The sequence below is a fragment of the Amblyomma americanum genome, chromosome 4 (genome assembly GCF_052857255.1).
Source record: "Amblyomma americanum isolate KBUSLIRL-KWMA chromosome 4, ASM5285725v1, whole genome shotgun sequence".
Lineage (NCBI taxonomy): Eukaryota > Metazoa > Arthropoda > Arachnida > Ixodida > Ixodidae > Amblyomma > Amblyomma americanum.
The window spans coordinates 176,344,045-176,584,757 of NC_135500.1; the positions used below are offsets into that span (position 1 = coordinate 176,344,045).

Genomic DNA, 240,713 nt, shown 5'->3' on the forward strand with positions numbered 1-240,713 from the left:
GGTTCCTGCGACTACGATGACATTTGCAGCGTTAAGGACTGCCCGCTGTTTTATGAGTTCCTTGGGTTGCCATGCGGTTGTCCAATCAAGGAGGTAAGGAAGGCAATCCTTGCCCTTACTGCTTGTCTATGTGAAGCCGTTTTCTCGCTTTTTTTCGTTTGCATCCTAATTTCGGAGGCGTCACCTTTTTCTGTAAAGCGTCGCTGAAAACCTCTAAACAACGACCAGTGGTGCAATATTCATCTTCTTCCATGCTGGGACATTATTTCTGTATTTTTTATGTACAATAATTCCGTGTTATTTCTATCTGAATGTTATCTTTTTTGTAACCACCTTCACGCGTTGGTATTTGCGTACTTTTTCTTCCCCCCCCCCCCCCCCCCCATTGTATTGCCAGACAATGGCATTGTGGGTATGATGATAAACAAATAAATAAATAAGTAAATAAATAAATAAATATGTAACAACCCATAAAGGTACAGTTTTCAAGACGAACTTCCGTTTCCGTGGTTTTAACTTGCCATCCGACATCTTCATTCATATCTCGCCTCTACCGTTCCTTCACATGTCCTGCGCTAAAACTCTCCTTCGGCAACAAGTGAAGCACGAGGCTGGAAAGATAGTGATCTCTTTCTTTTATCTCTGCCTCGTAATCAGGGCTTTTTCTTGCCTCAAAGACAAACGCGAATAATGTCTTTGAAACAGTTACCGAGAGGATGATCGACACCTTCATTTTTGCCACCTCTACTGATGTGCCGGAGGCGCTCTGATGCGGCAGCTCCACCAACCACAATTGTTAATGCAGCTCCGAGAGACAATTCGCACCTCTAGCAAGCACCCCATTTTTTTAGGGGGGGGGGGGGGGGCTCATTGCGACAATTTGGGGGAATATGGAAAGCCTGACTCATCATTCTAGTCGAGTTAATTTAGTTAATCTTGTTATGATCAGATGCAATTATAGCAGAATTTTCAAGGGGATATTTTGTTCTTCATTTGGAGAACGTGCAAATCAAGCCAGTAGATTACTTATTGATTCCAGCGATGCACTGGGATATGTATGTCGCCTAAAGCTGCGTTCTTTGCTGAGAGGGATAGTCATTAATGTCCCCTGCTCAAATTACCATTCCCTCGCTCTCTCTAAACGCGCACAGCTTTGAAATATGTATTGAGAATGCACACATAAAGTCAGTCGCTATCCCTGTTTCCACCGATGTACAGGCAAAGTTATGTTGACTTAAGCTGCGTCCGTTGCTGAGAGGGATAATCATCAATGTCCACTGCTCAAATTACCATTCCCTGGCTCTCTGTATACGCTCACAGCTTTGAAATATATATTGAGAATGCACGCATAAAGCCAGTCGCTATACCTGTTTCCACCGATGTACAGGCAAAGTTATGTTGACTTAAACTGCGTCCTGTGCTGAGAGGGATAATCATCAATGTCCACTGCTCAAATTACCATTCCCTGGCTCTCTGTATACGCTCACAGCTTTGAAATATATATTGAGAATGCACGCATAAAGCCAGTCGCTATACCTGTTTCCACCGATGTACAGGCAAAGTTATGTTGACTTAAACTGCGTCCTGTGCTGAGAGGGATAATCATCAATGTCCACTGCTCAAATTACCATTCCCTGGCTCTCTGTATACGCTCACAGCTTTGAAATATGTATTGAGAATGCACGCATAAAGCCAGTCGCTATACCTGTTTCCACCGATGTACAGGCAAAGTTATGTTGACTTAAGCTGCGTCCGTTGCTGAGAGGGATAATCATCAATGTCCACTGCTCAAATTACCATTCCCTGGCTCTCTGTATACGCTCACAGCTTTGAAATATGTATTGAGAATGCACGCATAAAGCCAGTCGCTATACCTGTTTCCACCGATGTACAGGCAAAGTTATGTTGACTTAAACTGCGTCCTGTGCTGAGAGGGATAATCATCAATGTCCACTGCTCAAATTACCATTCCCTGGCTCTCTGTATACGCTCACAGCTTTGAAATATATATTGAGAATGCACGCATAAAGCCAGTCGCTATACCTGTTTCCACCGATGTACAGGCAAAGTTATGTTGACTTAAACTGCGTCCTGTGCTGAGAGGGATAATCATCAATGTCCACTGCTCAAATTACCATTCCCTGGCTCTCTGTATACGCTCACAGCTTTGAAATATGTATTGAGAATGCACGCATAAAGCCAGTCGCTATACCTGTTTCCACCGATGTACAGGCAAAGTTATGTTGACTTAAGCTGCGTCCGTTGCTGAGAGGGATAATCATCAATGTCCACTGCTCAAATTACCATTCCCTGGCTCTCTGTATACGCTCACAGCTTTGAAATATATATTGAGAATGTACGCATAAAGCCAGTCGCTATACCTGTTTCCACCGATGTACAGGCAAAGTTATGTTGACTTAAACTGCGTCCTGTGCTGAGAGGGATAATCATCAATGTCCACTGCTCAAATTACCATTCCCTGGCTCTCTGTATACGCTCACAGCTTTGAAATATATATTGAGAATGCACGCATAAAGCCAGTCGCTATACCTGTTTCCACCGATGTACAGGCAAAGTTATGTTGACTTAAACTGCGTCCTGTGCTGAGAGGGATAATCATCAATGTCCACTGCTCAAATTACCATTCCCTGGCTCTCTGTATACGCTCACAGCTTTGAAATATATATTGAGAATGCACGCATAAAGCCAGTCGCTATACCTGTTTCCACCGATGTACAGGCAAAGTTATGTTGACTTAAACTGCGTCCTGTGCTGAGAGGGATAATCATCAATGTCCCCTGCTCAAATTACCATTCCCTGGCTCTCTGTATACGCTCACAGCTTTGAAATATATATTGAGAATGCACGCATAAAGCCAGTCGCTATGCCTGTTTCCACCGATGTACAAGCAAAGTTATGTTGACTTAAACTGCGTCCTATGCTGAGAGGGATAATCATCAATGTCCCCTGCTGAAATTACCATTCCCTGGCTTTCTCTAAAGGCACACAGCTTAGGAATATATGTTGATAATGCACATATAAAGCCAGTCGCCATCCCTGTTTCCACCGATGTAAAAGGAAAGTTATGTAGACTTAAACTGCGTTCTGTGCTGAGAGGGATAATCACCAGTGCCATCTGTATGAAGTACCATTCTCTAGCTCTTTCCAATCGTGCACAGCTTTAGTATACATATTGCGCAATCGTCAAGAAACTTCTGAAAGGATTTCCTGCATCCCCGTGTTTCTTGTATTTCTTTCCTGCAGGCTCTGATACATTAATTAGTTTTTGAATACAGAACAGCTCCCCGCGACCAAATAAATGCAGCTTCGGGTAGCTTTTAGGCGTCAAAGCATCGCACACAACAGCAAAACAAGTATCCACAAGCAACTTGACAAGCTAGAATTTTTTTTATTCGTGAAGCTATTTACTGGTACAGCATATTAATCACTTGAAGCACTTCTGTTTGTGGTATATTTTGAGATCTAGTGACCGCCTTGCTTGGCATGTTTCTTGAGTTACCAGAATGTATATCTTAAGTGCCAAATGTTTTGCGCTTTATTTCGCACGCAAATATTATTCGTGTTTTTTTTGTCTTGTTTTGTACACGTATCCCCCTCGCTGCAAGCCATGTATACGGGGGGTTCAGGCTGTTTCAAGTGGAAGTTGATTCCACTTTTTGCCTGAACCAACCTTTATTATTTTGTGATGAAAATAAAACAATCGATTGATTGATTGATTGATTGATTGATTGATTGATTGATTGATTGATTGATTGATTGATTGATTACTTCTATAAAGTAAACATGAAAGTTTCTTGGGCCCCAGTACAATGTTCGACTCCTTTCACGTCGGCTATGTTTGTTCCTTTATTTTTTCAGGGCGAGTATTCTGTGCAGAACAAAGAGTTCGAGGTTCCGGCCCTTATGCTTCCTGACTGGATCACGTCCGGGGACTACCAGGTCATTGTGAAAGCCAGAAGTCGGGGAGACCAGCTCTTTTGCGTTCACTTCACGTTGTCTTTGAAGTGATTCCGATCTCAAAACTTTCTTTTTTGGCTTAAGTAGCCGTTTTCAATAGACAAGGAGTGAAAGAAGCAACGACAGGAACATAGAACACCATGTACATATCTTTTTTTTTTATTATTCGAAAAGAAGGACAAATAAAATGCCTGAGAAAGAACGACTTACCGCCTCCGTTTATTTAAGACAGTAGACTGTGGCGTATTCCCGGCTTCACAATAACTTCATGGAAAAAGTACAAAGATCGTATCTCGGCCTGCAGTATGAAGAAATGTTGCCGAGGCTAGTGTACTGGATATCTTTGTGTGATTTCTTTCATCTTTTTTTAGTAACCTTGTTATGTTTCACATTATGAGCGGGATTAATCACCAGTTCCCAGTGTTTCGTTCTGACTGTGATCGCAGCAGGAGTTTCAGACGCGGATGTCGCATCCAGTTGGAATTCACTGCCTCCTATTGACTAAAACATCTGTGCACGTCACCCGATATCAATTTTGTGATGCCCGAAGAGATAGCGGGGCTAAAACCCACGAAAGAGCCCGAACAGTCCTATTGACAGTAAATGCATCTCTCTCGCTGCTGATAATCTGTAACCGGCGCTTATGTTACAGTTATGTCCCCATTAATGCACACGGAAGCCGGACCGGATCCTTAAACAGAGTTTTCCGGTTTCTAACTTGGCGAGCATACAAGAAAAGAAACATCTCCAGCTCAGCACTGCTTCTACGCAGGCGATTCCTACACGTGTGGTCCCCTTGATTTGAATTCATTCCGCGACGTCGCCCCGATGTGCACAGCTCGTGGCTTCAGGGGAAAAAAAAAGAATTAAGTTCTGTCTCCAATAGACTCGTCAGAGCCCCTTCGATGTCCGTCCCGATAATACCTGGCGAACTTTGGCGACAGGGGGGAACGTCCTCTAGTGTGGCTGTGGGCCAGCCGGCTCTCAGACGACTGACTAAACAAGGGGATTTCCGTTCCGGGAACTCCGTAAAAAGCTCCTTTGCCAACCGCAATCATCCGGCTACGTGTCGCGCCCATACGTGACCTGGCTTCGCTTGTGCTTCGACAATTGCGTCCGCGTAGGGGGGGGGGGGGGGGGGGGGGGGGGAGGGGGGGGGGTGCAGGTGTAGGAATGAGTTAATGAACGGCCCAGTCGAGAGGCGGTCTCATCATCAGCCAATTGCAGTGCGCTTTACGTTGCCAGCGCATTAGAGCTCTCGCGTGCGCGGTTAGGGAAGGCAGGAAATGTAGTACCGCTGACAAATGTGCGACGACTGCTTGCGTTTTATTTTTATTTTTTTTTCGGCCTCATGAAAACCGCTGCCGCGATAATTTCTCGTAGCACGTGCGCGTTCACTGGCGGCCTTCGGGGATGCTCGCGTGGCGTCTCTCCGTCCCCCTCGCTTTTCTGCACGCCAGATTCAGTCAAGCCTCAGCGTGCGTGCTCAACAAAGCCTCAAGAAAGGACATGTGGTAATGGTCAGCTTGCTTCCACTGCTCAGCAGGTGGCGAACCTCGTTGATGTTTACAAACACAGAGCTAACTCAATATGTATTTAGTCGTCTGGCGCTCACGAAACTCTAGGTGTGACTGATAATGGCGAGAAAAAAAACAATATCTGTGAATGTCGATAATGCCCTTATTCGGAGAGCATCCAGATGCGGCTACCCGAGAAATTTACCTTTAAATGAACACAAACGAAAAAAAGAAGTCCAGGGCAGAATGAAGTTACAAAGACAAGTTTCGTCCGATTCCCTCTCTGCCCGTCTCTTCATTGCGCCCACTGGTAACACAAAATCGAGTAACCAATTAGGCCAACTGTCAGTTCTTGACAGACGCATAAGCCACGAGGTTACGCTTTTGTCTTTCAAAGAAATATTGATCCTCCTTGTATAATTGACAACTTTCCATTGCAAGCCTCACCAAAGATAATTCTCTTTTGTGAGTGGCAGCCCGAAGGAGGCCACGTGCAGCTAAATGTCGTGACGGATTCGCATGGTTGATCTCATATGTAGGCTACGCGTAATGTGTGCAAAACAACTGAATGCCTCGTTATAAGCCTCCGCGCGTCATACGTGCCTGGACCCACTGAATAAAATTTTTGACTGGATGACTGCTCGTTGCAAATTATTTGCTTTGCCTACTGGAGATGGCATGACATATTGGGAGTCTCCGCTAATGAAAGGACGATAGACGCCTGATTCTAGATGCATTTTTTTTCTTTGAAATGATGAGTTGGACATTAGAATACATGGTTCAGCATGCGGTATTAGCCTACGACCGCTAAATAATTGATAATTTCATCTCTTCTCTCATGGTGTTTCCTTTTCGGCTTCATAACCAACGATGGCTGTGACACGTTGTGAGTGATAGGTCACGTGATGCGCGGAAAAATTGCAATATAATCGCTGATGCATAATTTTAATTCATTACAGCGCTAATGCCAGTCTGCTTCAAGAGCTGAAATGACAACAAATGACATAACTGCGGGTTTTCTTCTATCTTACGTCACATAAACACTATCAATGCGCAACAGCCATTGTTCGGTTGATGAAATCGAAACTTAAGCCGAAATGCCATGAGAGGACAAATTCAATAATAAATTGTTTAGCAATTGTACTGGAATGTCGTGTGGTGAACCATTATTGTAGTGTCTAACGCATCTCGACTAAGTCATCTCGACTAACATATCTCGACTAAATCTGACATCAATAAATTTAAAGACCCAATGCGCGTGTCGAACAACGTGTTCATAGATTTCAGTCATTTTCTGTTTTCCTGGTAAAGTCTTCTCGTTTGACAAGCGAAATTGAAGATGTATCTCTTTTGGTACCTGATTTCACAGTACTTGACGTTGATTATCCCGGGATTAAATTACAGTTCGCGTTCGACCACTTGATTTCTATTGCACGTGTGCAGTACCTGATTGTGTTAACAGGAAAGAAGCCAACAGCCACCAGAACCTGAGAAAACATAGGTGAAGACCTTTTTGTACTGTTGATTAGAGTGCCAGTTTAGATGTTCAGTCAATCTACACAGAAGATAACTACAGAGCAAGCAGAAGAATCGGAAGCCAAATGCCGCCGATAGGATCCGAACCCACCACCTCGGCATGTCGCGTGCGCTGCTCTACTAACTGAGCTACGATGACGGCTGTCTCGCCTATCTGTAGCACGGGCACGTTTTTCTTTCTATATTTTCTGCAAAATTTTCCGCTATCTACAATGACTGCAAACCTAATTTCTCAGTATAATGTGAACACCAAGAAACAGAAAGTAACATACTGCAAACCTTGCGAAGGTATTGATTACTTCCGACTTCTTCCATGTAGATAACCTAAGGAGCTCTTCATCTCTTCACACTGTCTGTTCAATGGTCTAAGGAGGGTGCCGGTTCTGGTATTCTCGATTCGGTAGGTAACAACAGTGGGATCTCGAGAACCTGCTGCCATCCCCGCTTAACCAGGTTCTTGGCACCTACGGCGTAACAGGACGTTCCACATCCGCCGCCATAGTTAGCGGTGGCGCTGGAGAAGGCTCTAAGTGTTAGGCTGCACCTTATCAAGTTCACTCGAAAGTAGAAAGGGAGATATCCACTGCCGTAGCTCAGATAGTAGAGCACTGCTCCTGACACAGAGATATCGTGTGTACGTATCACACCAGCGGCGTGGTGGTAGTTTCTTTATACGTTCTGTGAAATTATCTTCCATCTCAGCCAGGACGCAACAAATTTCTCACCGAAATAAACACGACAGTTAAAGCCCCTCATCTCGTTGTCCTTGTTCCTTCTACAGCTGTTAAGTCGTTTGTTCTTTTATGATTGTTAACTTCCCCTGCTTCCCCACTTCCCGTGCAGCTCCCTCGTCATACGGTCTATGAGAGTGAAACAATACATCAGTCATTCAAACAACCAGTCGAACAAAGAAAGAGACACTCAGACAAACAATAAAACAAACGATTAATGAGTCCTTCAAATAATAATACAGAGAAAAAATCAGCCAAACAATCAAACTAACAAACACAAACAAAAAACAAACAAGCAAATCAGAGATTGGATACATCTTTGCTAAAATTTAGATTTGCGTTCTCTTTCTCCCCCTCTCCCCTAAAGTTCTCGTTTCTCCGTCTAGGGGGGGGGGGGGGGACAAAATTTTAATCCCGGTAACCTGCCTGCCTTCCTAACCTTTTATTCCCCCTCTCTACCAACCACCTGCTACCTCTAAGACAAAGTCTTCGTTGTAAAATAAATGTTGAAGAAACAATGTGTATGCGCAGGGCCCGTCTGAGGCGAGCGTGTTCCTCACGGTGATCATATCTTTTGGGATCTAATTATTACAGAGGTTCGGAAGCAACTTCTCACTTGAACATTTGACTTCTACCTCTGTATGTTGTGGACTGCAGCAACAACGTTCTGATGACATTAAGTTCTACAGGTGAGTGTGGGACGACAGGGAACTGTCGGCTGAAGGTTTGTTTCGGTTTCACAGATTGTGGCTCCTCCTAGACAGCTAATGGCATCTAGCCAGACATGGATAGGCGCATTTTTTTCTGAGGCATACTATCGGATTATTTCCTTAGCTCCGTTTAGTAACGCCTTGGAAGGAAACGTCGTGGTTTTAAAAACTTTTTTGCACAGGAAGGAAATGAAACTTCCATCATGACCTCTAAATTCATGAGTACAATGTAGGCCTGGACGAAAATGTACCACGTTTTCGCGACTGAATGTGGCGTTCGCCGGAAACAAAGCACGAACATATCCGAGAAAAAGAGCGATGTCATTTCTAGTCAAACCGCCATACACGGAATAATAATAATAATAATTGGTTTTTTGGTGGAAAGGAAATGGCGCAGTATCTGTCTCATATATCGTTGGACACCTGAACCGCGCCGTAAGGGAAGGGATAAAGGAAGGAGTGAAAGAAGAGAGGAACAAATAGGTCCGTAGTGGAGGGCTCCGGAATAATTTCGACCACCTGGGGATCTTTAACGTGCACTGACATCGCACAGCACACGGGCGCCTTAGCGTTTTTCCTCCATAAAAACGCAGCCGCCGCGGTCGGGTTCGAACCCGGGAACTCCGGATCAGTGCACGGAAACGCGAAATTGATTTTCGGGAAGCGGCGAAGTCTGACAATGAGGCGCTATTGCCACGTGCCGTGCAAGCGACAAGGTACGCGAGGAGAGAAAAAGCAAACAAGTGAATCCTTCCGCGCAGCTCGCCCGTCGGCTGCCAGCTCCTTCCGCGCTCCGTTGCACATGCGCGTACTACGGGACATTTTCTTTTCAAGGTCGACGGCTACACGCGGATTCAAGGATCCCGCGTTGCTGTTACATCATCTATGCTTGACATGCCGCCCCGTCCCCTGGCGAGGAACGCGCGCGATCAACATCTGCTTCGTTCCTACTAATGTCCCTGGGTGGCGCGAGAGAAGCGTCACATATAGACGCGCCGTTTTCAAATGACAGAAAAGTGGACACTGGCGAGGCAACGAGACATCGCTAGTCGCTACAACTCTGACTCGTTATTAAGCACGAAATGCTTTTCGCTGCCATTATTGGCAGTCGCAACCGAAAATTGTCCCAAAATCTAAATCACGAATGGCAGCTGCACTTGCTGTTGGGCTTGTTGGCCTTCCATGATGTTTGATGAACCAGCGCTTCTGCTGTCCGTTGTCCTTTTGCGCTGGTTCATCGAAGATCACGAATAGGCGCGAAGCTGACGCATTAACTGATGCAGACGCGGCCGTTACTGAATGGAATCGCATTCGTTTATTACTTTTCTCCGGTAATTTGTGCTCTAAAGAGTTCCCTCTGTGATGAAGTAATCGATAATCTTACGAAATACTTTGGTGCAGTAAATCAGTAAAATTATTAATTTACGTTGGTGCCATTAATCAACATTAAAAGTAATTGATTCCTTCTGCATTGCTGCTATCCAAATGTACTCCTGATCTTTATGTTTGCTAAGCTTTAATCTTTCGTTTTGCCGTATCAGGCGCCTCGAAAGTAGGGCCAACGTGCGGCAAGCCTGGAGCAGCAAGCCGGCGAAGTTGCGCCGGCGGTCGAGCGGCGATGTGCATGGTCACCTACCTTGGCGCTGATTACAATGAAGGAGAATCTACATAGCTTCTGACATTGCACACTCATGCACACATATCCGGACGCTACAGCCACAACCGCATGGTGCGCTCGGTGCCAGTGGCATGTAGTATTGCACAGACGCACTATGAGCGCGTTAGCGAATTGTTCCCCCTCTAATTCTTCATTTTGCACTTCTCGCCGCACTTGCATGAAGTTTCGTATGAAAGTGGGCGCCATGGCTATTAGTCTTCGGGAAACCCGCCGAGGTGGCTCATTCTCTTCGGCGCTCGGCCATTGAACACAAAGTCGCGGGGTCGAATCGCGACTTCGGTGGCTACATTGCACGGAGGCCCAATGAAAAACGTCTATTTGCTCTGTGATCTCAGTGCATGTTAAAGAACCTCAGGTTGTCGAAATTATCCGGAGCCCTCCACTACAGCGTGCGTTGGAGTAGCTTTGGGACGTTAAACCCCATAAAAGCAAACCAAATTTCATCACGCATTGATCCCCTTCACAAGGTAGGACTTTCATCATGTCGTACTAATAGTTATGATTCCTTCACTTCCAGCACTTCTAGCAGTTGCAATCACCTTCCTCCTCATTGATGAAATTGTGTATCTCATTGCTTTTCGCGCAGCTATCACTAAGCTTTCTGTTCTGATCTTCAACAATATATTATTTCTCTCGTCTTTCGCTTTTTTCTATTTTTTTGACCCATTTACTGTTTGTTGTCTTGCTGCTGATTTCGTACTTTGACATCTTGTTGCGCACTCGTGAGTACTTACTGTTTAATGACCATATAGTTGTGTGTTAACTTCTTGCTGTTTTGTGCTTTATATTGTTCTGATCCACCCGATTCCGTCTTTAATGCCCTAGGGCACTAAGGGTAAATAAATAACGAAGTACTACATAGCTGTTTAGGGAAAACTAGCTTTCAAAATAAGTCGAACTCAAAGGCCGAAATAGGCGTCAATGTCACACCATGGCACGCAAGTCGTGCTCTCGGGCGCGTATTTCGGATGATGAGTGTGAACAAAAAATAGCTGCAGCATGCACGATTAACTGACGCTAACGATGGAGTCATCAGAATCAAAAGGCTCGGACTACATCACTCACCCAACGAGGAGCTTCACCGCTGAGTTAAGAGCGAAGTCAGAGATTTTACTATTTTAGAGTAGTGCTCGTAGCTCTAAACCCTTTTTTATCGATGACCCACCTGCTTCATCAAAGCGGCCATTTGCAAGCGAACTCAATTTCAGGGGAACTTCAGTCTAGCTACATTGGTCAAGATGGCGTGATTATGGAAGGTTTGCAATGCTCGTCGCTTGGGAATTTATTGTTCAATGTTGCTTGTGGCAGTGTTTTGCAGCGTGATCCCGTTTTGACAGTAAACACTTCATTCTAACGTGTCCTAGAACAAACACAGGCAAACACAACGAAGTTGTGGTATTTTTGGTGTGACAGATCCGGACGAGGTTGCCGTCTGACTTAGGTACGTTTTTACGGCGTCCACAGGTAACGACATCGTCGACTTTGCCGTCAGCGTGACAGCAAAAGCACCGCGCTCGCCGATCGTTATTTCAGTAGTCGTGCAGCACTGCCGCCTTTTTTGGCGCTAACTTCTTGGCAGTAAACAGCAGTAGAACAGATTTTCTATTAGACGGTTTGCTATGTTCACAAAGTGAATATGAAGGTAACTTTGGCGCGAAGCGACAGCATAATAAGGATAGAAATTTGTGCATTGCGCTCGCACACAAATGAATATATATTTTCAAGGAGATTCGGCCTGGGCCGTGAATAGTGCGTTTTAATCACAAGTCATTTTCGCTGAAGTACTTATACAATTTTTTTTGTGTGTGTGATCGATCATGCCGCTTGCCTCTCTCGGCGTCAATTTCAGCACGCACGTGCGCTGAGCTTGCGCGTGCGAACGTTAACTCCGATAGGCCAACCCTTCAGAGAGCAGGTATAAAAAAAGGGGGAACCAAACAGTCCGTATCGCGTGTACGTGTGCGCGTACCTCGAGAACACGAACGCGATATATACGATCCTCACCAAAAGCATGTGTTCTGCGTAGCCTCTTTTGTGTGCATGTGCTTTAAGGCTATTGGACACCATACACACTCGTTTCCGAGCTAAACCCTAAGGTAGTCTCGCTACCGCAGGCAGTCTGCAAGAAGACGGCCAATATAGGCGAAGTGTTCACAGCTGACTCGTCCCCATCTGACCTGTCATTACTTTCGACAGCATACGGTTCAGCCAGCAGATATGAGACGGAACAAACCCATAGAAGCAGAAGCCTGTAGTCTTCATCGTGAGCCTGAATGGTTGTAGGCTGGCAGGGGGAGATCCGTCAGCATTTTGCATTAAATTTCTTGTGCCCCATAATGAAGGACCTACCTAGCGAATTTCTCCCTGTATGCTTAAATTTTAGCATTTTGTTCCTTAGGCCACTGAGATCTAAATTATTAACGGACATGAGATCGTAAGCTAACCGAGGCTGTACTTTATCTGACGAATCATCGACCACATACGTGCCTCAGTTACGTCGTGACTGCATACCTTTCATGAAACAACGAATCATGTTAGGTGTCTTTATCATTTGTGATTTGTGCTTTATGAAATACAGCTTCTGTGTTCGTATCAGGGTTGGAATATTTACCTAACTCGTATAAATGGAGTGGGTCTCTGTCATGGCATGATGTAACAGCATTTGTTAAATAACATTCCGTTACTTCTAAGTCGAGACTTAGCACTGTGGAAGCCAGCAATGCGCGAATATTGTGTGTGCATAAGTAAGAAAGGAGGGGCATTTGAAGAAGACGTACGCGCCTGAGCTACGTGGAACATTTTGCCACGTGCAGCTCCCTGTTCCTGCTTCGTACATTCCCGAGGATGACACTGCAAGCGTTGACCAGCCGCTGCACAACACTGCACCAAGTAACGCTGTGGTTGCAGACAGGTAGGCCATTGCTGCACACATATTCATGATCCCTTACGGCGTTTTGCTGGAAGTCGCATGAAGCAGTAGCAGAAACCATCATATTTCGTTTGAATTGCAAGACTTTCTATCACTAAAGCGTGCAAACAGGTTCGCTGACTTGAAACTGGGATAGTCTCAAGCAGTTTTTTGTTACCATTTTACAAGTTTTTGCAAAACTGCATTAATTTGGTCAAAATTTTAAAGATAGCCATGAGCCAAAGGAGGAAAGTGGAATTATATTTCAACCACTTCATAAGGGTTGATTGAAAAAAAAAGATGACAAATGGGCTGGATTTTTTTATCATACCCCTATCCCAGCTTCTTTAATATAGTCTTTTATCCACTGGAGCTGCAATTATCTTGTACACATCCATGCGCCTAAGTGTCGTACAGGCGGTGTCTGCATGATACACTTACCATTGCCCTGATATCAAGCCAAGGAAACATGCAGCAATGGTATAGGAGAACTGGCGAGGGAATTACTTATATATAAACATGTTTCTTTTTTAGAAACCAAAAAGTTCCGCTGGGAAGATATTTCAGGACAAAAGAACTGGATATTTCAGAAAATGAATGGTTGTACTGTCTGGGCTAATAACTCAAGCAGGGTAGAATTTTTTAACCGAAATTCACAACTGAGATTTATCCATATTCCTTACTCAAATCGTGAGAAGCAAAGCCCTCTGCACCCTAGCCATGGTTGCTTGTAGCAAAAGTGAAAATGATGCATCGCATAAAAAAAAACAAATCGCAGGGTTTCAACATAGTTAAACCGAGTGGACGTGCAAAGAATGTGTTCCGCCTAATTGGCTCATGGTTTTGCTTTGCTGGGTCGTCGGCAAGTCTCGCGAAGATATGAGACTGAGGTCAAGCTCTTACTGATGTTAAATAAATTGATCTGATCTGGTCGCGCCGCACATGGAAGTTGACGAAGATGACGATGTGCAATGCACTGCGCAACAGTGGTTGAGCTGTGATAGAGATTAATATGATCTGATGTGTTTGCGTCGCACATGGAAGTTGACGAAGACGACGATGTGCAAAGCACTGCGCAACAGTGGTTGAGCTGTGATCGAAATTAATATGATCTGATCTGTTTGCGTCGCACATGGAAGTTGACGAAGACGACGATGTGCAATGCACAGCGCAACAGTGGTTGAGCTGTGATAGAGATTAATATGATCTGATCTGTTTGCGTCGCACATGGAAGTTGACGAAGACGACGATGTGCAATGCACTGCGCAACAGTGGTTGAGCTGTGATCGAAATTAATATGATCTGATCTGTTTTCGTCGCACATGGAAGTTGACGAAGACGACGATGTGCAATGCACTGCGCAACAGTGGTTGAGCTGTGATCGAAATTAATATGATCTAATCTGTTTTCGTCGCACATGGAAGTTGACGAATACGACGATGTGCAATGCACTGCGCAAGAGTGGTTGAGCTGTGATCGAAATTAATATGATCTGATGTATTTTCGTCGCACATGAAAGTTGACGAAGACGACAATGTGCAATGCACTGCGCAACAGTGGTTGAGCTGTGATCGAAATTAATATGATCTGGTCTGTTTTCGTCGCACATGGAAGTTGACGAAGACGATGATGTGCAATGCACTGCGCAAGAGTGGTTGAGCTGTGATCGAGATTAATATGATCTGATCTGTTTGCGTCGCACATGGAAGTTGACGAAGACGACGATGTGCAATGCACTGCGCAAGAGTGGTTGAGCTGTAATCGAAATTAATATGATCTGATCTGTTTTGGTCGCACATGGAAGTTGACGAAGACGAAGATGTGCAATGCACTGCGCAACAGTGGTTGAGCTGTGATCGAAATAATATGATCTGATCTGTTTTCGTCGCACATGGAAGTTGACGAAGACGACGATGTGCAATGCACTGCGCAAGAGTGGCTGAGCTGTGATCGAGATTAATGTGATTTGATCTGTTTGCGTCGCACATGGAAGTTGACGAAGACGACGATGTGCAATGCACTGCGCAAGAGTGGTTGAGCTGTGATCGAAATTAATATGACCTAATCTGTTTTCGTCGCACATGGAAGTTGACAAAGACGACGATGTGCAATGCACTGCGCAACAGTGGTTGAGCTGTGATCGAAATTAATATGATCTGATCTGTTTTCGTCGCACATGGAAGTTGACGAAGACGACGATGTGCAATGCACTGCGCAACAGTGGTTTAACTGTGATAGAGATTAATATGATCTGATGTTTTTGCGTCGCACATGGAAGTTGACGAAGACGACGATGTGCAATGCACTGCGCAACAGTGGTTGAGCTGTGATAGAGATTAATATGATCTGATGTGTTTGCGTCGCACATGGAAGTTGACGAAGACGACGATGTGCAATGCACTGCGCAACAGTGGTTGAGCTGTGATCGAAATTAATATGATCTGATCTGTTTTCGTCGCACATGGAAGTTGACGAAGACGACGATGTGCAATGCACTGCGCAAGAGTGGTTGAGCTGTGATCGAGATTAATATGATCTGATCTGTTTGCGTCGCACATGGAAGTTGACGAAGACGACGATGTGCAATGCACTGCGCAAGAGTCGTTGAGCTGTGATCGAAATTAATATGATCTGATCTGTTTGCGTCGCACATGGAAGTTGACGAAGATGACGATGTGCAATGCACTGCGCAAGAGTGGTTGAGCTGTGATCGAAATTAATATGATCTGATCTGTTTTCGTCGCACATGGAAGTTGACGAAGACGACGATGTGCAATGCACTACGCAAGAGTGGTTGAGCTGTGATCGAGATTAATATGATCTGATCTGTTTGCGTCGCACATGGAAGTTGACGAAGACGACGATGTGCAATGCACTGCGCAAGAGTGGTTGAGCTGTGATCGAGATTAATATGATCTATCCTGTTTGAGTCGCACATGGAAGTTGACGAAGACAACGATGTGCAATGCACTGCGCAAGAGTGGTTGAGCTGTGATCGAGATTAATATGATCTGATCTGTTTGCGTCGCACATGGAAGTTGACGAAAACGACGATGTGCAATGCACTGCGCAAGAGTGGTTGAGCTGTGATCGAGATTAATATGATCTGATGTGTTTGCGTCGCACATGGAAGTTGACGAAGACGACGATGTGCAATGCACTGCGCAACAGTGGTTGAGCTGTGATCGAGATTAATATGATCTGATCTGTTTGTGTCGCACATGGAAGTTGACGAAGACGACGATGTGCAATGCACTGCGCAACAGTGGTTGAGCTGTGATCGAAATTAATATGATCTGATCTGTTTTCGTCGCACATGGAAGTAGATGAAGACGACGATGTGCAAGCGTGTCGCAGTTTAACACGAGGCGTGATCGGCTGCTGCGATAACATATTGCCCTCGTGCAGTAGCCAGCGAAGCTGATCTGTTCGCGCCACCGCGGGTTCTAATGCCAGTTGCGGCAATAGTTATTTATTTATTCAAAATTAAGGTCAAGGCTTCAGCAATGTCCCGGTTTTCACAGCTTTTGTCATGAAGTAGAGCTTTCACTCTAAAATGGTGAGGGATTGAGGCAAGAATTTGATACGCGCCAAAGAGGTTGTCATTTTGCACGAGTTCCATATTATGGGCTACAATGACGCTGCGTTCAAAGCATTCAAAGTCTTGATTGTAGATTTGTTGAAGGCACAAGTCATGTCAGAGTTCCTCCAGAAAAAAAGTGTTGAGCACTCCTAATTGACACTGGCTGGTCACATAGGTAGTTCACAAACTAACAATGAAACTCTTAAATGTTAAAGTACAGTCTGCATACATATGAGTAAGTACTGCATAAATTGTTGACTGGAGCCAGAATCCAAGTAAAAGTTAAATCTGAAAACATACAATGAAATGCTACCAGAACAAATGCCAATTTTTTAAGTTCAACCTTTTGCTAGAACCTCATACCTACATTATATCTCGTGGACTAAAGTTCGCATCACCTATTATTCCTGGGCTACGTACTGTAGAGGCACTGTTGCTACTTTGGAGTGCGACCGTCGAAGCGGCGAGAACGGTCGGCTTCGCACGGCGCAGAGACCGCCATGATGGTTGTCCATCAGTTATTTATTTTCATGAAAGTGCGTTGAAGGAAGCCTGCTCAATGTAGCCTTAATGGCCGAATAATGGCGAACCGTGTGTAAGTCCTGAAGATAAAATTGGCAATAACTGACAGCTGTGCTGTTGGGCAACAAATTGTGTTCACGGTGCAACGAATAGCACGGAAAAGACACGGACAAGAAAAATACTGGACAGCATACGGGCCCAAAGCCGCCGTAATTGTAACATTGTGGGCCGCCCCGTACTTCTTCTGTCAACGTTACATTAATATCTTGCCAAGCTCCCACTAACGGGGCAACTTACGCTCCTTTTTGACCGCTCACGATCTTAACACAATATTAGGAATACAATGTTACTAGGTCTTCAACTCGGAACGATGTCGGTACTAACAATTTATTTCCACTGCAACAAAAGCAATCCTTTCCACACCAAGGATCCACTGTGACTCCTAATGAGACTTGCAGCAACGTGCCTAGTTTTTACTTACGCCTTAAGTGAGCGAATTTCAAAGTTGCGCGTTTATAAACGGTCTTGCAGGTATTAAGTGAAAAAAAAAAAGTGAAGATAGAGAAAGCAACCTTCCTTACAGTGTTATGTTCCGAGAGTTCTCAATACTTTCTCTCTTCCTGTGTACAGCAGTCGTAAACTCTTTCGAGGTAGAGTAGCACGCGTACTCAATCCAGTTTCCCTATTGGGAAAATTGCATAGTGTCAGCGTCAAAAAAAAAGTGCGGCCAGCTGAAATGACTATACCTGCCTGCATTTCTTCCGAGGTCAGTTTTTCTAAGCTTGTACGAGACGAAAATTTGGAAAAGATGCCACTTCGCGCCCTGTTCACGCCCGGAACCTGAAAGGCTCTGACTGGGGCAGAGAACGCACTTGGAATACCGAAGAATTTTCCAAATCTTTCGGGCGCGATTTTTCTGCCGACAGAAGCTTTTGGGTGCGGCCTCGATTCTCTGGTGGATACGCGGATGCCGTGCGCTCTGCATACAGATGCGTCCTCGTTCGAGAAAAAGGCATCACTTGATGTTTCCGTCAGTTCGTCAGTAGCGGAGCGCGACGTTATGCGCATCGCCCGACGGAGTAGAGGTGACATTCAACGTTCATAGAACCGCGGTGCCGTCTGACCATTCGATTTGTCTCTGTTCAGGACGTTCGCACAAAACTTGACTGAAAGTTTTTAGCCAGTGTAAAACATGCACATCTGCTTTACATCTCAATCTGGTAGTATATAGCATCACATTATAGTATCACTTGTATAAAACTTGTACTTACTGTTGCAGACTAGATTAAGATTATGGGGGATTTAACGTCCCAAAGCGACTCAGGCTATGAGGGACGCCGTAGTGAAGGGCTCCAGAAATTTCGACCAGCTGGGGTTCTTTTACGTGCACTGACATCGCACAGCACACGGGCCTCCAGAATTTCGCCCCCATCGAAATTCGATCGCCGCGGCCGGGATCGAACCCGCGTCTTTCAGGCCGGCAGCTGAGCGCCACAACCACTCAGCCACCGCGGCGGCTGTGTTGCAGACTAGAGGTAACAAGTCTGCTTTAAGTATATTATGATGTTACTGATACTGCTATGTAACGGTCTTCTTGGCCTTAGTCAAGCTGCATGAGCAGCTTTTAGCGAAAGAGGCCTTCCAGGCACTTTCTGGAAAATAAACATTGAAATTGAAAATTTAAAACATGGTTTCTATTCCCAAGCTTCGCTTTATTATTTCAATTCCTGTCTTCATCGCGAGCTCATACCATCAGGTGACCTGCTCTTTTATCGTATTAAGTTTCTGCGAAGCCATTTGTCGTTTATCCTTAGACGCTCTACATATAAACTGCCATCACTTACCTGTATGCCAATATTGCGCCTCCCGAGAAAGAATGTGCATAAAAAACGCGTCGCATTTTTTTTTCATGGCATTTCAGGAAATTATAAACTGCCCTCAATTCTCCAAGCTTATGCATCAGCAATTTCAAAGCCAACCCCCCCATGCCGCATTGTTGTTGACAGCGCTTAAACACACGGACAGAAGACAGAAACATGAAAGACGACGTCCCAGCGCCTGTGACCTCGTATTTCATGTTTCTGTCTTCTGTTCGTGTGTTTAAGCGCTGTCAACAACAATGGATCAGCACTAACAAGCCCGACAACTTGTCCCCCCTTTGATGGTCACGCTGACAAGCCTTTGTCTCGTAATCACCATTAATGGGAAGGAGAGAGGAGGAAGAAGAAGGGAAACAACAAACTCAAAGGTCTGACGTAAGGTCAGCGGCTAGTCTTTGAGGTCGACTACTTTTATTTTCTAAATTCTGAACTGAGCACAGCCATGTCATACTCTCGCTCACGCTTTTCGTCATGCTCCTCTGGCTTTAAAATGACGGAGATGTCGTCTCCCATGGAGAAAAGCACACGCTCTACCATGTACTTGCGACGCATTTACACGAGCGTACTTCGATTCGATAGTCCACCGGGGTGACAAAACATTGGTTCACGATTAACTCCCTGAATTCTGTATCGTTCAAGGGCATAGTGTCAAACGCAAGGTAGTACACTATCAACCGCTTCTCTTCCGCCATTTGTTGCCTGTCTCATTTCCTGCAGTTGGTGCGTCAGTGAACAGAAAACTGTAGAAGACGGATATCAAGCAAATTTGCAGATTAGTAGCGAGGGAACTGCCTGTGCGGCACACTCATCATAACCGCTTCAAATCTTCCACCTCAGACGCAGCAGATGCCATATGGCCACTTCCTGCCTGCAATAGTGCAAAGATAAGAGATGGCTACGCCTCGGATCCCACACAAAGTACACTAACTTGCAAGTAAGGTGCGGTACCGTTGTCCAGCGGTGAACAACGATAAGAAAAAGCAAACCGGACACAAGTTTGGCGTTACACTGGACACGAGCTGGCACACCAGCTTGCCCGCGGCACACGTTGCCGGGTACCAGCTTTCGCTGTAAAAGAAGCACGCTACCCAAGACTTTTCTTTTGTTGTTTCAATGGCTGTTGGCTTCTTTCATGTGCACATCGTAATAAGCCGTCGTGCTCTTGTCCTTGTCTGTTGCTTATCCTTTTCAGTGGTATTGTGGCTGCTATCGCTTGAGGACGATCTTTCGGCTAAATATTTCAAATTGCGCCTAGAGGTCTTCTTACTGTAACGATTTCCAGTATGGGGCACTTGTGTAAACAGGCAAACAACTTTTCAGACCTAACAACAACCTCTACACCTCACCAGAAACTTTCATGCTGGGCTTTAAAACGAAGCTCTTGTGACATAACGCATGATAATGTGCTCATGTATTGACAAAAATTTTGCCTCCGCTTTTAAAGTGCCTCGACTCTTATGATTAACAAAGCTGCATCTAAGCACAGACGCCTGCCTTGTCCGTTCCGTGCTTCTTCACTTTCCCCTCAATGCAGGCACGTAGCCAAGAATTTTTTTCGGGAGGGGCCAAAGGTAATTTTCGAGCTGGCGATGGGGGGGGGGGGGGGGGGGGAGGGGGGGGGAGCGCTGGCAGATGCTTGAGCACTGCAGAGAGAACGGGGAGGGGGAGGGGGCGCTCAGCCCCCCTTGGATACATTCCTACCTCCATGGATACCTATGTTCATGGGCGTACTTAATAAGTCCGCCCTTTTCCTGGATGCCTAAGTTGATGGGCGTATTTAATACGAGCCCGTAACCCTAACAAATCGATAAATTTCCAATTGCAAACCAAAAATATCCCTATTATTTTACGAGAAAAACATTTAAAGGAACGTTTTCTGCGTATAGGACTCCCTCCTCTAAGAGTTGCCCATAATGCGCCCTGTTGAAGGAGCTGGCGTGACCACCATTCGAATCATCTGTCATCGCTTTTCATTAGAGTTCACAAAGCAGCGTCTAATTATGATTCTAACGAAAGTGGATGAGGTGCCACAATTGAGGAAATGTTTTTTGGAGCAAATAGCGAGGTATATTAACATGTATATGCGCACGCATACTTGTCTGGCATCAATCCCCAGATTTAGTGTTGTTGAGAATCATGTTTCACAGAATGTAATTACCTCAACTAATGCCAAAGACCCAACAAACAATTGATCACCTAACACAGCAAAATTAAATGAGTCGCTCACGCAGTACATGTCACACACAGTTTATTACACACTCCTTGTACAATACGGAAGAAAATGAAAGTACAATACAGATGTCGAAGATGTATACACATACACAACCGAAAGACTTCGTAACGCTTTTTCAACTAGGCCTTCTCATCTCTACAAGTACTCAATAAATCTCCCCCTTATATTCATTGTAGCAAGTAAAGGCGTTTCTGTCTCTAATATGCTATTTTTATTTGTGGCACCGTGTACTGTCGGCGACAAAAGCCTCCGTGACGTGTTTCTGGTGACCTTAGCCCACAGGTGCAATGAGCACTAACGATCGTATGGCTTCATTTGCACAAATCGGAAAACTCATGTCCACCTTTTAACACCAAAAGTAGAGTCTAGACCATCGACCGACCACGAACAATGCACTTTGGTTCCCAATCGCGCATCCTGGGGACTTTTGTTCCCAATAGTACGTGTCACACGATATGGCATGTTAGTTTAGTGATTACGGTCCATGATGGTAAATGCACCTACACCACCTGGGGTATTATGGCAGGCTAAGCTTTGTATAAACCTTTTATAGTCTTTGATAATGTCAGCTCTAATTTTATGTCGGCAGTTCTGTAGCGTAATAAGGACTCTATAAACTTTCTACAACGGCATCCCCTACAAGCCTGAGGTCGCAGGTTGGCTCTTAAGATGGGCCTCTCGGAGGCTGCGCAATATGAGCAGATTGGCACGCGTTTAACGAGCTTCCAGTACTAACATAGGCTTCGCGTATACCTGAGCGAGATTCTTGATTCTTTTATGTATGCTTCAGCTACAGAAAGACGGAAGGTAGCTGTCAAGAAGAAAATATTACAGTTATAAGGAAGCCATAGTGTAATCCCGCTTTGTCCTGACAAAAGCCACTATATAGTAGCACTTTCGGTTTAAATTATGTGGCGTTTTATGATGTCACATTCCATGAATCTGTCTTCTCTCTGTAGAAACGTGGCCAGCGCTGTTCAGCAAGCCAGCAGTACCTGCAGCTCAGGTTGAGTTTGAACACCAGAGTTATGTTTTCTATACATCTGGAAAAGATATAGCCTGAAGGACACTAAATCTCCATTTCACGCACTCAATATCTATTTACCTTGACTCTCGCACGAAAAGAAGAGAATTGCCAAAAATGACAGTATCCACACTACCACCTTGTTTTGGCTTGGACCCATCAACACACTCATAAGTAGCTGTCGTAAAGAGCGTCACTGCATAACATCACCACAGGGGGCCATCTTTATATGCATATAGCAGACACTGAAGGAACAACACAGCGGCACATCCACAGAGCACATACTGTCAGCGTTGGTTCGAGTTAACTGAAGTTAAACGGATGAGAATGAAAAAAATATCAACACCTGCTTTGCCACAACCTCGACATCGCCCGTGTATATCGAGCACGTTATCTCCGGCACTACATTTTCGTGCTTATTTCTTTCCAGTTTTTCGGTTTATGTTTCAGCACCAAAATTTTCCAGACAGCACGGTTAGTCTTTGCAGAGTTTATTGCAAAGAAAGTCAAACTTTGTGTACCTACAATTTCTTCGAAATATTGTGGTTCGCTGAAAACGTTAGCCTGAAATTTAATTTCATAAGCAGTCCGGTAAATTTTAGCGAGGACATTTGTATCCTCTTTGGGGACGTAGAGCGAGTAACTCTAGAATCTGTGAGTCCACAAGTACAACCACGGTAAGAAACACCCTCTTTAGCAGAAGTACTTGCCAATATGGAACGATGTTCGTAGCTCCATTAACAACGGCTGGAACCGATGAATAGGAACCAATGTTAATGAATTTGCCCCCGATAGGTGGAGCTACCGGACAATGTACCATGTAAGAAAAGCTGTCATCACGCTGTTAGCGCAACACACGGATCGTTTGTTCCGTTCAAGGAATCTGAGGCTTTCTTTGATTTCCTTCACGGGTTCTCCAGTCTTTAGAGCCCCCTCGATGGTTGGTGCAGTTCAGGGCAGAGAATGGGGTGTTCTCGTGACACAAAAAATGGCGAACTGTGAAATAGTCACAGTCTTGGTTGTTGGCTAATTTAGGCGAGACTTCCAAGCATGACAGTAATAGGAAAAATATAAAGATGTGCACCTGGTAGGCGCGTAAGGACCTCTCGGTGGTTTGATCTTCGCCTTAATTTGCGCAGTTACGGCGGTGGTACTGAAATGAATGACCACAAAAAAGTGCAAGAAACGCAGTGTCTACGACACTAGCCATTGCATTAATGCAGGCCATTAAACCAGTAAACTCAACGAATAAAACCTAACTGAAGTGGAGGTGAAAAAATCTCATTGCCAGTAAAACGAAACTAAAAGAGTTTTCAATCATACTAAGTGGTTTTTTCACGACATAGCACTGACGATAGACGAGGTGTTCTTACAATGTACATGTGCACTTGAAAAATCCGAAGGTTGGACGTGCGGAGGCAATACCCTGTCAAGAATAGTGAACTTGGCTGTATATAGTTATGCACAGGTATGAATATGGATGAGAACACTGTACATGCCTCAACGGGAAGGCATGAGTTAGTCTGAAAACAAAATATGAGGCGCTTCGTTTTCAAGCATGGACAATGCTTATATGCCAGTCAGGTTGCTTGCTTGGCAGTGCAGTGCCTGAGAGAGGTTTAGATGTCACTGTACCATGGTATTCATGAGGCGAAGGTGGCGCCGGATAAGAATATGTTTATAGTTAAGCAGTTACTCTCACTTCAGATAGTAGATAACGGATGCTTAAAGATATTGCAGACCCCACATTTTGGTTCCTTGTTATCCTCTTATGGATAGTGCCAATGACAGCAGCATGTACAGATCACCACGTGCCATTCTCCTGCGCCAGGTTGAATGACTTTAAATAAAATTTCTTCTCTTATGCTGTTTTGGTCTCGGTTTCAACAACCGCATGGTGGCAATGACGCACTTGAGATTACGTGAGGAAAAAAAAAAACTGCGACGCTATAGATCTTTGTTCATTTGTTGACATTTCGGCTTTTGCAAGAGGCTGAAGACAGAGCCGGAGTGAATTGCAACAGTCAAACAGCGACAATATGGCAGTTTTTTTCTGCCTCACATGACCTGAAGTCTACTTTAACGTCATAGCCACCTTCAGGCTCTTGAAATCGAAATGGAAGCGACATTGAAAGCGAAACGGAAGTGCACGTTTGTTCAACTTGGTGACTTACGTTTTTAATGACTTGCGCATCATTGCAAGCAATAACAAAATTTTGGTGTCTGTGCCTCTTAAGAAAAGTTAGATGCTAATTATTTCAGCGTTTAAGACAACTCGCGAGAAACAATAAAAAAAACATTTTTAAAGGCGCTTTGCTTGCCTTTGAGCTACTACTGCTATTCTTGTGCTGATTATAAGTACAACGCCAAACCGTCATTAGCGCACATAAATTTACTTAGTCGTAACCTGCTGTACAGATGAGAGCAGCGCTGGAAAGCAGCTTAAAACCTATTAGACTGCAGTTTCTCTTCTACTTGATTTCTGTTATCTAAAACAAGAATCGTGACTCATGAGACTTTGAAATGATTTTATGAGAACATATTTTTCATGTCAGGTTGCACAGATTACCTACACTGAGATCAAATTGCCCCAGTATCTGTGAGTCAAAAGGGCAGTATCGACACACGTGAGATCTCACAAAAGTTCACTGAATCATTTGATGTGGGCGAAGTAGAACCATGTACATATTTTCGCAATGATCAGTTGCATTCGTTTTCGTTATCTTATTTTTTTCTCTCTCTTTTTTGTCTGACACCATTGGCACCGGATCAAGCTGGACAGCCAAGCAGTATGCGTTTAATAGTGGCGCCTCCTCGTATGCTACGTTGTTCGCGTTACGCAGTGAAAAGTGTGAGAATGAGGTTCTACTGCACTCATATCCTTTCACAACGAGCAAACACGTAACAGACAATCAAGCTATATACAAGCACCCGACAGAGCTCCCCATATAAATACCTTCGCGACCTGTTCGTTGCCGCGCACTTACACAAAACGATGCATGGGCAGCGGAAAAGCGCAGCTGAAGAACTGCATGATTCGGTGGCTAGTTAGAATAGGGCATGTGTCCTGCTGAAACAGCAGCAGAAAGCTAATTTTAGATAAGCTTTCTACATACAACGACACATCGCATGCAGCCCCTATGAATAGGCGGCTAGCAGCGCTTAGCCGCCTGAGTGCCGTGCTTCGCTTTCCACAGCAACTTACTAAAGCGCCCTCATCAACGCTTTGGCTGCCGCTGTGGAACATAGACACAAGCTGAACGAGTCTTCTTACGTCCTTTCACAACTCGCAACAAACCGTTTCTTCTAACAGCAGTTGTGCAGAACAAAACGCTGAGACAATGCGTTCACTTCAGGAACACCGACGAAACAACATGACAAGTCAAAGGTGAACAGCGACGACAGCATCCACGGTGATCTGTACTCGTGCCGGGAAGATTATCGCACTCAGCGTCGCTCACGTAAGCCCTATTCTCGTTGTGCCAGCTCATTGGCAACCAGCGCCATCTCCGAAACATCTTGCAGCCGATCGTGTCAGGGCGCAAGTTCCGGTCTGATCAACGGCTCGCACCAAGCGGCGCAGTATGCCTTGGCTGGCCCCCTCCCAGCCCTGGGGTATAGCCGGAGATAAGCACTGCGCAAAGTAAGCAACAGCGTCTCAACTAAAGCGCCAGCTACGGAGGCATCTCCGCTTATGTGCCTTCTTAACTTCACTTGTACAACCGGCAATGGCGCACTCGACCCTCTCACGGAGGCTTCGGTGTCCTACACGTGAAAAGGCTTCCACGCTCCGAGTGCGGGCCGCTGCCATCACTAGCACCGCCTGGTTTTCCACTGCCCTTTCGTGGCCTCGCTAAGAGTAGCTGGAGGGAATCGTCACAACAGCAGTTCAGAGCTATGCTCCTTCGAGCATGCCGTCAAGTCCTTCAGAGAACAGTGTCATCTGCTTCGGAAGATTCTGAAAGCTCGTGGATGGCGGCGATGGACTGGCGGGCCATCGGATGGTACGTGCCGCCCGCTGATGTGCAGTCCGTCGAAGCGGACGCAATGTCTGTTCCGGTCAAGCTCTGCGTGGCCACTGAAGACCGCGGAGTCCTGCTACCTGTGAAAGGCAGACATACATAGCGATCAGAGTGCATTACAGAGCTGATCGGCACTAGTGAAGCCAGAAGCTAACAGAACGCAGGGTTGAAATCTTGCTCCACTGATGTGCGACCTGGTTGAAACAACGCGGCATCTAATTTCAGCGGTGCCCCATGTTCATGCAGAAACAAACTAGCTCAAAGTTCTGACTACCTTTGGTTCTACTTAAGAAGAAATGTCAAGCGCTGCTCAATTCTAAAGTGCTTAAAGCGGTCCCTCACATGGCAGTGTGACTCCTGATACAATGTTCTGTGTTAAAAAAGCATAGATAGCAGACAGAAATTAAAACAATGCATTTTATCTTAAGCATACGCCGCCATGTCATGCAAGGGTAAAAGATTCGGCCGCTATTCGTCAAGGTGATATTTCGTTAAGCTATTACTTAGCAATACTTATTGAGGAAAGCGTGGTGGAGCATATGAACACGGGAAAGAAGGGAGCACTTCTGTCATATTTCCGTGGTGCTTTATCCTCGAATGTTTTTCTGTTATGCTCGGAAAAAAAATGCTACATCCTGAGGTCGAGTAATCGAGCGTTAGCCGTTACCTCACCTATGTTTATGCGTTTGGGTTTTGTCTCAACTTAATTGTGCTTAGTGTTGAGGGCGTGACGAAAACGAATTATCACCAGTGCTACTAAATAATTGCTGCCTTGCAACTCCGGATAATTATGAACAGAAGATAATGCGACGCACATGCCTCTAGTCAACGACGCCCGATTAAGGTAAGGAGAGAATAAAAAAAATATATGCTGCAGGAAAATGTTGCCAATCGTCACCAATCATTAGTACGCATCAGGATGTCCCGCGCTGATGCGTAAAATGAAACAAAGCATTACGAATGAGTGTAAGTCTCAAACTGCTTTAGGTAGTTGAGGATAGCACGCTAAGGCTAACAGACACTTTCTTTCGCATTCCAGGTTCTATTTATACCTATTCGCTGGCAAATTCGAATTCGAGACCAGCGTTGAACAATATGACGCATGTTCCATTTATGGCACATGCTTTCTTGCAAATCCATCTTTTGGTCGTTCTTTCCTGGCGAGGGTCAGCCTGCTATGTCATGTTTTTGCTCTCAGCATGGTTTTATGGTTGTTGAAAATTGAGTGAGGGGCTATTTCCTCTTCCTTTTAGGAGTGGAGGCAACAAAATTTTTAGCCTATTTTTGCTTTCGAATGATGAGCAAGATATTAGTAAACGTGAATAACCACATGAAATTCATCTACGCTCAGTAACTAAGGTAAAAAGAAATTTATTCTTCAATGCAGTGTCTGTTTCGGTTTGGGCAGTCGAAAAATGGTTCCAACGTCATTACTTATCCAGAAATCATGTGAGGCATACAAAAACCGCAATACCTCTTTGTTCACTTGCTGCCTTCCGGTTTCTGGAGCAGTTTAGCGTAACAGTTTGGGCAAATTAAAACGGCACAGCAACGGTTATTTTCCAGTTTTTGTATGCCTAACGTGATCTCATATTCATTTCCGACGTCGCAACCATCGTCTGGCCACAGAAACGGAAACTGAAAGTACGGCGCAAAACAAAATTGTTATAAATTATTCATCGCGCATTAGCAAATTCTACGTGGTGATATATGTTTACTTATCTCGTACGGATCATTCCAGTGCAAAAACGCACTGAGAAAACTTTGGTGTCTCTACTCCTCTAAAGGAACCGAATACCGACCAAAACGTGCCATAATATTATGGGGGAAATGAAAATATCATGCCTCAAACTGTAAGAATTGAGCACTGCAATATCAAGGAAACAAGGATTTATAATTTTAATTTAGCCATTGACAATCGCATAAAAGGCGAGTTTGCGGAGAAACCCGGCATGATCAAAATATTCCGCCACGTAACCACATCTCGGTAAAATATCGCTTATTTTTACTAAGCGCACAGCGCTTTTTTTTTTCTTTCAGGAGTGCTCGTCGTGTTTTATTTAGTCTACATAGTAATTTGAACCTTTGCTCCAGTGACTCTATAGTTATCACTCTCTTCAGTGCGCCATTCGGTGAAAAGCAACGCTCCCGTTGCATCGTCGACCATGCGATTTTAGTTTTTGCGACTAGAAGGCGCCACAGTGTTTTCAATTTCTTTGATGGAGCGGCACTCGCGGGCTTCTAACACTTTCATCGATGAGGCGTAAATTCCTGTGCCATAACAGCTTTGAGTATGGAAACTGAAATGGACGCTACTCCATATACTAAATATATCTTATTACTGTCTGATGTGTGAGATTTATATTAGATATTGTTACAGTGCTTTTTGTTACCGCGCTCGCTGATCATTGTTTCCAGCATCGGGATACATCAAAACGGACGCATGCACTGATTTAAAAATTCTCGGTGAAAATTTCTTACAGAGTTTACAATAAAAACATAGCGGAATACAGCACCTTAGAGAGCAAGATTTCCGTTGGGCGGAAAATGATTGGGTACAGACAAGGAGTCCAGTTTTCTAGGCCCACTATAAACACGTCTTTTTTATTCACGTCTGCTTTTAATTCTTGTTCTAGAGAACTTTCAACTTTTTTGACTCAGTTTGACTGTGAACGGTTGACTCAGCTTTTGCGTTGCGTTTTGTATTGTTTTGTTATGCGTTTGGCCCCGACCCTGCTTTTGGCTTCGACTTTTACTTAGTGTTCGGTGACTATTTTGTTATTTTCGTCCTCGTTTTGCCTCGTGCTGCATTGGCGGCAAAGGTCGCTGACTGATCATTTTCCATGCGTGCACCTTACGGTTCGTCGTGGTCCTCTCGGTTTTATCGGTTCTTGGCTGACTTTGCGTTACCCAGATATGTATCACTTTGATATTGTGTACTTCGTTTTGTTTTTTTGTATTAGATAGTTGAACGCGTTTGCTATTTTCTTGGTCACGTGGGTGTTGGACTGCGTTGTATAAGCTGCTCATCTTTCTGAATAAATGTGTTGGTAGTCTGCGCCCTGTCCTGTCCACTTCTGTTCGTCCTTGTGTTTTTTTCGCGCTGCTTTCTTTTACCATGTTCACTGACCAACAATCCCAAACAGCCGCTTTAGTCCTTAATATTGAGTGTTCTGTCCCCTTAAAAACTGACCATGGCAACGATTGTTACTTTTGGTTTATCCATCAGTGGAAACAAACGAGTGTAGCAGCGGGTAATATTAGGCGAACAGGTCTTTATTTACTGTTGGACTGTTTTTGGTGCAACGTCGGCCAACGAGGCCGAAAGAGACAAAGAATAAATGTACCTACTGGTCAGCATGCACTCGATTCGCTTGTGACACTTGAGGATACGCTGGGAGAACTTCTCAATACGGCGGCGCAGCTCGGTTGGCGCGGCCAACGTGTAGATGACCGGGTTGAGAGCGCTGTTGATTGGCAGGATGAAGACCACGACCCAGGCGTAGACGTCCTCTGCAATGAAAGCAATCCCCTCGTTCCACTAATTCAACCATGCGAAGGCAAGACCTTCCCCCCTACCCTTAAAGCAGGTTTCAAGATGTTTGGTTGCGAAAATAGGCATGATTAAATGGTTATCAGGCGGGTTCATAGGCAATTCATGTTGTGAATGTTGAGAACACTGCTAATGCCTGAGATCGTACTTTGGGTAGCTCGCATATGAACGCCGATAAAAACGGAGAGTGGAGACATGAGCTCATTAGAGCTGAGAATTTGTACCAACGATGTCGAACTGGAACCCTTGACTTCTTTGAATCCCTTGGTTTTACCACGCTGTACAAAGCAAGTACAATACTGCACCGCTCATTCAACTTGTGCAGCTGCGGAGCCCACAACAACCGTGCTGAGTATGATACTTGTTGTCCCGGCAAAAACGATTTGCCTTGTCAAAACATCGCTGTCAAAATAATGGTAATCTGGCTCATGTTTATTTATTATTGGCTGACGTTGCTCTCCTTTCTTCCCCAGTGTTCCCTAGATCCCTTGTGGGGCACTCATTCAGCCTCGATTTTGCACACTTTAACCTGAATTGAGATTGATTTTGTTTCTAGTGCGGGGCTGTAAATCGATGTACAATTCACTTATCATTATTCGTCACTTACGGCTATCTGAACGAATCTTTCGGAAATACTTGTCGAATCGTAAGGAAAACAAAAAACACGGTAGAGGTTAGAAATGCAAAAAAAAATGGGAACAAATTATGAATGCTGTCTGAGCTGAAAGCGCGAGATTGACAGCAAGTGGTCATCACCTACAGTAAAGCTGCAGTGTCTGCATTACAGCGTCAGTATAGTTGGCACATCATCGTTAGTGCTGATACACGCAGCGCTACGTTGTCGGCGGTGCACATACCTGAGATGCGTACTTCGCAAAGCGCCAGTATCTTTATGATGACGATGGGTATCCAGCAGAGGCAGTCTGTGAGCACAATAAAGAAAAATCGCAGTGCCAGCACGACATCCTCCTGTTTTTTCATAGTGACTGGACGCGCCCGTTGCCTGTCTGCTTTGATGATGGCGAACATCGACAGGTATAGGCCCATGGTTAGCACCATCTGCGCACAGAAAAGAGGACAAAAATGAGAAAAACAGAATGAGTGCAGATCGCACTGCAGGTGCTCATTCGTCGAAGGTACAAAAAGCAGCAAGAGTGAATGCAGTGGGTGAAAACATACCCAGCAATTCTGGACAAAACCATTTTTGAGCGGGAAACCGCTTACGAACTCAATTCTTTTTTTAAATATTATCAGATTTCACTATAGCAGTCAATATATCTGCAGATCAACCGACGGCAGCCTTGTATTTTTTCTATTTACGTTTTCGTAATCATCAAAACCGTTCGCCTTTGGTTTTCTATGCCAGTCTTACCTGTTCGATGCAACCGCTGGATGCACTTTAAAAGAAATATTTTGCAATATATCTGAAAAATTGACCATTACATTCAGTATTTCTTACAATCTTGCGATTCCCAAATTTTTTGCATGAGAAAGCTGCACCTGATTAGCCCAAACATCAGTGTCATGCGTGCTTTATGTGCGCCCATTTTCTTCGAGCTTTTTAGCCAAAACTAAAATCTGTTTCAGAGTAATATAGTCGATTACGTCCTGGGATGCCACTGGCCTCTTTTACTGTTATTGTACGCATTTAACTTTCTTCATTACTCAACATGCGGGCCATGAACCCCGTTGTGCATCAATTTGATTCTTAAGCACCAGGCCGTAGTACCCAAGACTAACTTGTTTTCTTCTCTGCACTACTCTTATCCTTCACAACTCGAAAACTGGTCGTTGTAAAGGCGAACGAAAAGAAAACTTGCTGTGTGTTGACAACCTCGCTGCGAAAATGTAAAATAGGCGCTGAGCTCATTCTTCTAATGAAGCACCCTCGTCTATCTTTGTAATGGATGGAAGAGAAAGTTGAATCTCTCGGTATCAAAAAGCCGTTTGCCTCACTTAGGGTCAGAATTTGCATGCAGAACGCAGAAGAAACAAACATCAAAGTCCAACACGCCGACTCTTTTCGCAAGCACCAATGCGTGTCACGCATCCGCCGGCGACATCAGACAGAAACCGTAAAGAAAAATGTCATTTCCTGCACGATCTCTCCAACAAGGACTATGAGTAATTTACTCAGAGTTGAAGGGACAAGAAGTTTCGAACAGCGTTACTTTATCAAAACGACCAAACGAGAATATTTACATTAGAGCAAAACGCGTCAGTGGGACGTTGACGATGACCCGAAGTGCCTAAACCCAACAAAACTCTGGCCACAGTAATAGCGCTGGAGGCGCATCTTGGCAGCTATTGGTCCTTCTGCGGTAATGCGCCCAGCCACCAGTACAACTGGCGACACTGCCGACACTTCTTCCCACATTCGTTGCCAACACAGGGTGTCCTGCTATGAGCGTAACTGCAGCTTTTCTGCCCGAGTAGCCTTCGCTACTTTATTGTTCTGTTTTTTTCTCCGTGTGTTTATAAAGCAAATGCTCTCTTTGCTTTAGTTCATTTTATGCGAACGTTAAACATTCCACGCTTGCAACGCCTTTAAGCGTGCTTCTCTTAGAAAACTGCGCAAGGGATCTGGAAGACGACCAACGGCACGGGGCAAGCTCAAGACGGCTTCATTACTTCAGCTCACATTTTCCGCAGAAATGAATTGTGGCTCCTTCTTCTAAACAAGCAGAGCTGCATGTTAGGCTCCTGCCAGGACATCGCATAGAGCCAAGATCAATGACAGATATTTTTTTTTTTTGTTCAGAGCGTTTAAGGTGCACATGTATTGAAAAGCTTTGCTGTCTTTAACACCATCCAGTATCAATAGATAAGTGTTTGCAAAATGAGTTTATGTCACTTGTCCGCAAGAAGCAAAACAAAGATAACCTTGCGTCACTCGTCGAGTGGCAATTACATATTCTTCTAATCGATTGCAGATGTGCTGAGCAATCAACTTATCGTCGACCGAGAGCTGTCGTTCTGCTGGTGCTGTGAGCTCTGAATTTCTGAAAGCGAAGGAAATACCCGCTCTTCAAAAGAAGAGAAATAATTATTACAATGATGATAAGAGGACTGTGCACGAGCACCACGAATATCGATGAATGCTCTGATCTTAAGCTATTATTTATGTTTACTTGCCTCTCTGTGGGCTTTAACTCTTTACCGAAGGGAAGTTGGTGAGTTCTGGTAAATACGGCCAATAAATGCTTATCCTTTCACCTGCTGGTAAAATGTAGTGCGGTGGGAGTGCCGTCATCCATATGTGAACAGAACATTCGCAGTGACAGGGGTGTAAGCATTCAGCCATGAAACCAAGCAATGATGCACAGAGATCGCATTATTATCGCCATTTCCCATCTTGCTGCAACTTTCTAATCGCCCGCATTTTCTTTCATCGCGATTTCATACCATGGAATTTTTTTTTCCGGCCGTTGGAAGCGTAAAAGATGTTCCGCTTGCTGGTGCTCCTCTATCCCCTTCTCAGGAGTATACTATACACCGCTTTTTTTTTATCTCGGTCTGCTCAGGGCTGAAAGCAGCCACTTTTCGTACTCGCTCTTGTTCTGTGCCGAGCGGTTTGAGCAGGGCCATGATGTGGCATAAAACTGTAGTTCGCAGAAAGTGATAAATATTGTTGTTCTTGCGTACAACACGTAAGCTGATTCTTTTTCAAAATTTCCTCATTTGCCATTGGTAAGGGCAGAAGAAAAACACATCTCATCGATTACCGTTAAGTACATAGGAGAGATGTTAATCGGCGGAGACAACCATGGCCACCTGATTGCTGAACAAAGATATCTCTTTTTTGTACCTCCTCCTGCACTATAGCCGCCGTAACAGTTTGCTTCTAACGACATTTACTCGTACGTAGCGCGGTCAGTACGTCTGCGGCTTCACTACGCTTGTCTGAACACCGTCACTGTTTGTGCCTTACATAGACCGCGGTCCATCTTCTTATCCACTAGTCTAGCCTTCGTCAGTTTTCTGCTTGAAACTGGGACGCCCAGGTTGGACACGGGCTTCGAAAGAAGCCCGGGAGGGTTGAGAGAGCTACGTTTCCGGTCGAACAATTGTCGACGGACCACTGCAAGGCAAATCTCGCACCGCTCTCAGCAGCTATGGGTCAGTCATGAGTAGATGTCTCCTGTATCCCCAGACGCTGGCTACGTTGCCGGTTGCCGGCACGAGGAGTAATATGCGAGCGACCGTTAGCGTGCTGGAATGGCGAATATCGGCAACACTACTCTGCGCACATCGTGGACACTGCTCCACGCTGTCATCAAGCAATTGTAGCACCAAAACCCTCTATCTAAAGCCAAGCTGCGCGCTTCGAGGCACGGTTGCAGACGTCCAGAGTGTATATATACTCACGGCGAAAAAGTTTACGCCGAGGAAGACAAATGCGGAGTACTCCCATCCGAGCATGAAGGGGTCGTCAATGTGCAGGGGAAAGCAGAGGCCGTTGCTGGAGTAGAAGGCGCGCTCCTGCGGCCACTTGAACACGGGGAAGGCGGCCAGCAGTAGGCCCGCCAGCCACACGGCCGCCAGGCAGCAGCGCGCCGCCGTCACAGTCACGGCGCGCACGTTCGTCTGCGCCGTTAGGGACGTCGGAACGAAAGAATTTGTGACCACTCATTGCGCAGGCAGCCTAGAACATTAATGCAGTCAGGTTCACCTCATCCAACATGTCCTCACTCATTGGCTATTTTTATTCAGTTTCTTCAGGGTCGTATTCTGTGACAATATATTTTTTTATATTCAGTCTTTTGCCGCTTTTACAGTCGGAAAGCCGCGCATGTCAATCCAGAGCCAACCACAGAAACTGCCCGCTGCATGCCAGCTCCGACATGTCGGCCATTAGCTACCGAGGTTTGGGAAGCGAAAAGAAAACGGACAGGGCCGAGGACTGTTATACGCTTGACGAAGGGAACCGTCGGGAAGGCGTAATGTTCGTGCTAAGCCTTATTGATAGAGCGCGCTGTTATGTTCATCCTGGATGGCGAAAACGACAGCAATATACCTTGATGCACCGGTAGCGCTCGACCGTGATGAGGGAGAGGATGAGCACGGAAACCTCGCAGGAGACCATGGCCAGCAGGCCGCACAGGGTGCAGTGCCAGGAGGACATCCACTGGTGGGCGTGCTTGTTGTACTCGTCGCGGAACGCTACGTCCAGGGAGCCCACGGTCACCAGGTAGACGCCCATCAGGAAGTCGGCCACCGACAGGTTGCGGATGAAGAGCGAGAGGACGCGGTCCTCCTTCTTGGACAGCATGCGCCAGGCAAGCACCACGCTGTTGCCGGCGCACGTGGTGAGCGCCACCACCCAGACGGACAGCCGAAGCACGGGCCACACCAGCAGGTGCTCCGTGGACGAGAGGCCGTCCGTCTTGGGCGCGCAGATGCGCACGTACGGCGCGTAGCTGCAGTACTGGAACTTCTTGAAGTAGCTGCGTCACACACACGACGACTGTCACACTCAGCAGATTGCGTTAGAGCAGCAGCGCAGTTATGAGACGATGCATATGGATGTGAAGGGCAGCGCAGCGACAATGCAGACACGGCAATAGACGCCCACGCACTAAGCACACTCGCTTAGATTTCTGCTGATGTCTGTGTAAAGTGCTCACAGGAAGATCCAGTGACCATGTGGGAACCTGCCCTGCAGCCCCCTGTGTTTGCTTTCCCGCGAGTCACCGTGCAGCACCAGCCGCACCTCGAGGAGGAACGCATTCCCCTGTCAGTTACATTAACTGGCAAGAGAGGGCGCCAGCATCGCTGCGCGAGAGACTGCTTAAAGACCGCGCGCGGGAGAGGGCATGAGGCTCTTGGGCGGGGATCGTCGGCGCGATGATACTGCTTTCTTTGTCTGAAAGTTGACTGAAGTGAACGCGGAAAAAACTGGCGTGAACACGTTCAACTAGAGTATTTACGCGGCAAGCGTTGTCGCGTGAGGACACAGGATGCTCCGTTCTGCGGTTTGAAGGTGTAAACCTCGAAAAGCCGTTATTGCGGCAAGAGGAGCATTAAGGACTCTCTACTCACATGAACTCCAGCTTTGGCAAGTGGCGGAAATGTCGGATATCGATGTTGTTTATCTCGACGCCGGATAGATTCCTGAAAAAAAAAAGAAAACATGGGAAGTTAAACACGCTGTCTGAAACCAGCCACCGTTTCATGCCATACTCACAGTGAGTTGAGGCTTCGAAGATTGTGAAACAATGTGACTGGCAGAGACTTGATCGAGTTGGCAGACAGGTCTCTAGAAGCAAGATTCAGGAACTTTCGTTACAACGACACATCAAAGAACTCCGATAAGGGCTGCCATAGTTGCAACATGACTTACATCTTCCTAAGGTTGCGGAGGCCACTGAACAAGCGTGGGCGCACGAACGTCAAGAAATTCACTGCCAGGTCTCTATTTCGGCAGAAAATTACAAAGTCTCTTTCAACACTGTATTCCTTACTTATCTTCGTGGTGCATGCGGCTGCTTCACTACTGCTTATTGACTTTTCTGTAGGAAACGCAAAACCATGACTTTCAGCTTCTCATGTTCCTTGTAGAGCTATGGCATGAAGACAACTCTGAATTTCAATAATAAACTAAACCTAACCTTGCATTTCCATAGGAATGATTCATTTCTGTTTGAGATGTGGTCTTTCGAGGTCTGGTCAAAAGAAGCTTAGGTAAGCATAACTCTCCGCTGATCACTGATTCTTTACGAATTGCCTCCCTTTATCGATTTCGTACACAAGCTTAAAAGTAAATTCTGTCTTCTTTCACTTAACTTTGCAGAGAATGAGTGTACCCGAGTATTGTATTGTAAACTTTTTCTGCCACTTCCCCTACACCACAGACATCCATGCAGAGTTGTGAAGGAACCGAAATCGGGACGCTTAAGTACATGTTACAAGTGAAGATGCTGTACTATCTCAAGCAAGCAACATAAAAGGCAGGGCCGCGTTTAATTTTCTGCGTCTGTGAGTGCACGTGACAAAGGCAACCACACGTTCTACACAAAATTCAATGCCATCGCCATTCCAAAAATATTTTCAGAGAGTGAAAACAAGATACTCACATTTCCGCCATCTTCGTATTAAGCCTGAACGCTTCTTCATGCACGTCAATCAAGTGATTTTCACGTAGAATGCTGAAATTAAAGTGAAATTTGCTTAAGCTGCAATGTTTACAACGCTTGCTTGCACCAGAAATATTTACTAAAAGCTTAAAAAACCGTATATAAAAAGCTCTTACCTGACATTTATAAATGTTTTAACGCACATATTTTGGACTACCACTCGGCTATGTGCAACGGCACAAAAATTATGCCATAAGGCAATATTTATTTTCATCTCATGAGAACAAAGCTTGACCTCGTCATTTGAACATGACACGCGGCCAAAAATAAATGGTTGCAGTGTCTGACAATTTTTCCGCATCGCAATCGGCAGAGATTTTCGGTACGCTCGTAACTAGTTAACGGTGCGGACACGCGCAGTCTAATCGCTTATCTGCATGCGATGCTTTTATAATGATTTGAAGGTTACTTCTCCTGTCAAAATCCGTCATGCTCAAAGGCTGTGCTAAAAGCGAGTTAACAAACCACACATTTTCAACACCGGCACATGACGATGATAAGCTCCTTTTCGCAAAAATTGAGCTGGATTAAGCACAGCTGCTAAGCGTGTTTTTAAGCCATGAAAACAAGAGTATGCAGCTCGGCTAAAATGTTAAACAATTCACTTTTTGTTCAGGGATTAACGGCTTGCGCTGAACTTCCTATTTGCCGCAGAAAGGTGACGTCAAAAAATGGGTCATCCTATCTTTGTTATCTTCGCAAGGGGGCCTCAGTGAAATATTATAAAGAAAAGATTAAACAAAAACTGACCTTATTTGACACATATGAAAAACCAAATTCATATTTTCAGCCATTGTCAATTTTCTTAGCGTGCAACGCGAGGGTGTTGCTTACAATAGGCAGACAGAAAAGTAACAGTGGTGAGGATAACAAAAAAAAAAAAGGCGTGAGGTGAAGTGGGAGAGGATCCACAGCTCACTGTCTGAAAGGTTCAACCAGCGAGCGCGCGCTTTATTCCCGGAAGTATTGACAGTCACCTGCCGCGCAGCCACCGACGGAAATGAGAAAGGAAAAAAAAAATAAAGGCGCGAACGAGATCTTTTCTTTCTAGGCCGCTATTCCTGCGCTTGAGGCTGAAACCGCGTGGCGTGTTCTCTAAAAGTGCATTGACCTCGCTGGTCTCGAGGTGGGCTTTATCTGCAGAAGAGGTTAGCACCTTGCTTCTCAGAAGCAGCAGCAGCATCGCACGAATGAAAATTTGGTTCCAAGTTACCAAACGAATTCCCTCGCTCGCAGCACATTGAGAGATTAGCTGTCCTTTGAATTCCCGTTACCGTTACGCGCGGCTTAAGCTGACGCAAACTGTACAAAAGGCTTTTACACGAGATGAAATTTCAATCGTTCCAGAGCTAACTTCCGCAAAGGTTGTAGCAAGAAAACTAATTTTGTAAAAGGAGAAATATAGCAGCGTTTTCTTATCGTGCTCATTCTATGTTTTGACGAGCCCACTGTTTTGAGTGTGCGCATTCTTCAAAGCACAGGTCGGCCCTTCATGTCATCAGCCGAGAGCTATGGGTTGTCCCGGATTGGCTCGCGTCTAAGATACCGTTGCCTTTATAAGGCAAGGACATTCAATAGGGACTTTCAGCTCTATCATGAAAAAATAGTGTGCGCACGTTTAGTTTACTCTATTTCCTAGCGTGATATATACACTTTCTTTTGCACTAATAACGCAAAGAAGTCCGAAACATTGAGGTTATGCCTGTCGTTTCAACAACATCAATGCGAAAGCACTCTGCACTGTGCAGAGTGCGCTGCGCTCTGTGATACTCACAGAGCTTCGAGGTTTCGAAGATTTTCAAACGTGTCGGCGTGTATTACTTCAATGTGGTTCTTCTTCAGGTCCCTGAAAGAAAGAGTGAGAGGCAGAACAGCCGACGATGATGGCAGTTGGATGACCATGTTGGTATTGAAGGGTTAAGAAGTACAGGCACTCGGTATGATCATTTATGTTTACGTACAGCCACGTAAGGTACGTCAGCTCTGGAAACGGCTTGGCTATACTCTTAAGTCCATTTCCTTCCAAGTTCCTAAAGGTAAAAGGGAGATGCGCATATAAACGCCAGGCCAGAAATGATAAACTAAGTTACACCTGAAACAAAAAAGTCAGAATAGAACCATAACTTACAGTATCTCCAGCAATCGTGTGTCTTGAAGCACGCAAAAATCAAATACCCTCAAGTGGTTGTACTTGAGCGTCCTAAGTTGCGTGTTTGAGAACAAAAGGCAAAGGAAATCATCATTTATCAACGCATATTGGCGTTGCGAATCATTCTTTCCACTTACAGCCAGCGCAGGTTGAAGAGACCGCTGAACGAATTAGCTTCAATGTGCAATATGTTGTTGTTTTCAATTGTCCTAAAAGGAAAGGGGAAAAACACGTTAAAAGTTCAAATAAAAATAAGCTTAGGGTGGATTTCACACATCTACGTTCGAAGTCAATGTGAGAAAGCGCGAATTTAAAGTCGAAATAAAAGTAAAAGGCTTTGTCTGCATCGCGGTAAGCGCCTCTTTCAGGGATAAAGTTTCAGTCAAAAGTTTCTTAGACAGCAGCTTCACGCTTCCACAGTTCAAGCTTAAGCTAGTTCTCCTGAGTGTAACAAGAAACTCCAGCGACGTAGGCAGAACAATAAATAACATAAATGTGTAGTGTTTCACCTTAATATCAGGTGCTTGAATAGGAATGCATCCGAAGATCGCAGCCGTCACAATCGTGCGAAGCCCATTCAGAGCCAAAACTATTTACGAGGCTATTTACATTATCATTATTATGCCATGGTTGTTCGGCTTAATCGTGATGAGCTGAGAGAATGAACACCAGAAAAACCTTTCGATAATAATGCAACAAGCTTCACTTGGTCCTGACCTTCATTAATGATCATTAATCCATTTGTATTATTCCGTATTTTACCTTATGCAAATTAAAATCTTCAGCGCCGAATCTCTAAAGAATATGAAAAAAAATGAAACAGTACATTACATGATTCGTAGCATATCAAGGCCTCGAAAAGCTCCAGGCTTAACACCGGTGATAGAGTTCACGATCATCCTGCAGAAAAATACGCATATCGGTATCATTCCTATACATGTCTTGAGTCAGCACATCCAATTTTTCGTCTTCCATAGTAGAACCAGTAGTACTCACAGGCTTGTTAAATTTGTGTAGCCATAAAAAGCTCCCGCAGGCAGAATTCCCATAGTGTTGTTAGTAAATGTTCTGGAAATGACAGAAACCATCGTATGTTACAATTATTTTTCTGTTATTTTTCACGATGTTGCGATAAAAATTCAAGCGGGACTTTTTAGGCAGAAAGGTTTCTGTGAATGGAGTGAAGAAATTTTAATATACTCCATCGCATGACGTATCGAAATGCGCTGTCGCATTGGTGGTAAAGCAGAGCGTATGGATTTTTATGGCACGTGATACAGCCTAGTCTATCTCATGTCTTGTTCTCTTCCTAAGGTTTCCATATTTCCCAAGTTTTTGTTAATAACTATAAGTACACTAAGCTTTCCAACCCGGGCTCTATACTACACCCATCGCTCGTGATCTGCTCGCTCAGGTGTTACAGCGCCTTTCAAAATGTTATGCATCTCGTCCCAGGTTTTCTTTTTTCCGGGAACACTGGCCTCTGCTGCGGCACGGTGGGGCGACCTCGGCAATTTGCCGCGCATCGACGCGCTCAAGTGGAACAAATGGCACAGATTCTTCCAAGGCCAGGCCGAACACATTCACGACACAAACCATCCGCATGCTACACAAGACCATTCAACCCACCTGCTCGAGTGCTTCGAGAAATGCTCGCCACTGGCAACTTCTAATGTTGCTGCCTTTCTTTATGCGTTCGCCAAAATAAAAAGTGCAGAAACAATCTATGGGCAGCAAAACTGCATTCTGCAACTAGCAACTGTAACTGCAACTAGCGCAAATTATCTCAACTTTATTTCCCACCTTACTCTGGTCATAAGACAGAGCACGAAAATGTATGTAGTACACCTTAACTAGTGCCCGTCATAATATTTCTGAAGCTACAAAAGTTCATTACCTGTTTCCATACCAAGTTAGTCCTAAAAGCAGTAACACTGTAGTGCCCACAAACGTCACCGCTTATCTTACAGACAGGAACGGGATAGAAACAAACGTTTTATATTCGAGAAACATAAAGTTGAGGCACCTCGTAGATAAACTAATCTCGGCATGAATGAACTGTGATCTATTTCTGCACTCTTCCACTGCGCACGATTTATTCGATCGGCAATCATCGGTGAGCAAAGCTCTAACGTGTATAAGAAGCATAACCGCCATATCTACCGAAGTCATGCCACAGGTGGTTTAATGCACTTTGCATAAGCAAAGTTTCGTAGTATCAGTTAGGGCATTTGTGCTAGCGCTGCGGCGGCAAATTAATAATCTGAAAAGGTTCATCGTGAATCAGAGCACCTTTGTTGGTGCACTAATGCATAGCTTGCGAATAATGAAGCAAGGAATAAGCATGCAATTTTTCTTACAGGCGCGTCACATCAGGTATCGCCTTCGGGACTTGGGTGAGGTTCGAATTTTGGCAGAATACTCTGCTCTTTGAGTGAAGATCACAATAACAAGCCTTTGGGACGTCCGTGCGATCTGCAGAGAAGTCAGTCAATCTCTCAATACGCCCACCCATTTAAATAGATTGAACAGGCAAGAACGAAGCTCGCACCAAGAGGCTATGCAAGAAATTCAACACTTTTTGGTTTGCCTGTTCAGATGTTCTGCAGGCTGCAAATTCCCCTGGCCAACGTGAAAGCAATTTAACAGTTAACGTCGAAGTTTTTCAAGGTTTGATGGCCAAAAAAGGAATTACCATTACTGGTTTTGTAACATTGTGTTGTAAATCACTCGAATTCTGATTATACCAGGTGTCCCAGCTAAATGTAACCAAGCTTTTAAAAAAGACGAAGTGTCCTAGCCCCAGCGAAACCAACTGAGGGTTGCTCAGAGTCGCGTTGCCTAGTCTGCAGTGTTTTTTCGTTACTCAAAGTTAATTAATTAGTTAGGCATCATTAGCTAACTTTTTAATTTTTGACTTTAGGAACAAAGTGTCAATGGAAACGTTGCAGATCGTCTCGAAAAACTCTAGCCCCAATGTGCACGCAAAAGCTCATCGGGGAGAGCACTTCGGTATAGATTTTGTTCTCTAAGACGCGTCTTGGGACGTTTAAATGGCACCATTGTCACGTTGACGCTTTTTTTTTTATTGTGCGAGTTAGGGTTTAAGGCCGGCCCAAAAACTACTTTACGCTAACGATATCCCGGTGCAAACGTTCCAGTCAACTGTTTTTCAGTGATCTCCAATTTTTGTATTCACACTTTGTTTCTCAGATAATTAAAAAGTTAGCTAATTATCCATAACTAATCAGTTAACGTTGAAGAACGAAGAAAGTACTGCAGACTAGGTCACGCGACTCTAAACAACCCTCAGTTGATTTCACGTGGCTAGGACATTCCGTGTTTTTTAAAAGCTTGGTTACATTTAGCTGGGACACGTGGTATAAAGTCAGCCATTACGGAAATAGAATGCTCGCCTGCATTACACATGCCACCTCATCAAAAGAAGAAAATCTATTGAAGAAACCAAGGATTCTCAAAATAAAACAAACACAGCGTTAGGCTGTCAAGTGCGAGTGAGAGCGTTAGCTCTTCTTAAATGCCCAGATGCGCTTGGGGAAGTTTTGAGTGCAGAAGATGAGGAAGACTCTTCATGCTGCGCAAAATGGAGTTGAGATACGGATACTGTGGTCTTCAGCATTCATATTTTGCGCACAAAAACTTTTTAATTAAAAACGTGCGTGTACTTGTGTCGTGTGCTTAATGAATAAATAGCAAATAATTGCAGAGCATTGCACAAAATAAAAAATGTTCCTATCTAGAAAAATGACCTCATAAAACTGCCTTAAAACGATGCGGCCGTATGAGTCGGTCCACGTTCTCTACGCTTTATGCGCACCAAGTTTTTAAAGCAATTTCAATTGCTTCGTGCGTTGTTAATTACTGTTCTTAAATATAACAAAACCCAAAGTTTGACAGTTCATTTGACTAGCGCAGTAAAAATTTCGGACGCGACTTGAGCCCAGCTGCAGTTTTGTGCTCTTGAGCTTTTTCTGCCTTCCCTTTCGAGCGCCGATCAAAAGTAAGCAAATTATAAATACGGAAGAATGTGGCCAGTCTTACTGCAGGAGAAGCGAGGAGAGGAATCCTGTGATCTGCTGATGTTGTGTACACTCCAGCTGAAGAAGACGCCCAGCACCGCTGAGAGGCCTCCGTGCAAGTCAGCTGCAACCAAGCGCAGAAATGAGGCACGATCGCACATGACAGATTTATAAGAAGTGCCACTCAGCGTACACAAAACGAACACGGCTATGTACGGTTATTTTGCGACCGCTGGCACATCATGCGAAGGAAATCTCGAACAGTCCACGACAGGAAATCCAGCGATTCACGCATGATATGCACTGGCAACAAACGAATGTTTCGGTACTTGTCCGCATCACGTATATGGACAATACCATCCTCAAACACCACAGTAAAATAAAACAAGTCCATGAGCGCGACTTGCTCAGATGAATTCCACTACGCTGCGACCGTGAGTTTTCTTTTCCATAGCGCGCAGATGGCGTCCAAGCATCACACCTTTTCTAAATCTTTTGCGTTTCATAGACTTGGAGATTCCGTTAGCACGAAGTGTGCCTTCAAGTTTGTTTGCGGGTTGGTGCATCATGTCTTCAGTGCACAACACTGTCAGGCCGATGAAAAAATGGGACGCTGGGGAAAACTCCATGATTTTTTTTGTTTTTCGATTTTGAGGCTGCGTTAACATTCCTTCGGCAACCAAACACATAAAGATTGTTGATAAATTTTCGGTTGAAATGAGATATTTTGAAACAAGATTAGCCGCGTTGTCGATGAATTGAGAGCATTAGGGACTCCGTGATTGGTGCAGGGCAGTGGATGGCTGTGTGGTGAAGCCTTATAGATTCGCAAACGAGCACATGCCGTCAACACAGTGTTCTTATGAAAACGGCCTAAGGCGCCAATACCTGTATTTCGCTTTCCTAGCCTTCAAACTCTCCGTTTTCAATTTAAGTAGCATGTTTTTCATTGCGGAGAGAGGTTGGTCAAAGGGTTCTTGATAATCTCAAAGTGAACAAGGGAGGGGAAAGCCTCAGGGTGCTTGCCGACGTTTCGACCAGAGGACTTGTCTTCGCCTGGGCAGAACGTTCATCATTGCTAGGGTTTAAATAGCGTTTTCACTCCGAAATAGAACGCCCGGTGAGGAGGAAGGTGTTAGGACCCTCCCCATTCTAACACCATTCCCACTTCGCAGCCTCCTCCTGCTCACCGGTCCTTCCTGCTCGGAGTGAAGACCCTATTAAACTCCGCCAGTGATGAATGCTCTGCCAAAACGAAGACGACTCCTCCTGCCGAAACGTCGGGAACCACCCTGAGGCTTTCCCCTCCCTTGTTCACTTGAAGATTATGATTTTAATTATAATTCCATAATTAATCTGTACAGACCTACTTGAATGACTCCTCAGAGCCGCTTCAACTCCAGGCAAGAGGGAAAACATGCAGCAGAATAATTGCATCAGTTCAGTGACCAACTTGCGCACGTGCTTCCTCCAGCTTGAGTGTTCATACCTCGTCCCTTGACTGACCACCTTGCACAGACTTCCTATTTTGTTTGCCTTGGTAAAAACAACCTTGTTTTCTCATTTCTCGCGATCTTCCTGATACTACTTGATACTCTGTGCACACGAGGGAAAAGTGCAATGATTAAATATCTCTATTAAAAGGCTCATGTGTTCGCCCTGTTCTTTTTATGCCTGCACAGATCTAAATGCGGTCGACAAAATGTTTAGTAGAAAGCCAGCGTTGTTGACATGTTATTGAGAACTTAAACTGCAAACGTTGCATCCACAGCACTCTAAAATCTGTGAACCATACACTGCAGAAACGGGTAATGATGTGTGACTAAAGCCTGCGCGCTCACGTTTTATTTCCTCTAAACACAGAAACAAAGCGCCAAAAGCTAAGCGTTAAGGCCACTTTAAATCTTGAGTCAATTTCATAAAACGTGTAACTGCGCATGAAAGGTATCGTGATCACAATCTTTGTAGGATCCCTGGATTACTGTTATAGAGTGTTGGCATAACGTTACCGCCAGCTGCCAAGTGCGCAGATGGCCCCTGCAGGGTGGCCATCGGGGCCATCTGCGCATGCGCTATAGGTAGCTGGCGGTGGCCGTACATGGTTGCGTTGTATTGTAGCGATAGGCTAAACCTCTCCATCAGTCTATGGTGCCTTGTGCTTTTCTCCAATAATTTCCCCTTTCTTTGGGCACTTCCGGCGTGAAAGCAGCTGCAAAGGCAGGCTCGGCGCAACGCGGGTAACCTTCGCAATCTTCGGCCAGGCGCGCGGCCATGTACTCTGTTGCTGCTTGGTTCCGTCCTTTAGTTTGTGTAGGATAGTTTCTTGAGCATGCTTCTATCTCCCCTGCTTAAGAAAGGCCAGCCAATGACGACAATTTATTCTTCGTTATGAAACATACACCCCCTTCTCTCTTGATGTAACGTAAGATACAAATAATGGTGGCAGTATATGAAAATAAATGTACAGGGGAAAAAAGATGAGCGCGCAGTTTTTTCGGCGACTTCTTAAAAGACGGGAAAGTGATTCGCGCGGTGATCACGACCGCCTCTGTGTAAGCGACAGCAATGGAAGGATCGAAGCGCAACACCCTTTCGTGTTGAAACTTTAAACCCTTTCTCGGCCCGGGAGTCGGCACCATTCGTGCGATGAGCATCCCGGAAAGTTGGTCGCAAGGGGCCTTAAAAGGGGGGAACGCCGGCGGAGATGTCCATGATATACGACTGGGGCAGCCCTCGGCAGACCACAATGGGCCGCCGGCAGTAGCTGGACCCTTACCAGACTCCGGTTAAGTGTGGCGAGGGCGAAGGAACGAAGTCGCTCGCCAGTCCGCGAATGGACTGGCGCCGATCCATCTTTAGCCTCTGCCAGAGCGCTGCAATCGCGGCGCCGTAATACGCAGCCGCAGAGAAGCCGTGATGAATCGCCCTCGGCCCATATGTCCACGGCGCGCGCTCCGCATCTCGCGCGCTCATCGCGTGCCATACAACCGCGAGCTCGCTCACTCGTGTCGATGCAGAGCTGACCGCTCGGCGCCCCCACAAACGTGGCTCCGAGCAGTCGCTTCTTCTCGTTCTCCGGGCAGCTCATCAATCTCTGCCTTCGATTCCGGCGTCTGTTTGCGCTACCACGGAGACCGGCACGAGCAGGGATGGCGCTGCAGTCGTTACGCCGGCAACAGCGCTGCTCACGTGCTGCCGTCGAGTAATAGAAAGCGCCGCTGGTTGGGCGACCTCCCCCGGCGAAAGGTGAAAGGCAGAGTGCGTCGTGGTGCGCGCTGGGCCGCACACAGGTGCGATCGGTAAGCGTGTAGGAATGGGAAAGGAAACGAACCCTCGGCCTTTATTTCTCTCTCCCTTATTTTGCCGGTTCTTGCCGCACGAAATTCCTGACGCTAACGTGTACGTGCTCCTTCTATGACAGAAAGGTGTAAGTGGCTGAGGTCATCGACATCGCATTGGCATGCCCGATGAAAATGCTGTGAAATAAACGAAGTGCCCTAGAAGTGTGCTAAAGGCAGAAAGTATTACATGCGTCAAAAACTGAAAAGAAAATGCTTAATGATTGGGATGGCCGACAGCCCTTTTGTGACCGAAAGACATACGCTGTGTTCGGTTCTGGACCGCCTCGGTCCTTGTCCTTTAACAAGAGCATAAGATCCTCGGACCGTGGCCACAGCAGCCGAGTGCCATCAAGGCCTACAAGGCTACTCCTGAGAGCCACTGACTTGGGTGACAAACTGCGATTGTGCCCCTCGTCCCTTCTCTTTTACCCCTTTTCAATCCCCTCATCCCTCCTCCCCAGTGCAGGGTAGCCAACCGGGACACACTTCTGGTTAACATCCCTGCCTTCCCTCTTCCTTCTTATCTCTCTCTCTCTCTCTCTTTGAGGCTGTGGAATGAATAACAACTCTTGTGATTCTCTGCATAAATCTCCATAGTGGTGTTTGGCTGGCACTTCCATGTATGCGGACTGCTCGAATATGCCTACCACTTTTTCAGAAATGGCAGATTTCTGAACCGTGCCTTTGCCCCCGTGCCAATGTGTGCTTTCTAATCGCTTATAGCCACCAAAGATCAACAACCAACCATTTGTATCGCAAGAGTGGTTTCAATATGATGAACACGGTATACTCTACAAGTAGATTTAGTACTACTCGGCTTCACCTCTTGCAAGGTAAAAAACAATAGCCAAGGCTCGAGAGTTATTTGTAAAACATAATTCATGCTTTTGGCGAGTGGACTCGGGTTTACGATTTTACCTCTGTTCAATGACTGCGTTACTACGTTAAACTAATCGTCAAAGCGCCCTTCAAGCCGTCCGTGAGGAACGCCTTCAGTACACAATGACGATTGTTCCTACTGGTCAGTCACTGCGCACGGTAAGGGCGCATATTATCAGCAAAAAAGAAAGGAGCCCATCGTGCTGTACCCTATTTACTCGCATTAAAAACGCAACTTTTGCCCCAAAACACCAGTAAATGGGGGGGGGGGGGGGGGGCGTTAATGGAGTAGAATATTCAGAAAAAAAAATTCAAGCGGCAAAAATAGGAGGGAAAATAGGCTGCTTCATCCTGTACGACTCACCTTCAAAGTAAAACAAAACACACTCTCCGGAAAGGTTTTCGTGATAGAGAACGCAGTCAACAACTTTTGTCTTAAACCAGCCTGTATAACTCGCGTAACAGTCCATGGTGTTTCGTAAAGAGAGCGCAACTAGAGGCCACTCTAGTTAAACCACAACATTCAGCGCGAAGACCGACGGTAACAAGTTGTTACAAGCGAGCCCGGATATATGGAACTCGAAAGGCATCACGAAATGGTTAGATAAGTTTATGATTCGGCATATAAAAAACGGCAATAGATAAGCTTACTTGTAACCTAGAATAAAAATACACAGAACCCACGCTAGTGACGCGCTCAGTGCAGCGACTTGCCGCCCTCCGGCGCCCTTGCAGAGAACCGTTAGTTGGACATTGCTGGGCCCAACCCGCTTGGCATAGACGCCGCAGAGGATGGTGCTTTAGAACTAGTCACTGCCTGTCTGATTGTTGTACCAAACAAAAGCTCTTAATTGATGTGATTCCTGCTTTCAGTACGCTATAAATAAAACAGCCACTCATTAAAATTAAACTACAAATGGGTTCCGCAGCGCCTCTGGCAGTGAAACAAGCGAAACACGCCACGCGAGGGCCGCTGCTATTCTTTGTTAATTAGATTAGCTTTACTTTTCTACATCCTTGTGGCATGGAAAATGAATACAAAAAACCGAAAGCACTATTGCACTCATTTGCAGTTGCAATAAATTACCTATGACATCCACCATTATTTGAACGTCAACTTCATATATGTAATTTTTTTCCTAGTATGCCATGTTTTCAGCTTTGTTCCTTCTTTGTTGCGTTGTTTTTCATGCGTCATTTGTATCCCTTTTTTCAATATGTGCTTTTGACGAGATAAGTTGTGACACTTGACTTATATGTTTAAATTCAGTGCTGTCACGGCAGCTGTTGCAAACAACAGTCATGACTTTATTCAATTCATTACAGATTTACCATAACAGTATTGTACTGTGTGACCGCTTTCTGCGTGAAAACCAGGGTACACATGTATGTTTCATGTAGCTAAATGAAATCAATTTTAAAGGAAGAAAATTACGCGAAAGCGTTCAAGCGAATAGCGCTCTAAACCGTTGTTTTCCTCCCGTGAGTCACCAACAGTATTTTTTTTTTGCTTTTTCTACTGCCGTGAGTTCTTTTCTTTTCCCTCCCGTTCTCTCTGTTTTTGCCTGAGCGTCCCGAAATGGAGTCTATAAAAGGCTCAATAAATCCAAAAAATTCAAGCGCTAGCCGGCGAACAGATTAGTCTGGGCCCCTATGTTTTGTCTGCCTCCACTATCCAAACAGATATCCCTCGTCAACAGCCAATTAAATCCTTGGTGGTCGGAGAAGCCAACTAAATGGTCTCGCCGCCGCAATGCTTTCGGAGATCCTGTTTTTTGAAAGTGAGAGTTTCCCCTTGTGCGGCTTCAGGGGGCTGTCCTTGCATCCCTCCTGCCTGTTCAACAATGAAAAAAGATCATTTGTGTCTATAATCTAGCCAGCCTTCTGCTTTATTGGCTATTTATAACGGCCTGACTAAGCCATACAGGAGCATGCTTTAGGCTGTCAACAATTGCTTCGGTTTAACGCGTTGTTCGAGAATCTCTACTTCAGCACTGAGTATTGTGACAGCTCTCCGCCTATTAACGGGTTCACTAAATTCTGCCTGTCTTACCAGCCAATAAAAAATAAACAGGTGGCTTTTCAGCTTCTCAACCTGCGAAAATAGTTGCCACGAACCTGGAGGGAACTTTGCGTTGGAGTGCTGCTTCCAGAAAAAACTGCACTGCCCCGGGTGTACTTGTAGCCGTAGAGAGCTCACATGTTCTTTTTTAACATTTATGGCCACTTACCTCATGGAATGTATTGTGTTTTTAATGAATAAAGGTCTATTTTTCGTCAAGTGTCGGAACGCGAGCACTCTCGGGGGACGCATGTACGCCAATTCAACGTGTAGGCACGAAGCCACCGGCAGCTCAAATTTTATTAGATTAGATCACTGATTAGATCAAAAGAAGCTATTTGCACTCTAATCTAAACAAGGTGAGCAACAGACGGCGTGAGCTATGGCCCGCTGTGATACTTGATGCCATGGCATGTGGCAATTAATGTATCGCCCCGGAGCTGCGCGTGGGCTGTGAGAGACGCCGTAGCCAAGAGTTCCGGAAGCGGATTGCACTGTGAATGGTGCCCTCAGTGTGCAGGTCTACTGGAGACTAAGAGTGAGGAAGTTACTGCGTCTTTCCTTTCCTCATAAGCAATTTTCATCTTTTATAACTATTTTTCCCCGACTCCCCGATATCATGACCCCGAGGAACCAACATTGAATCTTGAAAACTTCGCGGACAGCAGTGAATATTTCACGTGAAACTTCGTACTTGTGAACAAAGTTCCCTAGTGTTTACGCCACCAGCAATAAGTGGAAACGACTCTTCTTTCTCCTCATTGTTTCCACGGAGGGGTGGGAGGCAGGGGGGGGGGGGGGGGGTAAAGAAGGCACAACGAAACGTGTTGTCTAAGTCCACTCGTCTAGGGAACAAGGCAGAAACGTGGTACAGTAACTAGCACCGAACACTGTTACCCTGCTTGCTGTCGTACTGATGAATGCGCCAGAAAAAAAAAAACTGCCGACTACTGCGCTCCGGCTGTCGGACGGCGTTTAATCAGACAGCCTCGCATTCTCCGGCCTCGAGGGACAATGGTTCAGTGCGTCGAGACATGAACGGGACAAGGCCGTTTACCTTGCCGACGAAGAAGCAGCAACAGACGCGTCGGGTTGTTGTTCTCCGTGGCAAGAGCAACACACCGTGCTCGTCTGCAGGTCAGAAGGCGCCGCCATCGAGCCCCACGCGCCCAGCAGTGTTGCGTCGCGCCCTCTGCCGTTTCTCGCCTCCGAACGATGCACGAGGAGGGCACAGCCACTCCTTTAAGCGCAGTGTACGTTCGAGAGAGTTATCTGCGCCGATACGGCGGTGACTCCAGTTACGGGTCTGCCGCTTTCCGTGAGCCGCTTTGGGGCCGGCGTGCTTAAAGATTGATGGCGCATTCGAAGGACAGCGGAGATCGCTTTAGATGCGTCTTGTCTCTTGTCTATCTTCATCGCGTCCTTCGTTTTGCACGACGTTCTTAGATTTTTGCTTGAAATGGACCCTGTCGAGCTTTATAGAGTAGTGTTAGGTTAGACTTCGTAGTCTGCTCTCTGCAATGCTTCCTGTCAGGGTTAGTCTCAGTACAGGAGAGAGCAGCCAAGTTTGATGTGAGCACTGTTTTGTACGCAGACGCCCATCTATATTTTCAAATAGCTATGCTTCTCATGCTTGGAGGTATTTATTTATTTAGTATTCATTTATTGGAGTTACCCTGCTCCCTACGTCTCATAAATGAGTTTTTTGTGCGTTTTCTTTTCATATTTTCTTGTGTTCTCCGTGAGAAGGCGTTGTGCCTTGTTACGTTATCCACACAAAACAAAAAAAAACTTATTGTGCCGTATGGTCGTAGTTTCTTTATTCAGACTCCAGAGGGACAACGCCAAAGATCCTAATTCACGCCGATAGTGTTAGGAGTGTATTTCGTTCTTATTGTGCTGAGCGCGACAAACAGGTAATCATTTACGTCCTTCGTCTTATAACTTGACATCAGGCATCTGATTTCAAGTGGCACTTGTCAGAATTCCAAAAGCGTTCTGAGAAAAAAAAAAGATACTGCGGTGCCGTTACGCCACAGAAGATACCGGCAGCCGCATAAAGAAAAAATCATAGAGCATAAATCCGATTTATTCTGCAGAGTATGTTTTAGCATTATTGTTCCCCATGGAAGGGGTAGCACTGCCGCTGACAAGTTCAGACCGTGTGAGCGGGCGGAGTGATATAGACCGTCGGTCACCATATGACACGCCGCCAACCCACTTCACTATTCAGGTGCAATCCAGCAATCACAGTGTAACCCACTATAACCCCACCCTCTTTTCGTCTTCCGTCTCCCTCTGTTACCCTGAAATCGGAGAGGGAATTTTAATTCCCTATCTCCACTTTTCCGCCCTCCAACCGAGGCCTCAGTCGGACGGACGGACGTAAGGATTTTTCTGGCATGAGGATTCTAACGGTTACTCATTGAAAAGATAATAACAAAGCGCGTTAAGCTACGTTACGGCATGGAGACATTTGGACCCGCCACTGGGGATCAGCGGTTTTGGTGTTCAGCTGCTGATCCTAAGATCGAGGGTTATTCGATTCCGGCGGCGGTGGCCGTACTTCTATGCAGGCGGAATACAAGAACGCCCGTGTGCTGTGCGACCTCAGCGCACGTTAAAGAACACCAGGGCATCTAAAGTATTACGGACCCCTCCACCACGGCGTTCCTCATAGCCCTTGTGACGCTTCGTTACTTTAGATCTCACAATTGCAATTTTCTTTGAGTTTGAAGGAAAAAAATGTTCGAGTTTATTTATTTATTTTACTTATTTATTTGAAAATACTGCCGCCCCATTCTAGGGGCTATAGCAGGAGTGGTCACATAAGATGTGGTAAAATTCCACACATAAAAGGGTACATATCAAGAATTACAAATATAAACGCTGCACACAACACCATACAATGCTACGACTCAATGTCCGACGCAAATCAGAAGTTGATAATGCACGAATATTGCGATGTAAAGAGTTCCAGCTCTCCACGGTATGCGGAAAAAAGCTGCATTTGAAAATGTTAGTAAGGGAACAAAAAAAAAGTATGCCCTGGGTGTGGCCTTTTAAAACCATTTTACAAGCATACCCAACGTCTAGACCAAAGCATTTTAGAACGGTAAAGAGTTTATTAACGCTGTTTTTTTCATATATTGCAAGAACTCACTAGAACAATCAATACATCCGCAGATCTCCCGTCGGCAGGTTTGGATTTTTTTTTTCTATTAGCGTTTTACTGCCGTAAAATGCGTGCCCTGTTGCTTTTTAATGGAGTCTTAACTGCTCTATGCGAGCAAAGGAAAGAATTTCAAAGATTTTGCTTCACATCGAATGGACAGTTACCTTCAATATTTCTATAAAAGTACGTCACAATTTGCCAATATTCGCAATTTTTGACCAAGAATGCAGCACGTAAAAATAGCGCGGGAAGAAGAGAAGGGCAAAGGAGGACGTGGGAAAAATGAAAAACCAGGAAAAGGCGGCACATTTAGTCATGCGGGTGAGCGGAGAGTGGCGTAAGATGGCAGCAGGCACTTCTAAAAGGCAAAAAGATACTAATACATTAATAAACAGAAAAGAAAAACAAGAACTTGTCTTAACACGTTCAATACTATTCCGCGGAAATGCGTCCGAAGCAGTGATATTGCAGTCGCAGCGTACGTGTCATGAACGAAAATGAAGTCAAGGACAGACCGTCTTATGAGCCCGTCGAGTAAGCCATCCGCCGCGCAGACGAAGGCTAATATGGCAAGTCTGGTTCCCCTACTAGGCGATGGCATTGTTTCATAACCCTGTCCTTGGAAAAAGGGCAGCGGTCACGGCCCTAAGCATTGCTCGCTGATTTCGTAGGCAGACTTCATGAAGAATTTCTCGTTTCGCTATGGAACACTGACTAAAATTCGCTCACTATCTTTCATCGTTTTTCTTGCTATGGCAGCGGTTCTATTGATCTGAACGCTCTAAGAGCTGTTTGATGGTAACAGCTGGCAGTAAGAAATGCGAATCACTCCTCTGCGCCGTATAATCTCAAGGTCCCTCGCACAATAAAGGAAGGAACTCGAAGTTAGCTGCCGTTTCTAGGCAGGAAATCTGTGCTAGTGGACAGCTCTTTTTGTTGCTGCATGTTGGTGTCGGAAATACGCGTGATTTAATGGCAACCCAGAACAGTAATATTATTTGTTTTTTTTCAAAGCAAAGATATTTTGCCTTCATAAAAAAAATCTTATAAAATCATTGGAAGCAACAAAGCAGTCGAAGGCGCACGAAAGCGACAGCAGTCTCCTATAATACCAGCCTTGCCCCGTACTGACTCTAATGACTCTTTTCCTAATTATTGATGTAGGTTTTCCATATTATATTACTGCCCAGTTGTGATAACCTAAATAATTGTGGTTCAAGCGTCGATCATGTGCTGCACAATGCAGCCGTGGTTTGAAAGGGGCATGTAAAGACGCACCGTTCATATTGTTCAGGTTCTCCATATTCCAAACCACATTCACCTTGTGCGTGAAGATTCGCTTTGCGGCCAATATCTAGAAAAATAGTTGTAGTTCTTGAATGTTTATCTGCGTTTAGGTTAAGTGAAAATAACTTTATTAGTATGTGTTTAAATAACACTGCGCATCAAACGATTCAGACGAGCAAAAAAGGAGGGGGCGTAAGTACAAAAACAGCAAAGAAAGACGTAAAAAAAATAGCACAGCTTGTAGCAGAGTCACTGAGACACATCGCTACAGTAACAGAAAGCGTCTCCATTCCGCTTTCGTCAGCCCAGAAAATTAACATTTGAATGTATCTGTTCATTGCATGAGTAAGGAGGGTGGTGCCAGGTGTCCCGTGGTACAGAAGATAATAGATATGCTCCAAGATGAGTCCGTACTTGATGTTCACGAAGCGACGTAAGAAATTCAAGGCGGTGACTCCTTCGAATTTTCAGCGGTTGAATTCTAATATTTTTCATCAGGTCAGTTGGAGAATCGGGCGATGTTGGTTTAAAATATAAACCTTACTGTTCTCCTCTGAATTCGTTCAGGATGGTTGGTATTAAGAAGTATTAATTTTAGAATACAGCTCCCATGCAACACACGCATACTCCCGATTCGCCCCGATTAGAGATAGGTAAGCTAGTAGTCGAACGTTCGTCGGTATTTTTTTACTGTATGCCTGAGGAAAAAAGCATAAGCAAGACGAAATAATACATCTTTTCGCTAAGAATGTTAGAAGATAAATCTTTACGGAATTTCACGCCCAAATATTTACAGTTAGCGTCTTTCTTCAAATGCATTGGTCTTAACTGGTACCTGTGATGAACTGGAATCATTTTGCACGTTAATGCGAAGGAAGTTAGATGTAATATGAAGTGGGTTTTGGCTATAGTTTGCAATCTATTGTTAAAATAAAGTGCATAAAAAATGGCAAGTACAAAGGCGAGAAAAGACACAAACAAGCGCTAACTTCCAACTGAATTTTATCCGAAAGGCTGTCGTGACTATGCGTGACTTCGAGGGCGGTGGCCACTGTGCTCCTGATTTCGAGAGATGTATAGTACTGAAGGCCACTGTAAGCACATTACACGAGAGACATTAGACGCGCTGAAGATAGGACGGACAGTGAGCATTTAAGCGCGCATTCAGTCGCGCTTTCGCGAGTAGAGATTCGCTATCTGTGCCTCAGCCCCATGACAACTTTACTTTGGTTTTGTGTTGTAAGCCATTTTTTCTTCTGTTTTCTTTTCTACTTTCCTCCTCACTCGAATGTTCCTACAAAATTTCCAGCAATATTTCGGATAAAATTCTGTTGTAAGTTAGCGCTTGTTTGTGTCGTTTGTTTTCTTCGTTCTAGTCGTTTTCTGCGCGCGTCGTGTCAAGAAGTAAGATTTGACAAGGTTAGCAGCCACCCCTCATTTAATGGCACCATCACAGTATGTTATTCAATAATATTTCAAGGTGAGCTTGATCGCTGGTAGCAGTAATCTGTCGGTACAGAACACACTCATCAGGAAATAGCCGCATTTTCACACCATTGCGGACCGTGTTAACAATATTGTTCGTATAAAAAAGTAACGGAGCCAGGAGACTGCCCAACGGTGCGTCGGAAGTGGCAGGAACACAGTCCGAGTTGTGATTACTCAGAACAACAAACTGCATTGACTTAAAACTTTTCCACCCACGAAGTTAACAGGAAGGTTGATCAAACTTTCGAAAACGTTTATCAGATAGACTTTATCGCAGGCTTTATTGCAATTGAAAAAGAATAAATTAATATGGCTATTTTTATCAAGGCAGGATGTGAGTGAAGGAATTATTGTACCTAACTGCGCAACTTGCGAGCACCCTTTCTGAATATATGCTGAAAACAAGGTAATATAGAATGCTCTTCTAAAAATTCATTAAATCGAGTGGCAACACTATGTTCCATTAGTTTGCTGCAAGAGGGCGTTAGAGAAATGGGGCGATAGTTTTGTAATAAGGAGCAACCACCTTTTTTGAAGAGGGATGCAACTCTACCTGGCCTCCAGCCAACTGGAAGTTGTCCAGTCAACAAACAAGCACGAAAAATGCCAAGAAACAAAGCGAGTACCACACCATAACAACGAAGACTGTCGGGTAACCTGAAATTTTAGTTTTGAGGATTTATAAAATAGGCAAAACGCCAGAATAAATAACGAAATTAGCTTGTAATAAGCGATAATATGTCACATTAGTCTCCATCGCTAGAAATGCATAAGTAAATATTAACCAAGAAAATCAAAAGTGCTCGAATACCAAATTAGAAAGCGGTTATTAAGCAGAGCTGTCATACCAACGAGAGCTACACGCCCCTTCATCGGCAGGCGCAGAAACATATCAGTGAAACTTCGCGTATCTCTCTGGAAAACACATTCCAAAGTAAAGTACATCCAGCATGACGAGAGCAGTGCTCACCGCAGTCCTTCTCGTCCTCGCCTTCTCTGCAGTCCGGGTAACCATCGCAGTGAAGCCTCCTCGGCAGGCACGCGGAAGAGCTGCTGTTGCTGCAGGGCACGTGGCCCGGCGGACAGCTCGACCCAGCCTCAAGCTCCTCGGTTCCAGAGTCAGCCGCTGCAGAATGACGTCAGAGGCACTGCTCAACACGAGTATGAAAACTTCGAGGTACGGCTGGCCGCTAAAAGCGCTCTTGAGATTAGAAATGCATGTTTTACAGGGCTATGTATGTTTTTTATGCCAGTTATATATATTTTTTTGAAGTTCATACTTATCATACACCCAACTGATACAAAATTCAAGGAAAAACGACTTTTTCAATGAATACACAAAGCGGCAGCCGAGATCATAGGGGTCCAAATATGAAGATTAAGATACAGCAAAGAACACAGATTCCCCAATATAAAGAAGAAAGAACTGCGGACTGAGATAAACCCCGTCATGCAAAATTCTTCCGCGCAACTGTTGCGACATTTTGCACCTTTCCTGGGTGGTACGTGTGTCAAACGATCAACTAAGCTGTATGGTTGCGCAGACGTTGAATCCGCTTGTAAAAACGGTGAATTAGGTCTATAACACTAAATGGAAGTTTATGAACTCTGTGTCTTTGGGAGTAAAAATGAAAACACAAGAGTATTGATTTACTGCAATTATAACAAGAATTGATTTATTAATATTGCTATTGTCGTTACTGATGGAGACATAACAAGCGGAATAAATGACATTTAGGTGCCCCCAGGCGTGACTTGCGCTTCTTGCGTGCTCCTCAAAACACATGATTATTCCCCACGAAGTATAAACCACACGTTTAGTAAAAAAAGAGAGCGTAGCCGGTGCTTGTAAAAAAAAAATTACCCAGGAATCGCGCACTGAGAAAATTTTCATTATTGTGTCTGGTTTAGACGCTTTTAAACTTGATTGTTTATCTTATTCAGTCAGCGCAAAAAAAAAAAAAAATGTGCGCACCTCGGCTAGCTGGCAGTGCGTGTGACGCTAAACCCAGCGGCAAAGGTCTCCCTCACCGTTTCTGCCGTGATTCTCGGCGTTGTGACCTTTGCGAGTTAAATCCTGATTTGGCCTAGTTGCGAAAGTGCGATTTTCCCGAGCTTTTACTAGAAATAATATTCCCTGTTACCCTCCACTTTTCGCTGGCATTCAAGAAGCACGCCTAGGACAAACAAGATGGCATGAACCTGCCTATTGGATTGAAAAACATTGTTCGGGCCAAGCAGGTATTCTGGAAAGTCCAATCTTGTTTGCATTGAAACCTTTTTGAGGACAGACGCCTCTTATTCTCTTTCATTTCATACAGACATTTCTATTTTAGTCGTCAGCTTCCCGTTATTGTAAGCCGTTAGTGGCGGTGCTTTTATTGTTATTACCACTTTCGCACCTTAACTAATCGAGTGATAGAGAGAATAAAAAAAAGGTAGGGAGGTTAACCAGCCGCAATGGCTGTTTTGTTACTCGGCACATGACAAGGGCACGAAGGGAGTGAAAGATTAAAGAGAGAGAGAGAGAAAAAAAAGGGCGTTCCCCTGTGATACTTATTCGGTATATCCTATTGCCCTTTGCTCAGTTCTTAGATGCTTCTGATTTGAACGAGAATATCCTCCATGGATGTCCGCCTGGTCGAGTTTTGAAAAAGGGACCGAGTTGGTCGCGAAACGGTAGAAAAAAAATTAGTGGTTTATGTCAGTATTTCTCAACTCGACTTTTCTCTGACAACACGAAAACTCCGACAGTTTCTCCCTAAACCAGCGAGGACAGAAATCCGCGTTCGCGGACGGCACAAACACTTGCAGGAGTCCGCGTCGCTATTCTCACTAGAAGTGATCTTCAGTTCTGTCTCAACCGCGTGTTTTCTGATGTTGCGGAGGATGTGTCCTACCGACGTCAACACATCTTCTTTCCGTCATCCTGTGTGATCTGACGTACTACCTACTCATGTTGGCAAAGAACAAATATTGCTTAGAACCATTTCTTTTTTATTAAGATGCATTCTTATCCTTGCGAGAGAACGGTGCCCACCGTGACATGCACGACTTCTTACGAGCACTAACTTTCACACGACCCTACCGTTATATACAGGGTGTGTAACCTAGGACTGTCAGGAATTTTTAAAAATAGCTTTTTTAGTTATATTACTTTTTCGGCATAGCATTGTCAGCCGTGCAGGGCATCAGAATACAGCTTACAAGTGCTAACTGTAAGGCTGGTTAACTAATATTGAATAGTTAACGTTCTAACTACTAGTTTCAGGTTTCTTAATCATTGAGAGGAGCGTAGCCCACCGTAAGTAATAACGATACCAGTTTTTGAAATTTTGGATCCTCGCAATAACAAGAGCAACCGGCATACCAAAGTAGCCGTTACATTGCTTGCGGACGGGATGTTCGCTGTTTTTATCACTTTATTCCTATTTTGATTCTCGTTTTATGTTTTTTTACAGTATGAACAGTTGTTTACAATTGAAATAATAGCAATTCAGTGCTGAGCACAGTACATTATCGCGTCAAGGTAAATGCGATAACCAGCGCTCCATTCATGACGACGGTAATAATGATCTCGAAAAACATTTAACAGGTAAAAAAAAAGTCCCTCGTTACCAAAGCAAAGTTTAAGGCAGGTCTATTGTCGCGTCCAGCCGGTACAGCAGGTTTTCCAACGGTGTTTGGTAGCGCATCACACACATTAACTAAACGACTCGGTTACAGGCAAGAAGAAACACTTTTCCCATCCGGCACTCAGCCTATCTTGCTACTGTGACGCGAGCTGACAAATGCTCTGCGACGCCGTTCTTTCATCCCGGACCTGCTCGCGCTTGTTCACTCTTTCCGAGATCTGGCACCGAGCTCCGAGTTCGAGCGTGTAAGCGTGTGTGCGCGTTCTTCTCGATGGCGGCGCCGCTGCCAATCTTGGCAGCGTCGTCCGGCTGAGAGCTGTTGCGAAGCCTGCACTGTTCCTATATACTCTCCCTGCGGTCCAGAAGCGAAGAGACAAGCTCACGCCGACCGACAAAGAAATGCGGGCTCGCGAAAAAGCAAGCCAGCTACCGGCTAAACAGCGTGGCACGGCCACTTTCCGCGAGTTGGCACAGCGGCCACGGCAGACACGAGCGTGTACAACCGGGCAGGAAAATCTCTCCTTTCGCTCCGTCTAGAACGGCTGGCTCCGCTCCCCCAGGAGAGAAGGAAGACTCACTTCGCAGTGTTCTCAATGAAACCACCGGTTATTACTACCAAATGGTGTTAGTATTAGACACCTTAGTTAGTATGATGTAATTATTTGTTTTAGCTGCTGTTCTGATAGTTCGCTTAAGTAAATACCTAGTCCTATAGGTAGATGGGACTTGGCTGCGCCCAACCCTTACAAAAATTTATTTAGACAATCTATAGACTTCTGTCTATAAAGACTACAGACTATCTACAGACAAACCCTACAGAACAGTCTATAGGCAACAGAAATGTTATAGGCAGTCTATAGACAATCTATAGATTTATGGCCATACAATTTTAGTAGACTTTTGCCCATAGATAGTCTATAGACTAAGAATAGCCAAGAATAAATATCTATATGAAGGCAATAGAATCTATAAGAAGTCTATAGACTGTCTATAGACCATTTTTGTAAGAGAAGCTTATCGTGATTGCGAAAAGAGTCTAAAATGCATAGAATTTCAGTGGATTTGATACATTGTCCCAGCTTTAGAGCGGGTTAGTGGAACAACACTTTTCATGTTCGACTCTCGCGCCCATTACATTACACCAATATAACGCGTTCTATTTGAGGCCTGAGAAGTAGAAAGTGATCCGTGCCTCCAGTGTGGCATTGCAAGCTTGCCGTCATGTTTCCTGAATTATCTCGCGCTAATGAAAAAATAATTTTTCGGGCGAGTGTCGTGTACAAAATGTCTTCAAACGAAAAAATCTCACAACAGGATAAAGCTGTGTTCAGAATTTTAGGTGTTCTTGCAATCAACTTTAATAAACAAGGTCTGGCAGCTCCGCGACACGGCTGCGCTTAGTTCTTCATGTTCTGGGCTTTCCCGTACAGCAGGTAAGCGATTGGACGCACCGATGGAACCAGCAGACTTATGACACTCTTATCGAGATCAGGCTAGATTAGATAAGACCAGGCTAGATTAAAAGCATACGTGGGCCAAGGTTGGAGTGACAGGCATCTCAGCTTCTCCTATCGTGTCTCACAAGGAGAGTTCAGTGTGTTCTCGAAATCAGGTTAGATTAGATAAGACCAGGCTAGATTAAAAGCGTACGTGTGCCAAGGTTGGAGTGACAGGCATCTCAGCTTCTCCTATCGTGTCTCACAAGAAGAGTTCAGTGTGTTCTCTTTCGTCTCCAGCTCGGTGAAATGAATTTTCACAAGGACCACTTATTCACAGAAATCTGGAACAACCTGATGCCAAAACGACATATGCAGGTACATCGCTTACTTCCTGACGTTGTTTACATTGTTCTGTCATTTTCTGGAACATTTCATTCCGCACCGTAGGCAGTTAATTTCCCCTTAATTTTTCCGGGGATTTTCTTTTCATTCTTTATTTATTTCTTACTTCCTTTCTTCATTCCGCCTTTGTTCCCGCTACTCATTCTTTCCCCTTTTCCCCATTATTCTCCCCTTCCTTTCTTTCTGCTTTTCTTTGCATTTTGTTTTATTCACTCTTTCTCTCGTAGCATCGAGGATCATGCCTATGTTTCCTTCTGCTTGAAAGTAAGTAGGCGCTTGCCCGCAGTGGCCAGTTATAACGCGAGGTCGTGTCAAGGGCGTCTGCCGTAGTGGGTTTCGCCTCCCGTGGCCCCCGTCAGCGCAACGACGGCAGTGAAAGATTTCTTCATCAGACGCCGCGCCGTCCCGTGGCTCAAGGAGCCCGGCCGGACGTGATGGGCCTGTGGCCGTGCCTCGCGCCTTTGTTAATCTCACTTAGCGCGTCACGGCCGATCCATACTCTCTCTCCGCCATACACTAATTCCCGGCGGCACGCTTACTCTGCCTAAGCGAACGCAAAGGCGCCGCTGATTGCTCCGCGAGATGAAATAGTTCACCGCCCGAGAGCGTCTTGTTCGTCTCCGGGCAAGTCATAGAGAGAGTCCAGACCACTGTGCCCTGCGCAGTACGTGCGCCAAAGAACTACTGGACTCTCTAGACATGCGCAGATAGCGGAGTCCTGTAGAGTCGCGTGCGCAAAATTTAGCGAGCTTCTTGCCCGTGCTTCTGACCACCCGTCTGTCTGCTACGAACTATCAACATCGTCTGCTATGTTGTTCGTGCAGCTGTATTTACTTCGGCTGTGTCTGCTCTCTGAAAATCATTAGCGAAAACAGCCATAATGACGTCTTTTGTGTTCTACTTTGGCACAGAAGAAAAAAACGTATATGCATAGATGGGCAAAGATAAATCAAATTAGATGGATAAATGATAAAAACGTCCTGCTTGACATTAATTAATAGAGAAAGCCACTTGTTTTAAAAGGCATATATTGGCTCCACAACGACTCAGTGTTTCCACCCTAGCGGCTAAGAGGATGAACTAGGACAAGCAAGCTGAAGCAGTACCATTTCTGCAGGTCTTGAGAGGGATGCGTCTTGCCTGCGCCTAATGGTAGAATTGGTGCATTACTTAGTTAATTCAACGCGGTAATCCCCCAAGGATGAGTAGATTTGATACGATGGTTTAATTATTAATTAGATGGTGCTAATGAGTAATTATTCCTATATTTCCCTACTTACGTAAACGCCGCACTGTAGTCAAACACGGCTGGACAGATAATATAACGCACATTTCGTTTGTCCGCAAAGAACATTTGCTCTCTGCGCTAGCGGTGAGATAACAAGCAAATACTTTACTAGAATAAGATACTAATATTTCGCAGCAGCGATGAGATATATAGTGTGTGTCGTTTGTTAGAGGAATACCCGTCTGCCACTGTCTCTTCCCCGAGCCGTGGTGCAGTACGTGCCGTGGTGTATATGCTTTAATTGCGTAGGGCAGCGTGCTGGCTACTTGCTAAATCAGGCACATATGGCACGTGCCGAGCAGTTACCCTCTCCGCAGACCAGCACAGAAAGGACTGATCAGAGGAGGAGCGATACTTCACAATGCACCCACTCTTTCGGAAGGGTGATTTCGGATGAAGAACTCTGTCGCACTCTACGCAACTGCCGAGATGAAGCCTCGTTTCTCCGTTTCTTTTTCTCAATCCTCGTCACTGCGTTGCGACACACCTCGTGGGCCACTCGCGCAAGTGTCACACAGCCAAACCTCGAGTGGGCGTCCTGCTCGCTGAATCAGGGGTTGCGAGTTAGGGAGATCGGCTTTGCCTTTTCTTCGTCCATTCTCGCCAGGGCAGTGTGTATCTGCAGCTCGGCCAGCTGCCGCCAGCGGGCAGCAGCAGCTCTAAGTGGACGTGACGATGCGCAGACGAGTGCTCGGACCAAGGCGCGAAGACGAGGGGAAGGAAAGACTGCTTCTTTACGGCTTCGCGCGCGTCTCGAAGCGGCCGCTCAGCCGAGCGAGACGCCGCCGCATGTCTGCTTCGAAAATCTCCCGAAGAAGCGACGGAGGAAGACGGCGGAGAGAACGACGGAGTAAGCGGGGGGAAAAAGAAAGAAAAGTGCTAAGCTTCGTTGCTTGACCCGGCGATGGTCGCCCGCCTTGCTTACCGAGGCGTGGAGAAAGGAAGGAAGTGCGAGGAAAAATTATGCACACTAGCCTGGAAATAATTAAGATCAGCCGGGGAATGTGAAGCTGTTTCGCGAACGTTTTGTTGAGCGCTTGGGTGGAAAAATATGGTTCAATATACTCGAGGGACGGAGGCGTGTCTTGTGTTCGTTGCAGTACGGAGGACCCCAAGGGCCGAGTTTAAATCGGTGTTAAGGAAAAAAAAAAAGCGCGCTTGAGGGAAAAATTAGGCACCCGCCATTGGAGAGCCGACGCTAATCTTCAAGTATTGTCGGCTGGGGAAGCATAATATTAAGACCGCTTGTTGTTAAGAATACCGTTATAAAAACTTTGAAATAGAAGCTTTGTCTTTGAACGACTAACTTAAGAATCCGAAAGTTTAATATTTGGCGGAGCTTATTATCCCGGGGTCGTCTGAACAGAGGATAAAACTCGGTACTTACTTTCTTCCTCGTCTGAAAGGGGGCTTGAAAATTGGTATCAGTGCTCGCAGCCAGTGGAGTCAATGAGCTGTCCCCTCCTGTCATACGAATCCGAAGAGCGAGCCTATGCATAAACACTGAGCCCTCGAAACGAGATTGTATATATATATATATATATATATATATATATATATATATATATATATATATATATATATATATATATATATATATATATATATATATATATATATATATATATATATATATATATATCATCCCCGTTTTGGTTTTGTAACCTGATATTTTTCTTCTAAACTAACCTCACAGCAAATAGCACAAAAACGTCCTTGAGCGCTTTTGCTTGCTGCGTTTTTTAACATATTCGTTCCAATGTCGGTCATTTTTTTTTCTGCCACACTCTTTCCGCAGGCAAGACGGTTTTTTCGAAGCGCAGATTTGAATAGGTTTGATCCAAAAAGCTCGCGCAAATGGTTGGAGATAAGTCAGGTGCAATTGATTCATCACAGGCAAATCATGCCACTCCACTAGTTTCTCGACAGTCTAGCAAGGCTCGGAACCTTGCAAATGACCCACCACGGCTGATGGGAATCCTAACTGCGCACCTGTGCAGCCGAATGCTCTTGAATGTATGAACTAAGAGCACGGTATCTGTGCGCGCACTCTATAACGATGAACTGCTTTTGCTGCGTTTGGTTCCCGTGTGTGTATGGGTACCGAAATCAAGGTGCGGCCATGGGTCGGTTCTCATATGTGTATCATTCTTGAAACCATAAACTATAAGTATAACCTGTGGACATTTATGTCATGAACTTATGCGTCTTTAGCTTGCCACGCATAATACGTATAGTCGGCATAAAGATTTTACAAGATGTGACTTGCCGCAAAAAAAAAAGAAAATATATTTCGGCGGCGTCAGGGAAACAAACGCCTGAAAGGCCGGCATGTACGAGAGCACGCGCAAGCTGCTTCGGCTGGTATAAAAACCAAGCAACAGGGCCGCGAGGGAGCGCTGCAGGATATATTTTCTGAAGCACACGCGTCCCGTAAACTTTTGCTATCGACTGCACATTGCGCGCTCAAGCATGATTTCTACGGAGGTATTGAATAGGGCCCGCTTTATTGTTTCGCGAGTTTCTATGGCATTTTCTTTTATTTATTTGTATTTTTCCTCAATTGATTAGAGGACGGATGAAGACTTGAGCCGGAAGAAGTCCATCGAAGCCAAGAGACTATAGAGATAACTGGTGAATGTATATATATGGCAGAAGAACCTATCAGTGCAGAAAGCCGAGGACAGGAAGATGCGGAAGAGGCCCATTGCACCGCAGCGGTGGCCTAGTCGTTTGATTATCCGCCTGGCATGCGGGAGGTGCGGGGTTCGATCCTCAGTGCCGCCGGGAATCCACCGGTGATACAATGGGTACAAGTCTTCCCCTGTCTGGTGCTCGGCTTCTTTAGGGTGAAATTCTGGAGAAATGGGTCTTTAACCCCACCTTGAGTAGAACAAACAACCTTGTGCCATGGTGCTCTTTGGCCATAGATGCCCTTGCGCCATAAAAATTCATTATCATCATCAAGAGGCTCGTTGCAAACAGTCACCCCACAATTCGTTGGATAAGCTGAATGAAGAAGAAGAGGGTCCATTGTGTTCCGACGGTGAACACCATGTTTACTGAACTAAAGAAGAAAAAGAAGTGTTCCCAGAGGCGTAGCCGGCTTCTACTCTTAATGCCCACAAATCCTGATATCACATGCAAATGAAAGAAAAAGACGGCACGGGCAGAACGCGCGGCATGCCGGCTGTAGGCGTGTAAACGCGGCACCCCCCGCGCGACCGGCGCTTTCTGGCAGAGACAAAAGGAAAGGCCTTGTCGTCTTGGGCGTGCCGCGGCGTCACAGAGTGGCTCCCCTGCGGCGACCCTGGTGCGCCGGAGAGAACGCAGGCCCGGGGCTTGCAGCGACGGGAAGCCAAGCCAGCTCGAGGTCGTGCACCCCTGAGCTTGACCAGCACCGCCGGATCACATCGCGGCAGAGGTTAACGAACGAGGCGTTGGCGAACCGATCGGAGGGGGCACTGTTTCTGGCCTCCACCGCGGCCCTTGAAGAAGCCTTGCGGGGACAGTTGCGGGCAATAGACCCTATACGAATTCGTTAATAATCCGGCGACACTAGAAGTCATGCACCCGCTGAAAGCGTGTGCTTTAGAGAGGCAGGGCCGGATTTATGGGCTACTGTTGGAGGAGGCTGTCCTATTTGCAGAATTCGTTCCTCAAATTTCTTAGCGAAAAATGGGAACAAGTAAGATTTTTTGTAGAAGACGTCTCGCTTTCCTCGTACTACCTTTCTTTCTGCCTACTCTCCTGCCTTATTCTCTATTCCCACGGCGAAGCTATTTGAGACAGAAATGTGTAAAGGCAGATTCAAACGAGCAAAGCGATTTACTTATCCATGTCTTACCTTTCAATCAATCATTTACCTTACGATGCTACACAGTCGAAACACTCGGGTAAATTTATGCCGTGGACAAACTGCCTTAGCCTGCTTTTATACTTAAAGGGACACAGAAAAGAACTCCATTTTCGTTCTCAGTAAAAAAAAAAAAAAATTCCCGCCACTAGACTCAAACTCGTGACGTCTACACCGAAAATGATGCCTGTGATCACCGTTTTGAAGTAAATACCGGCGCGAGCTGCCCTCTAGGATCCGACACCTGAAAACACTTTGTCGACGCACTGCAGTTTACTTACAAAGTCAGTCGGTGATGACGGCAGGTGTACTTCGTTTCTCGAACTTTTCCAGCGTATAAAATATCTGCTTTCGAAGAAAGTAACACGTTTTTCATCAGTACACGGTAATCGGTCGAAACAGGCCAACCTTCATTTCTTCTCAGGCTTCCACTAGAAGGTACTGGTCTCCGATAACTCACAGCAATTGTTCTTTCGCATTCTTCTCGCTATTCCACATTTCGTGGAATTGCGTGAGAGCACCATCACACCTTAGAACATCACAGACATTTTGCGAGCAGTGGAAGGCAGCCCTGACCAGCAATGGTCTGGGGGACAAACGTCAGACCATCCGACGGGGACAGATATCAGAGCAAACCACCCGAGTCCTGAACTTAGGAGTCCGCCCACCTGACTCGTCCAACATTTTGAACACGAGTAAAGTTCATCCCCCTTCTCTCCCCCTCTCTCTCTCTCAAGCACAATGTTCGGTTTCGCGATTAAGGGGAGACACATCACCCTGCCCTCCCAAAAACGCACTGTTCGGAATCAATTAGCAGCCGCATTCGCTGTTCGTGGCGATGTCTGATTGCACCCAGCTCTCAACATAACACTGAACAAAGAGGAGAGTGTAGCTTCACAGCCCTGCTTCTTTGCTCGCTCGCAAATGCGCCTGCTAACACGTACTCGGTAATTGCATTACGAACGGGCTACGATGGATCGGATGTTGTATTTTAGTTCAACACGATGCCCTGTATGACAATAAATGTAAACCAGGATGTCTTTTGCGCAACATTTGATTTCATTCGCGTTCCATTGTTCGTGTGGTAGACTCGAAAAATATCCAACATAGCACCGCACTAAACTCCGCAGAACGGGATGCGCAACGTTTGGTGCAAAAAGGCGCCACTTACCAGAGATTTCTATAAAGTGTTCAAAAGGAGGCTAGTGCAGTGAGCGTACAATGCAAAGAGAATGAGAAAAATGACATAGAGCGTGAATATGTTGCAACTTAATTATCTCCCACTTACAGCTAAATAGATGGTGGGCCGTGAAAGCGATTAAGGTGAATTAACCTTAAGCTAAAAAGACAGAACTCGCAACAACAAAAAAAGTCTTTGCATGGTATTATAAGATGACGACGGCAGAATACGGCAAAATTTGCTCAGAACTACAGACGCGACACTGTAGACCGGTTAGCGCGTTTCCAACCCTCGTTAGCGGGTCTCAATACACGCAAGCAATTGTTCTATCCACGTTGCATACGTTTAATGATGGGATGGAAAAGTAAAATAAAGTACTGCGAGACATGTCAACTCGTGTAGGAAAAGATCATGACCGAGCGAAGGAGGAGTAAAACAAATCAGTATCAAAGAAAGCGTCTGTTAAAGCAACGTCGACCAGGAAAATGTGAACAAAAGAGTAATTGTTTACAGTTTCCAGCTGAAGTCGTCAAGGCAATTTAGCTTCTGCTGATGGCCTTGTTTAAACTTAATAAGTTGTAATAAGATTTTTCGGGCTAATTGGTTCATACTGAATGAAAAAGGTAAACTGCGCGAAAAGGTTCAGTGTCGTGTGTGTTCCTTTCTCGTTATCTTAACCCTTTCGCGCAGTTTACCGTTTTCATTAAACTTAATCCCTCGCTCTTCTCTTCTAGAGGTTTCTGCAATGCTTAAAGAAATGACATCGTTAAGATAGCTGTAGCCGGTCCAGTGTTTCTACGTTTGTTAATAATAATAATTGCTTTTTGGGAAAAGGAAATGGCGCAGTATCTGTCTCATATATCGTTGGACACCTGAACCGCGCCGTAAAGGAAGGGATAAAGGAGGGAGTGAAAGAAGAAAGGAAGAAAGAGGTGCCGTAGCGGTGGGCTCCGGAATAATTTCGACTACCTGGGGATCTTTAACGTGCACTGCCATCGCACAGCACACAGGCGCCTTAGCGTTTTGCCTCCATAAAAACGCAGCCGCCGCGGTCGGGTTCGAACCCGGGAACTCCGGATCAGTAGTCGAGCGCCCTAACCACTGAGCCACCGCGGCGGGTTCTACGTTTGTTTGTTTTTTGGCCTAATCAGAGAGGGGGGGGGGTGATTTAGAGGAAAGGAGGAGAGGTCGGCCGGTGGTAACATGACCCTGACCTGTTACTCCGCACTGGGGAAAGGAGAAGGGGAGAAAAGGGAAATAGCGAATGAAGGTTCATGATGGCATAATACAATGAGTTTCATGGGCCGACGTCCACACACACACACTGGCTGGCACTCGCATCGCGGTGATCATATGCACGTAACATTCATGTCTTGAACACGCACAGACGCATGTCATTAACACATACTGGAGTAACGGCCCCATGAGAACACAAATGTGCATGATGTCACACATGATGTCAGAGCTGTCACTGTGTACGCACTAACACGTTGCGCTGTGTAAAGCCGTGTAGGCAGTGCACAGGCGGTCACAGACGGGTATCCAGACCTGTTTCACATAAAAACCTGAGCACGGTCTTCGTCACACACCGCCCGTCAGCACGTTTCGCGCTGGCGCCTATAAGGGTTTCTTCAGAGAGAGGACGAGAGTGGCCTAATCAGAGCGGTCAGCTAGGTTTCCGTGGTGGATCATAAGGATGTGTTTATGTTTCTGAACAATCATTAGAGGCTAATTTAGGATTAAAATACAAAATTTCTTTTCTGCGCCTCATGAGTGCGCAACCCAAGAGTTGGCTACAAAAAGATTGTTGTCCTTCGGCTTCAGTGGCCATATATGTTGTGGTAGGCTTGCAAAGAATAGCGTCGCCAAGGTAACATAGATTGGGCATCGAAAAGCTCATTGAACTGTTGACACAGCAGCCAAGTACCCCTGTTCGCCATCGAAAGTGCCTCACAGCTCTGCCGCTAAGCGAAGCTCGCAGACCACGCTGCCCACTCGGCTAACACTGCGCTCAGTTCACCGGAGCGCAACCGCTGCGGCCGCGCGATACAAGGAAGCGCGCGTCTGAGGACCACAATCGGCGGCCGACCACGGGGCGCGTTCCCAGGCCTGCCCTTCAGCCGCGAGGCTTGATCCTCGCTGAACCGTGACTGCGCGGCCACGATACAGATCAGGCGAGCTCGCCGGGAGAGGCACGCCACCACCGCGGCATTCTGGCAGCAGCGATAGGAATGGCTTCCCCGCAATGGCCGTACGTTGACAAATTGCCATGCGATGCTGAATTCACGAGTCGCTTCACACTCCCTCCTTACCCCCCCCCCCCCTTTTTTTTTCTTCCCCTTTCTCTGCCAGATAATAGGCACTCAGTCGTCGCATTCACAGTGCTTTCGGAGGAAACTCCTTGGGCGCTTTCAGCCGACCCTACCCGAGTGTTTGACCCAGAGAGAAATGAACTGAAGAGCAAAAATAATTGTGAGGAAAGCCTGCACCTGAACAGAGCCATGGCAGGCTCAAGCCTATTTAAGAAAAACTAATAGGAGTTTTAATACAGTTTAAAGTAGTAGACGTTGGGAAAAATCTAAATAGAACAAAAAAATGGCGCGGTAACGCAGGTTGATCGTTTTCTGGTTCCTTCAGCAATAGAAGAACGGCTTCGCAGAGGAAGTTTTTTCTAAAGAAGAGAGTACAGGTTGTGGAGTTCGGGTGCCGATAAAACTGATGACGCCACTGGGAGATCGGAGGAAAAAGCGAATAAAAAAATAAAGTCCCGCTACCAAAGTCAAGACGTTCAAATACCTCAATATCTTACGTAGGGTGTAGACTATAACACGACACTCCAAGCAGTCACTGCTTTTACATTTCATCAGTAGTACCAAGTCAATTCAATCTAGCCAATGCGTCTGGGACGAATGCATATGGTACTTCGGTACCGACGGATGTACTGAGAGCACAGTTTTGGATTGATTGATTGATTGATTGATTGATTGATTGATTGATTGATTGATTGATTGATTGATTGATTGATTGATTGATTGATTGATTGATTGATTGATTGATTGATTGATTGATTGATTGATTGATTGGTCGGTCGGTCGGTCGGTCGGTCGGTCGCTTTGTCCCCGCAGCGGGATGTTCACACAAGAACCTGTGATTCTTCCTGCAGGCATTTGGTCATATAGCTGTATAAGCTACAGAGAACAAGACAGACAAACGAGGTGAAGGTCTGTGTTTCAAGCCACAAATGGCGCTGCGGTTGCGATAGCCAGAGAAGACTGATTTTTCCCTCCAGTTCAATCTCATTCATAGAACCCCTGCCGCTGGGTGTCTCGTGCGTGGAGTACGTTTAATCGGTTAAATGGACCGGTCGAAACCTCTCCCCTTTTCGCTTTTCGTCTTAACAATGATAGTGTCTTTGACTAAGATAGTGTCTTTGACAGCAATGGCTCCCGTAATCGTACGCCAACATCCGCACAAGACGCTGCAACTATGGAGCAATACGCTACCGGCGTTAGCCTGTAGGGGAAAGTATTGGTGTAATGCTGGTTGCTTCTGATTTAACGCCCAACTTAGCTGCGCATATACGAGAGACGGCGTTGTAAAGAACTCCGGATTGATTTCATCCACCTGTAGTTTTGACAACGCACTTTACACGGCATTTTTTTACATTTCATACTGTTTGTGTGCGTCCTGTGTTCTCACGGAGTAATGGCTCCTGCGGACACATACCCTACTGTGATCTGAAATTTTCATTCCTCTTACTCCTCCCTTTCGGACCCCTCATCTCCTTCTCCACGTTTAGGGTAGCAAACCGGGCACTTCCTCTAACATCCCTGCCTTTCCATTATTCTCTCTTTTTCTCTTTGCATTTCGTCCCCATCGAAATTCGACCGTTGCAGCCGATTCGATCTCGCAATGTCATGATAGATGGAAATAATGTATTAGTCACAGTGCCACTACGGCGGGTAACGGCTTATTGCAGAGTCCTGTACACATTGAAGGAAACAAGTAACCTAGTACAATTGCAGTCGCTTCTTCTGCAGTGTGTAATTGATTTTAGCGGACAATTAACTAAAGTCCAAGCAAAATAACTGAACAATTACAGAGTCGCGATCGATTATTATTCGCTATTTTTCAGCCATCTTTTATTAGCACATCACAAACATACACGGACGACAATAATCTGGTCTGGCTTCCTTGAGCTATATATACTCTGTTGTAGTACTTACGTTGGTAATTTCATCTGCAGTTGTTTACAACGTCACAACAGTTGGTTACATCAGTAGAAACACTAAACAGTATTACTGCCGCCGCGGTGGCTGAGTGGTTATGGTGCTCGGCTGCTGGCCCGAAAGACGCGGGTTCGATCCCGGCCGCGGCGGTCGAATTTCGATGGAGGCGAAATTCTAGAGGCTCGTGTGCTGTGCGATGTCAGTGCACGTTAAAGAACCCCAGGTGGTCGAAATTTCCGGAGCCCTTCACTACGGCGTCTCTCATAGCCTAAGTCACTTTGGGACGTTAAACCCACATAAACCAAACCAAACTAAACAGTATTACGATGTACGCGCCGTAGGTAAATGCGTTACTTAAACACGATGACCTTGCCCACCACCTCGGAGTTGAGCAAGGCGCCGTGCTTCACTGTTGTTCGCGCTCCGAGCGGACGAACCAAAATTCACTTTTTCACTTTTTTTTTACCCTCACGCAGTGCTGCTTTATCTGATAACAACCGAGCAAAGCCCTTCAACTTGCCAATGCAAGGAGCCTTTTTTCCACCAAAACACGAATGAGACAGCGCAAGCCATATTGTAGCGTGGCTTTTGTAAGAAAAGTAAAACTTCCATTGAGCCGCTACAGTCTTAGGTCAGTGAGCATCACTAGTGTAAAAGCACAAGAATGAGGCGTCATCTAAAATCAGTTAAGCGCATTGCTTCAAATTGGTGATTGGAAGGCGTCTTTTTTTTTTTCGCAACGAAGGTTGCATTAGAGGACGCGTAAACAGCTGTTAAATATGACAAACCACTTTTAAATGAAATTTGCAACACCCACTGAACCACAAATGGCTTAGCACGCCGAAACATAAATATAAACATCGCGGGCAGCTTACTGCACTAAACACATGTGTAAGAAGAAAAAAATGTGGTGACAGCCGCATGATTAGAGGCACCGACTGGCACCTTTAGGAGGCCTGTGTTCGTATCACACGCAAGCCTATACCTTTACGCGTGCGCTTTATTTCCTAGAGTATTCTTGTGAGTACGGTCGAAAAAAAATTGAATACAAATTGAGGTTAGCCATTAAAAGCATTCTCACATTAAAAGTGAATTTAATAGGAAACGAGAAGCGGCAGTAAAAGCCGCTCACGTCTTACGCACTAAGCACGTCGCTCCATAAACAGCTGAGACGTGTAACTCTCATTCCATCTTGGCAAAACATGCAAAAATCGATAACTTTCATCCTTCTTCCTCTGTTCCAAATTTTGATCCCCACCAAGGCCATGCCCATCATAAAGCCCATTCGCGCTCCACAAATACCGTGTCTTCGATAACCAGAAGTGTCAGTCTAGAAACCGCAACTAGTTGCTCCGGTTCCACATGCCGCAAGAGTACTCGGTGCAACCATTAGTGCCCGCCTCGTCTTGTGTCATCACCACTTCGTTGTAGTCGGTGGTGCGTGACCCATCGAAACAAGACGTGCGCAAAAATTGAAGGCAAACACCATCGACAGAAATCCGCCCCCTCCAACTCCACGTCAGGCAGCTGCAAGAAGAAGGGGGGAAAAAAGACGAAAGGAGCAACAGTAGAAAGGAAACCAGAGGAGAAAAAAGAAAAAGAAGTGCCAGAAACGACGCTGGCGCTCCTCAAACAGAGCCGAGCTCGACGAAAGTGGACGACGCCACGACGACAGCGACAAACCGCCGGTCTCTCACGGGGTATCGATTTCCGCACCCAGAGTGCGAACGTTCCGGGTGGCCCGTGGCAGTTGACGTAGCGACGCGTTCCTATAGCAGCAGCGAAGCCCAGCAGTGTATGCGAGAAAGAGAAGAACTACCGAAAGAAAGAAATAAACTTTGGAATAGAAAAATGCAAAGTGCTAAGGAATAAAGAGACATCGGGGAGAAAAGGACGGGTCAGAATAGACTGGAACAGAGTGGTAGATTCAGGAGTGATAGGAAAAAAGCGGTCAGCTTGCATCTTGGCACTCTCATCTTTCTCTCAGAAAAAAAAAAAAAGCTATGCATGACAGGACGGAAGTTCCTAGGAAGCACACAATAAACATAAAAAAAAGTAAGACCCTTTCGCTGCCCCAGTCGAGCTTCGTAAGGTCCTCTACCAGCAGCGAAATAGAGAGGTTCTTGGGAAGCGCAGTTCATCGAACGAACGGCAGGCGTGAATGCAGTATTCCAGGAGAAATAAGCCAGCATAAGAAAGACGAAATAAAGCACTGAAATGGTTCCGAAAGTAACGGGCAACTTAATATGAATAACGACAGTAGCTGCGAGGACAAAGGCTAAAAGGCTGAAGAATAAAATACAAATTTCCAAATGTGAGTGCGTGATCTTAATAGAAACGAGCGTGGAATAACACAAGCAGTTTAATTCACAAAAGCTCGCGGCTCTGCGGCGCCGCGATAAGCTCAGCTCTGCAAACCTATTTTTCTCTGTCCCGTCTTAATGAGGAGGGGCGTTCTGCTCTCAGCTTACTGTTTTAATCTTACTGGGCGTGTGGGACTGTGCATAAAGGACACGTCCTCCAAACCAACTTGTGTTTTTCTGTATGGTATACGTGCCTTAGCAGTGAAATGCAGACCGGGTCCACTTCTTCAGTGCTGACTAAGTTCGCGCGTATCCACAAAGTTCAATGACGTCTCGACGCACTGCCCTCTCACATACTTAGCTCAGAGTTACCTGGGACAACAGGCGGCGGGATAGGTGGTTCACGCTTATGGTTCGGAAAACGGAAAGCGGACTGGCAACACAAACGACGAGACGGAAGATAGAACGAGGGCTAAGCGCTAGATGAAAATTAGCACTTGTCCCTTGTCCATTTTTCTCCTTTGTGGTTGTGTTGGTAGTGTGCTTTTTTCACTTTCTCAATTATAATGCTGAAACAAATAGCTCAGAATGAAATTGATAAACTAGCTGCTAGCTCCGTAATTGCGCATCAGCGTAGAGTTTGTAACGTAAACTAACAATAATGCTTCTGTGTTCACTCATATGCAAATAAAGGTATCTGAGTGAGTCAGTTGATCCAGCGAGCAAATTGGAAGCACTTTAGAATGTTGTAGAGTGACATTGAAAAGGGCAGCAGGCGGTTAGCTTCCTTATACCCAATATCCCCACAATTAAACCTAGGAAGTGATGCTGACTGCAGTCAGATGAATTGATTGATACTTCCTGCCCTCACTCGCCACCCTGTATTAAATTTGTGCGAAAAATTTGTCCGTTTCTAATTTCTTCCCTTGCACTTGAATCCTCATCTAAATGACCCTTCGTCCTATCTCTAGCCTTTGCCTTAAAGTCATGCCCACAACCATCAATCTAGTTCACTAACGCCGCATTTTGCACTTAGAGATTTATTCAAGTTTCAGGTTTTCCCCACACAGTAACAGGTTAGAGCAATTCAGTTCATTTATTACCGCCTGTCACACAAAAAAAAAATTACCATTACTTTGTTTATTTGTGTTTGTTAGCTTTTTCGCCACATGACTAGCGCTCACATAAGGGTGGGAATATTGAATAAGAAGTGCATGATACCAACGTCTGCACGGCGCATTTAATCTTCTAGGCTCCCAAAGAAGACGTTTTCCTTGATCGCCTCGATTTAGGACACTCCATCCGTCAATTTTACTAAAGCGTAAGGCATAGCCGAAAATGATAACATTTCCACTTTATCTAAAACTCGGGGTCACTGAACCCTCACGGTTAGTCTATCATATTCACATTACTGTAGAACAGGATGCAAATCGGAAAGGTAAAACGTCCACCAGCGTCCTTCAGATAATGCAGGAAAACCTGCTTATTCCGATCCGAAGAAACCAGTCGGAGAATTCCGACAGTTCCCCGCCAGACAGGCGGACAAACTGGCGTTTTGAGCGGTCGTTAACTCAGCCGAGGGTGATTAGGCCGTCAAAATATATATAAAGACGATAGCTCGCTATAGAGCACACGCACCCCCTGGCGCGCTCCAATGCATTTACATGCCCCGCGCACTCTCGAAGCGTGCTCCCGGCGATCGTTTACTCAGATCGCGCGATAGCGACCGGCGTTACGCGACTATTTCCACCTTTTCTTTCTCCGCTGTGTTTTCTTCTCTTTTTGATTTACGGCCCCACGGAGCGCGCGACAGTCGTGTGTAGGACGAGCACTGCGACGCCACGGGCCTGGCTTGTGCGCGCGCGGGCAGGGCACGAACGCGGTGCGTCGTTCTTGAAACGCGCCAGGACTAAATTGGCAGCAGCCCAGATATGTCCCTTTGTTGCCCCGTACCAATTACGGCGACACACGAAGAGAAATGCGCCGGTGGCGCTCGCGCCTGCGCGAGCTTTACTCTCGGGGATAGGGGGGACCTCTCTGGCGAAAATGTGGAGCGGATCGCTAACGGCTGTTTTTCGAGCGCACTGCGGCTCGCACGCGAGGTGGCTGCGCGGCCGTTACTTCGGAGCCGTAAATGGCGATCGTCCGTTCCATCGCCTGTCGCAAGAGAATTTTGTTTTGTCCTACGCACGATGCTTAATTGTTTGTATACAATGTATACGCGAGAAGATGGGCGGCTGGATAATCACTTCCAAGCAGTGTTGCACGTTGCTCGGCGGTCGCGTATGGAGCGGAGGCATCGAAGCGGGACATGCTTTTGCTTCTCATCGGCAGGTTTTCCTTGGGAACCGAAGCGGTGATGCGAGTTTAAAAGAGGTGACGAGGAGAGGCTGCGACGCATTGTCTGGTGGGAACCGCCACACCTACAGGCCAGCTGACTCAATAACTTAAAGGTAAAATGTAGATTTCACGCCAAGAACCTGTTCTTAACTGTCGTATCACACCTGAGAAGTAAAGGGAGTGTCTTTTACTGAACAGCTGCCCAATTGGTATTGTGAATAAGTATCCAGTTAGTTATTCAAAATGAAACAAAATGAATGGGCAGGAATAGTGTATGTAGAAAAAAAATTGCGACGGCTGTGATGAACATAACGCAACTTGTGTGCGCGAAGGCTGATGGTTTGCCTTACAATCCTAACCAAGAGTTTTTCCAAGGGGCCTTATATTGGAACCTCCCCCTTCAAAAAAAAAAAAAAAGTGAGTCCGCCAGAGAGACTGCATTTTGCTCTTCTGTTTCGTAGGGATGCCAAATTAACACCACGTGACAGCTAGTCACAGGCAGATTGCTTTTATCGAAGTCAAGAATGTCTACAACGGCAGCGTAGGAATCGTACATCCATTCAACATGAAGTCAGACACTGTAGGAAAATAACACGACAAAACACTTTCATTTTCATCTGCGCTAAAAAGACAGAATGAGCTAGCTTTTCGAGTTGCTCCATGTATATGGTGGAACCTTGGTATTCGACGTGTTTCAAGGCGTCCGAGTTAACTTTGTTTTACATAAAGCAAAGCCGATTCCCATTCTCACGCACGAAAAAGAAATTAGAAGAGCAAAACATTCCAGCTATGCCGCTACCTGTAATAAACGCTCCTCTCGAGTAGAAGGGCAGCGGTTGCAGAACTTGCAGTTCCGTGCCTCACCGCCAGCCCGCGGGTGCGATTCCGGACGGGTCCAGTTAAAGCATTTCGACGAAAATAAAAAAAGAAACATTGGTCGAGCCGTACTAGAAATTTTCCGAGCGCTTCCTTCAGACCCTGACGAGAAGGACGTTACAGGAAAGCACACCTTTATAAGCTCCCGGCCCTGATAAGCGAATATGCGAAGTCCTGGTTGCTGAGTTAATTTCCGTTCATTCATTTTCTCTTTATGAAGAACGGTGTCATAGAGGCATCCTGGCTACTGAAAACTTAACTCCTCCCCTCTTACTGCCCCCACCCCTCCACCCTTAATTTTTCTGCGCCAACCCACTACGACTGTCCTGACGCCGTCTCTTCATATGAAGCTTGTGGAATAAGGTCTTGGTGCACAGTGCATGTGACATTTTCCGTGCTCTTGCAAGTCCATCTTTGCCAAAAGTAACCAAAGATTGTTCTCTTCTCAGCCCTTTAGTGAAACCCTAACTGGACCCCTAAATACCAAGAAGTCTTGAAAGGTGTAGACCACGGTTCTCCTAAGAAGCAAACGTTGCCCATCGCTCGATTACTTTTAACAAAGAAAGTACATAATGTCCCGCCAATCCAAAGTTAGCCTCTCCACCTGTTCGTTGCGAATCGTCGTCTTCGTCCTCCTCCGTTCTCCGCTCCTAAATACTCGTTTCCAGGCTACCCCCGTCCGACAATTATGAACAAAAGTTTTTTTTAATATTGGAAAATTGTAAGATACTGTTATGGAAATATTGAAGGTAATGGTCTATCCTTTCGATGTGTCGCAGAATTTTTCTTTTAAATATTTTCCATCACCCGCATGGCAGAAGGGGTCGCCCACGCCGCCAATGGCGACACTATGTAGGCGCAGACGAATGTGAGAAGGCGGTCGAGGAAGAGCGGGCGAGTGATCTGGCGCGTCAAACAGCCGAAGCAGCGAGAGACGCTGAGTACCTTGCTCAGCACGAAAGACAAAAGCGGCTGAACGCGCTGGCACGTAAAGCACCGAAAGCGGCAAAGGAACGCACGCCAGCTGTCCAGCTAAGATCAGCTGCTGATCTCGGAGGTTCCTAAGGAGCAGCCAAAGAACCGCGAAAGCAGCCAGGCATGCGGACCATGCGCGTTGCCCATCTCGAAGAACGCAAGCGGGGGGAAATAGGGCATGTTCAGGAGCCCATTAACCTGGCCCCGTGCATCTATCACCCTCCGTCCAAATGAGCCGTCGTTGAATGCGCTACGCCTTCCAAACCATGCTTTTCAATACTGCACTTACTCATGACGTCGGGGTAGACCACGAATTCTTCAGTCTGTGACGTCAGGTTTCATAGCCGGCAAGCAATGCTTTTTCGCCTGATGTAGTATCAAATTATGGGCTGGCCAATGGCAAATGGGGTCCTCGTTGTATCTATAGCAAGTTACGTAACTATAGCAAGTTACAAGTTACGCCGGCTCTCTACACCGAGGGCGCCTGTAAGCGACGACGTTACACTCACTTCGGCCTTCTGTGGCGGCTGACCGCGCGTACAGGCACGTGGGCATACATGTCTCGGCTTCTGCGGCCGCAGACCAGCCCGCCCGCTCAGACGCACAAATCAACGGCGGCGGTCGCGCTCTCTGGGGCCCTGATGCAGGGCCACGTAATCGCAATCGCTCGCTTTTAATTTGACGCGAAAGTAGGCCGGCGATTTCCGAAGAGAGCAGCCGACGTGCCGCACCGCCCGCGTGAGGGGCGAACGTGCCGCACCGAGGGCACGGCGGCCAATTTCTCGCCGCTTCGGCGGAGGCCGTGATTTATTTCGTCCCGTTCGACGACGCCCGGACTCGAGCCTCCCGCGACCGCGCGTTCCCTGCCTCGCGCCGTACCGCTTAAAAGCGTGCAGTGTTATAGGAGCTGCGGAGGCCGTCGGAACCTCTCAATTGTGAAAGTTATTCGTTTACGCTCGTGGAACAGCGAGCGAAGCGTTGGTCAAGGTGGAAGCCAATCATGAACCCCCCCCCCCCCCCCCACGCACACACACATACACACACTTTTTTTTTTAACGCGATAGCGTTAAAGACCCCGTTACCCAGAAAATCCGGCGTCGGCGGCATTGTGAGCGAAAAATCACGAGCATATGACTGGCAGGTGGCGGCCAGAGAGAGAGAGAGAGCAACCCAGGAGGCAGGTGGGCCACCTAGGTCACATGACCTTGCGGCGTCTTCACAGCCTGCCCACCGGATAGTGAGAAAACTGCCCACCGTGGCAGGTGGCAGTTCAATTGATGACTAGTCGCTCAGAAAGAGCAACTTGGGTTGTACAAGGCCCACCGCTGGGAGCACTTGCCATCGTAGGGCTGTGGCGCATCGCTTGAGCGCTGCACCACTGCACCAGGGGGGCTATGAGGACTCCCGGGCATCTATGAATGTAAAGTAGAGAAAGGCCTTCTGCATATATGGCAATTAACCCATTACGCTATTGCGTCATACCCTTAAGGCGGAGCTTAGATGTCTCCTCCAATTTTTATGTACTAGCGCCTTTTACAATTTTACTTTTATTTAGCTGACGCCCAGCTGCTGTGACTTCCAGAGCACTGCACGGTTTTTCGGACATAGTGTATAGCTGTTCGCGCCACCCGTTCGGGGGGCGTCGCGAGTCCAGCCGCTCTGCGCGACGCCTCCCACTTCGCCGCTCAGTAGGCGAGTCTCCACCAGATGTTACCCCAAACAGAAGCAGAGTTGCGCCGTTTCTTTTTGCGATGATCTTTTTACTGCTATGCCGGCCGGAAGCGGCTCCGCATGGTCCCAGTGCGGCGGATGCTGCAATGCGAACACTTCCGGTTCCGCTTTTGCCCTCTGATTGCGTTTACTCCTAGTCTGTCTCTCAATTTGCAGGCACTGAAGCGGAAGCTACGGCCCTCGGCTGCTAATCATGGCCAGAACTGTCAGAGCTGTTCAAGCGTTGGGGCACTGCGTGATTGGAAGGCATTTTTGCTGTCAGCCGCCGGCGCAGTCACGGTTGCCGGAGCCACGAACGCGAACCAAAGACGCTCCGTTTTTGTGTTGAAAAAATTACAAGAGCAAGGAGTAAGTTGTCTCGCTGATCCCAGAGGCCTTTTTCTATTGGAATGTACAGCATTGTCAGTTCTCGCGCATTCGCGCCATACTAAGGCCGCTTATTGTGGAATACGCCCAGTGCTTGTAAACAACGATACAGAAGGGGACAGTGCGCTCACTCCCAACGGAAGATTTCGCGTTCAAAGGCAATAAAAAGACGCTTAATTACCTCCACTCGACATGTATCAGCTAATACCGATCTATATAATGATGTTCACAGCGTTTTTCATGGCCCTCGACTCCGACAGTCAGAGCCTGAGAAGCAAGCAAGATGACTCCTCAGTACAAGACCCTCGTTGTGTTTTCGGCTCCCGTCGTTCACAGCAAGCGCAGCTCATTTATATTTCTCTCACGAGAATCTCGTCTGTATCAACAAGAAGCGCACTTGAAAACTAGAAAGTTGTTGCATATTTTTTGAGCTACGGATTAAAAATAGATGTATTTGCAGCGTCGAGAGCTGTATGCTTACATTTCAATGCGTATACGGTAGTCAAGGCAGACTGATGTATTGCGCATTTCCTGTGTGTAAGTGCCTATATGCAATGAGAGTATCTCTCAGCCTGAAGTGAGGGAAAAAGAAAGAAATAAAAGTATTGTAACCATACTGGCCAAGGCGGCACTTTGAGCTGTGTGACAAGCGGCATAAAGTCTCCAGGTGGATTCCCACTACCTGGTCTAGTCTAACATGCCTGTAAATGACAATAAAGGGGAGTGTCTGCATTCCACCGCCGTCTAAAAACTAGCTGCCGCGATTACTTCGTGTTTGCGACGGACACGAAGCGCGCTGAGTGATTTTTCTTTTTTTTTCTTCAGTCTTGGCAACAACAAAATACTGTGGCCGTGATACGGCTTTCCTGGAAGAAAATGCATAAATGAACGAAAGCAAAAGAAGGACACGACAAGAAAGAAAGTAATCCCCCGATATCATTCCCGTATAACGACTCGGTGCTAGCAACTTTTCGGACCGGATCCCCGAGCCACAACGGCGCCCTGTTCAGCGCGTAAATGATGTGATGCGAGTTTGATCACTTCTCCGTCCGCGCGGTGTAATCGTAATAAAGGCTCCCTCTCCGGGCCCGAGATCGCGTGGCGTTACTCTCCCATTACCTGGGAAATCTTTTCCCGTGCTGACATTTCCGCGCCGCCGCGCGTTATTCCGGGCGCCTTTGCATCTTATGGCTATCACGATGCGTGTCGTTTGAGGCAAGGATGACGCCTTCCGACACGCTGTTCGCTGTAAGTGCGCTGAATTTACTTTTAGTATCGCCTCCTTGCGTCGTTTCCCCTTTTATTGATTACAGTTTAGCTCTTGTATGAGCTCGAACAGTTCAGTTATGTTGGCCTTTCTGGTGGGCTAGTATTTTTAGTTTCTATTTTATCATCATCACATCCATAGTTTATTAGCCTTTCTAGGCCCGTACGCTGTAAACACGAATACGCCCTAATGGGAGTAAAGAAGGAGTAACCTGTCCTCTAGCGCACCCCGTTTTTATGAAAGGATATGCTGCGCTAAAGGACAGCTGCCTCCTTTGCACTCCTTTCTGTTCAGAGTACAGGTTGTGTATACCATAAGAAGGAAACAGAAAACGTCGAGTACAAAGTCGTTGTTTTGCACTAAAACAATCAATAAATAATGGCGTAAAAGTTTAGATGAGGGAACAAAGTGGGAAATGGTATAAAAAATACAAATTAGGCGGAAACTTTTCCTTCTCATTTTCATCGATGTTTTTTAGAAACGTGAATATTTTAGATTTGGTCACTTCTCATTCCGCGCAGCATCATCCATCGTTGGGTTCATTCTGCTCTTCCGCTTGCTCCGGTTTTGATACCACCTCTTACGCGCTACTGGAAATAAAGCGTCTGCCGATAATCACTGCTGCGTTTTTTTTTTTTACTTGATGCTTGATCCTTCACGCTGTTCCAAAATGAACTAGGTATTTCTTAAGAGACGTTTTTCCTATAACCTTGGACTATATTTATCTCCATCCTCGTACTTCCTCGTGAGAAAGGGCGTCGGTGAAGTGTCTCTCTCTCTCGCACTCGCAATCAACCCTCTCTGTGGAGACAGGGGAATGTCCGGCTGAGAAACTACATTCACTTATAAATTTCCTCAACCGAGTTTGAGCGTCTCTTCCTGCGAGGTAGGTTTTACCGTGCAGTTTCGAAGCAACTATTCCCTAGATATCTCTGCACTCTCTTCGCACTTTGTCTCTCTTTTCTTTTTTCTCTCTCCCAAAGATCCGGTTGTGGTCATCAGTACAATCGGCGTCGAAATTGTGCACAGTGCTCCAGCAGTGCGCAGGAGTCAGTAGAAGATTAAATTAGCAGCTGATCATTTCCAGATCACGTGTCCGGGGCCGTGCGGCATGGGGTCTACGTGGACCAATGCTTGCAAACGATTGCTGCGCCTCTTGCAACCCAACAGCCGCGGCAAGGTGTCCTTTCGCTTCGAGCGTTCTAGACAAGTTTCACGCCTACTGCACGTCCGACTCTCCCTGTCAAATGAATGCTCTCTTTTTCCGACTTCCCAGAACAACAGGGTTTGGTGAGGGTACCGACCCTCGCAAACTAAAGCCTCGGCAGCGTCGTTAACGACGGGTTACCGCCAGCGAGCAGCCACGCCCGCCATACGGACTCCCGGAGTGCTCCCCGATGCAATTAGGGGTCAACCACGAGTTGAGGGCCTCCGAAGTGCAGATAACGACTCCGGGGGAGGAGCGGAGAGCGCTCGCCGCTCTCGGCGGCAAACCAGATCGAACCGACGCGCTGTGCACACACACACACATCACCCGGCAGCCATGCAGGAAAGCCCAGCCGAATCGATGACGGAAACAGAGCGAAACGAATGTAACCAGTCACCCTATCTCACTTGCAACGCAGTGCCAGCGAGAGCCGAGTACGATAAAGGGGCGAGGGGGTTGAGGGAGGGGAGCTTGTAAGCATCGTGGGGCGTCGATTAAAGTGTTGGCGGCCAACCGCGCGCAGTTAGCGCAGTTAACCTCGTTGGTAGTGAGCGGTCGCCTCGGCACTCCGCCCCGCTAATTACGGGCAGCGCAGCGCGCGCTGAGGCCGTGAAGAGGCGCCCGTGGCTTCTGCACGTATAAGCGTGGTCTCGCGTTTTGCAGCAGCATATAGCTGAGATCGTGGTTTGCAAAGCTGGCGTGAGGCACAGGCATTGTTTTGTGTAATTAGAAACTCTTGATTGAAATGCCTCTGTGACGTAAAGCAGAGTTTGCAATAAAATGTTGTAACCTGATCATTCACGAAGATGCGTATTGATACTTTGGTACTAGTATGGACTTGAGTAAATTGTGCAAAGCGAGATAGAGAGAGGAGTTTATGATTATGATGATGATGATGGCTGTAGTGGTGTTGGATATCTTACTGCACTGAATTTCTAACACTAACGTAATTCGCCCTAAACTGCGCTATATCGCAAGCGTCTGCAATTGTGCATACTTCCCTTATAAATGAACATTTTTTCCGTGAAATGAGTAAGTTCTCAACACTGAGCCTTCTGAAGTTTCCTATACTCTCTATCGTGTGCGGTACCATGAAGAAAGTGTGGTTGGCGTTCTCTCCAATACTACGAAACTACCGTGGCGAACTGAAGGCTCCCGTTCATGCTGCCGTTAAAGACTGTGCGCGCTGGTCACTGTTCCGGCGATCCTTTTATATTTTAAGTAGAGGTGGTGTGTAGAGGCGGACTGATACGATGATCGAAGGTGCCCGAATCCTGCACGGTACAGCTCTCAATATTTTTAATAATATCTCAGGAGAGTGGACAACACGTTCGTTCAGCCAATTGGTTCAGCTTCGCAAGCAGGAGCGCATTTGACAAACAGAGGAAAGTTCGCGCATGCGCACACAGCGTCGCGACCAGACGACCAGCGGGGGTTCTGTCAGGTCAGCAGAACAGCCAAGCAGACGACGCGGCAACTGAGAAGGGCTCTGTGCGCATGCGCGTTATTTCGTCCGTTTCTCCACTTCGGTCCTGCATGGGATGATGAACGACCGCCTGTTTGACGCTGCCGTGATATTACTGAAAAGCTGGATAGCTGTACGCGCCGTTAAAGTTTCGCCTCCCACAGCACTGCACGGAATTAGCGGGGTGGTGGAGTTTAGTGCATTTGGTTGCTGTCCTCGCCGCAAGCGTCCAGCAGACGTGACGCCGTCACGAACGAGGCTGCAGCGAAATCTCGTGCGCAGCGGCCCGTTATTACACGCACAAGCCGCGGAGGGATCCCGCGGGGAAGCTTGGCGCGTGGTGCTAACAGATTGTCTCTGGCCGTGTTATCCGTGTTGCACCCGCGGCGCGGTAAACCATATAGTTAGATTTGTTAGCGCTCCCCGGGGAAAGCGAAGCGCCCGGGACGCCAGGAAGCAGAAGAAAGTGGCGCTGTGCGCACATCGGGCTAATGGCCTCGCTGACGAGTAAACTAGCTTTAGATAATGTGCTGCCCTGCTTGGCTGCCGCAAGATGTGCAGCGTAGCTTCCGCCTTATGCGGAAACTGTGCAGTGCTAGCAAGAGGAGCACTTCCGCCAGTTGTACACAGTTTCGGGGCGCGTAAATTGTTTTTTCTCTTATACTCTCTGTTTATTGTTTTCTGCTTCCTAAGCGTAAATGGTGCTTGTTTCTGCAGAATGAGTTGCGAGGCTAGCTAGTTTATATTTACTAGGATTAGTAAAACAGCGCGAAACAAAGGCAGTCACGGGGACAGTATGACGAGCAGCGCCCGTCACTTTTTTCTGCTCTGAGTAGTGTTGCCCTTCCCTCGTTCAAATTCGCACGTCCTAACAGGTGCTTGTCTCTTTATTTTCTTTTTCGTCGAGAAGGTTTACGCGTTAACGACGCCCGGTGGTAGTTCAACTGGCCGCGAAACGTCGCTGTTGAACTGAGCGAAATACCGCTATTGAACTGAACAAAACACACCGAAATATTTCCTCTCTGCCTTTCGCGTACCGGGCACTTCCTCGTGCTTTATAACGAGTTAATATCCAAAGGGCAATTCCAGGCACTTTCCGGATGTAGGTCAAACATGAAGCCTACACGATAACCTTGTTTTTATGTCGACTTCCTGGCTTTTAACATGTGAATTGTGTACGTGCTTGTGGGCTATAAGCGGGGCGCGACGATGTTGGAACAGTCGAAAGTTCTATCTGCCGTAAGGCGCAGTTCTTCTTTGAGGAACAACCGTGTAGCTTGGCTTGGACGGTAGTTCCTAATTTCATCTGCACTTGCATGCTTTGCTTCTTTCCTCGAGCGCGAGAGGTCGTATTTTATTCATAAAGCTACAAGGTTTTGCGAAGGCCGCCGCCGGAAGCCTGCAATGCTTGTACTAACTTCGGCTCCTCCGCCATGAACTAGCTTCGTTTCTATGCAAGTATTTGTTTTCTGTAGTGAGCAAGTCGCGGTATATTGTCTGAGGCTATTAAACGAGGCAGTTTATTACACCGTTTTTTTAATACTCACGAGTTATTCGCTGTGGTGAGATAGTTTAACGGTCTTACACAACAGATTTATTTCTGCCAGAATTTGATCAGGCCGTAGTAGCAGCAGACACCAGCAGGTGGCCGAATAGCAAACGCAGTAAAATCATAGACGTCAAGCCTGCGGCAAGTTTCACATCACGCATCTCTTTATCCGTGGTCGTAACTGTGATGTTTATCTAATTAAGAATTTCTGTTAACAAAATTGTATGGGGATTTCATTCGTCCTTTTTATTTTCCGGTAGCGAAGGGTGAGAAGTAAGACTTGTTACGATTATGTTCTTCAGTCTGATTTCAGAAATGATCACGTTGTCTGCGCGTTTTAGTACACACTGTGTCTTGCACTCCACGCGTGTCGACAGTGTCCCAAGCGAAAGCACAACCAGTAGGTTGCCCAGGATAGAAAGATGCGTCTGCGTCTGTTATCTCGCAACCTTTGAGCTTTGTTCTCCCGAATATGAGCACAAAGTTTCTTCTGCAACTGTCACAGGCACATTATACGAAGGAGATGTTCTCCCTTCCTCGCATTACGTGGATGGTCGATGTAGGAGAAGAGGACGAGGCTCCAGATAAACTCAGAGACGTACTTGGCCACCTGGAACTTCGATATGTTCCTCCTTGCGCCGACCTTCGGCAGATAAGGCAATCCAAGACGTTTTTCATAAGTTTTGTTTCATTTAAAAGCAACTTCTTTACATTCAAAAGTACAGCCTTTGCAGTTACCAGCAGCTTGATAATTTCCGACATCCTTATTTTATCAAATTCCAACTCGCTCTCTAAACCTCAAATAATATAACAAACTTCAAACTTCTACCTGCAGCTGTAGACTTTAAGCCAGAATGCACTAAACAGGCTAATACAGGGATTAGTCATTTGAGGACTAACTGCTCTGCCACAACAGTTAGTCCCTCAAGGTTAAACCGTTACTCCATGAGAGGGTAACTGCAAAAGGAGATCAGCCGTAGTTAGCGCCTATGCTAACACTTAGCCTCGCGAGGTCTCAGTAGTGTAATTAGTCTCACTTCACTCATTTTTGAAAACGATTGTACGAAATCAGGCGATCATCGGTCTTCCACGGCCGATACGCAGGACTAGCAGTAACAAAGCACCCACCAGCACACTTCCCTCCATTCTTCATATTCATCCTGACCTCAGCCAATCATCGCTCTCCATACGTTTCCCATAGCTCGTTTCATTACATTACCAAGGCAAAAATAAAATAACAACAACCCGCAAAAGCACCACTTCCTCTGTTCCGGGCTGCATCCAGAAGAAAACAGTGTCAGTTCAATGAACCCACACACATATTTCGTTTTTTTTTTAATGTATTTACATTCCGACCATCCCAAGCAAGCTGTTAACAGAGTCGTCATAAATGCGAAGCCAACCGAACATCCCACCGTCTCTTTACAAGAGAAAAACAAAAAGAAAACACGTATTTCCCTCCCAAGGTTTAACAAAAGCCCCCGCATCCCGCGAGCCAGCCCCAACTGCTGTCAACGCCGCATTTCTCAGTAATCGAGTAGTCATAAAACCTGCTTCGGCCATCATATCCGTAGTGACTCCTCCTAAATGCTCCGCTTGTCCACTTCTCCCGACCAATTTGCAAAGTTTTTCCCCGTTTTTTTTCTGCTTTATATTTGCCTTTTGTCTTCTTTATGACGTTGTTTATCAGGAGCGTTGTTTTTGCCGCGTGAATACAGTGCGTAACACATCAATCCTCGAGAAAGCTTTTTGCCTGTCTGTCTCATCGTTACACTTGCATTTTGTGATGCTGGAGTGAATGTTTAAATTTCAATGCGATTTGAATGCGCCACGCCCCTTTGTTTGCCACGCAAGTGAAACATATCGAGCTAATATCTACCTCTCATGACTCGACTGCGTCATGACAGTCGGTCATTCCACGCCGCCTCAGCGGAGCTTCTAGTTCGGCACAAAAGTCTCGATGTGAACTCGAAGCAAAGTCCGCGCGAAACATTGTCCGAACACATTAACGGTCAGCGGAGGCAACAACGCGCGAACGTCTCTCCAAAGAGATGGGTCGACTAAAGTGCGGCGGGGAAGTCGTTTATCATCTGCTCGGCCCGAAGCGGCGCAGTTCGGCATTTTCCGATGCCATCAGGCAACCCGGCCGCCCCTCGTCACTAACCCTGGAGCCGGTGGTGACATTCTTGGGTAAATGCTAGGGGGGGAGGCGCCACTGCTACTCCTTCCTGACAAATGGCGGCCGGTCCGCGGAAATGTCCCACGCTCCTCCTCTCCACCCTTGGCCAAATTCCAGCAACGGCATCTGCATCGTCACCCCCTCTTCTGCCCTTTCTTTCTTTCTTTCTTTCTTTCTTTCTTTCTTTCTTTCTTTCTTTCTTTCTTTCTTTCTTTCTTTCTTTCTTTCTTTCTTTCTTTCTTTCGGTGTCTTTCTCTCGTTCTTCCGTTGTTGCTTTAAACGCGCCGGTCTGCTTTCGAAGGCTGCGCGCGAGCTTGTCTGGAACGCAGAAGAGAAGCGAGAAAAATAGAATTGAAGACAGGTCGCGTTAAACGGGCAATAAATCAAGAGACGAATTCTTCCCTCCGAACATTTAATGTCGGGTCATTAATGGCGGAACTCACAGCGCTTGCTCGGGTATAAATTTCTTCACACAGTGCTACACGGGAGACGGGAGGAAGGAGTTCTAATACGATGTGGATGATGAAGATAAATGCGAGACCGGGATGCTTGGCCAGTGCTTTCTCATGACACACGCGCCGAACTTCTTTCTGCGTGGAGAGGCTAAGGGGGCGGTCCCGCTTACGAGCGGCTTCGTAGGGAGCCGAGCGGGCTTTGAATAACTGAAAGTGCCTAATGCCTCTTGTGAGATACGTTTGCAGTAAGCAGGAGAATACGTAACTACATCTTTCTTCGAAAGCCGGCCATGAGGGGTCATGGCCCGGTAACATGAATGCGCCACCACAACCAGCACGTATGCGTCTCACTTCGGGCGCAAGCACTGAAAACCAGCTCTATCTTCTCTTGGCGAAGCACAATCATTGTCACTACAGAAATCTCGACTGAATTTCTCGGTCTCAAGCACGCGAAAAACGAATTCCCAGCGTTCTATCATACCATAAACGGCTTCTTACACATGAGACGAGAGAGAGAGAATGGGGGAAAAATTATGGAACGCCCGATGAGAAGTTCCGAGTCTCCAAATGGACGGAGTAAAGCTCGTGGTAATGAGCGAAGATGGGAATAGAAAGAACCGGTGTGCTGGAAATCCCCGTTGCTTGGTGGTTTTCGTTCATAACCGTATTAAAACGGTGCAGCACTGCCGCAGCAGAAGCTACTGTAAGCACAACAGGAGTCGGATTCGCAACTCCGGGCTCACATGCAAACGCCTCGTGATAAGGAGGCGCACGGGAATAGCCGCCATTTGTGACAGTAACCGACTGAATTGCCCCAAGGAGCTTTGAGAAGCGGGTTTCGGACTATAAGCGACGTTGCGAAGGCTTTACCTCCTCCAACGCTGCACGCTTCTCCGCTGAGAGATAGCGAGTAGCTTTAACGGCAACAGCGGGAAAAGGGAACGCATGGGGGCCGTCCCGAGCGCTTTCTGGAGCATAAAAACTGTTACGTCGCGTGTTTCGCAACAATCTCTCGCAACGGGAAAGGTGAAATCATCAAGGGCAGGGCCGGCCGGCGGGTGGGCGAGAAAGCCATTAGGCGCCGAAAGCGGTGACGAGGAGCCATTGTCCAGGAAAAACGCAGTCCCCGTGACACATCGGGTTTCGCCGGCGGAGATGTTACGCGCGGAGAGAGCGCCGACGCCTTTCAGGCGGCCGCGCGGAATCCGGGAGCCCGAAAAGCGTGCGCCTCTTTGACGGCGCGGAATCATGCAGTTGGCCTGCGCAGAGCACCTGATGTGAAAAGAGCCCCGGCGACCGAGTTGTGAATTGAGTTCCACCTCGTTAAATGACTCGCGCACCTAACTAAAGAAAGCCATGTTGCGCTGACTTTTCTCTACCCGTTGTCATGCTGTTATTTAAGTCGCTGGAATTCAGCAAGAAATTCTATAGCTAATTTCTTGCTTATAAAATCTTCTCCTCAAGCCACTACACTTCCCTGGGTCACCGTTGTCAATGCGCAGAAATGTATCTCGGGATTTTACTAAGTTTTTTTTATATTGAAAGTTTGCGCGCCTCTGTTAGGTTAGGCAAGAGCGAAACGCAATGACAGCCAGAGGCCGTTAAAAATTCGATATTTCGCTCGCATTGCGCAAAGAGATCTACCTGGCTCTGAAAGTAGGCTGGATTGTTTGGTACTTGCCCGGGTAGGCGGATAACATTTCCAACATTTACCGTTGGAGTTGTAACATACTCTCTGGTTTCGCCGCCTTACTGTTGTATTGTATTGTTGATTGTATTGATTTGTTGTATTGTTTCTGTTTCACAAAAAGACCCCCCCCCCCTTTCTGTTCCTAAACAAAACGTAGCCATCTTTAATCATTCAAATAATTTGGTATACTAGCGAAGTCATTTCCTTTTGAAGCTGCGTAAACTGCCCGTTGTGGTCGCTTATTCTTAAACAACAATATTTGGGCACAAATATCCTTTAACACAAATATGACCTTTGACTACTTTCTCATGTAAAGTGCGGTTGTTTCGCCCCTGAAGCGAATGAGAAAGGGCGGTTTGTTTTCTTGTAATCGCAGCTCATTCGTCAAGACGAGCCTTGTCGAGTCGAATCCGTCTTCGGTAGCGCGTGCATAAGAACAGGGCTTGATGAAGCGACGTAATACGACGTGTCCCTATATACCGGGCCAACGATACTCCGCAATCACTGCCAGACCACTTCCGTTCTTGTCATACATTACTCTATGTTGTGCCAGAACCTCAGATTCAACACCCCGCCATTGGTCGAACGCCCTGCATCATTCGAAGGGTACGCAGAACTTGCTGCAGGAGCTTTCGAAGGAGAAAGCATCGGTTAACCGTGGCAGAAGAAATAATCGTAACCTCTGGTGCTTATGCGATGAGCGTCACCTCGGAGTCGTCGCTCCCAGATGCCTCAGTTTGAGATCGCAGACGGGGTGCGGGTTATTCGCCACATTCTTTTTTTTCTTTCTTTTAGCTGTGGTTACAGCTAAAGCATGCGGAAGAAAAAAAGTAAAAATATCCTTTTGGTCGCGGGCGTGTTAATACCGTGAAACTTCCGGCTTACCCATCCGCATTGAGAATGCCGCCAGCCCGCTCCACACTGGTTTTTTTAATCTTCTATCGGCCACGTGTCGTCCGCGCTGTGTTTGGTGTTCACACTATGTAAGACACTATTTCCTGCAGAGCTGGTCTGGAATCGTTAAATAAAACATAACTCCGCGTTTAGGCCGTTGCATCGCTGGCCAGTCAATGAACCACCAGACTGCGACATGGAGGCGGTCTGTACAAAATGGAAAAAAAAGCAAAAACATTGCACCCCCGCATTGCCTATGCACACACACGCCCACGTTGCTTATCGCATGCTCCTATTCCTCGCACGTTAGCGCTGTAAATCCAAAGGCAGACAAGCAGGCGCTGCGTTTCTCTCTCTTCCTCTCTCTCTCTCTCTCTCTCTCTCGGCTCTTTCTCAATCTGCCCTAACGCCTGAAACGTTGGCTCGAAAAGAACGCTCAACTCTGCTACGCACTTTTTGAACTGCGTCCAGAGGCCACAGAGGAATGTAAATGTTGACGGCCAGTTTAGAAAACAGGAACGTCGTATACATTATGGTGACCTCAGTGCCCGCGGAGGTGGAAAAGAAGAAAGAAAGAGGCAATAAAGGACAAAAAGCGAACGGTAAAAGAAATAGGAGAAGTGGAGCTAATATCGGCAACAGTGCGTAATTCGAGCGTCCACACGTGACACAGCGACGAACGGGCAGCCAGCAGAGGCGCCGAAGTAACTGCCAACGGAGCGTGCGTGTGTGTGCTTATGAACTCGTAAAGATGAGCATTGCGGCAAGTCGGGGCCGTCGTAAACGGACGAATGAGTTCGCGCGCCAGCCTCTTCCTCGTCTTCCTCCTCCTCCTCCTCCTCAGAAGCAGCCCCTAAGGAAGGCCGGGAAGGTCGTCGGGACGCGGTTGACGACTGCTGCCCGGTATCGGCCGCGCTGAGAACGCCGCGTGGTGGACGTCTAGTCAGCGTCTAGACCACGCTTCAAGAGCTGTCAGTTGGACAGTACGTGCGCCTACACTCGTCCCTACTTGGAATTCCTGCGCGATCAAATGCGAGTGAAATTCCGGGAGAAGGGAATGCGAATAATAAACTGATACGTCGTTCCTAGGTGCACCGATTGCAAGTGAAAGACAGGAGTTGGAGCGAACTATCTGACAGTAGGTGTTGTGGCGAAATCTAGATTCTCGGTAAGGGGTGGGCAGCGTTCCAGAAACCTCGAGGTGAAGTGTCTTGTGGTTGATTTGGATGCGTGGTAGGAAGTTGGCGAGGCGTCAGGAAAGCCAACCATACCGTTATAGCTGTCGAAGGGGGAGCTAGCTTTGAAAAGAAAGAATTCTAAGAACGATTGCGATTCTTCCTAACACGAAATTTGAGCGCAGCTCAGACGGTCTCTCAGGATATATAGGAGCATTGTTTTCTTTGCTGAGTCATCGGCACAACTGGCGACGACATTAGTTCGATAGTAGCATCGGCTGCGGCGGTAGCCTAGCGCTCTAGTGCAGCGGCCAGCGAAGATCATCTGTTCGCGACGCCACAGCTTCGAATCCCAGTCGCTGCAATGCTTATTTTTATTTATGCATGGTTGGCTAGGTTACACCGACGGTCACACTCCAGAAGGGCTCTTAGGATCTGCGCTCTAAAAAGAGATGCAACATTCCTACACTCCTCGTCTTGTCCCGGGGTGAGGCGACAGCGTCAGCTTGACGATACCCGGACGTTATTCATGAATAACTGCGGACATGTCGCCTGTCCTAGAACGTTGTATGTCCGATTATGAAAGCGCCTACACCACGGCATTACGTCGGGCCAATCCTACCCCGATTAAATGATCACGCAGGACATTCGACACCCACAAAGCAAACTTTGCGGCCTGACATGTGGCTCACCCCACGACCACAACTGTAGAGCTGCACAGGACATGAGCATCCTATCCAGGTCGTTCGAGCTTATGGGATGACAGAATAGTTCGGTAACCTGAAACGTACTCCTGATCTCCTCTTTTCTCTGCGGAGATCTCTGTACGTAGTGAGGAGCATAATAAATGTCACCCCCGGATAATCGAAAGTGAACTGCGATTTGAGAGAGATCAAAACGGCCGCATTCGATTTCTGTACCTAATATTCCCGTGCGCACTTTATGCGCGAAAACTAATTATTTTGGTCATTCCGATCAGAAGCTAAACAAGTAGATTAATTAGAAGAGGCGTTCTGTGGCGTTCGTTGTGCCCTGACAGTCAACCTGGAGTGCAAATTGCCTATTTCTTTCTCGCACCTCAAGGCAAAGTTTCACGGCATTTCATTGTCAATTCTCAGCGTAACTCGCAAGTCTCGCGTTACGCGTACCCCAGATGGCATATAAAGAAAATTCATACATTCTAGCGGCAACCCAGACGTCCACGTGCTGCGTGCGGAGACATCGATTCAAACCTGTGTGTGTGTGTGTGTGTGGGGGGGGGGTGGGGGGGGGGGAGTTATGACTTGAAAAGCGTGACTCCCGGCAGAGGAATGTCGTATCATCACGCGAGCGGCGCATGCGTATAATGGAGGCGTGCACCATACACCGCCTACCACCTCTCTTTTCTCTTATTCTCTGCAAGAAGCTACATATATTCAGCGTGCTGCGAAAAGTTCGCGAAGTCCTTACTGAGGAGGATGACTGGAACGGGGGGGGGGGGGGGGGGGACCATGCGGCACCGCTCTTTACACGAGAAGAGAGAGAAGGAGCTCGCGCTGGGCAGCGTGTCGGCGGCGGCATTAACCCAGATTCGACGACAACGACGACGACTTCGTGCAGATTCGGCCCCTTCCAAGTTGCCTCGGGTGCTCAACACTCACGCAACACGGCGCAGCAACAGCAGCCACAGAGGCAGCGGGGGACGCGAGCGGCACCATTAGGAACCGCTCATGAGCCGCTGCTAAGGCGCTGATCTCTCTCTCTCTCTCTCTCTCTCTCTCTCGGGGAGAGTCGAGGAGACAAGCCCGTTCCTTCTCGTCCAACCGAGTTCGTGTCTCTCCCAACGCTGTACTTCTTCCCCTCACTGTCGGGGTGTCCGTCTCATCTTGCTCTCGTTTCGCTGCTTCCGACCGAGCGCGGCCGTAAGAGATCACTGCTCCGCAGCTTACGTGTGTGCATGTGTGTGTTTGTGTGCGCCCCTCTGGGTAGGTGTCTGCCGTCCTTGGCACGGCAGAACATGGGACATTGTCGCAGCGGCATTTATCTCGCCGGACCTGCGCTGTGTGTGCGTGTTGGCGTCCGGTTCTGCTCATTCGGCCGTTTCGGCCCATTACTTTGGCGCGGTCGTTTCGGAATCCGCGCTCTTAGGAGAAGCTCAGCGTCGTGCGAAAAGTGCATGCTTCGCTGCGAATGAAAACATAGCTCGACGCGAAAGTTCGCGCAGTAAATAAACGACTGCAGTCGCGAGTAGTGCTTGCAGTGTCTGCACTCACGTTCCTGCATGTGTGTGTGTGTGTGTGTGTGTGTGTGTGTGTGTGTGTGTGTGTGTGTGTGTGTGTGTGTGTGTGTGTGTGTGTGTGTGTGTGTGTGTGTGTGTGTGTGTGTGTGTGTGTGTGTGTGTGTGTGTGTGTGTGTGTGTGTGTGTGTGTGTGTGTGTGTGTGTGTGTGTGTGTGTGTGTGTGTGTGTGTGTGTGTGTGTGTGTGTGTGTGTGTGTGTGTGTGTGTGTGTGTGTGTGTGTGTGTGTGTGTGTGTGTGTGTGTGTGTGTGTGTGTGTGTGTGTGTGTGTGTGTGTGTGTGTGTGTGTGTGTGTGTGTGTGTGTGTGTGTGTGTGTGTGTGTGTGTGTGTGTGTGTGTGTGTGCGCGCGCGCGCGCGACAAGTTGCGCCCTCTATCCTTAACTCTTCTACTTCTTTCTCAGTCCTTGATCTTTCGGGCTAATTTCCCCCTCGTTCCCTGTTATCTTTAGCTTTTGCTTAAGCTGTTCATACCTATGAGTGTGAGAAGTTCACAATAGGACACGAAATAGGCATTCGAACAAACATCACTCCCAATGCGTCACAGAATAAATAATTATTTCTGTATTTGTAAGCAGTCTTTTTCGGCCTTAAGATACCCGTTTTTCTTTCTCCCGGCCCCGGCGGTCCAATTTCAATGGAGGCGAAATTCTAGAGACCCGTGTGCTGTGCGATGTCAGTGCACGTTAAAGAACCCCAGGTGGTCGAAATTTCCGAAGCCCTCATAGCCTGAGTCGCTTTAGGACGTTAAATCCTCATAAACCAAACGATCAATTTCGATACAGAGCTTACAATGCAATTACCACTTGAGCGCCCTTTAAATGTTTCCTTTCACAGTGCTTCCACATGCACTTGAGATGACTGTTTATCGCGTAGCCAGTGGACATTTGCTCTCTGAGAATTTGTCGGTACTGAAGGGGACGATAGAGCGATCGCTAACAAACCAGGGGACTAAATATCAGAGTATCTTGCCCATAAGATGCAAAGAACTCCCGCAGCATGCCCCCTCCCCCATAACAACGATAATTGTGATAGCCCTGCCTACAGCGGCAAGCGTACCGACCGACGAAGAACGAACCCCCCTGTTTCTCTGGCGTTGAGTGTAACTTTGCTCTTTAGGGCCAAGAAATTATAAAGCAAAGTAGAGCAAACTTTTCTGCCGGTCCTCGATTGTTATTTCCTTTCTGAGACAGCTATGACTTTACTGTGACTTTACTTCCGGCGTGGTGACGTCACTACCCTCCACCCAATGGGCGAATTTTATGACCGACGAAAATCCAGCGTCGGCGTTGTCGGCGTTGTGAGCGAAAAATCACGAGCATGACTCTGGCAGGTGGCGCCCAGTGCCCAGAGAGCAACCTAGAAGACAAGTGGGCCACCTAGGTCACGTGACCTTGCGGCGTCATCACAACCTGCCCACGAGATAGTGAGCAAACTGTCCACCGTAGCAAGTGGCAGTTAATTTAAATTGGTCGCTCGGGAAGACCAACCTGGGCCGCACAGAGCCAAACGCTGGGAGCACCTGCCACCGCAGGGCAGTGGCGCATCGCTTAACCGCTGCACCACGGCGCCAAGAGTGGTGTGAGGACTCGCCGCGATCTATGAATTTAAAGCAGAGAATGGCTTTCTGCATATATGGCAATTAAACCATTGCGCTATCACGTCATACCCTTAAGGCGGTGCTTAAGTGTCTCCTCCAATTTTTTTCATGCTCACAGTTCGAAGGAACAAGTACATGCACTACCTGCAGTGCGACCTAGTGAAGTAGCCAGCGCCGCGGCCGAGTGACCGAGGAATTCCGCTCGGTTCTGGTGAGGCGGTGGGTGCGGATCCTTGAGGGAGTTTTCGGTACCTTGGGGGTCGCTTGTGGGAGCATCCTCAGGGTTCCCGCCAGGACCACATCCACTAGCCTGTGTGATGACGGCATGCCATCTTCACCTGTTCACCGCTTAAGCGTGTCGTCCTTGGCTCTACATTGTATCCCCGGAAGGGGACACAAGTAAGGCGCAGTCCCGTCAAGCTGACGGACCGGCATCTGTGTTCCCGTGGTTGCACTAGGCTGACGCCCCACTGCTTTTTAACGCGACAGCGTCAAAGCTCCCATCGTGTACAAAATCCGGCGTCGTCGGCGTTGTAAGCGAAAAATCCCCGTTGAAGCAATCGGATGGGCCACCAAGGTCACGTGACATTGCGGCGGCGTCATCACAACCTGCCCACCAAATAGTGAGCAAACTGCCCACAGTGGCAGGTGGTAGCTAAAGTAACGATTGGTCCCCCGGGAAGCACAACTTGGATGGCTAAGCGCCACCGGTGGCAGCACCTGCCGTCGCAGGGCAGTGGCGCATCGCTTACCTGCTGCACCACTGCGCCAGGAGTGGTACCATGATTCCCAGCGATTTATGAATCTAATGTAGAGAATGGCCAATTCCGCATGTATGGGCATTAATTAACTCATTAAACCTATCGCGTCATACCCTTAATTCGGAGCTTAAGTGGCTCCTCCAATCTGTTTTTCCCCCGATGAGACTTGTAATGCTCCCGCCATAAAAACTGGCTAACTTTCACAGACGTCTTTACAGCCACCAGAGTACAGCAGAAGAGTTTGTAAGAGGGAATACGGGCGTAAGTAATAAAAATTAGTCTTAAGAGGCAGCGTGCTGATAGCTTCCTGTTGCTTAAACGGTTTCGACATCAGCACTTCAGTTCACTCCTGGCGTAAAGCAAATTATAGGAATCACAGCTGTGGGATTGGTACGAGCTACCCTAGCTGCACTAACAAGGCTGGAAGTGACAGTCGCCATGAAGTCGAAATTCATCCACACACATACACACGTAGTACTCGCTCCATATTCATTGCATTTAAAGCAACGGACCGAAAGCAGAAAGAATACGAACACGGGTGATTAGGATTTCAGACTATCAACTAGCCCGACAGTTCAATGTTTTGACAAATGCTCACCCGAGTTTTCTTCGGCCCCTAAGTTTGCCTCCTCCGTGCCTCCTCATCTTCTGCATCCGGTTCTCACAAAAATTTCTTTAGACAGCCCATATACTTTATAGACAGGCGTCTATGGACAGCCTATAGACTGTCCGTAGACGTCTGTTTAGAAAGGATATGAGCCCTTCATAGCAAAACCCTAGAGAACAGTCTATAGGCAATACAAATCCTATACACAGTCTATAGACAATTTATAGATTTATGGTCATATACTTTTCTTAGGCTTTTGTCTATAGACAGTCTAAAGACTATGAACAGACAAAAAGAAATATCTATAAGAAGGCAATCTATAAGAAGTCTATAGACTGTCTATAGACTATAAACAGACAAAAAGAAATATTTAAAAGAAGGCAATCATAAGAAGTCTATAGACTGTCTATAGACAATTTTTGTAAGGAGCGGATTTCCGAGCACCTTCCCCCTCCCGTTCCTGAATTTCCGCCTTTTTTTTCTCACTCACTCTCTCTCTCCCTCTGTCTCTCCTTGAAAACAAATTCGCGCCGTGACCTAAACCTGAGAAACGTCCGAGGTCAACGCTCGCGATCTATTTTCAGACAGCATGCATCTTTTCGTGCCCATCTGTCGGGACTCCTGGAGGAGAGAAATAGCCGGGCAAGGACAGCCCCGGACAGGAACTACGCACAAGCAACAGGCGGAGCGACAAACAGTAAACACCGAGAGAGACAGGGAGAAAAGCCGAGAAAGAGAGGAGGAAGAAGGAAGAAGCGGCGGACGCGAACAGGACTAGCTGCTGCTACTGCTGTATCCGCCGCGGAACGCAGCCGTGACAAGGACGCGGCGACGGAGCAAGCAATCGATCCCGGGGTCCAGCACTGCTACTGCTGCTGCGGCGGCGTCCAATATCAACCGGGGCGTCGCGTTTTATGAGCTCGTAAAGCGAGTAAAACGGATGCCGGTCGCCATTTGCATTGGCACGCGCTGCACGACGCCGCGTGCACGCACTGGGCACCGCGCGGCCAGCGTTGCCGCCTCTTAACTTACACCGGGCCAAAGCTAGCGCTCTATTTCGTCATTCGATTCCGGTTAACTTTGTTCCTGAGCTCACGTCTCCACTCTCTTTTGTTTTGTTTATTTCTTTTCTTGACTGTCGTGATATCGGCCGAGCTCCCTCAAGTGACGTCCTCTTTTGAACTACCGTACGTCCCTGTGGGAACGAAGTAGGAACAGAGCGAACGCAGGCTGGAAAGCGTCTTACATGACAGCGCGGTAAATAGAATAAGCTAGACTTTACAAGGCGGACGTAAACGTCAGTACGACACTATCTTCTTCCGCGTGAAGTGTATCAGTGGTTCACGTAAAAGTAGCCCTGCTTTGTGTGGTGTCCGTCATGACTCCTTGGTGAGCCAATGCGCATTGCGACTGTTTGCTTGTTTGTTTGTTTGTTTATGGGGATTTAAGGTCCCAAAGCGACTCAGGCTATGAGGGACGCCGTAGTGAAGGGCTCCGGAAATTTCGACCCTGTGTGGTTCTTTAACGTGCACTGACATCGCATATACACGGGCCTCTAGAATTTCGCCTCTATCGAAACTCTACCGCCGCGGCCGGGATCGAACCCACGTCTTTAGGGCCAGCAGCCGAGCGCCATAAGCACTCAGCCACCGCGGCGACTTCGCATTGCGATCGACAAGAATGCTGGCTCGGTAGTATTTCCACCAATAGAAGGATTCTACGAAGCCTTTCGCACTTATACGACGCCTAAATTTGAAAAAAAATGTTCAGTCAGGCGCTTTGCGGCGTGTGTTATCTCGCTGTTCGGGCTTTCATTTCTGTGACTATTTTTCGCCAACACGCAACGTCATCATTATAAGACCAAATACATGACACTTCTTTAAGCATTTCTTTATCAGGAATAAAAATAAACTCTGAGGGAAGAGTTTACTGGGGCTTGTACCGCAGCGGTGGCCTAGTCGTTTGAGCATCGGCCTCGCATGCGGGAGGTACGGGGTTCGACCCTCAGTTCCGCCGGGTGCCCACCGGTGATACAATGGGTACAAGCTTTCCCCTGCCTCACGCTCGGTTTCTTTAGGGTGAATTGCTTGGTCAATGGGTATTTCACCCCACCTTGAACAAAGGAAAAACCTTGTGCCATGGCGCTCTTTGGCCACAGATGCCCTTGCGCCATAAAAATTCATCATGATCATCATTTGCATGATCATCTTGCAATGTAAAGTAGAGAACGAGCAATACCGCATATATGAGCATTAATCAATTAAAGCTATCGCGTGATACTCTTAAATCGGTGCTGAAGAGTACCAAGTTAAACTAAGCACGACAGCTAGCGCCAGCGCACTTGTGTCGCATTTCGCTTAAGCAAGGTTAATTGCCTGTCTTTTTTAAATAAATTTCTCTAGGTCACCTCCCGTGGTAGCATGTGGCGCGTTTGAAGCCACAGTAACAACAAACAACAATAAATCATTCATTTTATGCAACATGCGAAATATGCTTCGTTAATCTTCGAAACGTATTATTACAATTGTTGTTCCTCGCTCCAAAAGGTGCGCGTAATTATTATCAAATTGAGGCTCAGTAAAAACTAAACAAAAAAAAACAGAGCTCGTGTCTCGTGCTAGTTTAGCACCGGTTGCAAACCTACATACAGCGCGAAAAGTCAACTGCAGTAGAGAGTTTATTTATGAGCGGAACCGCTGCCGGAGACGCAATTTATGGCGCCTAACGCGCATAACGCCGAATCAGTCAGCTCGCTGTACAACCGGCAAACAAAAATTTCGCAATCCTAAAAATGTTAACCAGTTGTAAAGGAACCATATGATTTTCATGTACCAGGTTTACGACATCGATTTTTTTTTTCGATCGTGCACGTCTGCTACTCCGTCTGGCCTGTTTTTTGGGTCAAATAGGGGCTTTTATTTGTTATCATTATTTTTCGCGCTCAAACGGGACAGCGTCAAACAGCCCGTGAAGCACGTGACTTGCTCCATAACTTATCGGGCCAGCAGAGGAAGGCAGGGAATTTAAGTCGTCAAACTGCTCCAACCTACATATCTGCAAAGTTACAAAAACGTCTCACTCAGATCACGGCAGACTTCAATTTCTTCCCCTCTTTCTTATCGGCTATTGTGTGTACAGTTATCTCTTCAGTCGCTCCACACCAGTGCGGCGACCGCGAAGCTTACGACCCGGAACGGACATTGGCCGTTTCGCGGCGATCCAGGTGACAACGGCCGACGCAGCAGCGGGAGCAGGTGAGGTCCCCTTTTACGCGATCGTCCTCGCGGTGACATGCGTTCGAGGAAGCGGAGGGGAGAGCCAAATCAATTTTACGGATCGTGCGTCGCTGCTTCGGGCGACGGCGGTCCCGCTGCTGCTGTTCCTGCTGCTCTATAGGCACGCGAGGAAGAAGAGCGGCAGCCCCGTTCGTTCGCCTGTGGTGCGCGCGCGGGGGTGCGAGAGACATTGGTGGCGTGGAAGCTGTTCTCGCTGCAACGAGTCGTCTCGTAAATCTGGCAACGAACGGTTGCGGCGACCTGGTCCCCCCCCATGTCACAGCTGCTTTTTTCGGCATGCCAACGACAAGCCGTCTCTTGTGCGCTGGCAGGGCCCCCATTGCGCCTTCAGCAGCGCGAGAAAGAAAGAAGGAAATAAAGAAGGAAAGAAAGAAAGAGAGAAAGAAAGGAAGAAGGAAAGAAAGAAAGAGAGAAAGGAAAAGGAAAGGAAAAAGAAAGGAAGAAGGAAAGAAAGACGGAAAGAAAGAAGGAAAGAAAGAAGGAAAGAAAGAAAAAGAAAGAAAGGTAGAAAGAAGGAAAGAAAAAGAAAGAAAGAAAGAAAGAGAGAGAGAGAGAGAAAGGAAGGAAGAAGGAAATGAAGACGGAAAGAAAGAAGGAAAGAAAGGAAGAAAGAAAGAGAGAGAGAAAGGAAGGAAGAAGGAAAGGAAGAAGGAAATGAAGACGGAAAGAAAGAAGGAAAGAAAGAAGGAAAGGAAGACAGAGGAAGAAAGGAAGGAAGAAAGAAAGGAAGAAAGAAAGAGAGAGAGAAAGGAAGGAAGAAGGAAAGGAAGAAGGAAATGAAGACAGAAAGAAAGAAGAAAAGAAAGAAGGAAAGGAAGACAGAGAAAGAAAGGAAGGAAGAAAGAAAGAAAGAAGGAAAGAAAGGAAGAAAGAAAGAGAGAGAGAAAGGAAGGAAGAAGGAAAGGAAGAAGGAAATGAAGACGGAAAGAAAGAAGGAAAGAAAGAAGGATAGGAAGACAGAGAAAGAAAAGAAGGAAGAAAGAAAGAAAGAAGGAAAGAAAGAAGGAAAGAAAGAAAGAAAGAGAGAAAGAAAAAGAAGGAAAGAAAGAAAGCCAGCCGCCGGAGCAAAGTTGACTCTAAATACATCGCGCTAATTGAGCGCTACCAAGGCTGTACATGCACGAGAACATGTTCACGGCTTTGCGCGATTCCTTTGAACCCAGTAATGCCCTGCATATCGCGCACCATAAACAGCCTACTTATGTCGAGAGCTCTAGTTCTCGCTCGCGAAATGTCAGATCCGCACACTATCGGCATTTACGAGCGTGTTTCTCAAAGCAAACTCTGAAATGCCAGCTAAAATTTCAATGAAGAAGTACCTGTGTGAGCTATAGGTGGAACTGACTTTAAATCGGCGGTCAATTCACTAATGTGCCGGGCGTCTGTGTACAGCTTCATGAGAAAAAAAAAAGGGGGGGGGGGGGAGGGAGGGTTCTTTCACGCTCAGAAATTATTTTAATTTGTTCTATTTAATCATACAGCGATAATATCTTTATAGGTAAATCATCACTTTTTCACATCTCTGCAAGAAAGTCAGAACTTTCATCCAAAATTTTACTAGCGAAGCCGTTAGTTAACTTCATTATGAGCCATCGTTTGCAAACATTTCCACGAATCATGTGGAGACTGCCTGTGCTCTGTTTAAAGATCGCACAAAAAAAATGTTGTCGTCCGAATGATTGCAGCATTGTGACAAAAATTAACAAAATTAGTATAATTTCTGACATGTTGCTTAGCAGAAACTTGGTATTTGCTCTTCTGTTTGTCTCTTCGGAAGGCGAAATTCGGTGCATGTAATTAATACTTGACTCTTAGAATCTGTGAGAGGCGGGTCACTGAGCAAAAAAGCCTGTGGAAGTGGAAATCCGCACATTCTCGCATTCAGGCTTGCGTCTACAAAGTTTATTTGAGTAGGTTGGCTCAGAAATGATGCACGCGTTGGTGAGAAGGGCAGGGCGCTGGAAACGGAAATAGTAATCTTGTTTTTGTTTGCAGCGATGTTTCTTACGAATGAGGAATAGGCACTTCAGCACCAGAAACACAAAAGGAAAGAAAACCCGCGCGTACAAATACGAAGATACGGAGGCCTCTTGTTTTCACCCTCCATCGCGAAACATCGCGCCCGCGTCAACGCGGTTAGGGCAGAGGAGGCCGGCGTGCCCCCTGGCGACCGCGCTTTTATGAGGGACGCGCGTCTCGCTATTGCCGACCGCCGTGGTGCCGCCGCTGAGGGCGCCACTGATGGCAGATATTGCCTGCGGAGATTATCGCCGGGGGGGCACGGCTATAGGAAGAGAAAGGTGACGAGTACAAAGCGGTGTTTGCTAACGACGTAAAGCCTCCCGAGGAAATTGCTGGAGAACCGACAAAGTAGTCGCCGGCTGAGTGATTGCAGCCTGCGCGGATCTCTTTACCATTGCAAGCACGGTTGAAAAGAAAGTGATTGCGACGGAATTGGTCAAAAGGTGCAGATGTCGTACTATTGCTGATTGCTACGATGAAAAACTTCTTGGAGTCTCAATAAAAGCACTTGTGTCGAGGCAACCTGTTGTGTCCCCTGTGCTGTGTCCCCTTCTTTCATTCTGTTCTGTGTCACCAGTGTTCCATTCTAACGGCCACTTGCCCCTCCTCGCGCGCCGTCGCAAGATGCCCCCCACCCCCGCGCCCTTTTGTTCTGGGAAGCCACTCCCTCGTGTGGACGCCGCGCCATCCCCTCTGTCCTTCGGCAGTTCGGCTTCCGCCTCGGTCGACGCTGGTCGCACCCTCTTTAGTAGTAAATAAACAGTGTGAAATTACCGCGTGTCTTTTGCTGCCTTGACAACTTCCGGACACGACACAACCTGAGACTGCTGCAACTAAAATGGTGGGTTACAGGGGTTTTTATAGTTAAGATAGATGTCTGTACGTCGGTACTGCATGAATTTTTGCTTGTTCCTGAAAAAGAATACGAAACTTTGTCGCCTTTTTTCAACCCAGAGTAGCCGTAATTTAGTTGAGAGACAGCACACCCATTGGTGTGTCAATTCGAGAGACGGTAATCTGAAAGCAGAGCTGTGATGTCAGAGCTGACGAAAATTGAGAGGATTCGGCCACTAGCATTTGTGGAAGTCATTTGTGGAAGTCATTCGTGGAAGTGCTTTCTTTGTTAGGGCATTCCCTTATTTCGTATTATTAAACCGCGGCCCTATTTCGTCAACCTCCTTACGTCGCCGGTTACAAACGCAGGTGCTGCAGGTATGCACTGCCTGGTCGCGGCGGCAGGTCGGCAGCGAGACGTGTGACGTCACGCTCTTCCTTCGCGCTCGCGCGGACGGGGCTGGCGCGCGCCCTCGGAAACTTAAAAATAAGCCCATACGTGACAACATATGCGAAATGAAGACTGAAACTTGGAATAATCGAACCTTCTTAGCTCAAATTCAGCGATTTCTCGGACCACCCCGATTTCGATGCAGTATCCCTTTGAACTAACAAGCTGCGTATTGGAGCTGCACGTGTTCATAATGGCAATGGAATCATTACTTGGCTCTTAAGCGTTTCAGGGGCTGATGACATTCGAAGTGAATATCCTTCGATGCCTGCAGTTTTGTATCTTTAAAAAAAATCGTTTTCTTGCATGCACACATTTTTTGATTAATATTATGTAGATTTCAAAAGCCAAATAGTCATCTCTCATGGAATATTATTACATTCTCGTACGCCTTCTTATACGCCTAGTCTCAAGCGTGAGGAGTGTGAGACATGGCAGGTTTTCGAAAGAAAAGTACAAAGGGTGTCTTTTTAAATTACTTAAGCACCTGATGAAGTTTGTTACCTACATTGCCAACTTGCATATATATGTCCTGTCATGTCTCATCAGCTGCAGCTGCCGCGTTCATAGCAGATTATTACTGTATTGTGTCGAGTCCAGCTTCAGCTCAGGCTTACTTTCCATATCCATATCTTTGCTGTACTATATAGCAATGTACTGTGCAAGAACCACTATCTGGGTCAGTAGATATGAATTCATTTGATCAGAAACCAGCGCATAAAGAAGGAAAACAAAAATCTATGTTGCGCGCCTCATCTTGTGTTCCGTCCGTGCGTGGTGGTTTCCCCTGAAATAGATATCAGTACACTGTTGCACAGAAGCCGCCAAGCAATATTTCAATCAATCACTCGGCCGATACACTTCAGCGCAATGCGCCCAAAACAATGCCTACTGAGGGAAAACAACGCTTAAGCAACATGAGAGCCCTGTTCGTGTACAAACGTGCGCTGTAGTATTTTCGTGTTGCAGTGCTCCCGCAGAACTCCATCACGTCAACGGAGGGCGCCCGAATAAGAAAGAAACAGTCTTAGCGTGGTAGCCAGACGGGCCTGCCCTGTCAGCGGCGTACTCGAGTGCCGATATATCCTAACCAGGCGTCTTTCATTTCGGCTTCCCTGCTGGCATTCGCACTTTGATTGATTATCCTGCGCCCATCGTGCCGTCGTTATCGGTTGTACCTTGTGCAAGTGACGGTGATGGTGGACTAATGGTTATGATATACTACGCCCCTAAGCGCTGCTAAGCCGTCTGCTATAGGCAGGAAAGGATTGGCTCAAGTTAAAAGAAACTTTATGTGGGCGCACTGAGGCCCTGGTCTCGCTACAAAGACCAGGAAGTGATCGGCTCAAATCAACAGACAAAAGACGTGATCAGTCATCTTACTTACTTTATAGGGCGTATTCTTTTAGATTGGCTTCTACTCTTCGAGAAGTGTATTAAGGCAAGTCGTTTTTTTTTCTCCCCCAGTGTAATGGAACTTGGCTATGGAGAACTGAATCCAAATGACCCTTATTTTACTTTTGAGTCGTCAGAACGCGCTTGCGTAACATGCGTTCACAGAAAACTAAGGCTGTGGTACGGCGGACTGGTTAAAATCAGATGAAACAGAGCTGTCATTACGTCTCAAAACGATTACCGGCGCTCTCTGTCATTGCATATTATCAGGTATACGAAAGGTATTCTTGCTTTATTAAATTCTGGTCCAGTATGAAGTTGGAGATCAAATACTTTCGATATTGTTTATGTTGAAACAACGGCCACGGACTTCTTCGCTGAATTTCAGGGCTGCAGCCGAATTTCATTTTTTTTTTCATCTCCCACTTCTTCAATACAATCCTGTGTTAATAAAAGTTCGCAGAGTCGTAAATAACAAAACACACCGATACGATGTCCAAAATGATCGAGGCGCCGTCTTTCCGCCAGTTTAGTAAGTACGGCTGTTTTTTCAGGGTACAGAAAAAATCTGAGTTGCTGGCTGGCCTGTGTGATGAATATAGGGACTATATCAAAGGAACGTTTGCCGAACCTTTAAATTTTTTTTCTTGATTTCTGAGGAGATAACATCGCAGCGACAACTTCCGGATTTATATATATTTCTAAACTCCGAAACGACATCTCACACAGGGGGTTTAGCTAAGCTGTATCGAAATACCGCTCACCCACCTTTAACTTAAACGTTAAATACTGCTGGCGAGAAATACTTGCACCTCTACACGAATGAAGCACGTGGCTAACCTAATTTGCGCGTTTATCTCCTGCGGGAGCAAAAGGATGGACGGGATTGGGGAACGGTAAACGCAGGCTAAATTGAAATCGCTTTCATGGCGCTTGAAAGCCGGTCGCCAATGCAAGCCCGGACAATGCATCGAAGCGTCAGACAAAAATGAAACGCGAAGCCGAGATTTATGGCCACAATCAGAAGGAGGGGGGGGGGGGGGGGCAGTGATGGCTTACGAGGGGAGCTCAGCCCGGACCCACAGCTCTCATCATTTTCATCTCTGGCTCTGTTTTCATCTTCTCGTAGCCAAGTGGGTTTGCAGAAGCAAGAAACAAGTAACGGAGAAAGCCACGCAGAAGGAAGGCAGCCAGAAAAATTTATAACTCACGGGAAACTATAATGGAGCAGAGCGCGAGAAGCGTTCCCCGGGCGCTCATTTCGGCCGGCGCGAGGATATATATGTAAAGTTGTCTCGGGAACACTGTCATACTCTGCTTACTTATTCAGCCGGCCCTCGTTTGTTAACAGAAAAGGAGCATTAAGCTGAAGAGGGAGTTCAGCCCCTATTGTGCCGACGCCAGCGAACGCCGGAAGCGACAAAGGGAAGCGCCGGTTTTTATTACTTTCTATATACAGGCGCCCACCGTTTCAAGTTTTGCCTTCGCATTTCCATTAGAGCTCCCTTTCGCGCGGAGCTGACCGGCTGGTATTCAATCGCCACTTCTGTTGGGCTGAACGCCCCTGCTTTTCATTGGAAACATTGTTTCTCTCAAGAACCAGAACAAAGAGTCACGGTTGTGCCAAGGTTGTTTTAAATAGGAACGCCACGCATTGAAGCGACTTCGGCATTTGTAAAAGCTTAAAAAAAGTGATGGACTGGATTCCAAGAGAAGGCGAGCGTAGCAGGGGGCGGCAGAAGGTTAGTTGGGAGGATGAGATTAAGAAGTTTGCAGGCGTATGGTGGGCGCAGCTGGCAAGTGATAGGGTTAATTGGAGAGACATGGGAGAGGCCTTTGCCCTGCGGTGGGCGTAGTCAGGCTGATGACTATGATGATGATGATGACGACGGCGATGATGAAAAAAAGTGACACCAATGTAAGGCGAATCGGATACAACTGCAACTGTCAAGTTCTTCGCGCTTGTTTTGGTTGAAGATCTACGCCGTATACTGTAGCCCACGACTGGAGCAAGCAGGATACACTGGCTGCATCGCCATCCAAAAGCATGCACGCGCTTTTGCAAGAGCAAAGAATAACACAAAAACAGACACAAAAATTAGGGAAAAAACGATCAGTGCGTTAGAAGACACCGTGAATGTCCAAGCTGTACAGTGCCCATGGCAGCAAGATTCAGTAGATACAAAAATATCTATTGAAGGCACCCTTCAGTATTCTCTATCTAAAGGAAGGGCATTTGGAAGTGTGCATTGAGGGAGTGTCATTGTCATTTCGCGTCGCTCCGGCCAAGGTCGTCGCGCCTGCCCTATACTGTAACATCACTCTTCACTCTCCCGGAAGGAACGACTGCACGATGATCAACTGGGAGGACCTGACGGCCTCTTGGTGTACGAAACAAAACTGGGGCGAACGCATCAACTCAGTGAACTATGTGCTAAGCGCCGGCCTTGTAGGCTGTGGGAGCAGGGGAAGTATAGAACAAGAGAGGGGTAAACTAAAATTCAACGCACAGTATAAAACAAAAATCCGCACTGGTTTAAATGGTGGGGCCACCCGACGCCCACCGGAATGGCGCCGCGGCGCAACAAATGGGAGCCGGGAGGTCTTAAAGCCTCCGCGTTCGTCCGGAAGGGTGGAAGAGGGAAAAAAAAGGAGCCAAGAGAGCGGATGGAAAGAAGGATGTGGCAGCGTTGATTTATAGCGGGGCGAACTCGAACTCTGTTACTGCATCGCCGGTTTATTCTCGCCGCATTCAATCTATCCCAGCTTCCGTTTCGGGTAAGTGAGATTGGCCAGCGATCTTGACCAGCCAGCGGCTAGCTAGACGGGGTCATCAAAGGCATTCCCCCTTTGCTCTCCTCCTTCCCTCGTCGCCGATCAGGCCGTCGGTCGCCTGGACGGAGCCTCACCAACCGCCGGCGGCGCTCTTCGCATACATTGAAGAGAAAAGTACTTTCACCGACCAGACGCAACTTCAATGCTTAGAGGAGAGAGAAATAGAGAGGCGAAGATAGAAGGGTGAAAAGAGGGTGGAAAGGGGGGTGGCGAATGGGGTCAGCTTAAAAACTACGCCACTGGCTGTGCAATGGCTGAAGAGTTATCGCTTGTTGCTTTCGCTTCGCTCATGGCGCTGGCTCCCGGCTAAAGTGCGCGCGTTGGCGGTGCACTGGCTGTCCGGCAATATCTTTGCAAAGGAGCGCGTGTCGACGACGGAAACGGCTCCGGCGACTGCCCCTCGCCAACGCTGCGCACGCGACGACTTCCAATGAAAAGAGATCTCAGCGCGAAGAAAAACAAATATAAAAAGGAAATGAACAAGCTGCACAAACAGCGAGAGGGGAGGGAGTCAAGCGGGCAGCAAAGAGCAGCAGCGCGTGCTTCGTCTTCTTTTCGCCCCGCGGTCCAATGACAAACGACGGAGACCGGCAGCCGGACAGACGGAATGCCTGCATCGGGAAGTGCTTCTCGTAGAAGCCGCCGGCGGCAGCGTGTGTTTCGCGGCTGGTTAACGACGGGCCGGTCCAAGCCGCCTTTCGCTTTTTGCCTCGTTCCCTTCGTCGCGTGATAGAAACACGCACCAGAGGCCTTTACGGAGGCGACGGCGTGCTCGTCAGCCGAGCGCGTTATGGCGAGAGGGCTTTATTATAGGCCGGCTCCAGATCTAACCAGCCATTAATCTGGATGCCTTCCTTCCCCTTGTTGGCCTCTTGCCTCTTGCGGGAGTGGGCCGTACCCATCTTTATATGGGCTCCGGGAGGACGCCATATATACACGCGCGCTGTCGGCGCCCCTTTGCAAAGGTCCTTCCCACTCGCACGCTACTGGTCTCGATATCGAGAGTAGCGTATCTGTGTTGGAGGTCGTTAACCCCTAGACTCGAGGGATGAAAAAGGTAGCTGCCGAAATGATCGGAAACCGCGGGTGTCTCTTCAGTGCCAATGATGGGATTCTTTGACACGTGACGTCTGGCTGTAGATCTCTCGGCGAGGCACGTTTTCATATGACAAGTATGCGCAGCACATCGAATGAAAGCCTGTCACAGCGGTAATTCCTGGATGAGCGCCCGTCTACTCAGCCGTTTTTCCAACCCGTGCTCGCGAAAGAAAGAAAAAACTAAAAGAATTACGGCCGACTTCGCGACACGTAAGCGTTCATAGCTGACTCTCGACGTCTCGCATGGAGCCACGTCTCGCACGTGGTTCTATTCAGTGTGCTCCGCTCTCTCCGCAGTTCTCGATATGTTTCTTTATCTTCAGTGCAACACTCAATGCTGCAGCTTCTGCGGTGCTCGACGTTGGAGTACTACTAACACTGCTGGACTTTCTCCGTGAGCGCGCATACCGTGTATGTTTGTGTGTCTGGTAGAATTTACGGAAAGTAAATTTGTGGAAAAACTGAACTTGTCATGCTTCGGCAGCAAGTAAATGAAACGGTGCGAAACATTTTATTTACCAATATAGTGATTTCTATGCTGGGTTTAAAAGCGAGCCATGGGGTCTAGAGAACGTGCTAAAGCAGAGAGTTCTCGCGCATTGCAACAACAGTACTCCACCGCAGTTCGCATGTCTTGCGACAGCAGTTCGAGTGGCAGTTATTGAAAACGGGACGAGAAACGCCAGGCTGTTAGCTTCTCGCGTCAGCGGTTATAATCGTTTGTCAGCGCCTGGTCAGCCAAGACGTGCCTGCAACGTCTGCCTTCACTACGCGTCCGCTCCAGTGACTCATTGTGCACACCGGCGGACCGGAAGGGGCATGGGAGCCGAGATAAACAAAGCCCCTGATGTAGCCATCCTCATAGTGCGTGTTTGTTGCCGGCGCAGCCCGCTCGCGCTCAACGTGATATTTTCAAAGAGAAGAAAAACTGGGTATTGACTGACGAATTCAGTGTGTAAACGATTCCGCTCTAGAATCAGTCACCACTCTGGCAGCTAGCCAGTCATTCGGTCAGACAGTCAATCCGTTTGTCAGTGAGTCACTCTGTTAAACTAAACTATAGAGTTTAACACATATTTGTCAGTTCCGCTGCAGATGGGCTTAACTAGTCACCTCTTCCCCTCTGTGGACGTTCTCTCCCTCGGTCGGTTTTATTCTACTGTCTCGATCTTCATTTTAAAAAAAAAAGAAAAAGAAAAATAAGTTTCAGGAACCGCTATGCTGGTTGTATATGAAGTGCGAGAGCATTCCACATGGTACTCACGACGCCTGCCAGTTTGTATACAACGACGAATTTCTTGGTGTTAAGTTCTCTTTATTAATCCACACTCTCGATGTTGCTTCCGTTGTGTTCGGTTTCTGGAAATGAGATTAACAGTCTTTGTCTGCTGAAGTAGGAAGTGCCTTATTATATTTTATGCGATGATTTATTTTTCTTGTTTTTGTACCCATGAACGCCTGATAACCTTGCCCCCCCCACACACACACACTTACGTAATGCCCCTAATGGGACCTTTAAGGAAATGATAAACGATGATGATGATTTTGATGATTACGTATCTGGCAGTCCTTAGGTCTACTTTTCTAGGAAGACACTGCGATGTCGTATTGGCCCCAAGTCCTGTCACCACGTATTCGATCAGCTACTGATTTTAAGCTCTGGAAATGTCCACGTTGAAGTCGCCCGTTATGATCACTGGCTCCTCTCTGTCCTTTGGGCTGTCGTTAAAGGGTTCTTCAGCACCAACTTTGTAGGTAACCACAGCGATCACGCAAGCATTGGGAAAAATGACCAATGGACACTTTGCTGATTTTGTCCTTTTACTTACGTTGTTGCTTCATTGCCAATATCAACACGAAGTGTGATTTCACTCGCTGCGTGATGGTGCTGGGCTCGTTATCTGCTAAGTCGTTCCGCATGATACTAACGACGCCTGTCAGTTTGAATACAAACACGAAATTTCTTTATTTCGAGTTTTCTTCATTCATCCACGGGTTCACGTATACGCCCAAGACTTCGGCTGCATGCGCAGTAACTTCGCTGTGTGTTAAACTTCAAACGGCACGTTTACAATTTAGAAGACGATGCCGAACTGCCCACCGTGCATGAGGCTTCCGATGCGCATGAAGGAGATAAGGAGAAAATTGGGTGCAGCGCAATTGGCAGGCTCTCTTATGTCATGAATGGCAGTTTACCGATATCCCTCAAGAGAAAAGTGTACAGCAGCTTTACTTTACCGCTACTCACCTACGTGGCAGAAACGTGGAGGCTAACGAACAGGGCTCAACTTAAGTTGAGGACAACGCAGCGAGCTATGAAAAGAAAAACGATAGGTGTAACGTTAAGAGACCGGAAGCAGCCAGAGTGGGTGAGGGAACAAACGTGGGTTAATGACAACCTAGTCGTAATGAAGAGGGAGGAATGGGCTTGGATAGGGCATGTGATGCAAAGGTAATGTAACCGATGGTCGTCAAGGATAACAGACCGGATTACAAGAGGCAAGCATAGCAGGGTGCTGGAGAAAGTTGGGTGGGCGGATGAGATAAAGAAGCTTGCAGGCATATATAGATGGGCGCAGCTGACACAGGGCAGGGTTAATACGAGAGACACTGAAGAGGTCTTTGTCCTAAAGTGGGCGTAGTCACGCTGATGATAATTTCATGAAATGGGGTGGCCTTTCCGGGTAAACGAAGCCGTTACTTCGAGAGAGTCCGGGAATCTTCTCTTCCCCTAAACTTCCCTTGCCTTGCTCGCTGAGCAAACTGCGAAGGTACTCACATATGTTGAGAACGCCCTTGATATCATCTCCTGCTGTCGGTCCCGTGCACACGTGATGACCGACAACCATAGTCTCCCGCACGCGCTGCATGACACTCCGAATCCGTCTTGCATGAAATGCTTCTCAAAGGACACATCGCTCCCGGCAATAGACTGTTGTTCTTGCCTACCTACACGCATATTTCCGAGCCTTCGCTCGAGTTCTTGGGCTGTTTCGCGCGCGTACCGCTGTCGGGTGGCCCCACGCATATGTGAAGGCGCATCGTGCGATTCGTTGCGTATGGGCGGCTGTCGGCGACTGCACGTCTACGCTTTCTTTTGTGGAGCTCCTCTTATGTGGGTGGTGGTCGCTTGCGAGGGCCCATCTCATTTTGTTGTTGTTGTTGTTGTTGGCCTTACAAAAGATGTCTCTACTTCTTCCTTTTCTGTGTAGAGCGCGAGCCGACAATCCCACTGGCTGACCGCTCGGTGTGCCCGCGCATTGGAGACGGACAGATCGCGAAACTAGTTGAAGTAGCTAAAGAACTCCTAGCATTTATAATAGCGAGCTAACACAAACGGAAACTGCCCAATGCCCCAACCTGCAGTCACGACAAACTCCATTCAGATGATATTCAATATCACCCGCTCAGCGACCTCCATGAGCGGCCAGTGGAGCGTACGTGCGAGTCATTGCTGCGAAGCCGCGGCAATACAATACCCGTCCACAGCTCAGCTATGCTACGGCGCGAGGATTCAGAGACCTGACGAGGGGAGGAGGGCGAGAGCGGGGTCAGCGGCGCCGCACGATTAGTCAGTCGTGGCGCACACCATTAGCGGCGACCGGCAGCAGCAGCAATGGAATGGTCACGTCATGCGGCGGTTCGGCGTCCACTCGGAGATTACCGCATCATCGGGCAGCGTACATTGGCGAATAACCGCACCCTCGCGTCTAGCAATGGATTTGCGCCCGGAGATCGTATCGGCGACATGCAAGAGCGCCCTCGCCGCCAAGTTCCACGGACAAAGGGGACGCCCGGCGAGAGCCCAAGCGTAACCGGGACCCCTCCTCGCTTTGCAAATCGACAGCTCTTCGCGGCCGGCCATGTGTTCGTACTGCTGCACTGCGATTGCGAAAGTAAGCTGCCCCTCGGAACGAGGCTAATGCGCTGTAGCACTGCATTGTGTTTCTTCGTCGAGCGGAAAAGCGGAGGGACGCTTTTATGCAGGCTGCGCATGCGATCTCCCTCTCCGCATTGCTTCACGTTGTTTGTACACAACGAGTTGCCTTGGTCGCTGCTCGGGGGCACTACATGCATCAAGGTGCATTCGCGAGCCAGTAGCCGTAGACAATCGAATAGCCGGCATGTAACCCGTCATCGTAACTGAATGTGCGCCTTATAGACAGGTCTTTTGGGTTGTCTTTGCTACTCTGCGGCGCAATCCAAAGGTTCTTACGCAGGTTACGTGTACAGTTATGCTCAACGACCCACGAAAAAAAAAAAAAAACAGCCGAGGACGGCCGAGAGTGAGGCTAGGCAGATGATATCAGGAAGTATGCGTGGATATGGCAACAGCGGCTGGCACTGGACAGGGATTATTGGAGATGTCTGGGAGATGCTTTAGTCCTGTAGTACATAGACTGATGACGACGATTGCATGATGTGTTCACGTTTTCTGCAGCGTTCCTCATTGACTTACCATTGAAAAACGTTTTAGTCAGTTTCAAATTTTATGCGAAACCCAAACGTCAATCGCTTGAAGTGTGTTCCGAGACAAGTACTGTGGGCTTAGGCTTGTCTCCATTTCACTTGGCTGGAGATCTGTGGCGGGGAAAACGAAATAGAGCTTCACCTGACTTCATGGACAAGCGCAACCCTGTGGGAGAGCGATTGTGGCGCAGTTTAAGGCACATGTGTGCACAAAGCAACACATACGTACGGGCAGTTAGCCTCTAACACAGCAGCAGCTGCTTTAATAATTTCCTTCCTCTAACGCAGAACACTGTTGGAGCGCTGGTTGCAAGAGCCAAGTCAGCTGGTTGCAAGTCAGCTGGTTGCAAGCGCTGGTTGCAAGAGCTTTTGTCATGGTCATCTGCTGCTTTCTTATAAGACCACATTAGCCCAAATAGGGAGCAACCAGTGCACTTAAGCAAAGTGAAGTTTAGACTCAGCACTATCCCGACTACTTTATTTGTCTATCGCTCCGCACGCTCAATAACAGGCGCGTTATGCAACCGAATCAGTTTAACAATACGTCACCCTGTCCTTGTGTCAGATTCCCGTTTTAATAGTCCTTTTCTCGGCCGAACTGGCTTACTATATCACCCCAGCATCTCTGCACATGCTTTTAAGTATTTCAAATACTCCCCTAGCTTTGAGACACCAGACTTGGTGTTCCATTACAAACGCTTCCTCTCAGCCCGAGCGTATATAGCTAAACGAGTCTTCCGCGACGGTCTTGTGGCTGCGCAACGAAAGCAACCTTTGCTGAAATCCCGTTAGGTTAGTCCTTACATCTAGCACTGCGAAGCGAAACCACCACCAACCAAGTGGAATTACAGTGGCTAACAATGGCCAGGCTCTGTGCTGGATTGCCAAGCAGCGCAGGAAACCAGTGGCTGTCAGTGACAGCGCTAACGATAAGTAGGTTGCGCTGCCGTCCAAGGACGAGTCTGAGGTCGCTTCAAAATCCATGCAAGCTCCTCCCGTGTGCACGCGTGAGGCCACAGTTCCAGCCACAGGAGAGAGCCTCGAGGTGACGTATTCACCATGTTTGCTTCAACATCCAGCTGTGCTGTGGCGGCAGAAGATACCTTATTATGTTGGTTCTTCAGCACTTCCTCGCACTTTTCCAGTGCGAAGTGACAGCGACAGGCATACTGCAACCCCCCCCCCCCCTTCTCGACTGCGAACGTTCTTAAGCCTACCTAGATCCCATGGACACATAGGTGCACCCCAGCAAGCAAATAAGCCATACCTTGATCACTTCCACATCAGCCAACGAGTGAATGCAGCAGCTTTGTGCTACAACATACTACGCCGACAGTGATGACACCGGCAGCAGACAAGGGGCTGCATAAAATCCAAAAATAGTCCCTCATGCGTCTAGCACTGTACAACGACACGTTCTAGCGTTGACTGTCACAGAAGTTTCGGGCTGAAATGTACAATACCACCATTCACACTTTCCACCCTGCTCTAAAGAGAAGTTCAAGCTGACGCTGAATGCTTCTTTTATATGGCACATGCCACTTCATTCGTCCTGCGTATTTATGCACAGGGTACTAAAGTGAAAGACAAATCGGGCTGCTAGCATCTGTCAGCTATGACGACCGTTAAGATCCATGTTCGCTTCGCTTCGCGTCTATTGTTTCTGGCTTCGACTTCTTTCCCTCCTTTGTTCCGGCTGTAACTGCCCCACTCGCACGAAACACACATAATTTAAGCAAAGAGCGCACATAGCAGAGGCGAAGAAGTGATGGCCAGCTGGTCCGAAACTCGAGCTCTGCACCTGCCGCCGGGAGAGTGACGTCGCTCTTCTAAGCACGAGCCACTCATTCCTCCAGTGCAGTGCTCAGCAGCGCCATCTTCAATTTCAAGCCTGCACTCATTTGCTCTTCCTGCAAGGGTTCTCTCAGGCTTCCCCGAGTGCTGGCCCTCGTTCGTAATTGATCCGGAGACAACGGGCAAACAAGCGCCCGATGCGATGAAGAGCATCGGCCCGAGCTGCGCGCGCAGGAAAAGCGTTGATCGAACCGGTCGGATCTGGATCTGTCCGGTTCCCGGGGTGCGTGGTGTGTGACAAGAGAGCGATGCATCTAGGTCGACCCACCGGGAGCTGGCGAGTCAATGGCTGCACGTTTGCCACGAGAGGCGCGATCGCGTGTGTGCGGATATAGTGAGTGAGTAGGGATGTGGAAACGCGACGCCGTGCGCGCTGGCGCGCCAAAATGCCTGCGACTCTCGATAAACAGTGCCTGGCAAACTTCCGCTCCAGCGCGGGGCCGGCGGCGCGTGCCTGTCTGGCCGTGAATGAACAGCCTCGATCCCGGCACGCGTCGCTCCCTCTCACCCTCGTTTCCATGAGAATAGGCTCACTGGCGCGGAAATGTGGGCGGTTCGTCACCGTCGAACGAGGCGTGTCTCCACCGTTTCCGCGCTAAACAAACTCGACAGCTCTCGCTAATTGGAGTGTGGATGGCTGCCTCTCGATGAGCCTTTTGGCACAACGCCGTTTCTCTCTCCTTTCTCTCTTTCCTTTGTCGAAAGAAGAATTCATTGCTGCGATAGAGTGCTACAAAACGCAGTGGTCGGCTCGATGGGACTTCGTGGGACAAGAGTTGGTTTCGACAGAGTTGCTCGAACAATAATAGAAAGCATCCAAGAGGTGGTAAATCCCCCTCAGTCCCGACATCCACCCTTCAAACGGCCTCCATCCCCCACCCACCACCACCCTCCAGAATCCTCCAGAATCCTCCAGTGCAGTAGTTCACCTAAGGGAGAATAGTGGAGCCGACAGAACGCAAGTCCTGTCGGTTGCTCTTCGTGCTTAACCCGCGTGAATGTGAGCTAACAAGAAGGTTGGCAGCGAGTACGTTGCGAAGGTACTTAACTAAAAGACTCACGCTCTATCACTGTCAATACAAACGAGCTTGCTTAAATGCTTTCGATGCTCTACAAGGCATTGGCCCTCGACCTCCCTTTCGGAGCGCTACCTAAGCTGCCGGAAATTAAATTCGTTTTTGCTCACAAACCGGAAACCGCATCCGCTTATTGGATCCGTTTGGTTTTTCAAGAAAAAGAAATAGACGAGTGCAGTTTCTGTTCAAGCACTGCGTCTGCAGCAACAAGGGAAGATGCGCCCTTTTTTGCCGAATCCAGCTCAGACGCCATGGCGATGGGACTAAACATGTGTTTATGATGAAGCTGGCCAAGCCTAAGTGGTATTTGCGGGTGGCCAATTGATATCCATTGGATGTAAGTGAATCTTTGATCACTGGCATCATGTACACTTGAATTAATTATGTCATATGAATATCGTGCTTATACTTTGCGCTGTGCTGCTGCACGTTTCAGTGCAGAGCGGCGGAGATAAAATATTAAATTGCTGTTTTTTTACAGCTAATCTAAGCTGACATATGCGGTGCTGCGTGCACACCTATTACCAGCGCATGCAGTGAATACTTCCACCGTACTGCAGCGTAAACCCAAGACGGGCTGAACATGATCACAAATTGGATTTAACAAGTCCGCTGCTGGCCAAAGCCCTCCCATTACCGCAGACCAGATGGTCTCCCATCACCTAAGACTCGCTCCATCTGCTGCCAAACTGTCCCGATAAAATTCCCATCCACATCCCTATATATCAATCCATGCCGCCCTTGACCATATTTTCCTTCCCTTGACATTACTTGCTGCGTTCCTTTAGCGTGAGTAATTCTAAAATTTGCGCCGTAATTATTTCGGCTATCGTAAAGATTATCATAAAATTTTTCAACCATGTGCTGTCCAAATAATTGCTTGTTCAAACGGTCCCAAATAATGACGGTATTTTCACCCTTATCTCTAAATGCGTACACCTGGTTTCTACCAATTGCTAATTTCCTTCTTGCATATGACAGGCTTACTTCATTGATTTTTCATTATTCTCTGTATTATAAACCGGACGACAAAATTACGCTGATCAAATGATCAAAATTGGAAGGAAGGACCTGGAATCGGTTCTGCGAATGGGCACAGTATCCTATTCATTGAGAAATTTCAACGTACGTACATGGTAGAGAGATATACGGATTTAACCCAATCGTTTGATTTGTGACATTACGTTACTTCAACATAATGCGTCTTTCTCAACACCAACGACTTCTTTTTTTCCAGCCAAATTAGCTAAATATATGCGTCACCCATTTTCCCTAAGGAAATTTTCAATTATTAATCCTGCGCCCCCTCCAAACCACAAGCGTTTGAACACGAGAGCAACTATGGTGACCCCAGCGCATCGTCATGAGTCCTTCCTTGTATACAATGAAACAAGGCGGCTCTCCGCACAACGCCGATAAGCTCCACGAGGCCTTCGAAGTGATATAGATCTACTCGTTTCATTCACATTTCCTGCGCGCGTTTATAATTTCCTGGTTACTGTTTTTTTTTTTCTTGTAAAAGGCCCAAAGACACGGAGGTCAAATAATCACCGCCTCGCTAAAAACGTGCGATGCCGGCAAGGTTGTGTACCGCTAATACACAGCGCGAATGTATAACCTAATCTACCTTCTCACACCACGGGTGCAGCTCTAAAAAGCTTGTAAACAAAGCATCTTGGAGAAAACCTTGTTAAGGGACCTGGGAACAGGCGAGATCTTAACAAAAGGGGGAGTGGACTGCGGGACGGGGAGCATGAAGGAGGGAGGGGAAGGCGGGGGTTTGGGAAAGGGGGGGGGGGGGGGGGGGTTGGAGGACCGTTTAAAACGCGAACGAGGCTTCAATAGCGGCTAATTAACAGCGCTATCGGCGTAAGATGGCGAGCGCCTGCCTCACAAGCGCGAACAAATGCGGCCGCGCACAGAGTGCTTATGCAAATTCGCGCAGGGCGGCGGCAGGGAGGCAAGTGCTGCCGCGCCGGTCGTTCGTAGCCCTTCTCACGGTACTTCGGTGCAGCAGGGTGGAAGCTGGACGTTAAAGGAGACTCACTCAGCCTACAGCAGGGACCTCTTCTGCCGAGGCCCGACTCTGGAACACCAGAGTCCAACCGCGGGCTCTTGTTAAAGCGATTCTGCATTCAAAACCAAAGCTGTGCAAAAACATACGCCCAGCGGTTAAAGAAGAAATATTGCGGAGGGAAGAAGTGTTTACATGTCCATAGGATGGCACAAAAACGACGACATGGTTTTCGCTCGTGGTACGACACCTCGCTGACGCTTTCCGTACTCTGAAGTTCGTATTCGTAGCCTGTTCTGCTGTTCATGGCGTGGGTGGAATTCGGAGTACAGTAGTAACAAGCCTACTACCAGTACCCGAATCATTTGGGGCGCCACACCAATGGTTAGCTCCCGAGAATGCTCTCTAGTGTTTGCCGTCCTTCGTCATTCCGTTCGACGTAAGATGGTTGTTTCTATGAAGGGATGTAGCCTCACAACTAAAACTCCTGGCTCGCTTTTTTCTCGTGACTTACTGCGAGCGTTTCCAAGTTCACACGACCAGGTCCACCTTCATAGTGGCGTCTTCGCACCAACTGCTGAATCAGTCATAACGGCTGACAGCACATCGCCGTGCTGCACTCAAGCTGTGCGAGCGGGTGCAGGACATTTGCGGCGGGGCCCCACGATACCGCTCCCGCCCAGTGAGAGAGTTGCTCCGATAAGGCGCGCTCTGTAACAGAGGCGCGGAGCACGCTATCGAGCGCCCGGATCGGGTGGTGAAAAGCCAGGTGCGATGCGATGAGGAAAGGAGTGGTAGCGGCGGGTGGCAGCGCTCTGGGAGGAGTCGGCGTTCAATTGTCGGCGCACCAGTTTGCCCGCTCTAAACCCTGCGAGTCGTATACAGAGGCCCACTCCGACTAAGCGACGGCTATAATGAGAATCACATTCCTCGGATCGTTGCACTGAACGTGGTGCACCCACTGTGCTCTCGTTAGTGCTGAGGGGCCGCCTCAAGAGCAAATCTTCGTACCGCATCCTAGCCTCTTCCAGCAGTCTGACGCAGGATTGCAGGAAGACAATTAGAATTCAAGCACTAAAAATGGCAGGGAAGGAAGCGGGGAGGGGGAGGGTGGGGGTGAGATGCGTTCAGAGAAAGTGAATCACGCACGCTCTGTCTGGGAGGCTCAGCGTTGCAAGAACTTATTGGCGCTAGGAAATCAACCATTACGGCACACAGTGAATCGAGCTGGAGAGCAGAGCAGGGGGACCGTACAGATGGGCGCACCTTTTCTTACGAGCCTAAAAGGGGTGGAGTCGACTGTCATGCGAGCGGAGGGCAGTAGTAACGACTTCAGCAGGAGGGATTCTACCAAGCTTGTATCGTAACAATACCGGTCCCCGGTGTTTCACTTGCTCTTCTTAACAGCTGCCCGCTGATGAGGCTCGTATTTCGGGGCGCGTTCTGGTTCTGCATCCGCGTTCTGTACTTTGCGCACAACCGTCCATGCTGATCCAGCGTTCAGTGGCCGCTAAATGGCGTGCCTTAATGTGGCGACCGAGCTAGATAGAGCGCGAGGACCCGCAATGAACGCTGGGAGGTAAACTAGCACGTAATGAAGCTTGGAGATAAGAATAGTTAGCGGCAAACGACGAAGTTAGTGGGAAAATTACTGACGGTGCCGCTAGTTTGGGCATGCGAACCATCATTGCAGGGTGTTCATTACGCGCAAGCAAGTTTTGTGTGAACAAACTTCCGCTGTCGCTTACTCATACTCCCGAGCGCTGGACACTACCGTTGAGCGGTCGACCCGTGCTGAATTGAAGCTTTCGACGTGCCTCTGACGTCATTAATGCTAAGGGTGCGGCACTGTCACTCTGCTCTGTTATCGCCATACCAGAAAAAATGAAGCAAAGCTTACGCATATCATTAAACTGCTTCTTACAGAGCGGTATGTAAATAAGGGGACTCTTGCCTTCCATAAAGACGCTTAAAGAAAGAGCAAGTTTCCAAAACATCAAATGTTTCTACCATGGGTATGTTGTTTACCAACAGTCTGTAAAGAAAAAAAAAAGGGCAGTCGTTTCAAGCTGTTCCCTTTTTTTCTTTAGAATACATTCCCTTGCAAGCTTTTCTTTACGCCTGGCTCATTTCTGGCGGGAAAATGAAGCGTCCATGGGCAAATAATGTCGCGAGAGAAAATGCCACATCCTATGTACAGCAGCGGCCGGGATTCTGAGCCCTATTTGCTTTCACCGGGCTTGTTTTGATGAGGGCATTCTTGTCCTAACGCACTTGGCCCTTCCTTTATGTACCACCGTACCGTGCGGGACGCCTCGTGCCTGATATGCTCTTCCAGAAACTGCGCTCCTCCTTTTTCTGCTCTTTTCTTTCCCGTCCTTTTCTCTTCTTTTCTGCAACTATCTGGCGCGTCTTTTCAGAGTGAGTTCGGCGTCTCGAATTCTGATGGGAGCGGCATGAAAGAAAACGCGAGCTGAAAAAGAACGCAGATTCTTTCAAAAATTACTTCCTTTGTCGCCTGGAACGCTGACGTCCTTCCACAAGTAGCGGGTAGCATCTCTATTTGTCCGAGTACAGCGGCATAATTTGCCGAGGCGGCTGCACTACTATTCAGATATTCATTTCTTGGGCTATTCAGATCTAATGTTTCGCGAAGATGCACAACAACAAAAACAACTGAAAAGACCAGCTGGCAAGGGAAATCTTGGAAGTTCACGCAATCGCAAAACGCAGTAGTGGCAAGAGCATCAGCACACCTCCTGTTTATCTTTTGGACAACGAACGGAAGTTTTTAAAGCTAACTTAAGTTTATGGTTTATGGTTTATAGGGGTTTAACGTCCCAAAGCGAGCCAGACTATGAGGGACGCCGTAGTGAAGGGCCCCGGAAATTTCGACCACCTGGGGTTCTTTAACGTGCACTGACAACGCACAGTACATGGGCCTCTAGAAATTCGCCTCCATCGAAATTCGACCGCCGTGGCCGGGATCAAACCCGCGTCTTTCGGGTCAGCAGTAGAGCGCCACAACCACTGATCCACCTCGTAAATGGACTTAAATTTGCTAAACGGTCTTACTGAGCTTCCGCTCCGCTTTTCCGCTCTTCTCCTTTTTCTTTTCTTTTTTTCTTTTTCTTTGCTGGCTGATCTTTAGGTTATAATTGTTGGCGTTTTTTTTGCATTCTTTAAAGTTTTGCGGATGGGTCTTGTTGCTCAATGACGTGAAATTTTTCGTTGTTCATTTTCGTTCAGTTGTAAGTGTAGCACCCACCCTGTCCTCACCTTTCTTTGTCTTGTCGAAACGCTACATTTTTCATTGAGCAACAGTACTTTCAAGACCAAATGTTCTTGGATGAACGAACCAGCAGCTGAACCGGAACAATTTGTCGATCAGTTATCGTTGCCCAGGGTAAATACAAATGAGGTGAAAGTTAGGAAACGTACACCAAACAAGAATGCGTCATGTCTACGTGCATTCTGTTCATGCTTGGCATCCTTTCGGAGTGCTTGGCATGCCCCATCAATCAAGGGCTCGGTCCGCTCCAGCCTCTCAATCTTGACTGAAGCGCTGGCTGTTTGTTTGGCAACGCAAGCCTACACTGACCGATCATTCTTAGCGCAACCACACCCATAATCAGTGATGGCAGAGCATGCGGAGGAGCTATTGCATGAGGATGCACGAAACAAAGACCTCTCGTAGCTTCACCGTGCGTGCCAGCCTACCGAAGGAGGCCTCTCTGTCAGAGTATCATGGACTCATAAAACACGAAAACTTTAACCGTCCGTGGCTAGGCCGAAGAAGATGAGATTTTGTTTTGTTCTCTATTTTCTTTTTACTCTTGCGCTTCTATCAGCTTTTGTGCGCGCAGTTGATTTGCAGCCCATGAAGTGTCGCTTATATTTTTTCTCCAGTAGTCAACTGACCGACGAGCAGGATGCGTTGTGTTTCGGTTGACCTCGCGGGTTGTCTTCTAAGTTCTAAAAGCATGGCTCCCTTTAGCCTCTCCTTGTAATAACGCAACTCATCTGTATCGAGTTTGAACTGTTTATACACTGCACTGACGCGCTTCTTTCGAAAGGCGCACAAATTCATTTGCCGCTCCTTTCTTAAAGCACGAAATACTATCAGCTCCCATTCTCGACAAACGTAGGCGAACATCTCCCAAACCTAAACAAGAACACGAAGCCCGACTGATAAGAAAAATTCCGAACTTTTCTGTCAAATTGGTGACCAGTATATAAAAATAATATTTACCATACTTTTGGCCCCGAGCGAAATTCGTACCAAAGCCGGCGCAGACACAGCAGCTTCATTTGCTGACGCTTTAGACCACTCCGCCAACACCGCGGCCTCCTTCGCTACGTTTTCTAACTGATATCCTCTCGAGCTACGCGTTGTGAATCGTTATCATCGTCATCTATCATACGCTCGTTCTGCGCTTCGAACTGCTCATGATTTCCAAGTTGACCCCACGGCCAGATGAGACAAGAGGTACAGAGAGTCGCTTCTGTCGCTTAAGGTGAGAAGGCGGTCAAATACGTCGCTAAGGCCGGTGAAAAAGGGGCGAGCGCTGTGGCGCGTTAAACAGCGAAAGCGGCGAGGCACGCTGGGGGCCCGCGAAGAAAGAGAAAGCCATTTTTAATGCGCGGAATGGTAGAGAGCTCGGCCGCAATACCATTCCCTGGCCTACCCATCCATAGTTGGCGCGAGCACGAGAGGAAAAGACAGAAATTTAGATATAGTGAAGACGAGAGGTGATATAGGGAGCTGCACTCGTAGTGCGTCCTCCTGTAGTGATAGCGGCCGCAGTGTAATGACACTCGCTGGTTCAACCGCAGTTAAGTTTAACACAACTCCCCTGGAAATAGACGTTTGAACTCCAGCAGCAGCCAGATGCAGGTCACCAACCAGCTTCTTGGCCATCGTTTTGATCTAGCCTGCTGTTAACTGTGCTGGCCGACGCTGACCAGCACTAGGAGAACGCGATGGTAGAGGAGGCCAAGCCACTGGATTTCACGAATAGCATAGGCACTGTGAACGAGGCGAAACATAAAGCAAGAAAAGCGGCAGATAAAGGCAGGCGCGCTGTCCAGCTGAGAAAAGCGGCTGATCGCAGAAGCCCCGCAAGGCGCGAAAGCAGCCAGTGAGACCGTGCGCGCTGCCTAGCCCGAAGAACAGCAGCGGACGAAGACGGCGGCACGTTCGGCTAGCGGCCAATGAACCTAACAGTGCGGCTAAAACAATTTATTGGCTAACCTACACAACGCTCGCCTTTCCAGCTATGCATTTCATTCTTGCACCTACTATCTCCGACGACGGTTAGAGAACAGTGTTTCTCAATAACTGCCATCAGGCTACTACGGCACGAAGCCCTGTATCTGCTTACTTAAGTTGCCTCGGTTTATAAGCTGTCAGTATTTTTTACTATCAACAAAAACCTGGTAAAATGTTTTTCTTTCTTTCAACGCTCCAACAAGTTAAATGCGTTTTTGACAGAACAAAGCGCAAGTAACAGTGCCAATGAAAATTGTGTCCTTTTGCACAGCCCGCTCAAAGCAACCATTTCTGCAGCCCGCATGTCAAAGGCTGAGATTACTCAAACGTCAATACGCAGCATCTGTGGCAGCATCTGTGGCAGCATCCATTCATCCCATATGTTTTATTTTCGTCAGAAATTATGAGGGTAGGCCCAGACAAAAAGCGGGATTAATCTCCTCTTGAGACAGCCTGAGCACCCATGTACACGGCATGATGCGCAATGGGGCACATGTAAACCTGCATACGACTTGTGTGGGAAGTAGAAAAGCACAAAACATTTGGCACTCAGAATATACATCCCGCTCATCATTCAGGGCAATATAGCTATCAAGCAACATGGTTGTAAAACGCAAAACCACAATTACACAAGTATATAAGAAAAGAAGTGTGTCGAGCAGTGAAACGCAATCTCAAGCGCCAAAAAAAATACAAACAAGTAAGATCCCAGCTGTAAAAAGCATGTCGCGAATGCCTAGCAGGTTCGCAGGCTACAGATTTCAATAGAAACGTATTGAAATGTGGCCACGTCTGATGGCCACAAAAGAGGGCGCATCGAAACTCAGGATTTCAAAAAGCTTAGTTTTGTTTGGTTTATGAAGGTTTAACGTCCCAAAGTAACTCAGGCTATGAGAGACGCCGTAGTGAAGGGCTCCTTAAATTTCGACCACTTGGGGTTCTTTAACGTGCACTGACATCGCACAGCACACGGGCCTCTGGAATTTCGCTTCCATCGAAATTCGGCCGCCGCGGCGGGGATCGAACCCGCGTCTTTCGGGTCAGCAGCCGAGTGCCATAACCACTGAGCCACCGCGGCGGCTGGATTTCTATAAGTGTACATAGGATCAATTGCTTTCAGATAGTGTAAATCTCAACAGACATCTTGATTATGATGAATAATATCCCTGAAGTTTTTGAAATTCGATGATATTGAAACCGCTCAAAAACTCATCTGTGTGGACTTGGTTTTCTACGTACATTTACAATAAAGCGAATCGCTTTCTTTTGCAGGCGATATGATTTTGGAATTTTTCTTCCCGTGGTATTCCCCACGAACAACAAGCAATGACGAGGGGCAAAAAGCGCATGGTAGGTTATGAGCTTGATTTTCATTAGTAAAAAAACCCAAACAAAACTTTGAAAAGACACCTGTGCGTTTTGAAAGTTTTGATACAACACGGTCAACTTGATACTTCCTGCTGAAAGTTTTGTGGAAAGTACTCCTAATGCTTTAACAGATCCTGGTGATTTTACAGAGGAATACCATCTACATATGTAACATTTTGAGGAACCAAACGTTGCCTGGGATTAACTATCACTTCTTTCGCCTTTTCTGTACTTATGGTTTGCTAGTTAGCCTCATTCCATGTCTTCGATCTCTACAATGTCCTGTTAACTACAGGAATTATTGAATGAAGGCTGTCGCCATTGATGAACATGCTTGTATTGTCTGCTTATAATATGTATTCCAAAATTTTATCGGTGTTCATGATATAACTTATATATAAAAGAAACAGTAGTGGCCTTAAAATGTTGCCCTGTGGAGCACTATTTGTAAAAGTCGAAATGAATACGCCTCCAGGCCTTTGCTATCACTACACATTGAAGACCACGCTGGAAGCATAACCTTAAGAGAGGCAGAGGAGTTCCACGCATTCCCACAACTTCTAACTTCCTTAATAAACGGTGGCCCTTAAGGTGGTTGAACGTCTTTAAAAAAATCTATAAATAGGCCGAGGCACAATTTCTCATCTTCAAAAGTCCTTAGAATAATTTCTTTTTGCGCCAACAGTGAGGTTTCGGTATATTTACCTTCCAGAAACCGATATTGATATGGACATCGTAAGAAAAGTTTAGCGCAAAAGGTTTAGTTTTGGTTAGCGGAGGCGGCAGCGGAGGTAAAAAAAATATTACAAGTTCCGCTCTCCACTACGGCTTCTCTTAATATCCTGGCTTCATTCTTCCTGAAACGCCGCAAGTAAAGCAGACATTCAACATTATTTGAGCCAATTTACTTTTAGAAAAAAATAAGGATAATAGAGCGTTTTGTCAGAATTATGCCATATTTAAATTTTGAACGAAGTGTCGCAGAGAAGGTCTAGATTGTGCTTAGTAGAATGAGGAAATGCTTACTCAAGACAGAGGATTTTTATGCTGATATATTAACCTGGAGACCCAAGGAAGTTGGCAATTTAGAAAAATGCTTAGCGAGATAGGGGCATAAGGAAGTGACAGGAGAGCTCGAAGAATACAAGCACAGGCAAATGTGCACGGGAAGGTGGCGAGATGTTACTGAGGCCAGTCAATCTCAGATTCGTACTTTAGCTGTACTCGACCGATCGTTGCCTCTCCGCTCGAGGAGCAGAATTCCATAATGGAGCCTAATCACTTAGTGCGATGATGTTGGTGAATTTTTATGGCGCAAGGGCATCTATGGCCAAAGAGCGCCATGACACAAGGTATATTTTTACTTCTCAAGGTGGGGTCAAAGACCCATTTTCCAAGCATTTCACCCTAAATAAGCCGAGCACCAGACCAGGGGAAAGCTTGCCCCATCGTATCACTGGGGATCGAACCCCGCACCTCCCGCATGCGAGGCGGATGCTCAACCACTCGGCCACCGCTGCGGTCTAATCGCTTAGTGAGTAGGGGTGTGCCAATATTCGAAAGTTTCGAATATCGAGTGCAATGATAGATAGATAAAGAGGAGGAGGGAAAGGCAGGGATGTTAACCAGAAAGGGGTTCCGGTTGGCTACCCTGCACAGTGGAAGAGGGATTAGGGGACTAAAAGGAGGAAGAGAGAAGGGGAAAAAGGCATAACACACACACACAGGCACAACGCTGTCACAATTTGTCACTCAATCCAGTCGCTCTCAAGTAGGCAAAGAGTGCCTTGTATGCCTTGAGGGCAGTCGACTGCTGTGGCCACGGACCGAGGATATTTTGCTCTGTTAATGGGCGAGGATCGAGTGCAATGTCCTGCTATTCAAGTAGCCGAATGAATAGAACACTGCTTGTGCAAAATTATTCGGTACGAATCGCATACGATATCAAGTTAGGCACGCCGTAGTGTTCTTCGATGACTGTAGAAAACAGGGCCCACTCCAGCGCCGCACAGCGTGCTCCCGCGATTGCTCTGTGCGTTCAGCGCGGCGACGATGTTCATTTGTGTGGCGGCGTTAATAATGCTCGAACATATAGAGTCCTCCGAGACTGGGTGACGCGGCAGAGTTCAGCCAGGCTTAGCATGCCCGATATCGGAGGTCGCTCTCACCAACTGATATGTGGGGCTAGTTTGTTCGCCGTCGTCGTCAGTAGCAAAAGGTAACTTTCTTATGCCCTGGCATGACCGGCACATAGTCGATATGCTGATTTGTGCTGTGTGCCCCTAGTGGCAATAACTGTTGTGTTTTGTGACAGCATTAATTCCATGAGCTATAGCTGCGCTCCTAGCACTTCGCTATTTTGCATTAATATTTGTTTCGTACCAATATTCGCACAAATATCGATTAACCATTCCAATATTCGATCAGTCGGGACCGAAGCTAGACTATTTGTATTCGATTCGGTTACGAGAAAGTACTATTCGCACATCACTGTAGTTAGCGATCTCACTGCCATGCTATCGTTTATTATTTTTTCTTCATGGCAGATTCGGAGCTACGTATAGTCTTAAGATTTTCCAAAATCCCCAGGCATTAGAAGCAAGATCTATTATTTCAGTCGTCATTCTCATCATGATCAGCCGAGTTCGGCCCACTGCAGGACAAGGCAAGGAGTCCTCTCGGTGACCTGATATTCACATTTTGTGTCAGCCCCGGAAACAGTATTCCTGCGAAGTTGCTACGCTTACACATGCACACACTCTCAGTTTTCAACTGATAATTCTTCCATAAGTTCTTAGGATTTCATGTCTTGTTTATGCCCCTTTCTTCTTTCGGCTAGAATATTCCCACTCACTTGATATGTATAAGCTTCGAGCCTTGTGTTCATTACCGAACGTAAGGCCCACCGCGAGGCGAGCAGTTGAAATGCGATGATAGAACTAGCTGCAGCGCGATCAGAAACGTACCGAGAAAAAAACACACTCGACAAGGTCGTGCGCTGTCGTTGTTTGTTCTATCTTTTACGTTTCTATTCGCGTGCAGCTAATTTTATTAGGTATGAATCAACTTGCCCAAAAAACTGTTCTGCTCCAGCAAAATGCGTTAAGCTTAGCGTTAATTTGAGTAGCCCAATATTTCAAACTTGCATAACTATGAGCACCTCTCGCTCCCAATATCCACGCCCTCTACCATCATAATAAATTTATATCTGAAGTGAAATATGCGCCGCGCGAATTTCTCGAAGAACATTTTTATACTCGCTACTTTTACTCGTACTCTCATCGTCGTCTATAAAAAAAAAATGAAAATTCACTATTGTGTGCGGGAGGAAACGGAATGATTCTTTTTTTTTCTTGTTATTATTTGTGGACAGCTGGTGAAGCTTACTTTATTTTGGTAATCTTCGACTCACGCCAAGATAAAGCCGCCGCGGTGGTTCAGTAGTTATGGCGCTCGGCTGCCGACCCGAAAAACGAGGGTTCGATCGCAGCCCCGTTGATCGCATTTCGATGGAGGCGAAATGCTACAAGCCCGTGTACTGAGCGATGTCAGTGCACGTTAAAGAACGCCAGGTAGTCGATATTATCCGGAACCCTTCACTATGGCGGTCGTTATAACCTGAGTCGCTTAGGAACGTTAAACCCCATGAGAACTAAAAAACAATCACGCGGAGATAAAAGACTCAGCCAAGCGCGAAAACCGCGCCTACAAAGGACCGCATGAAGGCAGTCATATGCTCACTCGCAGCTCCAACACGAGCTCGCGTTTCACAGCTAACTAGCAAACGAAACGTAACGACCTTCACTAAACAGATCGAACGAACAATCTCCGGCGGTAAACCAGCGCCTACCTGTTGCGGACGCACTTGTTTAAATAGCCAGTTTGTGTATGCGCATGTTTCCTTGCGTCTTGTTTTCCCTTTATTTTTCCTCGACGCACGCATTGATCGACGATGGAACAGGTAAGGCTGGTAGATAAGGTCGGCTGCCGGCTTGTACACTGTGTCAAGACGCGCAATGCTCGAGCAACTAATAGGGCGGGTCGCTCGTTAATCTTAATCTGGCAAGCCACAAAATGCCGAAGCATGTGGATTGAAGGGGGAAAAAACCGCTAAGTTGTTTGCGTGCACGCGTGAGTGTGAACGAAGGACTTTTCTTGATCCTTTTTTCTAAAGATGACTAATCGTTGTGACAGCGGTAATTAGCCATTTTTCTTTGAACTGATAACCACCGACTATTCGTTGAGAAAAAACAAATGGTGATTGCACTGAGCCGCTCCACAGCAACGCAAACAGGTCCATTCAGCAATGAACATCATTAAATAAGTTTTAGAGCACCTTAAGAGGCCCATTCAGCATTAAATATGATTAAATAGTCTTTAGAGCACCTGAAAGAGGTCCATTAGGCAATGATCATCATTAAATAGGATTTGGAGCGCTTGAAACTGGCTCATTCGGCAATGAACATTATTAAATAGGCTTAGAGCACTTGAACAGGCCCATTCGGCATTGAATATCATTAAATAAGTTTAGAGCACCTGAAACAGGTTCATTAGGCAATGATCAACATTAAATAGGATTTTGAGCACTTGAAACAGGCCCATTCGGCAATGAACATCATTGCGTACTATTTTTTCGCTTGTCGCAATATGTCAGTGGAGAGAAAACTTAGTTTTATATTTGGTTCCAAACCACTGGTAAATTAATCGTCTCTTATTGCATGTATTAATGTGATAATATTACTTGACGTTGTTGAAAAGAAATCACAAAGCCCGAACAATAGTTTCGCAACGTAAAGCGTGTGTGGTTTGTCTACAAAAGTGCGCTTCACAATATGCCTTTGGTTTCATTCAACCATATACAAAAAAGGACGTATGAAAGCATTGCCTAAGATTAAACTAAAATAAAATTAGGAAAAAACTTTCTTTTTAAGGCTCGTACACTTGAGGGACAGACTTGCAATACCAGAATGGTGCTTTACAAACTAACACTCTGCTGGCAGTAATAAATTCGCATTCGGCTACGAAAACCGCGAGCGATATGGAAAACTAAATAGCCTGAACTGATCCATCCAACGTAAAACAGGCTCTCAGAAATTCAGCGAAAGGCACGAGCACATGTTTTCACACCAGGTCTCCACGAGCCCAGACTCGGCCTCTGCCATCGCTAATCAATACCATAAGCTTTAAGCCAGGAGCAAAATGTCTGAGTAGCTCCGCTAGCTCAACAACACATGCCTGATTCCCCCCTTCTGACAGATCTCATTAATATTTTGTGACGCTCAAACAGATCGACATCGATCTGTAATCGGGTGGAGTCTCAGCAGCGACCCCATGATGTCGCGACCATTTATTTTCGCTAATGGGTACTCGACACACAGCTAATGAGGGCTGCAATGTTAACATATGCGAAGACAGGCAGTCTGCGTAGGCAAAAGTTAATTGGTCGTGAAATGGGTCGGTGATTAATGTTCTCCAGAAGCACGCGCAGGTTTGAGTGTCGTCACGAAGAGGAATAAATTGTGTGCGATCTTAATTCTCGTCACTGCTTTTCTTTTGTTTTCTCTCTTTTACGGGCGCTCTGACCACAATGTTCACTTTGTGCTCTTGGCTCCGCTCTTCTCGAGTGCACCTTTATAGATAATCATGCTATGTTGTACGTAGGAATTCTCATGTTACTTTTACTGTGTAGGATTTTTGTCAGTTGATTGAGTCTCATAATGAGGCAATATATCAAGAAAGGAAAAAAAGGTATGCCGCAACACGTGAACAACATTATCAGCTACAAACATGTCTCCAAAATCGAAAGAGTATCTGGAAATTTGTGAAAACTGTCATCATTAGCGGAGCGCGTGAAGAATGTTCACGCGAGTAGCTATGTTGTTGGAGGGGAACAATAAACAACAACAACAAGAACAAACGCGAGATCCGTTTGCCATCCTAGCACCCATAGATGCCTCACAAGGCTATTTCCGCAACCAGCAACATTGTGTTAACGTTTTGGCGACGAGGATGGTTCTGCGGACAGGCTACGCAGCGACGCTATGAACGTGATCTTATGGCAGCCAGGCTCTATACAACCTTGGTGTTATAGGGCAGCACTGTGAAGAAAGAATTACATTCTTGGCGTTGAAAAGTACGCGTTCCCCGATAAATTTCATATTGCAGCCCTACGAATAATTTCGAAATAAAAGATGAATTTTATCGTTTCAGTCCATTTTTTATGGCGAATATATCTCTGAAAACAGAACAATTAGAAAAAAACGAACAAGCCGAGAGAGAACCCGTAGCATAAACTCCCTCGACAAAAAAATTTTGGTGACAACTGCAAATGTCCTGGCCACTAGCTAAAGATTCTACTGCCGAAAACAAAAAATCAAAACGCAATCAACGCTCTAACAGACTCTGACCTCAGTGTTCAGTCGTGAAGAAAGATAATACCCTCGTTTGGGGTGGAACTCACTCAACCAATGTCCTTTGCGCGTACCAAGAACAACCCACAGCTAAAAAAAAAAAGAAAGTTCAATAACATTGCAGCTCAATAACAACAGCAGACTAAAAACCGCTGAGCGGCCAGATCGTAGAATACACGTCCTATAGGAAACTGCGGGTGGCAGACTGGCTGCTTTAAGTGCTGAGAGAGAGGTACCACATGGAAACGAAATGCACGGAAGTTAGCTCTACATGTTGGCCACACAGTGCCGACAGAAGAGGGATAACGAAAAGACAGCAAGGAGATAAAACGCATGCCCATAAGATTGCTCCCAAGGCCCATAAACGGCTCTCCAGGCGTGTTACACTTCGGATAGCGCTTCAGCAGTCGACTGCTGAGTTCGTGTGCAGCCAGTGAGCTTCACACGTGAGCAGGGTATGAAACTAGTCGTTAGTGCTTATAAAGATTTACTCCTGAGCGCGCGAAAGCCTCTCAGAGAGCCGAACCGTTCACGAGCCGTTGAAGGCCGCTCACGGCCATGGTGGTTCTCTCGAACATAAGCAAAGGTTGCGCGTTTTATATATAATATAATTGGTTTTTGGGGAAAGGAAATGGCGCAGTATCTGTCTCATATATCGTTGGACACCTGAACCGCGCCGTGAGGGAAGGGATAAAGGAGGGAGTGAAAGAAGAGAGGAAGAAGGAGGTGCCGTTAGTGGAGGGCTCCGGAATAATTTCGACCACCTGGGGATCTTTAACGTGCACTGACATCGCACAGCACACGGGCGCCTTAGCGTTTTTCCTCCATAAAAACGCAGCCGCCGCGGTCGGGTTCGAACCCGGGAACTCCGGATCAGTAGTCGAACGCCCTAACCACTGAGCCACCGCGGCGGGGGCGCGCGTTTTGCAGCTATGCTCAATTGCGCGGCAGTGGCAGAAGTGCTGCGGGTGAAGTTGGCTGAAACTATAACATGCACAGACGAAACTCATTCCCTGATGGCAGCCTGGCACAGATATGTTGCACCCATCTACGGTTTAGGTGCGTCTGTAAGCGCTGCACTGGTGGAATGTTGTTCAAGTGCTGATTACGTAAGAGTCAGCAAAGCGGCGTATGCTTTGCTGGGAATATGAAGTGCGGCCATTTCTGACGCGACTGTGCCGTGAGGCAACATTTTCTGTCTGGTTTGGGTGTATTTTGTAGGAAAATGGTTTTTAAGGGCTCAGCAGGTACTCACGCGACTTTTTAGTGCACCCTAAAGCAAATAGACTTCCTGTGCAGGATACCGTACTGAGAAACCCCATGTGCATACTGTTGTCCTAGGTCACGGAAAACTAACCGAAGGCTAATGCGAAACAGCTACGGCATGCTTACGAGTAGCAGGGGAAGCCAATGCAACCTGCTTTCTGCCCCAATTCCCGCAGCCGACAGGTCTCCTTGGACTGGCCTACACAGACCCTCGAAGCTGAAATGTTGCTGCCGAGCCCGCCTTTAAAAGAACACTGAGGGCAATTAGTCCACAGTTTAGGGAATCTCCCAATGTGGAGTACCTGTACTCCAATCTACTCCGGAGTCGGACGAATTTTTCTTCAACTGCAAAGTTTCTGTGAAATAAGCATAGCTCTCCTTTTGTATCTGCACGGCTGCGATTAGGCGGATGCTATTGAGAAATTTCTCGCTAACTGAGGACAGTTCCGTTCAGTTTTTATCCTCAACAAAAATCAACCACATGATTATTTCTGTCTAGGTTAATGTTTGTTCGGCACCAAAACGACGCATTTGTTGGTGATAAAATTGGGGCTGCATGACCATCTCTTGCTTTCTGATTTAATTTGCTCTCCTGCAGTTGGTAGGTGCTCCTGGCTACGGAAGCTGGGAGGGGATAGGGGGAGGGGGGATGTTGGCGCCACTCGAGGCGTGGCAGGAGCACCGTCATTGTACCGCTCACTTGCACAACGCGCCCGACTCCCATGGTACGACGCTGGCGGGGCGTCGCCGATTTTATTGATGATGGCGCGCGACAACGCATTTGACACGCCTGACGAGCTTTATATTGGCTCTAATTTCTCCTCGAGAAAGAAACTGTGTGTGTGTGAGGGGGGGGTGCGCGATGAATTGCCGAAGCAAGGCCCCTTTGACACGTGCGGACTGGATGCAACGGCAGCAGGGTGCGTAACTACGGCGCCTTGACCATACCGGCCGTGCCTGTGGTAGATCGTCACCTTGCCCACACCAAAACGCATTCATCACTGCTGCAGTCACGACCAAATGAAACAAAGAAGAAATTAATTTTTACATAGTACGGCTTCAGGATTTATGTCATGCCTTTTTTTTTTACTGTCACTCGATTAAAGCTCATGACGTCAGTTTAAAACGGACTCCATGAATACATTTGGGAAGTGAATGGAGGTATAGCCTAGCCTTAGGGATCCGAGCCTACAAAATGGTCTTGACGTCAACGCTGTCTGCTTGCGAAAACTGCCAGTGGTGCCTTCATTTCAATGTTGATCTTTTCTAGTTTACATAAGCTCCGCTTTATGTGACATTAGCATCTTTGCCAATAGAACGCGATCACCAGTCGATGCAGGTCAACTTAAACATGTCCGCTGTGTCAGTTCAAGTCTGCCCGCTTGCCACCTCATCCAAATAAGACATGCGCGGAACGGAAGTATTGATACAAAAGCTTCGAGGCGCAATCCAGATCTTGCCTCGGGTGGCAGCAGAGACAGGAAATTACAAATATAAATCCCGCCTAGGGCAGGCAGAAACGACGAGGAGGCATTCGCTGCTCGAAACGTTTTCTCGTGATTGCGGCTGATCGAGAAAGACATCGAAGAGCGGCTTGTTCGGAAAGGGGATCACGTAAATTATGCGTGCCGACGATTTGGCCGTTTAATCTCGCGGGGTGATCAGAATGCGTCGTGTGGGGCGAGTGCCGGCAGAGTCGTTGACACGTCTTATCTCGAAACGCAGGTTCCCTTGAGCCCTAAAAATGAAACACAAGAACAAGAAGTATCAAAGGTTACCCACGACGGCGGTTAAAGATCTCCCGAATGGGTTTCTCTGCTTTGCACGGTTGCGCTTGATGTGATTGAGCCTACTGACAACGTCTGCGTAGGCCTTGTGCCGCTTACGAAGACTTTGAGACCAGCAACGAAAGGCTATGCGGAAAGAAAAGCCTAGCTTCTATATCTTGAACCCAGGCGAACGTATAAGCGCCATTTATTTTGATTTCCTACATGCCCGAACACCCATTCACCACACTTTAACTGTCTTCCGGAAACCTGCTGTTTTCGCGTCATGAATAGAGACTTCAGACTGAAAATAACGCTATAGTCGAATACGAATAAAAAACGAAGCGAATTTTCTCCGTCAAAGGACCCCCTTCCAGCCAATGGCGTCGGCCAATTCTCATGAACCTGCTAGCATGACAATGGAGGCAGCGGCATAACTATGCAGGGAGCGGACTATTCCCGACCATGGAAGGAGGGTACTATCCCGTTTCATCTGCCACTCCCTGCATTGTCACGCTAGCAGGCTCATGAGAATCGGCTGACGCCATTGGCTGAAAGGGGGTCCTTCGACGCAGAAAAGCCGCTTCGTTCTTGAGTTGCATCCGACTGTAGTACATCATCTGGTGCTACTTTCATCTGCCACTATTGAACTTATAACAAGCCCACTAGTTTACTCGAAGGAGCATATCTTCCGCAAGCTCTGACCTCTCTTGAATATTTTTGCGGGAGGCGTTGTTTTCTTCACCGGGTTGTTCTAAATAACAGTTTCGCAACGAACAAGCGTCTTGCCTTTGTATCAGTGGTAAAAAAGATGGATCCCTACACACCTTCCCTGATGTGACTGCGTCCTTAAATGTTTAATATCCTCTGCAGTATACGGTTAACGGTGCACCGATCACGCCTTTTTAGAGCGACACGGTGCTCTGAAACACCTTTTGAGGGGAGTACATAAGCTCGCTCAATCACTGCATTCTCTCGTCAAGGACACCTGAGCCAAATAATACACTTCTACACGCAGCAGACAACCAACAATCGCGCGAGGAAGTTGCCGAGTCCTTTCCAGAGACTTCTATTATGCTCGCGCCGTCCTCAGTCGCGCGCTGCTGCGTAATTCAGCCAGGAGAAGGCTGTAAGATTCTTTCAGGCGTCAGGCAACTACCATAGCCGCTGCCAGTCAGCCGCTCCGGCGGGTCAGGAAGCTCCTGCCCCCCCCCCCCCCCCCCCCCCCTCCCGGCGAATTCCCGCACGCGTCGGCAGTCGGCGGAGGAGCGGCGACCTTTGAGCGTGTAAAAAGTCACGAGAGGAAGGCGCCAAGACATTGAAATTAATATTTTGACTACAGATAGCTTAGATTCTACGAAACGCATCTAAAAAATTCTTGCTGGAGGATGTTCGTGAAGCGGCGTCCGTTAACATCGCAGGATCGTCGCACCTTTTTTTTTTTATTAGAGCCCCTTCAAGGCGCATCATTATAGGTAACCCTCAGTGTAATCAGTCGCTTCGTGAGAAGCGTTTACTATAAGTATACAATTGCTCGTCTAACTAAAGATCACTACAGCCAAAGCAGATACCAAGCTTAGATCCCCATTGCAGATTCTCGCTGAATTCACCGCGCCAAGCCATAGCTTAACTGACCACATTTTTTTATTCGTACGAACTTAGTTCACCGGACGACTAAGGCGAGGAACGTATCTTCATATACGGACGTTAGAGGCTCGCCTTTAGGAGGACATGGCCGTTTTCTTGGTCCCGCTCACTAGAAAATTGCAGTGTATGCCCTGTGACAACAGTCTGCCTCGATCCCTACACTGGGCACCCTTGTCCCTTTTGTCCCTGTTTCATAGCGGCTCGTAAGTAGTAGTGACTGGCATTATGCTGCGGAACCTTTTTTTTTATTCCTGGTTGGTATTGGAACGCACAGTTCAACGTCCCGAAGTGAGACATGAGTCTGTAAGACGCCGTAGGGAAGGGCTCCGGATTAATTTAGACCTCCGGGGGTTCATTACTGTGCGGCGATATTGCACCTCCAAAGGGCGTTTTCGCTATTCACCTCCGTCGAAATGCGGCCGCCACGACCAGGATTCGATCTCTCGACCTTGGGGTCAGCAACCCCCCCCCCCCCCCCCCCCCCCTCAAGTAGAGGGTCGCAAGCGGCTAGCGCGAACTTTCCCCCCCGGACGGTCTGCTGCGCTTGGAGGTTGTAATTAGCAAATGTTTCCCGACACCAATATTTAGCCCGGTAAACCCCAAGCATCGAAAACTTCGGATAAAATTGATGAACTTCCATGGTTTTCGTTAAAAATGGCACCTTCATCGTAGTAGAAATGTAAAAAAAAGCTTGCATATTTCTTAAAAAACAAAGCGCACTACGGCAAAATTAGACTAAGCTATTTTGGATAATTTCTACATGTCCAATGACGATAAAACTTGCTGCAAATACCGAGGCGCATGGGATAAAACTACAGCAGAAAATTAAATATCTCCTTTATCTGCAATTCCAGCATTACGAGGACTGAAATTTCGCGCTTTTTCGTCATTAGGATTACCTCATCCATGAATTCATCTTTCACCAGGTGTGCTGCACCTCTGCAAGCAGATACATTGATCTTGGTTTTGCTAAACGTGTTGCAACTACTCTTTTTTTTTTTTCAAGTGTGTTGTCAACATATCTAGTTCCCTGAGTATAAATTAAAATAGTTGACATTTTCACGCTCCGTATCACTAAATATATGTCGGGCTTTAAGGGGATATTTTTGTCGCCTTAACGCTTCTGTGTCTCAGCAGTTGCTGCCAGGCAACGCTTCGCCGCTGAGTCTTTTTTCAACAGGAATTGAAAAAAGCACTTCGGAAACGCTCTCCTCAAAACCCTATTTTTTTTTTTCAAAAAAAAAAGAACCCAATTGCTAACAGTCGAACGGTTCTTCAGAGATATTGTCGTCACGAAGATCAAAAACAGCTTAATTACAGAAACTAGGCGAGTAACAAAGGTTGCCAGGAGCTTTTCGAACAAAGGCACTGCAGCTCGTAATTAAGTAGATTGCCTGTCGGGACGTTTTCTACGTTTGTTAAGTTGCAGCTTGCAGACGGAAAATCTTGTTAGCACTCATCAAAGCACATCTTCATTGCGATGCGTTTCTGAGAAGCTTTTTTCATGGCGAATTAACAAGATGCGTTAGCTACACGCCGACTAATAGATTTGCACTGACGAGTCAACAGCCCATGAAAGCCACATCGGTGCCTGCTTCTGCCTATGCCAGGCACTGAGCGCTCTCATTTATGCTTGGTAAATTTTCTGTCACACAGTGAGCACGTAAGCAATTAACTAAAAAGCGGTTTTTGCAGCTGGTGCTATGCAGAGCAAATTTTGGTACTGTTTTCGTTGTGGTTACACTGAGTGAGTGAGTGAGTGAGTGAGTGAGTGAGTGAGTGAGTGAGTGAGTGAGTGAGTGAGTGAGTGAGTGAGTGAGTGAGTGAGTGAGTGAGTGAGTGAGTGAGTGAGTGAGTGAGTGAGTGAGTGAGTGAGTGAGTGAGTGAGTGAGTGAGTGAGTGAGTGAGTGAGTGAGTGAGTGAGTGAGTGAGTGAGTGAGTGAGTGAGTGAGTGAGTGAGTGAGTGAGTGAGTGAGTGAGTGAGTGAGTGAGTGAGTGAGTGAGTGAGTGAGTGGTCATTTTCTTGGATGGCTCTTAGCCTTGAAGGAAATATAAAACTCCTCTCCGGCTAGATGAACGTACGTCGGTTAACCATGTGCCCGAAAGCCTCCTGTTAGTAGGCTAGTTTTCTCATGCCTTTGTCAGACTAAAAGCAAGAAAGACGACAGTGAGATGCTTCCCTGGACCCGCATTTCGGGCCTTTGTTAATGAACACATGAACAAAATAACGGTTGATTACTGCTCACTGTACGAAGTAAACAGCGGGTAAATTAAGATGAAAAACAAAGCTTCTGCCCTCTCTCTTTTTTTCATTTTATAAAAAAAAAATTCTCGCGTTTAATACGATACCTGAGTTGGACATCGACGTAAAAATGGGATTCATATTTCACGGGAAGGTCCTGCCAGCTGTTCAGAAATCGCAGACCTTGCCTGTCGCAAGCAGCGGAGTCGTTCAGTCGACCCACGGCCACTCGCCACCCCACCCTGCTTTTTTTTTTAAGGGGGTGCGTTTTCAAACACCATTTTTGAGGAACTCTAAAAGCGACTTGTTATTCTATTGAGAAACGAAAAGTGAGGATAACACTCGCCCAGCCCAAGCGCGCTTGTTTACCCCATTTTTGACGAGTCGGCACAGAGAAGGAAAAAGAAACGAGAGCCTCAAGTCGTAGAAAAATTGGCTCCTGTGGTGATGCGTCTCTTTGAACGGAGAGTGGTACCACTTCCGTTAGAGTGCGCGTGACGGTAGCGTATGACTTACGGACTTGCGACCTGCCATCAGCGAATTGCTCTGGCTCTTTTAATGTTTTATTAGGAAGACAGTAGCGGGGATGATCAAGTATTGCTACGGACAGTAGCCGCAGCTACGTCCGGTTCTCTATTATTGGCATAGGAAGGGGAATAAGACTTGCAAAAGACAGGAGGAAAAGAGAAGTGCATTTACTATACATGTAGACATCGCACGAAAAAAAAAAGCATGTGTCGTAGGGACGGCACTTCCAGCCTACACACTTTAAGTATGACAGTAACGCGCTGAGAAGTCTTTCTTTGGCCTGCCCTCGCTTATAATAGCGACTAATACAAACTAAGCAGACAGGAGTAAGCAGGTGAGTGGGCGATCAATAACATTTCCCGCAGCGGTGGGTATATACAGGCTGCGGTACGCCAGCAGTTCCCGCGTTCTCTGGAAGCGACTGTGGGATAGCCGGTGGCGTCGCGCCGGCACTGCCGTCGGTGACCGATGAGGCAGAGAGCCGTCGACTTTGCCGAAGGGAGCGAGGATGTGCTGCGAGTGGTGTCGAAAGAGGAAAGAAAGAGCTTTCCTGGCATTTCTGAATTTGCCTATCCTCGCACGCCTCCGTAAGCTGCCGACGCCGGGGGCCCCCCTCATCTTCTCTCGGGCCCCCGCCGTGTTTTTCTTGTCCCGCCGCGGTGTCTACCAGTGCGGCGTTTTCTCGCCAACCTGGCACAAGTTGGCGCCCACTTTAAGCTAGACCGCGTGACAGCTTCGAGAGGGCTGTGACGCACTTTACCCGCGCAACTTTTTCTCGAGAAGCGGCTGGTTGTTTTGGGCTTCACTTTGTTTTAAATTTGTTTTCTTTTTCTTCGTTCCGGTCGTCGTGGCCGCTAAACCCTACTGCGAGCTGTTCTTGCGCTCTCGTTGGGGTTGCTAGAATCATACTCACAAACAAAGCGAGCACGGGATTGCCGATAAGCAATGACAACGAGAAAGGCGCTAGCGATCGTGCTGTGGATCTCGCCAGAGTGCTTTACGCGCCGTTTGAGTGCTGCCATCGATGTGCGCTGGCATCTTGGGCTGTTAGGTTAGGTTAGGTTAGGTTAGGTTAGGTTAGGTTAGGTTAGGTTAGGTTAGGTTAGGTTAGGTTAGGCTGCACGATGCAAGAAGCACGGTGTTGATAGGAAAATAAGGCTGTTAGGCTAGAGGTTTGGTCACTATAATGCACAGATTGTCGTTAAGGAGAGAAGACAGGCTGACAAATTTCCTCATATTAGGAACATATTAAGTGAGCGAAGCGGCATGGTATAATAACAAATACTTCGAATTATTAACACATAGACCGAAGAAGAAAAGGAGAAATAAAAGCGAGTTAATCAGAAGATTCCGGTTAAACACACTGTACTGGGGAAGCAAAGAAAGGATATACGGGGGGTGTACAGGAGAAACAAAAACTGATGGGGAGGGGGACGTATGCGCGGCAGCTATTAGCGACCACGGCATTTGACCGAAACTAAAACGGCCTGTGAGGGCAGCAACAGGAGCACGCTCAACTGAGATGCGGGCTGAAATGGCGACCACACCCCTCACGGCAAAACGCGGAAACAGCTGGAAGACAGAGTGCTCAACGGGTGGTCCGTGCCGCCTCCTCTCGCGTGGGGCTCCTGTCTTGACAAATGCGAGCTTAGAGAACGAAAAATGGCCCGTGCGCGAGACTATTACACTGCTGTCGCACCACCAATATCGACTGCCATTGAACGGTACCACCGCTGAAGCTGCCGCACTCGGTTGGCGCCGATGAAAGGCCGCTGTTGCAACACAGCGTGAAGTAATTGCCTCGCCAACCAGTCGGCGGCGATAAGCTGAAGCAGCGCGGCCGCTGTAAGGCTTTCAAGCTACAGCAACGAGCCACCGAGAGCTTTGCCGCGTCACTCCTCAGTGATCACCTCGGGACGGGTTTCTCGAGTATGGCTCTCTCAAAGATCCGTTCTCCTCGAGACAGTTATCTTTCTTCTATTTCGCTTTTTTGGGCGCGCGGCCGTAAGCACGAGTGGAAGCAACGCTTCGCTCCCACTTAAGTTATCCCCGCTGTAGTCATAAAGACATTGTAATTTTTTCTGTCGCAGTGGATGAGGTCAGGCATACAAGAAGAGAAACTGCATTGCGGTTATCGCGAATATTACGTGGTGTGGTGTGGTGTGGTGTGGTGTGGTGTGGTGTGGTGTGATGTGGTCCGTCCGTCCGTCCGTCCGTCCGTCCGTCCGTCTGTCTGTCTGTCTGTCTGTCTGTCTGTCTGTCTGTCTGTCTGTCTGTCTGTCTGTCTGTCTGTCTGTCTGTCTGTCTGTCTGTCTGTCTGTCTGTCTGTCTGTCTGTCTGTCCGTCCGTCCGTCCGTCCGTCCGTCCGTCCGTCCGTCCGTCCGTCTGTCTGTCTGTCTGTCTGTCTGTCTGTCTGTCTGTCTGTCTGTCTGTCTGTCTGTCTGTCTGTCTGTCTGTCTGTCTGTCTGTCTGTCTGTCTGTCTGTCTGTCCGTCCGTCCGTCCGTCCGTCCGTCCGTCCGTCCGTCTGTCTGTCTCTATGTCTTACTGTCTGTCTGTGTCCGTCCGTCCGTCCTAAACACTCTGCGGACATTTGACCCGTGCAACGTCTGCAGGAGCAAGGCTTTAGAAGACAGCCATGGCTGACAGGATCATTCACACCAGAGGCGCAGGCCTCTGAGGTAAAGAAAGAGCTTCTTTCTCGTCCTCCACCTCCACAAAAAAACAAACAAAAGCCAGACTAGCATCACAACAGCTCGCATTTTCGAGTGTCCTTTCTGCAGGATGTTTTAATTTCCTTCCAGGAGCCGAAAACCTTTCCTTCGGGCCGCCAGAAGACTGCTGCCGCTGTCAATGGCGGCCGAACCCTGGTACAGCATCATGAGAAACATAAAACTCACTCGCACAAATACTGGCAGCAAGTATACACTTAGAAAACGGAGTTATTCGACAACGTTTACAATTCAACTTATAAGCATCAAAATCATACGACGATAAAGGGTGACTAATCCTAACTACTGCCTTCAACTACCATAGAGCGTACAACTTGGCATTGTTCCTTTTAAGGGCTTGTATTTTAAGAACGAAAGCGTGTTGCACATAGAAGGCGTTTTTTTGTTGTTGTTGTTACTTCGGTGGCATCGATTGCGTGTCGAGCTTGCATAGCGCGAGCAACGGGTTCGCGCTCCTCTCGTTACCTTCCGGAAGCGTGGAAACTGACGCGCTTAAAAAAAACACTCCTGTGTAATAACAAATAGAAGCCACGTGCACGACAAGACCATACAAGGCCTCCTCTGCCTGCTTCTGCGAGTCCTTTGGCGCCGGCGCTGGTCGAGCCACGGGGCAGCCTGCCGCTTTCCCGAGTCTGTGTGCTTTGCCGCCAGCGTCGCCGGTGCAGGCCCGGTGGTCTTGTTTGTACGAGCGCTCGGCACGCACGGAGCGGCGCGTGTGGGGTGGCATATCAATGAGTCGCGTGGTCGGGACACAACAATCGATCGCTGTCATTATCGGTCATTATGGGCGTTCCCGTACACGGCCAGTAATTGTTACGGTAACGACCAAACCGCCCAATTATCACACGTGCGTATAGAGCGACACGATTGAACGGAAGAAAATAGATGAATCAGGGTCTGGGTCGGCGACGAGGAGCAAGCTTGTTTGACAAATGTAATTAGCTTGTTTTGTTTTGTTTTTCCTGATTTCTGTGCGAACAAGAGCACCTGGAGGAGGTAGCTGCAGCAACAGTTTGTTCCAGATAGAGCTAGGAGCAGAAAAATACAGCAGCATTCTGCTGCTGCGCTCGCGTGGGAAATTAGTTGATTGTCGCTCCAGCCTTGGAGAAAGCTGCTGCTAGGAAGAATGCGTGTATTCATGGCGTTTTATGTGTCAGGTCAATTTTGTTTAGAAATTTAGCCTTCGTATTCTATATCCGCACACCTTCAGGCGAGTACCTAACAAGATACCGAAAAGTAAGAGGGTACCGAAGGTAGGGAACCGAAAGTGCAACAGGGTACCGAAAAAAAGTTGACATTAACTCCCGTTGATCTTTCGCGACGACGCCAAGTTGCTCTGACCTTTTCTCTCTTTTCTCTTTACTTCCTAATGTTTCAACGTTGGGATCTAGGCAAAAAGCGACTCTCACTTTCTTGCTTTACAGGTGAAATTGACCACTTATTAACTTTTTACAAGCAAATTTGTCGATCCCCATCCACAAGTGGTCAAACTTTAAAATCCGTTTTCTGCGCGCCATGCTTCTAAATGTCGTGCACTCAGTTCTGCGACCCGAGCATCTCACACCATTGAAATCATTTACTTGTATGGCATCGCAACAGAAACAAAACTTAGTTCGTTGACGTACCGTCAATTAAAGCCCAGTCCTTTTTTTTCCCCTTTTTTGCTGCACTGTGGTTGGTAGGGGCATTCGCGTCACCTCCAATTTTTGACAGTGCCTCTGCAATAGGTAGTCGTTTTCGCTTTCCCATTTAGTGTCACGGTACGAACTGCATTAATTTCGCCTACCATGCGCGAGGCTCTATTCTGTTGATGTTCTCTGCTCGTATGTTATTGAGAGCTTCGCCCCTTTGACACCAGAGCTCTCTAGGAACCAGATGGTGTCAGTGGTGGAGGAACAAAAGAACGAATAGTAAACAGTAGCAGGTCGTGCAGTACAGCTCGGAAAAAAAAAGCGAAAGTCATAAGCGAGCGACAGCTATCGTCGAGCGATGTCAGGAGGAGGGCTCACCGTCTTCCAGGCAGCAGCATCGGCAGGCGCACACGAGCACAGCGAATCCCACCAGGGCGACCGGTCGCGGCGGCGGACAGCGGCGCGTCGTCGTCATGCCGTCCACCCGAGCCACAGTTCGCAGCCGAGTCCGGGGCACAGACCCCTTTGACGGAAGGCCCCGCGTGCTGCCCGCGTGCGCTCAATCACTCGCGAGCCACAGCGCAGTTCCACGAAGAGAGAGCTCACCGAAGTCGCGCCGGCGGGGGCTCACGAAAAGAAAGTGGAGAAAAACAAACGCCGCTGAGGGAGCGAGGGTGGTGGTGGTCCGCCTGTTGCTGCTCGACGGTGCCGGGGGTGAGTGGCGGTGCTCAACCGGGCTCGGCTCGGGCCACGCCGTGGCGGCGCATGTCGCAGGTTCGGTGCGTCGTCTCGGGGTGCGCGCCCCGGCACGGTGCGGCGGGCGCTGAGGCGGCGCGCGCTGTGGCCGCGGGCCGCGGCTCCTCGCGCTCAAAAAGCCCCGCCGGCAGTGCTGCGCTGGAGCGGCGGCGGCGTGCGCCTCGCCGCTGGCTCCGCGCACCGGCCCAGCGTTGACGTAATGGTTCGGCGAAACGCCGCCGGCGGAGAGAGCGGCGGGAAGGGGAAACGGCGGCAGAGCCCGGAAGGCGAGAGGAGGAGGGCCGGCGAGGCAGTGGGTGTGCGAGGAGCTGGGGGAGGGCGGGATCAGCTGAGTCGCAAAGGCTCGCAGTGCGCTCTCGCTTGACTGAACCCCCGTGCTACACGTCGGTCTGAATGAACTCGTCGAGTCGAAAGTGGATGGACTTGCGTTGCACTCCAAGCGCAACAGGTGGCAAATCCCGTCCGCGAGAACTGGGAGACTAATAGCGAGCCTTCGCCCCTCTAACTTTCGTCTCGTAGGATGTGAAGGATGTGAAGGCGGCGTCTGTTGGACTGTACAAGTGACATCCAGCCTGGGAGAAGGATGTGATGATCAGACCTAAAACTAGACTTCAACACACTCGGACAGCAGAGTTTCAGACACCCTTCTACTAAGGCTAGTGGCTTCAGTGCTTCGGGGTTGTCCTCCTCCTGCGCTAGGTGTTTTTGCCTTACCCTGGTTTTTCACCTTGCTTTTTTCGCCTCTATTCTCCTTCGTTTCCACGCACCCCCCCCAGGGTTTTCGTGCGCCTCCAATGTTTCTCCAGGGTGCCTTGCTTAGGCGACGTCTTGGCGGCTGCCCTTGTGAGAACCATGTCACATTTATTGGGTACCGCCCTGCACTTTCTGTTGTGTTTTAGCTTTTGTTGTTGTTTGGTTCTTGTGCTCTGTACACTCACGTCCTTTGTCGCTCTCCCGGTTTTTCCTCTCCCTAGGAAATAAATTTTAATTTGCAATTCAGCTCTCGTCTGTGTCTCTCACTGTGTCCCGTCTCTTCAGCGGTGTGTCTCATCACTACGCGGCATTATGTCTCATTTCATCGGGGAATACACAAGTGAACTGGATGAAGACGTTTTTCAGTTTAGCCGCTAGGCCATCACATTTATTGATTATGGACAAAAAGCTCCATGAAACTGTACAAAAACGATGAGATGACGTGCAACAGCGCAGGAAGGAAAAAAGAGAGGCGGCCAAAGGAAAGCAGCGCCAGCGGGAAAGAGGAAATGGGCAGAGAGTGCGCAGCAGCGTCGTTTAATTCAAAACTTTGAGGCAGACCTCCAACGACATTCCTGTCGTTCCACCGGCCCAGCTGTTTCTACTCTGCGGACAAACTGTTTAAGTGAAAGGTCTTGTATGTTTTCTTCGGCCCTATCTGTGGTGTTTGTGATCGTTTTGATTCAGCAGTTATGTGCATGCTGTTACGGACCGGAACCTCACGACTTTCTGAGAACGCGAGGAGTCTTAGTACGCTGTGCGTTCGTCATGCTATCGTGGCAATATTAAAAGGAGGGTGCTCTCATTCTCAATCACAAATGGATTTTCATATCCTCCAAAGCGGCATCATTTGCGCAAATTCTCTTAATGTTCATGCGACGCGCACCGTTTTTCAGTACGTCTATCAGATTCGCGTATTATGTCACCGCTCTGAATTTACGCATAGGTAGCCTTCCAGTAGCGAAGGCCTGCTGTATTTTTCACGTTTTCTCTGCTCTTTAACATCTGACAGAAAGCCAGAAGTCCTATGAGCGACACGCTTTCACTGTTTCTGGGTAGTGAAAAGAATTTGTAGCGGTGATGTCAAATGGTGTGATTCTACTGAGGTCTCGCTGTTATCCGCTGCGCACAGGCGTTGTCTTCGTCACTTTTAACCTTTTAATTTCCTGTTTGGGATGATTTCACTAAATTTCACTTATTTCTGTATGAGTGCTCAAGCTTCGACGGGCTTGACTTAGCTGCCCACCCAAAGCGTGCCGCCTCGCAAGCGTACCGTGTATTGCGAGAAAGCCTGCCACGCCGGCAGCCTTCCAAAGCTGCAACTAAAGTAAGAATATCCTTGCAATACGTTTGTTGTCAGTTAGGCCATCAAAGCCAGCGACGAAAATTGAGGAACTGCCCTTCACATAGACTAGTGTAATATGGTATTGCGACAAGTAGTTGGGTCATAAAGGTCATCAACATTTGTACGACCCAAGCTGGAGTATGTTAATGCTATTTTAACCCACACCACAATAACCTTACTAAAGCCCTCGAGTCGGTTCAAAACGTACCAACACGATTCATTTCGTCTAATTATTCGCAAGATTCAAGCATCTCGGCAACAAAACCTCGAATAAAGTTACCCTCTCTAGCCTCTCGGCGTAGGACAGCTCGTCTTGATCTCTTTCATAAAATTTTCCATTCTTTGACTTACGATAACCCGTTCATAAAAAGAGCCCACCGCGTCGCCAGCTGCAGCCATCGTAATGCCCCGTATCCGCCACAAGCCCATAGTGCGATTTTTCAGCAGTCATTATTCCTGTGCACAGCACGGGACTGGAATGGCCTGCCCACCAATGTTGCTACCGTCATCGACCCGCTAGCATTCAAGGGTCTGATGAAAAACATTTCTTCGTGATTTTTATTATATTTATTTGCCCTGTAAGTTCAATTTTCTCACGCAATTTCTCAACATGAGACCTTTGAGTAATCACAGAAATAAATAAACAGATACGGCCGCGTTTCATCCCCGTTCACTAGATCGGGGAGAAACACGTCTTCGCTGGCTTCAAACACTTCCAGCAAATCAGAGCAGACTTCTATTTTCTCTCTTTTAAATTAGGTGTTAACCGCCGGAGTACCCATTTTACACTCCCTTTTTGACACCTTTTTATACCCACCAGGGTATGTGTGGCTCTGTGACTACATTCCAGTTGTGTCCCGTCGGATTGTGACTCTTCCTTCCGCGCAAATCGGTTTGTCCACTCACTGAAGAGTTTTTTTTTTCCTTCTTTAAGCTTCTTATTGCTTTTGTAAATGGTGTCAACTTTACAAACATTAAATAGCCTTATGAGAAACTCGGACAGCCTGCATCCTTTTTTCGTCCAAAACTCAATTACCGCCCGTTTCTTCTGTTTGGAATCCGTTAGATACCCGCAATGAAAATAAATGCGTCTTATAGAGGAAGAGTTACAATACAAACACATTAAATTTTAAGGCAGTATGTCACTTAATAAGACAGCTTTGACAAAGCTTACATTACTTTGGATGCAACCATCGTATAAGAACTCATTTTTTGTTGTTCGTGTTTCAGTCGCATTGTTCGAGTTGTATATGAAGCTGGTTTTAAATGTGCAGGCGAAACTGCTCATAAGCTGCATCTCGTGTCCACGCGCTTCTCGTTTGCGAGACGCTGGTTCACTCTCACACTTCCGCGCAATTCGAGGCGGTGCAGTCCTTGCACATGATATATATATATATATATATATATATATATATATATATATATATATATATATATATATATATATATATATATATATATATATATATACATACATACATGCCGCCCGCTCCGAAGATTCGAGCCTTAAATCCGAACCGAAAACTCTATCCTAAAGCCGAACACTGACGAATCAAAGGCACCGGTAAGACGAACGTAAACGAACACAGCGAAGGACGTCGCAAGTTCGCCCTTGGAAAACTGCGTAGTCGAAAATAAGTAATGCGCTTGAAGGAACGCGCCAGTCTTGTTAGTATTCCTAACAGACAATTCTGAACAAAAGCATTTTTGAGCGAGAAACAATTTACGAACGCAATTTTTTTACATATTGCAAGATTTCACTATAACAATGAACATATCCGCAGATCACCTGATGGCAGTCTTGTATATTTTTTGTGCTCTTAACGTTTTCGCTATCATCAAAAGCTTCACCCATCGGTTTTTTTTGGCAGTCTTAACTGCTCGATCGCATCGATGGAAACACGTCAAAAGATATATTTTGCTACACATCAGAAGAATGGACCCTGAACTTCAATATTTTCATAACAGTATCTTACAATTTTTAATATTCAAATTTTTTGTCCGATAATATTGGACATAATTGCGCCGTGACAGTGACAGCAGTCGATCACTACCTTTATTTACCAACTATGGCCAAAGAAAGGCGAAGCTAGCCACACTTGTCCTCTCTTTCCTTCTGCTAGCCGCTCTTTTACTATCGTTTGAAAGGAAGTACTACTTTTTTATTCCTAATTTACCACATCAGGCTATGGGGGATGATTTCTACGGCTATATTGAAAACATTTCGAGTTTGGCCATTCTTGTAAGAAAAATGTCTTACTGTGAACACTTAATCTTATTTCGGGATATCAATACGAAACAAAACACAATTTCTGCTTTGCAAGTCTTATTTTAAGAACGGCAAGGGCATTGAACACTTTGCTGCTATAATGCACTTCCACATAACACTATTTCTTCTCATAGTACGCCAGTTAACACATGGGCTGGAAGGAGCTACTATCATTTATGAGCCTTTCATAGCTATACTTTCGTACCTTGATAACCTGAGATATGATAATGCATGGGTGCTAATGCGTGTTCCTGACTTTTTCAGGAGAATTAGTATAGTTTGGAAACTAGCACTTAGAGCACATACGCCGAATGCCAACGACGAAAAAGCCTCTACAGCCTATTGCTCCGCTTCGAGGTGCCCAAGCTCTACTTGTGCCCACGCACCTTCATTCCAGCAACCCCGAAGCGCAACGTTGCATTATTCATATTGTGCACCATCGCCCATTGCTACGTCACATTCGCCGCGCCCTTTGACGACTGAGGACGCGTAATGCTTCAGAATGACACGTGCATTGTTCATCGAACGAGCGATGCCATCGGCCTGGAATGAGCAGCCAGACCGAACAAAACACCTTAGCGAGTGGGGATAATACGGTAGGTCGCCATTGACTACCGTGAATAGCCTTTCCTCCACTTTTGCCAGCCGGAGTTGGTGTTGCTATTCCATTCTAGTTTATGAGCGCAGTATCCAAAGCCGTTCCGCACAATGGACACTGTCCTTATCCAGCGACCTGACGTCTTAATGTGCGTGAAATCTGCCAGAGTGGACAGGAATGTCACGGGTTTCCTTATTCGTTCATGTCTCATCAGAACGAGCGTGAGCTTTGTGGACGCTGAAGAAACCGATGTACATAATTGCAGGGCTCCCTCGTCTCCGTCGTGTCGCTGCATTCCGCCTCGAAGAGCTTGCGTTTTCTCTGCCGCCATGTTGATCACGCTTCTCCTGTCCACTATGCTGCAGATCCACTCCTGGCCTCGGTGGAGCTGGCGTCGTTTCGGTTGCAAAGCTGCTGGCATCTGCTGCGAAGCTTTGTCGCAACCTACTTGTCTTCCCACCGCCATTAGAGCCTCAAGGTTTATTACTTAGCCGGCTGCAACGACTTAGTAACTGACAGGAGAGACCCGGATGTTGAAGTTTGCTGTAATGTTTTTCTCTGATTGTTTTATCTGCTTTGGTGTCAGTCCCGGAGGTCCAAGTTTTGCTGTAATGTTTTTCCTGACTCTTTTATCTGCTTTACGGCCATTGGTTAAGTCCTTCGATGTCAAGGCCTGCGAAATTCACTGCGTGCTAGCTACTCCTCTGAGGTCACGGGAAGCAACAACAAACAGTGAAAGAGAGAAATAAGGAGTCAGAAAAAATTATGTACAAAATTCAGCCTCAGACCTTCCAAAACTCGAATTGAATTGCTATTCGGCTAGTTGGCTGGAATTCTTTTTGCTTAATAGTCGCCAGGTCGACACAAAATACGAAGGACGACGGGCGATGTGGGCGCTTTCTAACGCAGTGCTCCTGCTTATTCTTTCTGTCCTACAGGCGCCTTTTAAGCAACGCATCGTCAAAGTTGCTCGTAACTCTCAATACGTAAGGCCGATCTTTGATTGGCCACCGATTTGGCTGCTGTATCGTTGCTTTCTGCGATCAGCCAGTCGACGGGCACCACCAATCACGAGCAGGCATTAAGTATCAAAACTTTCGTAAATACTGCCTCATAAATATGGCGCTGTAGAAAAGAACCCCTTGGTCACTTTATCGTCTATGAAGGCTGTAGCCTCTGCGCCAAAAGAAGCCAGGAAGCCGCGTGACGAGAGCATGCGATATCGCCATCCTCCTCTGGATATAAGTGTCCTGACAGCATGAGAAGCGGTAAGGGTGGCCTGGTTACCTTTGGCAAAGACGGTATGTGTGTGCACACGTAAGACTGTTCTGTCATTGACCGGCGCCTCAGCTGCTGCTTGTATATTTCTAGTGGCCAGGGCGCGGGTCATGCATGATATACCTGCCTTCGCTACATTTTCGTTGACTGCGGTTAATGTCCACCTCACGAATCCCGCCCAGTCATTATCCGACCCTGTGTACTAAGACGGTCACCTGGGCGTCCATCCAGGTGATCCATATGTGAACAAGTCATAAAGTCATTTGTAAAACCGATTTTTTAATCTGCTTGTCACCTGGGTAGGGGCGCAGACCCGTCATCGCAGAGGTTGTCGCGCTTGAAAGCGAACGTCATTTTCCTGGTGACGACCAGTTATAAGTGCTCCAGTTGGAGCTTAAAGGCCAGTGGTTGCTGTCTGAAGGTAGCACAAGCGCGCACATGGCTACGGACCACGGGCTGAGTTCCGCTTTAACTACAAAATAACAGCGCAGCAGTGCGGCCTCATCTAATAAAATAAAGCCGGGGCTTCTCGCGCCGAAGAAAATCAGTACACAAGATGCCTCCGGTGTAACATGGCCGCTCACTAGGAGAGGTGCTTTTAGTGCGAACGTGCCTAGGCCCAGCGCCAGCGCCGTGAGATTCAGACGGATGAGCAGCTCTGGGCAGTACAAAGGATTCTGTCACTCGTCCTCGCACGTGGCAAGGTTCATCCACATTTAGTGCTGCGAAATTTTCTTTCCCTCAGTGTCATATAAGACAAATACACACACCGTAAAAGCCCTTCAACATACCCGACGTGGAAACACGTTGCCCCCGTAGATACACTCGCAAGTAAGTCAGTCAGTCAGTCAGTTTTTATTTGCAGGAAAATCACATCATCCTGCGGGTGGCAGAGACTAAAGGCATGGTTGCCTGACGAGGTCTCTGCCCCCGTAACAAGAGGAGCAACCTACAGCAGTACAGCAGAGAGCTGGTACAAAAAAGAGAAGCTGCGTTACAGGTAGTACACGCATACACACAACATATGGCTGTACATAAGCACTATGGACAGTTTTTTTTTAAAAATCACATTGAAGATTTACTCAAATATCACAAAAACACGTATAAAGAAGTCAACAATTGAAAACAAAATTTACATTTATCATTGTTACTTAAAAATCTCATCGAAAAACAAAATTGCCCGCAGTTCACGTTTGAACCTTTATCTAGGTAGGCAGAAATCTAAAATAGAAGCAGAGTTATTTGACATGTCTATTACTTGGTATTCCAGATCTTGTTTTCCATAATTTGTTCTGACTTTTTTATTTCTGCGTTTGGGGTTACGAATACCTTATGAGCCAAAACAGGCGTGTAAACACTGTGAAGTTTCTTTTTATATATTTGCTGTCCCAGTATCCATAGATAGACTTTACTTGCTGGTAAGACATCAAATCTGGGAAAAAGTGGTTGCGTTGACAACACTCTAATAGGGCCGGTGTGGTTCATAAAAATTCGGAGGACATGTTTTTGCAGCAGTTGTAGCCTATCATAGTTCCCTTTGGGCCAGGAATCCTCATAGTTCCTTTTCATTTTAATCCTGAAATCAAGTTCCACGGAGCATTTATGCCCCCGATGTCTCCAATCATGACCACGTGACAGTCCTGATGGTGACCGGCATTTTTTTCATGCCTTTTTTGATTATAAATTCCTGAGAGAGCGGACCTCTTCAAGTATTCCTTGTATGCACCTTTTGACCTGAAGTGCAGTGCGTCATACTCTCGGTGTCTTTAATTTGTGTGGTTCCTTTGGTGGTGACTGGGGTAGGTAACGATAGAAACCGACCGCAGTCAGACATTAACATCAACGTACTTCCGTACCCTGCATTTTGAACACGACGAACAAAGTAAAAATGAGGACCAAGAAACTGGGAAAATGGCAACTAAAAATAAGAAGTCACAAAAATGTAAAAGTAGAAAATAGGTTTGTGGCTTTTTCAACAACCCAAAGCGATCAGGCTATGAGGGACGCTGTAGTGAAGGACTCCGGAAATTTCTACCACCAGGGGTTCATTAACGTGCACTGACACCGCACAGTACACGGGCCTCTAGCATTTCACCTCCACCGAAACGCGACGTCAGCGGCCGGGACGAGCCCGCGTCTTTCGGATCAGCAGCCGAGTACCGTAACCACTACCAATGCGGCGGGCCCAAAGTGGACTAGAATACCTAGAAAATAGGACTTAAAAAATACAGTAAGAAAGCCGCCGTAAATCACCAGCTTTTTCACAATGACAGGCCTGAGAAGCTTGAGATTTATTCGCAATCTCGCCCACGCGTCCATGGGTAATCGGAGCGGCCAGCGCTTAAAGCACACCGAGCCCTGTTAACGCCCTCCGCCGGTCTGTGTTGGCGCCGAAGCGATTCCATTTGCGGGACGCGGAGGATTAATGGCCCACAACGCGGCGCAAGTAGCTGTCTGCAAAATCGCTGCGCCTCGGGTGGAACGGACGCGCAGGGAGACAGTCTCGAGTCTCTCGCATCGTCGCTGCTCGTAAATCCACCAAACACGATTATCCACACGAAGTCCATGCATTATCGCGGAGCACCTTCGCAAGCATCCGTCCGCTCACGTGTTCGGGGCGCCAGCGCAAACAAAGCCCTCGATTTGAAGAGGAAAGTTTGCAGTGTCGTCGTTCGGGGCGTTTGCAAGCAAAGCTGTGTTTACACAAGACCACGAGCGCCTTGTGCGCCTGCGTGTTTGGAACGTCTACACTATTTCGCCGACACGAGAGCAGCGTTTCGGTGCGGTGTCATAAGGTTTACATTGGTCGCCGTGCGATTGTAACAAAGTGTTAGAGTCGAGCTGTTTGTTGTTGGCAAGCCTTCTCGCTCGCCAGACGGTGCGAGAATGTGTCACCCAAAGCGATAGATCAAAGGTCTGTTTTGGTGAAGAAAAGTCAGGCTGAGCTAGCCTGACATCCCGAATTTGGATGCGAGAGGATGTATTTTCATAGAAAACAGTCTCGTTTTATCTTCGCGCAGCTGAGCTCTGCAAAATGGTCTCCTTGCAACCTCACCTCCGTTTGCTGACGTTTGTATTAGTTGTGTTAAGTTATTTCAGGGCATATTTGTACTCCTGTATTACTAGGGCAAATATAATAAAGTCAAGATTGCCCCCCTCCCCCCCCCCCCCCTTTTTTTTCTCAAGTGCATTGCTGATATTGACAACTTATGATACCTACAATTAAACGCTAGTAGTTTTGTTAACAGTGTTGGCATTGTTTATCATCTCTGTTTTTCGATTTTCCTCATTCGTTTCTGTTTTTCAGCTTTCGTGAGCAGTTTTGTAAGGCGCTGCGGAACACGAATCCTTTCTTCAAGCGACTTTATCTCAGAAGAAGGCGAAAAGCCTTCACTGTGAAATTTTTCGCCACAATTCTACCGCGGAGACTTGCGAACGAAATCAGAGCTCTAATTCCTGCACTGTACTGCGGGTTTACGTCCTTGACATACGTGAGAAGCGACAACGAAAACCAAAGGGCGCTTACACGAAGCGTTAATGCGAAAATACAGCGTTAGTAGGCGTGCGATAATCATTACACACAAAAAGTTGCTACTACAATGAAATGAAACTGCGATGAAGTGATTCTGTCTAGGTGCCCGTCGCTTGCGGGCAGATTCGGGACGCTGCTTTCTAGTTCATCATCATCATCAGCAGCAGAAGCAGCAGCAGCCTAACCACATCCACTGCATCTTCCAAATCCCTCCGCTTAGCCAGGTCTCCAAGTACTGGATCTTTAATTACCTGCCGGGCGGCTCCTGCGTCTCGCTGTAGAGCCTCGGGGTGTTGGCGTTTGAGAGGAGCGACTTCTGCCTCGAGTTCTCTAATATATAACACTTGAACGACAGCATAAGTGCAACGTTCAGTGCATGACGCTCCTCTTCCGCAACATGCATGGCTCTTCCGCAACCGGATTTATTTATTTATTTATTTATTTATTTATTTATTTATTTATTTATTTATTTGTTTATTTGATCACAACTGCAGCGGCTGCTATACTGCTCAGGCGCGCAGGATGCCGTGGAATCCAGTCATTTCTGTATGTTTTGATGACAGCTTTTGTAAGGCGTTCTGCGGCGTCTTTTTTCGACGGCGCGCGATCAGTTTGGTGTGTATAATCGGGGTGTGTCGGTTGGCTGCTGCTGGCTGTGCTCGAGATAATTGGTAATCACGCTCTCCAGAAGATTCGCTCTAACATCCCGTTCAGTAAAAAATCCCTCCCTATCAATTGGCATTCGTACACTTCATCCTAAGCTCGTTGACACAAGCTCGCATGTCTTAACTCATTTTCTTACTAATTCTGACAAAAAAGTGAATTTTTCAGGCTCCTTGAAATCAGTTCAAGTGGTCCTTTCGGGAATCGAGGCTTAGATGCTCCGCTTTGCTCCGCCCGTATTCCAGTTCTCACCGCTAGTTTCCACCATACAATCCGACTTGGTCATTAGCCTCCGTTGAGGAATCAAGTTTCGCATTCATGTAGGAACAGAATGTGCAAGAGTTATGATCGTGAGCTTGCCTCTTAAGCACGTGCACCCTTTCGCGTTTCTAATTCTTTGCTACTTCTTCATTCACTGTTTCGCTCACTGTTTCACTATCTCTCGCTCTATCAGACACACTCACCCATGAGGATTTGCACTTTTAGCCACCTGCAGGCATGTTTCTCTCTGTCCTGAGCTATAACAGAGCGAACTTTTGTAGCGAGAGCTACACTACGCCAGCTCTTCGAGCCTTCAGCGTTGCCACCCCTTGAGCTCCGTGGCGGCCCCGTCGCTGGTCACGTGGTTCAAGCCGTTACGTGACATTTATGTGTGCAAAACCATTGTGTTTTCACTTTCAAGCCGAACCTAAGCGTAGCCAGGCAGATGGAGCTCTCGCGTCACTCCAGGTTTAAAAAGAGCTAAACAACAGCCAATTATTGGTTATCTCCTGCAATGAAAAAAAAAATTGGCGGCGGTTTAGCTCTGGTTAAACCTGGAGCGACGCGATAGCTACAGCTGGCCGAGTGGGACTCGCTGAGTTGAATTGCGAAGTCAGTCTTTCGCCGCTCCGTTTCGCTTTCGCCGCTCCGTTTCGCTGGGCGTTCCTTCGTCATCTTCGTCCCACGTGACATGGCGCATGCGCACAGCAGTGGCAGTTCGGTTTCGCCGGTGCGCCGCGCCGCCGGCAGAAGCAGCTGCTCCGCACCACGTGGCTGGTCACGTGACTAATCACGTGACGAACCACGTGGCCAGCCACGGCGCCGTGCCGCCGGCAGCTGCTTCGCACCACGTGACCAACCGCCACGCTGAAGGCTCGAAATGCTACCGTAATGCAGCTTTCGCTACAAAAAAGAAAACGTCGACACCTGAGTACTCAGTACCTGTATTCATAAGGCCCCAAGAGCGAGCGTATAATATTTCGTCATTACGTTCGCGAAGGAAACGACGCAAGACGAAATAAGGGCTAACGATGGCACTAGTAAACCGATAGCCGATGAAATATGAGGCCACAGCACAAATTACAAAAGCTGCTTAAACTTTTCATGCCAGGGAGGAGCCTGACAAAGGCGATACACTTTCCACATTGTCTCGCAAAAGGGGGCATGTTCTCCGAACATGTCATGTATGACGCTCAGTAGTTCCGTCATTCTTTGAAGTATCAAGCTCTGCGTATCGCACAATAAGGACTAGCTTTGCTTATAAGACATGCTCTTTAAGGTTTGCCTATCGAAGCTACTAGACAACCGGGGGCAAGCTTCATCTCACCTTGCTTCCGGCGTAAGCGCGCTTTGTCTCAAGGAGGAGCACGCGGGGCTGGTGCCTGGAAAGGGAGCGCCGAAAAATAAGACCCCCTCCTCTCTCGCTCGGCCGTCAAGAGAAGCGTGCGTGCCTCGCCGTGAAGAGCAACACAAAGCCGTAAATTTTGGGGCGCGACACAGGATCGGCCGACCGAGTAAACGAACCCTTAACGACGCTCTTGCCGGAAGCGCGCTTCCGCCCAGGCTTCCTTCCGTGTCGGTATTGTTTTATGGCGAAGTTACACTCTCGGCGCAGTAACCCCCTCCCCGCTACTTCCTCCTCCTCTCCTTCTCTCTACTTTTCTTTGATCCCGCAGCGAAGCCGATCTTCACCGTCGCCGCGGCTTTGACAAGAATGGAAAGGCTGCGAAAGCCGTGCCACTGCTCGACAATGGCTTGCCTATAGGTTACAGCTCGCGAGGATATACCGGCCTTTTTGGAAAGCAAATCAGAATAAAATGTGCAGGAGACGCGTCTTGTTGTGATGCGCTGTATCTCGTGTTCTCGGGCACGGCTTCACCGGCTGAAATTTGGGAGCCCCTCTTCTGTTCAATCCTACCCGTCACTCTATTTTCCCTCGATTAGCGTTATACTTCCTCCTCGCCAACCCTTTAAAATTCTCGCTTGAATTAGCGTGACGCCCTGAATGGGGACAGGCCGGTTTCTAGCCTCGCAGCTCTGTCTTTTGAGTACCGCCCGCTTCGCTCTCCATTGACCGCTAATGAACGAGGAACATGACGTCAAAGAGGGACACCATAGACGAGTGTCAACACATGAACCTGGCCAACTGGTACCAATTAGCTTTTTTTTTTTACTTAGCTTCAGCTGAACTATCCCGTTTCTCGTTCAGGTACGCTTTTCAGTGTTCCGAAGTACCCGTTATGCTTCCTCTGTCGCCGTCGTCGAAGTCTGCGTAGCGCAATAGCTGAAAGGTATAAGCAAAAACGTAGCTCACGATGATGCAAGTCTAGAATTTAAAGAGAATTCTCATATCGTGTCACCTTATCCGTTAATGGAGCAACAATGGCACGTTCTGTTGGAAGGCAGCAGGTACTGAAGGATCGACACGCAAGTGGGCCCCGCCTTTCGAACGCGCATTTAAGACATCAGGAAAATCAGAAGAGAATTGGTTTGGGCATGTTAATAATTCGTGTTTAAAAAAAAAGCACAGCGCGCAAATCAAGGTGAGGCGAGAGACAATGCACGGACAAGCCCTCGTCCGTGCTTTGTCTTTCGCCTCGTCTTCGTTTGCGCTATTTTTTTAAGGAGAAACTTATCTGCTTTGTTTCCTTATTAAGCTTTCTTTCTAATGACACATTAGAGTCAGGCTAATATCAGGATTCAATTCTCATTTTGTTCCTTTTCGATTATTTTCGTTCGACGGCATTAGATTAGCAGTGCCATGCCCTCCAGAATCTTGCAGGTGGCGCGGTGGATGAGATAAAATGAAAACAGAAAAAAAACACGTTCCATTTCACCTGTCCCACGCTCCAGCCGCTCCCATTCTTGCTCTCCTTGTTGCAGTTATCTTGAGGACTTATTCATTTATCGTTTCTCGCTGCTCATCACAAACATTAAGTCCGCCTACGGTTCGCCACTTTGTACCCCTTTTATGTCAGATATAACTTGCGCTACTGATAAAATACCATTCTGCATATCTTCGTTTATTTCTGAACTTCTGATTATAGCGCTATTTGAAGAAAACAATTGCCTTTTATGACATGACCTTAATCCTAATTGTGTTAGTGAGGGGTGCGGTCATTTCCAGTGCCGTCCACTGCGCCTAAGCATGGTCAAGAAGTTGCAGCTGTTCACACTCCAGGCGCATTGCGCAGGTTTTCAGGCTGTTTCGACGTGATATGAGCAAGCACTGGCCATTCACTTTGTATTGCGTTTTATGCTTTTATGCAATGAAAATTTCTCTAACTTCGCGCTTTCCATATCTCAGTTCGCATTTTTGTGATGATACCTGCGTGGAGAAGATTCTCCTCAGTAGATGGCGTCGTCCTCGGCGTCGTAGCGCGTCGTAGCCCGAAACTGCTGACAAGAACGATGTTCACGTGCCCGTATTTGGCACATCTGGTGACGTGGTCCATGAGGTTAGCCCAGGAGTGGAAGAATCGCTCTACTGATGTCGGTGTCACTTTTTGCAGTGCAGTTGTAAAAATAAAGTGACACCTGGATCCGTCGACGTTGGCGTAGTAACATGGCATGCCGCATTACCCCTCACCTCGAAGTCACCGCGAGCATGCAGCCGCCCGAGCGTGCACTCTTCCCGCAGATCACGCGACTACTCGACGCTCCTGACTGACTGGACTGCGAGCCCTCCCACTAAAGTCAGATGAACGAAGAACAAGAGGTAAGAACATGCTATAGGAGCCAGGATGGCTTCACGCAATTCGCGCCATAACATAATGAAGCAGCTGTGTTGGTAAAGCGCTGCAATGGAAAAGCATAGCCGTAGAGTCTTTTTTTAGCCTTCGAAGGAAGCAAGAAGTCTGGGAATGCTACGCAGCGCTGTTATCGTTTCTGAGCTTCGCGGCGGGAACATTAACTCTCTCAGAGCAAATTACGCGGCTGGTTGGTTGCAGCCTCAAATTGGAGGCATTTTATTTATTTATTTATTTATTTATTTATTTATTTATTTATTTATTTATTTATTTATTTAGCGGCAAATAGACGAGGACTGCAACTCTTTAGGCAGAACTGCAGCCTTTGTGCTTTCTATCTCTTCTTGTCCTCGTCTAGGAAAGAGCTACAGTTTTCAGTGAACGCTAATCCCCCGAAGAGGTATACTCACGGATGAATGCTGCTTAGCATTTGCCTGCGCATGTGTTTCGCGCCCGACGTACCGTAAAAACAAAGTCATAGGGCTCCTTGCTCTCCTTTGAGGTGCGACGAAGGAAAACATGCAAATCCATTTCACCAGAGAAGTAAACAGAACAAAAATGCTGCCGTGCACTCTCAGGTCACAATTAGTACCCTACAAATATCCCTCAAGATTAAAGTACATAATGGTTTTACCTTGGGAATATTCACTCACGGTACTAAAGCGAACGGCTTTTTTTTTCATTTTTCAGGTAATTTGAACCGACTATCCAGAAAAAAACTTTGCCTAATCCGAGCTTGCACAGTGAATACCATCGATGCACAGACTCGGAGATTTATGAGCAAACGGGGCACGCTATTTTGTGTTGAGCACAACAAACACCTTGTTTTGAAGAAATCACGCAATATTGTGTGCGCATGAGAATCTGCAGCAGCGATCCCAACCAATCTAGGCTACTTACCTCCCGATTTCCATTAGGCAACACGTAATTAGGGTTCGAAGGCGATAGCATGTTCCGTTTACTTCTGCCCACACGTTTGCATAAAGAGTAAACCTTCTTTACTAATCTGTACGTCTGTCAGTGCACGCCCGTCTTGATAAGATTATCGAGGTAGAATTTGTTGATAATCGTTAACTTCTCTGCATCCAGGTCGCACTGCTTGAAATTTAATGACGCACTGTGCGATTCACAATCAGGATTCAAGTGCATGCATCTATTCAAGGGTCCCTGCATAAACGGTGACCCAGTTAACTTTTTTCGCTAATATTGCTTCCCATGATTTATTATTGACTGCAATTACACATTTAGATATTTGCCTCATAGACATATGTGTCATATGTACCATAGGTGATGGCTTCCCTTCTGCTCTAGGCGTGCACGGTGTTGGCATAAGCCTGCGGCCGCAGCGAGCGACACATTGCGCAACCCACTCTCACGTGAACAATACTCATTCCGAGCGATCCGACGGCGCGTGGTCGCAGTGGGCGAAAATGACGCCGTGTGTACGGGCTGCCAGAAGAGGCGCTGTTGCCTGCCGGATAATTTACGGCCGCTCTCGCGGGTCGTCTGCCTTCGCGGAGGCGACAAGCGGACACGGGCTTGACTCACGTGGAAGCCGTGTTCGGTAACAAGAATGCCGGAGTGAGCGCTCGGGTCTTCAAACGAAACCTCGTCGTGTCTGGCGGAGGCTCGCGGTTTCCGATTGCACCTGTCCAAAGCCTACTGCAGCACCTGCTAAGCTCCGGGAGGACGCCGGAGGGTCGCGTCCTCCTCTGCGTCACCTCCGTATGCCCTCACAAATCTTGAGCCTTTCATGTGCGGGAGTTCGTTGCAACCAGTACTTTTCATTACGCGAAGCGTAATAAGGAAGAAAGCAAGTTCTTGTTCCTTGCCGGCAGCGGGTACCATCAGCATTGGTTTGTACAGCATTCTGAACTCCTTCCTGGATGTTCATGCGCTCTGTGTCTCTTTTAGTTTTCTGTTCTTTTAACGCGATAGCGTTAAACGCCTTGTTCATCAGACAATCTAGTGTCGGCTTTGTGAGCAAAAAATTCCCGGCATGGCTCTAGCAGGTGGTCCTCAGAGAGCAACCTAGGAGGAAGGTAGTCCACCTAGGTCAAGTGACCTTGCGGCGTCATCACAACCTGCATGCCCACCGGATAGTGAGCAAACTGCCCACCGTTACTGGTTGCAGTTAAATTAATGACTGGTCGCTCGGGAAGAGCAACCTGGTCCGCACAAGACACATGGTGGCAGCACCTGCCATAGCAGGGCAGTGGCGCATCTCTTAACCACTGCGCCAGGAGAGGTATGAGGACTGCCAGGGATCTATGAATGTAAAGTAGAGAATAACCTCCTGCATATAGGGGAGTTAATCCATTACGCTATAGCGTCATATCCTTAAGGCTGAGCTGAACTGTTCCCCTCCAATTTTTTTTGCAGCCACGTGCTTGGTCACGTGGTGCGGAGCAGCTGCTGCTGCTGGAGGCGCGGTGCGCCGGCGAAACCGAGCGGCAACCACTGTGCGCATGCGCCGTGTCAAGTGGGACGAAAATGGAGAAAGAACGCCCAGCGAAACCGAGCGGCGAAAGACTGACTTTGCAATTCAACTGAGCAAGTTCCACTCGGCCAGATGTAGCTACCGCGTCACTCCAGGTTTAACCAAAGCTAAACCACAGCCATTTTTTTTCTTTTTGTTCCCAAGTCGCTATTCTGTCAAGAAAACGTTTATCTTCACTTTAAAATTACTGCCTCGCTGCAGCTGCTTGCACCTTATTAATACAATTTTCACATTTCCCTGCCATTCATCCAGGCAATGAAGCACGCTTTTCATGAACTCTACCACTTCCAGGGCGGCAAACGGCAGCATCACCCGGAGTTCGCTGTTGAGCTCAAAAATAAGTGAAACCGAATTTTTCACGTGCGCATCCAGATATATTATATGGGTACCTTGAAGGCGATATTACAAGACATAAATGAAACGCTGTCCAAAAGTGTTTCGGCTGCGCAGCTCAAGACAACCTCTAATCATTTAGTTTTGAATGGAATAATCGGGAAATCAGGGTTGCTTCTCACACCCCTGACAACATTCTGTGACACATTCTTTCTGTCACGACATTTGTCATAAGCCTTAGAACCTGAGCATGACACCTTATCCGGTCTGGTCAGGAAACTCCGCGCTTATGTGGCCGCGCGTAGATTTGAATGTGGCGCGGTTCGACAGCAGAGCGCCCAGGCTAGACGCGGCCCAAGACGAGTTCAGCGCACAGGCGACAGAGGGCAGCAGAAGGCGATGGACTAACGGAACCACGGTGAACGCAACTGAAGGCCCACGAGGAAGGAAAATGTGAAGACCAGATGGCAGATACTTTACCTGGTATGAGCAGTATGAGCCGTGCGCACCATGTGACCCCCACAGCCAGTGTCTTTTTTATTTTGTTTTTAATTCTATTTTTGAGAAGCCAGAGTTACCTCTCGCAAAGGTTCTGAAACAGTCGTGCGGAGAAGCTGGAAAGCCGAGCGACGCGTTGGCGTTGACAGGAGTGGACGGAAGCGAAAGTTCTACGCCCCGAAAACAAGACACAGCTGTTGTCTTCTCCGCTGCATCTTATAATTGCCTTTATTATTGCTCATTAAGCGGGCTCGATATACTCCAGCTGTAGTTTTCACAATGAAATATTTTGAGCATATGACTTATCTGCATAGTGAGCTCCGTATTTTTAATGAAATTAATGGTGTCTGCTTTCCACGTTTGCTTATTTCTGTCCGTCTGTCCGTTTGTTCACCTCTCAATCTACCCATGACCTGCACCTGTGCTTACTCTGCCCAATGGAGGCCCGACGTCGTGAAGTGAGCCTACATAATGCAAAATCCTACCGCTGTATGCATAAAGTTCTGTGAGAGCTTTCGCCAATACAGGTCCAAGATTACCTGGGAAAAGAATAGCACCTTTTTATTTACAAACGTAAGCCATAGCAAAGATAACAGAATACACCACGGATCATCTATGATAGCAATACAAATTGAGTGCAGGCATGCATTCAAGGCGTAGCGCGTATTAGCCAGCAAACTTTTATAGGCACATTTTCGCTGCCCACGTGTGACTTGAATTGGAAGAAAACATTTCACGCCCACATCAAGGCAAAGGCCTCTCCTGTCATGTGCCAGCTATGGCTGTCCTATCCCTCCAAGCTCCTTAATCTCATGCACCCAACTAACTTTCTGGTGCCTTCTCACTGTATCCACTCCGTTAACCTTAAGGACCATCGGACACGGTTATCTTGCGTTGGCAATGCATGCCCTGCGCTCAAGCCCATCTATTTCTCTTGATTTCGACTAGGTTGTCATTAACCCAAGTTTCTTCCCTGACCCAGTCTGCCCTCTTACTGTCTCTTAACGTTACACAGGTTATCATTTCCCTTTCCATAGATTGCTGCGTTGTCCTAGAAGCCTTTCCTTTGCCTCCACGTTTCTGCCCTCTAGGTGAGTACCGGTAAGATACCGCTGATATACACTTTTTTTGGGGGGGATATTGGTAAACTACCATTCATGATCTGAGAGAACCTGCCAAATGCGCTCTAGCACATTTTTATTCTTCTAGGTTCACTCTCGTGATCCGGATCAGCAGGTCACTACTTGCCCTAAGTAGACGTATTCCCTTACCATGGACTTCCCGCACCTCGCTGTAAACTGCTGCTTTCTTCCGAGACTTTTGAACATATCTCTGGTTTTCTGGAAATTAAATTTTTGACCCACCGTCCTGCTCAGCTTGTCTAAATGAGTTATCATTCCTTGCAGTTCATCACCTGAGTGACTTTGCAAGGCAATGTTATCAGCTAATCGCAGATTACCAAGGTATTCTCCACTAACTCTTATCCCGAACTGTTCCCAATCCATGCCTTGGAGTACCTCCTGTAACCCGGCGGTGAACAGCATTGACGGGATTGTGTCTCCCTACCTGATACCCGGCGCGTATCCAAGGGGGTGCCCGAGAGCCCCCCCCCCCCCCCCCCCTCTCCCCAGCAGTATTCTTGTTAGGCACGGGCCCTAAACTTTAAGACAAACCTAAACGTAACAAAAAAGAACAGCGATGGTGACCACGTGATGCTCACGGTTCATAATCCGGAAAGTCTCTTCCGAAAGGCCAAAAGGAACTGGGTGATTTGTGCAGATTCGCGTTGCCCCTTGAGCGCGGCACGCGGGATGCAGAACGGCATACCTATCAAGAAGGCGCCTTTCTTCAGCAAGCAGGGAAGGGTGACCTTTTCTCGCCGTATGTACCGTTTCGACACAGCAGCGGAGTTATCTTGTAAGTCGCTTCGTTCTGGGCGTTTCAGCCATGATTTAGAGCACGGAGTAAGAAAACCCTTGTGAATAAGAGCCCGAAAAAGAACCAAAAAAAGATCAGCACCCTTCCCGCTTTGGAGTCGCTGATTTTAGCTTGCAGCTAGAGCGCACTGTTTCAGTGACCACCATAGGTTATGATTTTTGTGCCACCGTGGTGGGCAGTTATGTTTACTCAACCACCCCCCTTAAAACGGGTGCCATTTCAGACCGACTTAATAACTCTGGCTTCGCCCTTCGAGGCGTTGCATATCGTCCGTTAAAATATGAGAGAGTTCTCCATTTTCCGCGTTCACTGTATAGACAGGATCGACAGCAGTGCTGGCAGTCGTATTCCATGGCCAGGACACAGTGTTTTGTGAGCTGAGCCGCTTGGAAGTTAGCCGTCCCAGCCATACTAGCTTAACGTTAGCCCGAACAAATTTTAGACTTCAGTAGGCAACGGTTTTAAAGGGGACGAGCGTCCAGGCATGCACGCTCTGCAACCACCATCCCTTGTTTTCCGCTGAAAAGCGCCATGACCTGGGGTAGCGCATGTTCTGTCGTTCTTCTTTGGAAGGCGCCATGAACAACGAGTTTTACGGCAGATCATACCAATTTTCAAAACTACTGACCATGGCCTCGTGGCCTGACAATTCGCAAGCTTTCAGGTGGTTGATAAAGAAACGTTCCAGTTTTCACTCACGGTAGACTAACAATCGCACATCAGTTTCCCTGTTCGGAAGAATGTTCAGGATGCTCTTGTAGGTCACTCGGACAGCGAAGACTTCATCCATCGTTTCTTGTAACGTTTCCCTCGAGACCTCTCGACACCTCATTCCCTTCCTAACGATATGACTAATAAACATGCGGTACCCGCCACTATAAAGGAATGAATAAAGGTGGTCCCACCTGCTGTCAAAACTTCAGCAGTCATGCAGGCGTTATCCTCATGTAGCAACGATTTCTACGTTCGTGTTTTTCCTGTGCTGCACAGGCACTCGTCTCTATATATCTCACTTGGTTCTAAAATAATTAAGCGTAGTGTCTGTGTTTTCTAGTTCAAATCACCAGTTGCACGCTGACAGATTTCACCCGAGGAGATTTTTTTGAGGCGATAATTTTTCATCATTATGTATCGCTGGTTCGCTCGAAAGAAGACAGGGCCCTCCAATTTCCTAGCCACAGCATGCGTGATAGGGACTTAGGGGGGGGGAGGGGTCTGGCGTCACTAAGCCCTATTAAGAATGGCGTGAGATGGTTAAATGCAACAGAATCGGAATGCAATTTTTATACTATAGCGCGCCACAAATTAATCCACAGCTAAGAATTCCTGTTCTTCAGAGCAGCCAATGTCTTTGGAAAATGCTCATTTCGATAAACATTTCTCGCAGATGGAAGGTGCGCCGATAATTAAAATCTCCACTTCTGATTATGCGTGTGAGAGCGTGCATTCGTTCTGTCAGTCTAGCAACGGGAGATAATTTGACCAGAACTTTTGCCTGGTGGGCGGACTCTAATGAGAGAAAAGCAATGGCCTGCTCCAGCGTCCAAACTTGCTGATAAATGCATGCAGCAAGCTAGTTCGTCGCTTTGGTGGCGAAGGTCTTGTGCAGGTTTGGGAAGGGGGGGGGGGGGTCTCGTACACATGGAACCTTGCGTATGTCACGTATATTTTTACGTTCTGTTTTGCATCTTGGTGCCAGCAAGTGGCATATCAGGAGTACAATGTGGGGGCTCGTACACATGGAACCTTGCGTATGTCACGTATATTTTTACGTTCTGTTTTGCATCTTGGTGCCAGCAAGTGGCATATCAGGAGTACAATGTGGTGGCTCCTTCATGCATACAGAATGACTGCACAGTCACTGCGACTGGGAGAAAAAATCGTGTTAACTTCATGACGTTAAATAGGTATGTGTCCTTCCATACTCTGGCTGCACAAGAAGTACAAGCTACTGGTGTTGTTAGCTTTATTTCCGGCGTCTTGGTTTACGTCTCACGTCGCAAATGAGAATTTGCCCTTCGTGCTCCAGTCATTTCCAGCTGCCGGTGTTTTCATGAAACACTGGAAAGCTGGGACCAACTCCTCACCCAGCATGACAAAACCACTAAACTTGCACTTATTTCGTGGGCCCAGGACGTCGCCCCCACCTGGAGGCCACATAGGACCCGCCTGTCCTATTTTAGAACACCTGTGGCAAATAACGTTGCCTCTCTCTTCTTCTCTCCCCGCCCCCTCTCTCTCTCTTAATGAAACGCAAGCATAGCGCAGCGCGTGTAAGAAAAAGAAAGCGACTTAGTGTCGACATCTATCGTTTGAAACCACCACTTAGGAAGCAGCGTCATCTAGTGGGGAAGCCATCAAGTGCAACAATGGCTCGCAATTCAAGCGCAGTCGGAGTGCTGATAAACTTCTTTCACCTGGCACTGAGGCTGTAGACGTCGCTTGTTATGGTTAGCGAGCCTCCAAGCCAACCAAGGGCATCCTGGAGCGTGCTTTCTTTCTTTTTTTTTAATTTGTGTCCAAACCACACAACGCGCATATCTCCGAGCAACAGTGCGGCATATATGCGTGCTTCTATATTCGTGTTGATGACTGTGACGTATCGCTCACCTTTTCCTTTGATCCCGGCCCTGAGAGGTCAACAAAGCTGCAGATACGCTGAATTGTAAATTATAGTTCATTTGGCAATTATAATATGTGAACCCATGCTGCTGCTTTCCTAGTAATCAATATTATGCCTGTGTATTTACACGTTATGCTGTTGCGCCTGCCGATCACGAAACAGCTAGGTTCATTATAAAATTCAGGTTTTCCATTCATAGCAGTGCCTGCCAATTTTTTCAAGTGTCTCTTTTGCCAACAATTTGTTTTGAGAAATCTTACTCTGCGCCCGAAATATGACAGGGAGTCGACCTCTACCCTTCCTTCGCGGCCTATTTTTTTAAAATTTTTTCCTTATGGTCGTATGATGAAAAAAATGTTAATGGAATTTCAAGATGAATTCGAAGAACCTGCACGTTTTCAGCACAAAGTGTAATTCTCCTTTGTTTGCTTTTAGATGCTAATCAAATCTGAACGACACATCCCGACCGAAGTTTGAGCAAGGCACTTAAAGAAAACTGACTATATACTCATATTTAGATAAGACTGACTTCTTTTTTACAGCTTCACTTCAAAGCGGTAGTCTTCACATCATTGAGTTTATTCAAAACGCGTGCACATTTTCTCAATAAAACTCCCTGAACGCTGGCGGCTAGCAGCTGAAAATTCTCGGAAGCAATGGCTTTTGGAACCGCAAGGGAGGTGGGGAGGGGGGGGGGGGGGGGGGGAGCGGGGCGTCTCTGATTATTAAGAAAGAGGACGCTTGATCAAATTAGGCGGAGTGAAAGGACATTGAGCGGATTTAATTGATGCCGGCCGAAACTCACTGCAGCTGACTCAATGTCAGCGATGACGTCAAACTACCAACTCTGAGGGGCTTCCTTTAATTAAATGCTTGCCAGACAGAGAGCACGAGTTGACTTTCACAGGCTTCATATTCAAGGGAGTTGTGGCCGAACCGCGTGGGACAAAGCAGCTTTGAAAACTCCACACTCATATGCGTGCATATATTTATTGCAATACTGCGAAGCACGATTATTCTAATGCGAAGGCAGTCCAAACGAGCGAAGCTCGAACTTCTGAATAGAAGCCGGCTTCGTATGTTATATCTTTATGCTGGGGTTAATCTCAGTGCGTAGTCTGCTGAGATGTGATGGGGCTTCTGTTTTGAACACTGGAATGAAGAGGTGCCCAAGAAAATTCTTGCCCAGAAAAAAAAAATAGAAATGTGTGGTGCGCCAAACTTCGTGAGAAGCTTGCTCGTCGATCAAGTACGTATTGTGTAGTCAGGCCGGAATAAAACGCGAACATGCATATATCGTACTTTTCTAATTTAAAGCAACATATTCCATTACAACCGGCTCATGAATATTCACATTAGTTTACCTTTTACTTAGAAGTATGAACCAGGCTAGTTGTATACTGCAGTTGAAAGTGCGCATTCACACGTGTTCTTGACGTTTCATTCCTGCCTGATTGCACTCAAAAGAGACGGGAGAATTTTGAAGGTAGTCTAACGACAGGGCAAGGCAAACCAATTCACGTGTAAACAGAGATGAAACCCGAATAAATCCAGAATTAAACAGTTTCAGACGCATTACTTATTTTTTTGCAGAATATATTCAGCATTTTTTTTTCTTCTAGCACGCAGCGCTGCGCCACACCTTGTTGAAGTTGAAAACTAATATTTCTTGCATAAGATCTAATAAATATGCATTTGTGTAACTCTCTCCCTTTTCTGATGCCGCACGAACTACACGGTAACAGTTGCAGCCTTACCTAAAATACACCGAAAATTGCAGTGTAAGGAAACGGCATAGATGAACGGTGCTTGACTCCCTCGCCATGGTCACATTCTCCAACCATCAGGGCCGCACATGAGCAGAGACGCCACGCCCTCGAGACTGCTACACCCTTGGACGTATCCTTTAGGTAAGTATGCGTCTTCTCGGTTTGTGTCAGCTGGTCGTCCGTTTCCAATAACAACACACTCACTCTTGTTAAATGTGTTTTTGTTTATTTTTTCGGTATAAATAAAAAATGGCGACAAAGGGAGACGGTCATTCAAGTAGAGGTAATGCATGTATACCATAGGCGCCCAGCTGTTTCTCTTCTTTTTCTCGCCCTGTGACATGGATTCAAACAAAAGAATGCAAGTTGCTTACATACACATATAAAAAACAACGTCGGACAGGAATTAGGTAGTGAACATGGGCAGGAAATGATCAGTATGTCATAAATAGGGCACTATAAGCACTCGAAAAAAAAAAAGGGGGGGGGGGAGGTAAACAGAACACACACACGACATGTTGACCTTAGGTAGGGCGCTGATATCATGTAATAGGTAGGTGCCTTTCTCACATTACGGCATGATGAAGATGAATATTTTTTCTTCTATTTTTTCATGGCGAAATAAAAGTGGAGGTGATTGACAGCGTACGTGGGAATATGAGGGGAAAAAGGCGTTAAGCAGGAAGTGGACGGCAGAGACACAGCGTTAAGTTGAAACTAGCTCCGTGGGAGCATTTTCGGTATGTACATTTTTTTTTTCCTTTCTTTTCTCACATCACTACTTCCATAGGGCGGCGCTTCGAGGCCGACCGACTTGTCTACCCGTTCCCATGCGCTCCTTATAAATTGTGTTCGACCGACTAAGTTGATAGGCACAGAGCGACAAATCTAACTAATGGTATTTTCACGCTAAGCCGTTCCGCTACGTTCGATGCCAAGTTACGTTGAATACACCACCACAGGCCAGCTGCTGCAATGCTTCGAAATTGAGTGTTCATAAATTTCACGCAGCGAGGGAACAACTAACTTAATGCTTAATGTTAGAAACTTCAAGCTGAGCATCACTAATATCAGCACTCTAAGTGAGAGGTGCGGTGGGACCATTTCGTTCGACGGCAACGCACAGGATACATACGTCTTTTTTGGCGTTGTCGAATACTGACCATAGTCACTGATGACATGTTTTTCTCAGTTAGTGTTATTCATTAGATTGTTTCTAAATACTGAACAAATAGCGTGGCCACAGTTCTTTTCTTCTTTCTGTTCCTTTTCTTCTTTCTGTTGTCGCCAAATGGCAGCGGAAGGCGGGATCCTATCACTCTCGGTGTAAGATAGACACCAAGCGGACCTGAATCTAGAGGCCCTTTGAAGTTAAAGGCGGACAGGAAAAAAAAAAACCTCCACGCATTGTTATTCTTCTTGGTTTCTTACTCTCCTTCTTCCCGACCTCTGCTTTGAGTTTATTCTGTGGTGCCTCTGGTGACCTCTGTGGTGTCTTTGCATAAGACACTGATGGCTAGGTTCTGCGCTAGGTGTCGCTTTCCCAGGGTACCACGCTCGTTGCTCTGTGCCTCTCAACCGAGCGGCGCCATTAGACCAGGCCTAGACTGTACTCGATTTACTGGGTGCGCTGCTTGTGGTTCTCGTTGATGTGCTGTAGCTGTCGCCGCTGCTTGCGCTGTCCCCGCTGACCCGGAGTGTCTGGCCCACGGTCCTCTGGTCGAATGATGCCTTGGACGAAGTCTTGCTGCCGCTGCTCCCGCTGTCACTGCCGTTGTCAGAGTAGCTTGACGAAGTGTCGCTGTACTTGCTGTAGGCTGGCGACGACGTCTTGGTCCTGAAGTACGGTGCTGCCGCGCTCTTGTCACCGTAGCTGGACGACCCTGATGAAGAGCTGTAAGAGGTTGAGTAAGAACTGTCCGTGCTCGGTGAAGAGGTCTTCGTAGAAACGTACTTGGCGTTTCCGGCTGCGTAAGCCTTCAATGCCTGTGCGAGGGCAGCTGATGCTGCTTGTGAGTTCTTGTACGACGTGGATGTGCTGGCATAGTTCGTAGCTGGCCGTTTCGGGGAATAAGCCGATTGCGAAGAGCCTCCGTAAGCGGACGACGTGTACCGCTGGCCGTAAGAGCCGTAGTTTGATTGTGAATTGTCGTACGCGACCGAGGAACTCGGAAGAGAGGATGATGAGCTGCTGCCGTATCCGCTTGAGTACGCACTTCCCGTTGTGCTGTACTTGGCTGGCGAGCCACTAGTGTACGCTGACGAGTACCCAGACGACGGCTGGCTCGAAGTGTATGCCCTGGTAGGTGCTGTATAGCGGCCCGCGGAACTGCCGTAGCTGGATGGACTGTAGGCTCCGCTAGATGAAGTATATGACGATGGCTGCGAGCTACCGTAGCTTCCTGAGGATGACGTTGGGTAGTTTCCTGTTCCTACAAGACTGTAGGCCGGTCCGTACTTGTTCGAGCCTGATCCGTGATTTGTGATAGTCGTTTCGTAGCCACTTGTGAGTCCGCCAAGATAGGCTGACGGAGAGGAGCTAACGTATCCGCCCCCTGAGGATAGTGCAAACGTAGGAGCGGAATTACTGTAGCCAGAACCTGTTTGAGGTGCGAAGAAGGCCACGGTAGGGTCAGAGGAAGGTGCCGACGAGTACCGTGTTCCTGATGAGCTGCTCTGACCGTAACCTCCCGAAGCTGGCTGCCCTTGATAGCTGGCGCTGAAGGTGCTGTACTGTTGGTCCGCCGATGGTGACTGCGCTTTTTGGGAATTCGTCCCCTGCGACTGCGTGTAGATTTCGGCGGTAGGTGTGTAGCTCTGCGACTCTGTTCCTGATCCTTCGCTCTGTTGGCCCCTCGTAGCTCCGACTGGAATGGCCACGGGATTCTCTCCGTAATTAGTCAAGCTCACAGGCACTCCAAGCTGCGCCGTCATGATGCCATTGTAGATGCTCGAGCCTTCCGTCTTGTACCCGTAAGCACCGCTCTGTGATGGAGAAAGCTGAACGACCGAGTTCACCTGCTGCTGAAAGCTGTCCTGGTCTCCGACCGAAGACCCGAAGGACTCGCTGGTCTGCGGCTGGAAGAGCGAAGACAGCCCAGAGAAGCCGCCAGGGGACCGGTCCGAGTCGATCTGGCTCTCGGCAAACTCTGTAGCCTGGGCGATGTGCGTCGGCCCGTGCTGGAGGACAGTTTCGGGGCCGAAGGTGAACCGTGGTCCTCCGGGCATTGGGAGTGTCTGGAACGTGGCGTGTGCCGCGGCTGCCTGCAGCGGAGGCAGGGGTATGTGGTGAGTGAATATGGGTTGGGGTTGGTGCTGCTGCTGCTGCGATTGGGACGGTCTTCCGAAGGAGAAGAAGCTCGGTCGCGGTGAGCTGGCTGAGCCCCTGAGTCCGGACAGGAAGGACGGGGCCCTTAGCCGAAAGAAGCCCTTTCCGGGAGGACGGCTCCCGCCATTTCCTCCGGAAGAGAAGAAGGGCTTCCTGAAGAAGGATGGCTTAGGACTGGACTCTGCTGGAGCGTAAGGCATCACTGACGGCGGCATGTAAGGAGGTGCCAGTCCCTGCTGCAGGTAGAAGTTCTGGGCGGTCGCCATCCCGCACAGGAGCGTGCATACCACCTGCGAAGACAAAACAACAAAAAATTGTTATATTCTGGCCCTGTGCGAAAACTTTCGCACAACATTCAAAGGGTCTAGAACGTAGTCATGAGGTCCCCATAACTTTGTCGCTGATGAAACAGCCGACTGTAAGGGCGACGTGTTCAGTCAATTTAAAATATATGTGCGATGCATGCCCCCTTAAATACTCAGTTCGGCTACCTTGCTTGTGCTTGTCCAGGCGCAAGCAAAAATTAAGACCGACCTTTGGAATTCGCGCCGTCCAAACCAAGGAACACGTCATTCTAGCATCGGGAATTAGCGCTGCACATATTATCTTTGTATGACTGTTCGTTGATGTCAAGACTGTCATCATATCTAAAAATTCTTGCCGTAAAACTATAGCACAGTCTTTTTTTCTGAAAGTCGTAGTATTGCGAAACACGGCAAATTACTTCTACCTGAAGTACATTTGCATTCTAAAGAGGCTTAGCAAGAAGCAGATGAGCACCATAGCCTCCTTATTTGCTCTACTGCGGGAAGGCAGCTCGAAAAGTTTTGCATAGCAAGGAGGCATTTTTGCCTCTGATTTAGAGTACGCCCACATAGAGAACAGTACACCAGCTTGTGAACTTAAGTGTTAATACTGCCAGCGCTTTTGCTGTTAACTATAATCGTTTATTGATTGAAAATGTTTGTTCGCTTCTAAGGAATGCAAGCACCTGGCATTCCAGTTAATCGATTGATTTTTTCATTGTGTTGCATTACGAGATTCTTCTATTTAAATTAAAAAATTGCTGCCTCCAAAGAAGCTCCTTTGTAACGTCGGCTTCGAATACCAGAACTGCAACATGCCGCACAGCGCAGAAAACGAGCCAGGCGGTGGTAAATCCACAGCGTGTCCACTATTGCGAGGGGAGCGCGCAAAATAATACCGCCATATGCTCATGCGAAGAACTAAGGGCCGCTATGGATACGTTACCCAGGCCGGCCTGCCTCGTCACATATGCATGACCTGTGGGCGCACGTTGCCCACGTTGGGAAATGAGGCGCGTTTATAGGCAGCGTATACTTCTCGGCTTCTATCAGCAGCCCGCAATTAATCTCCGCCATCTTTAACGGAAAGCTGCTTCACACGCAGTGAGCGTCGTGACATTAACCTCGCCGAGGCTCGCAGCTTTCCGTGGGTTCCCCAGACGAGAGCCAGCGTGCTTGTTTGCTAAGCAGCAGTCACGATCTTCGTGGAATGAATGGACTGCAATGAATGGCCTATTCCACTCCTACTTCGCTTAGTGCGTAGCCTGTGCGAGTCAACCTTTCTGCTGAGATGATGAGCGGCAAGGTTGCGAGCCTTTCGTGACGGGTGATAGCAACGCCGAAACAACGTGGTAGCATGCACAGACTGTTCGTGCGTGCTACGTAATTTCCAATAGCGATTTTAACGAAATGTAAGTCAACTTCTCAGCAACTTCTCTCCCCAATCTGTCTCTCCTAATGTTGTCACCGTCCGAGTGGTGACGTCAAAGCACTGTCCCCAGACCTCAGCAAAGCAGAGTACGGCAGTGTCGTGGGATACAACGCTGTCGCGGGTCTCTGCCTGGCGCCAGCTGGCGTTTGCAATCGGGATTTCGCGAAGCGCGCGCTTTGAGAGGGACTAAAGGTAACGCAGGTTGGTTGCTCCTGCGCCAGGAAACCTGCGACCACACAAGATGTCATAGCAATAACTACATAGCCTTTTTACCAGCGGTCATGGAGAGAGCTGCACGGATACCAAAGCGGCGTAAAGAGAGTAGGTATCATGTGAAGGTGCACCGCGCTCGCGCCAAACAAGGAGACATTTGGAGCTCCAGGTTGTTACCCGGGTGGCCGCCGAAGCTGCCTGTGAATAAGTGTGGCGTAAGCAGGCTCAGCTGAATGATCGTTAAGAGTTGGTGAAAACTTAGCGCAAGTGCCACTCAGCTTTGTTCTCTACACAGCAGTCAGGATGATGCGCAAAGTTTCTACGCATCCATCAGATGCATACTACGCGGACTGGCGTCGTTTAGTGTCAGGTTGCGAAAGCGGTGTTTCCGCCAAAAAAGATGAGCGGCCGCATGATCCCTTGGAGTGCCGCTGTTCAGCGGAGGTGAGTGAACAAAAAAATAAAGACGCTGCATAGAATCACGTATCGATGCCGATGGAATTCTCCGCGCGTTGATGTACGCAATTCCTTTGTCTGCGTGCGCGCCCAAAGGCCCGGTTCTCTTCGTCGGTTGGCAGCGCCTCTCCCTGCCTTCACTGCTTCGTCGGCGGCAGCATCCGCATGATGAATACCAATGCGAGCGTTTCTCAAAAGTGGAGCGGCACAGTTCTCGGTTTTTCTGCCCGTATACGCGTACAGCGGGGTGAGGACGCAGTTACGTCCTCCGGAGAGAAAAGGGGGGAGGCGTCATTCGGGACTGTCAGGAACATTCGCGCCTGGCGCAGCCACAGGCGACGAGCTGCCGGTGCGCGAGTCGTCGGCCGCAAGAAACGAGTCGCAAGCGTCAACCGATGGCAGGGCATCGTTATCGCCCCCGAACAGGACGCGCTTGACGCGAGCGGTGCTCGGGAGGAAGCAAAAGAAAGGGCCTTCTTCTCCGCGCGACAACACAAACACAAAACTCGCTCGGCGCCCGCGGCGCGCAGATTGCGCCGCGCGATGCCGTCGAGGGCGCAGCGGAACGGCGCGCGCGACACGCAGTCTAGGGCAACGCTCCCAGCCAGACCTGAATTACCGATCCTCCCCCGAGCAACGGCGGCCGGGGGATTACGTATCTGGGGCCTCCGCTGCGGGCGAGGCAAGGAGGAGCCGATGGCGGCTCTTTCAAGATCAAGGCCCCCTCGGGCGAGGCAAGTCGCTCTATCCCTGTGTTTACCCCATATCCGAAGGCATCCCACGTCGCTGACCCACATTCCCCGGCCGCCGAGGAGCAGAAGGCGGCAGCGACCTGTGGCGCTATGCCCTCGAAGCGCCTCCGTAATCCAGTGGTGGAAGGAAGGACGGGCGCGATTCTTGCGCGACGCCGAACCGCGGGGTCTGCTGAAAATGAAGGGGACCACCGCGTAGACCCGCCGCGCTCGGAGATGCTACTGCACCCCGTTTTTTCTCTTTCTTTCTCGCTGCGTACTTTTATTTCCTTTCTTTCTTTGTTCGCTCCTTTTGTTCTGTCCGCTTCGAAACAACGCGCTGGGTTGTATCGGCGGTACCGAAGGCGCGATCCTCGCTGTCGCTCTTCGACTCCAGGCACGTCGCGCGTCTGCGGAGTCGTGAGCGAGGCGCGCTATGTTCTGCAGGAGGTTGTGCGTGAACCCCTGTAATCTGCTGGCTCTTTCACCTCGACTGCGTGGCCTTGCCTCTTTTTTCTCCTTTTGGTTGTCTTTTTTGTTTTTTGGTTCTACCCGGTCCCCGACACGCAGGGTGAGTGAACCAGTTCGAACTGAACTCACTTCAATCCAGAGCAAACTTCAGACGCAAAGGTCGAGGCTCCTTTACGGTTTGCGTTTTGTTGGAAGAACAGCCAAGGGAACACTGCAGGCGTGAGCAGGTCGAAATGCGGGTAAGAATGCTGCGTTGCGATCCGTAGTTTAGTACCGTGGTATGGCGGAGAAAACGTGACAAGAGTGGTAGTGAAGCCACAGACTACTGCAACACGTAGCGGTCAGCGCACTGCGTGAAAAAAATAATAAAAAGAGCTGTATATTTGCTTGTGTATACTGCTCCTCTCGAAGTGATGCTGCCTTCCTACTCTGCGTTCTGCGTATATAACAGCTCGTATAGATTCCCTTAATTAAAGCGTAGCATCTCTATTTAGTATTCTACGAGTTATAGAAGAATTGAGAGACTCTTGTACAATTGGAGTGAACGAATTCGCGGCGGCGCAGTTCGAACATCACGACTAACAAAAATTATGTAGTGGACTTCCAGCGACTACTAGTGCTGCTGTTACTGAGAATACTGCTATTTTTCGCCTAGATCTATGATTATTTTTTTCGTTCGGTGCGAAACCTACATACCGTTTATGACTTCCTTAACAAAAGATACCAGCCACACATTGTTTTTTGTTCTCTTAATGAAGCCGCACTTTTCGTTACTCAAACACTTAATCTCACAATACGCTGTCTCTACATTGTTTATTAAGTAAATTATGGAGAACATGTTGTTCTTCCTAGCAGTACTGTTCGGACTCGTCCCTAAAACTTCTCCAGCGTTACAGTGTTGCGTGAGGAGCCAGCGTATGAGCAATGGCCAGTCATGAGCACCATCGACTTGTTCTCAAGTAAGAAACCAAACGCAACAAAGGTGGCAATCCGCCGTACCTGAAGCGCCCTTACGTAAAATGAGCTTGCTAATCTCTCCGCCTGTCCCTAAACAGTTCTTCTCGGAAGCGAACTCTATCTTTCACTGCGCTCCAACCAAACATCTCTCCACGGCTCCAACCAATAATGTCTTGTGAAGCTTCGGAGTAACTCGGTTAAGCTCGGGTTAGTTCGGAGGAGCGTCGTGACAGCTCTAACCAACGGGATAGTGACACTGAGGGTGACCTTTGCACCCTCAAGGTCCCCTGCTTTCGCACCTTTCAAACAATGGGCGCTTACCACTTTTTAGTGACGAGTATACTCGTGCATGTTCCGGAGGCCGCAACACACGAAGGATCTGGAGAAGTGGGCCCGTGTGCTCTTGCCTCTCGCGCAGCCAAATCCGAACACACGTAAGAGAGACGCACATTGACCCTGTACAGTACGCAGTGTAATCGCAGAAGCTCATAAAGCAGTTTTCTTTACGCTCACGCTGTTTTGAGACTGGCCACTCATCCCGGCCTGTATGCGTAGTGCGCTTGGTATTGAACTAAAGCGTCATGCAAGTGAAGTCACGGACAAGGCCGTTTTGAGAGCTAAACCCACCTGCACCAAGCAACGTTTCAAACGTTCAATCCAAAAAGAACCATCACGGCTTGCACTTACTTGCACTCACGACATAGCGCATAAAATATTCTTTCCCTCCACGAACATCACGCTAATTTCAGAAAGGCTACGTATAGCATATCACTCAAAAGATAACACACAATCATTTTCACAATGTTTATTTCAGTGATACCAGTGAATTACAATCACCCCGCTGATCCTATCATGCTTTACGCTTTCGGGTAAAGTAGGATTACGATGGGAGTGAATTAAATAATATTTAGCGTATGGTTGTTACGCGTTCACGTGTGATCTCGGCGTTTGCGGATGGCGTTACGCCTGAACGTTTGCTCTTCTTTTTTTCTTCTTATCACGTCACAGCATGATGTTTGATTCCTATACTCGGACCACTCCATTACTTCGCATAAATACTCACGAGGTCATAAATACTCGCGGTTACTTTTACTCCCTACTCTCTTTCTCTCTCTCTTTCCATTTCTCCTTTCCCTTTTTTGTTCTCCCTTTCCCACGCATAGACTAGCCAACCGGAACTGGGTCCGGTTAACCACCTAGCTTTTCCCATTACTACTCTCTCTCTCTCTTTCTATCTTTAGTGCACCTGACCCCTTACTGTCGTCCGAACAGGACGTCAACCTGTTTCCCTCACCGTATACCTAGGCGAAACTTTCTTAACTTACGAAGCACTTCGCAGAACACGACGGCTCCGAAATTAGTTGGGACATTTCTGCATTGAAACAGGGTGAAACTATGAGCTTGATGAATATGGATTCTTATGGCGCAAGGGCATCTACGGCCAAAAAGTGCCATGGCACAAGGTATTTTCCATTTCTCAAGGTGGGGTCAAAGACCCAGTTTCCAAGCATTTCACCCTGAAGAAGCCGAGCACCAGACCAGGGGAGAGCTTGTACCCATTGCGTCACCGGTGGGTACCCGGCGGCACTGGGGATCGAACGCCGCACCTCCCGCATGCGAGGCAGGGTGAAACTATAGAGGTAACGCAAGCAACGTGTGAAAACAGACAACACGCAAAGCCACCCGCTTGGCGCCGCTGTGCGTTTTCGCGTGCTTCATGTATTATCTTCTCGTTCCCGCTGTTTTAAACCAGACAGTTCTAAGCCAGGCTGTTCAAGTCCTTCCTTAGTCTCCCGCCGGCCCTCAACGTGGCAAGCGTGACCGGTGTTCGCCTGCGCGTTACTGCCGCTAGTAGCTGCAGCCAAAGGTTAGCAAGGTAGAGGCGGGCCGTGCGCGCTCTCTGTCTACCTTCACTGCTTACTATTAGTGGGAAAGCACTGATTAATGCGATCTCAACCAGGAATCTTGGGTAAAGACTCGGGGCAACTGGGTAAGCTCGGGTCAGTCCGGAGGATCGTCGCGCCAGCTGTAGCCAATGGAAGAAGGGCGTCGCGCCAGCTGCCGCCGAGTGTAGCGAGGGTGTGAAGATGAAAAGCGAGAAACCAAGTTGCGTGCACATGCGGATGCCGGAAAGAAGAGGCGAAGAATGAACACGTGTTTTTGCACGTCTACTCAGTTTAACTATTACGTTAAAACCCCATCACTTTTTTCTTCATCCGCGTTATTTTGAAGAAAACAAATTTGTTGTCTCGCGGCTCAAGTGTCTGCACCTTCAGTCTAGGGGATCGCAAACGAAGCTTAGGTCGAAAATTGTTGTAAAACAGTGCGACGACACGTCCTCTTTTGTGACCGTGATGCAGGCTTAGGCTTGCGCGTTTGCGTTCCCTTAAATGTATTGGATGTCTGAGAAAGAGCCTAATACAATTGTCATAACATTGGTCATAATCAGCAGCTAACATGCATATCTTAGACTGTTTCCACGTCAGTATAACAGCGACTCTAAGAAGATTTCACAAGCCGAACTATCATCACTCCTGCAGGTTCCTGCTTTTGACGGAGTACCTGTTCCGACATTGTGCCGATTTATTCATGGTCTGCTTATGTATTATTTCATACTTTTTTTTCCTTAAAAGCGTAAACAAAAGCGCTTGCGGTGCCTTTTAAAAACAACAGGAAACAGTTTTAGATGTACTGATGGTGCGCTCCGGAAATATCGATCCAGCAACCAAATCGCGTTCTTCTCCAAGCACGGGTCAAGCCAAATACGAAGCTCTCCTTCCTGCATCACAATGTCGGCTGAAAAATTGTAGTGGCACCTTTCCGCACTGAGAAACAGCCGTAGAATCAATTCTATTTTGGTTAAATTGTATTTTCGTGAATTCCCAGTGCTTCCCACGGTTTGATTGCCCTGTGTTGCGTCGACAATCACCGCTATACGTCATTTCGAGCATTAGAACGACAACACCTTGGCGGCAGCCTGCGGTTGCATTGCAAGAGGCGTCGGACTTGCCGCGGTATACAGAGTTAGTACACTGGCCGCTTTTTACTAACCGCGGTGGCAGACATTTTGGCGTCGCCTCTTCTAGCACCTGTGTGTGTCCCCTTTTACGTCCTGTCTTGTGTGTGCGTAAATATTTCCGAAAGCTGCTTCCTAACCCGCCGTTGTACTCTACCGATCAAATGCAGGACGAACTAACCTGGCAACATCGAGAATATCATATCATGTGATTCTAACCGCTACTGTTATACTGTCGGATACAAATTAAGCCTGCAGTGAAGCTCCGACCACATTCAAGACCGCCGCACAGAATTCCTCCATGACAAAACAGTAGTCCGTTGTTCCGTTGTTAAAGCTTTACTTGTTACCTAAATAAGAAGCTATTCACAAGAAAAAAAAATTATCTGCTCTAGAATTTTGATATCTGGCTTTTTTTAATACAGTGAAACATTAAAAAGTAGATGGTTTACAGAGCTTAATGTCCCAAAGCGACTCAAACTATGAGGGACGCCGTAGTGAAGGGCTCCGGAAATTCCGACCACCTGGGGCTCTTTAACGTGCGCTGACATCGCACAGCACACGGGCCTCTAGAATTTCGCCTCCACCGAAATTCGGCCGCCGCCTATTAAAAAGTACATTTCGTTTACTATTATACGTGTCCAGCGGATTAATACACTACTCCACGGACCGTGGCTCATTGTTAGCAAATGCTGCTTTTTTTAAGTTGTGTCCTACTATGCTGCTATTACCGTACAATTTAAACAGCAATCTTTGCACCTTTCTTAAAGATCTGGGGGCTTAAAAGTACAAATAATATTGTCTTTCAAATCCTGGCTCGCTGAAGTAGTGACCTGTGCGATTTGTGTGTTTTTGCGAGAGCATTCTCGGCAGTATACCGCGATGGCGCCGCGCAGAGACGGCCTCCTCTCCCTCGTGTGCCGGAGCAGGATTGGACGGCATCTGCGCTGCCCTCGGAAAATGGAACGGCGACCAGTTGGCGCTTCTGGCACGAGAGTCCCGTTCCAGTTTCGCGATCTCGCCTCGGGAGCTGAGGCTTACGCCGGCGGCGTGTTACGTCGACTGCACGAGGAAAGCGAGCCGAGCAGTAGGAAAGCACGCAGGCAGGCCGTGCATGTAAGGCAAGTGACGGAGCCGCTCCCCTTTCGCATGCCTCGCTGAATGAGAGGAACCGGGAGGGAGTGCAGGCCCAAACAAACAGACCGCCACCTTGCGTAAATCTGTAACGCAGCTGCGAGGGACCCAGAAGTTGCGTCGCGAGCGAACTGGATGCATAAGCACCAAGAACGCCGAAACGCTACAACGTGCAGGATCGGTCGAAAGTTCCCAAGCCACAGGGTCCGCTTTCTAGCACTATAGTCGGCAGTTACGATACCCCTGAATCCCGAAATCTCTGTAGAGATAGGAGAAGTACTATTCTCAACCCTGGGGAAATTGCTACCTTTATTACTATGATAAGCGGCAGAATGTGCTGCTGAAAAGCAGACCCTGTGGCCTGGGAACATTTGAGCAACCCTGTACGTTCGCTATGACGTGCGGTCTATAGATTCCGTTGTTACGCGGGGCGATACAGCTGAATCACGCCGTAAAATAAGGATCAACGACTTTTTTTTTTTTGCAAAGCTAGCTGGATCTACGAAATCACAGGAGATAACAAAAGCCCTGTGCAGACAATGAAGTAAACACTGTGAATTCTGAGGACGGGGCCGCATGCCTTACTCTCTACCGCAGGAGCGCATTTTACAAACACTGATGTGTAAATTTCGTTCTTTTTTTTGTTACAACTTGCCCAGTTAATTTTCTCTAGAGTGCAAGTACATAGGGTCCAAGCTGTGTCCCTTTGAATGGTTCTGGCGCCTCTTTCCGGCGAAAGACGTAGCCTGGTTATGTTAGCTACGCGGTAGTAATTGTAGCCACAATCGGTCACCATTATGGCCACTTCTTTACGCCCAGATTCCTCGGGCATCAATTTGGGAACTTCGACACTGCACACATTCGACCTCTTAACACGTCATTAATGGTGAGCAACATGAATAAACGTTTCGGCAGGTAATTAACCACCCTTCTTATTCGGCAATAACTATGCGGGCCGTAATTCCGAGCACTTCATTGCGTATTCACACTGCATTGAAATGAAAGCGTGAAACTGGGGCTTAATGGAAATGTAGTGCGACCTGCCATTGGCACATCATGGCAGGTGAACAATTCTCAACCGTCTTGAAAAATGAACCGAGTGAGTGATGCGAACAAATACTCCGTCCACCTTGTTCCCTGTGTCCTTTTCGCACTCTATGTGAAGGCTTACTGTTCTCACTCTCTACTCGCTCCAGTGATTTTTCTTTGGCAACAAAAAAAAAACTGACATGTTGAAGACCCGCCTTGGCATCGCCGTGTTGCCAGAACCCTTGGAGCGCGCGAATCCCCCACCACTTAAAAATAAGTGCTGCTCTTTTTTTTAAACCGATGACTCCCCACAAAGTTCATGCGTTCAACGGCATTGACTTCGGTCTCGTCTGCAGACGCAGCAACACAGCAACCTTCAACGCAGCATAGAAAGTTAAACTGCGCTCAGGATGACCAAGAGACGCGCGGCCCGTATACGACACCACCTGGCCGCGCACGCGAGCATTCGTCGCCTGGCGTCGCGACCCCCATGCACGTAAAAGACCCTCGCGGTCGCTTCCTACAGAGGAGAGGGCCCATTACGAGCTGTCCCCGCGCACAAGTGCCGGTGCCTTTCTCGACGCGGCAGCGTGCATGGCCGCGCACTGTCGAGAGCAGTGTACTGCGCACCCCCGGCCAGTTCGGAGTGTTGCGCCTCCTCCTCGCCTGCGCGCACTCATCTGGGGCCGGTATCTCTTTAAGAAGGTCACACACACGGGTGGCTCTGCGGATTCCGCATGGAACTGGGCTGCACACTACGTCGCCGCGGCAAACACTGCGCATCGTACAGACGGGCCACCGCTGACGGCCGCCGGTGGGAGAGAGAGGGCCGCGCCTTCTCGACCTCCGCACCGCCACCCCGTGGAAGGTCGCTGCCCTTGGATCAGCGCGACACCGGCTGCGGCGTCTCTGCGTGGGAACACGGAAACAAAGATGCATTGTCCGCGGCGACAAAATGCGTCCCGACCCTTGGGACGACGGGTCGAGGCCACGCGCTGACGTCGACGAGTCTGCGCACTTTCATCCCCTTCCTCGAGTGCACCGCCGTCTTGTGGCGCAGCCCAAATACCGAGACGCGAACTGAATAATTAAGGCTTAGCGCAGAGCTCTTTCGGGACATTGCTCAGGGCGCCACTAGGTGACCGACGCATTTATTCGCGAGCACGCCAAGCGATTGCGTTTTGTGCGAGCAAATACTTTGCAGCTACGGCATATATTTGTGTCGCTCGAGTTGCCGAAAACTGATCGCTCAAATGTATCTTTATGAATGTTTGCTAACTTCGAGCTAAAAGTGCAGCTCGCTACGGCGTCCAGCTAATGGGTTTGAGAACCACGGACGTTAAAAACGGTATTTTCTTTGCCAAAATGTAACACATACCAGAGTGCCTTGACCGTTTCGAGAACAAGCTTGCGGCGGGTCGGCGACGCTGCGGTTATCACCTGCGACGATAACCTGCGCAGCGGGACCGTGCATTATTGCTACCCTACTTATGGTGATAAAAATTCTCCTGGCGGCGCGAGGAGAGTTAAGGGACACCTGGTTACTTTTGACACAGATGGTGCGCTATACCTTGATCTAGGCCAGCTCGGTTCAAGTGAGCCAACGTTAGTCGTAGTTTCAGTGCCCCGCTTTAGTCCGCGTGCTTTTTTTCTCAAAAAGACCCTTCGTGCCGCCAGCGCCAGCTACCAGCAGCCACTAGCAAAAACCAGTGCACGAAAATTCTTGATTCTCTTCATGTCGTGGACGCGTCACGCCGTGAATGCGACTATACATTTCAGCCTTGGCCACACTCCCGCGGCTGTCTGGCGCAGGCGGCGACCGAATTCCTCTTTACACATGTTCCCTGCCCCCAATAGCCGCCTTTTGAAGTGGTCAGAAATAGTAGGCGTGTAACAACCGCGCGTGATTCTTGCTCAACGGCGTCGCCGGCAAACGCGGCGCTAATCCACGGACGGGCTCACGCGGCGGAGATTGCGCCATTCCCCCGACAAAGAGAGTCGTGGGCGAATGCTCGGTCACGGTTCGTAAAGCGCACGGTATCCCCCTCGTCTCATCCTTTTGCCCCCGGAGAAGGAAAAGGAGGACCGTAAGCCAGCTTCATACGTCCAGCTGCCTCTTCATTCACGGAGGAGGACCATTAGGAGGCCTGAAAAGGACGCCGCCGCGACCACAGCGGTGAGCGCGAAAGAGAATGACGCGCCGGTGGAGACACCTCCGCTCCAAGCTCGAGTTTCGGGGATATAAAAAAATAAGCGGAGAAAAAGGAGAGCTCGTGCTGAGGGTGGAATGGATCTCGTGACCCCCAGCGCCAACGACGCCGGCCGCGAGCCGCCCTCGACGCAGTCTTGGGCGTCCAGACCGAATCCATCAAGAGCGCTCGCCAACTTTCAATCCACGAGAGGCGCTTTCGCTTTCCCTCTTCTCGAAGGAGTCGCTGTGGACTTTTCTGCTCTCTTTGTGCCCGGGCGCTCCTTTCTTGCTTGTTTGTGTTTTGCTGCTCGGAGCAAGATGTCACGCTCCGACGCACGCCTTGTTTCTGGTCGGATGGTCCACAGGAGCACGGGACCGAGGAGATCTGCGCGGAGCCGTCGACGGCCGTTTTTCCAAATGTGTAATGCGTTTACCTTCTCGGCCAGGGTGCTCCAGATACACTCTTTCCCTCGTGCTTTATTCTTTCTTTGTTTCTGGTTTGGTCTTTTTCATCCACTGATCCTTTCTTTCGGACTGCTGGTGTCTGCTCACAGGCTATCCTCCATCGAGCGGTGCGCCGGCGAGTCCTTGGACTGCACCGTGAAGCGGATAGTACTGTGCTTCCTTTTTCTTTGCTTCTTCTTTTTCTCCTTGTCCATCTCTCAGCTGCATCTATCGTCATGGCCATGGTCAGTGGGTGACGGCCATCAGACACGGACGATTTCCTCTCCGTGAGCGCGCTTGCGCGGCTTCGGGCAACGGCACAGCCTCGTCTCTGCAGGGCCTTGACTTTCACGCAGTACGCAGGCTCTGGCCGCATCGCTGCGCAGCCGGCCGCTTTGTGGCTCGAGCCTTCGCCGATGCTCTGTGCCTTCGTGGAGAGTCCCTTGGATTCGGTCTCCGCGGTGACTTTTCCGACGTCTTCGCATGTTGCGCTTCTCACGCCGTCGGTGAGCCCGTCTCCCCAAATATTCAATGGAGACAGAATCTTCTGAGTCGTTCGGTTAACAGCTGAGAAACAGCCGTTACAATTGCCAGACAAAGAGCGAAGGTGGAGGCTTGCCTCTCTCGGACACACTAATTGGACCGAGTTTGGACTGATCACATGGTGCCGGCCGACAGATGTTCTCCGTAGAACTCGCGATTCTCAACTCTCGTTATATTAATTAACGAATCGCTAAAGTTCGCGATTGAGTAGTTTCGACGACGTCACCGGACAGCAGATGACCACATTCCATCCCCGAATTAACAGTTCGCCTTACTACCAGGGGTGCTTCCAGGGCATGTTACTTTTCACAAGTTAAGGACTACGGGCTCCAACCAAGGGTTGTGGGTAAGTGCAACAGCATTTTCAGAGCTCAATAAACTTTTTCACTCAATTGGCACAAGCTAATCAAACTTTCCGTCGTCGCTCGAAATACCTGCCCGAGCATGCACAAGTGCGTCCTGACACGACCCGCATTTGTCGAGCAAACGCTAACGTTTTCTCGTCGGGGCGGATGGTGTACATAGTGGGCGACCGTTGCCAGAGGCGCCATAGCCCCTTCCCCAACAGAGATTCGTCCCAGTCCCTTGCCTCCGTGCCAGATAAGCGGCCGTGTGCCGTAAGAGGCGCACACTTGTCGGACGAAGAAATCTCCGCAGCGGTGGCCAGGATTGACTCGTTTCCATTGCGCAAACGGGGACCCGGCCGGCACACGCTTCACTCCGTGTAACACGGAATACACACTAACGAAGTCGGCGCTTCCTCGTCCGTGCCTCCCCCCCTGACAGCCAACGGAGGCCACAACGGGAGCAGCACGCGATCGGCGACACCAGCCGATCTTTCCGGCGCGTGAGCTCCGTCGAAGCCTCAGCACGCGGCCCTCGAAGGATGTCCCCACCGGCTCAATTAATATTCCACGCGGCAAGGAGGAAGAGGCAGCGCCGAGAGCACGACGCAGCTTCCGCGAGGCAGGCCGCTCGAGACGGCGTGTCCCGACGGCGCGCTCTTGACACTGAACCGGCGCCTGCCTGCACCGCCGACTTCCGCCACGACCGGGAAGGTCAGCCGGAAAGCAGTGGCTGCTGCCGTCGGGGCCGCGTGGTCAGCGCCGCTCGGGAATGCCGCCTGAGGGGGCTGCATTCCTGGATATCTCAGGGCATCAACATCGATTCGCTGCCGGCTCGCTGCGGTGAATGGGATGGCGTAGGAAAACACGCGTTCGGAGGAGACACCGACACTTTGAAGCTGAGCGGCAGCGGTGGCTCAGCGGTTATGGCGCTCGGCTGCTCATTCGAAAGACGCGGGTTCGATCCCGGCCGCTGAGGCCGCATTTCGGTGGAGGCGAAATTCTAGAGGCCCGTGTGCAATGCGATGTCAGTGCACGTTAAAGAACCGTAGTTGGGCGAAATTTCCGGAGCCCTTTACTACGACGTCCCACATGGCCTGAGTCACTTCGCGACGTCACACTCCCCGCCTCCCATAAATCACAAACTTTTAAAGCCGAAGAAAACTTGACAAACTTGATGACAAACGACCGAGCGCTGACGGTTAGCTCTGCTTTACGGGCTAGAATTAACGAACGCGAGTAGGGATGATGGTGTTGATATGATTTTGAATGAACACGAGCAGCTTGGTCACAGAGCGCCATGTTTATCGCCTGCGGTCTGCACAAGCTGCGGTCAAAGCCACTTTTCCGAGCATCTCACCCCAGAGAAGCCGAGCACCAGGCGATGAAGAAAAATATGTTGCCTTTGGAAACCGCTGCGTACACAGTGGAACTGCGGATAGAACCCTGCTCCTCTTGCATACCAGGCGTATGCTGAAAACATTTCGCCCCCGCTGCGGATGATAGTAATCACTGATTAGCTATGGCTATCTAGAGCAAATAGAGTCTGTCAAGATCATCTGGACGATCTCTTTTGTACCACGTCTGTGTATTTCGTTGTGCTATCGACTAAATACAATTATGGCAGTCGCCACAGGTACTTTTTTTTTTAAGAACGACATTTATTGCCTCAGGGCATCAATGGGCGAAGGTGTGATGAATAGCGGTGCACAGGTATTTCGTCTGTACACTAGCGTGTCTCTTTACTTCCTTTCTTGGAAACATAAATGAAATATTACGCAGCTTAAAATTCACACTTGACGTGAGACATGGTCGAAAACTAAAACGTGTGTCACTGCGCTGAGCATTATGCGTGTGAGGAGTAAATACATTAGGAGTAACGAAAATCCGTGCTCCAAAAACGAAGCTCTTTAGCAGAGAAGAGCAATTTTCTCTGATCGAGAACAAAGCCATCATGATCGGCATGCATCATGCTTTTCGCACGAGTTCTTCAATATTTCGTACGTTATTGAGCGCGGCGCGGCGGCTCACTCCACAGCGCCCCCTGGACCACGCAAGGTCGCCTGCGCGGACGCCTCTTTTTCTTTGATCTGCGGCGACCACCGCGCCACGTCGAATCATCTCCGCCGCTTCTCTTTTATTGCCTCCCTTATTTCCTCCCTCCCGGGCCATAACACAGGCCGCTCGTCGAGTCTGAGCACACACACATTCCTTTTCCTCTCTGTCCCATATGCACCATTGCCTCGTTTTATGCCCAGCTTTTTCCTACAGCGCCGCCAGCGCCCCCCAACAGGTGAGCGGGCCACGAGAGCCATCGCCGACCGGGCTCGATTCACGCTCGTGACGCAGGTTACCCACCTTTGCACGCACACGGGCGTGTGAGTGTATATAATGCATATGCGGGCAATCAGGGAATCGCAGAAAATGTCAGAAATAGACGCACTGCGGGGACCTTACGTTGGAATGAGGAGAGAGGAGTGGGATAGGAGGAGGGGGAGGTGGAACGCGTGCATAAAGCCTTCTCTGTACCGCAGGAAAAATGCAGAAAGATCGAGGAATAGCGGCCCGATGGGTGGCGTACAAAGGGTCGGCCTGGAGTGCGTGTCTATTTATACGTATCTGGCGCCCCTATGTAGTTTTCATGCGACCGCGCCGCGGTATCGGGTCGATCCCGGAGACCCGCGCGCAGCTGGCGAAGCGCGACGGCGCGGCCGAGGTGCAACGTTCGACCTCGCACCCATCGCATGTGTGTGTAATAGCTGCAGTGCAACGTCGATGGGGACAGCCCCCCCTCCGCACCTCAGAAAGGGGTGAATGCAAACGCCCCGTCCTTGCGAGAATCCACCGAGGTCGTCGCCTAACCACGACGCCAAACAACCAGGAGCGCTAACGAAGGCGCGTGGTCCTTCGAAGCATAGCCGCAGCTCTCGACCACTTTTTCTGCTTCATTCTTTTTTCGGGCAGCAATTAACGGACTGGAACGGCCTGCCCCGTGACATCGTCAATATCGTTTCATCATCTACTTCTCGAGAACATGTAACCGATCATCTTCAATGCAAAATAATTTTCGCTGTTTTGTTTGCTCATTTCAATAAAATCCCACCCCTTATGTAATACCCCCGAAACCAGGGGGCCTTTAAGATAATAAACTGAAACTGAACGGAACTGGACTGGACTGGACTGAACAAAGAAGGCGCTCTTCAGCCTAAGCAGCCGCGCGACAACCTTCTCGGGCAGTGAGCTCCCCCTTGGTTGTAAAACTTGAGATATAAAGGGCTTATTAAGATGAAATGCCCCCTGCCCCCCCCCCCCCCCCTTTTCCAAATCACATCAATCGCCGCCAAATCCTCACGCCGATGAGAATCTCTGAGGGCTCAGCTTAGTCTGTTCACCGTCACGTGGTCACGTTTGCCGTCTGCTGGTTTCCTTTTATCGTTTTCTTAAACATTCCCACTCCCTCTCTTAGCGTTCGTCGACGCCTTTACACTTGCAAGAAGGCTATGCACTTCCTAAAAGATTCGCGCACCTCAAATTTAGCTGTCACGACTCACGAATGCAGGTTTTGTGACTTCTCCTCCTGGATCACAGCAGTCTGGCGCCTGAGCACGTATAGGCTGCTAGACTTTCCAGTGTTGGTGTGTGGCGTCCTTTGCGTGCTTATTACGGCTGACGTTCGAAAAAAAAGCGGACCGCAGTCTCCCTCCCGCGCGCACCTTCTTCCCACGGCATGTGCTCGTTTTGGGTGGTCACCAGGGTTGACGAGTTTTACCACGACCTGCAGCCGACTGTGCGATTGGGGGCTCGACTTGGGCTCGGGCATTGCGAAAATATTCGTGTACGCGAATTTTGAAAGCAGGACGCAGCTACCTCACCTTTCCATTTTTTTTTCTTGTAGCGCTTGAAGACAAGGACAGAAGGAAGGAGACAACGCGGGCGCTGTTTCGTTCGGCCTGCGCTATATAAACGACCTCCCGCATGGACCGCGCACGTCCCCTTCTAGCAGGCGAAGGCGCGAGTCATCATTTTTAGCAAAAACCCGCGTAACCGCTGGAGCGCCTATTAATCTGTTTGCCTTATCTGCAAGTTGGCCGTTTCATGCGGTCAATCTCGCTATCTTTACCCTCACGTTTCTTATCTTCCTGGCTATGCCTGCACGGCCTGAACCGGTGGTGTTTAGTTATGCTTTTTTTTTGTTCGGCCTTTTCCCCCACTGGAATGGCTACGGCACACATAATCCAGCTCCGAAAGGGGTCAATTGAGGCCCCGGCAGCGGCAACAGCCCCACCGCTGATGACGATGCACCGAGCGATCTTATTTTCGCCGGTTTTTCTCAACCAACGTCGGTGCAAAAAGGGGAAAGGGAACGAAAAAAGAACCTATGCCGAAGGAAGGGGCCGGCGAGGGCTGTCGAGTGCTTCCCCCGGTCGCGTGTTAGCCTCATTTTGGAAGACGGCCCCCTCCGCCGCGCGGCACAAGCAAATAGAAAGAGCGGCCTGTTGCGCACGGGCCCGTTCCTATTTGGACTGCAATTAAAGACGGTCAGCGCGGCGCCTCCGGCGATTGCACGGCAGAGCGCGAGCGGAAAAAACACGGTTCCTAACGGGACGTGGAAATGGCTTGACGAGCGAGAAACAAGGCGAGCTTTGAAAAACTACTCCTGGCGATTGTTGATGATGATGGTGGATTTTTTTAATGGCGAGAGGGTATCTCCGGCCAAAGAGCGCCATGGCGCAAGGTATTTTTTTCTACCCAAGGTGAGGTCAATGACCCACTTCCCAAGCATTTCACCCCAAATAAGCCGAGCACCAGACCAGAGGAAAGCTTGTACCCATTGTATCACCGGTGGTTACCCGGCGGCACTAGGGACCGAACCCCGCACTTCCCGCCTATGCGAGGCGGATGCTCGGATCACTAGGCCACTGCTGCGGTTCCTGACGATTGCTGGTTAAAAGGCTTTTCTTTATTGCTTTCAAAATGCAACGATGAAAACACGTGTCGCTGAAATTTTCGAAATATTGACAGACCGCGCAAGAGCTGACGCACCCTCTGTCACATTTCCATCACAATCTCTCGCGTTAAGGCTTCTTCTCGTCGAAAGCGCGGTTGCGTTTTGGCACACATGCAAAAAACAAAAAAGAAAGGCGCAATAAAAGAGGCGGTCTTTAACCTTGTTCTACGTGCCTCGTGCGTATAATAGCGTGCCATTAGAGGCGTCCGCCCGAGGCGGTGTGGGCTTCGACAGCTGGCACTTTTGTGATACTTGGCTAAGCCGTTCGAGGTAATGGGTCACCGAGAAAACGCGCGCGCGTTGTTTGTTCACGGCGAGGGTGGGGGGTGGCGCCGCGAAGCTCGAGGCCCGCTTTCTTCTGTCGACTGGCTTTATGGCAGCGCGTAAACTGTGAGGGTGCGCCAAATGCGACAGCGCTCGCCGATGCCTCTGCGCGCAATTCCTTCGCGAATACTTTCACTGGCAGTGGTGAGCGTGCCCGAGGTTCCCCTTCATGGCCGTGCAGTTTCGTTATCACCTCCAGCAATTTTTTTTTATGCCGAGCGGTTCCTAACTTTTCTATTCTCTACGCGACAGCATAAGGGCCCCGTTCTTCAGAAAAGTCGGCGTAGCTGTCGGTGTCCGTGATTTACCGGAAAATCCGATTGGCCGAAAAAGTGGCTATCACAAGAGGTTCCCACAGCTGGCGCCAGTCATCCAACGACCGGAGCATTCGCGAGCAACGCTCCGAGCGCACGGGTCGTCGGCCTCCGTCTGCCTCCTCAACCTCATATAAAGACGCAGCAGACTACTCTCGTTACTAGTTTCGCCTTTCAAGCTTCTATGCAGCAGACCCATCGCTGTCTCCCGTGGTCCTTGGGTTGCCAGTCAGACGCGCTACACTCTAAAACACGAATACCCGTATACCCTAAAAGGGGAGTAGCATGTCATCTAGCGCACCCCCTTCTATAAAAGGGAATGCACTAGAAGGCAGCTTACTCCCTTTTTAGTCTTTTCTGTTCAGAGTGTACCGCTAGGCCATGCAGGCACGTACGTGGGGCTTCGTTAAAGCGTGCCTCTATATCTATCTATGTCGTGTGGTCCTTCACATTATGATTGTGACTGCGAAAGAGGAAACAGTGTCTATGTCTGCGTGTGCAAGAGGAACCGCTTTCGCACCACACCTTTAAAGGCCGAGCTTAAGTGTCCCCCCAGTTTTTTTATATAAACTGGTAGGGATTCGAAATATAAAGAAGGATAATTTAAAACTATGAGCCTGCTCTCAGTTTTTCAGAAGTCGAGCATGAGGCTGAGAATATTAGAGGTAAGCCAGAAAGGTTGTTGTTTTAAGTGCCAGTAATTCGAAGTTGAAGTTGGCCAAAAATCGGTTAGCAGGGTCAGCAAAGGGTAGTCTTCAATGTTCGCGATGCCGACAGAACCACAGTGTCAGTTCGTATTAGCGGAAGCTCTATTTAAGCTAGTTCGCATTAACGAGAGCCCACTGTGTAACACCTAGCAATTATCATAAACGTGGTATTTAGCCCAGCGCAGTATTTCGCAAGCCAGTCGCTGTACGTGTTCAAATGAGGGCGCTCATGTCGACGCAACTTCTGTTCGTGAAACCGGTGTCCAGTATAAGTACGCCATGAAATTTCTACTTTATCACCACATGGCAATAGTAATTACTTCTGCCCCTCTTTGAAAACCTGGTTACAAATACCTAATATTCTTCAGGTGTGTGTTTAGACGTAAGAAATGCAGTAATGGACTCAATGCCTCTACCGGCTGTGTCCTCATGTTAATATAGGCAGCCAGACATCATATTGGAAGTAAATCAGAATACAGAAAATAACCATTTAGTGATCATTTCTAGACCCGTCGATCTTTTTAAATCTTTTCGGGCTTTTTTCTGACCCATTGGTTTTCTATGAAAGTCAGCCACTCCACTCGGCGCGAGTGCTGTACAAGGCTCAAAAGCAAGGTTTTGCTATGCATCGGAAGGATAGACTATTCCCATCAATACGCTCACAATAGTAACTTACAATATTCCGCACTTGGCTCACAATTAAAGGTGATATCCAAGAAAGCTGGACTAGCTTGTGTCGTCGTATTACAAGCGGATGTCACTGTGTCAATTGTGCGTAGCGTAAGTACGTCCCCAAAACGTAATGAAAAAAAAAATTCAGGGGACACTTAACTTCCGCTTTAAGGGTATGATGCGAAAGCGTAGTGGGTTAATTCGCACATATGCAGAAAGTCATTGTATACTTTACATTCATAGACCCCTGGGAGTCCTCATAACCCTCCTGGCGCAGTGGTGCAGTATTTAAGCGATGCGCCATTACCCTGCGATGGCAGACGCTCCCAGTGGTGGGCCTTGTGAGGCACAGGTTGCTCTTCCCGAGCGACCAATCATTAATTCAACTGCCACCTGCTAAGGTGGGCAGTTTGCTCACTGTTTGGTGGGCAGGTTGTGATGACGCCGCAAGGTCACTTGACCTAGATGGCCCATCTGCCTACCAGAGGTTGCTCTCTGGGCACCACCTGCCAGAGTCATACTCATGTTTTACTCTAGCCACTCATGTCATACTCTCGCGTTAAGATGTAACAATTTTCCTAACCTCATGGCTACCCGTATCGTGTCCCTTAAGCCAAATTTTGACAGGATACTATGAAGGCTTTTTATGTTTTCAAAGGTCCTGTTCATTTGACGACTTTGTAAGACTGTCTATCGGGGCAGTAGATTGTTTATAGCTCAGCGTATATGGGTACCAGACGAACTTAGAGCTCAGGTCATACGCGGTGTACTTTTCTCGTAAAAGTGTGCTTCTGAGCGCAGTGTGCCGGAAATTACTAGAACGCTCAAAATTCCCTATTGCGGCACACAAACAACGCCGCAACTGTTTGAAAGAGTTATAGACTGGTGCCGGACAGGTGCGTTTAATGTCTGCGTAGGAAAATAGGCAATAAGTAACGCCTGACGTCATGCACATGCCGTCCAACCGCCTTGCAGCGAGACTTGCTTGCATTCAGCGCCACAAGCGATTTTTTTTTTTTACAGCGAAAGCTGTTGATGGAAGCTGTTGATGGAAAGCTTTCCAAGAAAAATATGCGTAGCCACTTCGCACCCGTAGACACTAGTTAGCATGCCGTACACCAGGGGCGCTGCGCGCAGCACAGAGGTTAGCTGCGCCACAACGGGACGGAGCTGTGGGCATTCGCGCCGGAGAAAAATTGCTTTTGATGAAAGAAGAGACGCAATAACTACCTCGCTTCTCCGTGGTCGCCCCGTTCGCTCCTTGAGGGAAAGTGTTGATAAAGAGAGCGAAAGTAAGAACAGGTTAAGAAGGGCCGTAGTGGAGGGCTCAGTAATAATTTAGACAGGTTTTTAACGTGCACTAACGTTGCACAGCACACGGATGCGTCCTCTGGCTCAGGAAGGATTAAAGTTAGGGGAGTCTCGGAGGTCTCAGACCCGTCACCAGTATTGACAAGAGATCTAAGACCCCCCCCTTCAATGCTACAATGTGGGACTGCATGAATCCGAAGCAGGAAACCATTTTTTATTCTTTTTGTCAGTGCCGGTCGGAACATTTCTTCTTTATCGTTTCGAAAATTTCACTGTGGTTTTTAGTAAGAATCATTCATACGTTCTCTAAAACCCGAGACGGAGAAAAATAAAAAAGGCGGCAGCACTACTGAAATGCTGGCAGAGAAAGGGTAACCCGGGCACTCACACCACGAGTCAGTCCAGAGCAGGCCACTCAGCGCCAAGGCTATACAACAACAAGCACACTGGCACTGCGCGGGGATGCTTGTTTCAGGTCTATGGCATAAACTGAGCAAGCAATGACCTTTAAAAATGATTTCTGCCATTTTTAAAGGGACTGTATAGGGGATATCAACAAAGATACGATGTGCCTAGGATGCTAAAGGACACCGCTTCACAAATATCCTCCAGCAAGAATTTTTTTAGATGCGCTTCGTAGAAGCTGAGTTACCTGTAGTCAAGATTTGAATTTCCGTGTCTTCACGCCTTTCCCTTCACGCCTTTCCCTCTCTTCTCATTACTTTTTGCACGCTGAAATATCGGCGCTCCTCCGCCGGCCACTCGCACTCGCCCCCTCCGCCGGCTGCCCACGCGCGCGAACCAACGCTAGCAGTCTGCTGCTGACGTAACGAGCGTTGCATGACGTAAAGAGTGCGAATGCTGACGTAACGAGCGCGGATTCGGGCGAAAGCCCTGCACCGCAGGTGGCCCCTAGGCGCGGAAACGGGAGTTTTTCAAATTCTATCGTAAATTATCGGCTCGCTTTTGAGGTCTCGTACGCGGCATGAATGCTCGTTGGCCTGTACTCTACGTAATGTGACCATTTTATAGACAACGTCGAACACCCTTTTCAGGAACCCTTTAAGCAACGATGTGTAAAACAGGCCACCAAGCACTTTCTCTCTCTCCCTGTTTTTTTCGCTCTACGCATGTGCTCGAACCAATCGAGACCTCCCCTTCGATGGAGCCAAGCTTTAAGCAATGGGGCTCTGCAGCCGAGCTCTGCGTCATAACTGACATCGTACATTTAAACGGATGGTGCGAACGAATTTCCATAGGCGCGTGGTAGACGCTCCATCAATTAATGAGAAGCGGTGGGGATATGACGTAGTGGTGACGTCACGAAACGGATATAAGGAGCGGTTTGAGGCACCGTTGGCACCAAGAGGCGCTGCTCACTAGCGCTCTGCGCACCAAAATTTCGCCGAGTTAATGATTTACGGAGCGACACCGTAAATATAGCGCAATTTATTTTTAAGGAAGGTCTCTGTTTGCATCTTCTTGGACATTCGGGCCACGTTCGTCATTTCTCTAGGATTGTATCTGCGGAATCTGTGCATGACTTTAGCCAAACCTGCTGAGCAAAGAACTGCAAAAGAAAACAGTTTATATCTTCAGCTTTAAAAAAAACTGCAACTATTGTACCCCCCTGAGAGCAGCCACTAATCTGCTAACTCCACAAAATAATTATAAGTGTATATCTGAAAAAGCGACATCCACGAAAAATTTTTCTCCTAGCCTTAATTACAGTTCTTTAAGCATACTGCTTTCGTTATCATCTCATTACAAATTGCTCTGAATGCGGCGAGATAGCACAGCGCGCCCGCTCTTTGTTTTGTGACCTCTCCTTTGTGCGCCCTCTCTCCATCTGATCCCTTCGCGGACAGGTCAGAGATAGACATGCGCAGACATTGTGAATGTAGAATAACATTCAACGGATGCAGTGTTAAGCTCGCTCCGACGTGATTATGAAAAACATTGAGGTCGCCGCAATCTAGCTACGCAAGTTGTGTTCAAGTGGGTGTCAAAATGTTATGAGAAGCTCCGCTTTTATACATGGATCTCTAGCACGCAACTGCAAGATTTCTCAGGCAGTGTGATTTATATTCTTAAGATCTATCCTATTAATCGCATTTTTATCCGCTTGGATTGCTTGAAGGATAAATATCACTATAGACGAACAAGCTAGTCAGGTGAATGTGACATGTGGTACCCCATAAAGATAATTCCAAGGTCCGCAGTTCACTTACATGCTGGCTTGTTTTTTTAAGAAATGTTGGGTTCTGCGAGACTACCACGACGACCATTCCCTCATAAAAATTTCGGCGTCGAACTGAAAGGGTGACGTAGAAGATCACTTAGTAATACATTTTCATCAGATAGTGTCTTATAACACAACCCCTGGAAGCATTCCTTTTAACTTACCACAAATAAAAACGCGTTTAAGCAGAAATGTATTTTGTGTTGAATGGATCCATAACTACAGCGCAAACGACAGGACAGAGATGAAGAAGGGACACCACACAGCGCTGACACACAGTTGTGAGTCAGCGCTGTGTGGTGTCCCTTCTTCATCTCTGTCCTGTCGTTTGCGCTGTAGTTATGGATCATCGTAAACACCAACTCGCCCAACAAATGCTTTTGTGTTGAATGGAATTCGTTTCCAAGTTGAAGATTAAGAATCCACCTCTAACGACCCCGTCCGGCCGTCGTCTATGAGTGGCCACAAATATCGCCGTGGATTTCTGCGAACGTTTACAAAGTCTTCACTGAATGCACATACTCGGAGCTGTAAAATGTGAATTAGCGGTAGGCCCATAAAATTGAATCACTTCCTCCTGAGGCTCCGGTAGGTGCCACCAACCGTCACCCAATCCTTAGCGCAGTCTACTGTTCACTCCATCTCTCACTGAAGCCAAAACTTGCCGCTTCGTTCGGAATCTATGCGAAACAAATAAAAGAGCAGCTCAGATCGCCCTATGCGTCACTACGAAGGTGAAAATATCTCTTCAGTAAGTGCAGAGGCCTTGAATGGTTCAACATAGGGGCAAAGAAATTCAATACTCAGCTTTAACTCAGGGGGCCCATTCGCTAAAACGCAGTGGTAGCTTATTACTACGGCTCCCCCATAAGGTGCCCAAACGATAGCATGCTTTCACGCCGCTCCTCATTTTGCAGACACTGCAAACTCAAATATTTGACACGTCGCATGCGGGAGGTGCGGGGTTCCATTCCCAGTGCCGCCGGGTACCCACCGGTGATACAATGGGTAAAAGCTTTCCCCTGCCTGGTGCTCGGCTTATTTAGGGTGAAATGCTTGGTAAATTGGTCTTTGACCCCACCTTGAGTAGTCGAAAACACCTTGTGCCATGGCGTGCTTTTGGCCACAGATGCTCTTGCGCCATAAAAATTCATCATCATCAAATAACTGACAGTGGCATCCTTTCAAATGTTGTTTCGGTGGTGGAACCGAAATGCGGGAGGCCCGAGTATTATGCAATGTCAGTGCACCTTAAAGAACCCCAGATGGTCGAGATTATCCGGAGCCCTCCATTGCGGCCTCCGTCATAGCCCTAGTCGCTTTGGGACGTTGAACCCTATAAATCAAACAACCAGCCGTTAAAATGTTCGTCACCTTTAGACTATCTCTTTAAATGTCTTATACCCCTGTCACACGGGCACTTGTAAGGCCTTAGAAATTAAGGTACTTTGCCCCAAAGGCGCGTGACGCGCATCTACACGGCAAAGCGTCGAGACCTATGCGATAAAGGTCCGTAGCAATAAAGGCGGCCGTCAGCGGCCTTAAAGTTGCTTAAAGGAGCAACCCAGACGGCAGCGCCAGCTAGCGAGCTCAAAGAATAAAAAATTGACGCAATTTTTAGTTTTCAAACCGTAAAAAAAATCTAATTTATCTTATTTAATGGTTAATTTTGCATTACAGTGCACTTAACCGCAGAGGAGGCTACGACTAAAGACATCCACACTGCTAGAAAGGACTTGAACGCTTTTCAGCAGCCGCATCGACACACACGTGCTTGCGCATCTCGCTTTGCTGTTTTTTCTTCGTTTGCTCTTCGTTGTGTGCGTGTTTTGAGTTTGCTTGTGTGCACAAAGACACAAGCAACAAAGCACGCTCCTCGAACACGACGAGGAGCCGAACGGAAAAGTGCGCCTACCGTGGTCGGACCTAGAACGATGAAAAAAAAAAAAAAGAAACTGTTTCAAAATATCCGTTTCTCACCGTGAGAACGCTCGTTTATTATCGTGATAGCTACTTTTTCCAACATAAACGAATGCACTCTTAGCTGAAGTGCTACCGTCTGCTTTAATTTCATAATGTTACTAGCGCCGCTTCACACACAGCGGTGACTTTTGGCATTCACGGAGGCCGCGTTCTAGCTCCTTTGGATTTGCCGTGTAGCAGCGTCGCTGCTCCTTTTCGGTTTTCCTCCTTTAGTGCAATAAGACAACTTTACGGCAAAGGCCGAGAAGAAGTCCCGTGTGACAGGGGTATTAAGAGTAGTGACGGTGTAGCGGTGTTGAAGAGCCTGGGTGCCTGTTTTCAGTGTTTAGCAGGTTGAGCAGGTATTCCGCATTCCGCCCTTATCGACGAGCCTGAACGCGCGCGACGCCGGCTGCATACAAAAGAGGTCGAAGCGTTTTGCGCCGTGTTTTCCTCCCCCGGCGAGTTTGGGCGGTAGAGTGACCTCATTACGTTGCGCAAATAGACCACCGTGTCATTTGCGTTTCTTTGCTCTCTTGTTTGTTACGCAACACCGTTGTAACGAAGTTCTTTTAATCAGTTATTTCTGCACGCCGTGTTAAAAGAAGCGCCCGACGAAGACGGCATGGAAAGGTGAGACCTGAAGGGTCTTCAGATCGTCTGAGGGTATATACGCTAACAGCGATTGGTGCGCTAGTGCAAAGGAGCCGCAATTTCGAGAGTAAGCCAAAAGACAGATATCCCAAGAGATTGGTAAATGCCTCGTAACGTGGTTTTTATTCAAGGTTGCAGAATTAGTTGTGAACAATGCTCAGTAAAATATGTAGTTTCTTTCCGCTTTAGTTTAGACCATACTTGGTACGATATCAGGAAAAGTCATATAAATTGCCGAAGAAATGCGCAGAAGTTTCACAAAAAAAGTAAAGTGACTACATTTTCAAGTCTTGGTGATAGTCCGTCTGTCGAGCATTAGTGTGAACCAACCGTTATGAGCGAATAACTAGCTGTTTTTACTTTTAATCTTCATTAAAACGGACTGCGAGATTGAATTTCCTCGTTTGGATTCGCCCCTCACCACGACAGTTTGCGCAGACTCTACTAGCAACGTATTTGCACGGGTCTTCTCCTGCATATGTTAGCTCCAGAGCATTATAGCGGGGCTAGTAATACTTTCATGTTGTCAAAGGACTTCAGGTTATCTCCTTTTGTAAGTACCTGCCATGGTGGCTCACTGGTTAGACCACTCGGCTGCTGAGCTCCAGGACCCGAGTCTAAATTCGGCCGCGGCATCCATGTTTCGACAGAAAACATACTCAAAAGGCGCCCATGTGCTGTGCGATGTCAGTGCACGTTAACAACCCCCCGGTGACCTAAATGAACCCGGAGCCCTCTACTACGGTGTCCTTCATAGCTCGTCGCTTTAGGACGTTGAACCTCACCTACAGTACATTTTAAAAATAGAAAATTATTTGCTTGTTTATTTTTATTATCCTATTTTTGCTGCTGCGCATATGATGCATGCATAGCAGGGCGAGAGGTGTTCATTTCATTAAATTATCTTGGTCTTATCAGCAGCGGTTTAGTTTTTTTCTTAAGATTCTTCTATCGTCCCGCTCTCTCTCTCTCTCTTAATTTTATTGTTCACGCCATGAAACTGTTGTTTGAACAATGGGCTGCAACTAAGTGCGAATAGATAGCCCGATCTCCAATCACTTCTTTTTCAAAAGCGTCGTTCCCCACGTTAAGTCTAATGTTATTAGCTTCGATATAGAGTGGCAGTGATATATTCCAGCAACGCAGCCTGCGTCTGCGAGCTTGGCGGGACCGCAGCTGATGACTAAGCCGGATCCGGAAACGCGCCAGACACAATTTACTCTTCGAAATAAGCGCAAACACACCCTAAAGGTGTTCTCTCGGGAACACTATTTTATACCGCTGCGCCAGACTTAATTACAACCCCTGTGAATATCAATTGCAGAAGTACGTCGTAGTTGCTGAAAATTGGTTGAACACCCATTCATAAACTAATCCATAATAGAATTCCTCCCACCGGAACGATATCGGGTCCCGAGGCTTCCAAACAATATGTTTCTATTCGTATGTACCTATCATCTTAGCGAATTCCTCATTTTTAGCTGACAGATCAAACCTCGTATCCTTTTCTCCACGAAACTGTTTCTTCTCGAACCTTCCCTTCGTTTGTTCTTTTTTCCTTTATTTCTTTTAAGATGCGGGCGCTTTCACTTAAACGTTAAAGCACGCTCACATGCATGATCCTGCATGGTCGACAGCTGTGAAAGTGCTGAGGAGCGAACCAACGAACCTAACCCCGTAACGACTGGTGTGTCAAGCACGATGCAGAGTGCGCAAATGCCAGTAGCGTTCGATCAAGGGGCGAGAAACATATCACATCCTCGCCGTATTGCTTAAGTCGCATCTCCCAACGTACTTACTTGAGCGAAGTGTTAGCTGGCAAAGACGCACAGTGCGTGCTGAAATATCACTCACTCTAGAAGCTAGCCTCAGCATCAAACCATGCTGAAATTTCAGCTGACATATACTGCTACGTCATTAGGTGATGGAGTTATACCTAGTTTTGCTATTAAACCAGTGAACGTACTCGAATATCTTCCCATGTCTTTACTGTTATCAGAAATTTACGAAGTTTTGCTGTATCTTTTGTTCCTTGCTGTTTTCAGCACTTTACGCTCTCCTGCTTGGATCGTTTAAGTTGCGCTGTATTCTACAAAAAAAGGAAAAAGAGATTAAATCTAGTGAAAACCGCTGATTTTACCTGATTGCAATGTTATTTTTATCAACAGATCGACCAGACCTTTACCTTGCCGCAATTCACGGGCAAGTGGCGACGAAATGCTGAAAGTTCACGCTTTCTATCTTGCATTTTTCTTTTCTTCGCATTGCCGGGTAAAGAACAAAACAGTGAACCAGACAGTTGAGAGGAATAACGTCCGAGCTGTATTACAGAGCCCCCTCACATTAACAAATGGGGAGTGCATGCCTATTCGGACCCATTCAGAGAAGCTTAACAAACCCCGCGCATTCATAGCACTTGCGCTCGTATTGGAATGCCCTTCCCATTGATATACTACGCCGCGTCGGGCGACTACACTGCAACGAAGGTGTATATATACTCGTTCCGACGCCCACACGCAGTCCTGATCGCAGCACGTAACCAAGTGACGAGTGTCGTGCGGTACTCACGGCTGGCAACATCCTGGCAACGGCGTTGGTTCCACTGGGGCGTTTCACCACACAGTCAAGGCCAGTATCGTAGTCCACTCGAGTCCGGCGGCGTAGCGCACAGCAGAGCGTCCGCGAGTTGACACAAACCAAGCAGGAGCCGGCGCAACCGAAAAACCCGCTCCCAAGCACGACCGGGCAGAAGGGTCCGATGGTCACTTCAGCAGCGGCGGCACACGTTCAAACCAAAAGACGGGGCGGATCGGTGGCGGACGGCGTTTTGCCCGCGCGCTATGGGGCTCGCCGGCGGTGCTCGGCGGCGTCGTCGTCTGGGTGCGAGTCGTCGTTGTGGCTCGCAGGTCGGGCGCCGCATCCACGAGGATCAATGCCAAGCCAGCAACTATTTCACCCTGAACTTGTTCTAGATTTTATACGACGGGCGGGCTCGGCCAGAGAGGAGGAGTAGTCATGACCTTGTTTCCTTGTCTGCCGGGCCCGGCCCCCTCTCGCGGCCGCCGACGCCGCTCGCGCTGCTCGGGCCATCGGCTTCGTGTTTGGGATGCCGGCTGTGCTGCTGAGTGGCAGCCGCCGAAAGAAAAAGAAAAAAATAGAAAGGAAAGAAACGAGCGGGCGCGAAGAGAACTCGCTCCGCCGCCGTCTACTATAGCTGTGTGCACCTGCACTGCTGTGCCGGCGTCTGAGCGCTGCCGAGGAGCGGTTGTCGGAAGGCACAGCTTGCGCGATGCGGACGTCGGTGGGTGTCATCGCCCAGCCACGGCTGGGTTAATTCCCGTTCCGGGATGGGGCTCGGGTGTCACGCGGGCAACGCCATGCGCTGCGAAAAGTGCATGCGCGATCAGGTAAACGAGTCGCGGTTGCCGGCGCGCCCCAGAGCGTCGAGAAACACGTCGCGAGAAGTACGACTGTCGCTTACATTTCTTTTTCTTCCTTTTTTTGAGGTCGTGCTTGACTGACAGATTATTCCTGGAGTTAAGAAGCGAGGAGACAACTCATGTTTAGCAGTGGTTGACATTGGTAAACAGTGCTCTGGAAAGTGACGCCAGGAGCCTGAAAAGAGGGTGCCGGTGTGGTATACGCATATAAACACGATAGACCAAGCCGCTGTCTCAGGCCAAGGATCGAGAATCATGTGACCCAGAGGCAACGGACAGTTGCCAATGGATCCTCCGCAGCTCCTCCACGCAAATAGCGATGTTGAATGTCGTTCAGCTCCTTGGTGGCACCTAGTCCTTAAATTGGACCGAACACCAGCTTGATCCCCGGTGTGAATTCAAAACAAAGGGGAGGGGGACTGAAATGGCTTCTTAACTGCGACGTGATGTCCTCCTGCAAATTATCTTTAATTCTGAGTGCTTTATTCTCTAATTGCGCAGATAAGAATTGCAACTGAAATAGCCTACTGAGGTTGCGTCATTCTCAGAACGCCAATCGGGCTCGAGAAGACGATACTGTAGGCAAAGAACCGATGCATGTTCTTGTTTTCACCTCATATTTAGTTAGCTTTGGTTTTTGTGTGTTGTTGTGCAACTATCACTCACTCACGGGCGTATTACAAAGAGACCTTCAACTGCATCCCCCCCCAACCCCTCCCCAAATCCCCTGTCCCCTCCCCCTAGACACCAAGAGTGATCCCACTACTATGGGCAACATAACCCGCGTACAAAATCCCGCTCCCCAGAATATCCCGAAGTTACCTCCACCACCACTAGACGTAATGACTACCCTGTGATAGTCACGAGGGGACCTGTACTGCTGAGAATCCCACCGTACACGATGTTCTCCTACAACAGGGCCAAAACCCGCACCACGGCTGCCTTCTGCTCCTCTCGTGTGTGCAAGGTGGGTACAGGACACCTACTCCGGACCTGCCTTTTCTTGCAAGCCCTCAGGGAAAAAAAAAATCTGCTTCGACGCGCATCGGACCCCAGCTCGACCGCCGGATGCAGAAGATTGGATCTGGGGGACCCCACCTCCGGATCGCGCTGTACTTCCTCAATTGGGCGTGCACCTAGATATATAAAAAGCTACTTTATGCCAAACAACACGCTCTTACAATTAAAAACAAATGTTGCAGAAGCCACTACGGTGGCTGTCTATGAAGTGCGAAAGCATTCTCCATGATAGTTGAGTTGAGGTGTTGAATGCTACAGGTGGGATTGGCCTTGCTTATTCTGCCGGCCATTGCTCCACGATACTCACGACACCACCTGTCAGTTTGAATACAACGGCGCAATTTCTTGATTTTGAGCATTCTTTATTCCTCTATACTCTCGTTATTGTTGTTGTTGTCGCCAAGTTCGGTTTCCGGTATCGAGATTAACGGCCTGCGCATACTGAAATAGAAGACGTATTTGGTAGTCCTTAAGTCTACTCCCCTAGTGATGGCTCAGTCGATGACTCTGCCATATGTTGTTGACACCAAGTCTGATGTGTTAATTGTGAAATTACAGGTTTTCGTAGTGTATTCAATGAACCACTGGTTTTCCGATTTTGAAATTTCCGCGTTGAAATCCCGCGTTATGATCATTGACTCCACTCTTCCCTTTGAGTTGTCACTGAAGGTTGTTTCAGCACCAACACTGTAGGTAACGAGCTTGATGGATAGGAATTCCCTTATTTGCTTGTTTGTTGCATCAGGAATGATGTACACTGGCACCGGAACCACATCGGTGCCATTGCGCTTGACCTGAGCGCAGCACAAATCATCTGTGGTGGCTCAATAACGGAGGTACCGTCTTCGTTTCGAGATGACACTTCTCTGCCACGACTGACGCGGTGCTAGCGTCGGAGGTGCCATGGGGCTGCGCCAAGATGTCAACCTCTCGGCAGAAGGGTTAGCATAGTGTGACGATTTCAGGCTTGAAATTCTCCATGTCTTCTCGTTTGTAAGAACGCTAACGATTGCCCGAGCCACCCGAGCCATCTCGCGAAAGCGATGCCCTTGTGAATGGCGTTGTTCAGTATTCCACTCCCTCAAAGTCCGCTAGGCACACCAGTATCAAAACATGCGGATGGTCTTCGTACTTGTCAAGCAAACTGAGCTTCCGCATATCCGTAGAATCATTTTCCTCATTCTTGAGTTGTCGCTTCGGTTCACGTACCCTCGACAGCGTCTTCTTTCGTTGAGCTTTTCTTCTGTTGGTGGCGGTCGTTGTTGTTGCCGTTGGTGGTGGTGGCGGTCGGTTTGAAGGCCCGATCTCGTTTTTTTTTTCTTATTTGGTTGTGCTGGCTTCGGGCGTGGTGTTTTGTCTGTAGCTCGACTACCTCAACCTCGACTACGTTAAATGAGTCAATGTTTCACAACTGTCTAACTGTACAAGGCACCCTGGCCAATCTCTTATTGTGAGTATGTGCCATTACAGAGAGAACAACAGCAGCAGCTCACCTTCTTTGCCGAGCCCGCCGGCGCATCGACTGCCGCTCGCTCGGGGTGCGCGCGCATTAGAGATGCATACATCGCGAAATTAGTTGGAGGTAACTAAAGAATGCTTCGCGTGAAAATCTTCCCGACTGGTTTACATTTTGTACTGCGCGACGTTTATAGAATTTCTTACGGGTGACGTAGACAAAGAGAAATTAGCTGCGATCTTCGAATCATCTGGCGACGACGCACTGCAGCTCGTTCATAAGTATTTTCAGTGCTAGCTTACCCTCTAGTGTGCATGTCGCCCAAATGTGTCCTGGAGCTTACCTGCCCCAGATGATGAGCCGACATCGTCAAACACCCCACGAGCACTGCTGTAAGTGTAGCATTCTGACCAAATACAGCAGTAACGTATTTGTAGTACAGCGATGGCCTTATCCGATCACGTAACTGCTACACTGCGCAACGGCTCCTCGGTTATGGTGTCTCACTATTGAGCGCGGAGCCGCGCGTTCGATGTCCTGCTGCTAGCGAGTGAGCGAAAAACATTTATTCATCGTGTGGGATCGGTGGGTTCTCAGTTTTGCCAGATGGCCGTCAGTTGCTGGCTGGCGGCGACCTCTTCGGCGCTCGGTCGCCTTCACTTGCATGGTCGGGTCTGAGCTGAGCAGCAGATGTTCCCATGCCCTGAGTGAGGAAGAATCCACGAGACCTGAAGGAGGGGACCCACCGGGCAGACACATGTGATCTAGGGTAGCTCGGGCCCCGCAGAGTTTACTGTGCGGACTCATTTGATCGGGTAATGTGTGCGCATATACCTGCGGGCATGGATGCGAGAATGTCTATAGTCTATGCCAGATTTTTTCTTGATTTTTGGTGAGAGACGTGAGCGGTGGCGGCATGCTTTGTCTCGCGTGGCGGTAGTATTGGGCGATGTCATGAAAAGAGGTCAGACCCTCGTTCGGTACATCTGAGTCTGATATACCCACTGCTAGGCCGACGAATTCTCGAGCGTGATTGTGGGCAGCTTCCTTCCCGGCGACTGTCCGAATGGGCCGGGAGCCAGATCAGATCCATCTCCGTGGTATGTGTCGGGTTGAAAGGCTCCTAGAATTTTGAGAGCGGAGGATGAAACTCGGTCCCTCACAAAGTTACGTACGGCCGATTTGGAGTCGCTGATGATTACTTCAGAGTCTGTGTTAGCAATGGTCATGGCTATGGCTGAAGTCCCCCACGGTTTCGGAGCGTTTGGTGTGTATTGTGGCCGCTGCGACCACTTTAGCGGGTGCGTCCATGCGTGGCGCAAATCGAAAAAGTGCGATCCTTCGTTCCGTAGTCGACTGTGCCTACGTATAGCTCTCCTGTTAGTCTTTGTATTTGGCGTGTATAGGGCTTTCCCCGTTGCCTTTATTCTGCATGCATTTAAACAGGGGATTGATCGTAACCAGTTTTCGTATGTCTAAGGGTATCTATCTGGGGCCGTCCGCTATCTATTCGGCGTTGATTACCAGGTTGGCCACAACGTGTCTTCCGGCCTTGGTGTTCAAGGGTCTGTGCAACTAACTGTATGGTGCTGTTTTCTTCCATGAGCTCATCTACGGTGTTGTGAACTCCTAGGCTAAGGAGTTTGTCGGTGGAGGCGTTTCTGCGTAGCCCGAGGACGGTCTTGTATGTCTGGCGGATGAGGCAGTCAACGGCGAAAAGACGGATTCTTGCGGCATGTCTCTGTTCCCTAGAGTGATGGGTTCGGATTTGCGTACCCCGAAAGAGAGCTCGGCTTTGACGTAGATTTGACGTAGTCGAATGCTATGGCACCCGGATTGAGGCCGGAAAGATTGGAGAGGATCGCCTCATGCGAGAATTTGTCGGAGGTTTTCTTTAGATCTACTCCGCTGGCCGAGTGTAGAAGGTCCTTCGAAAGTTGGATCATGATTTCCTGCGTCGAGAGGTGTGCCCTGAAGCCTCCCATGGTATCGGGGATGAGGTCGCGGTCCTTCGCGCAGCTTTGTAGTCTGAGGATGACGTGCGACATGTTTGCCTAGGCAGGATGTGAGGGATATGGGGCGGATGTTCTCAATGTTGAGTTGTTTGTTAGGTTCTGATATGTACGTGACCCTCGAGCGTTTGCACTTCTGGGGTATCTCGCCTTCTCGCCAGTATGTGTTCATTAGGTCGGTCATTAATTTTTTTATTTGGTTTTTGGGGAAAGCAAATTACGCAGTATCTATCTCATATTTCGGCGGACACCTGAACCGCGCCGTAAGGGAAGGGATAAAGGAGGGAGTGAAAGAAGACAGGAAGAAAGAGGTGCCGTATTGGAGGGCTCCGGAATAATTTCGACCACCTGGGGATCTTTAACGTGCACTGACATCGCACAGCACATGGCTGAAACCAGTTTGAGGTCCAAGTTTCTGAAGGCTTTGTTGGTGACTCCATCGGGCCCTGCGGCTGAGGTCGTTCGGAGCTGGCTTAGGGCGGACCTCACCTCGATGTCCGTAAGGTCTGCGTCTGCGTTTTGCTTCGAATGAGGGGAGAGATTCGTGGTTGTGGTGGTGTTCAGGTATCTGCAACGCACATTCGATAGCAGCTCTGCGTCTATACCTGGGTACTGCTGTCAAAACTTTAGTGCATGTCAACGAGCACCAAGTAGTCGAAATCAAACCAGGACCTCTTTGAGCAGCGGCGTCCTATACGACCCCAATGTACCCCCAACTTAGTTTCAGGGAGTAAAAATGCATTAACACTTCGTTACTTCGTTTGAACCCGCCAAGAACACATGCGATTAAGTGCATGCTGAGAAGGAACTATCGTGGCGGACGGTTCAACTGCCGACAGCAGCGGTTACATGGTGTCTAGGTCTTCATGGATGCAACCAATGCAGCGCGGCGTCATTTGGTTGAAAGCCTGCTTCGATAATGACCTTGCATACCATGAGACTACAGCGGGTCAGTGCAAGCTGTACAATGCTTGAGCAGGAATGTGGATGTCGCAGTCATCTGCCGAACCGCGGCCAGTCTAACGCGTACCTGCACAGTTAGATGCCCGCCCAGCAGTTTGCCTGATAGATGAAGCACGAAGCTACGCAATGTTTCCCCTGCCCACAAACTATATTACCACTCTGTGAGAGGCCATGAGAGGCTATGTATTTTCTATCGGCATATTGTTTTTTTCTGGAGAGGGCATATCGAAAAGCCGATAAAGAAGCCTCGTCTTCCAGCTTTACTTGGACACGTAACGAGAATCAAAAGCAGAAATAACTTATTGTCGGACGGTAGAATACAATTATATCAAACAGCAGCAGCAGTCGAATGATCGCAGCTTGGTTCATGCTTAACCGCCGCGCCGAGCGGTCTGTTCCGGCGATTGCAGCGTTGGGACAGCTCTCGAGCAGGCATTGATGGACGAGATGGAATAAAATTCGAATAGAATCGTTTCATTGTTCTGGCCTACAGTATTCACGCGGATAAAGTGCTCTACATTGAAGGGGACAAACGAGATTGTTCATCCTGAAATATTCCTCGATAATCAGCCAGTAAACGCATAAACAAGACCTGAGGATACCCTCAGTCATCTTCGCCTCAATATAGTATTGCGGAAGAATAAGAGAGATTGAAATACTCTAGGCGCGCCTGGCTCCCGATTGACCTAAGAGGTAATCAGAGCGGGAAGCCTTTGCAGTACAATGAACGCAGCTGGGATGATAAGGACGACAATTATGACGAGAAACACGACGACGACTGTGACAAGCTGCAACTTCAGTTCGTTCCAGTCGTTTATTAAAGGGTGAAAAGAGGGAGTAACTACCTTACAAGACAATGTTTTCCTACTGTCGGACAGCACTACTAGCAGTGAAAATTTAAGGCGTTGTCCTGGCAACAAACTGATATCGCGCATTGTTCATAAAACTCTAACGACGCTCTCTTTGAACTTAGATAAAACCAGGGCCATCTATTACGGTTACCTATACACACATACTGCCTTTACATCAGGCTAGAAAAATTGCAACTCCTGATCGCTTCGCACTCCTATCGGGTGAAGTTTTCAGTTCGTAAAGTGTAATTAACTTAAATTCTGTACTGAAACGTTGGGCTTAACGTACCAGGGTTTTCGAAAAAAAATTACGTTCAAGTGGAGACTCAACATAATCGTCCTTGCCGCAAGGTGCGCTCCATGAGCATAGAGGCAGAGTCCCCGTTCGTAGCAGGGAATAAAAGGTAGAATTCGGTATGTGGGTTTAGCATCCCGAAACTACTAGAGTTCTATGAGAGGCGCTACACTACAGTGCTGCGGAATACTTTGAACCATCTGGGGTTCTTAAAACATCATTGATATCGCATAGCACATGGTCGTGTTTGCATTTCTCCTAGATCAAAAATATGGTCGCTACGGCCGGGATTTGATTTCACAATCTCGTTTTGGTTCAACAGCAGAAGCGCAACAGCCATTGAACCGCCTCGAAACTTTGGTGCCAATGTCACAAGACTTTCTCCTCTTCTTTCGTTTAGTTCGTGCAAGGCATCTTCTTCACGACTACACTTATTCGAGTGCTGCTTTCCGCCACCTCGTTTGTCCCTCGCGTCTCGCACGCTTCTCGTACGTGTCTCAAATGCGCCCCCTTCCGTGCCCTTCGTCTTTCAAAGACGGGAGCCACCTGTTGCCACATCCTGTCCGCACTGTTACTCAGTGCGCTAGGCGTGTTTTGCAAACAGAACCTTAGGCAAACTTGGAGTTGCGGCATCTCTTGCAGAAACACCTGACAGCGCGGGCGTAGGCGTCAAAGTGACGTGCAAGCATTGAAAGGGAGCTGTTGATGAAAAGAATCCTCTGGCTGCATAGAAAAGCGTATGCGCGCTGAAAAAGGCCCGTGGGTCCAACTACACTGCCGACCTCTGAACCACTGCGTTTTAGCAAACGCGTGAGTCATACAAATGCGAGATGATGCGCGACCCTGTTCTTCAAATAAAAAAAATATCAACAAATCAAGAAAACGCCGCTTTCTTCTGTTGTATCTTGTGTAACATCTCATTGATGCGCTGCTTGTTTGTTTAGTTAGTTTTATCTGTCTATCGAGGCGCAGCGAGGTTTTTTTTTTTCTTTCTTCAGTATAGGTCTTAGCGTTTATGCTCTACCTCACGACTAGCTGGGCTTCAGTGAAAGGCTGCTGGTTCAATGAGGAAACTGAACACGAGCAAAGGTGTGCTCAGCGGCGCAAGCATACCCAACAATTCTGGACAAAAGCATTTTTAACGCTATTTCTTCATATATTGCAAGATTTTACTATAACAATCAATATATCTTCAGGTCTCCCGTCAAAAGGCTTGATTTTTTTTTGCTATTAATATTTTTGCTATCGTCAAAACCGTTCTCCATTTGTTTTCTATGACAGTCTTAACTGCTCGATGCGAGCGATGGAAACTCTGTAAAAAAAAGATTTGTTACACGTTGGAAGAACGGACCATTACCTTCAATATTTCCGTAACATTACCTTACAATTTCCTGGTATTCAAAATTTTTTGTCCAAGAATGTTGGACATGAGAGCCAGGAGGAAACAACATGTCGGTGTGAACATCGCGTGAAATTTCACAGCAGCGGACTTATTTACCGCAGGACTGCTCTCACTTTATATCTCGCTGCCCAGACTGGCTACTTGCACTTGAACCAAGTGTTGGCATTAAAGAGGCGAAGAAAAGATACCCCCCTCAGCACATTCAAAAAATGTTCTTTTGGTCAGTCAGTCGAGAGTCCAGCATTACTTTTGAATAGCTGCAATATTCTTAATGATACGAGCAAAACGGAGAGATATTGAAGATTTTAATCATCCGTGTTTTTTTTTTCTCGCGTTGGCCGTTTACTTCAATATTCTACGCAATTCATGGAATCCCTCTTGTTGCTGTTCCAAATTTGCAATTTAATTGTGACATTAAGGTTGACTATAATGCAGATGGCAAGCGGCAAAGATTCATGAGGTTCTGTGATGAAGTGGTGTAGCCTCGCTTGTCCAGGCTAAAAATATTCATTAAATTTTTGCGGAACTTTTTTGCTGCGCACAACTATCACACACGGGTACTTACTCTATAATCCTTGAGGATCTCTGTGTGCTGATCACGTGGAGTAGATCTAGAAAATTTGCCTTAGAATGTTTGATGTGTTCTTGGAGTTCGCATTTCTGGCAAGTGTACGCTGCACCCTTCTGATGGGGTATAGAGTGATCTTGTGTTCCGTTTTTTCTTTTTGAAGTTGCCCAAAACACCCGCTGTAGATTTCCTTGACTGACGATTGATGTCGGCCTTTCAGATGAGTTCATGAGGCGCCGAAGAGTCTCTGGAGCATCCTTGTAATGAAGTAATTAATGGCCAATTTTTACTGAAGCTGATGATGGATTTCTTTACTAGCAGCATGAAATAGCGAACATTCAATGATATTTCCTTTTCCATCGCGAGTGGCAATCGTCTCTTTTTCATTCCTTCCTGTACAGTGTTTCCTTGAAAGACAAGGCGCAAGCAAAAAAAAAAAAAACCCCGAATGCGATGTAGGTGTGCTAGCACAGTCATTTTGCTTAACTTTGTGTATCTTCCTTAATCTTAGTGATAGTGCGGCCGGGGTGAAATCGGGGGTTAAATTTAGGAAGGTTAATTTTATTGATGAGGAGGAAATGCGAAAGCGTGCATCTTTTGTAATCCTCTTAAGCAGTAATGAGGATCACAACAAAGACCCGTTATATCCAAGTCTTTCGTTGTATCTGGGCTTTTCGTTGTATTTGAGTCATTCGTCTCTCCCACCTCGCCCCTGCAAGATGAAATGAGAAATTCCCCTATCTCTCTTTCACCACCAGTCAACTGTGGCAGGCGGCTCTTCCGTTAACCCCGGGTTCGAAACCCACTCGCTTTCGTAGTGTGCTTTATTTTAGTTCATTTGTGCCCCGAAGCTTCATCCCCGAGACAAGACGGCTTTTTCGCTAGCGCAGCACTTAGCGCTCGCGCACTACAACGGTCCAGGGACGAGGCCAACGCTGACCACGCGGTGGTTTCCCAGGGGGAAAGGGAGATAGGGAGGGACTCGATCGAATCGCGTGCGCGATGCAGAAGCGGCAGGCACCTCTGCGCCTTCTGTTCCGCGCATTGTGCCGCAGAGCGGTGCAGGTGTCGCTTTGCTATATTCGCCTGCGCTTTCTTTTTTCGTCACTTTCGGCCTCTCGTTCCATGCGAGTTGGTAGATAAATACGCCTCCCTTTTCAATTCGTGCGCGCCGAGTGAGCAGCAGCAGCCACCGACTTCTGCGCCAGGCAGCCATGCAATGCAGACCACTCCGGCCACATCAGCGCAGCGGGTCACGCACCAAGGGCCGCACTGCCCGCGCGCGCCGCTCCGGGGCTGATGAGCGAAAGCGGCGCTCGAGCGACTCCCGGTTATCGCCTTTCTTTTTTTCCTCGAGCCGATTCCAATTTTTTGGGACTCTGCCTCTCCCACTCCGCGAGGAAGAACACCCCGCTGCTGCGTTGCCGTAAACAAGGAATGGAGTTGCGGGAAACAAAAAGAAAAACAACAACAATAAACGCCCGGCTGCGCCTACCCCGCATTCATGCTAGCCACGCCTGGCAAATTGTCGCGCTGTATGGCGCGCGGTTTCTCCGTCCCTTAACCGACAACCGGCCACGCCGTAAATCCCGGCCGCCTTTCTCGGGCCGCGGTCGCCGCCGAGGCGGATCGGTGTCCGACGTGTAGCGGCGCGGCGGTCGAGCACAGGGCGCGCCCGGGAAGCCCGCCTCGCTTCCGCGTCCCGCCTTGAATGCCGAGGCGGACAGGCATAGGTACGTACGCAGCTCTCGCTTGCAGCAGATTGTGCGGTTCGCTGTTAAGGGCGCTTCCGCGGAGGAACTGCACTCGGAGTCGGGGATGACTTCCTGCGGAGAGAAACCTCGACCGAGACGCGAATGTGGAAAGCGAGCCTATGGCACGTGTTTCCCGAACCCTGCGCACAGCGGCGTCTGCTCAGGAGGCGGAATTCTCGTTTGTCCGTCTCTGCGCGCGGCTGCCGACGGTGGCAGACAATTACGCGGCCGAGCTTGAGGAAGCGGAGGGCTGCTGGCGTATGGGAAACGCGAGCCATCTCTTTGTGTTCCCCCTGTGTAATTGCACGGTGCAGCAATTATAAAGCGGGAGAGGCGGATCCTGCCTGCGCTGCTAAATGCGGGCACGACGATATGGTAGGTAGCTCGACCAGCATACGCCCTCGCTCCGCGATAAAGGAGGGTGTAGGTAGTGCTATGGACACCTGTGGCGGTTCCCCCTTGCGCAGAGCTTCTTGTAAACGACTTTCCTGAAATGAGACGCTGTGAATGGCGACAAAAAAGAAAAGAAAAATGGGGATTATACGTATAGAGCAGTTCTACGGCGTATTCCCAGCGCCGCGAAAAAATAGCACGCTGGAAACGGAAGCCAATGTGTAGTGCAAAAAGAGCGGCCAGTTTGGCAAGTATAGGGGTAATGATAGTTCGCTCATTCAAAACTGGGAGAAAAAAAACGATATGCTTCTGTGGACACTGGTAATCTCTGCGCAGATTTTACGCCTCTTTCTCACTTTCGGGAAGTGAACCAGATTACTCAGGACAGCGGCCGTATCGTAGATTCTCTTCAAATCTTGTATAAGGAATCGTTGCGGATGATCCGTACCATAACCTGACGCTCCCGAGCCACAGATCGCGATAACCAGCTGCCGCAATGCGGCGTTTGAAGAACCGCTTTGAGGTGCTTTCGATTCCAGGCTGACCGAAAGTCGGAGATAAGAGGGAAAGTCGGGCCGCTTGCCGGCTTTTTCGTGCCCGCGCAAGAAATAAGAAAAAAGAGAGAAAAAAAAATGGGTGCACGTATGGGTTCGCGCTCACTTTCTAAAAACAGGCATGTACTACGTGAGCACAGCCGGCAGGCAGCCGCGAACTTTGGCTGCGCGAGCGGCCGGCCCGTGCATGCGGCAGAGCAGCAATATCCCAGGTTCTGGAAGAGGTCGCCCTGCAGCAGCAGCGCATATATCTTAATCGGGCGCGTGATCCCGCGACCGCGACCCGAAGTGCGCCTGCCCACTGACCCCGGCACGGCGCGTGGGAAACCCAAGCAGTTTTCTTCTTTTTTTCGTTCACTCTTTCTTGCTCCTCTTTCTTCTCTCTTCACTCGTGATGCTCCTCTTTCTTCGGTGATCGTATACTGAAGCGAGTATACAGCCGATAAGCGGAAGAAGACGGCGCGCACGCGTTTAGTGTGTAGTTGTGCCACTGGCGTGTTGTATGGGGATAACAGCAACATTCGCCAGCCTCGGTGACAGCACTCGAGGATCAAGTTTCTCAACAGCCTAGCCTATCGGCCGTTCACCACAACTACAGCCGCCCTCAGCAGCAAAACGCCACAGGCGGGCTTTGCCAGCGTCGGAGCCAGCACAGCAGAGAGCGCGGTGAGGCCAGTCGCGAACAGTGCGGTTAGTGTGGCCGCCGAGGAAAGGGGTTCCGCGGGAGCAGCGAGGAAAACGAACAAACCGGTTCGCCACTTTGGAAGTGCGCGGCGTATGCCTTCGCTGCATGTCACGCTGCGACTCCTGTACCCGGGAGGATTTAGACCGCGAACGGAATTAACACGCACCTCAGCGACGACATGCTTGGTTCCCCGCGTCATGGCAGCTAGCTATAGCACATTTGTCTTGCTAGTTTCGCTGCGCTTCTGGCAGATTTTAACGGTAAACAAGGAAAGGTTGGAATGTACTCAAGAGAGTAGCTCCCGAGTTCCGCGTCTTATACGAGCTGTCAAAGCCGTGCATGGCAGTGTGGGGTTGAAAGGCCATTTAATCCCTAACAAATATCCTGGACTCTTCGTGGATTCCACTTATAATTACTTTTAGGGCTGGGAATAGGGTTTTTCAACGCATACGCGTGAACAAAAAGAAAAAAAAAGAGAAAATTAAAGTGAATTCAAAAGCATTCGCGCGGCGCTCCTGCTGTACAAGGTGATTTGTTTTAACATTTACAGATGTTTTACCTTAAGATCTTTGAGAGATATGTCGGTGCGGTTTCTTGAGTTGGATTGTTCAGCAACGCGGACATTATGTGCCTTATATAGATCAGCAATTAAACGCTAACTAAAATCGACGAATTTTTATTTTGAATTTAGGGGCAACGTATCTTGCAAAATTGATGAGCGTCGACATAGAAGCTGAGCCCTGTTTTAAATTTTCTTTATTGGCAATGTGGTTCGAAATATCGAACGTCAAAAAACGCATTTGAAAGCTCGTTAAAATGGCGCCGCTGCATGTAGTATCTTTGCCGAAATCAGGTTAACTTCTAAATCATTAAATACACAAACTTCGCCTGTATTTGATGCATAAGAAGTCATGCGGAGCAATAGGGGATATTCGAAATTTCGCAAGTGCGCTTTCCCGCATAACAATGTTGCCCAAGACAAGATGGCTGATCATGCGTTTCAAGCTGAAAGAAAGCAAGAAAGAGTAGTTTTTAGTTGGATTCTTGAAAAATGCGTTTCTTACATTCTGTACACACCCTTAGCACCTGTCCTGTAGGCCCCGCGGTTTTTTGTTTTGTTTTGTTTTGATACAGAAGTCGCCCATCTTGTCTTTGTCAACAACTTTGTGTGGGAAAGCACACTTGCGGAATTTTGAATATCCCTTATCGCCGACAGGCCTCTGTCAGGCTAATCCCGCCTGTATATTTGGATTCCAAGAGAAAGTAAGCGCAGCAGGGGGCGGCAGAAGGTTAGGTGGGCGGATGAGATTAAGAAGTTTGCAGGCAAAGAGTGGGCGAAGCTGGCAAAGGATAGGGTTAATTGAAGAGACAATGGAGAAGCCTTTTCCCTGCAGTGGGTGTAGTAAGGCTGATGATGATGATGATGATGATGATGATATTTACGCCATCACCACCACTATAAGTGGGAAAGAAGCCAACTCAACGATCTTACAATTGCGTATTTTTTTACGTTCGATATTTCGAACCATATGGCCGATTTAGAGAATTTAAAAACACAGCTAACCTTCGATGTTAACGGCCACCAATTTCGCAACCTAACCTTGCCACCTGAAATAAAATAATAAATCAGTTTAGTCCTTAATTGTAGTTAATAAATCGTTTATTTACTGAGGTACATAATGTCCGGCCTTGCTGTAAATCCCAGCTCAACAGACCGCACCGACGTAACTCTCACAGTTTTTAAAAAGAAAAATTTTTGAAGGTTAAAAAAAATCACGCGGTATACATCGACAGTAGAGCGGAACGTTAAATACTCAAACCGGATGTTCTCAACACCTCCTTAACTTTTTTTTTTTGCCGTCCCACTGCTGAAGTACCAGGCCAAATAGAGTGACTTGAAACGATACGCTGAATGCTTCACATTTAAAACGATACGTAAAGATTTTAGAAGTTTAACATGGGAGGTGAGAAGGCTGCAGCGAACAACAAGAAAATTTTACCGGGCAGTCATGAAACCTGATGCGAGCAGGCTGTCACAGTTGGATTTACACGCGATGATTATGCTTTCGTGCTTCGATTCTAATGGTTGCTTTTACTTAAGCCGAGGTTTCACCCTCACGGCATAATTATTTTTCAGGAGGGAGACGCTGCGATGGTAGGGGGGGGGGGGGGGGGGGGGGACAGCTGGCTTTTACAATGCGTCTTTGAATTGGATTTCGTCGTCATTTTTATGAGACTGCGTAGAAGCCTCGTTGGAGGGAAAACCCGGAGACCACCGTTCTCGTCACACCTGGCAGATCGATGGCTTCACCTGCCTCTTGCTAGCGGTCCACCTCTCCCCTCGCCCCTCTGTCGCCTGCACCCTCTCCCTCTCCACTTGTCGGGTAGAAGGGAAGGCGCAAGATTGAGAATGGCTGAAACAAACTTATTGGTACCAGCAAACAGACGGGATCACCAGAATAAGGAGTACATGGCACAGAACTGTCCCGCATACTCCTTGTTCTAGTCATATCCCGTCTGTTTGATGGTACCAATATTTCTGATTCACACCAAATGGCCCGCATAGTCACTCTGCTGAAATGACTGAGCTCACATGAAAATGACTACGACTGTCGCAGCAAGCATTAATAAAAGAAGACATCATATTCAGAATACAGTCAGAAGTGGAATAGAATTTGTCTTCGAATAGAATCAAGAGTGGGATAGAATTGTAACTGGAATATTATCCTTGTTGGAATAGATTAGCGAGTGAAAGAAAAACGATATAGAATTTCTTGGGCTGCTGGTAACTGGAGGCCTTGTGGAAGGAGGAGGTAAGCGGGTTGGTGCTTCCGGAGGGTGGTGGCTTCCCTCGCCGATGCATCACACAAAGGAAATTTTCTGTCTTCACACATAACTCTTTCATTTTCTTCAAGTGCTATTGCTACAGCTACCGCGGTAAAACTTTGATATCAGCTTCGCTTGTTGCGGAACGGCTGATGACTTCTATCAATACCAAACAAGCAATGATTTCGCATTAAAAAAATTTTCACGTTGCACCCGCCGCGGTGGCTCAGTGGCTAGGGCGCTCGGTTACTGAACCAGAGTAACCCAGGTTCGAACCCGGCGGCGGCGGCTGCTTTTCGATGGACGCAAAAAAAAAAAAATACGCCCGTGTGCTGAACGATGTGAATGTAGTACGTTAAACATTCCCAGGTGGTCAAAATTTATCTGGAGCCTTCCATTACGGCACTCCCACCTTTCTCCCTTCCCCCATGGCGTGGTTGAGGTGTCCACCCAGAAATGAGACAGTTACTGCCATTTCCTTTGCTCAAATAACAATAATAATACACCCGCCGCGGTGGGTCAGTGGTTAGGGCGCTCGGCTACTGATCCGGAGTTCTGGGGTTCGAACCCGACCGCGGCGGCTGCGTTTTTATGGAGGCAAAACGCTAAGGCGCCCGTGTGCTGTGCAATGCCAGTGCACGTTAAAGATCCCCAGGTGGTCGAAATTATTCCGGAGCCCTCCACTACGGCACCTCTTTCTACCTTTCTTCTTACACTCTCTCCTTTATCCCTTCCCTTACGGCGCGGTTCAGGTTTCCAACGCTTTGCAGAAAATTCACTGATTTCACGCTGTCCCTCTCTAACATCGCCGGGCACAACAGCTCATCCGAGAGTTATCGTGCGGTAGTCGCATAATCCCGTTGTCAGCGGGGTGGCACTCGGTGCGACTGGCTGAAAGGATCCGCCGTCGAGCGCCTTATCCGCAATCAGTGACTGAGGAGCAGCGGCACTTCGAACGCAGACCACGGGCGTCTCCCTGCTGCGTTCGGGGTCGCCGGAGGAACGCGGCGGCGGCGGCGCAACTTCCCCCCGCCCCGAGGTGGCTGCTGTGGCGTTCCTCGGGGCCGGCGCATTGCATTCCAGACGAGATTGGCATAGCCGGCTAAATAGCGCCGCCGCTGCAATCCTCGGAGCAACAGAAGCCGCTGCGCAATCCGCTCCTCGCAACTGGAGCAGCAACGCGTGCGCCTCGAGGCCAACGGGGATGCGCGCGTTTACTGTTCTTCGACGACGGCGTAATTCCCGCCGCCGAATAAGTGGGCCACGGCGCGGTGGAAACCCACGCGGCGATGACGACAGCCGATGCGGGAGGGAAATATTCGTGAGAAAATGCAGCTGTACTTGCACCTCTCTGGTTTGCCTAGGCGCCTATTTTCTGCTCAAGTGTAACTTGAGTCCCCTTCGTGATTTATTCGCACTCTTCTTTGTATTCTGCTTGACGGTCTTGCGGATGATCCACACTGTAGCCACAGTGGCATCACTGGTGTCAAGAACGGGTGCAATGACCTTATCAAGATACCTCCTTATACAACGAGAAATTCGCTGTGGGAACACCGCACTCGGCATGATCTATTGGGCGTAAAGTGTTCCCACCCGTCAACCACCCCGTTCAAAAGTTGACCGTAAATCCATCTCTCTTCTCTTGTATGTTGCCATTTGCCAGCACAGATTTGGAGGCCAGTAACGTATCATACTGCAGCTCCTCCATGGAGCAAAGCATTTAACATTTCCAAACGTGCAGTAGCAACCTTGAAATACCAGTCTGTTTTTGACAATTACATAAAATATATTGTGGCATTCCTTTTTTTTTTTAGAAAACGAACCTGATATGTGTGTGTCATTAGCCATAGGAAATGACGGTGTGACAAGCCCCTGGGTTAACTGAAGTGGCAGCGCAGTGCTGGTCATTCTTCAGCCCTTTGGATTTCCCCGCACACGTTAATATTAAAACAAACTGCTTTTCGTTTAATCATAGCGACTAGCTACATTTAATATCGCGTCTTTCATTATGTACATTATCTCGAACTGGTTTACAACTAGAAATTCAGACCTCACCATAAATTTCTGATTCTTCAAGCTGATACACCCAGTTTCCCCACTTGGCAAGGATCATGCCGAAGCTCACGTCGTATTACGTGTTTCTGCGCCGGCGGTAAATTGTAAAAAAAAAAGATGAGGTTTATAAACGCTATGCAGCTGCGAAACGGCTGTACCTTCTTCGAAGCCTCGTCATGCACTTTTAGAGTTGTATTGCAGATTGGAAGACGAAAGTGCTGACTCCATCTTCAACTGCAGATAACATGTAAATTCAAGCTGCGAACAAAATAATTCTTCTTTCTTTTCGCCGAAAGGCTCGAGTCGTTCAAGAGATACTTTTCGCTTGACATAGACATCAGATTGCAACATCCCGCAGGCCATCACGGCTGTCTTTGCCGCGCCAGAAACACGTGTTCGTCGATACCGTCAACTAAGACATCAAAACTTCAGATGGTTTGTCTTGGTTTGGTTTATATGGGTATAACATCCCAAAGCGACTCAGGAAATGAGAGACGCCGTTGTGAAGGTCTCCGGAAATTTCGACCACCTGGGGTTCTTTAAAGTGCACTGACATCGCACAGTACACGGGCCTCGAGTTTCGCCTCCATCGAAATTCGACCGCCGCGGCCGGCATCAAACCCGCGTCTTTCGGGCCAGCAGCCGAGCGCCATAACCACTCAGCCACCGCGGCAAAATTCAGATGGTAATGGCAACCTCTTTTTTTTTTTTGCTCTCTGTCTCTACTTACATCTTTTCTGGAGGTCGTTATATTGCTCCAATGATGCAGATCGTTAGAACCCGACCATGGCGGGAGCGTTTCGATTGAGGCGAAACGCTAAGGCTTTCGTGTGCTGGGCGATGTCAGTTAAAGATCCCCAGTTGGTCGAAATTAATCCGGAGCCCTCCACTACGGCACCTCTTCCTTCATTTCTTCTCCCAGTCCGTCTTTATCCCTTCCCTTTCAGCGCGGTTCGGGTGTCGGCCGATATGTGAGACATATATTGCGCCATTTCCTTCCCCTGCAACTGCAAAAAAAAAAGGGATGTGTCATACTTGTGAAAAAAAAGTGACCATTTACAGAGAACTGAATGGATGCGAAATGGACAACGGAAAATGTACAGATTGTAGTATATGGGCCCAGTTTCCTCTTTTGTTTTGTCATGATGGTGGATGGTAAAAAAAAAGGGGGGGGGGGGGGGTCGTTGCAGCAGGAGAAAAAGAGTAGACGCTTACAGGCTACGTGACCTGTGGGCAGTCACTGGTGGCGTGCGAGCAGGAACAGCGGAGAAGGCAGGCTCTACAAGGAGAGGATATCGACTTCGAGTGTCGCTAGAACGACAGCTGTCTCGGATGCAGGATTGAATCAAGGGAAGTTTCTGTCGAAGTTGGGCTAGAAAGGTTGCCGGAGGGAAAAGATGAATCTCGGGCTTATCGAAGGCATTCCACAAGTTCCCAAGTGGTAACGAATGCCTCCGCCCCAGCCCCAGTTCTAAACTACCCTCGCGTCTGCTTCCATACGAGGGCTGTCAACTGGACTCGCCGTCAGTACTGAGAACGTTAAACCGCGCAGAGTCGAGCCTCCATCTTCGCCATGGTGGGTCGCGGCTGTTCTCATGACGCTGATGGAATTCGGTGGCGACAGAATAAGTGCACGACCTCTGCCCGCAGCGGCAGCAGCGGGCCGTGGAGTAGACTCGCGTATGCGGGCGCGACCCGCGACACCCCCGCCCAAAAGTCAAACGCCAGGTCTGGTGCGCGATCGCGCGCACACACTGGCGCTCGTCGTTGTTTGCTGCGCAGCGGAGAAGGTCCGCGGCGTCGGCGCGGCCGGAGTCGGCGGGGTCCCCGTTTCTTCGCCGGTCCAGACGAGGGAACCTGCAGCCTCCCTCATCTCCACCCGCCGCCCGAATGTGGGTCGGCCCCGAGCGTCTACTGCCCGGCCATGCCGGTATGCGAGGCCTCCGCCGCCGCCGTGAACGCCCCGCGACGTGCTGAGCCAGACGCTCCCCGGCGTCCGCCGCTTCCCGATGGCGCCCAGAGTATTGTCGTAACAGAGACGCCGCCGCACACGCCGAGATCGCCACTTAGACAACGCACACAAGCGGAACGTTGTCTTCGCCATTAAAGTTCTGTTTGGTTCTGTCACCTTGCTCTCCGAACATGTACTGTTTTGTTCGGTCAGCTGGCCCGTTCTACACTGTCCTGTTGTTTCTCATTCTGCATACAGCAATCAGCTCAGTATTGTACATATGTTGGTGAAGGTCGTTTGTATACAAAGGACCAGAGTGAAACCATCCATTTGCAATATCGGCCGATTACCTGTGCTGCTTGGGTTAAAGGTCCTGTTCACCAGAAAATCCGATGTAGGCGTTGTGAGCGAAAAATCGCGGGCGTGGCTCCGGTAGATGGTTCCCAGAGAGCAACCTAGGAGGCAGGTGGGCCACCTAGGTCACGTGACCTTGCGGCGTCTGCACAACCTGCCCACAGGGTTGTGAACAAACTGTCCACTGTGGCAGGTGGCAGTTAAATTAATGTGGTCGCTAGGGAAGAACAACCTTGGTCGCACAAGGCTGGGAACCTTGTAAAATAAACATGTAATAAACGAACCTTGAACCTTGAACGGCCTGCCATCGCAGAGCAGTCAGTGGCGCACCGCTTAACCTGTGCACCACTGCGCCAGGAGGGGTATGAGGACTCGCCGCGATCTATGAATGTAAAGTAGAGAATGACTTTCTGCATATATGGGAATTAACCCATTACACTAACTCCTGTCACGCCCTTAAGGCGGAGCCTAAGTGTACCGTTCAATTTTTTCAATTTTTTTTTATGTATTATGATTCAAGTAGTACAGTCGTCCATGTACCTTTCTAGAGCGTTCGAACGGCGCGCCGGGGTGTACACTTGTGTCATTTGCGATTAGCCTAGGGCTTGAAGCCTCATCTTGTCGTGCATGTATATATCCATGGATCGTGTTCAACTCTTCATGACATTAAAAGCAGTATCGTGCCGGCCAAGCAGCCGCGATTGTCATCAGTGCACAGGATTGTGTGGAGTCCGAACACTCTATAGGTATACGTCTGGATGACTGTACACATGCCCGTGGAGAGATTGAAGTGTTCCGGACTTCTAGAAGAATTCATTCTGAATCTACAACAATAAAATACTCAAGAAGCGAAGTTGCTAAATTTGGCGGCCGCTTCGCACCTACTTCCGAACGGGGTATCAGCAGAACAGATTTGGTAGTGAGCGATGGTATCGTCTGCCACATATGGAACGTCTCTGCTGATGATCTTTACTTGCTCTCAAGTACTTTCACACCTATACTGGCGGCGCTGAAATTTCTGGGTGTGAAATGGAATGGAATGATGCAGACCAGAAAGCTGGATGTGATCCAGTCGATTGCTGGTGAAATTATCTACAGCAGACGATCTTGCACCATCTTGAGACGTTCTAGATCTTGCTTTGTGGGAATAGAGAGCATTGTGCTGTAAAGCCAAATATTACTATGGCCTTTAGACTGTAGAAGATGGGAAACATATACATACAGTACAATGAACAAATCGGACTCTTGCAGACGAAAAACGCGCTGTCTCAATAATGGACTCAACAGCATGCATTCCAGCCGCCAAAGTGGCGAATTTTTGGCGCGTTGCTGCGTGTTTTAGGCGTGTGGAAATTATGAAAGCAGAAATTATGAAGTAAAAACATCTAGCAGAAATTATGAATTAAAAATTATAAAGTACAATTATGAAGCAGAAATTATGAAGTAAAAACATCTAGAAACGTGTTTGAGGGTCTCCGGAACCACGGAAATTGAAGAAAGGACACCGCCACCGCGCTCATGGAGTTGCTCTCGATATGCACTATTTCGTCTCGCGACTACGAACAAACTCATGCATGCCGGAATAATTTCGACCGCCTGGGGATCTTTAACGTGCACTGACATCGCACAGCACACGGGCGCCTTAGCGTTTTGCCTCCATCGAACCGCGCCGGCTGCGTTTCGATGGAGGCGAAACGCTAAGGCGCCCGTGTGCTGTGCGATGTCAGTGCACGTTAACGATCCCAAGGCGGTCGAAATTATTCTGGAGCCTTCTACTACGGCAACTCTTTCTTCTTTCACTCCCTCCTTTATCCCTTCCCTTACGGCGCGGTTCAGGTGTCCGCCGATATGTGAGACAGATACTGCGCTATTTCCTTTCTCTAAAAACCAACTTTCATTTTCCAGTTCGTCCCACTGGTGGCCAGATATTTACAAATCAGATCACTGACAATACGCGTAAAGCCCGCTGCCTAAGAACAGGGTTTTCACGGACAACTGGACAAACTCCGGAAGCAAGAATACCCTCATTAACGCCATGCCTACATACGATTCATTCCGTGTTGTCACTTTGGTGTCGCACTTAAATTACCTATTCTTGAAGTAATCCCAGCTTCGTACACTACGCCTATTCTGACTCAGCTCTGACTCGGGAACTCATCACGTGACTCTCCAGTGTCCATTCTAACAACACAGCTGCAGCTTCTGCCGGACCACTGTAAATTCTCTCTGGGCTTATACTGTGCTCCCTCGACCTGGCTAGTGACCCGAAAGACGCGGGTTCGATACCGGCCGCGGCAGTCGAATTTCGATGGAGGCGCAATTCTAGAGGCCCGTGCACTGTGCGATGTCACTGCATGTTAAAGGACCCCAGGTGGTCGAAATTTCCGAAGCCCTTCACTGCAGCGTCCCTCATAGCCCGAGTTGCTTTGGGAGGTTAAACCTCCATAAACCATATACCGACCTCGGTGCTTCAAACTGGACAATAGTTATTGAACGCTTTATAGGAATGCACCGACTGACGTGGCTTGATATGGTCGGGGGGAGTCTCTGCACCAAAAGGAAACATCGACGATATCATCTGACGTCACCGGCGAAACACTCGAGCCAGCCATTACACCTTTCGAGCGGAGCGCCCCCGTCCGGCACAGCCCGCGTTCCAAAGCGAGCGTGAATGACAACAATGCGCGCTGGGGCGTCGGCCCGCGCAGCTTCTCGCGGGCCCTTATCCGTTAACCTTGTTACGCAAATCGGACTGCGCCCTCTCCGCGGACTGCATGCCCCCACCGTGGGCTCTTCTTCCGCGCCAAAAGTTACGCGCACATGCACACCGCCGTGTGTTAAGTTTCTCGGCGAATCGAGCGTTTCGCAACTACAACAGCGTGAGCGCATCGCGTCAAACTCTCGCCTTCTTCTCGCGAGCGGTTTCTCACGTGCAGCGGCGAATAATTTGTATACGCGGACGAGGCGCGCCAGATCCAGGTGTAGCGGAGGTGGGCGCACGCAGGTAAAGAGAATGGCCGCGCAGGAGAGAAACAACGCTGGGGGTGGCATGCGGAGCTGGTTGTATGCACGCTACGTTCGCCGCCGCCCTCGCCGGCATTGCGCGCGCGCGTCAGGGCATTAAGCAGGGGAGCCACGCGAGTCGCTTCTCCGCTGGCGGCAGCCCTGTGAACTGGGCATCGGGGGCTCCCGGCGTCTTCTCCGCCGCCCCTGAAAGCAGGCGTTGCGTGAAATCGGGTGTGAGCCGGCCCGGCTGCCGCAGCAGGGCCCTGCCGTTTCTGCCGCTGCTGGCCAGAGCTCGGAGTAATGGGATAGCCGGGATGTTTGCTGCTGGGGGAGGGCACTCCCCCTCCTCCTCCTACTCGCGGAAACTGGCTGCGGGCCGTGCGCGTCCTCGGATACCGCATGCACTGGCTGCTTTCCAGGAGCTTTAACGGTGGCGCGGACACTGAGTTTGACTCCAAAGATACAAAAACTATTGTGGCACTTAAAAAAAAATGAAAAGTAAAGTTTCCCTGCCACTCCATAGGTACAAGGCGAGGTGTCATTTTGTCAATGAAGTAGGGACGTGTTCAAGGAGAGGTGCTCGAGGGTACCCGGGCCCTCTCCCTCCCCCTCCACCCCCTCCCACCCTCGTTTTCTCGGCACTGCTCTTGTTGGGAATGCCCCTCTTTCTCTTTTATTAAAGCGAATGCTTTACTAGGCTACGTCGGCGGTGTCGTGTCATCAAAACGTGTTCGCAGCCATTGTGGGGAACTAGAAAGAGAGGACGTCTAAAAAGTAGTTATAATCGAAGGAGAATGATGTGAGGATGCGGCGCAAAAAAATTGGTGACGATCGGATGAATAGTTAATTAATTACAGCCAAAAATGTGCGAAAAGTGGCCGTGGGCAAAGCAAAAGTGGCGCCAAATTTAGAACACCGAAACTGTAGTACCACGTGACCGAAAGTGTGGCCGGAGCCAACGCGCGGCGCCAAATTTGAAAGTTTGGAACGAAGCGTGGTGGGAATTAGACGAATTGCGCAAATTCTCAGGCAAATAAGGGCAATAGAGGCAAAGTGGATCAAATAGAGGCGACGAGTGCCGAGAAGGCGTCAATGCTTTCCCATTACTCCAATGCGGATTACCGCAGTGATCTCGAATTTATTTTCCCCTTTCAATACATGAAATTACCCTGGGCACCTCCAGCAAAAAGTTTCTGCCTACATGCCTACAATGAAGCATCGTTACTTCACTATCTCCTGTACTGACGCCCAATGACGGTTTTTAGTAAGTTTTCCTCTTAGCTTCTCGGGCAGTGATTGTGGCCACGATTCTCAAACGATTCTTTTCTTGTCTGTTGTTTCGCTCCTGCGCTTATTGGTAGCAGCCACCTGTGATTTCGGAGGCTGGTAGGCTGCAAGCAATGTCACTCGGCGGCTCTGTCTTGTAAGGTGTGGCCAACTGATAGCAAAGAAGCAAAAGAATGAATCCATTGCTCCAAAGAACAGAGCTTGCGTGGTTTAAATTTGCGGAGCTTGCTTTTAACGGATTACTCGTATGCCTTAAAGAGGCCGCTTTGAGAATGACCTTTCAGTGGCAATTACGGTTGGCTAAATAATCTTTCATGTTGAGAAAGAGCCACACGCAAGAACGCTTTGAAAAAAAAAATGGTGGGAAAGCGCAGTGAGTCGTCCTGCTGCTCTCCCAGGGTTTGAGAATCTCACTTCTTCATTTTTGAAAACGGTCGAAACGGGGGGACCCTATACTGAGAGTGCATGCTGTTTCTGTCTCACGCCTAGAAACACCCAGCTGTCTTTGTGCCTTGCGCGCTTGCAAACCGCTCCCCCGCGGGAAACATCGGTTTGCAAAATCCGCTGTTGGCGAAGCAGAAAACCTCTGCTAAACGTGAGCCGCATATCTGCGGCTCGAGTGGCCAGTACCGAAATTCAGCAGCAATGACCAACCACTGTCGTCAGAGGTAGGGCTTTTTTAGCGAGCAGAGATTTTTTTTTGTTATTTAATGTCAGATATAAGTGCGTTGAAAAACAAAAGCATAAGTGTAACTGAAGGCATATCGCTACTGCACAAACAATACCATCAGGCTTCGGACCACGGCGACTTTTTTTCTGCCAGCCGCTGTCACTATTCCTCGAGCCAGCCGCGACCACAAAACTCATGACCTTCTGATCTTCTCTTTTGGACAACAGTAAAGATTATCATTGTTATTTATTGCTGGCATGAACTAGCAGACCAGCGGGTCTTAGCTGAGCAAACCCTCCTTTAACTGGGCCCCGAATAAAGTTTTTCCTCGTCCTAAAAAGGAGAAATGAATTGGGCTATTAAGCAGGTTGATCGAGACCACCGAATAGCAATTCCTCTCTGGTTTTTTAGCTACCATGTTGTCACCAAAGTCAACATCATTTCTTATGTACGTAACTGATGTCCTTTCCCCCTTGTGTGTACAAGGACGAAGATAAATGTCTCTAATTCCGACCTCTTCAGCTTTCAGGGTCTATATAGAGCCTATACTCGGATAGAACTCAAGAAGAAAGCGGCTGTTCCCCGTCAAAGGACCCCTTCCAGCCAACAGCGTCGGCCGATTCTCTTGAGCCTGCTAGCGTGACAATGCAGGCAGGGAGTGGCAGATGAAAGGGGATAGTCCCCTCACTCCATGTTCAGGGATAGTTCACTCCCTGCACTGTCACGCCGCTCCCTGCATTGTCACGCCAGCAGGATCATGAGAATCGGCCGACGCCGTTGACTTGAAGAGGCCCTTTGATGAAGAAAAGCCACCTCGTTCTTGAGTTGTGTACCCGTTTATATATAGTTTCCCTCTCTCCGTACGCCGTAGCCTCTTAGGAAGATAGCGTCATTGCGAAAAGCGAGCCTTCGCGATAGGAGTTCAAGTCGGTTTCCGCTGTGTGTGGTCACCGGGCTTATTGCACACGGGGACGACAAAGAGCCGTGCGCTAGCGAAACCAGACAAGCTGATCGTTTCCTCTTCAGTTCGTTCTGGTGCTCTTAAGCCTTACTGAATCACCCGCGTGTGTGTAAGTGAAGAGCCGATTTGCTGCAAACGAAGCAGCACCGCACACGGGTGGAGGGAGGCGAAAGCGCCCAAAGGAGGTGATGGCGCGCATGCAGTGGGACACAAAGCGTAGCCCGCTGCAACGAGGAACGAGAAGCGGAGATCAGAACAGGAGCAAGTTCGAGGAGGAGCCGCCGTAGGGGGCGATGTACCGGCCGCAGTAAAACGTAAGCTGCTTATCATCGGGCCCAACTGCGCGCGCGTTCTCTGGGGCGTTTCGAGCGGCACATGCAACGCGCGCGGGGGCCGCGACTCCTTGTGCCCCGCGGCTGCTCTGCCTTCCATGGCGGCTCTCTGAGCTGGCCGAACTGGGCGGCAGCAGCGCTCCAACGAGTCTCGGGGAACCGAAAGCAGTGGAGAAGACCGGCGCGCTCACTGACGCCGCCGCTCAACGGCGTCCTACACAAGAAGCAGAACCTGGTGCGTAACAGAATTCTGCGCCGGCCTGAAGAGCTCGCGTAACCGATATTCCAGTTTCCAGTCCTTTTTTTCACCTGCCTCTCTCTTTCTCTCTCTCTATCTATCTATCTCGCTTCACATCTTTCTTTCTTTTTCCTTAGTTCGATCTTCGTGCTTCGTTGTCCTCTCACACAACCACTCCGGTTATTGTCCTTTCAGCCTAGGCTTTCCAGGGTACATAAAGGGGCCCGGAGGGAGGGAGAGGGTAAACGTTAAAAGGAGGAGGAAGGGAAGAGGAGTGGCGAACTGCGCTTACACCCGCCACACGCAGTGCGGCGCCGACGGCCGCACTGTTTGCTTACGTGAGGCGCCGTTTTCTTGGTGTTTAGCCAGCCGCGCGCGTTTCGGAACAAAACGGCCGGATCTGCCCCTCGCGGTGCACGGCCAGTGTCCGTCGAGCTGGGCTGCCGTAAAGCGCACTGCAGCCGATGAAAAGACGTGCTGCGATGGGAACGTGAAAAGAGCAGTGCGCGGCAAAGCAGAAGCAACACCTTGCCGGAGACGAAGGGGAACTGGGCCACGCTTCGTAACCCGGTCGGAATGGAATTAAGATGGAAACGGTGGTCGCTTCCACTATACGCGGCGCACACTCCTTTCATGATAGGCTCGCCGGGAGCGGAATGAGAGGAGCTCCACCTTGCGAATACTGTAGCGGAGAAAGACTAGACTGAAAATTCCAATCCCGCGCAGATCTTAGGATTGGCCTGATGAACCGAATGTCGAAATATCTTATGGGTGAGCAGGAGTAGCACGTATAAGGCCTGATACTTCTGCATTGAATAAGTCACGTGTTGTCTCCCTTCTAACTAAAATAGACATAAGCGTGAATGCATTTCAAGCTATTCTCCAGTTTCAGGTGATCTCCCAACCGACTTCAGCACAACCATTGAAGGACTCTGGCACAGCCAAAGTTTCGTGTCGCAGTCTGTTACACTGACAACAGCAGCGTTGGGTGGCGTCCGATGGCGTGCGACAAAGTCACTTGATTTAACACGGTTGCTGTGCAACTAATGCCACTTCAGTTTGCCTAAATCCACAAATCATCCGAAATCAGTGGGTGGTCTCTCCCTTAAGTAGTTTCTTGTAATTACAGCGTTGCACAATTAAATTCCCTTCCTATCTCGTTGTCTTTAGTAGTTGTTAATTCTGATCTAGGTATTGACCCTTTAAGGCTTCTGCTCTAAGAATTGCTCAGGTGCAAGAGTGGCTTTTCTATCTTGGCACTGCGTATACAGCGAGGCTATTCAAAACTCAAGCTATCCTCACATAATGTTTCGTGCTAATGTGTCGCAGATCACAGAGTTGCCGTTTAATTAAAGGATGCTGCTCTTTATATGGGTATGTGTATAAACGTAAAACTTTCCACAATTTTTAAAGATAGGCTCTTTGACTTAGAAGAGTGGCCTTCTCTGCATAGTATTGCCAATGGTGCTGTATATCAGAATACACCTAAGACGTGCTAACTACCAGGCTGGTCAACTAATATTTATAGTTAAGTTTGTAACTTCCCAGTTGTCGTACACTATAAACACGACAACTGCGCATTAAAATTAAGGTAAGTTGGGTGCCGTAACACCTTCGGCAGCGAAGTACGCAAGGCGAGGACGGTCGCTACGTTTTTACTTAGCTTGGCTTCACCGTATGACGGCGACGTGGTGCGGAAGATGAGTACTGCAGACCGAAGGCCATCCTAAGCACACCGCACGTTCACCTCGTCACACGGCGCTAGCGCTGCCAGTCGGTGCCCGACGCGGCGCAGCTGACCGGCCTCCGCGAGCGAAATTGGTCGAAGAGGACCGTTAGGAGAAGTGCCGCTTGCAGGGGCGCGGCATGATAGCATATTTTTCACGTTTAAGGCGAAAACCTTCAATGGCTCATACTCGCGGCCATGGATCTGTCCAGCGTCCGTTACATCCAACAACTCGACAAGAAAAAAAATCTTTGTGCATGGTGGGATTCGAACCACCATCTTTCCGTTCCACAGCTGAGCATGCTAACGACTACGCTACTTCCTGCCAACGCATATGTAGTTCTCCTTGCCTAGGACGCCGGAGAGTGTTTGCGGAAAAGCGTCGAATCAGACGGATGCCTCCCAGACGCCCTCCAGTGTCTCCAGCATTTAATATTCACAAACAATTGTGTACTTATTCAACATCTTAACCACACATCAGTGACACAAGCAGCAACACCGCACTTTAGGTCAACGAAGTGCCCCCTGATTTTTTTCTATCACCAGGAACATTCCATCCTCGAAATACATTCCGCGCACGATGTTTTGAGGAGAAGGATCAAGATTAGTTCACACCATCTGGCGAGGTGTCCGACTTTGATATCGATTAATTTCTAAGCAGTTACATAACCCTGAAGGACAACTTTCTAGCACAGTTGTCACAGGCGACAAAAAGGATTGAGTGGTACGATTTTTTTAGTGGCGTCGAAGCCGGTCCCTAGATAATGCAAGAATTTCAGCCATAATCAGGCCGACTGAGGCCGCCGTAATCTTTCCTGCCGTCATGACAGAACCGGCCCTCTCAATCAATCAAATCATTGAGTCAAATTTTTACGTCATCCAGATGACGCAAATGACGCAGACATTTTGTGTGCGCCCCAGAGGGGCGCAGACAAAATGCGCGCCTGCGCCCCCGTACAAAATTACAAACACTGTTAAATATCATGTATCGTGAGGCATCCGTCCCATAGCACTGAAAATGTGGCCGTTACCGCACGGACTTCTGATATCACAATGCCTTCGGTCCCAGAAATGCACCCTCAATTTTCATCTTCATTGAAAAAATTGGAGGGGTCGCTTATGCTCTGCCTTAAGGGTATGACGCGATAGCGTACTGGGTTAATTCCCATATATTCAAAAGGTCATTCTGTACTTTACATTCATAGATCCCTGAGACCCCCTCCAGGCGCAGTGGTGCAGCGCTTAAGCGAAGTGCCAATGACCTGCGATGGCAGGTGCTCCCAGCGGTGGGCCTTGTGCGACCCAGGTTGCTCTTCCAGTGCGGCTAATAATTAACCTGACTGTCACGGCGGGCAGTTTGCTCACTGTCCAATGGGCAGGTTTTTATGACGCTGCAAGGTCACATGACCTAGAAGGCCCACCTGCCTCCTATAGGTTGCTCTCTGGGGACCACCTACCAGGGTCATGCCCGAGATTTTTCGCTCACAACGCCGACACCGGATTTTCTGGAAAACGGGGCCTTCAACGCTGTCGCGTTAGAAGGGAAACAAGAAGAGCGAAGCTTGGTTTTATTGACATGTCTTCTGTCTTTTCTGTTGAGATTCACAGCTAGTAAATAAAAAAAATTGATGATGGCCTAGCCCTGCTAGGCCAGGATATACGTAGTCTAAGCGCGGTGACATCTAATTCGGAAGAGTTAATATATGAAAGGCGTGCATTCACTCATCATCATCATCATCATCATCATCATCATCATCATCAGCCTGACTGCGCCCACTGCAGGGCAAAGGCCTCTCCCAGTCTCTCCAATTAAATCTGTCCTTTGCCGGCTGCGCCCACCTTATGCCTGCAAACTTCCTAATCTCATCCGCCCACCTCACCTTCTGCCGCCCCCTGCTACGCTTGCCTTCTCTTGGAATCCACTCCGTTACACTTAAGGACCAGCGGTTATCTTGCCTTCGCATTACATGTCCCGCCGAAGCCCATTTCTTCCTCTTGATTTCGACTAGGATGTCATTAACACGCGTTTGTTCCCTCACCCACTCTGCCCGCTTCCGGTCTCTTAACGTTATACCTATCATTTTCCTTTCCATGGCTCGCTGTGCTGTCCTTAACTTAAGTTGAGCCCTTTTCGTTAGCCTCCACGTTTCTGTCTCGTAGGCGAGTACCGGTAAGATACAGCTGTTGTAAGCTTTTCTCTTGAGGGATATTGGTAACCTGCTATTCATGATCTGAGAGAACCTGCCATATGCGCTCCACCCCATTCGGCTACTTGAACTATCTTATCCATACTGCTAATGTCATTGCCCTCCCTGTCTCTTAACGCATACATCTGGTTTTGCCTATGCCTAGTTTCCTCTTCACCACATTTAGGCTACCTCCGTTCTTAAGAGCATGCTCGATTCTCTCCATAATAAACTTCTTTATGTCGGATACATCGAGCCGTCGTGGCACTATTTCCATGCAATAAAGAAAAAAAAAGCCATCGTGGCGGAGTGTTAGCGTCCCTGCCTCAACCGCCAAAGGCCCTGGTTTGATTCCCAGGTTCGACACAGGGTTTTTTTTTATTAATCTTTGTGACGTCACTGCTCCTCGCGCATGCGCAGCCCGGCTCTCCAGGATGCACGCGAAACTGGTCAACCTCGGCCAGTGTAGCTTACGCTACGAAAGTCATCGCTCGCGAGCGCGACAGAGCGTAGCGCGTGATCAGGGGTGGGCCTCGAGTGCGCCCCCGGTGGCCCGGATGAATCGAACGCTTCGCGCAAGTGGACCATGTTGTCTGTCCCGCCGCTGGGACAAAGGAGGAGGGTCCTACGACGCCTGGGGCGGACATCAAACTCCCACACGCCTCGTGTCCCAAGCAGTGCGTGCCGGACCTTCGGGGCAACGCGCGAGCGCGATTCGGCCCAAAACACAGCGCCGCACGTGCGCTCGCGGGCCGCTTTCCCCCGCCGCGCATTGCAACCGTGGCGAGGAGACGACGGGTCGTCCTTCGCAGCGAGACCGTGAAACGTTTCCGCGCGTCTCCCGCCACGAGCCGAACCATGACAAGAGATATCATTTCCACAGTTTTCTCCTCGCGCGCTCTCAGATGCGTCCCACCTGTTCGTTGACCTCGCCGAACGCGAGCGCTGAAGAAAAATACGAAGAACGAGGGAATCCTCGGTGGCGCAGCGCGACCCGTTTACCTTTGAACACGGCGCGCAGGGCTCCTGGAAGAAGAACTCGCTCGCTGAGCGAAGAAAAACGAAAAGAATAAGAAGTGGGTTCGGCTGAGGGAAGGCCGGCCTCTCCTCAAAGCAGTCCTTGTGTGCCGCCGCTGCAGTGCCGCCTCTCTAGCGTTGCTCTGATGCGTGAAACTCGGCCCGAGTTCGTACCGCCGCCGCTGAGGCAAGTGTGGGACATGAAGGATGTGGCTGGCGTTTCGGCCTTTACGCGAAACCCGGGGAAGAGCGAAGAGCGCCGGTTTACTCACCTGTCTTGGCGTCTGCGCGCGTGCCGGCTACAGCTAGGCGGCTCATTTAAGACGCCGAAGCACGTGCCGCTCGGGAGCCACTAGCTCAGTCTGACGTGGAGGTCAAACTGAGCTAGTGGTGTGTTTGGGCTACCCTCAGCAGTGAAATCCCCACTTGCGCTCGCGACTGATGGATGCTGCTTACTTTGTGATGACCTGGTAGCCTTTTATTAATGAAAAACCCATTCTTTGCACTTTAATATAATGTTGATGTCATATCGGCGTGCGCTTTTGCTGCAGATACGGCGCAGTGGCTACTACGCCTCTGATCACTTTCTACAATAATATTTGGATGTGTGTTGTATCTTACCGGTACTCGCCTACGCGGCAGGAACTGAAGGCTAACGAAAGGGTTTAGCTCAACTTAAGTACAACGCAGCGAATGATGGAAAGAAGAATTATAGGTGTAACCATAAGAGGCCGGAAGCAGGCAGAGCGGATGAGGGAACAAACGCGAGTGCCATTAGATGTGTGTGATGAGCACCTACAACGTAATGACGCCCCTCCGACAACAGTCGCTGACTTCTGGCAAACACCTGGATAGTTTACGGTTGTCTAGTAGCAGGAGCAGTTAGAAGTGTCGAATATACTATACGTCCGACTCAAGCTTGCGCGCTCCGTCGATAAATGATATTCGTCTAACTATTCAACCTATCATAATGGTTGTGTACGGGTTGGCAACGGTGCCATCATTACATTTTACCTTAACACAAGCTGGTCACGTAGACAATTCTTTTTTTTATTATTTAAGTGTGTCTCATGTTTGTCTAGCGCCTTTGTTGTTTAGGGCCCTGACTGGCTGTTTGGATGTCATATCTGGGCCATCGTACTGCACCCTTACGCCCGAGAAAGTTTGTGTATACGTCCTCAAACCATTCACTGTGTATGTCTACAAGATTTCGTTCTTGTGGAGCCCACAAATACTGGCTTTCGGCACCAAATTACGAGTTACTTTTTTATTTCATTTTATTTTTTATTGTCTCTGGCGGCTGCCATATGCTTCTGTGCGCTGTGGCTACGAGGACAAAATTTAGGTAGCTGCGGACAGGTGCAAGAAGTTGTGCTCACTTTGATTTGTTCCTTTAGCGATCAATGAATGGAGTTCCGTTTCCTCGCTATTGCTGCAGTGGCTAACACAGTGTACAGATTTTCATTTACGGTGCCGGTGAGAACCAGCCTCCTTTCAGTGGTCAGAAATGCGGGCCTTGCAAGGTACCTGCCCCGCTGCTCCACTTGATAAAAATAGATGAAGTGACTGCAAGGTCTTGTCGTAGGCCATTTGGTGACGCATTCTAAGAGAGTACTTCGGCGTGGCAACACAGGACAAGACAGAGAGCTCCCCCGCCCTGAACTATTTTGAGGGTCCGCGCCCAAGCATCTTTTTAAAATTAAGTGAAATACACTCACTTAATAGTTGCGCACACACACACGCAAGTATATGATTTTCGCACGGTGCATTCAAGTCTGGCGTCCGTGAGGAATCCAAAAAGGCCTTCGCCGCACACATTGCTGAGGCCGCGCTGCCACAAGGTCCAAGCACATTAGTCAGGCTGAGGCTGGAATCCTGTTGTAGCCTTGGCTGAGATCACTAGCCAGATTTGCCATTGTTTAATGCGGCAAGTAATTGTACTCAATCGCTTCGTTCATGCTATGTGCTTTATTCTTGACTTACTTTTTCCTACTCCCAGCGGTGGTTCAATGGCTAAAGCGTTCTGCTGTTAGCCACGAGGTCGTTGGTTCGAACATCGTCTGCAGCGGCCGCACTACAATGAGAGCGAAGTACGAAAAATGACATTGTACTGTGCGATGTCAGTGCATGTAAAAGGACTACAGGCAGTTGAAGTTAATTTGGAGCCCTTGACTACGGCCTCTCTCATAGCTATACACATGATCCTGTGAGTGGTATTTAAAATAACCACGCAAGTAAATGAACTGGTTAAGTACATATCCTGACGCAGCTACACTACATCAATCCATGGCCAATGGTCGACAACATAGCTTACCACGCTGAAAATTATTTTCGGACAGACTGGCTGACACTTTCTCATATAGCTTACATATCGGCCACTTGCACGAATATCGTCATCGGCGCCATCACCTTTCTCGCCGCCACTAAATCCAGAGATGAGTTCGACGTAAAGACTGCCTCTCTTGCCCACCGCTCTGCGTACACGTGAAGTAAGAAAATCCGCCGTGCGGTCTTGCCCGAGGTAACCAGAGGGTTAGCCAGAGAGGCTCGACCGGCGCCGCACGGGACATTCTCGCTTCTCGAATGGCGCCAACTTGGCAGCAGCGTGCTACGCGGTCTCGGCGCCACGTTCCTCAGGGAGGAAATCATCGCGCCCTTGTTGCAAGGACAATTCGAGGGCTATTCTCGCGCAAGCCGGAGATAATGGCGGAACGTCAAAGAGCCTCCTCTGCAGCCGTCCCATTGTCCGTAGCGAGCGGCGAGGAGGGTGCATGGCCTCCGGCTGAAAATAAACAGTCCCATTTGGAAGCGCGCAAATTGGACGCGCTTAGCAGTGTGGTGGTAGCGAGCCACCTGCGCCTGGAGCCAGTGAGAAGACGCAGAACGCGGTGGCATTTTTAATGGCCCGATGAAGGGCCTGCCCATACGCTGGTGCAAAGATCAAAGCGGTTTGCTCATTAATAGCAGCTACGGTCACGCTGCGGGCAGCTTGGCTTTGACAGGGATGGCTGTTTGCTTAGCGAGAAAAACACTGCTGCTGCCATACGAGAATGGAAAGCGCCTTGGACGTCTTGGGATCTGCATCATCGCGCACGTGGTGCCAAAGATACCTGCGTGGAAGGCAGCGTTCCTCCATGCATTTGTTTCGAAAGAGGTGCACAGAGAGAAACCGTGACGCATGGCACCTCTGGTTTCTCGCTGTTTCACTGCAACAGATACATTCGCACTGCCTCATTTAGTCTTGAATAACGCCGCAGTCGTCGCCAGCACTACCATAACCTTCTTCATCAGCAAGGCTATGGACCCTCTGCACGACTTGGGCCTCTTGCATTATCTCTAATTAGCCCCACCCTGTGCTAAAGGGACGAGTTTGCAGGAGGGTGGTGATACGTGTCACGATGCATGCAATTCAGACAGCCGCTCAGATGAAAACGAATATCGGGACGATGGAAGTGAATAAGATGAGCATGTGACGCGGGATCTGCGGTGTGAGATCTTTGGCAGAAGTAGCAGTCAGCAGAGACAGCCCTGGACAGGAATAGGTGGAGGGCACTCAGTAGAAACAGAGACCCAACGTGAGACAAGTGGCATAAGCTGAATGAAAGAGGAAGATTGCTGAGCCGTGTCATCAGCTAGACACGTGCTGTCGCCGTCGCCCAGCCAAACTTTCCCCTCTAATTTCTCTGGTCCCAACTGCCAAGAGATGAAGACAGACACAGAACACATTCTGAACTCACGCGACACTGCCAGTACCTTTCCTTATTTTCCTTACCCTTACCCTGCTTCCTGGAGTTCTTGGCTTCACTCTCGGGCTCGGCAGATAAACAGCGGGCCTCAGCGGAGCAAGCGCTCTTTCAACGCGATAGCATTATAGGCCCCGTTACCCAGAAAATCCGGCGTCAGCGTTGTGAGCGAAAAATCACGAGTATGACTCTGACAGGTGGTGCCCAGAGAGCAACCTATAGGAGACAGGTGGGCCCCCTAGGTCACGTGACCTCGCGGCGTCATCACAACCTGCCCACCATGGCAACTGGCAGTTAAATTAATGATTGGCCGCTCGGGAGGCGAAACCTGGGTCGCACAAGGCCCACAGCTGGAAGCACCTGCCATAGCACGGTAGTGGCGCTTAACCGCTGCACCACTGCGCCAGGAGTGGTGTGAGGACTCGCAGGGATCTACGAATGTAAAGTAGAGAATGAACTTCTGCATATATGGGAATTAACCCTTTACGCTATTGCGTCATACTCTTAAGGCGGAGCTTAAGTGTCCCCTCTATTTTTTAACTGGGCCTTAGTGCTGGCCTAAAATAGTTTTAGTGCCATAGCACTAGAACTTCTACACCACCGAAAAGCCGTTATCTGTTTGTCTGTCTGGTCTCTACGCGACTAGAAAGAGCTGAGTGCCAATCGCCTGGGTGGCAGGTTGGCCACCTTAGTCATGTGATCTTGTGACGTCGTCACAACCTGCACAACGTATTGTGAGCAAACTGCCCACCGTGGCGAGTGGCATTTCAATTAGTGACTAGCAGCGAGAGGTTCCTCGGGAAAAGCAATTTGGGTCCCACAAGCCCCACCGTTGGCAGCACCTGCCATTTCAGGGTCGTGGCGCGTCGCTTAACCCCTGCGCCACTGCGCCGGGACGGGTATGAGGACTCCCACAGATCTATGAATGTAGAGAATGACCAAAACTACTGCAGCACAAGTCTAAAATGATACAAGGTCACCAAACTTACACCATGCGAAATATCAACCAAGGTAAGCCAGTTAAAATCAGGCGACACCGTAGAATTTCAAGATAATTAAGCTGTGAAAAACTAGGGCTAATAATGTTTGTACACGATAATTCATGATTAGCCCTAAGCTAAACCACCACTGATTTTTTCCCCTCCTTCACACAGAATAGTGATTGCCTGTTAAGCGCATGAAGTGCCCTGCCCAATGGGCACCGTGGTATTGCAGGTGGTGGTGGTAGTAGTGGTTTTTTTTTTCAATAATAGTAAAAAAGGAAGGAAAAGATTTTTGCTAGCCCCGGCATCTGCCATCGATACTGAAGCACCTGAGCTGGGGCAGCGGAAATAAAGGATAGCAGGCAGAAAGGAGAAATGAAATGAGAGGTGAGAGGACAGGGAGAGAGGATAGGGGGAGTAGTAATATATGTTTTTTTTTTTATAGCGATACCTCGATGGTGTAGCCTGAAGTAACTTCTTCAGTGAATTGAAGGTCCATGTCGTCCTCTTGGTTACTGCTAGGATGTTTTTGAACACCCGGCTGTTCTCTAAATCAGTGCCTTAGCGTCACTCTTTTCATTTTCCTAACCATTGCTCGTGGCGCTGTCCTCAACCTAATATCAAGCTGTTTATTTCGCTTCCAAGTTTAAACCCCAAAGGTACTGGCAGTATACAGCTGTTACATGCCTGTCTTTTTGTCTTCAATAGCAAGGCTCAGTTCTAGCGGCCTCTGTGGCACACCAAACATTTTCCCCGAAAGCGTTTTCAGTAGCTCTACTCGAAATCTGCGCTTAAAAAACATTGCGTACTTATCGCCTCAAAAAATGACCACGAGTTGTCACACTACATATTATATTCCAGTACAGTAGGGCCCAATAACGAACCAGTGTTTTGATGCAAGGCTAACTTTGCACAGTATGATCTGAGTAGCAATAGCTGCTCCTTCTATAGCACTCTGCGCTGGTTTCTTCAATAGATGCCCACGTAATATGTTATGTTAGTCGTATTTCTTCAACAGATTAGAACGCATGTCTCAGCCATATTGGTTCAAAAACATCGGACCAGGATTTGAGATACTTAAAGCATGGCTTTTCCGAGATATTTATGGGCAAATTCATGTATTTTTAGGACAAGTTATAAAAACGAAATTGCGAAAAAGATCGAATGACTGAACTTTAGCTAAATATTGTAAGAGACAGATTACCTAAATATTTCCCTCAAAAGTTGTGCTCCGACTCCATCCCCGAAGAACACTTCAGCCTCCACCTTTCCTATCACGTGAAGTTCATCTAGCTTATTCGCACTGTGATATCTGCCGCAATATGTAAATCATACAAGTTCAAATTAATCTAAAAGACATAAGTTTGAAGAGCCAAATTTTGAAGTGCATCAAACAGCACTTACTGACGCATGCACTCGAACAATGCTCATTTGTTTGCCGAGAACAGCTCGTGGTTGGCCAGGAAACTAAAAAGCTTGTGGCCACATTCACCCAAAGCAATACAAGTATCGGCATCAGCTTATACTATTGCATATGATGATGATTATGATAAAATAATTATTGCACAAGGTTGGCGCTTTAGCCCAAGTGCGGAGTGGTATAGTTATGCATGTGACACCAATTAATGGATGGATGGATGAACATTATTTCCAAAAAATAGATAGAGGTCTTCGTGGCGTGAGGCGATCAGGTGGTCAGGAGCTCTTTGGCCCTGACGATTTTGATGACTCTCTCCGTGGCCCGGCGTCGTACAATCGGGACTGAGCGAAGCAACGCAGCCTCCCATTGCTCGGAAATCTATAATTTTGACTCAGCGTTAGTGTATATTTTATTACGTTACCTTGGATCAAAGCACAAGTACGTCGTGAGGCGGTTTACGATGATCAACCGCTACGCCTACCAGCGCGCAAAATTTTTCATTCTTAAACATATATCACATCAGCGACAAAGCAGTCTGCTTGATGTGTTCACGCGGACTGGCCTCTCAGTCGCGCCTTCGTCAAATTCACACTTCCGAGCCTCTCACGAGCAGCCCGTTTATTTTACAGGTTGACATGCCAAATGTGTGCCAAAGCAAATTTGTCAGATCCACTAACGAAGAAGAGCAGAAAAAGAGACCATCCCACGCTGTCGGGTTTTACTTCCAATGCGAATGTTTGTTGCGGACGACGCCATCGGTTCTCAAGTTCCCTGCAGCAGATGACGCTGTGTGATTATTCGGACTCACCTCCATCCGGATGTAGAAATCGTGCAACTCATTTAGAAGAATTACAGAGAATTTATACATGCAACATGCCCCCCCCCCCCCTCCCCCCCAATCTGCAGCATCTCTCAAAGTGGCACTGCCTAGAGCCGTACACTAGGGCACTGCACCAAAACAGGCACTCTATAGACACTCAGGAGGATGCAACGGGGCAGCGATCCCGGCACCCAGCCGGCAAGACAGCCGCCGACGTAACCGACCTACCGATAGCAGCGCCACGCCGCGGCTGCTTGCTGAACGAGGCGTTTCACGCCGTCCGAGGCTCCGTTCGTGGAACGCGTCGGGCCGAGCGGTCGTCTCATTGTGTGCCGCACATAGCCGGTCGTGGACCGTGGCGAACACTTTCACGGCCTCGTCCACGTGTCGCACCGCATTGTGCGGCCGCCGTTTAGGACGCGACGCCTGTCCGTTCCGCTTCTTGTCCGCATACCCGGCAAGAACTTTCACTCTCTATCTCTTCGGGAACACCACGAAGAAGAAAGAAGCAAACTAATCGTAATCCCAGCTTTCTCTTAATACAGTGAAATCTATGTAATTCGAACTTCCGGTTTATTCGAACCGACTCTTTCCTCCCGTCAACATCGCATGTACCAAGGAGTCTTACTGGACTCCCCTTAATTCGAATTTCGCATAAATCGAAAAAAAATCAGTCTATATCGGCTTCGAATTGTCTGGATTCGACTGTAGTTCGAAAGCTTGTGACAAATAGTCGTGCGGGCTGAGGCAACATTTTTTCTGTTCTTTTTAAAGCCTCACTATATATCTCTACTCTGTAGTTTGAAAGGCTCACCTCCAGTCGACTGAGGCAGCTTCATTCAAGTAGGCCAGTTTCGATGCGATTCAGCTGTCTCGAGTAACGTTCACTTATGGCTGTCGAAGATATTCTGGATGAAAAAAAGAGTTGGAAGAGCGCCGAAGCTTTGATTCTTACGCTCGTTATGCTGTACTAAACTTACTCATATAGGAGGTACATCACGTTCTGTAAGTTGGTTGACTCGTTACGATGTTTAAGGCCGCATTCTGCACAAGCTTTCTGAATTCGACCTGTTGGCGCCCTCCATCAACAATGCAATGAAAGGACGGCTCAGATTAACGGTTCACTTTTGTCTAAACGGGAAAACAATGTGTGTGTGTGTGTGTGTGTGTGTGTGTGTGTGTGTGTGTGTGTGTGTGTGTGTGTGTGTGTGTGTGTGTGTGTGTGTGTGTGTGTGTGTGTGTGTGTGTGTGTGTGTGTGTGTGTGTGTGTGTGTGTGTGTGTGTGTGTGTGTGTGTGTGTGTGTGTGTGTGTGTGTGTGTGTGTGTGTGTGTGTGTGTGTGTGTGTGTGTGTGTGTGTGTGTGTGTGTGTGTGTGTGTGTGTGTGTGTGTGTGTGTGTGTGTGTGTGTGTGTGTGTGTGTGTGTGTGTGTGTGTGTGTGTGTGTGTGTGTGTGTGTGTGTGTGTGTGTGTGTGTGTGTGTGTGTGTGTGTGTGTGTGTGTGTGTGTGTGTGTGTGTGTGTGTGTGTGTGTGTGTGTGTGTGTGTGTGTGTGTGTGTGTGTGTGTGTGTGTGTGTGTGTGTGTGTGTGTGTGTGTGTGTGTGTGTGTGTGTGTGTGTGTGTGTGTGTGTGTGTGTGTGTGTGTGTGTGTGTGTGTGTGTGTGTGTGTGTGTGTGTGTGTGTGTGTGTGTGTGTGTGTGTGTGTGTGTGTGTGTG

The 240,713-nt window shown here is 48.1% G+C and overlaps 3 protein-coding genes across 6 annotated transcripts in view; 1 reads left to right on the top strand and 2 right to left on the bottom strand.

Moving 5' to 3' along the window:
* LOC144128712 (ganglioside GM2 activator-like) overlaps positions 1–4,169 on the top strand; it is a 12,844-nt gene extending 8,675 nt beyond the window's left edge. For all 3 annotated transcript variants that reach the window (XM_077662346.1, XM_077662347.1, XM_077662348.1), the window contains 2 exons: positions 1–93; positions 3,880–4,169. The exon at positions 1–93 is cut by the window's left edge and continues 63 nt beyond it. In XM_077662346.1, the coding sequence (XP_077518472.1) occupies positions 1–93; positions 3,880–4,029 (243 nt within the window). In that variant the 3' untranslated portion in view covers positions 4,030–4,169. The remainder of the gene's footprint in view (positions 94–3,879) is intronic.
* A 17,105-nt stretch (positions 4,170–21,274) lies between these two features.
* On the bottom strand, positions 21,275–144,222 carry Lgr3 (Leucine-rich repeat-containing G protein-coupled receptor 3). 2 transcript variants are annotated; one of them, XM_077662351.1, is made up of 19 exons: positions 143,758–144,222; positions 56,403–56,558; positions 43,223–43,324; positions 41,521–41,635; positions 40,157–40,228; positions 39,992–40,060; positions 39,298–39,369; positions 39,140–39,211; positions 38,973–39,041; positions 38,786–38,857; positions 36,952–37,023; positions 36,219–36,290; positions 36,063–36,134; positions 35,918–35,989; positions 34,893–35,322; positions 34,244–34,462; positions 30,733–30,934; positions 29,670–29,835; positions 21,275–26,398 (listed from the first exon to the last, which is right to left on the bottom strand). In XM_077662351.1, the coding sequence occupies exons 1-19, from the start codon at positions 143,852–143,854 to the stop codon at positions 26,227–26,229; spliced, it is 2,373 nt and encodes a 790-aa protein (XP_077518477.1). In that variant the 5' UTR covers positions 143,855–144,222; the 3' UTR covers positions 21,275–26,226. The 2 variants fall into 2 exon arrangements, with proteins under 2 accessions (XP_077518477.1, XP_077518478.1); XM_077662352.1 differs by having other exon boundaries at positions 26,277–26,402; positions 143,758–144,221.
* A 24,256-nt stretch (positions 144,223–168,478) lies between these two features.
* On the bottom strand, positions 168,479–200,981 carry LOC144130466 (uncharacterized). Its single transcript, XM_077664387.1, has 2 exons — positions 200,601–200,981; positions 168,479–171,862 (listed from the first exon to the last, which is right to left on the bottom strand). The coding sequence occupies exons 1-2, from the start codon at positions 200,610–200,612 to the stop codon at positions 169,847–169,849; spliced, it is 2,028 nt and encodes a 675-aa protein (XP_077520513.1). The 5' UTR covers positions 200,613–200,981; the 3' UTR covers positions 168,479–169,846.
* Positions 200,982–240,713: the final 39,732 nt, after the last annotated feature.

Bases quoted from the DNA above. Each gene is read 5' to 3' on its own strand.
- Lgr3 (XM_077662351.1), bottom strand. From the start codon at position 143,854: ATGACGACGACGCGCCGCTGTCCGCCGCCGCGACCGGTCGCCCTGGTG. The intron at 38,858-38,972 runs GTACGTAAACAT...TCTTTCTTTCAG, and splicing joins CTGACGTACCTTACGTGGCT to GGACCTGAAGAAGAACCACA. The intron at 29,836-30,732 runs GTATGTGCACCG...CTTTCATTGCAG, and splicing joins TTGCGAAGTACGCATCTCAG to AGGACGTCTACGCCTGGGTC.